General features: G+C 37.8%; 7 protein-coding genes and 1 long non-coding RNA gene across 15 annotated transcripts in view; 5 read left to right on the top strand and 3 right to left on the bottom strand.

Moving 5' to 3' along the window:
- The first annotated feature begins 119,845 nt into the window (after positions 1 to 119,845).
- LOC106087895 (glycogen [starch] synthase) lies at positions 119,846 to 140,132 on the top strand. 2 transcript variants are annotated; one of them, XM_013253106.2, is made up of 8 exons: positions 119,846 to 119,953; positions 127,823 to 128,249; positions 128,318 to 128,391; positions 128,446 to 128,918; positions 128,976 to 129,378; positions 129,464 to 129,928; positions 139,405 to 139,540; positions 139,605 to 140,132. In XM_013253106.2, the coding sequence occupies exons 2-8, from the start codon at positions 127,823 to 127,825 to the stop codon at positions 139,694 to 139,696; spliced, it is 2,070 nt and encodes a 689-aa protein (XP_013108560.1). In that variant the 5' UTR covers positions 119,846 to 119,953; the 3' UTR covers positions 139,697 to 140,132. The 2 variants fall into 2 exon arrangements, with proteins under 2 accessions (XP_013108560.1, XP_013108551.2); XM_013253097.2 differs by lacking the exon at positions 119,846 to 119,953 and adding an exon at positions 127,663 to 127,758.
- LOC106087919 (uncharacterized) lies at positions 120,663 to 121,515 on the bottom strand. The gene is made up of 2 exons (XR_001221359.2): positions 121,064 to 121,515; positions 120,663 to 121,014 (listed from the first exon to the last, which is right to left on the bottom strand). It is a non-coding gene; the product is annotated as an uncharacterized LOC106087919 (long non-coding RNA).
- On the bottom strand, positions 140,119 to 182,826 carry LOC106087907 (uncharacterized). 3 transcript variants are annotated; one of them, XM_059364103.1, is made up of 2 exons: positions 182,786 to 182,826; positions 140,119 to 141,562 (listed from the first exon to the last, which is right to left on the bottom strand). In XM_059364103.1, exon 2 carries the CDS (start codon positions 141,524 to 141,526, stop codon positions 140,162 to 140,164), a length of 1,365 nt encoding a protein of 454 aa, XP_059220086.1. In that variant the 5' UTR covers positions 141,527 to 141,562; positions 182,786 to 182,826; the 3' UTR covers positions 140,119 to 140,161. The 3 variants fall into 3 exon arrangements, with proteins under 3 accessions (XP_059220086.1, XP_013108571.2, XP_013108580.2); XM_013253117.2 differs by lacking the exon at positions 182,786 to 182,826 and adding an exon at positions 141,707 to 142,098; XM_013253126.2 differs by lacking the exon at positions 182,786 to 182,826 and adding an exon at positions 141,707 to 142,096 and having other exon boundaries at positions 140,119 to 141,637.
- LOC106087720 (uncharacterized) lies at positions 171,555 to 173,195 on the top strand. Its single transcript, XM_013252863.2, has 3 exons — positions 171,555 to 171,744; positions 171,825 to 172,512; positions 172,577 to 173,195. The coding sequence occupies exons 1-3, from the start codon at positions 171,658 to 171,660 to the stop codon at positions 172,768 to 172,770; spliced, it is 969 nt and encodes a 322-aa protein (XP_013108317.2). The 5' UTR covers positions 171,555 to 171,657; the 3' UTR covers positions 172,771 to 173,195.
- Positions 182,827 to 187,539: 4,713 nt separating the features above from the next.
- Positions 187,540 to 255,897, top strand: LOC106087945 (uncharacterized). The gene is made up of 12 exons (XM_013253170.2): positions 187,540 to 187,948; positions 188,020 to 188,101; positions 244,713 to 245,240; positions 246,339 to 246,455; positions 246,515 to 246,947; positions 247,018 to 247,134; positions 247,188 to 247,319; positions 247,391 to 247,650; positions 247,717 to 247,861; positions 247,934 to 248,083; positions 248,143 to 248,320; positions 248,377 to 255,897. The coding sequence occupies exons 3-12, from the start codon at positions 244,726 to 244,728 to the stop codon at positions 251,217 to 251,219; spliced, it is 4,890 nt and encodes a 1,629-aa protein (XP_013108624.2). The 5' UTR covers positions 187,540 to 187,948; positions 188,020 to 188,101; positions 244,713 to 244,725; the 3' UTR covers positions 251,220 to 255,897.
- A 4,927-nt stretch (positions 255,898 to 260,824) lies between these two features.
- LOC106087980 (bromodomain and WD repeat-containing protein 3) lies at positions 260,825 to 270,683 on the bottom strand. Its single transcript, XM_013253228.2, has 15 exons — positions 270,518 to 270,683; positions 270,272 to 270,330; positions 270,145 to 270,174; positions 269,593 to 269,652; positions 268,429 to 268,675; positions 267,559 to 268,366; positions 267,398 to 267,494; positions 267,027 to 267,341; positions 265,003 to 266,967; positions 264,678 to 264,937; positions 264,450 to 264,620; positions 264,114 to 264,387; positions 262,451 to 263,599; positions 262,133 to 262,376; positions 260,825 to 262,069 (listed from the first exon to the last, which is right to left on the bottom strand). Exons 1-15 carry the CDS (start codon positions 270,558 to 270,560, stop codon positions 261,063 to 261,065), a joined length of 6,729 nt encoding a protein of 2,242 aa, XP_013108682.2. The 5' UTR covers positions 270,561 to 270,683; the 3' UTR covers positions 260,825 to 261,062.
- A 2,367-nt stretch (positions 270,684 to 273,050) lies between these two features.
- Positions 273,051 to 274,846, top strand: LOC106093376 (dehydrodolichyl diphosphate synthase complex subunit Dhdds). 2 transcript variants are annotated; one of them, XR_001222339.2, is made up of 3 exons: positions 273,051 to 273,765; positions 273,827 to 274,144; positions 274,221 to 274,846. XR_001222339.2 is itself a non-coding variant. In XM_013260430.2 (2 exons), the coding sequence occupies exons 1-2, from the start codon at positions 273,115 to 273,117 to the stop codon at positions 274,073 to 274,075; spliced, it is 900 nt and encodes a 299-aa protein (XP_013115884.2). In that variant the 5' UTR covers positions 273,051 to 273,114; the 3' UTR covers positions 274,076 to 274,186. The 2 variants fall into 2 exon arrangements, 1 of the variants encoding a protein (XP_013115884.2); XM_013260430.2 differs by lacking the exon at positions 274,221 to 274,846 and having other exon boundaries at positions 273,827 to 274,186.
- A 6,137-nt stretch (positions 274,847 to 280,983) lies between these two features.
- LOC106093364 (protein groucho) overlaps positions 280,984 to 288,358 on the top strand; it is a 19,634-nt gene continuing 12,259 nt past the window's right edge. For 3 of the 4 annotated variants that reach the window (XM_013260415.2, XM_013260414.2, XM_013260412.2), the window contains exons 1-3: positions 280,984 to 281,898; positions 281,998 to 282,210; positions 282,539 to 282,633. In XM_013260415.2, coding sequence (XP_013115869.1) covers positions 282,175 to 282,210; positions 282,539 to 282,633 — 131 coding nt within the window. In that variant the 5' untranslated portion in view covers positions 280,984 to 281,898; positions 281,998 to 282,174. The remainder of the gene's footprint in view (positions 281,899 to 281,997; positions 282,211 to 282,538; positions 282,634 to 288,358) is intronic. The other variant, XM_013260413.2, reaches the window with a different exon arrangement.

The following is a 288,358-nucleotide window of genomic DNA, read 5'->3' as shown; positions in this document are numbered from 1 at the left end:
ACACTTGAGGTCGAGAGCGAGGCAATGCTGCTGGCGTCACAGTCTCCGTTTGACGGAACTCAAGTATTGCCATCTGGAAGATCATGTTACACGGATGGATCAAAGCTAGAGAACAGAGTGGGCCTGGCGGTCTACATTGAGAACCCAGGGACTGAGATCTGTTTTAGACTGCCTGTCTATAATACGGTCCTGCAGGCGGAAATTCGATAAGTCACTGAATGCGTGAGGTGGTGTGGTGTTGACGTGAGGACGTGAGGACTTCGAGTATGAACATCTTTGCGGACAGTAAATAGACCATAAGAGAAATAACTACCAGGATGGTAAGATCCGGAACAGTCTTGGAATGTAAGAAGCCGGATGGCACGATCCGCATCGTTTGGGTGCCAGGCCATAGCGGAATGGGAATGAGAAAGCAGACGATTTGGCAGTGATGGCCAGAGAACTGCCGTCAATTAACTTGGTTAACCAGAAGCCTTTCGGATCGATGCAGTCCGAGTTAAGGGCGAGGGCGACGAATGTGCATGCAACATTGTGGAACAGCGGAACGGTCGGTAGGAAGGCGAAAATCCTATGGGGGGATCCAGAACGTTAGAAGTCGAGGCTATTACTGAAAGCAAGTAAGAAGGATGTCAGTATAGCTGTTGGTTTCATAACGGGACACATAGGACTTCGAGCTTACTTATGTAAAATCTGTGCGGGAAGTGATAACATGTGTAGGTCATACGGGGAAAATGGAGCATTTCATATGTCATTGCCCGGCTTTAGTGGCTAACCGATACCGGCACTTAGGTGGAGACACAAAACCAGACATGAACCCACTTAGGGGCGTGACATAGAAAACATAACTTAGATTTTCTTTTTCGAGGTTACTTTTTAATATTTAAGGTGTATGCTAAGGTGTATGTCCATAGTGACATGGGGCGGATTAATATCCCCACCCTCTTTTCAACCGTAGATAACCTCCTAAACCACTTAAACAAACAATGGGGTATTTGAGAGTAGGATATTAATATGATATTCAAACTAGGGGGGCTTTAATAGCCTCAAGATCACATATCGGGAGATCCGTTTGTAAGGGGGCTGCATCTGTTTAAATATCTAGATCTCCACTAGGATTTGATGTGATTCCTACATTACATCAGTGTTACGTCAAAATGAGGGATGGGTTTTAAGGGATATACTTAAGAATTGAGATTCCATTGCAGAGTTTTGTCCGGCTATAGACAATTATACAATACTAGACAAATGTGTGAAAGCTGGACAATTGTGTGATGTTACTCAAAAAACTTTTGACTGGTTAACCGTATCGCGATTTTTGCTTCGCCATGAATCTCCATCAGCAGGCTTCGTTGAATGGATCATACATTTTTGTGAATCAATTTTCAAAAAAGTTGTCGAAATTCGTCAACTTTTGATACAATCATTTTTCAAAGCGTCTTCTTTCGGTCTGCATCATTTGCATTGTCATTTACATATGCCTTAAATCTAGGACAACAAATTGTAGCGTTGACCAAAGAAGAAAGCGCCATAAACTTTTGGGCGGTTTCTACGCTATTGCACTCCAATTTCGCAGTTCAATGTTTTTCTTCATTTGCTTGTCTTCTTGTTAATGTTGAGATGTTGATAAGTTTTGCTAATTAACAAAAATTTTGTTCGCTAATTAAATTCTTCACGGGGCATAATGAGTGCATGCCCAGCAGGGAGGAAAAGGCGTGCCAAGGAACGGCCCCTTGGCTAATAGGAAAGGACTAGTGGCAAATAAACAACTTACCAAACACACATACACGCGTGCACACAAAAAACTGGTAAAATCTTAAGCCAGCTGATGCTTTGTCCTATCACGGGGGTTTAAGTGTCGAGTGAAGTCGAGTTGGAGTTCGAGTCGACTCGAGTAAACAGCAACAAAAGTAACGCTGGCCTCTTCGCTTTGTTGCCTCATAATTCATATCCTTTTTAGCTGCATCCATGGTGAATTGTAAGCAATCCATGAGATGGCATGGCTACTTACTTTGGAGCGTTTCGTTTAATTATCAATTCAATTTGTACGGCTTTGTGCAAATGCGAAAGAGCAAACAAGGCAGCCAACAAACTTGGCAACAAAGTTTCCTTATTTTACAATGCCCTTCCTCTTAGCAGCCTTTAGTTTCGTTTTGTGTCTCTTCATTGCATGTTGTTTTTCTTTTCGTTTCGCTCTCTTTTTGTGCCCCACAATAAGCTTTTAAGTATTTTGCCAGCAATTCATTTGATGCCCAATGCTTCAGACGGGGTATGCTTTCGCCTCATCCATTCATTGTGCCTCCAGTTAAGATTTTTACGTTCCTTATTGCCTTCTCTCGGGAAACATCAAATGATGGCTTTTGGCAAGGCACTAGCACCATGGAACAAAATCAGCAACGCACAAATGGAAAACATCAACAACAATGCTCAAATTGCAGCGAAGAGTAATGCAATGGTCGTAGGTCTTTGGCAAATCCTTTAAATAACTTATCATCGAAAAAGAACGGACCAAAAATCGTATTTCGGCCACGAATAAAATAAGAGTTTCAACCATTACTTGGAATTCATCCCAATGAAAAAGAAAATTGTAAGCTACAGCGAAACTGAGGAAAGGTCAAGCATGTGGCAAAATGAAAGGGGAATGACAATCGTCATTTTTCCAGCAGTCACCATGGGACTCTGACCATCCCTAGTATTCTATAAAGAGGGTCAATTTTTCTTTTAAATACCCTCCGCTTTGTTATTCATTCACTATCCTGCTGGGTTAGTGGGGGCAAACTCTTTGGTTATTGATGGAGGTCTGTACGATAAGAAAAGGCGAAATATTCTCTAATCGAATTTTCTCTTACAATTCAAAATTATTTGATTTTAGTCGGTGAATGTTTAGGGCTTTTTGTCTCGGCACATTTAGCTATTCCTTGTTGTCTGTCTGTCCATTAGATCCTTAAATTATATTCTTTGAAACCACAGATTCTTTTGCGTTTCATCCGATGTAGATGTAGATTTTATAAGCCCCTCTTTTACCTGCTCTCAGTATTGCTACTTAGAGGGATACGTTATAAGATTGTCTTACGTCAGTTATAAGATTGTCTTTTCAAACGGCCTGTTTGAAGGTATTAAGGCCATTGTGTTGCAATAATGCATCTCTGAACACAAACCCTATAAAAGCACGCTTGACAGCTAGCGTCATTCTGTGCTGTCACACGCAAGGAGTGTTTTTAGTAGTCAAAATTAAAAATTATTTAACTTTGACATTTGTTTTGCAGAGTTGCATTTTTCAACGCAACGCTCCTCAACGCGCTCATTCTGTTTAGGCCTTTTAGATGTCAATGTGAGCGCTCGAAAATGATGTGGTCAACCACTCTACTGTCGTTAGCTAGGACAGAGGTCTGAAGTTCATTGTGCCCGTCATGAAAGGTCACTGTCTGATCGGAAAAAGTGAGATAGACCTAATGTTGCAAGTAACGACTTCTGCAGAAACCTTGAGGACGTCGACGAGGAGCAGACTATCCGCTATGTGTGTATGTATTCTACCGTGGCTAAACGAAGTAGTTCCACTTTAGTTTGTCATTTCTTTAGGGGGATATGAACATTCGCTTGTTGGTCGTTTTCAAGCGATTTAGATAGATGCTATACAAATGAGAAAACATTTATTGTTGGGCCATGGCCTACTTAGGTTAACTATCCGATATGGCCCCGTGTAGTCAGATTTCTCAGATTGACTTCTTAGAACCAGGGAAAGCTCACTTTTTAACCGATACGACTCAATTCGGAGCGTTGTGCACTTTCAACATCCAGGCTCACCTAGGCTCCACTTGTGAAAGTTTGGCCAAGCAAAGCTTCAGCTCTGAATTGTTTTTACATTTCTGCTCTTTTGTTGTCAAAATTTGTGCACACGGTTTCAATTATTCTCAGAAATTTTGCCTCTCCCCATTATGTATCCAAAATCCACAAAAGCTTGGATATTGCCACTTATGACGCTTTGCGTAGGCGAAAGATTGTCTGTTAACATCTGACGTCTCAAACGAATATTTGTAATAAATCGTTGTGAAAATAATGAAAACAATGAAATTTCAAATTAATTCTCTCATCCTTCCCAGCCCAGATAAACTCTAATAAATGATGCTTGAGCGAAGGTAGGCAGCAAAAGAAGAAAGCAAAACCGATTTATCGAGATTTCCCAACAGGTATTCCTTGCTCAGCCACGCACACATTTCACATTTATAGGTCATTAAATTAATATTAGATACGAGCGATATGGCGCTCATTCCATCGCAGCTAATGAAATAATTATGGCCAGAGTCAGCGGTATGGCCCAATACACACATGAAATTGGAGTTGCCAAATGAATGAATGAATGTTCGCCTTGTGAAGTTGGAGAAATAGAAACGTGTATAGTTCGGCCGGACTTGTCTTTGGATACCCAACACGAATCCTACGGATGTCAAAAAGCCTAACATAAGTCACTGTGTCAAATTTCAGTGAAATGGGATTGTAAATGCGCCTTTTATGGGGTCTAGACTTTAAATCGAGATATCGGTCTATATGGCAGCTATATCCAAATCTGGACCGATTTGGGCTAAGTTGCAGAAAAATGTCGAAGAGCCTTACAAAACTCACTATCCCAAATTTCGGCGAAATCGGACAACAAATGCGCCTTTCGTGGTCCCAAAACCATATGGCAGCTATATACAAATCTGGATCGATCTAGGCCAAATTGAAGAAGGATGTCGAAGGGCCTTCACAACTCACTGTCCCAAATATGGTAGCTATATGCAAATCTTGTTTGATCTATGACAATTACAGAAATATGTCGAGGGGCTAACTTAACTCACTGTCCCAAATTTTGGCGACATCGGACAATAAATGCGCCTTCTATGAGCCCAAAAACCTTAAATCGAGAGATCGGTCTATACGGCAACTATGTCCAAATCTGGACCGATCTGTGCCATATTCCAGAAGTATGTCGATGGGCTTAACTTAACTCACTGTCCCAAATTTCGGCGACATCGGACAATAAATGCGCCTTTTATGAGCCCAAACCCTTTAGTCGAGAGATCGGTCTATATGGCAGCTGTATTTAAATCTGAACCGATATAGTCCTGAATTTTGGCAAAATCGGACAGTAGCTGCGCTTTTTATGGGCGAAAGACATTAAATCGAAAGATCGGTCTACATGGCAGCTATATTCAAATCTTGACCGATCTGGACCAAATTGACGAAGGATGTCGAAGGGCCTTATACAACTCATCGTCCCGAATTTCAGCAAAATCGGATAATAAATGTGGCTTTAATGGGCCTAAGTCCCTAAATCGGCGAATCGGTCTATATGGGGGCTATATCAAGATATAGTCCGATATAGCCCATCTTCGAACTTAACCTGCTTATGAACAACAAAAAAACTGTGCAAAGTTTCAGCTCAATATCTCTATTTTTAGTGACTGTAGCTTGGTTTCAACAGACAGACGGATCTTTTCCTAAATCCCGACAAGTCTTCAAAATTCGAAGTCTAAATTATATAACACCTTTTGCTGATAAAGGCTTAAAGGTCCACGATTTGATGTAGCCCTCTTATTATATCTCTTTAGGTCACAGAAAGAAGCTTTTTGTCTGATTTCGCTAATGACCCATGGGTTAGGTTAAACTGAAAAGCTTTTACAGATTTACTTAGACAATTTTAAGTCTATTGTCATAGTACAGTAGCGTCAGACCGAAGCCTCTGGAAGAACTCGAACCCCGCACAGGCAATCCGAGCACGCTAGCAACTCTGCTACCAGATTCACAATTTGATATAGTTCTTATATATAGACCGATTCCCCGATTATATATGTTGAGCTTACTGAAGGCTTATTTAGCACCCAATTTTGAGGACTTTGTTGAAATTTTACGGCCCAATATGGCCAATGTTGATCATTGAGATTAAATAGCAGACAGATCAATTGTATTGAACGCTAGACAATGGCAACGGTTTTCGCTGTTGCTACGTGTGCCCCGATTCGATTCCCGGCCGGGCTCTGCCGAATGTTTTTAGTAGACCGATTTGATACATTAAGTTCAGCCTTTCACATCTGGCAGCTCTTGCAACAAACGCCGGAATCCAGATGAACGCATACCAAATCTTATTGCATCAAACAGATTGTAACTATAAGTATGTATATGTGTAATAAATGTATACATTGTATACATATCCAGCAGTGTGTGCGTGAGTGTGTGTGTGTGTGTGTGCGAGTTAGTGTAAATGTGTATAAACAGCGTCAGTGTATTCTTCACCTGGCATTGTTCGAGAAGGATGACTGAAAAATGTACGCATATTAAGTGATTAATGATACATTATCTCTGCCACTCGAGGAGCTTTTCGTGGTTATTATCGTACACACAGTCACATCGGATGTGTGGTTTTGTATACGCCTGGGCCTGTGTGTATGTGTATGTGTGTCTTAGACAAGGATGTAAGTAGAGTCAGTCGGCTTCGGAGGATTGTAATTATCCTTGATTAATTGTTTAACGACTATGCCGGTGGTTTAGGAGACATTAACCGTTCGTTGTTCGCTGTTGGCTGTTCGCTATTCACCATTGAGCGCTCAAGTGAACTGCAAGAGAAAACTTTCATGTACTCAGTGGCAAAACGTAAAATAAATGAAGCTTCACCATAAATGGGCCGCACACGAACAGTCATTACACCGACACCACCGCAAAAGGTGGCTAGATGAGAGGCACACCAAACTCGCTGCACGCGCGCGTGTGTGTGTGTGAGTGTTAACCAGAATTAATGAATATTTCGCAGCGAATGCCAAGCAAAAAGATGTTCTGTGGCATTTCACCGAGCCCGTGCAACAGTTTTAATGAACAAAATTCAACGCTGGAATGAATCATTGACAGCACATCGATGGCTTTGATGAGGGTGAAAACAAACAAATAAGGCAAATGTTGGTGGATGACGATGGATGGTGACTGCAAAAGCTACACCTCCACCTGCCCACAAGTAATGAGTTCGTTAAAAGTTACTGCGTAGAGTAGTCATCGAAGTGCTCAAAGGAAAATAAAACTTCCGCCTGAGATCTTTTTTGAGATACGGACAACAAAAGAATTCACACTTTAACGACTTGCTTTTTGGGAATTTTGCAAATTGTTTTAAAACTGGCAAAAATTTATCAGAATGATTATTTATTGAAATTGGCATTGGAACTGGTAAACCTACAAGCAACCAACACCACCACACCACAAACAGATAAAGAGAACATCTCCATGTCTATGGATAGAAAATGTCAACACGCGCACACCTACGTTTGGGGCATTCAGGACACTATACAGTGAGTGTCAATGTGAAGGGAAATCACAACATACGAATAAAAAATGTATGACATACAAGAGGTTCGTTTTTTAACTAAAGAAAGGGTGCGTTTTGATTTTGATAGTCGAACCCCAAAGATGTGCATTAAAGTGTCGCGAAACACTCAATACCCTCCATTTTCCTATTTGCTTTCGAACTCAATAAGCATTCAGTTACCGATAACCCGTGCCGGCAGGACCTCCAAAATGGGATGTTTGTAAAGGATCCAATTGAGAACTTGAGGTCCTAAATTAAAATTCGAAAACGAAGTACATATTATATAGCATTTATGATTAAAACATGAAATCTACTCTGCGCCACTACTATGGGTGTGATGTAGTGACCGGTACGACTCAGAAATTCTGTCTGATTTGGTTAAGTCATGTCCATCTGTCCGTGTATTCTTCACATTTTGGTTGTCGTATCAGCACAAAATGTTCAAAATTTCAATCGATTTGCTCGAAGTTTGGTATGAAATCAGAAAGCTTCTCAAATATAGCCCCCACTACAATCACTGGAGCACAATAGTTGAAACTTGGGTAGTAACTTTATATAGAAGCTATATTCAAATCTGAACCGATCTTGATCGAATGTTACAGAGCTTTTCAGTTGTGGAATAATACCGAATTTGTGCAAATCGGTTGAAAATTGCGGTAACCACATGCTTATAAGTGAAAATCGGGCGATATAGATATACAATAGACCGTCCCATGCTATAAGGGGATTTCTTTTTTCATATAGAGCAACGCATGCCCTCATTTTTCCCCTTTTGATCCCAATAAGGGAAATACGAAATATTAGGACGGTCGGGTTCATGATAACACGTGACGCAACAGCGTCCAAAATTGGAAAAGTGCATATTTTGGGATCTATTGGACAATTTTACGACTTAAAGTTTAATTTGAGCACAAAGTTAACGTTTAAATGACAATTATTGTTAATTAAACACAAGTTACTCCCAGAGCCACAACTTTGGTAGTTTATGTACCGATTAGTGTACCGATCGACTCAAAATTACTTCCTAGTTCGACCTAGCCATGTCAGTCTGGCCGCGAATCCGCATGTCCGTGTTTTGTAATCAGGTTACGGGTCGCATTTGTTATCCAATCATCACAAAATTTTGCACATATCTCTTCTTTAGCCTAGTGACAAACGCTATGAATTTTGCTGCAAATCGGTTCAGATCTAGATATACATAGCTCCCACATATATATCGCCCTATTTTCCGCTTAAATACTCGTAGTTTCCCCAATCTTTAATCCATTTGCACGAAATTGGTATGCAGTAGTCCATTACCCATCTGCACACCTCTACTTAATTTAATAAAAATCGATTCCCAAGCTTACAAACTTACCGTAACTACAGCAGTCGACCGATATTTTGTTAAAAGATTTAATTTTTTTTTTGTTTTTATCATTTATGTAACAATTTTTATTAAATCCGTTTTTTAAGATTTCTCGTTACAACCAAGATATCGTACATGTCGGTGATCCTGCACACCACAGAACTGCTTTGGTTCTTTTTCAACTGTAACTAAACCATGAAAGTCTGTCCTTGAATCAATTGTATACCTCAAACGGACTTTTTTGTGGGGATTTTTAAGGACTCCGATTACCTGGCACCGGTACCGACTGGGATTAGGGCAATCAGACTTCGATTTCCTGGGAGGGATGATTGGAGGGCGATTGCTGTGTTTTAGAAGAATGAGACCTTGATCTTTACTGAAGATACCATGACGCAGTCAGGTCTGGTTTAGGGGTCTACTCCGCACTCAATATGCCGGACGAGTTTACGGTCTTTCAGGCAGAGGTCTGTGCCATTATAGTAGCCGCAATAGAAATTCTGGCAAGCAATTTATCCGCCGTCAAAACTCAGTATGGCAACGCTCAAGGCCTTGGGGACGAGGTGCGTAGTGAATTTTTTGGAGTGCTTGGATAGGCTCCGAGTCAACGATGTTATGCTGACATGCATTCCGGGACATGAGGGGATCGAGAGGGCGAATGAGTGCTCCAAGAGGAGTCGTCTGCGCCGGGCGAACCAGTCACCGGTCTTGCCTACGTACCATTTGTCGAGCTACTGAACACAGTAGAAGAAATGGCCAGTGCGGCGTCTGTGGCAAGATGGGACTCGGCGGATGGTTGACGGACTGCTAGGGTGGTCTGGCCTTCCAACGATCGGAGGAGGACGAAGGAGTTACCGGCGTTCGATAAACGGACGATGAGTACCTTAACAGGGGTCATAGCCGGACACTTCGCCATAGACCGCATGGTGGCGCGCATGGGAATACCGCACAATGCCTTCTGCAGGAATTGCCTTGATGAGGATTAATAGGAGACTATCGAGCACCAGCTATGTTCATTTCCGGGTCTGCGGGGACGTAGGCTCTCCTTTCTAGGGAGCCGCTTCTTCTGCGATCTAGGTGATCTTACGAACGTACCTCTGGGAGGTCTCCTGAGATTTATTGACGGGACAGGATGGTGTCGACGGGGGTTGCCATAAACTCCAGCGATGGCAAATCCTTTCTTAATCCTGTGTTTTTTTTTATTAGTGCCTCACATCTTCTTTCTCTTCTCATTCTTTCCAAGGTGTCACAATGGGCCAAACTGGCATGCGCGTGAACGGGGGGCAATCCATTCAACCTAACCGAACTTAACATCCACCAAAAAGAAAACATTTTGGAAATCGGATCCGATTTCCGAACAAGTTTTCAATATGCCGAGGTGGCCAAATGCAGGGGCCTACCAAGAGGCGCCCGCATCACCTAGGGTCTTAAAATTTTCCATATGATCTCGATAACACCTAAGGTCTAAATATTTTTAGCGATATCTTCACCCGTTCACAAACGACGGATTTTTTACTAGATTTTTGTAACCCCCCTGTATGACATGTCAGCACCGGTTATATTTAACTGATCACCACAACATTTCGTATTTAACACTTTGGGAATAAAAAGTAGAAATGGGCAGTATGTGTTTAAAAATAGAATCTTTATTTTAAAGATTCCCATTTTTGGCTAGCAATCATTAGACCAAGGACAAAACCCTTAAGTTTGAGTACAAATTTTTTTCAGTGTATATAAGGTATTAAGCAAACTGGATCACAGTTGCCAAAATTGAAACAAAGAGGTCCTTACGCTTTGCCTGGGACAGCGAAGGCCAGAGTAGATTGCTGCCGTCAATAAACTTGGTCAACCCGTAGCCTTTCGGGTCGACGCAGGCCGAGTTAAGAGCATGGGCGATGAACGCACATGCAACAGCGAAGTGTAGGACATGCGGGAAATAAAGGATGAATCGTTGGAGCATTTCCTTTGTCATTGTCCGGCTTTCGCGACTAACACACATCGGCGCTAAGGTGGGAACACAATTAAACAAATTGTAAGTAACACGGAATTCCAAATTTGGGTTTCTTATTCTATTGTAGTTTACGTTTTAGTATTTAAAGCGCACAGCAAGCCGATTACTTACTTGGGTGTATGTCTATAGTGGCATGGGGCGGATTAATATTCGCACCCTCTTGCTCATAAAAACTTTCTCCAAAAAAATCTCAGGATAGGTAAGGTTGTAGTGCTAGCATGCAGTTAGGTTATTTTAGCACATTTTTTTGAAAGACGAGATGATATATACCATGACCACTGTCTGAAAACTGCATTGACACATGGTTTAAAACCCCAAGATTTTCAATAGCCCGCTTGCAGGTCCATAGGGCGGAAGTGGTCTTGTAAGCCCATTTTCCTCCCAAATGGCAGATTTTACCCGTTGTACCTCCTACTGACAATAACCACTTCTGTTTAAGACAAATTTACGCTTGAACGATTTTTGAAATCGGAGAGTGTCGAAAAATGTTCCCCTTAACCACAATAGACATGTCGTCATTATAAGAATACTTTTATACACCACTTTCTAATAGAGATCACAGTATGATGTAAAAATGCAAATTTTGCCCATGAACATTCCACTAAGGAACAGGGGCAAATTTCACACATATCAATAAGTGCAGTCCGATTTAAGTTAAGGCTCAATGATAAGGGACCTCCTTTTTATAGCCAAATCCGAACGGCGTGCCGCAGTGCGACACCTCTTTGGAGAGGTATGGCATAGTACCTCACAAATGTTGCCAGAATTAGAAGAGGAAAACAAACGCTGAAATTTTTTTTTGTTTTGTTTTTTTTTTTTTTTTTTAATGGCTTAAGCCATTTTGTTTCGGATCTTACCCCATCACAACACTCACTGTAGATAAACGCCTAGTAAATAAGTTGCCAGCTTCAGCAGCTGTCGAATTTACAGTCAAATCCTGATTATTGAATTCCGATACTACCTACCTACACTGTAAACTGATGACCATTTGTTTGTATGATTCGACAATTCGATTTCTTTGGATACGCCTGCTGCTGCTTGGAAGGTGGAAACAAGTGAATTGAAAATAATTTGCAATTCGTTTGTTTTGCCCATTATAATTGCTGTCCCCGAGGCTGCAAGGCAATGGCCAGGATGAACAACCGGATTCGTGATTCCATCTGCACGCTCCAAGACAATCGGACACAATTGAGATGTTACCCAAGTAACCGACTGCTGCAGCAGGAACATGGGTTATTGCTCCATCCATGTCTACCACCGAAGCTGCTTTGTTACTGGATCACATTGCAAAGGTTTCGCACAAAAAAGGGCGTCTCATGGAAATGATGGTTGTGGCACAACATTGCACAACACTCAGTGCGGCCTTGAATCCAATGAATGCAGAGGAACAACTATTTTTTCTGGGAGGATGCATCAAGCGGGGCAACTATTATGACATAATACCACAGTTCACGCATTTTCAAACTACCCCAAGGCAAGATTTTATCACTGACAGTATAAAACCTTTGTTTTATCACTCCTTGATGGCTAGAAAAATGAAAACTAAAAAATATCTGATATGGCTGTGCCTGAAAGTATGGCCAGACAAACGAAATGCTTACGAAGAAAATGAGCCCTGGCCAATAGAAGTGAATCTAATGTACGATGCTCAATATTGAATCTACCCATGGATAAGCATGTTGTATATCCGCTTCTAATACAGAGATACTCAAAATAATAACATGTGTGTTTGGCTTTGGAACCTGTACATTTGCATACTATTGGTTTAGTTTCGGTTTATCGAATGCACCCAATTGTATGTTGGTTTCAATTTATCATTTAAAATTCAAAGCTTGTTGATGGGAATGTCCTCTTCAGCGGACATTAACCAAAATATTCGACTCCATAACGAATCTTGAATTCATAACAGGCGAATGTTGGCAATATTTCCGGTTCAAGTTACACTGGAGGCCACGGTAGCGCAGAGGGAAAACATGTCCACCTATGACGCTAAACGGCTTGGCTCTAGTCCTGGTGAGAACATCGGTGGTTATCCCCTCCTTATGCTTGCGTCATCTGTGAGGCCCTGTGAAAACTTTTCCTCAAAGAGTTGTCGCCCAGCGGCACGTCGTTCGGACTCAGACCCTCATCATTGAGCTCTAACTTAAATTGGACAACACTTATTGATATGTAAGAAGTTTGCCCCATGGTCCTTAAGGGAATGTGCGTGGGCAAATAAACGTTCGCAGATTCCCTTAGTGCATGCATTGCTTATACTATAGCAACGGAATACCTGATTATTTTTCAAGAAAAGCCCACTGTTCAACTGTTTATGGTTATGAAGCGTGTTTACCTTGGTGACTTTGTGGCAAATGCTGTCCTTCATTCGTTTGCATTCCATGCCGTCCCCAACTGAACTACACCCTCTAAGTTATGATGCTGCAATGCTCTGCTTGCTGTGCATCTCTCCCAACCGTGCAAAGTTGCACTTATACAACTATCCAGCTCGTGTGGATTTGGATGCCCGACTGCATACGATGAAGGCCTACCCCAGGCATGGCATTAATTTTAAATCGCTTGTTGTTGTTTCGTGCAACCAACCATCCATGCACCGTCCCCCAACTCTATCGACACCTTTGGCCAGAGCATTGTGGTGGTAAACAATTGATGGTTTACCCCCTGGCAGCACATATTCCGCAAACCAAATGGGTAGGCGATAACGAAACAAAAGCATGCGGCTCCGGGTTATGGTTACACTTTCATTGCAACGAGTGGCTTTGCCCACTTTGTGTTGCAAGCAGACGGACATTGACGATGTATGCTAATAAAGACATTATGTGAGCAACAAACGAGTATACCTGTCATAACGACTTCCATTCGAGGAAGACAAAAAGCGTCAGTCAACAATAAATGCTTACTTTATCGTAAGAAACGTCTATGGCCCCTTTATGGGATGAAAAGTCAACGTGAATCTTTACAAGCAGCGAAAAAGAAGAAATACAAAGGAAAACAATCGATGTTGATATATGTCCATAAAGATTTTGAATCCAAATAAACTAGTCGAACCGAATGTTCATGGGCATATGTCCACATTTATCGCCCTGAGCTCATTGAGGACATCCTACTTCATATTTACTTCAATTGGCTATGACAGAACATTTGTCCCATTAGACGAACTTAGAACAGGTTTCCAAGCCCATCGATCCTCGAACGTAGAAGATCGCTCCTTCTCTCATCTCTGGCACCTAGTTTCGAGATGTTTTTCACCACTTGATCTTTCCATCGGAGTTTTGGTCGTCCCGATTTGTATACGCAAACCGGGACGTGATTGACTTAAAAAGACTTCTGCCCTGAAGCTTCTTCATTCATTCTGGCGACAGGACCTAGCCAACGCAGCCGTTGTATTTTGATACGTTTAACTCTGCTAACGTCGTCATTGAACTCATGCAGTTCGTGGTTCATACAGATATAAAGGGTGATTTTGTAAGAGCTATAGGAAAGTTTTTCAAAAAAAAAGGCATAAAATTCAGAAAAATGCATGAAATCATTATTTGAATCGATAATTCGGTCAATATAGTTTAATGTTTGAAGATTATTTCTTAAAAATGTGAACCATGACTGCGCCTCAAATGGTCCATTCGCTTAGTCCAATTCCAATATTTCGGCAGGTATCTCACGAATAAATGCTTCAATGTTGTCTTCCAATGCATCAATTGCCTGTATAGACATGAGCTTTAACATACCCCAACAAAAAATAGTCTAAAGGCGTTATATCGCACGATATAAGCGGCCACTTGACCAGTCCCGAGCGTGAAATAAAATGCTTACCGAACTTGGCTCTCAATAAGTCCATAGTTACTCGTGCTGTGTGGCATTTGGCACCGTCTAGTTGCAACCACATGTCATGCAAGTAAAACTCTTGTATTTTGGGCAAATAAAAGTTGGATATCATCTCACGGTTGCACTCACAGATACGTTACGATTCGCATCATCTTTGAAGAAGTACGGTCCAATGATGCCACCAGCCCATAAACCGTACCAAACTGTTACTTTTTCTGGATGCATTGGTAGCTCTTGCAATGCTTCTGGCTGATCTTCACTCCAAAATCGACAATTCTGCATATTTACGTACCCATTGGGCCAAAAATGAACTTCGTCGTAAAATGGAAGAAGCGCGCGATGAACTTTCTTAACAGAGCACACATTCAGATAATAAGATTCAATAATTTGCAAGCTTTGTTGGTTTGTTAGACGATTTATGGTTAAATTATACACCAAACTGAAGATGTTTGACAGTGAAACAAAACAAGAAATGTGCGTGAACTTAAATGTAGGCTATTTGGAATGGAACAGTCAGTCCAATAATTATTTGGCCTTATCTAAAGTTAAAAAAAAAGTATTTCCAAGAAATATGCTTTCATGGTGGCTTTTTTTCTTACAAATTATAGTCTTGCTTTTCAAACCTCTTGGGGTGGATACTGGCAATATTTGAAATTTAATAATCCTGGATGGCATCCGGATGACCCTTGCAAAAATCTACCTACCCTTTATACAATCGTATCACACCATCAAAGGAATTGAAAAAGGTGGCCTGGAGGCAGCCGAAATTCATTTTTTACGCAAATAACTAATAAAAGACAATTGAAACTTGCTTCTGCCATATAAATTGTTCAATAATTTAGCTTACTACAACTTTTTGCTTGTTTTGAGAGAGTTGTGCGCGAAAGCTACAACCACGAGAGCAACATTCTTTTCGAAAACAATTCCTAATTCCTTCATAGTAGGCGATAGAATTTATTATTGAACAATAAATACATTTCGCAGTTTGCCATTACAAGCTGCTCAAGCATCTCGCAACAAAGGCTGTTGAGGTAGAAAGCTTCCGGGCAGGGACATTGGCCAAATTCCTTGCATCGCAATGACTGCGTAGCATGCTGCTTATTGGCTTTTGGCTGTGGCCAAAATATATGAGGAAAAGTTTTAATTACCCATAAAGATGCTTTTTGTTAGGAACTGCCATTACATGGCAACTTTGTCGGCTGCAGTGTTGAAAGTGTTGTCGATAGCAAAGCGCAAACAAACAAACGGGGGCAACAAGCCGAAGACGGCAACAGAAATTTCCCAAATATTTTTCATCGGAAATTGAAGCGAAACGTGCGGGACGGTCTTTTTGTCATGCAACGAATCGACGGCTACTGGTCTCTGGCGTCTTTTGTTTGTATTTTTGTTTGATATCCTGCAATGCTGTTTCACACTGTAATCGATGTTTCATTAGTGGCAGCAACGTGAAGCGGAGCCACTAACTGCAATCATTACCAAGCCCCCTCAAATGTGTTCAGTAATCAGACCACACGTACCCCATTGATTTGAACATTTACAGCAGCAGGTAATCGCATTACAACCGCTACCACAACATTTTTTGTCAAAGAGAGAGAGACGATCCTTTGCCTTCTATAACAAAGATCACATAATAAATGTATACCAATGCGAACGACATAAGTACAAATCAGTATACATATATACGGAATAAATCTGAATTGAATTCGACGAAACTCTATAGGAAAATAATGGGAACGCTCTCGCCATGGTTTCATATGGGAAAATTGGGCAAAACATACAGGGATCCTGACACGACGTGTTGCCAATTTCACATTCGCATATCTGTCAAACTAGATATGGCACCAAAATGACATTAGTTTTATTGACAGCTCATTATATTGTTTACAAAGCCACAAAAAACATTTGCTTCTGGGTTTATTTAATAAATTATTCGTGAAGGAATTCTGGCGTAAGTGTGATTGTCTTATAATTGGCTGGAAAATCAAAGTAATATTCCATCTCAACCGCCCATGGCCGCTCTCCAATCATTGTCATAGAGTCTGGCATCAACGTAAATGCTACTTATTATCGGGAAACTTTTTGGAAGCTGCTTTGTAGGCGTGGGCACGTAAACATTTCGGTCGCAGGACATGGACGTACCAACAAGACTCGGCACCATTTACTCAAGTACGTATTAATTAAGAATGGCAAACAAAAATCATGTTCCACACTGGTTGTTCGAACATTCCGATGGACTTCTCTATGTAGGCCATTTTAGACAGCAAGGTTAGGTCTAAACAAATATGCCAGTATGGATGCGCTGAAGAGAGCCATTGTCAGGGAATGGGCCAAAATATCGACCGATTGCATTACTACAGCATGAAACTCGTTTTTGACCGTCGGTTGAATTGGTAAAACTTCGTGTCAGCTAACCTGTATATATGGGCGTATATTCAAATTTCAAAACTATGACTGTACTTCCATATACAAATTAAAATAGGCAGACAGACGGACTCATAAACGGTGAGACGGGAAGCAAGAAATCATTAATCGAACTAAGAAATGATTTATCGATTAACAAAATCATTGAGTGTCAATTGGTACGCTTAGCAATGGTCTCTATCTCTCTTCTAGTTTTGGAGAATACGGACCATGTTAAAGGATATAAACGATTCGACCGTGAGGAACTTTTTTAGGAGGAACTTTTTTAACCACTAACAAAGAATGGAGATGCATTCATTGTGTTCTTCCGTTTGTGACACATAGAAACATTCATTTGTTATATAAAACAGCGTAAACCCAAAAACAAAACAAAAAATATATGGGAGCTATTTCTAAATCTTGACTTATTTTGACGAAATTTTGCACACATACATGAAAACGTCAAACACAACAACTCGTGCTAATTTTTTTAAACATCGGACCAAAATTGTAGCTTCTACAGGTATAAAACTCCATATCGGAGGAAAGATATATATGGGAGATATATCTAAATCTAGACCGAGACCTAAAAAAACAACCCATGCCAAATTTTTTAAAAATCGGACTAAAATTGTGCCTTCTACAGCCTCAAAAGTCCATATCGGATAAAAGATATATATGGGAGCTATATCTAAATCTGAAACGATTTTTATGAAATTTTGCGCACATATATAGACATCAAATAAAACACTTCATGCCAGATTTTTTAAAGATCGAACCAAAATTGTGGATTTTACTGCCTTAAAAGCCATATCGGATGAAAGATATATATGGAAGCTATATCTAAATCTGAGCCGATTTTTTCAAAATCAATAGCGTTCGTCCTTGGGCCAAAGAAGTGATATATGCTAAATTTCATGACAATCGGACAAATAAAGTTAGTAACTGTTGGCATGAATTGCGACATCAATTACGAAATGTTCTATAGCGCTTCAATCCACATTTTAGCAAAAATTGGTAGCAATGTTACCATCCCAAATCAATGACCATCTGATGTATATGGAGTTAGTGTTTTTTTTATTTTGTCGTTGTATTGGCTCGTCCTTCCTTCATTTTTATTGAAGCAAATCCTTTCGAAGCAAAATATATTACATTCGAAATTTATTGAGCTCGAAATAGTTGTTCGACCAAAATGTAATACAAAATTCCACAAGTACCAAACTGTAAAAAGATAAGGATTCCAGTCCGAAAGGACTTAAAATTTATGCATGCAACGGATCACTTGAAGCTCGTGTGTCCGGCTTGCAAAACAATTGTTTGGGGAACATGGCATTCACCAAAGCATTAAGGGACGCATAAATATGCCACGAAGATAACAGTAAGGCGATGACGTTAAGCAGATTTTAATATTTACATTGGTAAAGAGCCATTAAATACAAATAAATCTTAAGAGCAGACCATTGAATGGATTGTATAGAAACGTATTTAAAATTTAAATAGAAGGAGAACAGTCGTGTTGAAGTTCTAAAAAAAAACATTCACCCTATGAAGTTTTCGGCCATATTTTGGCTTAAATCGTAACAAGAGGTCTGTGTTATTAACATTACGTATTTTTATGGCTGACCTTTGCCTGGTTGACTGGAATCCGAAATGTTTTATTTTTTTTTTTTTTTAATTCGAACATTTTCTTTCACATATGAATTTTGTAAGACTGCATTTGTTAGCTCTGATGTGTTGACTACAATATGATATTATACTTTGATGGACCTATTGGAACACATTTGGCATTAGCTTAGCTTTCAAATACATTTTTCGAAAAAATTAGCATGATTTGCGAATCTGCACCTGGAATGTCCGTACTCTTTATAGAGAAGGTGCAGTATATGCGTTGACGGATGTATTAGAGAAGTACAAGGCAGATATTGCCGCCTTCCAGGAAGTGCGATGGACTGGGAATGGCGTCACTACAACACCAAACGGTGACGAACTATAGCTGCCATAACACAGGCATGAATTTGGATGTGGACTTGTGGTTAGTCGGAGACTGAAACATTTTGTCTCCAGCTTTACTCCGGTGGATGAGAGGCTAGCCACAATCCACATAAAAGCCAAATTCAGCCTTATTTGTGCCCATGCCCCGACGGAAGACAAGGACGAGCAGACCAAGGATATTTTCTACGAGCGCCTAGAAATAGAATATGACCGCTGCCCCGCCCATGATATTAAAATCGTTCTGGGAGATTTTAATGCGAAGATAGGGAGGGAAGACATTGAAAAGCTGCAAACACAGCAGATGGCAGCGGCATACTCCACTCGACTGACCCAACTGCTTGATGAAAGAATCGAAGAGGAGTCAGTGAAAATGGGTCTGGCGGTAAATGGAGATAAGATGAAATGGATGGTCTCCACTCCCAAAAAGCCTTGTACAACCGAGCAGATAAAGAAAATGGAGAAAGTTGGTAACCACAACTTTGAGATAGTAACTTTATCTACCTCGGCACCGCCGTAACCGAAACTAATGACACCAGTTTTGAGATAAAGCGAAGAATAATACTGGCAAACAGATGCTACTTTGGAATAAGTAAGCAGTTTAGAAACAAGGCCACCTCTCGACAGACGAAGATTACACTATACAAGACACTATACTACCCGTGTTGTTATATGATTCTGAGGCATGGGTACTTGTGAAAGCAGATGAGGCAGTGCTTGGAGTATTTGAGAGAAAGATTCTTCGTAACATATATGGACCAGTTTGCGTTAATGGAGAATATATGAACCACGAGTTGTATGAGCTGTATGACGACGATAACATAGTTACACGCTTCAAAATACAACGGCTACGTTGGCTAGTTCATGTTGTCAGAATGGATGAAGAAGCTCCAGCAAGGAAGCCTTTTGAAGGCAAACACGGTACACGCAAACCGGGAAGACCAAAAGCCCGATTGAAAGATCAAGTGGTGGGAGACACCTCGAAACTTGGTGTCAGAGATTTTAGAATGAGCGCAGAAGATCGAGGCGCTTGGAACGCTATTCTATGTTGGGCAAGTGGAACTAATGTTCCGTCACAGCTAATTAAAGTAAGTAAGGAAGTAATATTAACAAGATCTATAATGAATATTGAAAAGAAAAGTATTAGCTTAAGTTTTATGTAGTTGTGTGTATGTTAAGTTGTTGTGTAGGTTATTAAAATCAGTGTTTATTTGGTGATTTTGTAATGTTATCTCGCCAGTATAATTGAGCTTCAAGTAAGGTTTTGGGTATGTTCCCCTATGAACTCCCCATTGATATTTTACTCCAATATCAATGATTGCCTTTTTGCAACTTTCGAAGTTATGACCGATAGACTAAAGATACCTCGATCCCTTTTTGTAAATTTTGGATTGCGTCCGTGATTTTGGTTCTGCGGTATTGTTTTATGTATGCGGTACTAGCTAAACCGAGCCAAATCTAAACATGGTCCTATATGAATTATCTTCAACTAAGATATTAGCAAGCCTCCTGCAACTCACAGTTCAAAATAGTTCAGCGAAATAAGGTAATAAATGTTACAGTTATGGTCTTTAAACTCAAAATTGGCAGATGGGTCCACATGCGCCGCTCTTTCCGTATAAATGCGACCACAGTGCATTGGTATTTATCCAGAACTTCATTTTACAGCTAGAGAAATAAGTTTGCTGATATCAACAAACATTGTCTGATGATTTTTAATTAAAATTTGTTTACTATTAAAGGAAACCTTATCAAATTTATGAACTTCAAAACAATTAATTAAACACTACCTTATGCTAATGTAAATTTTTGGTAATTTTATTAATAAATTTTTTCGTGATTTTTCGAACATCTTATCGAAATCATATTCAATGCTTTCTATTCAAAGAATAGCATAGCAATGTTCGCAGCACTGCACTGCATAGTAATTACTTAAAACAGGGCTCTTTCCAAACAGGCAGGTTCTGAAGTGGTAAAATTGCAAAGGATTAAAATGAAATCATATTTATGTACACCGAGAAACATTTATTTAAAATTAAAATGACTTATTTTGTTTTGTTGATATGTGATTATCTCGGATGTGGTATCAGTGCTGCCAACATTAAAATATAAAGCATTTATCAGGAAGAGCTTTTTATTTGTCCACAAGCTAGCTATTCCGCTAGATTGGTAAATAAAACACAGCATTGATTGTAGTTAATTTCCCTACGAATATCCCTTAAAGGAGGCTTACCGCATTCTTTATTGTACAAGTCTATCAAATTTCTTCCAATTTGCCACATTTGTCTACAAATGGAAGTTTAATGCTAACTTAAATGTAATGCCAGATCAATTTCCACACTTCCGTATGTTTGCCATTAAAGCATTGATGGGCCATAATTATTGCAATTGAATCCACACTGTCAGAGCGGACGCAACGAAGCCATAATTTGAGCGGAAAACCATAAAATACCGATTTGATGTGACTGACGTCCGCCCTCAAGCAGTGCTGGACATTCAATTGGCCACAAAAATCAAGATGATTGCTTACGCTAAGTGCAGTACAACAAATGCCAGTGGGGTACCACTCCTTCTCTCTCTCTCTCTCTCTCTTTTGGAAAAAAAGGAAACTCAACTTGTGGCCCACAAAACGTACATAACTCACGGAAACCCGGTGCAGAGAGCATCTGGTCTTCCGTTTGGCCATAGCCACCATTCACTCATATCTCACAAGAATTGCTGAAAACTTTGCCAAGCTCACACATTTGAGGCACACACAAGTTTTCCTTTCAAGAAAAGCCAATGTGTCGAGTTGACGCACATAGCCGCAAAGCTGAAGAGCCAACCTCGAGCCATGGACCATGGAACCGGAAACGAAAGGTAAAACTAAAAGTTGTTCTATTCACAGGATCATCCGAATACCGAACATTTCAAATTGTTTCCATTTTGTGTACTAGGATATTTCCTTGCCCTCCAATATGGCAGACTATGACAAAAATCGTTTCCTCTTCATTGCAAGTTGTGGTATTTTTGTGTATTTCAAAGTACATTAGGACAGCGAGGATACGTGGAAGAGTGCATGTGAGTGTGAGAGTTTGCATGTGGTTGGATAAATCTGTAACTGAATTTTTCCATTTCATAAAATACATTCACTCAAAAGTCTACCCTCCTCCCGACACCCGACTCAAAAGAAACAGCAGCCACAAAAGACAAAACTATTCAATAACTATGTGCCATCCTTATCAAACTCCAGTTCCAGTTTAGTTTGGCAGCAGTCTCGTCGTCATTCTGTTGTTGCCATTTTTTTTCTTGTATCGAAATTTGGTTTCGGCACAAAAAAAACCTTTAATGAAATATAAAAGCTATGGATACTTTGTAGCTGCAACAGGATGCGGAAAGTGGCTAGAAGAGAGCAGGCAAAATCATGGAGTATCAAAATCAATGCCTGTGGCACAAATGCATCAAATGAATTTGAACAAATTTGGTTACTAGTTGTGTTTTAGCCTGAAAGAGGATTGAGAAATTTCGCAATTTCTCCAGCTTGGGTATACATCTCCATTCAGTAAAGGCTATTGAAAAAAACACAAGTAAATGCGTGCCAAGTTCGGCCGAGCCGAACCTTGGAAACCCACCACCATGGTTTCTGGTAAAAAATTATACAAAATAAATTTATTTGAAGGCCATAATTGTATTCTACATACCAAGCTTTTGTCAAACCAGCAAAAATTAAATCTTGTATGAACCGAACAAGGATGATCCAGAGACCGGTTTACACGGGAGCTATATAAGGTTATAGACTGATTTGGACAGTTGCTGGAAGTCGTAACAGAACACCGCATGCAAAATTTCAAATTGGACCAAAAATTGCGGCTTGTAAAGTCTCAAGAAGTCAAATCGGGAGATCGGTTTATATGGAAGCAATATCAGGTTATAGACCGATTTGGACAGTACTTGGCACAGTTGTTGAAAAACATAACAAAACACTACATGCCCAATTTCAACCAAATCGGACAAAAATTGCGCAGGGTCTCAAGAAGTCAAATCCGGAGATGGGTTTATATGGGAGCTATATCAGGTTATAGACCGATACGGTCCATACTTTGCACATTTGTTAGAAGTTACCACAGAACACTTCATGCAAAAGAGATTTTTAAACGGCAAAAACCAACATCCACCAACAGTGGACAGAAAGCAAGATACGAAACGTTGTTCTTGCATTCCACACATGTGATGAGATGCTGCTGTGGTGCATTTACTATCAGCATGAATATGATGTTCTTGCTGTCAAAACATTGAACATGAAGGTAGCCGAAAAATAGAATCAATGTTGGCACAGCCTGATTTATGAATAAGATATTGATCAGTAAGCAAACGGGGATATGTGTCCCAGTCCAAAAACAGAATGTCACAGGTTGGTGTATTTATTTGTCATTATTTTGTAAAACGTAGGTCTTGGGCGTCCTTAACGTTTAACAAACAAGAGCGTACTAAGTTCTGCCGGGCCGAATATTATATACCCTCCACCATGCATCGCATTTGTCGAGTTCTATGCGCGGTATCTCTTTTTAGGCAAACAAAGAATATTGAATAAGAATTGTTATGGTATTGGAGCTATATCAAGTTGTAGTGAAACGACCTTTAATGTCATAGATCAAGAGGAAGTTTTCGCCGGACTGTTCAGTGCTGATGATATCCATGAAGCCAGCAGGATAGATAAGTGCGTTGTTACTTCAGCATCATTCAAGGCATACTTTAGACCATTTCTCAAGAATATCATCGCCCAATTTGTGTTGGCCAGTGGAGGAACGGGAGCAAATTCACTTTCCAACTTGTCCAACATCCAAGGCTTTGAGGCGGCTAAACGATTCAATACGTTTGTTTTTCTATAATATGTGATAATAGTACCACAGAAAATTGACGAGTGAGTTAACAGTGGTGTTTGCTTTCCCATTTTCAGTAAAAATAAACTGTTGTTTTAGCAAACCTTTTTGCAATGCTTTTTGCTATTTGCTTTTTCGTTGAGTGTGTAGGGCTAAAATTATATAAAGTAGAAATCGCTCAAAATCCTACACCCAAAAAATAATTCGTTTCATATAAAGGAAATTTTCGCCAAGTAGACTACTTTTGTGAAAAACGTTGGACTTTGTTTACAATGAAAGTACATATTTTGTTTGCGATAAACTCTTGCGAGTATTAGGGACAAATATTATTATTTTTTTCGCCCTGACAATACCCTTTATTCTTGATAAATAGAACATATTATTCGGGATTTCAACTAGTTTTTCTTATTATATAAAAATTCATGTTTGTGTATATGTATGTCCTTTTTAATTTCGAAATAGATTGTGCATACCGAAAAGGATGCCAAGTTCAATATAATGTTGTGGCATAACTCAAATTAAAATTTTCAACAATTATAACTGATCTCAGTTGATAATTCAAACTCTATCAGAGTTTATTTGGATTTATTTCAATGTTGTGATACACAATTATATTAAAAGCCTTCCATTTTCGCACAACTCCATTATGGTTTTGTATCATGAGTGTGATCAGCTGTATTTGTTATGCTATAAACAAAACAAAAACAAAATACTTATGACAGTTGTTGTTTTTGAACATTTAAAGAAGTTCTTTGGGGTGGATATCTATTTCTACATTTGCTCAAATATTTGCCTTTACTTTATTTGTCGAATATACAACATTTAAGTCAACATACTACAAAAAATGCTTTTCTTAAGTATAAATATTTAACTTTAATGAAAAAAAATATAATAATATTAAAAATAAGTTACATGAAACACGATAGGAATAATCACAAAATAAACGATTGATGAATAATCGACTACTCTAACAACTTCAGCATGTTTTTTTAAGCATGCCTAAAAACAAAATGAACTAAGATAAATCTAAAAGCTTTATAAAATATTTCCTTACATATCAATATTTTATAATGGATGAAAAACTAAAGTTAAGACAGCTTAGATGAAACATCAATAATAATTCTAACAAGTAAGAGTGTGCTAAGTTCGCCCTGGCCGAATTTTATATACCCTCCACAATGGATTGCATTTGTCGAGTTCTTTGCGCGGTATCTCTTTTTAGGCAAACAAAGAATAATGAATAAGAACTGTTATGCTGTTGGATCTATATCAAGTTGTAGTCCGATTCGGACCATACATGAATTGAATGCTGAACATTGTAGAAGTCATTGGATAAGAATTTCGCCTTATAGGGGCTCAAGAAGCAAAATTGGGAGATAGGTTTATATGGGAGCTGTATCAAGCTATAAATCGATTTCGACCATATTTCACACGTATGTTGAAGTTCATGGGAGAAGCCGTTGTACAAAATTTCTGCCAAATTGGACAATAACTGCGCACTCTAGAAACTGAAGAAGTCAAGATCCCAGATCGGTTTATAAGGCAGCCATACTTAACACAGTTATTGGAAGTCATAACAAAACACCTCATGCAAATTTTCAGCCAAATCGCATGAGAATTAAGTGAAGATCCAGACAGACAGACTGGCTAACAGACGGACGGACAAACGGACGGACGGTTGGATAGACGGACATGACTAGTTCGACTTAAAATGGCATGACGATCAAAAATGTATATACTTTATGGGTCTTAAACGCATATTTCGAGGTGTAACAAACAGCATGCCGAAATTAGTATACCCCCATCCTATGGTGGAGGGTATAATAATAAAATATGGGTTGCCCAAAAAGTAATTGCGAATTTTTTAAAAGAAAGTAAATGCATTTTTAATAAAACTTTTTTTCTAAAGCAAGCTAAAAGTAACAGCTGATAACTGACAGAAGAAAGAATGCAATTACAGAGTCACAAGCTGTGAAAAAATTTGTCAACGCCGACTATATGAAAAATCCGCAATTACTTTTTGGGCAACCCAATAACATGAAAAACCTTATGAATTAAAACAAAACATTAGAGGACTTGATGAATGATTCACCACTCGTAACAACGCGCAGTAACTTAAAGAAGCTGAACAGAATAATCTCATTTTTCTAAATTTAAAATCAATAAATATATAAGTTTTTTATTAATTTTTTTTCAACCCTAAAAATAAAATGAACTCCAAAATATGCGCATCAAAGGCCTGCGCAAGACCATTAATTTCTACTTTTAAGACACACTAACAATCATAGAGTATTTAAAGAACTGAACCCTTCGTTTAAAAATACAATATTGTATGGGACAATTTAGAACTGAGTAAAACTGATAAACAAAACACCAAGTAACGAGATGAGTGAATGCATAAAATGAGCCCTTCAGGAAAAATAAAGATTGATTCAGATTTCAGTGAATGCACGTTGTACAATGCGTGTATTCGGATACATTTTGCTTCAGAAAAAGGACTAATCCTCTTTTCGTCACATTTCGCAGTACGAAATTCGGTACGAAAGCAACGTGGTGGATTAGGCAAAAGCATGGATAAACACACACACGCCTAGTTTTTTTATTTGAGAAAACAGTTTGCAAATGATTTGTGTATTCAGTTGTGTGAAAATGACAGCGAGACACTTTCATATACAACGAGCAATGCCTTATATCGCACTCTAACGGCGGTGAAGTAGAGATAAAAATACTCCCAAGCATTGAATAGTGGATGTTTTTCAAAATTATCTACTCGACAGCAACTTGTTCGTTTGACTCTATCTTCAGTGTCTCGCTCTTCAGTAGTCTTGAAATACAACCTAATGTGGATTCAGTGTTCACGAGTTCAGCAAAAACAGTCACCAATGTGAGGTTTTGTGCAAGCCTTTGATGTACATAGTTAAAACAAAAGGAAAATAATGAGAAGACAAAAATTATAAAATATTAAAACTGCAAAGTTTAGATATTACGAAAATCAACGTGCAATTTTTACGAAAAGTTAAACAGGGCACAGTGAATAATTTAAGAGGAATTGGCAAAGCATTAAACATTCTAGCTTATCTTACTTATTGCGTAAATTTTACCAAACAATGTATGTGTGTGTCTAAGAAATTCTTGTTGTGTTTTCTTGTACCTGGCAGCAATTTGTCTCTTGCTCTAATGATTTTTGTCATTGGATATATCAGCATTTTTGTACCTAAGGCGAAACTTTAAAAATTGTTGATTTCCGAGTTTACCATCCGCACTCGACCGAGCGGCTCGACATACTGACTGCTCTTTCTCCGCCAAAAAAACGAAAAATGCTGTGAGAAACAATGTGTGGGCAAGCACACAATTGCAATTATTCACAAGCCTATGGACTTGATTGTGATATGCGCCGTAATATGGAATAGTTTGAGTACTTTTGCCTAGCACTTGTCATTCGGCTGAAATACTCACCGTTTCCCTGTAGTAGTAGCGAAACAAGATATTTATTATTGGACCGGTAAACGAATAATCGTTTGCGGCTATCGTAACACTTTTGCCATAAAGAGTTTTAGGTTTTACCACAACAGTTACATTAAAGAAAAACTTCGAAATAAAAGTATTTTGTTTATCGTAAAAATGGACCAAACGATGTTTTTTTTTGTTAAACTTTATCCTATAATATTTACCTTTTTTCGTTTGAACGTAAGGGGAATTGATATTTCCAACAGCATTTTCAGCAAAACTAACATGCATGAGTTATGTAACTATATGAGCGATATATTTTCGAATCAGTTTAAATAAGAAACCTATCTGGATTCCTATTATTTTCTAAAACTATTATCTTTCCATTCGAAGCATAATGCAAGCCACATGCGGTCTGATGATAATTAATGAAAATGCCTCCTCCAACTCGAGGCCATAATTATATTTGAAACATCCTCCCTGTCCCACATCATATGCTCAATACAACAGTTCGTTGCTAATCATTGTAAATGAAAATTGATTGAATTCCATTAGGAATTCGCTATATGTTATAGACTTTGCAATCTAGCGTGTATGCAAGCAGACACAGTCGGCCCGCCCCTTACCGTTCTAGCCCCCCCACAAAGACAAAAATCAAGTGCAACACATACCCGTTGGCCAAGCTAGTGCAGACGCTTGGCCCCTTGGACGTATACTTGATTCGATTCGAATCAACACTGGCAAGACTTTTGCAGCAACTGTCTGGGTTGGTCTTAATTTAGTCTGGAAACTTTCGGCAGTTCATGACAGTGACTTTCACTCAGAGCATGTAGCCCTTGAATCTTCTTCGTTCTCAACTCTGGACATTAGGGAAAGGGGTCATGCCGTTACCGTCGCTGTTGTTGCCGCTGTGCGATAACGATGAAAACAAGATGAACGACATCCATGCCCATGATAAATGCGTTTAATTTCAGTGCCTTTTATTAAAATGTATGTAAGTACACAGTGTACGTTGAGATATCAATCATGACCTTGCTCCCCAAAAACCACCAAAAATATGCTTTAAATGGCTTTCGTTCACTCATACACCCCAACTCATACACACCGAACACGCTCAGTATTGCAAAAATCAAGGCTGTGCGCTGAACTGGGCAAAGGTAAACAAGCCTATTTGTTAAGGAATCCTGGAGTAAAAAAAAAACGTTCCAGCTCATTTCCTTTGACACAAACATGCCCCCCTCGAGCAGCGAGCAGGGCACACAACATTGGCACAGGGACACAAGACAAATTGCACTTTAGTCGAGTGCTAGAAATGGAATTTCGCACCTACTTCTGGTCTCCCCTCACACACACACACACCATATAAGCACATTTACGGGGATATGCTTCCCTTAAGCCAGGCAAAATGCCTTATTTGTATTGACTTGGTTGCTGCTGTTGACTGTGGCAAAAGGGACAAAGGCCCAGAGGAGGATGCAGGAGGTGAGACTAAAGCAGTCGATGCTGTGGCTGCTGAATGGATACAAGGTTTAGCCCTTGATACGTTGTAAAATTAAATGCCTAACATTGTACAAATCACCGGCAATCAATTCCAAATGAAGCTCGCGCTTCACTTGCCAAGGATACGTCCAATACTTCGTTTGTATGTGTGTGTGAGCGAGAGTTTTGCCACGAAGACAAGCGGTAAAGTGTAAAGCGTGTTAGAGTGGGCCCCCAGGCTATGCAATTGACGAGCTGTGAGGCCTTAAAGGGTCTTTTTGTCCCCAACCAGGACGAAGACAATAATGGCAAAAGAAATGAAAAAATAACCAGAACGTGCCTTTGCTTATGTCCCGATAATACATCGTCCCTCCCACACCTCCGGCCAGCCCTGGTGTGTCTTTAGAAAAAATGAGAAGACCGAAACAATAATGTTTTGCTTGTAATGGAAAAATGATTGAATTTGTCAATGAATGACTACGGCAAACAACAGCCTCCACTACAACAGCCGACCGACAATAACAGGACACGTCGAAACGACTTTAAGTATTTTTTGTGGCCAGGAAATTCATCCAGCTAAGCATCGAGCACAATGGGAGACATTTTCGAAGCGTAAGCATTTAAAAGTTACTACATTTATCATCACAAAGGATATCAGACAGAAGACTACTTTGCAGGATAGCTGACGCGGAATGTTACCAATTCAAAGGACCACTGTTGTTTGTGTGAAAAATACTTTAAGTTGATTCAAATGACAATCAAATCTCAAAATCTATTCACTATTGCTCGATATTCCTCTTTACCTTGCTCTCTAAAATGGGCCACTTTGGACAGCCACTGTGTGTGGACAACATGAAATGCAGAACAAGATTTTTTTAAGTGACGGTGGTCTTGATATTATGACCATGCCAAGGCCGATTTCCTGATAAAAAGTCGTATTTACTTTGACGCCGGGCTCGATGCAAACGATTGGAGAGCGGCCATCGGCTGCCATTGCTGCACATTCCATGACTTGAAATAAAAAAGTTCTTCGGGTGCGCTCGATGAAGTCAATACGATAGATCTTCTGCACTCTTTCTTCAATCTCTTACACCAAGTTTCGAGATATCTTTTTCCACTTGGTTTTTCCATCGGAGTTTTGGTCTTCCCTTTTGTGTATATCATTATGGTCGCCTTCAGGAGACATCTTGGTTGAAGCTTCTTCACTCATTCTGACATCAAGACCTGGGGCTCAATTCTCATTCTATGAAAACGTGAAATGGAACAAATATTTTTACTTTGGGTTTCAAATGAAAACATGCTTACATGTCTTTTTGTTTTTGTGTTTACCCAAAACAGGAATCAAATATTCTATGAAAACGTAAAAAAAATCATTTCGTGTTTTCATATAAATAGAATTTAGCCCCTAGTAACGTAGTATTGCAATACATTTGGCAATAACAGCAAACACAGTCTGCTGATTGTATATTAACACCCACCACAAAGTATTCCGCTAAAAATGTACCCTTACTGAGTTTCTATTGGACTCAAGAAGTAATATCGAGATATCGGTACTTAGGAGGGCCTATATCACCATATATGGGGGCTTTACCTGTTTATAAATCGGGGGGCTATATCTGTTTATAAATCGATTCGAATCATACTTAGCATGGATATTGGAAGACACAACTCAAGATTTTGTTCCAAATTTCAGCCAAATCGGATGAAAATTGAGGTTTCTAAGGGTTTAAGGGGATTGGTTTATATGGGGGCTATATCTGTTTATGGACCGATTCGGATTTTACTAGGCATGAATCTTGAAAGTCATAACAAAAGTCTTCGTTCCAAATTTCATCCAAATCGGATGAATATTGAGGCTTCCAGGGGCTCAAGAAATCAAATCCGAGGATCGGTTTATATGGGGGCTATATCTAAATCTCAACTGATATAGCCCATTTGCAATCCCCAATGACCTACTTAATAAGAAGTATTTGTGCAAAATTTCAAGCGGCTCGCTGTACGCATTCGACCGCTATCGTGATTACGGAAGACGGACGGACGGACATGGCTAGTTCGACTAAGAATGTCGAGACGATCCAGTTCAATATTTCGAGGTGTTACAAACGTAACACCTATGGTGGTGGGTATAAAAATGTTTAATCTTTGAAGGAAACATTTTAACATTCCTGAACATCTAATTGATAAATGAGGCATTTCCTATTTTCTAATGTGCATTTTGAAAAATGTTAATGATTATATGAACGTTTTTAAAATATTTTTGACATTTTGAGGCTACAATTAAAATTTTACCATCTGAAAACAGCAGAAAATGTTTGCGGTTATCGCAAAAAATTACTGCTGCCCCATACGATACGAATTGCTTAATAACCCATCTGAAAACATCCGCCGGGGTCCATTAAAATAGGTTCGGAACTAGATATAGCTCCCACTTTGTACCAATAGAGTAGGTGTAGGGTATTATAAAGTCGGCATCACTCGTATTTTGCCTTTCCTTACTGGTTTGTAATGAAATTTGCATACATCACTTTCTAAGCCCAAAAAAAAACGCTATGAATTTTGGAACCGATTTTAATGAAAAATTGGCAAAGGTTTTCAGATGGCAATACATACATTCCATACCGAATTTCAAGCATATCCATCCGAAATTATTGTAACTACGCCCTTTTAAGTGTAAATGGGACGATTTATATATATGGGAGTTATATCTAAATATGAACCGATTTCTCCCAAAATTGAACACGTTTGTTTTTGGGCTAAGAAAGTGCAAATTTTCGTTAAGATTGGATAATAAATGCGATCTCCGCCATAATTGCAAAAAACGACAGATTGACTATCAGCACAAGGGTTAGCTTAAACGTTTTTAGAGACATTGGCTTTATTATTTCGAATTCAGTATATTATTGTCCAAGTATGGGCCGATTTGGATGATATTCGGTTCAGAAGGACTTTATGGCTTAAGATCACAGATGGGTTCATATTGCAGTTATATTGATATATGGTCTGATGTAGACCACATCCGATTCGGATATCGAGTGGCCTAGTGGAACTTCCAAATTCCAAATTGATATCAAAATATGGTTAGATCTGGATCAAATTTTGTTTGGAATATGGTCCGATCTGGACCATGATCAGTTCGGACAACGAGAGTCCTAGACCAATTCACTGTTCCCTAATAAATGAGGCTTTTGTTATGACAGCTATATCTAAAATGGTCCAATGTGGACCATGTTCAGTGCTCACAAGAAGAGGCGTCTGTTAATATGTCTATTGTAGGCTTAAGACCTTTAAAAGGCAGTTTGATCTATACGGATACTATATTTAAATATGGTCCGATCTGGACCATACTCAGTCCGGATGTCAACAGGCTAAATAAAACCCATTGTTCTAAATATCAACAAAATTGGGATTTAAAAGCGCCTATTATGGGCTGAAGGCCACAGTAGCGCAGTGGTTAGCATGTCCGCCTATGACGCCAAACGCCTGAGTTCAAATCCGGCGTGAATGTCAGAAAGAAGACACCTTATCATTGATCTCAAACTTTATTCACACTGCACTCATTGATATTAGGGAGGTCGTCCCTATTCGTAATTGTAGTAGTTATGGACTTAATACCCTAAATCGGTAGATCGGTCTATATAGCAACTATATCTAACTCTGGTCCCATATGGATCGTATTCGGATCGGATATCAGGGGACCTAGTGCTGTTTCCGATTTCAGCAAATTCTGAAAATAAAAGCGGCTTTTAGGGGCTTAAGACAAGAACTTAACCTGAGTATAGACAAAATACGAATCGGTGCCAAACTTTAGCTCAATATCTTAATTTTGGTCGGATATGGACATTTCGATGAGTTGCAAATTAAAACTTAATGGGTATGAAAATACCCATTGATCCTTTTTAGTTTCTGCCTATAAAAAGAAATGACAAATGCCATCTTGTATACAAGATTCTGCCCTACCGAACTTAGCTCGGTTTTACTTGTTTTGACTATAAGGCGATTCCTTTTAAAATTGGTATAATTCGGTCCTCCAATGTGTTTTTTAATTTAACGAATGTTGATTCTAAAGTTATTTCGCGTTAATTTAATAATTTTAAGTTTCTGTTTCAATTTGCCAAAATAACAATTCGTTTTGTCGGAGCAGAGCGTATTTTGAGATTGAAACCCCATCCGGTTAGAGTCCAAGAAATGTCACTCCCGCTCCGTTCCGGCAACAATAGGCCTTCCGCTCTGAATCCCTGGCTGTGTACTTTGCCTCGCATCTTTTACAACACCTTTGAATAAAGCAAACAATTTTTAAATTTTAGTAACCATTCTATTGTGTACGGATTGTAGCGAATTCAACAAACTGGCGGCAAGTGAGACAAATATGGCTAAATCGCCCAAGTTGCCAATGATCAAGATTCATACACTTATCCTGTAAACTGTGGAAGATGATAATTTCGACCACATTTTACAATTTTTGCTTAATGTTTGTTTTTTTTTTTTTTCAACAGATTTCTCCAATGTGAACCTGACATGGCGTGTGGGTGGTTGGGCTTCTGTTCGTGCTTTGAGAGGATAACAATAAAATTGTTGTGATTTTTTTCCATAGCGCCATCATACAGCGTAGGCGAGTAGCGAGTAGCAAGTAGTGAAACAAGTAATTTATTTGTAAAATTAGGTAATTCCCTCGTTCTTTCTATCAAGAAATAACAAATAATGGAATTGATAGCCTTAATAGCTTCAAGAAAACACTCACACAAACGCGCCAACACGCATACAACCTTGCGCAGTCAATAAAATTAACACCCCGCTCCCACACCTGCACCTACACACAGATAGCTGCTTTCGAACATTGACTGACTCACACAGGTACGTGAATCGGATTTCGCACCATGAAATATGAAATTAATATTTGCGAGTTTGACGCTGCCATCGCCGCAGCCACAGTCGTCGTTAACATTATGAACAGGTTGTTTGCGTAACGCAAAGCAGTTGTAATTTATAAAAATGAAATATATTTTTCAATTTTCTACACACAAAAGCCTGAATGGAAGCATGATGACAGCGGAGGAAGGAGCAGAAATGGCGCCAGATTTATCAACGGCAATGACACCGGCAACAATCCCGCCAACGACATGCGAATCAAACGAGAAATCACTTCAGCCGCTAACACAACAAATTTGTTTGCCACGCTGACTTTGGCATTGGTGGCTTCGTCCTGGCACATTGTCCTGGAAAATGGATTTTCACTTTTTACCGAAGAAGGATTTGTTTAATTCTGCTGCTCGCCCCCACAACATTAGCTTTAAAATCATTGCTCGGAGATGTGAGGAAGTATGTTTGTATGCCACGAATCACACTTGGGCCATGTATTCCCGTGTCTGTCTGTATGTCTGTCTCTAGAAAGTGCCCTCGGTGAGCCATGTGGGCTGTGACAGGCGTTTGGAGCTATTTGCATTTGAACTCAGAAAGTGATTTGTTGACAAAGAAATTTTAATAAATTCACCCTACAATATGATGAAAATGATTTTTCATTCCTGGCTTCGTGGGGCTCAGTGCGCCAGCCATGTTGGCAAAATAAATGGAATAATTTTTGGAAATTTAAATAAGTTTTCAAGTTGGTTTTTCTCCATTAAGTGACTTGAGGTATGATTTATAAGATTCGTACATTCACAAAAACATGCTGCATTATTCACAAACAAATGAGAATAAGAAATCACTCTACATGCCATATAGCCAACACTACACTACACACTCGGGCAATACAGCGGCAGCAACGATAAGTGGAGCAAGCAGGATCAGCAACGTGTACACACAACAGATGTTGCATTTTGATGTATTACCAAAAGGAATTGTTGATTCAATACCTTTTCGAGTGCGAGTTCCAAGCACCCCCAGATGCACGGAGTGGTTTTATAACTCCAAGACCCCTTTTTGGGCTAAGCTCAAAATTCATCCCTTGTTTAAGAATCAAACGAATGCAAATTCTTCTATTATCATAATCTCCACTACGAACAAATTCATTTAATCTGGCACAATAAAATGTATCACAGTCATCGTGATGTATGCTAGTGCTAAGCTATTTTCTACAAACGTATGATTGTCTATTTGCAATATCAAAGAATCGCCTTACAAGGGAGATGTAGCACATTTCCCGATACCCAAGGACCCTCATCAAAAAGAATTTTAGGCGGTTAGCCTTAGTCTATGAAATGTTATCGTAATTTCAACACTCGGTAATGAACAAGTAATCCATAAACTACGCCGAGCGATATTTAACATAAAGGTATTACAAACGAAACGACGACCTTTCGTTATAGTTCAAAAGAAGTCAATGAAGTATGGTTTTACTGGAAGATATGTAAAATTGAATCGATTTTCGGAATATTTTACGCGTATTGCTAATTGGACATGGCGTATACTGTCGAAATCGCATAGCTGCAATAGGCTTTAGTGAAAAATACCGCTTAAATGAAACTTGGTGGAAAGAACCGCTACTTTTGGTGTTGCTCAATGAAATTTAAGTCACTAAAGTGAAATATCGATTAACTAAAAAACACTGCTATAGTGACAAGTTTTTACACCCCATTTTTTATTTCATACCAGAATTGCATAAGCGAAAAATTATATTTTATGGAATTGATCTAGAGGTAAAAAGATACAGATAATCGATGAAGTTCCCATATCGCTAAACTATTCAAAAAGAATGCGAACTGCGCTCAACTAAAAAGTACACAAAAGTGAAAAAATACCCTTTTTTAGAATTTCACTAAACCCTTTGAGGACGAAGAATTAACCGCCCAAAAACAAATTGATCGATTTTTTGCATATTCGTGGTAAAAATGTTGCTTCTTCTAAATATCGAAGGTAATTATTTGGGTATAAAAATGTTTGCGAATATTGCTTTGAATTAAAAAGAAATCAGATCGTGTAGTCTGTGTAGAATGACAAAGATGAAAACACCATAAAAATAACTCATGCGTTGTAAAGGGGTGGTGAGGTATACAGCGAGTGTAAAAAACGCACTTGATTAAAAAACAAGTAAAAAGGCCGGGCCGAACTTTGGATACCAACCACCTCGGGTATATATGTAAGCCATCTTTCATCAAAATCCGGTGAAAATTCCATATCTTATATCCCATAGCAGTTATAGCGAAATATGTTCCGATTTGGACCAAATACTAATAAGTACAGTAGCTATATCTTAAAAAAACCGATCTGAACCATATACGACACGGATGTCGAAAAGCCTAACATAAGTCACTATGTCAAATTTCAGTGACTTTAAATCGAGATATCGGTCTACATGGCAGCTATATCCAAATCTGGACTGATTTGAGCCAGATTGCAAAAAAATGTCAAAGGCCCTAACACAATGCAGTGATCCAAATTTCGGTGAAATCGGACTATAAAAGCGCCTTTTAAGGACCCAAAACCTTAAATCGAGAGATCGGTATATATGGCAGCTATTTTCAAATCTGGACCGATCTGGGCAAAATTGAAAAAGAACGTCGAAGAGCCTAACACAGCTCACTGTCTCAAATTTCAGCAAAATCGGATAATAAATGTGGAATTTATTGTCCTAAGACCCTTAATCGGCGGATCGGTTTATATGGGGGCTATATCAAGATATAGTCCGATATAGCCCATCTTCGAACTTAACCTGCTTATAGACAAAAAAAGAATCTGTGCAAAATTTTAGCTGAATATCTCTATTTTTAAAGACTGTAGCGTGATTTTAACAGACAGACGGACGGACATGGCTAGATCGTCTTAGATTTTTACGACGATCAAGAATACTTTATAGGGTCGAAAATGGATATTTCGATGTGTTGCGAACGGAATGACAAAATGAATATTCCCCCCTCCTTCGGTGGTGGGTATAAACATTTTTCTTCTTTAAATTTACCAGTTATTCGAAATATTAACTTTACGAAATACAACAACGTTTAATTTAGTGATGAAAGTATTTGGCAAAAAACGTCTGTAAAAGTCTTTGTTGGCGCTCACTGTAACATTAGGTTAGGTTGAAAAGAGGTTGCAGATATTAATCCTCCCCATGCCACTATCGACATGCACTGTAGCCTTACCTATATAACAAAAATCGATCAAGTCGGATAAAAAATTGTTATCTAGATTATTAAGAAGCAAATTCGGGGACATATCTATGTTAAGAACTATGTTTTAAACCACCTTTCGTCAAAGTCCACTGTGTCAAATTGCAGCGAAATCGGATTATAATTGCGCCTTCTATGGAGCCAAGACATAAAATCGAGAGATCGGTCTTTACGGCAGCTATATCCAAATCTGGACCGATCTAGGCCATATCAAAGAGGGATATCGAAGGGCCTAAAACACAACTCACTGTCCCAAATTTAGGCGAAATCGGACAATAAATACGCCATTTATGGGCCCAACACCTTAAATAGAGAGATCCGTCTATAAGGCAGCTATATCCAAATCTGGACCGATCTAGGCCAAATTGCAGAAAAATGTCGAGTGGCCTAACACAACTCACTGTCCTAAATTTCGCAAACATCGGACAATAAATGCGTATCAAGAGATCGGTCTATGTTACAGCTATATCCAAATCTGGACCGATCTGGGCCAAATTGAACAAGGATGTCGAAGGCCTTAACACAACTCAATGTCCCAAATTTTGGCACAATCTGACAATAAATGAGCCTTTTCTGGGCCCAAGACCTTAAATCGAGAGATCGGTCTATATGGCAGCTATATCCAAATCTGAACCGATCAGGGCCAAATTGCAGCAGGATATCAACTGGCTTAACACAACTCACTGTCGCAAGTTTTAGCAAAATCAGATAATAAATGTGGGTTTTATGGGCCTAAGACCCTAAATCGCCGGATCGGTCTATATGGGACTATATCAAGATATAGTCCGATATAGCCCATCTTCGAACTTAGTCTGCTTATGGACAAAAAAAGAACCTTTGCAAATTTGTTGAACAGACAGACGGACGGACATGGCTAGATCGTCTTAGATTTTTACGACGATCAAGAATATATATACTTTATAAGGTTGGAAATGAATATTTCGATGTGTTGCTAGCGGAATGACAAAATTAATATACCCCCATCCCTCGGTGGTGGGTATAAAAATGAATATATAATGGAACAAGTTAAAAACCGATTTTTACCCTCTTAGTTACCATTGAGTACGAATAGGACATATATGTATGTCCCTTCAGTCTAGAAAGTGTAACGGGAAAGGCATATCACCCAACCAATTTAAATCTGTAGTTTTATTCACACCAATAATACTACAGATCTAGATCCCAGGTGTGTCAAGTCTTCGAAAAAGAAAAATTTTTAATGAATGAAAAAACTAATGCAAATTTTTGTGTTTAACATCTTACCAAAACCAAACGGGAAAATTATATTCAATGTTTATGATAGAATTATATACCCTCATAGGTTCTCTATCTAACAAAAGCAAAATTTCAAAAATCCATTAATAAATGTGCATTTTAGAGCAAAAATACAAAATGGGACATATATGTCCCATTCGTCCTCAAAAGGTTAAGTGATTTCGGCTATATATCACGACAAATTTTTCATTTACAAAAGTAAATGAAAATAAAAACAGAGTTCAATGACAAAATAGTTGCTATTATTATTTTTTAATTGAAATGCAAAAATTCAATTAAGAACGTGATTTTTGAAATTGTCGATTAAAAGTTTAATTGTTTCAATGTGTTTTTTAATTGATTCTGAAAATTTTTTTAAAAACGATCGTGATTGAAATTTTTGACATTTTTTTTTAAAAATATAATTGATTTTAGCATTTCAATAAAAGGTGTGATTTTTCTATACATGATGCGATTGAAAATTTTACCCTTTTCCATTAAATAATTATTTGTTTCAATTATTTTGTTTTTTTATTGTATCGGAAATTTGTATTATATTACAAACACCATCTTAGATCCCATAAAGTATAAATTATTTCTCGTCCTATCAATTTCTAAATACATCGCGTATACAAAAAATCTTTCGATTAGCTTATTGTATCTCTATACGCAATTTTTATCCCATTCTTGAGCAAATAATCCACATTAATGACTTAAAGGCTTCTTCAGCATAGATCTTATTATAACATTATATTCAATTTAAATGTTTTTCTCTTTGGTTACTCCCCTTATAGATAAAATTCTTCAATTTCCTGTGTTGACATTACATCAATTACTGTTATTATACAGCACTAACTAGGCAGGCCTAACCCCTAGCCCCTCTCTAACTCCATTACATATAAATGGAATAGTACTTTGAAAACCCATAATTTCTACATTTCGGCAAATCTATATGAACACAACACCGTCCTGTCTGGCTTCAAATTTGAGTTCCAGGTGCTTTACACACCAATTTCCAACGAAATCGTGGATGCACTCCATTGCGATTTTCGCTTTATCTGAAAATAACATTTGCCTATTTTCAATTCATTTCAAAAAAAATCATTCATTTGTTTAATTTGATCAATTAAAAAATTAATTGAGAATTACAAAATAATTTAAACTATTTTATTTTAGTTAAAAAATTTATTGAAAACATCAAAAACATTCTTTCAGTTTTTTAATTGAAAATGCAATTTTATAATTGAAACTTTTCTTAATCGCCTTGCACAAAAACTGTAATTGAATTTATCATTTTCGTGATTGAAGCAGTTTCAATTAAAAAATTAATTGTATCAATTAATTTCATATTTGAAATCGATTTTTATTTATTACAAAGATCGATGCTGAAGAAACGGTTAAGACATTCATGTCCATAGTTTGATCATAAATAATAAATGAAAAATTGGCAAAATTTCGAGCGGCTAGATATTTTCGAAAAAAAACCAAACGGACAAAGCCGTGCTACATTGATGGGACAAGAAATAATATATACTTTATGTCGTCTATGAATTTAAAGAAGAATTGTATTAAAAAATATTATTATTAAAAAAAAAAACATTAATTATTTAATTGAAAACATACAATTTTCTTTTAAATGCTTTAATGAACATTTTTATACCCACCACCATAAGATGGGGGGTATACTAATTTCGTCATTCTGATTGTAACTACTCGAAATATTCGTCTGAGACCCCATAAAGTATATATATTCTTGATCGTCGTGAAATTTTATGCCGATCTAGCCATGTCCGTCCGTCTGTCCGTCCGTCCGTCCGTCCGTCCGTCCGTCCGTCTGTCTGTCGAAAGCACGCTAACTTCCGAAGGAGTAAAGCTAGCCGCTTGAAATTTTGCACAAATACTTCTTATTAGTGTAGGTCGGTTGGTATTGTAAATGGGCCATATCGGTCCATGTTTTGATATAGCTGCCATATAAACCGATCTTGGGTCTTGACTTCTTGAGCCTCTAGAGTGCGCAATTCTTATCCGATTGGGATGAAATTTTGCACGACGTGTTTTGTTATGACATCCAACAACTGTGCCAAGTATGGTTCAAATCGGTCTATAACCTGATATAGCTGCCATATAAACCGATCTTGGGTCTTGACTTCTTGAGCCTCTAGAGTGCGCAATTCTTAACCGATTGGGATGAAATTTTGCACGACGTGTTTTGTTACGATATCCAACAACTGTGCTAAGTATGGTTCAAATCGGTCCATAACCTTATATAGCTGTCATATAAACCGATCTTGGGTCTTGACTTCTTGAGCCTCTAGAGGGTGCAATTCTTATCCAATTTGAATGAATTTTGGCACGTAGTATTTTGTTACGATATCCAACAACTGTGCCCAATATGGTTCAAATCGGTTCATAACCTGATATAGCTCCCATGTAAACCGATCTGGGATCTTGACTTCTTGAGGCTCTAGAGGTCGCAATTATTATCCGATTTGCCTGAAATTTTGTACGACGGATTCTCTCATGACCACTAACATACGTGTTTATTATGGTCTGAATCGGTATATAGCCCGATACAGCTCCCATATAAATCGATCTCTCTATTTTACTTCTTAAGCCCACAAAGGGCGCAATTCTTATTCGAATTGGCTGACATTTTACACAGGTCTCCAACATATAATTTAATTGTGGTCCAAACCGGACCATATCTTGATATCGCTCTAATAGCAGAGCAAATCTTTTCTTATATCCTTTTTTTTGCCTAAGAAGAGATGCCGGGAAAAGAACTCGACAAATGCGATCCATGGTGGAGGGTATATAAGATTCGGCCCGGCCGAACTTAGCACGCTTTTACTTGTTATAATTACAATTAAAAGAAGTTATTGAAATAGTAAAACTATTTATTATTGAAATGGCAAACAATTTCAATCAAAATTGCAGTTGAAAAGAGTTTATATTTAATAAAAAAAATATTATATCAATTATATTTTTAATTGAAACCCTTTTTATTTTCAATTACATTTTCCACTGAAAAAGTTTTCGTGATATTTTTTTCCATGTAAGCATAGTATGAAACAATTTCACGTTTAGTGGGAGGCCATTTTTTGTGACGTTCGGGTGTGGAACAATGGATAGAGAATTTGTATATATCAGTTATATCAAAGTACGGTCCAACTCGCACGTCGTTACAAGAGACTGTTCGACATCGCCAGGAAACTTAAAATATTCTGAAGCGTTATTTCTTTCATGTATTTTTTGAAATATTTGCTACATGATGAATAACAAATAAAAAACAAGAAAAAAGGCATTAAGTTCGACCGTGCCGAACTTTGATTACCCACCACTTCGTGTATATATTTAAAGCCCCTTTCGTCACACTCCGGTGAAAATTGTATAACTTATGCACACAAAATTTGGCACGGACATGGACATTGTCCCGTTCAAGAACTTAACCAGCGTGCATCAAGAAGACGTATCTGTGCCAAATTTCAGCTCAATATCCCAATTTTTGAAGGCTGTAGAGTGATTACAACAGACGGGCGGACAAACGGCCAGACACACGGACATCGTCTTAGAATTTTACGACGATCCGAGATATATATACTACAAATTCAGGTCGGAAATTGGTATTTCGATGTGTTGCAAACGGAATGACTAAATGAATATACCCCCTTTCCTGCGGTGCTGGGTATAAAAAACAAAAGCAACATCACAAAACAATTTCATTTCATTTCAGTCCACCAACCAAAATCTAATAATGTCGAAAATTTTTTGCATTCGCATTTTATTTATTCCTTTAAGCACTTTGTGCTCTCGTCCAAAGGTAGTTAGTGGGTACTTAGCAAAATGAAAAATGAAGTTTAGTTAAATAATTTATTTTTAGTGCAGTTTATTTACGTTAATGTAACAACATTTACTGCTGGCACTTCCCAAAAAGTGGGGGGCCGAAGCCTAGACAAAAACGCGAAAACGTTCTACAATACCCCAGCCGGCCGGTGTGCCTGTCCGTTGTAATTGGGGTCGCAGCGTGCCCTGGCACTGTGGAAAAAAGGATGCGGCGACTATAATTTGCACCAGAAATGTTATAAAATTTAATTACAGCATGTTAATGCAAACGTATAATTGCTTTGCAACAAAACCCCAGCCAAAGGGAGAACATCGAACGAAACACAGGTAGGACTCGAACACGGGCCCGGCCACGCAAACGCACACAGTTGCAGCAGATATTTGTGTGACGACCCAAACAAACATTTACGTTCTAGTTGGTCAATACAACAACAACAAGAAAGGAGGACTAGCAAATTTTATTGTCGAGCACTTAATGCAATTTTCGTGGTCGTCCTAGATGGAAAAACCAGAATCCTTATTTTACGGAATTTGGATGCCAAAAGCAAATGGGGCAACTGCAAAACCATTGGAATTTGCACATGCATATGTGTGTGTATGTGTGGGTAGCAAATTATTTATAACAATTTGCTCCTCCTTGCATTCGGACAATATTTTCCTGCAGAATAGATTTTCGCTATTAATCCTGCCTCAACAAATTTATTAGTTAAGGAAACAAGATGCATGTAAATGCTTGAGCACAAAAGTCCAATAAATTATTATCAAGCAGACCTATAGTACATACGTACACGCATTAAACTGCTTTCATCCTTTTCCATGCAGCATATGTCGTTTAAAAGAATTTCAGCTTTTCAGTCCATTCCACAATCATTTCCAAATAGCTCAAACAAATTACTGTGTGGAGAAAGACTCTAGGTGTGGAAGGATCAGAAATTTGCATATTATTTATAATCACGAAGCCAAATTTGACGTGTAATCAAAAGAACGTTTCTTCCCTTTATAATTTACTGTTCAAAATATCAATACAAACAATTAAAAATGCATAAGTTCGGCCGTGCGGTCTATATGGCAGCTCTATCTTAATATGACTAAATATCGACTTTATTATGTTCGGATGTCGGACCATGCAGCATACGGAGCTATGTAAAATTATGTCTCAAAACCTAAAGTTTTGAAGGCTTATGCGTGATTATAACTTGTAGACACAAGGACAGACACACGAACATCTTCAGATCGCCTTAGAGTTTTACGACGATCAAGAAAATGCAGATACACATTATATGGTCGGAAATGGATATTTCGATGCATTCATTGCAAAGTGAATGGCAAAATGAACATACCCCCATCCTATGACGGTGGGCATAAAAATAATGCGGGTCGCAAGAAATTGGTACTTTTTATACCCACCACCGAAGGATGAGGGTATATTCATATTGTCATTCCGTTTGCAACACATCGATTTCCGACCCTATAAATAAAGTATATATATTTTTGATCAGCGTAAAAATCTAAGACGATCTAGCCATGTTTGTCCGTATGTCAGTCTTTAAAAATAGAGCTATTGAGCTGAAGCTTTGTACAGATTCCTTTTTTTTTGTCCATAAGCAGGTTAGGTTCGAAGATGGGCTATATCGGACTATATCTTGATATAGCCCTCATATAGACCGATCCGCCGATTTGGGGTCTTAGGCCCATAAAAGCCAGAATTATTATCCGATTTTACTGAACAGGAACAATGAGTTGTCTTCCGCCCTTCGAAATCTTTCTTTAATTTGACCCACATCGGTTCAGATTTGGATATAGCTGCCATATAGACCGATCTCTCTATTTAAGGATTTGGGCCCATAAAAGGCGCATTTATTGTCCGATGTCGCCTAAATTTGGGACAGTGAGTTAAGTTAATCGATCCAGGTTTGGATATATCTGCCATTTAGACCGATCTCTCGGTTTTAGGTTTTGGGGCCGTAAAACGCACATTTATTATCCGATGTCGCTGAAATTTGAGACAGTGAGTTTAGTTAGGCTCTTCGATGTCCTTCTTCAATTTGGCCCAGGTCGGTCCAAATTTGAATATAGCTGCCATATAGACCGTTCTCTTGATTTGAGGTTTTGAGCCCATAAAAGGCGCATTTGTCCGATTTCGCCGAAATTTGGGACAGTGCTTTGTGTAAGGCTCTTCGACATTTTTCTGCAACTTGGCCCAAATCGGTCCAGATTTGAATATAGCTGCCATGTAGACCGATATCTCGATTTAAAGTCTTGGCCCCATAAAAGGCGCATTTAAAATCCGATTTCAGTGACACAGTGACTTATGTTAGGCTTTTCTACATCCGTGCCGTATATGATTCAGATCGGTTTATTTTTAGATATAGCTACTAAAAACACCAATATTTTGTTATACACAATTGAACAATGACTTGTACTAATTAGTATTTGGTCCAAATCAGAACATATTTCGATATAACTTCTATGGGACATAAGGTATTAAATTTTCATCGGTTTTTTATGAAAGGTGGTTTAGATATATACCCGAGGTGGTGGGTATCCAAAGTTCGGCCCGGCCGAACTTAACGCCTTTTAACTTGTTTGTGTTCTATTTACAATAGAAACAGTTTACCCTATGATCTGCAGCCGGACAATATCCGATTGTACGAATTATTTCAAGCAGTGTTGTCAGATTAGGGGAAATTTCTCATTTGGGGTGGATTCTAATGGAGAAAAAGGTGAAACTTGGGGATTTTCAAGGGAAAATTTTATCAGCATAACTTCAAAATTATTTTTCTTAGGTATTCGAATTTTGGTAGTGCTGGCCAGTACCCCGAATTAGATGTGATGGATTAGATGTGATATCCCCCGAGATGAGAAATCGCTCATTTATAGAATAGATATAGGACTAAAGCTTTAGGAGGAATTAATCTTAGTCCATTGTACTAAAGCTGAAAAGGTTTCCAACTATTTTAGATCAGCTTAGGTCTCGGCATCGAAAAAACTAAGATAACTTTTTATAACCGCTACTTTCGGATGGGGGGTATACTTATTTAGTCATTTCGTTCATAACACCTCGAAATATTTATGTGGCATGTATATGGTCTTGATGGTCTTGACATTCTAATTCGATCTTTTCATTTCCGTCCATCCGCCCGTCTGTCGAAACCATGATAGTGGTCGAACGAATTAAGCCATCCCTTGAAATTTTGTGCCACTTGCCAATGGGCCATATCGGTTCAGTTTTCAATATAGCTCCCATATCAATCAGTCTTTCGACTTGACTTCTAACACCTAGAAACTGCAATTTTTATCTGATTGGGCTGAATAGTACGTAGTGTTCTGTTACAATTTCTAACAATCATGTCAAGTATGGTACAATTCGTTTTTTAACCTGATAAAACAGCTTTCATATAAACCAATCAAAATTATCATAAACCGCAATTGCTATCGGCTAAAATTTAAAAAAATAACAGAACAAGTAAAAGCCGGCTAAGATTGCCTGGACCACATCTTGGGAGCCCACCACCATGGATCCTGCTAAAAATTTCTACAAAATAAATTTAGTTGAAGGGCATAATTTTATTCTGTCAACCCAGCAAACATTAAAGCTTCTAGGAACCGAACAAGGATGATCGAGAGACCAGTTTACATGGAGCTATATCAGGTTATAGACTGATTTGGACCGTATTTGGCACAGTTGTTGGAAGTCGTAACAGAACACCGTATGCAAAATTGCAGCCAAATCGGACAAAAATTGAGGCTTGTAAGGACTCACGATGTCAAATCGGGAGATCGGTTTATATGGGAGCTATATCAGGTTATAGTCCGATTTGGACCGTACTTGGCACAGTTGTTGAAAAACATAACAAAACACTACATACTCAATTGCAGCCAAATTGGACAAAAATTGCGGCTCGTAAGGGCTCAAATACAAATCGGGGGATCGGTTTATATGGGAGCTACATCAGGTTATAGACCGATTTGGATCGTACTTAGCACAGTCATAACTGAACACTACGAGCAAAATTTCAGCCAAACCGGACAAAAAATGTGGCTTCCAGGGGCGGAAGGCGTCAAATCTGGAGATTGGTTTATATGGGAACTATATCCAAGTCTGAACCGATTTGTCCCATTTGCAATCCCCAACGACCTACATCAATATTAAGTATCTGAGTGAAATTTCAAGCGGCTAGCTTTAAGCGTTCGACCTCGTACCGTTGGACAGACGGACGGACGGACATGGCTATGCCGATTCAGAACGTCGAGACGATCAGAATATACATATTTATGTGGTCCTTGGTCAAACGGAATAACATGCATCTCAAATCATGTGATATCTCTAGAGTCGTGAGTGTCTCGTAAGTGGTATACATGAAAAGGTCGTGGGTGAATAAAATTTTTTTCTGATGAGTGAAATTCACTCGCGAAATTCAGGTTAAGTTCGAAGATGATATAGCCTCCATTTAGACCGATCTGCCGATTTAAGCTCTTAAGGCAATTAAAGCCACATTTGCAAACCGATTTGGCTGAATTTTGGCCCACGCAATTGTGATAGGCACTTCGATATCCGAACCTGGTCTAGCTCGGACCATATTTTGGATGTAGCTGCCATAAAAAGCGATCTCCGACCTTATTTATTAACTGATTTCCCTGAAATTTAGTATTGGGCACTTTGACGCCTGTGTCCAATATGGTCCAGATAAAGCTGCCATTTATACCGATTTCCCGATTTAAGCTCTTTGTCCCATAAAAGGCGCAAATAATATGGACGTAGCTGCCATATATACCGATTTCCCAATCAAAATTTAGTTTTCGCTTTTAAATGCCTAGTTTCGCTAAAATTTTTAAGTTATGTCTTTGATACCGATCGAATCATATTTTTTAGGTAGTGGGTATCCAAAGTTCGGCCCGGTCGACCATAATGCCTTTTTTATTGTTTATCATTAATTGAAGTACCCCACATTTTTATGCAAAGGCCTGTTTCTGCTTGACGCAACTATCAACCTTTGTGCACTCGGAGACCTTAGAACCATAGTGTCTGATTTTAAAAGCAACTGCAACAGATTCGAAATCTTTTGTTGGCTTCCACATCATTTGCAGTCCAAATCAAGATGATATAGCAGAGGATGTGATATAATGCCGACATCTCTACGCAATATGCATGGACACAAATTGTTGCCTGTGTTGATTTTGGTTTCTTCTTGTTCTGTGTCATTGTCATTGTCATTGAAATTTTTTGGGTATAATTAAATTTGTATTTCATTCCTTTCTTTCCGTTTTCTTGGTATTTGTTTTTGCCTTATTTACAGAGGATTTCTGTAACTACAAGAACCTTAAATGCATTAAGGAATAAATCCTTGGAAAGGGATGAACCTTTCTTAAGTATGAACGTTGTTGTCTTAACACTTTCTACCTTTGCACATTGGACGATTTTAGTCAAGTGGTCACAGTAGAAAGTAAGGAAAACAAAAGGCAATGACAAAACAATGAGCAAGGAGTTTTTTATTAAAGAAAATGACAAAAGGTCAGCAAATTTACTTAGAACAACTATGTTGCAATAGTTCTAGGCTGCAGCCAGAGAAATGAGTTTGCAGATATCAGCAAAACAGTGTTGTTGATCTTAAATTAAAATTTTTTAACTATTGATGGATACTTTTTAGAATTTTTGAGCTTAAAAAAATAATTAAAGCATATCCAATTTTTTACCCTCTACTGTAAGATGGGAGTATACTAGTTTGTAACACCTCCAAATATGCGTCTTAGACTCCATAAAGTATATATATTATTGATCGTCATGACATTTTAAGTCAATCTAGCCATGTCCGTCCGTCTGCCTGTCCGTCGAAAGCACGATTTGACTGAAATTTTGCACATTGTGTTTCGGTATCACTTCCAACAATTGTGCTTAGTATGGTTTGAATCGGTTCATCGGTCCTGATGTATCTGTCATATAAACCGATCTCCCGATTACATTTTTTGAGCTTCCTGAGAGCGCAATTCTTATCCAATTTGTTTTAAATTTTTGCATGTGTCGTTTTGTTGGATTTGACATTGTGAGTCTCTGGAGGGCGCAATTATTACTCTATTTGCCTGAAAATTTGGAGATGGTTTTCTTCTATGACTTCTCAACGCCATGACAAGTACGGAGCATATCGTTCGATAACTTGACATAGCTCATATATGTATGTTCGGAATAGTCATTCAAAGAACTTGACAAATGCGATCCATGGTGGTATATAAGAATTTTTGCTCTTTCTGCTAACAAGATTTATTTTAAACAAAGCGACTGAAGCGATATGCACAATTTGTTGTTAAGTCCCCTAGAATTTCAATAAACAACACTCATTTCAATTAGCTCTGTCCGGTTCAAGGGTTTAGCTCAATGATAAGGAACCTTCTATTATAGCGAAATCAAAACGGAGAGCCGATGACAGACACTTTCTTGTCATGGTCTTGTTTAACATCGCAGTCGATCATGCTAACTTCTGCGCTACGCTACCCCTCAAAAAATTTAACAAATTTTCTTCCAAATATGCTGTAAATTTTCCCTTACTCCCCTTACCCTAATTATACTGAGATCGTTATTTGGAGGCCACCGTGGCGCAGAGGTTAACATGCCAGCCATCAGAAAAAATTTTCAGCGGTGGTTTTCCCCTCCTAATGCTGGCGACATTTGTGAGGTACTGTGCCATGCAAAACTTCTCTCCACAGAGGTGTCGCACTGCGGCTCGCCGTTCGGACTTGGCTATAAAAAGGAGGCCCCTTATCATTGAGCTTAAACTTGAATCGGACCGCACTCATTGATATGTGAGAAGTTTGCCCCTGTTCCTTAGTGGAATGTTGATGGCCAAAATTTGCAATTTGCAATAGCCATGTTAAACTTCTCAAACAAGTGGACTCGGCATAAAAAAGGAGGCCTCACATCATTTAGCTGAAACTGATGTGAGGGAAGTATCCCCTGTCGCTTAAAGAACCTCCCAATGTGACTACTCGAGTCGTTTTCATATCCGATTTGTTTCAAGTTTTACTTGTGAATGAAGTTGCACTTCTATGACGTTTGCTTATGAAGAATCTAGCGAAGACTGTCCCCGGTGGGAGACATGTAACATTTGAGAGCTGCAAAACATTAAGTTCTAGTTACGACATTAAACTTTGTTCAACCATTAGTCTATTAAATCAATGTGGTGAATTGGAAACTTCCATTTGCACTATTAATTTGACAAAAAATAAAAGAAAACAAAATACAAAGCCACTGTTCTTAACGAAAGTCTTGCTCATCGAGTGCGGTTGTGATTTTCAACCGCATTTTTTTTTCGTATCCTTACAAACGGACACTGTGTCTTCTCGACTGTGCAAACAATCGGTGAACAGCCAAGCCCAAGCGAAGAGAGGCATTGAAGCGAAGAAGATATAAATAAAAAACCAGATTTTCCCAACTAACCACAGCAAATAGAAAAAATGTTGGATATGTCATCGTTTTTGTTTCTTTTTGGCCGGAGGACTCCGAGCCATTGTTATTGTTGGTTGGTGTTTCAATTTTTAATTCAATTTTCGGACCAAAAGTATTGCGAACACAAAGGAAAACCCAACAAACAAATAAACTCAAAGCAAAGCAACCATAACAACAACAACAACAGCAGCAGCAACAACACTAGCACCAGCACCGAACATGGAAATGGAATGGAAGTGAAAGTAAAGCGAATTGAAGTGTAAAGCATCCGCAAGATAACACAAGAACGGAGTGTAAATTTGATTTGGATTTGATTAAAACTTCAAAAGGATTTTGAATAAATAAAGACATCCTCATCCTCGTCCTATTCCTCCTCATCATAACCAAACAGAAAACAAACAAAAACTGGGTTTTTTCACTTTGGCCAACACCCTCTCCCTCAAGCAAAGACCAAAGTGTGCAAGTGATTGAGAAACAACGAGAAAAAAGTGGAGGCGTTAAATCAACAAACCCTTAAATTTGCAAAACAAAAACGCAAAAAAAAACTGACCACGATTGTGAAAGGATTCCAAGCATTCCAAACAGAATATGCTTAAAGCTATTCTTTGTTTGCAAGCTAGGCAAGAAGCTGAGGCAAACATGGTTTAACTACCTGCCGATTAAAGCGCGAGTAAAGGTAGGTGTGAACCGAAATGCATATTCAACTGCAAACATATACCAAGGATACACTAGTTCATCTTTTAGGGACATAATCAATAGAGAAACTAAACCGCAATTGTTCAAATTCAATCGGAGATCCTGGACAAGTAAAAAAGCGGATCGGTTTATACAGCATCTATATTTATTTATGGACCTATCTGGGTGGGAGTTGGTGTGAGTATTGTGGAGCTTTAGTGTACCTATTGTTCAAACTGAGGCGTTTGGAGGCTGAGGAAGTCAAATCCGGGGATTGGTTTATATAGCGTTTATATCTATTTATAGACCTATCTGGGTGGTGGGATTTGGTGTGAGTATTGGAGGTTATGACTAGTATACCAAATTTCGGCCCAATCGAATGAAAATTGAGGCTTCTTGGGGCTTAAGAAGTAAAATCTGGTATGGCCCATTTGCAACCCAACAACCAGCTGCATAAGAAGCGTCTGCACAAAACTTCAAGCGGATATCTTTACTTGCTAGAACGCTATACAGATTTCGGCAGATGGACGAACGGGCAGGGCTAAGTCGACTCTGAATGACAATCAAGAGTATAACCTTCACTTTTCGCGGTCACAAATTCCATCCCATTCTATGATGGTGGCCATACAAATTAAAACAAGTAAAAGCGTGCTAAGTTCGGCCGGGGCGAATTTTGGGAACCCACCACCATGGATTCTGCTACAATATGGGTGTTATATCTGGTTATATTCCGATTTGGACCGTACTTGGCACCGTTGGACCGTTGTTGAATGTCATAACACAACGCCATGTGCAAAATTTCAGCCAAATCAGAAAAAAATTACAGCTTTCAGGGGCTCAAGAAGTCAAATCGGGACCGATTTACTAGGAAGCCGAAATAAAAGTCTACGTGTAAAAGTCCAGACAAATCAGATAATAAAGTCTCAAAAAGTTTAATCGTGAGATCGGTTTATATGGGATTACACATTGGCTGATAGCTTTTTAATAAATGGTAAATGGAACTACAATATGCCTGATAATAGAAATTACATAGACTTCCATACGGGTAGTTCCAAACTAGACGACTAGGTGGGCTTGGACTGGTCATATCGAGAAGATTACCCGGCCACTGCATTGTGTATCAATCGAGATCCTTGCAATTAAAGAAGTAGAGGAATGGCTTAGATGTAATGTCATGACTACGATTGGCATAAATATCTTCACTTTAACCTAACTTAACCTATATCGGATTATAGACCGATTTGAATAATACTTGGAACAGTTATTGTAAAATTTCGGCCAAATCGGTTAGTAATTGCAGTCTCTAGGGGCTCAAGAAATCAAATCGGGAGTTCGGTTTATATGGCAGCTACATCAAAACATGAACCGATTTGGTCATTTACAATCCCAATCGGTCTTCAATTACTCGTTCGAAAGTTAGGGTGCTTTCGACAGACAGACAGATGAGGGGACAAGTCGGAGCCAACTATATAATACCCTACACCTACCCTACAATTATAAATTCGGGCAATATATAAATTTATCTACGGGAGCTATATAGTTTGAAAATTGTTGTTACTACGGCCATATAAGTGGATATCAGGCGATACATATATATGGGAGCTATATCCAAATCTGAACCGATTTTGATGATTAATAAAATATTGCAAATATGTTAAGATCAGCAAAAAAATCCGTGCCAAATTTTGTGCAGATCGGTTGAAAATTGTATTTACTATGGCCATTTACGTGCAAATCGGGCGATACATAAATATATCTGGAATCTATATCTAAATCTCAACCGATTTTTATGAAACTTTGCAGATATGTTAAGATCAGTAACAAAACAATGCCAAATTGTATGCAGATTGGTTGAAAATTTTAGCTTCTACGGTCATTTAAGTGCATATCGGGCGATACATATATATGGGAGCTATATCTAAATCTGAACCAATTTTTAGCAAAATCAATAGCGTTCGTCCTTGAGACAAAAAAAGTGATATGTGCAAAATTTCGTGATGATTGGATAACAAATACAACCTGCACTTTGATTACAAGAATACATGGACTCACAGACGGACAGACGGACATGGCTAAATCGAATCAGAAAGTGATTCTGAGTCGATCGGTATACTTATCAATGGGTCTAGCTTTTCTTCTTCTCAGCGTTGCAAACAAATTTACAAACTTATAATACCCTGTACCACAGTGGTGGTGTAGGGTATTATTAACCTTTGAATATACCATTTTAACGTATTATTATGTTTAAGCCATGTTTAAAAATGCATTTTGGTGGACTTTTTTCGTAATTTAAGTCAACATTATGCTGCACAGGCATAGCGCAAGCTGCTCGGATTTCTTAAAACTTCTCCAAACAGGTACTCCGGGAAGTCAAAGATTATTCGCTGCCCTGCCCATGCTCCTCAAACAAGTGCATATTTAACAGAAGACCATTAATTTTCCTGCATGTCCTGCAAGAAAAGAGGACAAACTGTAAAAGACAACAAATAGGAGGACTAGTTACTTGCACATATAATTGATAATGGTCATGGCGGACAGGTCACTGGATGTGGGAGCGATGAGGAATTGACTGTGAAAGCAGAGACAGACAGCAACATTGACCTCTATCGCCATTTAGCAACAGACATCCGTTGTAAAGCCAAAAGGTTGAAAAGGAATTTGTCTTAATTTGTGATTTTATTACTTTGCCACTCGAACATTCTTTCGTGTTTTACTTTCCGACAACTTTGCCTCCCACTCCCTTCACCGCACACACACACACACACACACACCCACCGGTATGTCAAGGACCAGAAGAAGAACCAACAAAATAGTTGACAACTGATATTGCCCAAGTGAATGGCACAAAAAATGCCAAGTAAAGGACAAGAAAAACTTGGATAAATTGAATGATGCAGCCAGTGACATCCAGGACAATGGCCAAATAAAAATCTCCTTTTATTTGAGTTGAGAAAATGGAGTTGAATGTGCCCTTAAACTTGGCCCCTAAAAGTGAGTGGCCAGTCAGTATGAAGAAAGCTAACGTTCTTTGCCCAATCTGAATATTGCAGAGTTTTTCTTTTTTATTTATGTTTTTGTCATTTTAATCAATTTGACCTGTTCTTTGATGTCCCACACACTGGAACCTGAAAGTAATTGATAGGGCTCCAATTCGTAAACGAGCAAATGTCTTGGGCGCCAGGACACTCCTTCTTGTTTGCCTCATTGGCATGCACACCATTGGGCAGGGAGCCACTGCTGGCAAAGTATTCACAGTAAAAATAACATCGGCTAAAACAACAACATGGAAACTAATAAAGAAATTAGTTTAGCCTAAATATTGGTCAAACCTCTGTTTTCATCGCACAATTTGCCGTAATGGCCACTACAAATTATGACCACGAATTAAGATGGACATGTTTATTAAATGCTATAATGCCGGAATGTATTACCACCACCCAAAAAACCCTCCATCCGGAATGGTTTAATAAATGTCCTCATGTTGTCGTTTCCTTGTAATTTCAAGCTCGGCCCTCCCTCCCTCTGCTCGTCATTGTCGTCCCAGCCCGCTGGCAGCAATTTTGCTTGCTTCATGGTTTCATGTTGCAACCGAACCCAATGACTACAGAACACGACATTTTCACTCCAGCACCATTTTCGACAGCAGCTAACCCGGCTAAACAGACTGAACACTAAACGCCTAAAAGCAGACAATTTATTAAGTCATGCTATGCAGTGTATTGGCCATTCATGTTTGGCACATAAGGGTGTCACACCAGAATAGCTAAATGTAGAAAGCAAAGCAACACTCACTCATCAAAAACTGAAAGCAGGGTTCAAATCAAAGAAAATGTGATTTCAGAGACATTTAAGGTTTCATACAACTACAACCACTAGTACAATTTTCCTCAAAATTTGAAACGGATAATCGGTCTAGGTGGGTTCCTTATCAAATCATGACCCTATATCAAAATCAAATATACAGTGGTTTAAATTAGAGCATATAAATACGGTTTCTGAGACATCAAGATCTAAAATAGGAAAATCGGCTTAGATGAAGGGCTTTATCGAATCTTGTACCAATATCTGCCCCCGTCTAGTAACCCACTTTCACGAAATTTGTGTAAAGCAAAACACCAAAGGTTGGCATGAAATACGTACTCCGAAGAGTGCGAATCTGATAGAAAAATTGGTCTCAATTGTTTAGGGCCTGAAAGCCCTTCAAATGAAACTGTTGACAGATTGGATATAAATCTGGGTGAACGTCCCCTCACCCCCATCCACAAAAAAAATCTCCAAACAAGGCATATTTATCAATTGGGACAAAATGGATATCAAAATAAGGAAGGGTCATCGGGGTAGAGTATTAATATTCCGCACAATTGTTTGAATGTCTTGATCCTCCGGACAGCAGCTTTAAAATATTTCAAGAACAATCTATCCCCCATCCACAAAAAAAATCTCCAAACAAGGCATATTTATCAATTGGGACAAAATGGATATCACAATAAGGAAGGGTCATCGGGGTAGAGTATTAATATTCCGCACAATTGTTTGAATGTCTTAATCCTCCGGACAGCAGCTTTAAAATATTTCAAGAACAATCTATTTTCAAAAAGCCATAATGGACCAGCTAGTATCACGATATAATCCGATAACCAGCAAATGAATAAAACAGTTTTCTGTGACAAGTTTTAAATGCATCGTATCAAGTTTAAAGACTATAGCGAGATTCCGACAGACAGATGTACGGACAGAGCGTAGATCGCACACCACCATGGAATAGGGATAATACTAAATTCATCATTCCTGTTCTCAATACAGCGAAAGGTTGTACTAAGCCATTACGTTCAAAGTCGATATTGTGACGTCCGTCCGTCTTTGTTCCGGACGCAAGTTACTTTGGAAATCTATCAAACTGGTGTAGATCAGGTAAAACATTCAATTCCTACACATTTGTCGGAAATTTTGCATGATTAGTTCTAATATAACTTCTGTTTGCCATGCCCAACCCACACAGCTTCTATGAAACCAGCGATGCCCAGCCTTTTACGGTAGCGTTGGTGGCAAGTCTCATGTATTATTATGCTCTTTGTTTCAATCGTTGTTGAGACAGCAACGTATGAACATGCGCATGAGTGAACGCATAATTTTTCTGTTTTTTGTTTCAAAAACAATGATTTTTTATAGATTAAACGCCTGGAAGGTAAAAAAAAGTAAGTAAGTTTTTTATACCCTCCACCATAGAATGGGGGTATACTAATTTTATGATTCTGTTTGTAACTCCTCGAAATATTCCTCTGAGACCCCATAATGTATATATATCCTTGATCGTCATGTCACTTTAAGACGATCTAGCCATGTTCGTCCCTCCGTCTGTCTGTCGAAAGTACGCTAACTTTCGAAGGAGTAAACCTAGCCGCTTGAAATTTTGCACGAATATTTCGAATTAGTGTAGGTCGGTTGGGATTGTAAATGGGCCATATTGGTCCATGTTTTGATATAGGTGTCATATAAACCGATCTTGGAACTTGACTTCTTGAGTCACTAGAGGGCGCAATTCTAATCCGATTTGGCTGAAATTATGACTTCCAAGAACTATGCTAGTTACGGTTCAAATCGGCCCATAATCTGATATAGCTGCCATATAAACAAATCTGGGACCTTGACTTCTTCAGCATCTAGAGGTCGCAATTATTATCCGATTTGGCTGAAATTTTGAACAACGACTTCTCTCATTATCTTCAACATACGTGTCTATATGGTCTGAATCGGTTTATAGCCTGATACAGCTCCCATATTAACCGATCTTCCTATTTTACTTCTTGAGCCCCTTAAGGCGCAATTTTTTTCGAATTGGCTGAAATGTTACACAACGCCATAGTAGAAGGCCTCCAACATTCACTTCAATTATGGTTCGAATTGGACGATAACTTGATATTATATCTCGACAAATGCGATCCATGGTGGAGGGTATATAAAATTCGGACCGGCCGAACTCATCACACTTTTACATGTTTTATTTTTGCAAAACTCAAATCATACAGCCCAAAAAATGATTTTTTACATACTGAGAGAATTAGACATACTTAAAGAGCATATTTCACACATTCAGTCACATTTTCATTTTGGACGTCGCTGATGTAAACCCATCTTCTTATTTGACTTCATAAGCACTATGAAAGCTCAATTCCAATCCAATTTGCTCTTATGCACTAACCCACAATGTTATAAAATAAACCACCCTAATATTCACCACTAATATTCGTTGGTATTTAAAAAATGAATTTGCATGGCTCGTGTTGCTCAGACGCTACCAAACTATATTTACCGAGAACCACTTGATTCGTTTGACGCAGAGAGGAGAAGCAGCAGCGTCAAATAGACGGAAATTAAATTTGGCGTTTTGGCATTTCACGTGTTTACTCATATGACGCCATTTAATATCCTCCAAAAGCAATAACAAAAGCAACATGCCCCACTGTCCTGTGTAGTCACTATCGCTGTCCCGTTACGCCCTTTATTCTCAGCTCATCGAAAACCACTGACACAGTAGTGGAGTCGTTGTTATACACTTCGTTGGACATGCATTCAGTGGCGACTACGTTGACACACTTAGCTTAGCTCTAATACGCTGTCGTTACACATAAACGATTAGCGGCCAACAAGCAAATAGGCGGACGGGCGGACAGACTAGCGGGCTAAGGCAAATGATAGCTTTAGTATTTAATAGCACATCATGGCATACATATTTTACATGCTCCCCTTCTTGCTGCGAAACAAGCTTGTGGACGTGTTTTCGGGAAATTAGCACCATATTAAATTACAAGATTGTCGTTAAGATACGTCCGAGAACATTTGTAAGGTTTATCAAGTCGCTCGTTTTATGCCGATCCGTAGTATTTTATGTCATATTTATGAGTACATGCGTCTGTCGTTGCCTTAGCGTCTTGGCGTGTTCCATCCCAGATAGGAAATTATGGATTTTTTTCCTTAGTCCTGGGCTTAGCAAGAACTCACCTTAAATACTCGAAAAGCACCCCACCATACCTGGAGTTTTATAAAGGATTTGGAACACAAACTCACTCACAGCAAGACGACCCAAAAAAGAACTACAAATGTTCTGTTTGTCATAGGGATATGGAAAAAAATTGCAATAATGGTATGCAAGGACCTTTTCAATTTTCTCCTACTGATGTGATAAAAATGACCAATGTGCTTGTTGCCATAAATCTTCATTTGAAAGTGTACGGCCAAATAAATCTTTAGCGTAATCACCGACTTTTTGTTTGGCCCCACACCCCCACCCCCAAAAAAGGCCACCCACACCCCGTTAGGCAACAGACAACCTTGTTGCTGAGATCGTTTTAGGAAATCTTCTTCTTCGTGTTTACCATTGCTCATCACGGAAGCAGCCAAAACAATTTGGCCCTATACAAAACCATTCGAATACAGTAGAATGAATGACCAAGAAAAAACGAATCAATTTGTGGAGATCCACATTGGCAAAAGGTTATCCAAAGTGAACTATGAGACACTTTTTACGCCAAGGCCATCGATTCGAGAGATTGGAGCTAGTAGTCAACTTTATATATACCTATTCCACTCCAACTGCAATAACGACATTGTAACGACTTAACTTTGTCCATTTTTCAGTTTTTCTGCCAATTACGGCGAAGTTCATTTTTCCCATGATTTGTCATACGAAGAGTCAGAAGTTATAACACACCACGCTTTTTGTCCCTTTTGAATGCGACACTTAACAAGTTCGACCCCTTGTCTAGCTGTCGCTTTCCAATACAAGTTCTTCTGTTGTAGGAGGTTTTTGTATCCGATTTAGATATGGCTTCCATACATATGTTGCGCCCGAATTCCAAATTTTGGACCTTTGCAACCTCAGCTATCAAGCTTATCTAGCTAAATTTTACCCAATAGTTCTACTTCGTGTACAATAAACCATTCGGCAGAATCTTAAAAATATACAGAGGAATAAGCAGAAATCGATTCAGAAAGAACTGAGATAATGTTTCTCTTGGCGCTGCAATAGATCTCCCTTTTTCCTGAGGTCCCAGTGGGTTTAGCGTTTTAAACTACAACAAGTAAGAAGAACAAAAGTCGGACAGGGCTGACTATAAATACCCTACACCAACCCCATGAGAGGAAATTGAGAGCTGTCTTATTCTGAACCGATTTTGATGGACTTCGGTGCAGGATTTCGGTGAGGTTATTAAACAATCCGCATCAAATTTCCAGCAAATGTGTTCAAAATTGCAATAACTACGGCTTTCTAATTGGAAATAAAGAAATTTTTTCTTAAAAATATTTTTTTTTTAATTTTGTCTTTAAAAAAAATATTAACATTCTTTCCCTTGAAAAAAAATTTTGAGGTTGTCTAGGTCTGGACAATTTCATAGAATTTTTGTCTTTAGAAAAGAAGACATTGACATATAGAAAACATTTTTTTTTAATTTTGTCTTTAAAAAAATATTTTGAGGTGGACCTGGGCCAAATGTAGTCTTTACTGAATTTTTGGCCGATATGTTTTCTTTAGAAACGTTTTCATTAAAATATTCCTTTAGAAAAAACTTTGTCTTTAGAAAAAACTTTGTCTTTAGACTTTACATTTTCACAAAAATTTGATTTTTAAAAAAAAATTTCATTAAAATTTCGCATTTAGAGCAAATTTTATTGAAATATTGTCTTTTGGAAAAAGTTCATTAAATTGTTGCGAGCTTTATCTAAATCCAAACCGATTTCGACTAAACTCCTTAGATATTGTGGTAGTCGTAGAAATTGTTGTCCAAAACTTTTGGAAGATTGGTTCAATCAGTTAGCTTGTAGTGTCTTTAAAAGTGAAAATCTGGAGCTATGTCAATATCTAAACCGATTTCTATGAAATCCACCAGTAATGTCGAGAGTCATAAAAAAATCCTTCCTACCAAACTTCGAGAGAATAGGTTAACAAAAGATCAAATTATTGCAATATTAGTCCAAATCGAACGAACACCGATCTTTTACAGACAGACAAACAGACGAACATAGGTAAATCGAATCAGATAGTGATTCTGAGTCGATCGGTATACTTATCAATGGGCTAGCTCTCTTCCTTCTAGTTGTTGCAAAAAAAAACACAAAGTTACAATACTCTGTACCACAGAAGTGGTGTAGAGTATAAAATGCCTTGTTCCTGTCTTGTAACCCATTAATGCACATCGAAGTCGATTCCAATGTGAAACTAATAGAATGATATCCCTTAAACTGTGATTTGCCACGAATACGACTGGAAGAAAAAAAAAAACAAGGAGAAAACAATAAATAGTGGCCACATAAGTGATTTATGGCCAAGAAGGATGTGTGTTACGGATTCATTCCATTGCAACAGCCAACAGTCAAACTTCAAAGCAAATCAAATGACAAATTCCGACAGAAGCAAACCATGGTAACCAGGTGAACGTTGTCGAATGATTTGCTACCCACACACAAACATTGGCACACACACACACACACACCTACATCATGAATTGGCTTTGCTAAAGCATTTCACCCGATTTAGTAAACGTCTATGGATGGATTGTCCCAATCAATGATTGGGAGCCTTAAAGTTTTGTAAAGCTCTCTTTGAGACTGCATGAATGGCAGCAAAAGACCGACTAATGTTTCGCAAGTTTTGGTTGAGAGAATTAATCGCTTTTCCAAGTTGAATTAATACTCGCACTTACTCATGGACAGATTGCAGATTGGCCTCCAACAAACCCACAATGAACCTTTAGGGGGTAGGGCAAAGGAAAACCAAAAAAGTTGGCGGAGCATCGAATTGCGTTTGGGTTCGGCGCACAATATGCAAATGAATGTGCTGTGGTAACGCATTGGATGGGTGTATTTAGCATATCAGTGTCCTTTTTCGCATCCTCTTCCTCCGCCAAATCCTTCCCCGCCAAAGATGTGTGAAGTAATTTGCTCCCATATTAATAAGCATGGAAAAGTTTGCTCTTGCTTTTCGGTTCTCCAGCAGTTTGTTGTTTTTGTTGTTGAGCTTGCTGTTGGTTTTGATTTTTATTTTGTTACCCACTTCAAAGGATAATTAAAGCATCGGCATCGTGGGTGCAGAATGCATAATTTCGTACGCGCTCTTTTTCCAGCAACGAGCAGCGAAAACTTTTTTAATCAAATTTAATTGAAATAATTTTTTCTGCGCGAGTCTCGTTTGCCACACAAAGTGAATTATGATGCAGAATAGAATAAATATTTGGCAAAAAGATTCCTCCTTTTATTGATGGCACCGTTAGTGTTCCAAATTAGTTTCCATGGCCCCGAGAGACAATATTGGTGCAAGTGTCGAGCGAGCGAATGGCGACAGTAAAGGACAAAAGTGTAATTAAAATCCCCACCATGTTGATAATATGCGAGTACCCTTGCCAGAGTATGGTTGGTCCCGTTTTAATTTGTTTTTTTTTTTTTTTTGCCCAGAGTCATTGACAATCAGTGACAGTCAGTTATGACATTCATCGGGCTCTGTCGGTCGCAACTATGTGAATAATTGTAAACAATCGAAATTTTTGAGAAATTTAGCTATTTCCATTATGTTATAGTCAGGAAACTCCAAATCTTAACTGCAATAAATATGGTTTCAAGTTCTAAACACACTGTTTATGCGCTACTTTTATTTTGGTTGTTTCATTTTTTTGGATTCCTTCAGCTGGACAAAGAAATCCAACAATCAAAATAAAAAGTAGTGCAAAAACATATGAATGAATGGACGGCACGCCGATAAATGTGTATGCTGCAATACGCACACATTGACTCTTAGGTAACAAGTAACAAGTTTAAGCTATTGTGTGTGTTGCTTATATTCTTCTTGAATTGAGATATTGGCGGTTGGTGGTTTCTTATCTTACTGCGCTCAAAAAAAGTACCCTGATATGATCCAATGTTCGTCTCAATTAATGAGTAGGTGGAAGGTGTAATCTTTTTGGCGCTCAGCGGATTGTCGATTTTGTCAGCTTCGAAATCGCGATCTCCGTAGCCTGCCCAACGCATTTCAAGCACACCACATATGCCTTAACTTTTTAAAAAGGATTTTATTTTGCTTTCTATTCTAAATAGAAACAAAGTCAAAGCCAATTGTTCTTAAGACTTTTTATACATCGAAAGCTAAATATACCCTCTACCATAGAATAATGATATACTTATCTTGTAACACCTCGAAAGATTGCGCCAAGCCTTGAACGCCATAAATTAATGCCGAAAAGGCGGTATGAAACAAGGCCTCAATGCAAAAAAGCCCCAAACTGAAAATGAATAAGGTCCCAAACTTTTATATATGAAACAAAAACAACGATAATTGGGACTTTATTTAATATTTTTGGTCTTTATTTCACTTCCCATAAATTCAAAATGAACTTTTGAGGCTTTATTTCGTTTTGCTCAAACTAAAAAATTGTAACTACCAAGAAAAAAGACCTGTTAGATTTACCGGACAGTCGTGAAACTATGTAATTGATATATTGTTTAGAATTTAATTTACCACTGATCCTCGCATTGACAAGATGGAACTCCAAATCATTGCCGGTAAAAGAAGAACTTTAGAGTTATTATACGTGACGAACCTAAAAATGATTTACAAAAAACCAGTAAGGAAGGGCAAAAGTCGGCCGGTGCCGACTGTATAATACCCTACACCTACCCTATAAGTACAATGTGGGAGCTGTATTCAATTCTGAACTAATTTTGAGGGACCTCGGTGAGCAAATATATTCAAACTGTAATAACTACGGTTGAAAAATGACAACATTATTGCAAATTACCCGAAATCTGACGAACAATATATGGGAGCTATATCTAATTCTGAAACGATTTTGAGCAAACTTCCCAGATAATGTGGTAGTCGTCGAGAAAAGCGTTGTGCAAAATTTTGGCAAGATTGCGCAATGCGCTTGCAGTGGCTCTTGTGGTAAAAATATGGCGATATACATATATGACAGCTATACCTAAATCTGGACCGATTTCTTGAAATTCATCAGAAATATCGACGGACGGACGGACAGACAGACAGGCGGACGTAGCACTTATCAATGGGTCTATCTCTCTTCCTTTTGGGTGTTACAAACAAATTCACTTAGTTATAATACCCTGTACCACAATAGTGGTGTAGGGTATACAAATCTGTGTATAAGAACGTAATCAAATATGAGTGCAGGGTTAAAACTTGTAAAGCTAGAGTGACAATTCGGGAAGATCGTAAATAAATTGGCGAAAAATTATGTTGAACATAATCACGAAAATAAGGAATGAGCTTACAAGGAATTAAAAGCACTAAATCAAATAAAACCAGACTGCGAGGAGATTGGTGGCGTTTTAGGAGGCAATAGAACGGCCATCAGTACTGTAAGATCATCATTTCGGAACAGTTGTGAGGGGTAAGTTTTGAGTTAGAAGCTAAAGGCAAAAAATATAAATCGATTTATAAATTTTAAGGAATCAAAACGACACAAAATTTCGTCATTTTCAAAAATAAGAAGAAATCTGCAGTACATCACCAGCAAACACCTCGTTACATCACCAACAATAGCTGTTCAAGTTGTTAAAGCTTTCAATATTAAGAACGTTTGGAAAACATTCGGATTGGCCAAAGACGAGGAAAATCCTCGCCATTTTTTCAAAGCCTCTATTGGAGAGGAGAATAACTCGTTTTGTTTATTCTCCTCTCCAAAAAGTATCGAGTTATAGGGTTGCCCAAAAAGTAATTGCGGATTTTCTAAAAGAAAGTAAATGCATTTTTAATAAAACTTAGAATGAACTTTAATCAAATATACTTTTTTTACACTTTTTTTCTACAGCAAGCTAAAAGTAACAGCTGATAACTGACAGAAGAAAGAATGCAATTACAGAGTCACAAGCTGTGAAAAAATTTGTCAATGCCGACTATATGAAAAATCCGCAATTACTTTTTGGGCAACCCATAGAATATTAGAGCTTCCATTAGAAATTATTTTATGCTACATTTAAAGTGGTTCCACACGGATGTTTGACCCAGCTGCTAGTTGTATATATAGCTGGACATGCGCCTTCTTTCACTCTCTTATTTTATCTGAGCACTATGCTGGTACGGTCAGAAAATAAGTCCTGTTTGGGGATGCTGGTAGGGCTTTTCAGATATTTCGCCCCAATGTGAGCCATAGGTTGCTATGGTCGGTAAATATGTCCGGTATGGTGGTATTTTTGGGAGCGAGGTGGACCCCCATATATCAGATTCGTGATCTAGTCACAAATACCTTTCATTTGAACCCCATATTGTCATTATTGGTTTATATTTCCAGCTTTGGAGCTTTGGAGGTGGAGCGGCCCCCTTGGATATCCCACCCTTAATAAATATACTAAATTTCTGTTTTTGAGTTATTATAAACAAACTAAATTTCGCTTAAATCGCCCCACCCATCATCGCGATCTGGCGTTTTTGAAAATATGTTAAGGGGAGGGGTCGACCATTAAAGTTTGGATGTAAAATCTACTTTATTCTCTTGGTTTTGGTGGTGGATTGGAGTAGCCAAACCCTTTGCCCCAAAAATGGATATCAGATTCATACTCTACTCCCAAAAACCACATTTGAGCTACATACTACTATAGTCGGTGTATATGTGTGGTTCAGGGGGAGTGTATGAGATGAGTCGTCCCTGAAACACTTGGCCTTAAAACAGATATACGATTTGAGCCCCCTTTTTGCCATAATTAACAAATATGTCCTGTTTGAGGGGTTCGTAGGGTGGGGCGGCCACCGATTCACTAAGTCCTGAAAAAATATCAGCTTCGTGCTATACTGTTAAATTTCTTTTAGGGGGAATTTATGGGGTGAGACTACTTCGATTTACACGTCGTATTGAAGCGGTGAGCCGCTCCCAGACTCTGTTCCAAATGTGTATATCAGGTTAGTAGTCAACTCTCAAAAACCTTTCATTTTATACCCATTTTGTGACGTTGGACATTCATGCCTGTTTTGGGAGTTTTTGGGGTTGGAAAGGCCTCTCTCGACACCTTGGACCAAATTTTTTTAACAGATTTGTACTTAACTTCCAAACACCTTTCATTTGATACCCATATTGTCCAAAGCAGTGAAAGGGTCCTGTTGGGGGGGGGGCTTTTTGGGGGTAGGGGACCCCGCCGAACACTTTGGGCGAAGTTTATATACCAAGTTCGTACTCTAGTCTTGAATACCGATATTGCCCTATATGACAGTTTGCTGTTGTTTTTATTGGGAGGAGTGGTTTGAGTTTTTTATTGTCGCGACCTATATGCCTTGGTGAACTGCAGGACGTGACCGAGATAATTGAATCCTTATATCAATATTAGATTCGAACTCTACTCGCATAGACCTTTCATGATGGTCTACTATGCCCATTTCGGACGGTTTAGGTTTTCGGGCGGCCCCCTTAAGAATTACATCCAATTTTTAATGCCGTATCATACTCTCAAATACCTTTCATTAGAGTCCCATATTGTCCCGATCGGCCAACTTTAATTTTAGGAGGTTTTGGGCTTGGGACGGCTCACTAGATACTTGGATCCAAATTTTAATATAATTTTCATTCTCAACTCTTGAATACCTTTCAGCCCCCCCTTGGACCCAATTTTTATTTGACCCAAAAATTTTTTTACCAATTTTGTGTTTTTAGGATGCCATAAGATGGATCCGAGATGTAGCGTTTTTGAAAATTAGGGTTAGGGGGAGGGAACGAGAGCAGCTAAGCGCAAAAATTTGGAAAAAAGGCCCTTTTATTGATTGGAGGCCACAGTGGTGCAGAGGTTGGCGGGTCCCACTATGTCGCTGAAACCCTGTGTACCGAAAAGTTCGAATATAAGCAACAATTTTTAGCGGAGGTTATCCGCTTACTAATACTGGCTGCATTTGTGAGGTAACAAGCCTACTAATTGGTTTCGTCATTCGGACTCGATGATAAAAAGGAGTTCCCTAGTCATTTAATTTATACTTGATTCGGACAGCACTCATTGATATCTGAGAAGTACCCACGCTGTTCCTTAAGTTAATTTTCTTAGACAAATATGCATTTTTGCATCTTATTGGTGTTGATCGGATGGAAGTGGAAATGGAAGAAATAGGCAAAGCTAGTCCATGTTAACATAAAGCTCCCATATAAGAATTCAAATCTCTTTTCTGGCAACAGCCACACTTAGGTCCATCAAGCGGTTTATAACTCCTCGAAATAGCGATATCAGTTCCCGTATCATTTTCCCATTCTAAGGCGATCTGGCCTTGTCCGTCCATCCATTTGTGTGTTTGAATGACTGAAGCTATCTGCTTGAAATTTTCACCAGTTAATTTTATATACTGGGGCCATATCGGCTCAAATTCCATTATAACCGATTTTTATTGTTAATATACTCATAACTTTATGTCCTGACTTAATTAATTGTCTTTTCAACCACAAAAGGATATTCGTTTTTGCCAAAAGTTATCACATGGAAAGGAGAAATGACTTACGTAAGTTTAATGTGAATATATATGCATATATGCCAAGTGCAGGTTACATTCCAATCGATTTCCAACTTTCACTTTCCTCATTTCTCTGTGTGTGTGAGTATGTGTGTCGTCCTTACCGTTTAATTGTGATAAATCACATTTTAATGCCTTCATTTATGGTGCATCACGCAAAGTACATCAATGCGACATTTATCACAGATGGCAAATACACAGGCACACTGACTGACAGCTTGACTGCGGCAGCAGAAGTGCATGGGTGACGACTTGATGACTGACGCACTGCATTGTTGGCAGCGTACTGGTGATAGTGCTGTCATTCGAGTTGATTCATCCTGTACGAATTCTGGTAGAACTTAATTAATTTCATAGCCAACAACAAAAACGACGACGCCAACAGTACGATGTAAAAGGATGGTCCATTTTAAGGATGCAATTTAATTTAATGTCCGCAAATTGTTGCGTTGTTCTTAATTTGACCGCAATATTGTGAGTATTATGTAAATATTCAGTGTACTCAGTGTAACCATGCGCGCTTACTCTCTCACTTAACAACAATGCATACAACCTTTCAAATAAATTCACTCTCACACTCCAATCAAATAAATTCACTCTCACACTCTTCACAAATCGCACCAGTATTTTCGCATCAATTTTGAAGATGTGACATTTGAATTACAATGTGAAATGTATATAGACAAATATAACTGCAATAAGATGGGTACACTCAATTATTGTTTGAACTCAATACTAATTAAAATGCACAAACTTTGGGAAATATTGAACTTCCCGTGGCGCAGAGTATCAGTACATTTTAAACAGAGAGCTAGTACATTTTAAACATCCCACAGCTAAAGGTAAACTTCCAACTGAAAGGTAAAATTATTGAAAAAAAAAAACGCTGCGAAGCATCCAATTGTAGATTGGTGGACACATCTTAATTACATAATACATTTAGTTCCGCCTATGGCCCATCCCCACACTATCATAAGAAGACAAATTTAGTATGAAACGTTGCAATTATTAATTAAATTAAACTTTCCGAGAGTTGAACTAAGAACCTTCAGTTTACAAAGCAGACGCCCTACATATTCATCCACATCACTATAAGTTGAGTCTTCGACTATTTTCCTCTTTCAATGTTTGTCAACAGCACAAAAGCAAAACATTTTCTAACTCTTCTCCATCAAATAAGCCCATGCTTTTTTGTTTGACATATTCTATGTATAGACACAATGATATCAGCAGTGGAAGTGAGCATAACATAAAATAAAATTCGGAGATAAAGTGTATAGCAACTTTTGTGGCGCAGAGCACGTCATTCTGCTTCTCAATACAAAGATTCCGAGTTCAAGTCTCGAACCGGCATAAGGATTTTTAACTATTTCATACTTTCACATTATTCCACGCGTTTGTGGGTACCCAAAAGAAATATATTTTTGGAGTTGACAATGCCACAGTCTGCGAATTCAATTTTAGTTCAACACAAACTAACAGTTATTAAATTATTCTTACATCCGAACATGTTATTGTGAACTCAAGAAATACAAATTATAAACATTTTAGTTACATATATTGAACTAATCTTCCAAATTTCTTGGGGTAGTTCATTCAGTAATAAGTTTCAAAAGAGGTATCGTCGATGAAAATATGATTTTACCGATGTTTGGTAGAGTGCTTCCTTATTCAAAAGAAATTAGTTTAAGTAAAATTACTAACAGTACCTGAGTTTTTTGGTAGATTTCTCGTTATTGATGTATAGTTGTCGTTGTATTTTTAGATGGATCAAACTGGTCCTTATTTATATCGTGCCTGTATAAACCAGTTTGACCTTTTGAGCCCACGCAGGGCACAATTCTTATTCGATTTCTTTGAAATGTTGCGAATGATGTTATAACTCCGTTCTAGTATGGTCCACATTTTTACCCCTAAAAATTAAGGATTCAGATATTTATTTCGTATATTTAAGTGTTCCACACACGTCCGGAAGTAAGCAATCAGTCATTCATTTCATTTTCAGTGCTGCTGATGCCAGTTGTAGACATGAGAAATAAGTGTGCAAAAGTCCTTCCATTTTGTCGTTGCATTATGGCCAAACATCCAAAATATGAGCACAAAAAGACAGAAATCACAAATTTAAACATTCTCGTTTTGCAGACAATCTGAAACCACACCAACCAACACTCAGAGAACAGAAGACAACACATCAGAGTTTGGCTTTTTTCCTTTGTGCGTTTTCTATTCAAAGGTTTATATCAAATTTATATCAAATTGTCTTCTAAACAAAAACATAGACAACTTTCACAAGAATAACATGATGTGCTGAGAATTCAACTGCACATTAGGGTGGTCATGGGGCTTAAGTATGAAATTAAAATAGTAAGTATTGTTTTTTTTTCAGTAACGCTAATCACAAATGCAATAATCAATCTGGGCAGAGAATATAAGAAAAAGCATGCTAAGTTTGGCCAGACCGTATCTTCTATACCCTCCCTCATGGATCGTATTTGTCAAGTTCTTTGAATAAACTTTTCAATTATATATGAGCTATGTCAAGTAAGCGACCGATTTAGATCGTACTTGTCATTGCTTTTAGAACCCTGCAGGAAGTTTTGGGGTAAATACACCTACATGTCACCAGTCATTTTAGTCCATGCTGCTGCTGCTGCTTTGAGGTATATTTCTTTTCGCAGAAGAAACCGGTGAAGACACCCGTATCAGTGTTTCCGTGCTGGGGATAGGTCTTTTTTCATATGTACGCATTCGTTGATTTTGATGCTTCTCTTGTTGTACACGCATCGCATTAAAAAAAAAACCACGACGCACAGTGAGGAAAATAGAAAAAACTAGAAAAAAATTTCGTGAGAACGGGTAGATATATCTCTTTCAAATTTGAAATGGTTGGAGCTGAGGAACCTTGTTCGGTTCCTAGAAGCTTTAATTTTTGCTAGTTTGACAGAGGTTTGGTATATAGAATAAAATTATGCCGCTCAACTAAATTTATTTCTTACACATTTTAAGCAAAATCCATGATGATGGGTCCCAAGATTCAGCCCGGCCGAAATTAACACGCTTTTACTTATAATGTAATAAATTAATTCATTTTTGCTTTACTCTTATTTTTTATCTTGATTTTATTTATTGTTTATTTATTATGTATGAAACAAAAATTCTAAAAGTTTTAAAAGTTAAATGAACTTAATTAACAATTATTAAAACATTGTCCAAACAGATGAAGTGATGTGTTTGTCCTAACGGGGGAAATGACTGGTTTTTTCAAACCGTTGAAGTGTTGCGTTTTTTAAGTCGGAGAAATTACCGAATTTTCAAACCGATGAAATGACTGATTTTTTAATCAATGAAATGACCAGTGTTTTAAACCGATGAAATGACCGGTTCAAAATTATAGGTCCCTAGGTACGAAATGCCCATATAAAAATCACCGGTTATATGGATTGTCACCAGTGGAATCACCAGTTTGGGACTGGTTCAAAGACCCGCAAGGAAGTCTAGAAAAATACCACCTTCGAATTTTTAGGCAAATCGAGTAATAATTGCACCCTCCAGAGACTCAAGAAGTTTAATCGGGTGATCGGTTTATATAGCAGCTATATCAGGTTATGAACCGATTTGACCATACTTGACACGATTGTTGATACCAAAATACCACATGCACAATTTCAGCCAAATTTGGTAAGAATTGCTTCCTCCAGAAAATCAAGAAGTCAAATCGGGAGATCGGTTTATATGGCAGTTATATCAGGCTATGGACTGATTTAGAGCATACACAATTGTTGCAAATCGTACCAAATATGTGCAAAATTCCAGCCAAATTGGATAAGAATTGCGCCTTCTAGAGGCTCAAGAAATCGAATCGGAAGATCTAATAGGCTATATCAGGTTATGGACCGATTTGAAACATACTTTGAACAGATGTTGGAAGTCATAGCAGAAACCTTTGTGTTAAACTTCAGCGAAATCAGGTGCAAATTAAGGCCTCTAGGAGCCCAAAAATCAAATTCGAAGATCGGTTTATATGGGGGATATATCAGTATGTTAACCGATTAGGTTCAAACTTGGCACAGATGTTGCAAGTCCTACCAGTAGTCTTTGTGCCAAATGTTAACCAAATTAGATGGCCTTATTTTCGGATGCCCTGTACTCAACCACTACAATGCTTATATACTTTCCCAGATACACCCTAACGTACCTGCATACGATGGTTACAAACACACTTACCTAAACCCTGAAAGTTGCAAAGAAATATCTTTTCTTTACTTTGTGTTAGACCAAACAAAAGTTCTAAAGTATTACATTTTTGCATTATGATAAGTTGTCTTGGTTACCGAAATGACAACATGCACAACGAACTACAAAAGCTGAATTTGAAAGACTGCCACAATCCTTTGGGGAACACCAGAGATCTTTGCTTGTTACTCACTTCTTGTTTTCTTGCATTTTGCAAGGATTATTTGCGTGTATGTGTGTGTGCACCAAAAGGAGAGAGAAAAAACCCTAGACTGAGAAAAGAAAACCTCACCTAACCCCTTTATGGGATACAACCTTTCTGACAAGCCAAACCGAGTAAGCCATCACTGGCTTTTGAATGATTTCTGGGACCCCCTCAAGGACATAATGGCAAGGCAGACTAACTAGTTTGGAAGGTAGATTATGGGGCTGCATCAAGTTTCAAAGTTTCACTGCTTTGCGGTACAATTTTATTCAAATTTTAGCACAAAAGGGTAAGGCGAAAAGGAACGTTTGCACAAAATCGGTATATTTGAAATATTCAATTCAATGTCAATGAAGTACTATCCGATTGGAGTGGATCTTTACCGAATTTTTTATAAGCGATTAGAAAGAATAAAGAAAAAATTGAGCAATCCGAAAACCGTAGGAAGGCGGTTGAAAAAATCATCAATATTAAATTATAAGTTAGTTTTTTTGATCGTAAAGAGGTTTCGGATCGGATACCTAAGATGAACCTTGAAGTCGAGTGCGAGACACTGCTGCCGTCAGCACAGTCTTGTATTGACAGAATCCTAGTATTGTCATCTGGAAGATCATGTTACACGGATGGATCAAAGCTAGAGGACAAAGTTGGCGTGAGGGTTTACATTGAGAATCCAGGGACTAAGATCTGTTTTAGACTGCCTGACCATAATACGGTCCTGCAGGTGAAGATCCGGGCGATCACGGGATGCGTGAAGTGGTGTGGTGCTAACGCGAGGATGTCGAGTCTGAACATCTTTACCGACAGTAAAATTGCCATAAGGGCAATAACAACCAGGACGGTAAGGTCACGAACAATTTTGCAGTGTAAGAAGGAGATTAACGTCTTCTTTGAGGATCGTATAATCCACATCGTTTGAGTGCCGGGCCATAACGAAGTAAGGGGAAATGAAAGGGCAGACGATTTGGCGGTGAAGGCCAAAGGACTGCCGTCAATAAACTTGATTAACCCGAAGCCTTTCGGGTCGTAGCAGTCCGAGTTAAGGGAGTGGGCGACGAATGTGCATGCAACATTGTGGAACAGCGGAACGGTCGGTAGGAAGGCGAAAATCCTAGGGGGGGTCCAGATTGTGCGAAGTCGAGGCTATTACCGAAAGCAAGTAAGAAGGATGTCAGTATATCTATTGGTATCATAACGGGATACATAGGACTACGAGCTCACTTATGTAAAATCGGTGCGGCAAGTGATAGCATGTGTAGGGCATGCGGAGAAGGTGATGAGACGTTGGAGCATTTCCTTTGTCATTGCCCGGCTTTCGCGTCTAACAGATACCGTCACTTAGGTGGACGCACAATACCAGACATGAACCAACTTAGGGGAGTGGTAAATTCCTAACTTAAAATTTTCTTTCTAGTGGTTACTTTATAGTTTTTTGAGCGCACAACAAGCCGATTACTGGCTTAGGTGTATGTCCATAGTGGCATGCGGCGGATTAATATACGCACCCTCTTTTCAGCCTAACCTAACCTAGCCTAGTTTTCGTGACAGAAATTTAGAACGATTTCAGATATAATAAACAAGTATGCCATAAAGAAATAAAATCGGGCAACATGTATACATGGGGCTAAATGAAGTTCAATCCCTTATAGCCATTTATGATCTTTCAAGCTTTCGAAAGCTATATACATATATCGAAATCTGTCCTTTTTCGATATATCGATATATTTTTGTTTGAAAAAACGTTTCACTGTGGGATAAAATCGAAAAAAAAAACCAGTAACAAATGTACGTTTGAGAATATTTGAAATTTTGAATGGATTATGGCGGCGATGTTAACGAGATCATTTTAAGGAGCACTTGGGGCACCTCTTGGCAGGCCCCTAAAGTTGGTCACCTCAGCGTTTCGAAAATTTGTTTCAAATGACAAATCTTCATTGGTGGTCCAAATTCCAAATTTTTGAGCTGTATAGTGCTCAAAAATCCCAACAAAAAGTCCTCGGTGATTTGGAATTCAGGCCGAAACTGGTTTTCATATTTTGCAAATTACAACAACTTTGCTGTAAAAAGTGTCCAAATCTGATTATCCAGTTAAAAGTTTACAGTTTGGAAGTCAAAAAACTAAAAGAAATATCTTAATTTTTTAAAGAAGACATGTTGCAATTTTGTTTTAAATAGAATTTAAACCACTTATGTTAATTTAAACGCGTTTTATATGTACTAAAAATATGTAGTTTTATCAAAAATTTGGAAAAAGTCCAAAGAGTTCTCAAAAGGCAAAGCCCAAACCCCCGATTTGTGTTTATGTTTGCTTTTTAACCCAAAAAATCACGCAAAAATAGTTTGCGTCAAGTTGTGGCAAAGTTCGAGCCAAAATTCTCAAAATTCGAGCAGTATGTACTAATTTTTGGTTTTTACAAAGTTTTTTTTTCTATCCCACTGTTCGTTGGCGAGTTTTTGGAGTTAAAATAATTGTATTGATAATTTGCATCACAAAAAGTAGTTGTTTGTACATAACATCTATTAAAATGAAAACTTTATAATATTCATGTTTGGCTGTTTGTAAGCTGCAAACGAAAAATTCGCAAGTGCTGCTGGCAGGCTTACAGACTATTGTTGGTTCAAAAGTACACCCGTACTAAGAAATGTCAGCAACCACAGCCATAATTCTCTTCGGATTTTGAAATTGGCACAACTCGTTCCCAAATTAGAATGGATGTGATATTCTTTTCCTCCTACATTTGCGATTGAAGTTGGTATAGCAATCACCAATATCCGGCTATTCAACCATCCGGCCATAATGTTTAACCAGTGGCCAAAGGATGTTCAAGACAATTTTTCAATCGGTTTCGGTTTCGTTTTCTTTTTATTTGGCCATTCCATGGCTTTAACTCAAATATCCTGTTCAAAAGGTTTGATTTTATGTTCTTTGATAGCTGGGCAAGCAGCTGGTTTCATGTCTGTCTCATGGACGGACATACTGAGTAGTTTGGTTTATTGCTGATTGCGTTAGAAATAGTGTTGGTGGTAATGTTGGTGTCACTAAGCCATGCTACACACTTGTTGGTCAACTTGCAGACACCCACTCTCTCTCTCTCTCTGTCTCTCTCTTCCAATGAAACACGCAGCGAGTGGATTGTTAAGGATTTGGACCAAGAATTCATTGCGATACTGAAGGCTGAAACGATTCAATTCAGGCACGTCTCACATCTTGTCAAATTCAAGTGGAACGCCGAAATAGGCAATCACATTGAGAGTTCCGGTTCCCCGGGATCACATTCACCGCATTGATTCATACACTAAAGATTCGATGGCTACTCCTGGGTAATTGTGTCAGAGTCATATGTTCCGAGCATTATTAACTTCTTTTGAGCGCTTTGTTTGTGACACTTCATTTCTTCCCAATTTCGAGTATTTGTTTGATTTCGCTTGCCTTTGTTCAATCGCTTCGTTGCTCTTTTATTTATGGCAGACGTGACTTTATGATTAACTGCACGAATGTTCGAATAAAATTTTTATTTATGAAACTTATGTTTGTGACATACTAAACAACCGGCACTCGGCTCCATCACTCCCCCTGAACAAAGCCTAGTTCATATACAATGCCACCCACCACACATTCAACATGCAACGGCCGTCAATATCGATCAGCCGCAGCATATTTCGGTTATTGTATAGCCTAGTTGTTGTTGTAAGTTTTAAGATGCAACAAACTTGTATCCGTGAAACCGATTACAAAAAATGTAACGGCGACAATAGTTTGCCAAAAAAGTAAAACCTGTGTTAAGTGTGGCCGGAACGAATTTTTAATATCCGCCACCAAAGATTTTTTCACCCACACAGAAAAAAAGTTGGCCCAAAATATAAGATTTTTCCCTATTTGTGGGATATTAGCAATGTAAACGAGACAAAGAATCTAAACTTTAAAATATAGATGCTATCTTTAAATTTAATTTCCTATTTACAAATTTCGATTGCTAATTGATTCCTAATTCACTTCAAATATAAATGTCAACTTATTATTTTTAGAAAAATTATTTTTTTAACTTGGAACCTTAGCCTAAAACAAGAAAGAGATCGCACTTGTCAAGTTCTTTGTCCATTATCTCATTGTAGGCAAACAAAGGATAATGGATAAGAATTGCTATGCTATTGGAGCTACATCAGGATATGGACCGATTTTGACAATTTTTGGTTTGGATGTTGGAGACCATACACAGAAAAAATAAAAATCGGTTTCAATCACGAAATTAATTGATCTAATTAAATTTTTAATTGAAACTGTTTCAATCACGAAAATGGTAATGTCAATCACAGTTTTTGAAAAAGGTGATTAAAATAAATGCGTATTCAATTAAAAAAATGATTGAAAACTTTTGAAACTTCCAATTAATTTCTTGATTGATGCAATTAAAAAATGATTGAATTTTTTGAAATTTTCAATTAATTTTTTAATTGATCCAATTAAAAAAACGATTGAAATTTCCGTTATATCCAATTAATTCTTTAATTGGATAAAATAAAAATTTAATGAAAAATGTTGAAAATTTGCAATTGTTATATTAAAATTTTTGCGAAAAGCGCTCTGTATAAGGGGCACCCTCAATTTCGTTCCAACATGGTTCACATACGTAAAACTCCTGGAACACAAATTTGAGATTTATGTTTTTGTCACTCCTTAGAATTGCGTCCAGAAAACTAATAAGGTAGTCGAAACTTTTGTGGGAGCGTTTTATCTTCTATATATAGAAAGTATTTATCAAAATTTCGAGCGGCTAGACTTTTTTTAAAAACTGACAGTCACAACATTGCTGTTGAGCCTGAAAAAGTTTCCAATTCAATTAAATAATGATTGAAAGAACTTACTGCCTTCTATTAGGGCTTCTAACAACTGTGCCAAATACGATCCAAATCGGTCGATAACCTAGTATAGCTCCTGTATTGACCGATCTACCAATTTGACATTTTGGGCCCCTGGAAGCAGTAAGGTTGTCCGATTTAGCTGAAACTTGGCACGAAGAGTTTCGTTACGACTTTCAACAACAGTAGTAAGCATGGTCCAAAGCTCCCACAGAGATGGATTTCCCGATTAGCCATCTACGGAGTACAGTACAAAAAGTACACATGTGCCCTTCAACTAAGTTCATTTTTGTAAATTTGTAGTAAATTCCATGGTGGGTTCCCAAGATTAAGCCCCGCCGAACTTAACACGTTTTGACTCGTTTTATCTCTCAACATATGTAAAAACTTAACCAGAATCAAAAAGGCATTCATTCTATTTGTGTTAGAGAATATTAATAGGGGAAAATTGTGATTGATTCAAACAAAAGTGCTAGGAATGAATGCGCAGAGTCTCTGCTTTGTAGACGAATCTTTATTGGTTTATATAAAGTTTATTTTCTTTAATACAGGTGAGCAAATGAGGACAAAATGCTACTTTGGTAAAAAGAAGAGTTCGCATATATCGATTTTTATACCCACCACCATAGGATGGGGTATGCTAATTTACTCATTCCAGTTGCTGGGTTAGGTTAGGTAAGAGTGACAATCCTTTACAGACTCACTGAGACAATTTTAAGTCCATTGTGATACCAAGGCTTCTGGCGGGAATCCAAGTCACGACCCCTGCACTGGTAATCCAAGCACAATACCAACTCGACTCCGTTTGTAACACATCAAAATATTCGTCTAATTTGACGATTTGACTTCTTGAGCCCTTACAAGCCGCAATTTTTGCATGCGATGTTCTGTTATGACTTTCAACAACTATGCCAAATCAGTCTGTAACCTGATATAGCCCTCAATGCAAAGCGGTCTCTCGATCATCCTTGTTCGGTTCCTAGAAGCTTTAATTTTTGCTAGTTTGACAGAAGTTTGGTATGTACAATAAAATTATGCCCTTCAATTAAATTTATTTTGTAAAAATTTTTTGTGGTTTCCAAAGATTCGGGCCGGCATTAACATTTTAGTTTATATGCTCCAAATTCTTATATATCTTGAGGAAAGTAAAAAAATAACCAAGTAAAATCAACTTTGTACTTGTTAAGACATTGTTGAACTCACAACGAATGTATAATTCTATAGCGCTATATAAAAATAAATGTTCCTTAAATTTTTTTTTTTCATTTTAACTAGAGTTGAAGTTAAACATTTTTAAGTGTATCAGGATGGTATGTGGCATGGGCATGTAAGATTGATAATTTCGAATGTGTTAGAATCGGTTTTCCCACCCGAATTGAAAATTCGTCAACACTCACATTAAGCTGGCATTAAATCGAACAAAACAAAATTACAAATTTTTTTCGTATTTTATTGATGAGAGCACCACTGGAACAATGGCTTGCTATCAAATACGAATTCGAAACGTACGCCTCAACGATTTATGGGCAGCAAAGCATAATAAGATGGGTTTGGCATTTGGTGGCTTCAATCTGCCGCCACCGCCACCGTCACCTCGTTGCCATTGGTTATTGGCCAAAGGAAATCCAAAGCCATAAGCACTTCTATGTATCGCTTAGATGAGCATGAACAACAACTGTTACGTGCCTTACCACATTATGGCCATTTCTAATTAACTTGGCCCAAGCACGCAAAGTGCATTAATTTAATCGTTTACAATCGAAAGAACACACATGTACTACACCAGTCTGCTGCTCCTAGCGAGATGAGTCCGCGTGTGTGTGGGTGTTGTATATGGGTGAGTGGGCTCCTTCGAAAATACTTTCTCTATATTTTAGCAATAAAATTTCCCAAATTAATAATATCGATTGTGGGCTACACCACATACGTTTGTGTCGATATATCCTTGCAGAAGGTGTCGCAGGAAGGACAAACACATATTTGTTTAGGCTCGCTCACCCACACCTCCATGTTAAATAACAATAGAACAATATCGGAAGCATACATCAATGGCTGAGTTAAGTTTATGGTCTGAATAAACGATGGTTTAAAAATACCAAGCAACTCTGCCTCCGCCACATCGAATAACAAAATGTCCTCCAAACCATCGATGTTATGAAGTCATCAATTTTCCATGGTAAACCGATCACCAATTGGTAATAAAAGATATCAACTCATGTTGCATAGTTTGATAACCATATCTGAAAACATTGAGATATTTAGAAAAATATTTAAAATTTTCACAGAAAAGGCTCTAAAAGTTAATTCTCTACAATTATTAGTTTTTGGAAATTCTAGATTCCTTGTCCTTGAGTTGTTGAAGAATATTTAACATATGTTGGTTATTGGCAAATTTAATGTTCTGGAAAACACACTCATGGGAAATGTATGCATGCAACTTTTAATTACAATCCCTTGTTGGTTGGGAAAGGGGTTAACTCCCTTCAGCCTTTAAGTTCCTCACCCACTGTGCCGTTCCAATGTTACAATTGCTGTGTCATGGGGTAGATTTATGTATGGGTTGGTATTTCTTGTGATTTTTTTAGCTTGTTCAAATGGCGAAAGGAAGACATTTCTATTTCATGCCCAATAAAACTTTCGATGTTTCTTTTAGGCCTAAAACCACCAACTACTCGCCGAGTATCCCTTAGCGCAGCACAAAAGCCATTGGACATCGAAACATCAGCCACCCATATTTGTTTTTCATATTTACGCTCATTAACATGAAAAGCGATAGAGTCATCAAAATGAAATTTTCACACATGACTGCAATCCGATACCATGCAAAGGCCTCGTGATTCCTTTTAGTAACGTAAACCTAATACTCCAGCATAGAATATGCCTGAGTTCAGAGTTTATGGTGAAACATTCCAAAACGAATTTCCTATTATGGTCATTTGCGAGAATTTTGAATATTTAAAGTTTTTGCCTAACCGTGTCCTTTATACAACAGCAGGACAACCGTCATTAGAACTAAATATACAAGTAAATGATAATCTGAAGTTCCATAGTATGTATTATCGGGGACATAATAGTCATCCAAATATATTTTCCAACCAATTTTGACTTTTATGACTTCCCTACAATTCATTAAGCATTGTTAACTAAAAACGTGGGTAAATTAAAAATGAAAAATCATAAAATTTTTAATTATTTTGGACTTTTAATGCTAATGGAATTAATAATGGAATTACCTACGGATTTAAGCGGACATGGTCTGGCTGGACCAGAACATACATTTGTCCATAGACTTAAAAGTAGGGATTTCGAGAAGGTCCAGAGACTGGCCTGGGTTGGGATCACAGTGGCACTGAGATCCGCACCCCAAGCAGGCCTCGGGACGATGCCTATATTTGGAACTGCGCCGCCAGGGTCGCGCTTAGGCTGAGGGAGCTCGGCATGCTAAAGGAGGATGGTTGCGGCCACAGTTCGATTGTGGGTTATGAATACGGAGAGTAGACTGAGCAGGATCTCCGACTACCTGGCACCAGTGACGACTGGAGTAGGGGCATTCGCGATTCGATTTCCTGAGAGGGGCGGATGGTATACTTGAGGAGGATGAGACCTCGATCTACACAGATGGCTCCAAGATGGAGTCACCTGTGTCTGCGCGACTGCCAGGGTCGCGCTTAGGCTGAGGGAGCTCGGCATGATGGCTCCAAGATGGAGTCAGAGGCTAGATTGGGGGTCTACTCTAATGCACTCGATATCAGTATGTCTCGGCTTACCGCCCACGAAACTCAGAATTTATGTGTACAGTATGGCGCCGCTCAAGGCCTTGGGGTCGAGGATGGTGAGGTCGAGATGTGTGGCGGACTGTTTGGAATTCCTGGATAGGCTCCGGGCCCACAATGTGACGCTGACATGGATTCCTGGGCATGAGGAGATTCCAGGAAATGAGAGGGCGGACGAGTGCGCCAGGAGGGGTTCATCTGCACCGGGCGGACCACACAGTAGATGGGATGGCCAGGGCGTCGTCGGTGGAGAGGTGGGACTCGGTAGATGGTTGCCGGAAGGCGCTATGGTCGGTCATCGACCGGAGGAGAACGAGGGAGTTGCTGGCGTTCGATAATAGGTCGATAAGTATTTTGACAGGCGTCATAACCGGACACTGTGTCATAGGCCGCACGGCGGCACTCATGGGGATACCGCACAATAACTTCTGAAGGAGTTGCCTCGATGATGATGGAGAGGAGACTATTGAGCATTTGCTGTGTTCCTGTCCGGGTCTGCAGAGACGTAGGCTCTCCTTTCTGGAGAGCCGTTCCTTCTGCGATCTGGGTGAACTTGCAAATGTTCCTCTGGTTGGTCTCCTGAGGTTTATAGAGGGAATAGGATGGTTCCGACGGTGAGTGTCACAAACTCTGGCGTAGATAGATCCGTGTTTGCGTAATGACGGGCGGTTCTTCACTCCCTGCTCAGATTCTCCAGTCCTCCTGTCTTTTTCTTTTATTCGTGTATAACCTCTTTCCTTTCTCTCTCTAGGGTACCACAATAGGCCAAACTGGCCTCCAAGTGAACTCACCTTTTGTGAGCAACTCATTCAACCTAACCTAACCTAAAAATATTTATTTACACTGTTTAGCTAAAAACAAAGATGACTTAATTTGAAAATATAAAGTTTATTCTTTGAATAAATATTTCATTATACCTTCCACCATAGTTTGGGGGTATACTTATATCGTCATTTCGTTTATAATATCTCGAAATATGCGTCTGAGGCCCCCTATGGCATATATACTCTTGATCGTCATGACATTTTAAGTCAATCTAACCATTTCCGTCCTTCCGTCCGTCGGTCTGTCTGTCGAAACCACGCTTACTTTTGAAGGAGTAAAGCTGGGTGCTTTGTAAAAATACTTCCTATTAGTGTAGGTCAGTTCGGATTGTAAATGAGCCAAATCGACTCATGTTTTGATGTAGCTGCCATATAAACCGATCTTGGGTCTTGATTTATTCAGCTTCTAGAGAAAGAAATTATTATCCGATTTGTCTGAAATTTTGCACGCAATGTTTTAGTATGACTTGCAACAATTGTGCTAAGTATGGTTTAATTGCTCCTAAACATGATATAGCTGCTATATAAACTGATCTCCCAATCAGACTTCTTGAACTTTTAGAGAGCGCAATTCTTATCCGAATTCACTGAAATTTTGCACATATCGTTTTAACATGACTTCCTACAACTGTACCAAGTATGTATGTATATCCTTGATTATCTCGACGTCCTGTCCGTCCGTCTGTCGAAAACACGATAGCGGTATAACGAGTAAAGCTAGCCGCTTGAAATATTGCACAGATAATTACTATTGATATAGGTCGTTGGGGATCGCAAATGGGTCATATCGGTTCAGATTTAGATATAGCTCCCATATAAACCGATCTCCCGATTTGACTTCTTGAGCCCCTGGATTGGTTCGATTTGGCTGAAATTTTGTTATGACTTCCAACAATTGTGTCAAGTATGGTCTAAATTGGTCTATAACCTTATATACCTCTCATACAAACCGATCTGCTGATTTGACTTCTTGTGTCCCTAAAGGAAGCAATTTTTGTCCGATTTGGCTGAAATTTTGCATGTGGTGTTCTGTTATCTTTGTTCAGTTTCTATTTAAAAGCTTTAATTTTTGTTAGTTTGAACAAAGTTGTGTATGTAGAATAAATAATAAATAAAAATAAAAAAAATAATAAATTTTTTCCAGAATCCATGGTGGTGAGTTCCCAAATGCGGCCCAATTACTCGATAAGTTTTCGATGAGAAAACAATGACCGTCTGTCCGTTCGACTGTCGAAAACAAGATAGCTTTCGAATAAAGCTCGATAGCATTTGTCCTTGGACCGAGAAGTGACTTTTGCAAAATTTTATAACAAACGGACAACAAATTTGACCTGTAAATCGAACCAGAAAGTGATTCTATCGGTAAACATAACACTGGGTCTATCTTTTACCTCATGGCACAAATAAGAAGTAGCGTTGTTAGCACAACAACAAGAATCCACCTCCAAAGTAACTACCTTGCTTGGCAAGTGCCGTAAATAGAAATGTCAAAGTGGTTTTAGAAATAAACTTTGTTTTACAATTAATCTTCTTCAAATGTGTTTTGAATTTGTATTTTCACATTACAACACTGTTTCGTTGCTTATGAGTGGAATATCGGATCAAATAATCGGATCTGTGTTAGTTAACAAGCATTTGACATTTAGATTTATTGCAAAATTAAAACAAAAATAAAAGAAATGTACTCAGCTGTTCGCATGACCACACCTTATAAGTGCATTCTGCTTTCACCTTAAGTTTACTTCTTATAAATCCTTCATTCTTCTCTTGACCACAATCTAGCGAACATGAAGATTTCACATCAAAATCAATTGAATTTGTTTTAAGCTTCCGTTAGACTGTAGATAACTGAAAAAAAAATACGGAAAATGCTTAAAGAAAAATCAAAGCTTTTTAAGTAGATGGCATTAGTCATCCCTTGCTTGACAATTTTCGAAGTAGTATCTCGTTTGTGGCTCGCATTTTTCACATGAATACCTACTCAATCATTGGATGTAGGAAACTTACTTAAAGGACAGATGCACACGACCATTTCCTCCTTACCCATGACAGTGTATGCCCGGAATCCTTTTTGGGTTCATCTTTGTTTCACAACAATAAGATTCAAAACCAATCCATAGATCTGGCAAGATTTCCATCGCCTGCGAGGAAGCCCATGTTCGGTACATACACTCGCCACACTGGGTAACCGCCCGCCGCTGGAAGCCAGTGAACATTTCTTCCAGTAAAGATTAAATATTAAATAAAATATATTAACATAATAGGATTTGGCCATGGGCTATGGACTATGGCCAAGGATATTCAAAGAAACCATTACCATGATAAATCTGGCGAGGAAAAGGAAAAACTTTTCTCACATGTGGATACAAATCATTATTGGACAATGCAAAGAGGCAAGCATTGCTTGCTGTGCAAACTTGAGGATTATATTGGGTGCACCCTGAACCCACCACATAACAATAGGGATGGTAGAGCATCCTTGCGTCTGCAACAGGGGCGTCCTTTGTAAGCTGATTACCATCAAGTGATTGAAGACTCTGCGAAAGCGAAAGAGCCAAAAAGGAGACTTGATTTGCCCAGGAATTGATGCAAATGTCCAATGTACTGCCGAACCACTAGAGCTAGTCGCGATAACCCATCCACGCACACACACATATGGAAATTTATGGGTCTGTTTGTGGCTAAGAGTAGTTTAGTCTGCTGCAACTCACCACTCCATATATCCTGAAGCTTTCAGCCTTGTACTCCACCCAGACCCTGGCAATATCCTCGAGTTGGGCGACAGCGTCAGCATCAACAACAATAACAACAAACAATCATAACATTAAATAAACATGATGCTCGCCACCAATCTAATGGATATTTTGTGTAGTTTAACCATAAAAGAGATGGCAAACTATGGCAACAGCCAACAAAAAAAAAAAAACACACCCAACTACAACAAAGCAAAACTGTTACACTATCAACTTTTGTTTAAAATATTAAACAAAAAGTTTGCAAAGGCCAAGCAACAACGACGCCAACAACAACAGCAACAGCGAGAGCAACAACAGACAGCATGGAAAATAGATTATAAATAATGCCACGAATAGGAATCGGACTGTGCCAGTAAGTTTGAGACTGAGTGCGGGTGTGTGCGTTAGTATGAATAAAATATTAATATCCTTTTCGCATCCACTCACATCGACCATCAAACACACTCTCAATCACACTCTCTCACACACACACGCACATTTTGCCACAGCCACTGACAATGGTTTGTCGTTTTGCGGTGTTAGAAAACTATGATGGTGCCCTGCTCTAATGGCCAACTTAATGACGGTCAAATGGAGCAGATGGCATGGAAAGACTTTGGACAAAACCACTCACTCGAGAATGCTGGGGAGTTGAAGACGCAACAAATGATAGACGCTATTAATAGAACATGTGCCATTTGTACAAGGCAACCAGTGCAGAGAGTAACCTTCACAAAACAAAAATTAAGGAAATTGTTTAAGGACGAAAGGGACCTTCATATCCTTTATTGGGCATTGTAATTATTGTCCCCAAATAGGTTCCCAGTTACATTTATGAAAAGAATTCCTTTTCGATTTTGGCCTACAGATGTGATTGCAAAAAAAGGCAGACGGACAAACGGTGAGGAAAGAAAGCCCGGACTGACAGACATGGCTAAAAAGAATCGCTTGCCGATCGTCATTATATTTATTATTTTTCTTATTGAGATGAAAAGAGAAAAAATGTGCGAAAATGTTCTCCTTTATAGCAGGATACCGTCATTAAAGTGTTCCTAAAACCAAAAAGTGTTTTTAACACTTACCCTGCACTTTTACTATTGTCCTAATAAGCCAAATACGAAATATCATGGCGAGCGGTAAACGATAACCCGTCCCGACAAGACGTCCAAAGTTGAACGCAGTGCTTTCTAAGGAACCAAGTTGAGTATTTTAGGTCCTACAATTATTGTATATTCGTAGACAAAACTGCAAGTTGTACCCTACGCCACTTTCGTGGCAGTCATACAAATGTATTATTTGACCCAGAAATTCTTTCTCAGTCGACCTAATCATGTTCGTCTGTTCGCTTAAACTATCTCGCTCTCTCTCTCTCTCTCTCTCTCTTTCTCTCTGTGCCGTTGTCCGTCTGTCGGTTTTTTGTAATCAAGTTGGAGATAGCATTTGTTATGAAATTAACAAATATCCACATATCACTCTTACAATCCAAAGACAAGTGCGATTAATGTTGGAGAAAAACGGTTCAGATTCAGATATAGCCCCACATGAATATAATGACCAATTTTCACTTAAATGGGCATAGCAACTACAACTTTCAACCGATTTGAACGAAATTTTGTATGAATTTTTGTATTGCCAATCCTCACACCTCTTCTTAATTTAATCAAAATCGAGAATGCAGGTATACTGTGTTGGTGCGATATCACTTATGGCAAAGTGATTGTTTCGGCATTGCAGCCTATAACATCCCTTTTTGTTCAGTCGTAGGGCACTATGTTGCATCGGTGATTACATATGGCAACTATGTATTTCTTATCTAATAGAGAAAATATTGATCTTTGCATCACCCTATCTGATTTTTGTTATGTGAGTTTCATTTCTTGTTGCACAGTGGGATGGCAAACAAATCGGTGAAAATAAGTGTTCAATTTTTGAACGGATAAATTCATCTTTACAAACATTTATAAGGTTATAGCATTGCAGTTTACAGGATGTATGGTTAAAGGTTTACAGTATGATAAGCTAAATAATTATAGAGACGAAACAATGATATAACCTTTTATCCAAAAAGTGCCAATAATTACTTCTTTTCGCAGTTTTTGATCTGTAACTCGCATAACTTTTGACAAAAAAAATCAATTTTTTTTTCTTAGCAAATTTTGTCAGCTATCCTTACAGTTGAAAAATTGGAAATCGGTTGGGAAATGCCTTTACAAACAACAAAAAAAAAGAAGAGCCTCTGCGATAATTCTAAAAAAATTGTTAGTCGAGTTTTTTGAACGCACACAAAAGCATACTTTTTATACCCACCACCGAAGGATGGGGGTATATTCACTTTGTCATTCCGTTTGCAACACATCGAAATATCCATTTCCGACCCTATATAGAGTATATATATTCTTGATCAGCGTTAAAATCTAAGACCTTCTAGTCATGTCCGTCCGTCTATCCGTCTGTCTGTTGAAATCACACTTCAGTCTTTAAAAATAGAGATATTGAGCTGAAACTTTGCACAGATTCTTTTTTTATCTATAAGCTGGTTAAGTTCGAAGATGGGCTTTACCGGACTATATCTTGATATAGGGTCATAGGCCTATAAAAGCCACATTTATTATCCGATTTTGCTGAAATTTGGGACAGTAAGTTGTGTTAGGCCAGTAGACATCTTTCTTTAATTTTGCCCAGATCGGTCCAGATCTAGATATAGCTGTCGTATAGAACGATCTCTCGATTTAAAGTCCCGGACCATAAAAAGTGTATTTATTACCCGATTTTGCCAAAATTTGGGACAGTGAGTTGTGTTAGGCCCATTGACGTCTTTTTGCAATTTGGCCCAGATCAGTCCTGATTTGGATACACCTGGGACAGTGAGATAAGTTACGCCCCTCGACATCTTTTTGGAATATGGCACAGATCGGTCCAGATTTGGATATAGATGCCATATGCATTTATTGTCCGATTTCGCCGAAATTTGGGACACTGAGTTATGTTAGGGCCTTCGACAGCCCTCTTCAATTTGGCCCACATCGATTCAGATTTGGATATAGCTGCCATATAGACCGATCTCTCGATATAATGTTTTTGGGGTTATAAAAGGCGCATTTATTGTCCGATTTCGCCGAAATTTGGGACAGTGAGTTGCGTTAGGCTCTTCATCAACTTTCTGCAATTTGGCACAGATCGGTTCAGATTTGGATATAGCTACCATATAGACCGATCCCTCGATTTAAAGTCTTGGCCCCATAAAAAAGACATTTATAATCCGGTTTTGCTGAAATTTGAAACAGTTAATTTTGTTAGGCTTTTCGACATCCGTGTCGTTTATGGTTCAGATCGGTTCAGATGGATCTATATTTGGATATGGGTACCAAAAAGACCTATATTTTGTTCTACAAAATTAAACCGTGACTTGTACTTATTAGACCTCGGACCATATTTTTATAAAGCTGCAATGGGGACATAAATTATGAATTTTTCACCGGATTATGACGAAAGGTGGTTTACATATATACCCGAGATGGTGGGTATCCAAAGTTTGGCCCGGCCAAACTTAACGCCTTTTTATCTTTTATTTGGGGTTTCTGAGTACTTTCAAAAATAAAAATTTAAATCGGACCATAATGCGATTTGGCAGCACAAAAAAAATTTTTAGCGCCGACCAATTTGACCAATTTGGAAGGACCACCAATGGGCCCCGGGCCCTCTAGGGCCCTAAAGTCTGGGTAATACCTCAACTACAACCATTTAAAATTTCGTGGGTATGCCTTTATCCGCTCACAAATGGCAGTAATATTTTTTCCATCCCACTGTGCGTTGGTTGGATATCACAGATGTTGTATGTTGATGTTTTATAATTGTAAAAACAGAAGCAATTAATGTTCAGCCCGTTTAACCTTGTAGGCTTCGATTGACCTTTACGAATGTCGCTAATTTACGAATGTCGCTGAACAAGTTCTTTATGCATTTTCTCACCAATAACGACTTATATATTGGGTTGCCCAAAAAGTAATTGCAGATTTTTCATATAGTCGGCGTTGACAAATTTTTTCACAGCTTGTGACTCTGTAATTGCATTCTTTCTTCTGTCAGGTATCAGCTGTTACTTTTAGCTTGCTTTAGAAAAAAGTGTAAAAAAGTATATTTGATTAAAGTTCATTCTAAGTTTTATTAAAAATGCATTTATTTTCTTTTAAAAAATCCGCAATTACTTTTTGGGCAACACAATAGATAACATAAAGTCTTCAAAAGAGTAGTCTAAGTAGTTTATAGTTTGTTTAGAAGGACGTTGAAAAAAAAAATAATTAAACTCAATAAAGAGACTGCAAATGAATGACCCATCTCTGCGCGATATAAACCGCCATGCAATTTTCTGCAGAAGCGAGTTGAATGGTAGCTGCTGCGAATGATCAACCAATAGTCTGTGGCTGATAGTCACGATGCTTTGGCTCACAAGCGTAAGCGAACTGATTTTTGTTTTTTTTTTATTTCGTAAAATAAATAATCAATTTGAAATTATTTTTATGCAAATCAAATTTAATTAAGTGCATACATTTACCAATGTTTGCAAATATTTACTGCGACCAAGGCCTGTCCACAGTTTCACTGCGTATAGAAAAGCTGATGTATGCACATTAAACGTTAACTGCAAAAACAGATTAAAACAGAAACAAATTAAGAAAAACTAATTTACAAATGCAAAGCTAAACTTCTTCAATGAATGTGTGGCACTGAGTTGGACATTCAAATCAGTTCTCAAATGTGAGCGATTACTTTGACATAATGTGATAACATTTGTGAGATGATAATATAAAATGGATTATCTCATGAACATTCCATTAAGAAATATAAAATATTTGTCACATATCGAAAGTGCAGTTCGATAAAAATTGTAGCTCAATGATAAGTCACATTGAAGCAAGCCACATGATAGTTCGTCCATCGTTAGACCTTTTATCTGATCACTCTCCAACGATCCTCAATCTGCTGGACGTCAGAAGAGAAAATAAACACTATAATTCGATCACAGACTGGACTAAATATATAAGAAATACAATCACACTTATTGAGCTGGAGAAATTCCACTGAGTTCACAAGATGATGTAGAAAAAGCAGTCAAATTACTCACCAATGTTTTAACTAACGCGACTACGGAGTTTCCACCAAAGTCCTGTTACATCAAAGCTCCTCTCCAATGCAATCAACTAAAGGGTGATTTTTGTGGCTTATATCTTTTTGGCAACACTGGTTGAGGAATCTCAGAAAAGAATGACAAAATAATCGATCTCCGAATTTGTAAATAAGTCTCCGAAGAAGTCAAAGGAAGCTAAACGCAGCATCAAAAGAAGCTGAAGAACTCACCCTCAGGAACTACTTACGTAGCTTGGAACCATCAGAGGCAAATGACTCCAATCTCTGGAAAGCCACAAAAAGCATGCGCAGACCTATTGCTCAACAATCTCCAAAGTGTGAAGAAGAAAATTGTTAAGCTTTTGCAAATTACCTTGACACAGTTTTCACACCTAATTATACATCGCTTCCTTCTTCCAAACCTTCAAACTACAGCTTTTTAATCCTCCTTAGTAAATAAAGTAAACAATCGGTTGCGTTTGGCGCTTAATGAAATCGAATTATCTATAAAAGATATGAAGTCTAAGAATTCGCCAGGTGGTGATGGTATCAACGCAAGCATGTTGAAAGAACTCCCGCAATCAGCTGTCAGAATATTATAACGCATCTTCAACAGCATATTACGCCTAGGATATTTTCCCCAATCTTATGATCCAAAAACCCGGCAAGAACCATACACAAATAAAGTCGTATAGACCCAGAAGTCTCCAATGAATTTTATAAAAATTATTGGAAAAAAATGTACTGGCAAAAACAAAACCTTATATATTGATTAACAGCGTAATACCCGATTACCAGTTCGGTTTTCATAAGAGCCATAGTATCACTGAACAAGTGCTCCGTATAACAACTTCTACAAGAAAAAAATATGTGAACAAACAGTTCTGCTCAGCGTTGTTCATAGACATCTCCCAAGCATTAGACAAGGTGTGGCATGAAGGACTAATCTACAAAGTACGTAGATTATTTCCAGCCCATACCCATTAGTTGTTAACGAGTTATCTTTCAAATAGGTCATTTAAGGTAGAAATCCAGAGACACTCACCATGTATCAAAAATATAAGTGTCAGCGTTCCACAAGAAAGCATTTTAGGACCTATGCTATACATTTAATATACGATTTTGGCAGATGATACTGCATTTATTAGCATTCATCGAAATCCGATAAATGCGTCTAAAGAGTTACAAATATACATCCGAGAGCTAGAACAATGGCTCCAAAAATAGAGAATTGTAGAGAACGCTAGTAAGTGCATCTATGTAACTTTTGCTCTTAATAATGAATCATACCCCCCAATAGTGATAATCAATTCTACGATACCCCAAAAAGATAAAGTAAAGTATCTGGGAATGGAGTTAGATAGACGCCTAACTTAAATGCCAAGTTAACCCAAATAAAGCTTAAAAATCGCCAACTGCATTCAGACCTTCAACTTGAGTACAAAGTTTAGCGGATCAGTACACGCCAATCGGAACGTCCAAGAGCCCGATGGAAAGATCAAGTGGGGAAAGACACCTCAAAACTTGGTGTCAGCGATTTTAGAAGCGCTGAAGAACGAGGCGCTTGGAACGCTATTCTACGTTCGGCTAATGGGGCAAATGTTCTGAGCGAAATAAAGTTAAGTAAGAACCCGTAATTATTCCTTTGTAACTCTCCTAATGGAAAGAAAGGGTGAGTATTTGACCGTATAGTTTAATGATTATCCTTGAGTACAAAAATGCTGGTATGTTCAATGTCAAAAATCATTAGAATAATAGACAAAAGTCTGCCAGGTACAAGAAAACAAAACAAATATTTCTAAGGCCAATATACATTATTTAGTAATATTTACGCACTAAAGATATATCCATCCCAAAATTGGTTTTAAATGGCCGAAAACAACAACGCCATAAGTATTTCTCGTTTGTTTTATTTACAGCATAACGAATACAGCCGATCATATTACAAAGCCATAATGGTGTTATGCGAAAATGCAAGGCTTTTCATATAATTGTGCATCATAACAACGAAATAAATTAAAATAAACTCTCAAAGAGTTTGCATAACCAACTGAAACTGCTTAAAATCGATAATGATTTGACTTTAAATTATGTGTTAATATTAAATTGAACTTGACATCCTTTTCAATAATCACAATCTATTTTTACATTGAAAAGAATGTATTTACATATATGTACATATACATTGCTGACTGATCATCGCCCAGCCCAAACGGGTAAAGCTAGAATTATGAAACTTTGGAGAAATATAGGTCTTGGGGCATAGACACGGGATAAGGATAGATTCGGTGATATTTGTAAGTTTAGGTACTTAAACGCACCAAAAAGTACGAAATTGGACATAATTGCCAGTGCGAACGTAAAGGGATAGAATTATGTTCTTGAACTCAAATTAGAGAGCTTCTCGAAAAATGAGGTATGGTGACAAATTTTTCGGCAAAATCGTACCTGAAGTGGAAGAATTAGTACGTTTGGTACCGCAATTGGTACTATTTGATACTTTCTTTGTTAATTTAGCTGGAGCCCTGGATTTTGGAACTTACAGTAAAGTTTGACAACCACAATTGGTAGACTATGAGACTTTTTCCACATTTGTATATTAAGGTACTAAAAAAAGTAACTAAAAGGTACGAAATGGGTGATCTTTGTACTGGGTGGATGGACAGAGGTAGAGTTTTGAAATTTGACTGAAAAGACATCTGCTGCAAAAGGATGGGGGTAAAAAGAAAAAATGGAAAAATAGTACTGGTAACAGGAGGAAATGTACATTTAGTACCGCAATTGGTACCATTTAGTACTTTCATTAGGTCTGAGATTTGGCCTATAGGTACAACTAGGAAATAAATGATGGGTGACTGAATAATATTTTCAAAATTCGTACATTTTGGGACCGAAATTGGCACCATTTAGTACTTTCTTTACAAATGGAGCTAGAGGTCTGAAATTTGACATGTAGATAAAACTAAGAAATATATAATGGGCGACTAAATGATTTTTTCACAATTCTTACATTTTAGTACTATTTCGTACCTTCTTTGTATATGGTAGAGGTCCAAAATTTGGGATGTAGAATGATCTATTCAAAATTCATATATTTTGCTACCAGCGATTTTAGAAGGTGCGCGGAAAATCCATCTGAAGAGAAAGTTCGTACCATTTTGAACTTTCTGTTTAGATGGAGCTTGAGAAAATAGTTGAAATATGGCATGAAGGTACAATGGTGGATGACTAAATGTTTTATTAAAAATTCGTACATTTTGGTACCATTTGGTACTTTCTGTTCAGATAGAGCTAGAGGTCTGAAATTTGGCATGTAGGTACAACTATAAAATATATGATGGGTGGCTAAATGATCTTTTCACCACTCTCACATTTTGGTACCAAAATTTGTACCATTTGGTGCTTTTTTCATAGATGGAAAAAATATGATGGGTGACAAAATAACATATTCACAACTCGTACATTTTGGTACCATTTGATAGTTTCTTTAAAATGATAATCCTAAATGATCCATTCAAGATTTGTACATTTTGGTGCCAAAAAGTGCAAAATAGTACGAAATAGCTTATCTTCGCCTACAGCGAACGGGGACTGCTAAAATTAAGCAATTATTGCAGTCTTGCAAAAATACCCCATATGGAAGCACACGTACTAATTGTGGTGTAATTGGTACCTTGAAAGAATATATTGGACAACTAGAAGATATTTTTATACCCACCACCGAAGGATGGGGGTATATTCATTTTGTCATTCCGTTTGCAACACATCGAAATATCCATTTTCGACCCTATAAAGTATATATATTCTTGATCAGCGTAAAAATCTAAGACGATCTAGACATGTCCGTCCGTCTGTCCGTCTGTCTGTTGAAATCACGCTACAGTCTTCAAAAATAGAGATATTGAGCTGAAATTTTGCACAGATTCTTTTTTTGTTCATAAGCAGGTTAAGTTCGAAGATGGGCTATATCGGACTATATCTTGATATAGCCCCCATATAGACCGATCCGCCGATTTAGGGTCTTAGGCCCATAAAAGCCACATTTATTATCCGATTCTGCTGAAATTTGGGACAGTGAGTTGCGTTGGACCCTTCGACATCCTTCGTCAATTTGGCTCAGATCGGTCCAGATTTGGATATAGCTGCCATATAGACCGATCCGCCGATTTAGGGTCTTAGGCCCATAAAAGCCACATTTATTATCCGATTTCGCTGAAATTTGGGACAATGAGTTGTGTTAGGCCCTTCAAAATTCTCCGTCAGTTTGGCTCAGATCGGTTCAGATTTGGATATAGCTGCCATATAGACCGATCCTCCGATTTAGGGTCTTAGGCCCATAAAAGCCACATTTATTATCCGATTTTGCTGAAATTTGGGGCAGTGAGTTGTGTTAGGCCCTTCGACATCTTTCTTCAATTTGGTCCAGATCGGTTTAGATTTGGATATAGCTGCCATATAGACCGATTTCTTGATTTATGGTTTTGGACCCATAAAATGCTCATTTATTGTCCGATGTCGCCGAAATTTGGGACAGCGAGTTAGGTTAAGCTCCTTGATATACTTCTGCAATATCGCACAGATCGGTCCAGATTTGAATATAGCCGCCATATAGACCGATCTCTCGATTTAAGGTTTTGGGACCATAAAAGGCGCATTTATTGTCCGATTTAGCCGAAATTTGGGACATTGCTTTGTGTAAGGCTCTTCGACATTTTTATGCAACTTGGTCCAAATCGGTCCAGATTTGGATATAGCTGCCATGTAGACCGATCTCTCGATCTAAAGTCTTGGCCCCATAAAAGGCACATTTATAATCCGATTTCACTGAAATTTGACACAGTGACTTATGTGTCGTATATAGTTGAGATCGGTTTATTTTTAGATATAGCTAGTGTACTTATTAGTATATGGTCCAAATCGGAACTTATTTTGATATAACTGATATGGGACATAGGTATGAATTTTCACCGAATTTTGATGAAAGATGGTTTACATATATACCCGAAGTGGTGGGTATCCAAAGTTCGGCCCGGCCGATTTTAACGCCTTTTTACTTGTTTATTTGTATAGTTAGGTACTCAAAAGTACAAAATGGCACTTTCTTTCTGTACATTTTTGGGTGACCAGAAGATTATTTTTAATCTTACATCTAGATACTAAAACGAACAAAAGGTACATTCTTTACGAATTGAGCTCAAGCACTCAAAATTAGGATACGGTTACACCTTCGCATTAAAAATTGGACGGTAAGAAGAGGAATATTTAGCTTCTAATATATACAAAACGGCACTTTCTTCACGAAATGATCTTAAGCCCTCAAAATTGGGATACATAAATTCCATGACCATAATTCTTTGAGCGACTTAATCGTACATTTAGGTACTACAACATACATCCTTTCGTTACGAATTGAACTAAAGCTCTCAAATTGGATTCATTAATATCTTGCCAATATATATTGAGCGACTTAATGATTTTACCGATGTATTGTTATTTTTAGTACCATTTGGTGCTTTCTTCACAAAAGGGAAGAGATCTCTGAAATTGAATACACCATTATTACAAAACTTCATAATCTTATAAAGTGAGTGACTACCAAGATTTTTGGAAGTCCTACACTATAAAAGGGGATATCAAAAAAGGGTGTAGCGAAGCGGACCATCGTGAAATGAAATAAATGAAAAAAAAATTTGCATAAATAACAAAACTTCTTTTTCTAAATCGAATTAACCAAAATTTAAATGCAACGTTTCCCCTTGAATTAAAATAATGTCCTGACCATATTATGTATGTGTTTGGTAAGGTGGATCACGCCAAATGAACTAAAACTACTCTTCAATACATTCAAAATAAGAGACAATTTGTGTTTTTTGCAATTGGGTATATCTGAGGCTTTCTTTGGCAAAATCAAAATGCTTCATTTATAAATACATTCTTCCAAAGAGAGTATGAAATTTACATTGACCACCTTATTGCAACAATATGAACGATTGCGATAGTGCTGCAATATTGGGAAAATTCTCAAACAGAGTGCTGTTTGCATTTAAACACTTTCATTCATCCTCACTTTTAATCGACCACGGTGAACTGCACTGGAATTTATTAAAGTAATTAAAAACATACACATACTCGTCTATAATACTCACATAAAATAGCACACACACACACCTATAAATGAATTATTAATGAAAACAATTTGCATTTGTACGTAATTTGCTGTTTATTAAAAGGTACGAAATTCGTATGCGGAGTCACTTCATTCGTAGCCCTGCAAACATTTTTGATCGCCAAACAATCTTCCGCGGATCTTCTAGATGAAGGTTATGTTCGCGGACGAGCTCATCTAAGAGTCGTAGACGATTCCCCAGTCATGACGAGTTGTGTCCTCAAGACGTATCTTCTGGAAGAGTGTTCCGCGAATCTTCTACATGAGTTACTAAAGAGTAAGTCAGAAGAGTCTTGGAAGATCTTAGAATAGCGCAAGGATCGTGCGGACAAGTAACAAATTAGTATTTTGAAAGATTTATAAAATACTCTTCTGAAAGAGTTGGGCATTACTCTCCTGGACGAGTTAAAAATAAGTATTTTGGAATATTTATTTAATATGGTACTAAAAGAGTTGTGCATAATTCGGTTGGAAGATCAAAAAATGCAAATCAAGATTAATTTTTCATCGAAAACGTAACAACTTTTAAAAAAACTTAAAAAATATATGTATTACTCGTCATATTCCTCATACTAAGTACCAATCGTCATATAAACCAAGTGAGAATTCTGTTTGGTGTTGTGGAAGTTTTCCACTCAAAACAAAACATCGAATAACATAAATTAGTACATAATCTAAATGCACCAGACTTGGAAATAAAAACAATCGCGCAAAGTTAACTTAGGTGATTTACAAACATATCATCTGGACGATTATAACGCAATGGGTTGCGTAATAATCGGCGCGAAGATTTGCTAAAACCTCCACACACGCAATGAATTGGCCAATGATAATCTAGAAGAGTGTTTCACGAGTCATATGGACGATCATAACGCAATGGGTTGTAAGAGAATCGTCGCGAGGAGTTGCTCGAACATACGCACTTGCAATGAATTGTCCAATGATATCGTAGAAGAGTGTTTCCCGACTCATACCGAACAAAAATTTCCTAAACATCTTCTTCATAGCAGGGATGAACGCTCTTCCAAAATTGTGAAAAATGTTTGTAGGGTCAGTACCAATCGTCATATAAACCAAGTGATAATTCTGTTTGGTGGTATATGTCCACTTAAAACAAAACATCGATTAACATAGTTCAATACAAGTCCTAAACGTACCAGGCATGAAAACAAAAACAATCGCGAAAAGTTAACACAGGGGATTTATAAACGAATCTTCTGGACGATTATAACGCAATGGTTTGCACAGTAATCGTCGCGAAGAGTTGCTAAGACTTCCGCACACGCAATGGATTGCCCAATGATTATAACGCAATGGGTTGTAAGAGAATCGTCGCGAAAAGTTGCTACGATGGTTGCCCTTTTTATATTTCGTGGTTAGAGAACACAAAAACAAATATTAATCATAATCATCCAAAATCGCTTTGTTGTTTTTCTAAATATTCCCCATTAAGATCTATTCAGCTTTACATGCGTTTGAGCCAAATGTCGAAGCACTTTTGCCACTCTGATTGAGGTATCTCCAAAAAAATGCATTCTGGTCGCATCGACCCCATCTTCAGGTGTCGAAAAAACGTTGATCTCTCATTTTATTTTTTACGAACGGGAATAAAAAGAAAGCATTCGGTGCCAAGTCAGGACTATACGGCGGATGACTCATCAAATCGATGAGTGGCGCACAGCATCAATGGTTTTTGGAACAACAACTGATTTTGAACCACCTTTACGAAATTCGTCTTGGAGTGAACTACGACCTTGGTTGAATTCACCATACCATCGATAAACACTGGTCCTTGAATAAGCTTCATCGACCAAAAACTGAATTGCACAAAAATATTCACGATTTAATTTCATTTTATGGGCGAGATGAATCTTTTAAGTATCTGTAAAGAACACAAATAGCGCTCGTATGTCAAAACGCTTCGCGACTCACACGGAAGAACAATTGCGTTAAGATCTTCCAGAAAATTGTCTTTTTCATAGCCGCAATGTAAACGATCCTCCAAAATTATGGGAAATGTTTACAGGGAGTACGAATGAAGTCACGCCATACACGCATAATAAATCCTGTAGACATCAACCCACACAGATGCCCGGATCACTAAGTTCTCCACATGAAGTGTAATAATGCCGTTAGATTTCCAAATTGGAGGAATGGAATAGGATGCACTTTTTCATTTCTTCGTAGAAATTAAACCCCACTATATTTTTTTTTCTTTTGTAGCAAAATGACAAATTTTTGTCTTTACCTTAAAGACAAAACTTTGTAATTTTTTTTAAACCACCACGTTCATATATATACTAAATTTTAAGAAATATTACGAAGTTCAACTTTTCTGCTATGCGTGTCAATAAAAAGAGTAATTATAAATATTCAAACATAACTAAATAATTTTTGTAATTTTTTTTTTCATTGAGAGAGAACTTTCTAATCCTAAACATAAGTTTGGGCGCTGAAATTTGTGCACAAATTGCTTTTGACCCAACCACTATTTTGAAAATCCTTAGCATATGTTTAGGCGCTGAGAAACCACAATATGCTGGCTTTATACAGGGTGAATTTTTTAGCTTAGTTGTTTTTTAAATCTAATAAATTATTCAAATCAGCATGATGTATTTAACATTTTTATTGCAATCGATAAATTAGTCATGCAAATGTGGCCTGCGGCTGCGGTTCAAAATCACGATTTTCGTGGCGCACGCTGCAACACATGAACCTGATATTGCATGTCAATATTAATGTTTCTAAAATAGTAATCTTATTTATATTTTCACTTAAAGCCAAAACTATTGGCAGGATAAAAGTATTTAAATAGTTTATACAATCTGTGTTTACTTCACTGTCATTTACACGCAAAAAAAAAACATTTCAAATGTCTTTGCGTCAAACAAATCTGTTTTATTGGGGAAGTACTATTTTTATAGAAATTGGGCAATAATTACCCTACACCGTTGAACGTTAGTTGTGAATTTGCCAAATATTGATGATAAAGCCACTTCGATGATTCGTGTTTGGAAAAGGATAGCTGTTTTAAGCTTCGTTTACAGCAAAATTCGATAGCTTTAGGAAAATAAAATTGGTTTGGTTTGTTTGCATATTATGTCTCTTCCATTTGGCACAGAGTATAGCTAAAAAAAAGACTCATTTTTGGTTTTTTGCATTTGGTAAAGCTCAGTCTGCCAGCGGTCTGAATAGGGATGTTCGTGATCGGGAGCGGATGCTAGCTCCGACAATGACGATATTTTAAAATTTACTTTTGGTGAAGAAAATCCTCGTAGTTATAATACCACAAACAAAAAACCTAACACAAAACGGTGCCAGGCTGGAGGCAAAAAGAATTTATATAGCGCAAAGATTATTTGACAATTTTTTGCTCCATAAAGAACTATCCATCCTTTTCAAATTTTTGCAATGTTATCGTAAACACAGGGCAAAGGTTTTTCATAAAATAATTTCATTGTAAAAAAGTTCATTTATGGCTAATAAATTATTTTTTGCGTGTACGAACAGAAACAAGTAAAAGCGTGCTAAGTTCAGCCGGGCCCAATCTTATATAACCTCCACGATGGATCGCATTTGTTAAGATCTATTCCCGGTGTCTGTTTCTAGGCATCACATCACAAAGTGGGCAGTTTATGACTAAAACTGGCAGGAAATGTTAGGTTAGGTTGGAAAATGATGATACCAAAACAACATCTTGATATCTACTGAGGCCCTGTATGGCCCATTGTGGTTCCTCAATCTTCTCTCTTCAGCATCATCGAATTCCATCTCCTCTACTTTAAGACGGTCCGCCAATGCACTTTCTCATGCCTTTCAGACCCCAAAATGAAGTCCTTTAGTTTGACTGGACTTCCTCCACTAAGCTCTTCCAGTGTCTTAAAGACGAAAGATTCAAATATTCTATTTCTTTTTTGACATAAAGTCGGACATTGACATCTACTTGTTGTATCCTTTAATGATTCCTATTATGCCACTCAGGTGTATCTTCTCCATAGGCAACAGGTCACAAACATTTCGTTTCGACTGTTCATCCCAAAACCTTTTCGTCTACTACCGCATCATTCCAGCGATTCAACCATCTTTCCTGATATTGCAACTCAACACATCCATTACCGACACCATTGGCAAATTCGCTCCTAGATTTGTTTTCTCGCTACCAGCAATGTATCTACGCCTTCGTACTAAGCACAGAGTCAATGACTCTCCTGCAGCCGCAATAAACCATCTCTGCGTCGGTCCAGCGCCTTGGATGTACCAGATATCTCCTACAATGCCGCCTGACTATCTCTGAATGTATGGACATTCCTTCGGTCGGTATCCATAGCCAAAACGATATCGGCCACACTTGGAGGAAATGTCACACAGCTTCTATAAATATTACGGATTTGTTTGACGCAAAGTTATTCCAATCATTTTATTTCTTTTTTGGGTGTACGTATAATAAATTAATGAAAATTTTTTTGTTATGACTTCCATTATTCTATTTTAGTTTTAACTTAGTTGAGAGTTCATAAGACTCAGCCCAGCCGGACTTAGCACCCTTTTAATTGTTTTCTTTATCCCAAAAAAGAAATAAAAGTCCTCAATTGTAAAGATGTTGTACTTCACATAGAACTCAAAATCTGAATGCCATTGTTTTGATGAAATACCAAAAAATGATTTGGAATCTAATTTCGATGGACTAACTGCCCCATATGGAATTTACCACAATTCTTGCATACTCGCACAATGTAACTAGTTGCTCTTCTAACTTCTAGTAACAAAGCATATGGGCTATTCTTAGCTACATTTTTTTTCCTGCTCCAACAAAAGTATTCGTAGGCGCATAGAAGAAAATGTTTTGACACATAATTACTTATTTCGAGAGATTCGGCCAAATCTGTGATGCCATTTAAATCGATGAGTTAAGCTTATGGGAAACGTATAATCGTTCTATTGTTGTTGCTTTAAAAGAATTTGGCCATAACCAGCAACAGATGACCATAGACAACAGATGAGTTTTCTATACAAATGGGAATTTGTCTTCGGCGTCAGCCTCAACGATTTGATGAATAGCTATTGTGTTTAGAGCGTTATCAAAATATATCAAATCACACATACACGCATACAAACAAGCATAGATAAATACAAGTTTGTAAGAATATGCGTAGTGACCAGCATGAAACACAACAATGACTTGCTGCTATTTTTTATCTTCGATACAATTCTTCAAAACACTTCCGATACACTCGATTTAAATACCATTATCCACTTGGAATATGTCAAAACAATTCCATTCGATTCAATTCGATTGCAATATCTTCTATGAAATTCGTTTAAAAAAAAGTGTTATATTTTTTTAACACTCAGCATAATCACTTGAACTCCCACCACCCATCATCCCAATGTGGATTTGTTAGGTTGGCAAGCAATTCGCACAGTGGGATAGACAACTAAGACAGCTTAAAATAGGGACGTCAAGAAATAGGAACAACTTAATAGATTATGAGTAAATTTTTCTAGGCCCTAGAGGCTCCTAATGCCTTACGCTGAACCCCCCTAAAATGTAGCCAACCCCGTTCGAGCAGCCACACCCAGAAAAGTATTGATGCCAATCGTACTCATTTCTGTACCATACAGTATTGATAGTATAGCAACACCGTATGGTACCAAAGCAATACTGCTGTTCCACGCTGTCATTGGTTTGAGTAACAAACTGTTGTTGTTTTAATACCAATGCCCTTAAAACTTGAACGTTCTACCCCCTAATGAGCCAAAATAGAAAACCAATGAAAAGAAATTTTAGAATTTTAATTTTATTTTATTTAGATTATGTATGTTAATGAATAAAATTAAATAATTACAAAAAGTGATGATACACCGTAACCAAACTCTATTCAGTGTATTGATCATTGCGATTGATTCCATATCCATTGATTCTCGGAAGTGGTTTTCGTATGAATACACCAACACAGCATCGCTCAACAAGAACAAGAGACTTTATCATGTTTTTTGCTACAGATAACTTCCCTAGAGATTGTATTTTATCCATTTTTACCACTTTCGAGTTTTTCAACACGCTTTTATGTACACAAATCGAATTAAAACATTTGATTAAGTTAAAACAAATATTTTATAATGGCAAAGAGATTTTAAGTACAAAGCTAAACAACACCCCCTCCCAGCTCCAACGTGAACAAAGAAGAGCCTGATTAACCTAGAATTTCAATTCATGGAGCTAACCAATCCATTCCCCAGGCCCATAGATACAAGGATCATAATTACGTCCCATGGTGGGACCAGAACATTGAGAAATTTCGAGAACAAGAGAGAGAGAGACTTAAATGGGGACGGTAATACGGAAAATATTATCACATATAAGAGGGCTAACGCTAGACTTAAACTCGAAAAAGTGGTCACGCATAAACGGATATCGATCCTGGTATTTAAGAATTAAATTAAACCCAGGTCACCGTAGCGCAGAGGTTAACATGTCCGCCTATGACGGACTCGGGTATCAAAAGGAAGCCCCTTATCATTCAGCTTAAACTTGAATCGAACTGCACTCATTGATATGTGAGAAGTTTGCCCCTATTTATGGGCAAAATTTGCATTTTACACCTATTCCTCAGACGTTGGCTAACATAAACCGTTTCTACGAGTTAAAGACAAGACACTGCCTCTCGGACCCTAGGGATCCAACGAGATATATATCGGACAGTAAGGACATTGCTAATACCCTATGTGCACATTGCTCCGACTCAGCGCACTATGATTATTTCTCTGCGACTTACAGACTACACAAATAGAGATCTCGTGCTACCATTTCACAGCCACCATGCGCTATGGCAATTAATATTGAAAATGAGATATCTATGATAGAATTACTATATTCTCTTATTTATCTTAAGCGCCAGACTCCGGGCTGGGACCGGATTAGCTACCGTATGTTAAGAAGCCTGCCCAAAAATCTTCTACAAAGACGTCTCAACCTTTTTAATAACATACTCTTCAAATAAATTACCCAACAATTGAACAATAGCTGAGTAGTGTCCATATATGCGTGCACAACATTAGCCAGCGATGTTCAAGGTATTGCGCAAATGCGTGAAAGTTGAAAATCTAAGACAATCTAGCGATGTCCGTCCGTCAGTCTTCTGTTGAAATCACGCAACAGTATTTAAAAATAGAGATATTGAGCTGAAACCTTGCACAGATTCCTTTTGTCCATACGCAGATTAAGTTCGAAGATGGGCTATATCGGACTATATCTTGATATAGCCCCCATATAGACCAATCCGCCGATTTAGGGTGTTAGGCCCATAAAAGCGACATTTATTATCCGATTTTGCTGAAATTTGGGACAGTGAGTTGTGTTAGGTCCCTCAATATCATTCTCAAATTGGGTTCAGACCGGTCCAGATTTGGATATTGCTGCCATATAGACCGATCCGCCGATTTAGGGTCTTAGGCCCATAAAATGCACATGTATTATCCGATTTTGCTGAAATTTGGGACAGTGAGTTGTGTTAGGCCCTTCGACATCCTTCTTTAATTTGGCCCAGATCGGTCAAGATTTGGATATAGCTGCCATACAGACCGATCTTCCGATTTAGGGTCATAGGCCCATAAAAGGCGCATTTATTGTCCGATGTAGCCGAAATTTGGGACAGTGAGTTGTGTTGGGCTCTTCGACATATTTTCTAAATCTTGGCCCAAATCGGTGTAGATTTTGATATAGCGGCCATGTAGACCGATATCTCGATTTAAAGTCTTCGCCTTGTACTTATTAGTGTTTGGTCCAAATCGGAACATATTTCGATGTAGCTGCTATGGGGCATAAGGTATGCATTTTTTCACCAGATTTTGACGATAGATGGTTTACATAATATATACCCGAGGTGGTGGGTATCCAAAGTTCGGCCCGGCCGAACTTAACGCCTTTTTACTTGTTCCTTTTTTGTTTTAACTGAGCAAAGGCACATACATTGTTTTGTAACTAGGCTTGCAAGGTCCTCAAAATAGGAAGTCGGGAAACTCAATATAATAAATCCAGATTAGTCTGGATTCTCAAAACAAAAAACCAAAGTCATAATGCAGTTTTGATTAACAAAAAGGGAAGAGGACGTAAAGTTCGGCATGAGCGAATCTTATATTCCCTCCACCATGGATCGCATTTTTCAAAAAAATATAAATAGTTTGAAACATTTTTACGAGAAACAAAATACTTTTTTCGAAGTTTTTCTTTTTTTGTAACTGTATAACGTTTCGCTTCAACATATCAAACGATAAACATATCAGAGCTATAAATGTATAATTTTTGAATATAACTAACTTTGTTTATTGTAAACCCTTTAGCAACTTCGCTTGCTGTAAACGTACGTTTCTTTCTTTCTTTCGTTGTAAAACCAAAAACTCTTTAATGGGAAAAGTATTTCTCCTACTAGAGAGAGGGAGAGGTGTTGGCTAAAAAGTGAAAAACTCGGAAATTGAGAATTTTTAAAGTTTTGCCATAGTTATGTCCAATGACAAAAATCATTAGAGTAACATGGAAAGTGTTTAGTATAATTGTGTATCATAACTTCGAAATATATACAAATACATTCTTGAAGAGTCTGAATTACCAATTTAGATCTGCTTATATTGTGTCATAACATAAAATTGAACTCGGTAGCCCTCAATATATTTTAAAATTAACAATTATAAAGGCGTTAAGTTCGGCCTGGTCGAACTTTGGATACCCACCACCTCGGGTGACGAAAGGTGGTTTACGTATATAAACCACCTTTTGTCATAATTCGATGAAAAATTCATAATTTATGCCCCCATTGCAGCTACATCGAAATATGGTCCGATTTGGACCAAATTCGTCATGGACATTGAGTGGTCGAATACGTACAAGTCACTGTTCAATTTTGTAGTACAAAATATAGGCATTTTTGGTAGCTATATCCAAATATAGACCGATCTGAACTATATACAAAACAGATGTCGAAAAGCCTTACATAAGTCACTTTATCAAATTTCAGTGAAATCGGACTATAAATGTGCCTTTTATGGGGTCAAAACTTTAAATCAAGAAATCGGTCTATATGGCAGCTATATCCAAATCTGAACCAATCTGGGCCAAATTCAAGAGGGATGTCGAAGGGCCTAACACAACTCACTGTCCCAAGTTTCAGCAGCTATATCAAAATCTGAACCAATCTGGACCAAATTGCACAAAGATATCGAAGAGCCTAACACAACACTCTGTCTCAAATTTCGGCGAAATAGGACACCATATGCGTCTTCTATAGGCCCATGACCTTAAATCGAGAGATAGGTCTATATGGCAGCTATATTCAACCCTGGACCGATCTGGGCCAAATTTCATAAAGATATTGAGGGGCCTAACACAACTCACTGTCGCATGTTTCGGGGACATCGGACAACAAATGAGCCTTTTATTGACCAAAAACCTGAAATCGAGAGATCGGTCTATATGGCAGCTATATCCAAGCCTGGAGCAAACTGGGCCAAATTGAAGAAGGATGTCGAGGGGCCTGATACATCTCACTGTCCCAAATTAAAAAGAATATAAATAAGCGTGACGTTAAATTAATTTATAAATAAAGAAAAACCAGCTGAAATCCCGAATAACACGTTCTAAATATAATGACTGAAAGGTATGGGTAGGATTTAAAGAAACTTTATATTTGTCACAACTCTTGCATGAATTTATCGCAAGCAAACATGTACTTTTATCGTAAACAAAGTCCGACGTTTTTTAGAAAATAAGTTTACTTGGGGAAAATTGTCTTTATGTGGAACGAACTTTTTTTGGCTTGTATAATGGCAAATTTGCCCATGAACATTCCATTAAAGAGCAGGAGCAAACTCACATATCAATGGGTGCTATCCGATTTAAGTCTAAGCTCATTGATAAGGGACATACATTTTTCTGCCGACTACGAACGGCGTGTCGCAGTGCGACACCTATTTGGGAAAAAGTTTTTACGTAGCATTCGGAATGGAAAATCAACGCTGACAATTATTTCGGATGTTCTCAACAGGATTCCAACCCAGGCGCTCAGCGTCATAGGCAGACATGCTAACCTCTGCGCTACGGTGGCGTCCAACTATAGTAGCTATAATAACAAACTCTTTTCCTCAAGTATTATTTATTCCCTACTTAGTAAACTGGATATCGACTTACCTCGTCCTACTTGATTATCGCCAAAATCCGTTGACCGAATAATGAGTAGCATACATGATAAGTGTTCCTCGCAGCAGAGTCGCCTATAGAACTGAGGATAAATCTAGGTTCACGTTTTAAATGCAGCATATTTTAATTGGCTTCAGCTACAAACTTTTGCCAAAAGCCAATAAAAATTAATAGACATAAAAGCACTTTAATCAAGTGAAACATCAAAGCGTTACCGCTATGAAAATAATATATTCTCGGGTTGTTTTTTTTTAATAAATCATGCAGCTTCACCAACATCGGAGACTGTATGTCTAAGAAGGCACGCGCCGTTCGGTTTCTTAGTGTTCCCTTTGCCTGAGGCAAGTCGGTCAAATCTATTCTACACTTTTTCTAGACTTTAAGACAATTAGCATAAATGCTAATGTGATCTTGCGATTTGCATACGTATCATTAGGACTTATTCTAATTCATTTCCATATAGTTTTTTCGCATTTGTTGTCTTCTTGGTGTTCGTCTTTACCTTCTTCACGCCCATGACTACTGCTTGCAAAGCTATAACCAATGGTTCGTTCACATCTATCGATTAAACTGCGGTATTTTAGTCAAAAGAATTGAAACCAATATCGCTCCTCTAAGTGATTACAAAGAAACATAAGCTCTGCCTAATAGTCAACCGATATAGAAAAGTTATCTCAAGTTCAATTTAATGCTGTAACATAATTCAAACTCAATATTTTACCAGTTGTGAGTCGATCTCAAGATCGAAGTCAAGAAGTCAAGACCCAAGATCAGTTTATATGGCAGCTATACCAGGTTATGGACCGATTAGAACACAGCGCAGTTGTTGGAAGTGATACCTATTTATATATATTTCATTTTATATATTTATATATATATATATATATATATATATATATATATATATATATATATATATATATATATATATAAATGAAAATTTGCTCGTGGTGTTTTGGTATCACTTCCAACAACTGCGCTGTGTTCTAAGATTTGACTGAAATTTTGCATGAGGTGTCTTCGACCGGGCCGAACTTAGCACTTCCTTATTGTTAGCTTATTCGCTCTTACTTGTTTATTCCTCTTTTCGTTTTGTCATTCAAATTAAATTAAGACACCGCGATAGTAAGCGGCGATAGGATTAACCGCTTAGCTAAACGGTTACATAGACTTCTATACCGATGGTTCCAAACTAGACGATCAGGTGCCATTAAATGCCTGAAGAACGTATTTCTGAACGCAAAACCCGACCTGGACTGTCGCAGATCTCTCAACGAAATGACTGAACAGTTTAAAATTCACCTGTTCTGGGTGTGGGGCCACAGTGATATCCCAGGGAAGTGTAAAGCGGACGAGCTTGGGAGACTAGGAAATTTCCTTACACATTCCAGGGAAATTGAAATCTGTGGGTATGCCTCTAGCAACATGTAAGCTAAATTTTCAAGATCAGGCCCGAAAGACACCAATTGATAGATGGTCAAAAAGAGGTGGCTGTGAGCATTGCAAAACTATGTGGCCCAATCCACATCCAAAGACATTAGCCCGCTGATATTAGCAAACACAGTCTGCTGATATTAAATTTAAATTTTAAATTTTTGAATGAATCCATAAAATTTTTGTTGAACTTCTAACCACAATTGGGGCATTTGCTTTATATTAATAAAATAAATTTGCCAATTTTGGGGGTTATTTTTATACCCTCCACCGTAGGATGGGGGTATACTAATTTCGTCATTATGTTTGTAACTACTCGAAATATTCGTCTGAGATCTCATAAAGTATATATATTCTTGATCTTCGTGACATTTTATGTCGATCTAGCCATGTCCGTCCGTCTGTCTGTGGAAAGCACACTAACTTTCGAAGGAGTAAAGCTAGCCGCTTGAAATTTTGCACAAATACTTTTTATTAGTGTAGGTCGGTTGGGATCCTAAATGGGCCATATCGGTCCATGTTTTGATATAGCTGCCATATAAACCGATCTTGGGTCTTGACCTCGTGAGTCTCTAGAGGGCGCAATTCTGGTCCGATTTGACTGAAATTTTGCACGTGGTGTTTTGGTATCACTTCCAACAACTGCGCCAGATATGGTTTAATTCGGTCCATGTTTTGATATAGCTGCCATATAAACCGATCTTGGGTCTTGACTTCTTGAGCCTCTAAAGGGCGCAATTCTTATCCGATTAAAATTGAAATTTTGCATGACGTATTTTATTCTTACTTTCAACAACTGTGTCAAATAAGGTTCAAATCGGTTCATAACCTGATTTAGCTGCCATATAAACCGATTTGGTTTATTTTGTCATTCCGTTTGCAACACATTGATATATAAGTGTCCAACCCTATAAAGTATATATATTCTTGATCAGCGTAAAAATCTAAGACGATCTCGCCATGTCCGTGCGTCTGTCTGTTGAAATCACGCTACAGTCTTTAAAAATAGAGATATTGAGCTGAAGCAGTGCACAGATTCTATTTTTGTCCATAAGCAGGAGTTTGAAGATGGACTATATCGGACTATATATGGATATAGCCCCCATATAGACCGATCCGCTGATTTAGGGTCTTAGGCCCACAAAAGCCACATTTATTACTAGATTTTGCTGAAATTTGGGACAGTGAGTTGTATTAGGCCCTTCGACATCCTTCTTCAATTTGGCCCAGATCGTTTCAGATTTGGATATAGCTGCCATATAGACCGATCCGCCGTCTTAGGGTCTTGGGCCCATAAAAGCCACATTTATTATCCGACTACACTGAAATTTGGGACAGGGAGTTGTGTTGGGCCCTTCGACATTCTTCTTCAGGAGCAGTTAGTATGATGATGATCAAAGTATTAGGGCTGCGACACCAAAAAATGGGACATATAACATTGTTTGCCTAATTAAAATGTTTTCTTTCATTTTTTTTAGTCAAAAAAATATCTGAATGTTGTGCTAGACAATATCCTGTTAGAATCAGTAGAAAAAAATTATAAAAACCATCTTTGAAAATCTTTAACAACAGTCTAAACCAATTTTTTAATGCAGATTGAAGAGTGACTTATAGAAATTTCTTTCCAGCCGAACTCATGACCATTCTAATGTGTTAATGTTTAGTCTTCGCTTTAATTAGCCGACCACCAAGACGGCGAAATGTTTTCTGACAAAAGGGAACACACTTAAAGCCAAACGATTGATAAACATTTAAATTGCTAATGTTGCCAACAGATAAGATAGTAAATCCAACACTTTAATGTGTTTTTTTGTCTTCTGTCTTGTATTCGATGGATGGGAGGAATAATAAAAGAACTTTGCTTTGTGACCTCACAACAACCAGTTTCGGCGCCGAAAGTTTCCTGATGAAAGGTGGCCAAAACCTAGCTGACCATTTCATGGACTTACCAACACTTTCTTCTTTTATTGCGGCTATTGGGCGGGGACTACTTTTGGCACTTGTGGTCAACATTGATTTCATCACCTTCTGCAGCACATCTCCATTCGGCATCTTGTGTTGACGAAGTCCACTACACGACTGGCCCATCATTAATCACTTGGATTAGTCAATGTGGAGCGCACTGAACTCAGCATTTGTTTGCGCTGATAAAGAAGGAGTTCTCCATTGTGTATATGCAAAGCGATCGATTTAGATTTAAGCTCGCTACCTGCATGATTTGCTATGCGATTATTTAATTTTTTTTTTTTTTAAATCTGGAAATGCCAGTTTATTACTTCGCCAAATTAAAATTGACAGTACATCAACAAAAATACACAGAATAAATGACAGCGATGACACTCGTTGGAAATCGTGGTCTAGCTTTGACCGATGCTCAATTAACGAAATTCGGATCATATTATTTGATTTAGTTGACAGATACACAAACATCTGACAAAATGAACAAGCTATTCGGGATTAGCATATTCAAATCATCGATCGATCATAGCAATAGGTCCAAATGATGGCGAAGAATCACCTAGTGGTCGTTACCATTGCATCCTATCAAAATCATAGATTTGGAACATGTTTGCACTTTTGCAAATTTCTATTGTGCACATGAAATACTTTCGGACCGCCATGAATTCGTTGGCAACATCTCTGTACTATGCCGTTCTTAGTCGGTTTAAGTCCGTCTGTCAGCTTGACTTCTTATTGACTTTTGATTTGATATTGATTTTTATACCCTCCACCATAAGATGGGGGGTATACTAATTTCGTCATTCTGTTTGTAACTACTCGAAATATTCGTCTGAAACCCCATAAAGTATATATATTCTTGATCGTCGCGACATTTTATGTCGATCTAGCCATGTCCGTCCGTCTGTCTGTCGAAAGCACGCTAACTTCCGAAGGAGTAAAGCTAGCCGCTTGAAATTTTGCACAAATACTTTTTATTAGTGAAGGTCATTTGGGATTGTAAATGGGCCATGTCGGTCCATGTTTTGATATAGCCGCCATATAAACCGATCTTGGGTCTTGACTTCTTGAGCCTCTAGAGTGCGCAATTCTTATCCGATTTTAATGAATTTTAGCACGAAGTATTTTGTTATTACATCCAACAACTGCGCCAAGTATGGTTCGAATCGGTCTATATCCTGATAAAGCTGCCATATAAACCGATCTTGGGTCTTGACTTCTTGAGCCTCTAGAGGGCGCAATTCTTATCCGATTTTAATGAATTTTAGCACGAAGTATTTTGTTATTACATCCAACAACTGCGCCAAGTATGGTTCGAATCGGTCTATTTGCACGACGTGTTTTGTTATGGTACCCAACAACTGTGCCAAGTATGGTTCAAATCGGTCTATAACCTGATATAGCTGTCATATAAACCGATCTTGGGTCCTGACTTCTTGAGCCTCTAGAGGGCGCAATTCTTATCCGATTTTAATGAATTTTAGCACGAAGTATTTTGTTATTACATCCAACAACTGCGCCAAGTATGGTTCGAATCGGTCTATATCCTGATAAAGCTGCCATATAAACCGATCTTGGGTCTTGACTTCTTGAGCCTCTAGAGGGCGCAATTCTTATCCTGTTTGAATGAATTTTGGCACGAAGTATTTTGTGTATCTCGATCGATCTAGGCCATATTGATGATATATGTAGAGGGGCTTACTTAACTAACTTTCCCAAATTTCGGCGACATCGGATAATAAATGCGCCTTGTATGGGCCCAAAAACTTTAATCGAGAGATCGGTCTATATGGCAGCTATATCCAAATCTTGACCGATCTGGGCCAAATTGAAGAAGGATGTCGAAGGGCCTAACACAACTCACTTTCCCAAACTTCGGCGAAACCAGACAATAAATGCGCCTCTTATGGGCCCAAAACCTTAAATCAAGAAATCAGTCTATATGGCAGCTGTATCCAAATCCGGACCGATCTGTGGCATATTGCACAAGTATGTCGAGGGACTTAACTTAACTCACTGTCCCAAATTTCGGCGACATCGGACAATAAATGCGCTATTTATGGGACCAAAACCTTAAATCTAGAGATCGGTCTTTAAGGCAAGTATATTCAAATCTGGACCGATCTGGGCTAAATTAAAGATAGATGTGGAAGGACCTAACGTAACTCACTGTCCCAAATTTCAGCATAGTCGGATAATAAATGTGGCTTTTATGGGCCTTAGACCCTAAATCGGCGGATCAGTCTATATGGGGGGGGCTATATCAAGATATATAGCCCATCTTCGAACTTAACCTGCTTATGGACAAAAAAAAAAGAATCTTTGAAAAGTTCAGCTCAATATCTCTATTTTAAAAGACTATAGCGTGATTTCAACAGACAGGCGGACGGATATGGCTAGATCGTCTTTGATTTTTACGCTGAACAACAATATGTATACTTTATATGGTCGGAAATGGATATTTCAATGTGTTGCAAACAGAATGACAAAGTGAATATACCCCCATCCTTCGGTGGTGGGTTTAAAAAGAACCCCCCGTTAAATCGTTCTCTTAGAATTCTACAGAAAAACTAGTCAAACCATGTTTGCATTTATGACTAGTTTGCAAGATGCAAGAAATGTTGCGCAATTAAAACACATTAATTCATAGCATTCTCAACCTAAAATAATGCCCCTAGCAATATATCACTGGAATGCAAACGGCTTAAGACAATATAAGCAAGTAAAGGCGTGCTAAGTTCGGCTGGGCCGAATCTTGAGAACCCACCGCCTTGGATTCTGCAAAAAAATTATACAAAATAAATTTAGTTGAAGGGCATACTTTTATTGAACATACCAAACTTCTATCAAATCAGAAAAAATAAAGCTTCTAGGAACCGAAGGATTATCGAGAGACCGCTTTACATTGGAGCTATATCAGCTTATAGACTGATTTGGACCATATTTGGCACAGTTGTTAGAAGTCGTAACAGAAAACCGCATGCAAAATTTCAGAAAAAATCGGACAAAAATGGCGGCTTGTTGCCGTACTAGGCACAGTTGTTGAAAATCATACCAAAGCACCACAGCATGCAAAATTTCAGCCAAATCGGACAGAAATTGCGGATTGTGAGAGCTCAAGAAATCGGGAGATCGGTTTATATGGGAGCTATATCAGGTTATAGACCAATTCGGACCGTACTAGGCAAAGTTATTGTCATAGCTAAACACTACATGCAAGTCATAACAAAACACTACATGCAAATTTCAGCAACATTGGACAAAAATTGCGGCTTGCAGGGGCTCAAGATGTCAAATCTGGAGATCAGTTTATATGGAAACTATATCTAAATCTGAGCCAATATGGCCTATTTGCAATCCCCAAGGACCTACACTAACTATCTGATGGACGAACGGACATGGCTAGATCGACTTAGAGCGTCGAGACGATCAACAATATTTATACTTTATGGGATCTTAGATGAATATTTCGAGGTGCTACATACGGAATGGCTAGATTAGTATACCACCATCCTATGGTGGTGGGTATAAAAAAAAGTTGAGCACTTTCTACAGTATCAAAGTATTGATATTCTCCTAGTTTCTGAGACTCACTTCGCCTCCAGAAACTGCTTTAGAATAAATGGATATTCTACATGTGACACCAAAAATCCTTGTGATAGAGCCTGTGGCGGTTCAGCAATCATTATATGTAATCAAACATTGTCCATTGCCCGAATACAATGCCAACCACATTCAATCAACTTTTATTGTCCTCCTAGATAAATATTGAAGAATACTTTCGACCCTGGTATCGAAATTTATTGCAACTGGAGACAATAATGCTGAACACATACTCCACAGTGCAATAACATCATCCAAGCTGGACGCTATTTCAAGTGGGCAACCAACCTGTAACTCATCTTCAACAGCATATTACGCCTTGGATATATTCCCTAATTCTGGCAACGATCTGATATAGTAATGATCTAGAAACCCGGTAAGGACGCTACGCAAATAAAGTCGTATAGACCCATAAGTTTCCTATAAATTTTATCAAAAATATTTGAAAAAAATTGCTGACAAATATAAAACCTCATATATTGAGCAACAGCGTAATATCACCAGTTCGGGTTTCGAAACAGCCATAGTACCGCAAGCACACCATATCACAACTTCATGAGCACATGAGAACAAACAGTACTCACCTTTTTGTTCTCTTGGTAAAAATGGGTAGTAAAGGCGTTATTCTGGGAACAAACCCATAAATCGGCGCAAAAATATGTACGACTTTTGTGATCTCAAGATTTCTTATCGGGAGATCGGTATAAATGGTGCTATATCAAGATATATGCCATCTTTGAACTTTAGGCAATAGAGTGATTTCAACAAACGAACGGACGGACATGTCTACATCGTCGTTCGGGATGGCAAATGGGCCATATTGGTTCAGATGTAGATATAGCTCCGGATTTGACTTCTTGATCTCCTGGAAGTCGCAATTTTTTTGTGATTTAGCTAAAATTTTGAACATAGTGTTCCAAAGACTGTGCTAAGCACGGTCCAAAAAAATCGTATTTCCCCATTTGACTTCTAAAGCCCTTACAAGCCACATTTTTTGTCCGATTAGGCTGAAATATTGCATGCGGTGTTCAGTTATGACCTCCAACAATTGTGCCAAGTACGGTCCAAATCGGTCTATAACTTGATATAGCTCCCATTAAATCCGATCTCCCGATTTGACTTCTTGAGCCCCTGGAAGCCGTAATTTTTGTCCGATTGGGCTGAAATTTTGCATGAGGTTTTCTGATACGACTTTCAACAACTCTGACAATTACGGTCCAAATCAATCTATACCCTGATACCTTTTTTTAGTGCTATTTTCGATTGTTGGGTGTTGTTGTTTGTGATTTGAAACCACTTTTGGGTTGAGTAAAAGCAGTTTAGAAACAAAGCCACCTCTCCACAGATAAAGATCACACTATACAAAACACTGATACTGATGTGAAAGCGGACGAGGCAGTGTTTGAGAGAAAGATTCTCCGTAAAATTGTGTGGGCTAGTTTGCATTGATGGAGAGTATCGGCGTCGTATGAACCACGAACTGCATGGGCTGTATGACAAAATACAACGGTTGCGTAGGCTACACTCATACAAAAAATTTGCTGAAAATAACAAACACTGTCTGCTGAATATTAGTAGATAATTTTGCTGCTTTTGTAGCAGTAGTTTTGCTATTACAGCAGTAATTCTGCAATTTTAGAGCAGCAGGCTGACAGTTGCAAAGTCGGTTGTCTGCTGAAAATAATTGCTGCCTAATTATGAAGGGAATGTTAGGAGAAAAAATAAAATCCAAAGGTAAATGGGTGTCTCAGTGGATGTTTATAATCACCACTGAATGTAAACTTTCCATAATATTTTTTCTTTAAATTAAGCAACAGATGGCCATTCCAGGCATGTACACATTTGCAATAACAAAAAATTCGAGCAAGCGCAGCCACGTTTGGAAATGAATACCAATGGATGGATCAGGTAGCTTCTTTACAGTAATATTCCACAAATCAAAAATCATTTCTAAAAAATGCCTAAAGTAATTAAAACAAGTAGCAGGCAAACATAAAAAGTGGCATAACAATTTTTTCAGCAGACTGTTGTACTTAAAACAGCTGATTTTGTTTGCTGACTTAGCTGCCCGAAATGTTTGCTAACACAGCAGCCCCATGTTTGCTGAAACAGCAGTAATGTCTGCTTTCCCATTTGCAGTACACAACAACTGCTGTTTCAGCAAACATGTTTGCTGTGTGGAACCACAAATTTGGTTGAGTGCAGAATGAATGAAGAAGCTCCAGCGCAGAAGTCTTTTGAAGGTGATCACGATGCTACAGGCAAACCGGCATGACCAAGAGCCCGATGGAAAGATCAAGTGGTGAGAGATGCCTCGAAACTTGGTGTCAGAGATTATAGAAGAAGGGTAGAAGACCGAGGCGCTTGGAACGCTTTTCTACGAGCGGATAGTGGGACAAATGTTCTGTCATAGCCAATTAAAGTAGAGTAAATACCGCTGTTCTGAAATTGCAAACATTTAGCTAAAACAGCAAAACTACTGCTGTAATAGCAGTAAAATTAACTACTAACAGCCAGCAGATGCATGCTACTATCAGCAGGCTTTTTTCTTTGAGTGTAGGTCCGATTTCAACAAAATTTTTAATTGAATATACACAATTTTCTTAATTAATCCACGATCTCCATTTTTTCTGTGTAACGCTGACTGTAATTTGAGGAGTGCGTTACATAATTCGAACGAAAGCGATCTACGTAGTTCAATGTACCATTTTTATTAATATTTGGCTATGTGGTTGGTGTTCAGCACATTTAACGATTTGAAGTGGAACTGGAAGATTTGCAGCAGAACAACCAAACTGCCACTTAAGAAACTTTGTCTGGCAGATGTGGTGTTGGTGTTGCTGTCGCTGTTTATGGGGCTTATGGACAAAGACACGAATATTAAGCAAAAAGAATATGAGGAAAATCGTAAAGAACGAGCGGGCGAGAATTTGTAGCGATATTTTGATGATGGCTTTGTTTGGAAATGTTAATGCGTATAAGCGTCATCATTTTCTCCGTTGATGTTCACCTCAGCAATTTTGGGATGTTTTGTTTCGTTCGTGTCGGTGTGATTTGGTTTGGTTTAGCTGGTCTAGAATGGAAGATTCTTGTCTGTATAAAAAGAACTGACTGAGCGATATTGATTATCAATCGTCTGCTGGCATTAGGTGGTGGAATTTCTCTAATCTCTGAAATGGTAATTACCTTGCACGAAGCCAGGTGGCATGACCTTCCTTGAGGATTAATAATAATAGAATACTTAACATTGATATTTACAGAAGCTAACAGTTGCTATTTTGGCCATCTTCTTGGGCTCAGCTTATGCTGCTCTACCCAGCGCGGAGTACTTGCCACCTTTGGATGATGCTTCACCTACAAGCAATGTGGACTTGCAGTCAATTGGAGGTGAGACAAGTTCTTTGTCCGACGATGGATATCGATACAAAGTGGTGCGACGTCGTTTGCGCCACCGCCGTGATGTTAGCGAATTGCCTTCCAACGAATATCTGCCACCTACACAGTCGGCCCCCTTTGTGGCCGATATTCCTGTAGTTTCACTTGGCGACAGTGAAGGACAACAGGGCCAAGATACAGCCGTCTTGGCCAACGATGGCTATCGTTATAAGACAGTCAGACGCCGCATTCGTTATCGCCATCGCCGCGATGTCAGCGAGTTACCCTCCAATGAATACCTACCTCCAGCCCAAGAAACACAAGTTTTTGAGGAAGCCGCTGCCCCAGTTCAGGAATCGGCTGCTTTGGCCGATGATGGTTACCGCTACAAGACTGCCAAACGTGTCGTTTACAGACGTCGTCACTAGATTTAACAACAGCGCTCGAGCAGTTCTAGAATTAAGACAGATTAAATCCCGCCCAGGCACATAAAGCAAATGCAAATTGAACAATTACTGTATAATAAATTGTTTACATTGACAGTATTAATGTCGTCAGGTTTTCAAAATGTTCGTTTGAAATCTTATTGTTAAAGAAAATCTCATAAAAATACTTAATTTCATTTTCTATTATCTGAAGCCATGAATAATAAGGAGGAAAATATGATTTCACTTGCAAATTACCAAATGTCTCTGCTTGGCATAGGCAGACTTGCTAAAAAAAAGTAAAACGACAATCTGATAGTCACATGGTGTATAAAAATAATTCACAATATTCGAACTTAATGTGAATGCAAAGCAAATACCAGATGGCTGATTTGCCAAAGACAAGCACCCATACAATACAAAGAGATGTTCCATCCACTGATAGATGTCGCCATACTTCTAAACATAAGGAAACGTACTATACGCTGATGGCCTAAACAGAATGAGCAGCGTTGCGTTGAAAAATGCAACTCCGCATATAAATGTCAAAAAATCAACTCACAAAAGTTAAACAATATTTAACTTTGAGAACTAAAAACACAACTTACGTGTGGCAGCACAGACTGACTGACTTTGTCTTTTCGCCGAAGAAACTATCAAAACGCATTATAAACAAGTAAAAGCGTGCTAAGTTCGACCGGGCCGAATCTTGGGAACCTACTACCACGGATTCTGCTAAAATTTTATACAAAATAAATTAAATTGAAGGGCATTATTTTATTCTTCATACCAAAACAAAAATAAAAAAGCAAGGATGGTCGAGAGAACGGTTTACATGGGAGCTATATCAGGTTATAGATTGATTGCGACCGTATTTGGCACAGATGTTGGAAGTCGTACAGAAACCGCATGCTAAATTTCAGCCAAATCGGACGAAAATTGGGGCTTGTAAGGACTCAAGAAGTCAAATCAGGAGATGGGTTTATATGGGAGCTATATTAAGTTATAGACCTATTGGGGAATTCAGATCGAAACACCACACGCAAAATTTCAGTCAAATCGGACAAAAATTGCGGCTTCCAGGGGCTTAAGAAGTCAAATCGGAAGATCGGTTTATATGGGAGCTACATCAGGTTAAAGACCGATTTGGACCGTACCAAGTGCAAAATTTTAGCCAAATCGGACAAAAATTGAGGTTTCCCGGGGATCCAGAAGTGAAATCGAGAGATCGGTTTATATAGGAGCTATAGCAAGCTATAGACCGATTTCAATCGCACTTGGCACAATTGTTGGAGGTCGTAACAAAACCCTACGTGCAAAATTTTAACCAAATCCACAAAAAAAATGCAGGCTTCAGGGGCTCAAGACATCAAATCGGGAGGCCGGGTTATTTGAGAGCTATATCAGGATATACAGCGATTTCAACTTTGGACGTCGTAACAGAACACTACATGCAAAATGCAAAATTTCAACACAATCGAATAACAATTGCAGCTTCAAGGGGCTAAATATGTCAAATCGGGATATTGGTTTATATGGGAGCTATATCCAAATCTGAAACGATATGGCCAATTTTCAATCCCCAACGAACTACATAAATAAGATGTATCTGTGTAAATTTTCAAGCGGCAAACTTTATGCTTTCGACCGCTATCGGGATTTCGACAGACAGACGGGCGGACTTGGCTATATCGACTTAAAATATCTAGACGAACAAGATTATATATACTTTATGGGGTCGCAGATAAATATTTCGAGGTGTTACAAACGGAATGACTAGGTTAGTATACCCCCCATCTTATGGTGGTGGGTATAGAAAGGGGATGGGATGGTTTTGATATAAAAATGTGTCAATTTTGCATTATATATTCTTCTTAATACCTCCCCTCTATGAAAATACAAAGAAATGATTTTATTTTGATGACAAAAGTCCACAAAGACTTGTAGGATATAGAAAATTATTTAGAAAATTTTGGAAATTTTTGACAAAAAGTCAAAACGTCTACTTTTTGCAAAAGAGTTTTGATAAAATCGAAAAGTCAATTTTCGTCCCAAAGCCTAGTACTGACTTCATTCACAGCGAAAATTCCTGCTAAATTATTGCAAAATCCGCTCTCTTTTCTTTATCAGAACACATGGCAAAACAATTAAAGGTGGTCTCATTTGTACAACAACCACAAACCGCCATCTTGCCATCAAGCTGATAGACGTTTAGCCAACACACGCAAAGAAGATAGCAACAAAGAGAATGCAAACAAAAATCTGTCATCTTAATACTGTCAAATCTGGCCAGCTGTTTGCGTGAGACTACCTTTTTAAATCAGCCTTGGTCAGAACACAAAGAAAAGTCAAACAACAACAAAGACAACAGTATTAAAGCTGAGTTGAATCGGTCCATTTCGTGAGCCTTTAAATACGTTTGCAATTAAAATTGTGCGAAATTTATCCTGATGCAGCGACATCTTGCTACTATTTTGCTCATAGAACCACTTGTACGGAATGTGTTCGCATTATCTTCGTCACAATTTTTTTAAAGTGCGTTTTGACAGTTGTTCGTATGAAGTCAGCACTAGGCTTAACTTGGGATCCCTATGCTGCGCGCATGGTAAAACAATTCAAAGTGGTACCATTTGTACAACAACCACAAATGGTGCAATCCGCCACCAACCTGATCGTCGTTTTGCCAATACACGCAAACGAATTCGTGTGTGTGTATATGTATATGCATGAGCGGAGAATATGCGAGAAAGAAGATAACAACAAAGAGAATGCAAACAAAAATCTGACATCTTAACAGCTGCTCGCGGGAGACGACCTCTTTAAATCCGCTTTGCGCTGCGCGAGGTATGTAACTCTACCTTTATGGTTCTCTTGTGTTGTCTCAAGATATATTAATTTGTAGGTAGTGACATATGACCAACAACAAAATATTGAGTGCACTATCTGCGAAAATCAGTGATTAGGGCAACCCTGATTTTGTGTATGTTACTACTTCGCGCCATTTTTTGTTGTTTGTGTGTGTTATGGTTCTTAACTATAATACTTACGCACTACCAAGATTTCTTGACAGATAGTGCACCCGCTAGAAAAAATTGTACTCAGCTGTTAACGATACACTGTTAATTATGTCATGGTTTGTCTTATGCAGCAATTCCGGTTGGCGGAGATATGACATGGTCATAGTTGAATTAACAAGGTTGGCTCACTTGCCCAACAGCAACTATACAGCCCTGTGATGATAATGGCGCAAATTCCCACTCACTTGTCCAGCTGATGGAATTGTCCAACTCCAGAGTTGTTTCCAAATCCCACTAGAACGTCAAATGCCTGGTTTGGATCAGGATGCACTAATAAGGTGAAGTCATGCGAACAGCTGAGTACAATTTTTATACTTTTGTTTTTAATTTTGCAGTAAATCTAAATGTCAAAGGCTTGATATCACAGCTGTGATATTTTTCTAAAATCTTGAAAGGATGTTCTATTTGATCGGATATACTATACATAAGCAACAAAAAAGTGTTATAATGATGAAAATATAAATATAAAACGCATTTGTAGAAGGTAAGTTGTAAACAAAGAAAATTTCTAAACCCACTTTGACATTTCAATTTATGGGATTTGCCATTCAAGGTAGATTCGTTGGGGGTAGATTTTTGTTGTTGTGCTAATGACCCTACATCTTACTTGTACCATGGGTTTGGATCAAGGCGGATTTAAAAAGGTGGTCTCACGCGAACAGCTGTTAAAAGCCGACCGGTTTTGACGGTATTAGATATCAGATTTTTGTTTGCATTCTCTTTGTTGTTATCTTCTTTTTCGCATATTATCCGCTCATGCACGCACACCTATACATACACGCATACAAATTTGTTTACGTGTGTTAGCAAAACGACGATCAGCTTGATGGCAAGATAGCGGATTGAACCATTTGATTTGTGGTTGTTGTACAGATGAGACCACTTTTAATTGTTTCGCCATGGGTTTAGATTTTAAAATGTATTCACATTTTGTTCTTTTTTCACATTTTAATTGTTTTAATTTATAATTTACACGTTTTTAAAAAATCTTTTAATCTTGCAGCTGCAACACATGATACAAATAAAATAAAAACTAGAATGTCAGTTAGGAAGTGTCCAGAAAGCCTAGTGAGAATTCACGCCACCATCACCACAGGGTTGTATATTTACTTTCGTTGTTGTTGGGCAAGTGAGCCAATCTTGTAAATTCAACCATATTCCCACTATGCTGTCAAGTTTCTGGACACTTCCTAATTGCCATTCTAGTTTTTATTTGCATTATCATGTGTACCAGCCACAAGATCAAAAGCGCTTTGATTAAAAACGTGTGAATTATAAATTAAAACAATTAAAATGTGAAAAAAGGAACAAAATTTAGAATCAAATAAGCATTTTGCGTACTAGTGGGATTTGGAAACATCTCTGAAGTTGGACAATTCTATCAGCTGGCCAAGTGCGCCAACTTTCTTAAGTCAACCATGGGATAGCAGCTGTGCTGATGGAACTGCAAATGTCAGAACAATTTTGAATTCGCCTTATATAAACCTAACGTACAAGTAAATTCAAAATTAAAAGTTTATAAATTTAGTTTTTGTAATTGCTGCTGTGCTGGTTGTTAATACTGCTTCTTTATGTGGTCAATGAGATTCGAAATTCCTGCAGGTTAAGACACCTTTCTTAAGCCAGAGCGGCAGTACCACCGTATCCAGGACAGTTCCCCTGAACACACCGAGTTCCTTTGTGGAGTTTATACCAAGCCCATTAGCCATCTCCAATATAGACAGCATCATATATACACCCTGAAACATGTCTGTAATAGTATAAGATCAGCCACCCACCCATCAAGATAACGCCATCGTAGTAGGCACCACCTTTCGCCCTCTGCTCTTCAAAACATCTGCATCCCTTGATAGGCAAGAGCCACAAAGTAGGAGTTCTTCTAGTCATAAAATTCCTATTTGAGTCCTTTGGTGCCCTTCCCTTCAACATCATTTAGAGAGATGATTTCTCTTGTGCACCGGAGATTCATGTAAGATTATTTTATTCGTGCACGTGGGAGGTATCGGCTATACCTCTACCCGATCCTCATGATTTAAAGCCGACTGATGCATTGCTTATTCCTGTGTGGCCATTTCTACATGTTGTTTATGTTATTGTCATCTTGAATATGACAATGGGTTAAGTCTTTGAGAACTGACGATTATTTAGTACATATATAAATTTTTTTTAATTAATTGAAACGTAAAATTAAATAAACATCTTGTTCTGATTAGTTGAAGCAAAATTGCCGAAAATTTGAAATGTCACGGCGAATCGAATTTTATTCGCCTTGTTTACAAATTTTGACATTGAGTTCCCAAAAAGATGCTTTGTTGCAGCAATTCGCCGATGCGGCCACCTTTTAAATATGCCTTGAAAATTCCTTTGGTGCCCGGTAGTAAATGTCAAAAACCTAAGAACTTGTATATCAATTGAGAGCGTCAGTTGTTTAGTTGTTATTTTTTAAGAAGAAAGATTTGATTTGTTGTTTTGTGTTGGTCGTCGTCGGTGACTGTTGGTTTTTCAAAGGTGATAATAAATAGAAAAAGAAAAATAAAAAATCATAACAAACTGTTAATTCGGCTCTAAAGTAACAAAAAAACCTTTTTCGATAACAAAACTTAAGGAAGAAAAAAAAAAAGAATCTGTCGCCTACATTGTTTTCAGGAAATAAGGAAATATTCTCTAATTTTATATTTAAGTTCAAGGTGCAGAAAACATTAAAATAAAGAAAAATGTGGTTTTGTTCATAGTTAGACAAGTTACTCTCTACAAATTCATTGGCGGTTGAATGGGTAACGCATTAAATTCACGCACCAGCTGAAAAATTTCGTTGACCTTTATTTGACATTACGAATATTTTTATTGTGAGATACAAACTGAAGAAACGAAATTTCAAGCTCTTAACGATGTTGGGTGTGTGTTTGTGTATGTTTGAGTGAATGTATGGGACGAAGTGCGGTGGTGGCAAAGAAGCGGGAGATGAATTTTCTTCCTGAATCGGGGGCGGTGAAAGTCAAGGTAACATAATTAATTGCTCAAATTTGTTTACAAATATCGCCTCCTAATATGTAACGGCTTCTGTGGAGGAAAGCTGAAAACAAAACGAAAAAGCAACAACAAATTGCAAATAAGAGAGCGGACCCCCACACATCAAACGGCAACATCCTTCGTTTGTTCGCCAGCTATATGCAGAATTTTTTTTTTGGATCTGGACTAGGATTAACAGTAATGCGTACTGATTGATCTTTGTGTGTAGTTTTATCAGAAAAACGTCATAGTGCGAATGTTTAAATATTTGTTGTCTATTTTTTTCCACTCTCCCTCTCTTTGCTAATACATATGCCGGTAGTTATTCTCTTATTGAATTGGCAAGAAAAAAATACGTCGCCCAAGAATACACACAATGTTATCGTCAATCGACAGGCGATTTTATTTGTAAATACCAACCACCATCACAGTATGAGAGGTATACTAATCTCGTCACCCCGTTTGCAAAATGCCATGCGGTTACAATTTTACACAGATACCGAAAAAATTAAGATGTACATAAGTCATGTATTAACCGAACAATCGATTTGAATTTTATTCTATTAGAAAAAAAATTATATGTTCATTCAATGAAATAAATTTACGTACACATCGTTTATTCGACAAAAAAAAAACCAGTTCAAAATACTCATGATGCAAAATTTCTCAATATGACTCCTTCTATGTTGCTGAATCACATACTCAGCTAGCTAATAGGTATAACTAAGGTTAAGATATCACTCTTATTTGCGCCCTTATATCTGCAAATGCAACATTCCACTAAGGAACAGGGGAAAACTTCTCACATATCAATTTTGAATCATTATATGGCACTTGACATTGTCCGTAACTAGTATAGTAGACAGAAAGAAAAATGTTCATTTTATTGATGATTTTGTCATAACATTTATGAAAAATATTTATGGAAATCAAACACATAGTTTATGAAAAGTTGTCATAACATTTATAAAAAGCTTTCATAACATATATGAGTTATAAAATGTTTACATCTATTAAAAAGAAGTAAAAAGGTGTTAAGTTCGGCCGGGCCGAACTTTGGATACCCACCACCTCGGGTATATATGTAAAACACGTTTCGTCAAAATTCGATGAAAAATGCATACCTTATGCCCCATAGCAGCTATGTCCATATATGTTCCAAATACTAGAAAGTACAAATCATTGTTCAATAAACCGATCTGAACCATATATGACACAGATGTCGAAAAGCCTAACATAAGTCACAGTGTCAAATTTCAGTGAAATCGGATTATAAATGCGCCTTTTATGTGGCCAAGACTATATGGCAGCTAAATCCAAATCTGCACCGCTTTGGGCCAAGTTGCAGAAAAAACTCGAAGAGCCTAATATAACTAAAATTTCGATGAAATCGGATTATAAATGCGCCTTTTTTGGCCCCCAAAACCTTAAATCGAGATATCGGTCTATATGACAGCTATATCCAAATCTAAGCCAAATTGAAAAAGAACGTCAAAGGTCCCAGCATAACTCACTGTCCGAAATTTTGGCGATATCGGACAATCAATGTGCCTTTTATTGAACCAAAACCTTAAATCTAGAGATCGATCTATATGGCAGCTTTATTTAAATCTGGACCGATCTGAGCCAAATTAAAGAAGAATGTCGAAGGTCGTAACACTACTCACTGTCCCTAATTTTCGAGACATCGGATAATAAATGCGCCTTTTATGGTCCCAAAATTTAAAATCGAGAGATCGGTCTATATGGCAGCTATATCCAAATCTGAACCGATCTGAGCCAAATTGAGAAAAGATGTCGAGTGGCCTAACATAACCCTTTGTCCCAAATTTCAGCAAAATCGGATAATTAATGTGGCTTTTAGGGGCCTTAGACCCTAAATTCGCGGATCGGTCTATATGGCAGCTATATCGAAATCTGGACCCATCTGGGCCAAATTGAGGAAGGATGTCGGTTGGCCTAAGATAATTCTCTGTCCTAAATTTCAGCAAAATCGGATAATAAATGTGGTTTTCAAGGGCCTTAGACCCGATCTGGGCCAAATTGAGGAAGGATGTCGAGTGGCCTAACATAACTCTCTGTCCCAAATTTCAGCAAAATCGGATAATAAATGTGGCTTTTATGGCTATATGAAGATATAGTCGGATATAGCCCATCTTCGAAATTAACCTTCTTATGGACAAAAAAAAATCTGTGCAAAATTTCAGCTCAATATCTCTATTTTTAAAGACTGTAACGTGATTTCAACAGACAGACGGACAGACGGACGGACATGGCTAGATCGTCTTAGATTTTTACGCTGATCAAGAATATATATACTTTATAGGGTCAGAAATGGATACTTCGATGTGTTGCAAACGGAATGACAAAATGAATATACCCCCATCCTTCGGTGGTGGGTATAAAAATACTAAAAGATTGGATATTTAGTTTAATTTATTGATATAAAATTTATAGATATATCTATGTAATGTGTTGTTGTATTCACACTTGCATGTGTAAGGGGGTAACGATTAATGGCCAGCCTCTGGGAAGTCCGGATCGTTACGACACATGAAACCGATGCTGTACACGAACTCAAGTGTTCCACAGTGGAAAAAAATATTGCTTCACGGTTATCTTTTTCTATTAATGGCTTCACTTTGCAAATTTGTACTAAGTTCTTACGCTTCAATTCCTCGTGCAGGCGATAGTCAGTTCGGGATGATCCTAAAAATGTAAAGATGAGTTCGTTTATGGAATTCTAATGAAATATCGCATATCCTCATGTTGGAAAACTTTGTTTTTGGAACAAAAAACACTATATTATCGGCTGTAATTACTTTTTACATTTTTTACTTCACTGCAAAGTTAAAAACACCCAATACCTTCAAGATTTTACCTAGAAATAATGACGCAGAGATCTAACTGTGCATATTGTAGTGTTGCGCATTGTTGTAATGTAAAACACGCATATAGGTGTACGTGTGTGTGTTTTTTTCATTATTTCTTTTGCACACAACAAAAACATGTGAGTAAAAATGGACAACAAACGGGAAATAGTGGCAAAATGCTAAATCTCTTCCAAGCACACATTAAGTAGTTCACTTGAACTTGTCTTGGGAAATTCCTCCATCAAATCTTCATAAATGAGCAATTTTCATTGTATACCTACGTGGACATATTTCAAAATCATATTTTTATATTTATGATAAAAGTTATTTTCTTTCATTAAGAATTTTCATAATATTTATGACTTTTTCATTAATATAATAAAACTTTTCATACTATTTATGAACAAAAGGTTATTAACCCCGATCATTACATTTATGAAGGAAAATTCTCTCTGTGTAGATTACACAAGATGACCTTATATGTTATCTCCAGCGAAGGACGCTCCATTTTGGTCACAGTGTCCCAAATTCCACAAATTTCGGCTGTTAAGTTGCCGCTACATGTTCACGAATATAGAGCCGGTTTTGTACCACGTCAAAAACTTTTTCTTTTAAAAACAACAAAAAATTGTTTGGAGTTGGCTACACAACACTTGCGAGTTATAGACATCATGTTAAGAAAATGTCGGCTTCTGCGATGGTTGAAAATAGATATTTTTTGAGTCGGATGGTCCAATAAAATGTGAGAACAACTAATGAAGCTTTGAAAGGAAAAAATATTATTTCACAGTTAAACCTTGACATTATCTTCATATGGTTTGGGAGTGCCCTGGCTTTGAATGACTAGTTTTCATAGTGGGAAAAATGGATAAAGATATTTATGTAAACCTTATTGACTTATCCGGCAATAATTTGGAACCAAACGTGGCATAATCCAAGCAAATTTTATTTTTAATCAACCGTTGAACTAAAAAATACGCCTCAAAGAGGTCGAGAATGGTAATAAAGTGATTGTTAAGAGCTTTTTTTACCCGTAAAAGCAAATGGATTGAATCCAATAGGCGAAATCGAGGAATAACTTAAAAAAGTATACAAAAACACAAGATTTCATTTAAAGAATGTCTAAAAAATACTTTATAAGAAGAGTGATCCTATACAAGGAAAATGGACACCCAAAATCCGGTTAAAAGCGTTAATGGACGATTGGGAGCAATTGCCACATCTAAAGAAGGAACCACGAATTAAAATTTTCAAAAAAATAATATGTGCTTCTTAATATACGTAAACTTTCTTAATATGAATTTCCCATCATTTTTAGGTTTTTCACACTGTATATGTGCCTACTCATCATGAAATAATTGAAATGAAATGAAAAAAAAAACCGGATACATATGTAATGATCTATATTCCATTGAAGTCTAGTGCCAAAAAAAATTTTATATCTACATATATGTTAACGGTAGACGTGAAGCTGTTTTATTTGCTAGACACGTTTTAAATACAAATTTGCACATGAACATTCCACTAAGGAACTGGGGCAAATGTGCACGAAAACTTTATTGATTGACTTTATGTTTCATGTTGAACCATATAATTAATTTGATTCTACCATGGTATGAATGCATGTCGAAAATATCTATTAATACGGCGTTGGTTTAAGTATTTCCTCTCCCCTTCTTTCATTTATTAAACAATTGTTATATTCCTAAAAGTCAAACTGGTTTTGCATTCTAAGTATTTCTAGCATGATTAGATACTTACCGAACATATAGATAAGAACAAGTTGCTTGATTATTTCGTTTACGTGAGGGTACGTAGGCTGCTACTTATATATCGCAAATAAACGACACACGTCATCTGTTTAACTGCCCAGCCTAACCCACTCGACTCAGACCCAGATCCCTCTGGACTATGACTCATAACTAAGAGCTGAGCTGTTAACAAAATCATGTGGACATTTTCAATATCCTAGTTTCGTGAGCGAGCGTCACTTCCTTCACTTACGCACATATTTTTAATCACGTTCGCGTAGAATCACGTGATAGGAATTTGATTGAAAATGGCCTTATAAACAGCTACCGAGTGAGTACTATCCATTCTGGTGATTCTGGCTGATGGACATTGACGCTTATGTGTTGGAGGTGTGTCTTGTTTCCAATCGGGGACCAAATGACACCTTGTTAACCTGTCTAGACAGCCCAATCTGGACAAACCATACCCAAGTCGTGATGTTCCCATTGAACTGAAACTTAACAACAAACAATTGATACAACCATAACAGTCAGTGTTCTATCGTTACTTTCATGGTGTGTGTTCCACGGATACACCTTCTTATTACTGACATAAGAATGTTCGTGGGTAACACATATCAATAAAATTTCGATTTTAGGGGAATTCAATTACCTTTTGAGTGTCCCTCCTTAAGCCAGGAAGAAAGAAAAATTTTATTTAATCAGAACGGCCTCCATAGATGGCAAAAAATCGCAAACGAACGACATTGCGGGAAATGGGCGATAGTCTTCAGCGATCATTTGTTTCTTTTTTGGCAGTCTGATAAATTTTGTTTTGTTTGTCAGTTGGCAATAGTCCCAAATGGGAATGTTATATTGGTTGAAAGCATAGCCCCTCAGTGCTTTGCCGTTTATATAAACGGAACTGCTGTTCGATTAGTTAAAATGATGGTTCACCACGGGAATTACCGCCAATGTGCCAAAAAATGCAAGCACAACATACACTTGTCAGCACATTGGGGAATCAAATTTAATTCTTTTTGTCGTTTGCACCAGAATTGGTTAAGATATAGGAAGACTACAATAGTTTATTGCAGAATAACTTCTAATAGAGACAATTTCTCACATTTTTTAAAAGTATGTTCGTTGGTAGTTTAGTGTTTTTTTTTTAAGATCTGGTCGCGTTTTTATGTAAATTCAAAAGTTATTATTGTGGTGACTTGTTTCGGATATTCCTCGTCTACATGCCTGCCGCATGTAAACGAGGAATATCCGAAACTGCATGGTCTTACTACTACTACTACTAAATTTGCCATGATCACTCCATTAAGGAACAGGGAATACATCTCTCACGTCAATGAGTGCAGACCGATTAATGTTTAAGCTCAATGATTGGGGGCCTACTCATTGCCGAGTCCGAACGGCGTGCCGCATAGCAACACCAGTTTCAACAAGGCAAGATATCTCACACATGTCGCCAACGTTAGTAAGGGGGAAAACAACCGCTGAAAAATTGTATGATATTCATGCCGGAATTTGAACCCAGGCATTCGGTATCACAGTCGAATATGCTAAACTCTGCGCCGCGGTCGAGGAAACATGGTAGCGCCATGTTGCTTCTGCCTAATGTTAGTTTGGCTAAAACTCTACTCTAGTTTGAGCACATCAGAAATCAGACCATTTTTTGCTTGGTGGCTATTCCTATACTAATACTGGCAACGCCGATCGGATTCGGCACATTAGGAACTTCCATACCATAGAGCCGCTGTTCCTTAATGGAAGGTTCATGGGAAAATTTATTATAACTTTATATCAATATATCGATGTTTGTATCACTGTGGCACCGTGGCTTATCCAATGGTAAAGGCTACAAAAATAATGATTCGCAACAGAGAAAAGAAGTAACAGTGCAGGTGCAGCAAGGAGAATAAATGAAATAAAGTAATTGATACGGTATTAAGAATTCGTCGTCAGTGGATCGTGAATGGACAACATTCTTATCATAATTTGTTTCATTTTGCGGGTTTAACATGGCGATGAGAATATTTTCATTTCATAACTTTTAACAAATATTGGTATTTCCGCCGATCAATGAGTGAATATCGTTCGTACCAAGGGCGTTATAATTCAAAAGTTCAAAAGTTAGTTGCAAAGTTTCATCCAACGCCCAATTGGTATAATTTTTCGAGAGACTCAGTACTATTTATACAACGGCCAGCAAGTCATTTACAATAGCTAAATCATCATAAACCACCCCAATGTTCTTTATATTCGATTTAGAATTGTGGTAGTTTTGCGACTTCGTTGATAGTGAATTATATGTCATAGGCTATGCGATGGACCTTCTAATGTGATTTGTGTCAAAGAGGATTTGTACAATATATTTGCATAGTCTTTGGCTATGGAACTGGTAAAGGGCTGGTGCCCGTTTATGAAATGCGACAGGGCGTTTTTTCATATTTCATATTTGAATTGTCTCGCCTCGGCACCTGCTTGCCGGCCTAATCAACATTCATGCTCGAATGGATTTCTTTATCATCGCCACGATCTTCAACAAAAATAGTTTTGCGAAAAAGTTTCATGATTCCCGTTCGCAATGTTGGTGGGCCAGTAGTGGTAATAGTTGAGAGGTAGCGCCATGTTTCGGCGGCAATTGTCATTCCGATTGGAGGATAGTGATCACGATGTTTATGGAATAAGGGTGTCTAAATAGGCTGGTATTGAGTTGTTGAAATTTGTACTCATTTGGCTTTGCCTCTTTACAGATGAATCGTCGTTTTTCTCGTGTTGAGTCCGGGGTGGATCTTAAGGATTACTTCGATCGCGGAGATATTGCCTCCCGCGAGAACCGCTGGACTTTCGAGATTGCCTGGGAGGTGGCTAATAAAGTTGGAGGCATCTACACGGTAATACGATCGAAGGCGTATGTGTCGACAGAAGAAATGGGCGAGCAATTGTGTCTCATGGGCCCATACAAAGAACACTGTGCCCGCACGGAAATGGAAGAAATGGAATTTCCTCGAGGCAATCCGCTTTTGGATGCCGTCAATAATTTACGTTCCAGGGGCTATAAAGTGCACACAGGCCGTTGGTTGGTAGATGGTAATCCCCAGCTCATCTTATTCGATATTGGATCGGGTGCTTGGAAACTTGATCAATTCAGATCAGAGCTCTGGGACAAATGTCACGTCGGTAGGTTTAACAAATTTCATTGGGAAGACATTGTAAATTAAATGCAAGCAACAAATGTTCTCTTACAGGGGTGCCTCATCTCGACATTGAAACAAATGATGCAATAATTTTAGGATATATGATTGCCGAGTTTTTGGAAGAGGTATTTTCCTTTGGTGAACTTTGAACAATGCAACTAAATGCTTTGCCATTTCAGTTTCGGAGGTGCGCCACAGAATACTCACAGGCTAACGACTTGCAAGCGCCACGGATTGTGGCTCATTTTCATGAGTGGCAGGCTGGAGTAGGTCTAGTCGCTTTGAGAACTCGGCATGTGGAAATAGCAACTGTATTCACAACACATGCCACATTGCTGGGACGCTACTTGTGTGCTGGCAACACGGACTTCTACAATAACCTGGACAAGTTCGCCGTAGACGAGGAGGCGGGCAAAAGACAAATTTACCATCGCTATTGTATTGAACGCGCAGCTACTCACTTGGCTCATGTTTTCACTACCGTTTCCGAGATCACGGGCTACGAAGCGGAGCACTTGCTGAAGCGCAAACCCGACATTATAACACCAAATGGACTGAATGTAAAAAAATTCTCGGCCATACATGAATTCCAAAATTTGCATGCGATGGCCAAGGAGAAAATCAACGAATTCGTTAGAGGACACTTCTATGGGTAGGTGCAAATGCTAAGAAGTAAAAAGGCTGTTCATCAAAGTGTACATCTTTTTAGGCACATGGACTTCGATTTAGACAAAACCTTGTACTTCTTCATTGCTGGTCGTTACGAATTTGGTAACAAAGGCGCAGACATATTTATCGAGTCCCTGGCCCGTTTGAATGCACAGTTAAAGCATGAGAAACCGGATACAACCGTTGTGGCTTTCATGATTTTCCCCACGAAGACAAACAATTTCAACGTTGATTCTTTACGAGGTCATGCCGTTGTCAAGCAGTTGCGCGACACCATCAATGGCGTGCAACAAGGTATTGGTAAACGTCTATTCGATTCTTGCCTTAAGGGGAACATACCAGCGCCCGACGAGTTGCTCACTAAGGATGATTTGGTCAAAATTAAGAGGTGTATGTATGCCTTGCAAAGGGACTCAATGCCACCGGTTACTACGCATAACATTGTAAGTCCTTGAAGGAAACAATATCTGAATGTCCAATCCAAAATTTGTATTCTGTTGGTGTGTGTGTGTGTGTGTGTGTATATAGGTTGACGATTGGAATGATCCCGTCTTGGGAGCAATTAGACGCTGTCAACTATTCAACACCGTTCACGATCGTGTCAAAATGGTATTCCATCCAGAATTTCTAACATCGACGAATCCCCTATTCGGCATCGACTACGAGGAGTTCGTGCGCGGTTGTCACTTAGGTGTATTCCCCTCGTACTACGAGCCTTGGGGATACACACCGGCCGAATGTACTGTCATGGGTATACCCAGCGTTACAACAAACCTCTCCGGTTTTGGTTGTTTCATGGAAGAGCACATAAGCGACCCCAAATCCTATGGCATTTACATTGTGGATCGTAGGTACATTGGTTTGGAAAACAGTATCCAGCAATTGGCCAACTATATGATGGACTTCTCCAGATTAAACAGAAGACAGAGAATTATACAGCGTAATAGAACAGAACGTTTGAGCGACCTACTCGATTGGAGAACTCTAGGCATTGTAAGTATAAACAAGTAAAAATGGGCTTAGTTTGACTGAGTCAGAAATTTGCGCAGCCACCACTATGGTTTCTGCGAGAAATGTGCGCAAATTAACTGTGGATTATTTTGAACAAATCAAATAGGCCAAAAAATTACACTGCTAGAGGGGGCCGCCAGAAGTTAGATCGAGGGTACCTTTCTTTCCATCTGGACCCAATATGCAAAATATGAGACACGACGACCTTAGTTTGGTTGGGTACTTTCTAAGAGCTGCCGTTGAGGATTCATAAACAAAGTACACATTAATATGAAGTTTGTCGAAAAAGCGTAAACCGTACCCTGTACCGCTACTGTGACCGTGTACGGATCGACTCAGAGATTTCTCTTGATTTGGTTAAGCCATGTCATTTTTTAAACCAATCAAAATCAATGTAACTTTTTGCCCAAGAAGAGACTATGAATTTTGGTGAATATTGATTTAGATTTGGATTTAGCGCTCATATATTGATGAAAATCAGCAGAACCTAAAAATATTCGATATCAAATGTTGTGCTAATCGGTTGAAAATCAGGCTATATATCTATTTTTTTTAAGGGCCTAGTTGAATGTGGCAGCATGCCATACACATAAACTAACCAACAACAAGCCATCACAACTGAATACTACACTCATATATGCATGGAGCCAATCCCAAGAGCGGCATCATATGCAATAACAGCGACACGAAGGTAGTAGCATGCCGTCAAGCGTGACGAGTTAAAAATCACTAATTTACATAATTTTAGAAAGTCAACAAAAGTGGCTTTGAATCTCTGTTTGTGTTTCTGTAAACACTTTCAGTGATGTTGTTTTTTTACGGCTATTTGCAGTACCATGAAAATCCTTAATTACAAAATAGGGATACGAATTTCATTCAAAGTTGAAAGTACTGTATCAACTTTGAACATCGTGTCGGATCGGGTTAACGTTAACGGAGCGCCATAATATTTCGTATTTAGCCTTTAGCAAAAGAGGAAAACACTAATATTGGGGCTACATATATTTAGGCGAGGCGTCTATCAGGTGCTCAAGGGGTATATGGGGCTATATCTATGTTGAAATCAATCTGAGATCTACTTGGTATGGATATTGGATGTCAAAAGTGCACCTTTTATACCAAATTTCAGCAAAATATGTCCCAAACAGGAGCTCAATAAGACCAAGGAGGAGAAGTTTATACAGCGGACCTATCTGAAAAGCATCTCTGTTTGTGTTGTAGGTCATTAGTAGTGTGGATGTTGAATAGCATAAGGGCACCTCCAGGGATACAACAAGTCCACTCTGGGGCCAGATCTGGTGGCTATATATGAGCCAATCTGGCTTTATTTGATGTAGGTATTGGAAGTTAAAAGTTCAAATTTAAGCCAAATTGGGGCCTGTAAGGGCTCAAGATTTCAAACTGGACGATCAGATTATTCGGGACGATATCTATTATGGAGCTATGTGAAATGTGTGTTAAGAAAAATAGTATTTACCCAAAATGCGATAACATTAAAAATGTCAAAAGGCCGCAGAAGTGAAATCTGGGGATTGATGTATATTGGCTTTATATCTATTTATTGACCTATCTGGATAATATTTGAAGTGAGTGTGTGAGGTCATAAATGTAGTTCCCATACTACATTTGAGCCAAATCGATTGAAAACTGGGGAACAATTGTAATAGGAAGATTGGTTTTGTTTTTGTTGTAGCCACATACTTGCATGTGGATGTAGCGATCCTTGGCAACCTCCCTTTGTGGAGCAAGCTTGTTTCGGTGCATAGAACCAATTGCTAGGGGAACGCATGCATTTTTTGTTTTTGTTTAGATAGAAGCTATAAGACCCATTTACAATCTCCAACATCGTTTATCAACAAGAAGCATTTGTACCAAATTCCAATCATACAGCCGTATTCGTTCGAACGTTAAGGTGATTTGAAACAATTAAAAACATGCTGTGTTCGGGCGGTCCGAATCCTGGAAACCCACCTCCATGGATTCTGCTAAAGATGTACACAAAATTGACTAAGTTAAAGGACATAATATTACTCTGCAAATGCAATTTGCCCAGGGGCAAAATTTCAACCAAATCTACTTACCGGATTGACCCGACGGAGTCCTTCATCAGCAAGGTCTGCTGTCATTTTTTCGTCATGGGAGGGGCATATCCCGGAGTGTCTTCTACGCACGCTTCTGGTTCGAGACGGGATTGAAAAAAACTCCGGACCCTGTTCGGTTTGCCAATTGAATTGCAACGGTCTCCGTGGCAAGATCGACAAGATAGTGAATTTTATGAGTTGGAAGAACATATTGGTTGCAACGATCCATGAGACAAAGCTGACCAACACCTGCAGCTTGCACAGTTGTCACGGATACAATGTGCTACGTAAGGATCGCTCAAGGAATGAAGATGGGAAATTGGCCTTCGTGATACACCATTCCGTGCAATATAGACCCGACTCGCCTGCGTCTGGCGCTAGTGAACCCTACAAGAAGTGCATAGGGATAGCAGTCAGGTCCAGTACTGCCGAGATAGAGTTATACAACGTGTACATACCGGTTGGTAGGTGTGTCCCAATTAATGACCAAGCTTACAACTCCGACATAAGTGGGTTACTCTGGTTCTAGGGGACTTTAATGCGCATCACATTTCACGGCATTCTCATTTAGGTAGCGACCAGCGTGGCATGGATTTGGCAGAGCAGATTGAAGGCTTCACGTTTTGCAAGGTGAATGAGGAATGAGGATAATCTCACTTGGATTACGAGGTGCAGCAGCTCGTTACACATTTCCCATAATTCTCACCATCGAACGACCTCCCGACTTCATAACTTCGGAGCGCCGTACGTTTATCAATCATAAGAAGGCCGATTGGAGAGTACACCAATCGCCGCTCCAGTGAACTACCACCCACCTTGGATGTGCTAGTTGCCGAGAGGAAATTCCGAGACATCATTAGGGCAGCAGCCGCTCGCTATATACTAGTCGGTCGAATACTCCAAGTGCGGCCCAATTTCCAGGCGCAGTCAGTGGTACCCGCTGACGAGCGTGATGAGATTCGTTGTACGGACCCAACTAACCCCAGAATCAGCAAGTTGATTCTGTCATCCCGGTGGACGGGATGACAGGACCTCAGTCACTTTTGGCCGCGCAACCGTGACTGATCCGAAGAGATGCGCCAGGTTGTTTAACCGTCAATTTATTGTGCATCCCGAGAGTGACAGGGCAAGGGGAACATCTGCAGCTTGCACAGTTGTCACGGTTACAATGTGCTACGTAAGGATCGCTCAAGGAATGGAGGTGGGGTATTGGCCTTCGTTATACACCATTCCGTGCAGTATAGACCTATTTCGCCTGCGCTTGACGCTAGTGACCCCTACATGGAATGTATGGGGATAGCAGTCAGGTCTGGTACTGCCGAGATAGAGATATACAACGGTGAATGAGGATGTCCCCACTAGGATTACGAGGAGGTGCAGCAGCTCGCCAGACATCTCAATTGCATCCCCTGATCTCCTGAGTGACGTCTCCTGGCAAGCCGTCATCTCTTTGGGGTCAGACCACCTCCCCATAATTCTCACCATCGACTGACCACCCGACTTCATAACCTCTGAGCGCCGGACGTTTATCAATTATAAGAAGGCCGATTGGACTGGCTTCAGAGAGTATACCAATCGCCGCTTCAGTGAACTGCCACCCCCCTCTGATGTGCTTGTGGCCTATAGGAAATTCCGAGACATCATCAACGCAGCAGCCTCTCGCTTTATACCAGCCGGTCGAATACCCCAAGTGCGACCCAATTTCCCGGCGCAAGCAGTGGTACTCGCAGATGAGCGTGATGGTATTCGTGCTATGGACCCCGCTAACCCCAGAATCAGCGAGCTGAATCTGGAAATAAACAGGGTAGTCAACGAACATAGACGGAATTTGTGGCTGGAACACTTGGAGCAATGTAACTTAAGCACCGGTGCAGGCAATCTGTGGGCCACTGTTAAGTCACTCTCGAACCCCGGTAGACGGGACGACAGGACCTCAGTCACTTTTGGCGAGATAACCGTAACTGATCCGAAGAGATGCGCCAGGTTGTTCAACCGTCAATTTATTGTGCATCCCGAGAGAGACAGGGCAAGGAGGAGAGCCATTCGCCGTATTCGTGGTCTCCGAGCCGATGAACAGCCATCACAATTTACCGTGGGCGAAGTTACGAATGTCATCCGTGGCGCCAACGGAATCTCTACATTGATGCTGAAGAATCTGGATTCACCTGGAGTTGAGTACCTTACCACTGTCCTCAACCTGTCATTGAACACTCTTATAGTTCCCGATGTCTGGAAAATGGGCCGATCTCCCTTCTCTCACCAGTGGCAAAGACGCTTGAGGCATTACACCTCCCGAGCCTCGTAGGAGAATTTCCATTTGCCGAGCATCAACATGGATTTCGGAGACTGCACAGCACAACAACAGCTTTGCATGCCATCACCACACACATTTGCCGTGGCTTCAATCAACCCAGACCATGTGATAGGACGGTCCTCGTGGCACTGGACCTATCGAAGGAATTCGACACGGTCAGCCATGCCAAATTATTTGAGGACATCGCCAACACGTCCCTCCAGCCAGGCCTGAAACGATGGGTCGCGAATTATCTGTGTGGTGGCCAGTCATTTGTGGAATTTAGGGATAAGAAGTCGAAACACCGTAGAGTGAAACAGGGAGATCCCCAAGGTGGGGAGATATCTCCGGCTCTGTTTAACCTCTATCTATCCTCCATTCCACCCCCTCCAGACGGCATAGAGATCGTATCATATGCGGACGATTGTACGATCATGGCATCAGGCCCCCCACCCATTGATGACATCTGCGATAGGTTGAACGTCTACCTCAACGAGCTTGTCTCATATTTCGTTGCAAGAAATCTGAAGATATCCGCCACCAAATCTTTAGCCACACTGTTCACTACAAATACGCGTGAGGTGAATACTGAGCTGACTGTGATGGTCGATGGAGAATATTTGGCGTCACATTTGACAGCTCTTACACTTTCTCCCCACATGCCGCAGCAATCTGCAATAAAGTCAAAAGTAGGAAAAAGGTCCTCAAGTCACTCGCTGGCAGCACTTGGGGTGCAGACAAAGAAACCTTGTTGACCACGTCTGGTCTGTGGTAAATTATGCAGCGCCAGTGTGGTCTCGTCAACTTTGTGACACGCAGTGGAATAATATTCAGATCTGTCAGAATGCCGCCCCCGAACTGCGACGGGCTGTCTCCTCAGTTCTCATGTGGACCACCTCCATCAGGAGACAAAGATCCTACCTGTGCGAAGTCATAACTACATGCTGTCTAAGCAATACCTTTTGGGCTGTTATCGCAGAGACCATCCAAATCATCATCTTGTGTACAGATATCCACCGCCCAGAAGCCTTAAGGTGTGAGAGCGTGAGTTTCAGTACTACAAGGAAGAACATCTAGATCAAGCGACATATCATGCGGGTCTTGACAACATTCATGCAGACACGGTAGCAGATGCGGTAAATAGCTGACGGGTGAACGTAGTCCTTGCAGAACGACCGCCTCCCATTGCACCTAAAGAAATTGACCTCCCCCGGCTAACCAGCTAACCAGTAGTTCTGGATCAATTACGTTCCGGCTCATGCAGCCGCCTCATACAGAGCAAGGATTGATGACGACGTGCAGAATGTAAGTCCTGATTGTGACCAGGGACCACACGATACACGTCACCTGTTTAACTGCGCAGCCAGACCCACTCGACTCAGACCCAGATCCCTATGGATGCACTCCATCTCTGTTTGTTTGTATGTTTGTGTGTTCCTTATGGACTCAGAAACGGCTGAACCGATTTTCTAGAAATTTTCACAGATGGTGCATAATGACCCAGTGGTGAAAATAGGGTATTACATTTTTTGATATCTGATGGGGGGACGGACCCTCCCCCTTACCCTAATTTTCAGAAACCCCAGATTTCGGAGATGGGTGGTGCGATTTAAGCGAAATTTTGTGTGCTCTCATATAGTACAATAAAAATAAAAATTTAGTATCCAAATTTCGGATGGGGTACCTATGGGGGCCGCCCCACCCCAAAACCTACCAAACATATATTTAGACCAATCACGACAATATGGGACTCAAATGAAAGGTATTTAAGATAACAAAACGTATCTTATATCCAATTATCGTTTGGATATCAGATACGCCCAACCCCAAAACACCATATTTACCGACCATGGCAATATGGGACTCAAATGAAAGGTATTTGCGAGTAGAATACGAATCTGATATCCAAATATGGGACTACGTTTCTGGGGATCCACCCCTTTCCCAAAACACCCCCCAAACAGGACTTATTTACTACTGACCATGGGAATATGGGGCTTAAATAAAAGGTATTTGAATGAATAATACGAATCTGATATCCAAATATGGGACCAAGTTTTTTGGGGGCCACTTCTCCCCAAAAACATCCCCCAAAGGGGACAAATTTACGACCATAGCAATATGGGGCTCAAATGAAAGGTCTTTGGGAGTAAAGCACGAATTTGATATCAATATTCGCGAAAAGTGTCTATGGGGCCACCCCACGCCCACAACAACCAAATAGTAAGTATTTTCTGACTATTGCAATATGAGGCACAAATAAGAGGGTTTTTAAAGTGGAACACGAATCCGATATATATTTTCAAGGCCAACTCACTGAGTGGCCGTCCATCCTTCCATCATGTTTGCCGACTATAGAAATATGGGGCTCAAATAAAAGGTATTTGGGAGTAGACCACGTATCTGGTATCAACATTAGTCTAGCGGACGTCCCACCACCATTACAACCCCCAAATAAGACGTATTTGCCGAAATACCAACATTTTATAAAAATTCTCTCTACATTCTCTAAGACATAATTCTATCTGAATTTTCTCTTAATTCTTGTTTTATTACTTTAATTGAAAATTTATCTGTGGAAGGAAAAATTTTTTAAAAATTGTCTTTAAATAAAATATTTTGCTTTTAGTCTTAAAACTTTGCTGTTAGTCTAAAAACTTTTGTTAATTATATATTGGGCTTCCAAAGAATAATTACTAATACTTATTTGAATTATATCATCAAAGAGATGACAAATTTTTTAACTATTTGGAAACAAAATTTTAAAACTGCGAAATGATAATTCTGATAAATTAACCCTTAAAAAATAATTACAGTTGAACCTCGATTATCCGGTTCGTTCGGAACAGAGCTTAGCACAGAAAATCGAAACCACGGTTAATAGAGTTTTTTTTCTTAAATTTCAATATTTAAGTGTTTTTATTGATTTCCATTAATAGCATACCGAGTTCCTATGATTTAAACTAAAACTACTTGTGCTGTTACATTGTCCCAAGATATAGCAGCTGTCCACTAAGTTGTTTTGATATTTAAAGTCTTGCCGAAATAATTGATTTACGATATTTGAAGCTTCGAAATGAGGTTAGCATGTCCTCCTATGACACCGAACGCCTAAGTTCAAATCCCGGCGTGGTGCGGTGTTTTTCCCCATACTAATGCTGGCTACATGTGTGAGGTATCCTACCATGTTAAAACTTCTCCACCAAGTGGTGTCACTATGCGGCACACCGTTCGGACTCGACACGGACCCCTTATCATTGGGCTCAAACGTCAATCGGACTGCACTCATTGATATGAGAGAGGTATCCCCTGTTCCTTAATGGAATGTTCATTAGTAGTAATTCGATGGTAGAAATGTCACTGTAACTTTGTCAGGTACCAGAATCTAGAAGTAAAGCGCTTTGCACTTCTCGCCGAAACCAATATTTTGCAGATTTTTTTTTTTAATTATGGCTTTTCTTGGAGTCACTTGTGGAGGCATATTTTAAAATTGGTTCCTTATTTTTTATTAAAATGCGTAAAGTTTACTTGCCCACATCATATTTTTCTAATAGCAAACCAGCAGACTGTATTTTGTTTTTGGGGGCCTATTTACTCAACTTGAACTCAAAACAAAAAGGGGAATCCCAGGCTTTTACACACGGATTATAGAGGTAGGCACGTTTAATAGAGGGACTATTATTGAAGCACGGATAATCTAGAAAAACCACGCCTAATAAAGGTTCCAAAACCAAATGCACATCATGCCGGCTAATAGAGGCCCCGATAATCGAGGTTCAACTGTATTTCAAATGGAACGATTTCGTTTTTGGTTTCTTGGAATTTCTTAATCGCAATATACCATTTAATGCAATTTATTGTGAAATAGATTATGAAATGTATCAGTAAATAGCAAACAGCGCTGATTCTCGTAAATAATTATTAGTTCTGCAGGCTTTGACCGTAAATTCGAACATAGTGAAATGTTTCTTAAACATTTTCAGAATTTACTTTTTTCCAAGAAAATCTTTTTACAATGAAAAGAGTTTGCGAATAAGGCTTTCCTAAGGTGTTATGTACGACAAACTTCAATAAAAGTTGACGAGGCAACTTCCATGATTTCCCCAAGTAAGGAAATGTGTTAAAGTAGGAAAGATTTTTGTTAAATCCTATGAGTCAGCAGACTTTTTCTATTTTACACATACGTTTGGGCATCTTGGGCTTCTTGTTGAGTGAAAAAGAATTTGCTTTTTGAGAATACAGATAGATATGCCATTAAGTTACTATATGAAAATTATAATTACATATAGAGGGCACAAAATTATTTATTTGTTGGCGAAAAAAATTACAACCACATTAACTCTCTTCGTATTTCTGATTCTTAGCTCTACCACCCAGGGTTGCAAGTATTTTCCCGCCCCTTCTCCCGAATACTTTGTCCCCAAAAATCCCCAAACAATTTTCAAAGACTTTTAATACAAAAAATTAGAATTCATGTCTTGGACAGAAATATTTTCTACTGATGGTCAAACCGACGAAAGATATGTGTCACTTAAAGACACGGATATGAAATAAACTGTTGAAATCATAAAACCAGTTTGAGAGCAAATTAAAATGTGCCCCAAAATTTCATAGAAATTCTGAAGCTGATTCACTATAAAACTAAGATATTCGCAAAGATTCACATTCGCACATTCGAAAGGATTTGAAAGATTAAGATCGACCTATAGATAGTGTGTTGGCAAGCAATACAAAATTTAGCTCTCGCTTTACGACCAAATGTCACAGCACCCAGTAACGACCACAATGTTCAATAAAAATATAAGGTATTCTTAAAAATTTCACAGCAATAGAAGAATTTTTACTATATTTCGATTTTCATACAATGTGGGGTGGACCCTCCAAAATAAAATCCTGACTAAGTCCCTGCTTTATAGTCTTTATTGGGTCGCAGATCAATATTTCGAGATGTTTCTTCAAACGGTCACCACCACCACCACCACCACAACCATCGTATGGTGGCGGTGGTGGAGGGTGTAACAACGAAGTCGATAAGAAAACATGCAATTAATAATGTGGCCAATTCTTTATTCCTTCCATTATAGTATTACAGACAAGCGCGTGTGAAAGCTCTGCAGTCGGTTTACCCAGACTACATCGATGAAAGTTCCTTGTACAGTTCCCGAAGTAACTTGAATTTCTCCCGACCTTTCAGCGAACCACCGAGTCCCTCATCTTCAAGTAAGTCTTTTTTCTAGCAATCGAAAAAAAGTCTCTAGATTCCCCTTTGGTTTTCTTTCTCTAGGACATACCACACCTGCTCCCTCCGTACACGGATCCGACGAAGAAGATTCTGTGGATGAAGAGACCGAACTTAAGGAGTTGGGCATCAAATAGAACAATATTCAGTACCTATTCTACCTGTGTAATCACTTGTTTTCGCCAGCCAGAATTCATGACCCATAATAAATGATCGATCTACGACGACTCAGTTCTTAGACAAAACTTTGGCACCAGTTATGCAATCCTTGACCTTTGCTTTGATGATAAATAAGAAATAAACAGCGTACCTTACCATTAACCTCTAAAACGAACTTATCGGCATGCAACCGCTATAAAAGCCATCGCTGGTACCAACAACAATTTCAAGGGCCAACAATTGGTTATGATGGTAAATTTTGTGCAATATGCAAACTGCCGATAGCCGTTGTTGCTCTGGTTTATTTTATTTTGTGGTAATGGGAGTAGGAAATTTAAAAGATAAGATTACAAAAAACTGTACAATTAAAAAAATATTGCAATGATTTTAAATAAATACAAATGAGTTATCCTCCTTCTTTGTTTGCTTGCTTTTGCTGGCGCTTATTGATGCTGATATCTGCGACTGTATTTGGATCGTGTAAAAGCTTTTCGGCGTCTGCGAACCATGGAGCGAGAAAAATCTTCGGGGTCACCATAGCCGTTAAAGTCATCTTCCACATCCGCCAAGCTATAATTTGGGCTGAGGTCGATGTTCTCCCCACTACCGTCTAAATGCATAGTGCCCTCTGGTTCGAGCCAGCCGTCGGAACCAGAGGGAATACTATTAATAGTACCATCTGGTAGAAGGATTTTTCTGGATACCTCACTCCATCCGCCTGATTCATCAACATCTAAGTTGTCATCGATGATGGGTGGATCGGAATATACGTCTAGCGGAGGACGTCCGCCATACTGTGGCTGGTAATTAAACATGTAGCCGCCGTCAAAATGTGGCGGGCTGTAGTCGCTAAAACAGGAAATGCAGCCGTTGGGAATCCCATTGCGCAATAAGAATACAAAAGGTAGTCTAAGACAATTACTGCAATGTCCAAAACTTTGGCCCTGATTGTTGCATCTTACAAAGGGCCACACTTGACTCGGACCGCATCGGTGTACAGCTCTGCTTGGATAGCTATATGGCACAAATGGCACATTTGGCACATGTGGCATATATGGCACATTTGGCACACGTGGTATATATGGCACATTTGGCACATGGGGCACATGTGACACATGTGGCACATGTGACACATGCGGCACATACTTCACGGTTTGTCGGCACTGTACTTCATCCGACCAATTAGACTCATCCAAATCGTCGCATATATTGACTTTTTTGGCTACCATAACACGACTCTTACACTGTTGGCCGCAAACCCTGTGCCGCTTATGGTGACAACGAGCCGACGTAGAGAACTGTTGTGAATCGCAAATTTTCTTCTGGCTCAAAACTATGCAGCACGGATCTGTGTTATTGAAGCCCAAGCCGTACGGCCCCCCTGTCCTCGAGACACTACTATGGATGGTGTTGTTGTTGCTGACTGTGATATTCCCTTGATTCATATCGATAATGTTGTGGATTTGGTTTGTCAATCGTATCACGTTAGTCGTATTAAGAGGTTTCGCAGGCCTTACTTTGGTATCATTGAGACCCTGTACCACCAGATCTTCCACCATTAGAACTGGACACTTTGGACACTGTTTCAGGCAATCCACCTTGTTTTTAGTACCTGCACACACTTTAGCACATTTCGCGGCATTTTTTTGGCATTCCTCGTACTCTTTGAACGAGGGATTTTCGTAGTTTTGAATTTGAGTGTGAATCACAATTGAACTGCTGGGGATTTTCGTCTCAATTGTTTCGTTTCGACCGTTCACGATTATTTGCTTATTGTCTTCAGCTCCTACCGGTGTTTCCATTACCATGCAAATTAACACCGCTGCTAAAAGTACGCCTAGTTCCTGTAAGAACCCAAGATGTAACGTCTTTAACTCTCATGCAAATCCAGCTGAAAATAGTCGGCCATAGTGTGCCAACTGAAGCGAACCGGTATAACCGTCACTCATGAGTCACAACGACTTGCTTTAGATAATAACAAAACTTACATTTCGTCCCATTTTTGTGCAAGCGTCACGCACGCCCTTCGCTGTCCGACTGCCAAAAAACAAATAATTTTTCTGTACTTATATACATCAACATTAAAATACTATCCAATGCACAGGCTTATCGCTGTAGATAAGTTTTCCATGAAACACTATGCTACAGAATAGCATATGAAAACTATTCTAAAGTTGCGTTGCCCGTAACCACACATCTTTCTAAAACGCCAGTATTCAACACAATTCAACAAATCAATCCCATGGCAGCCGGTTGTATGTACCGGATTGACCCGATGAATTCCTTCATCGGCAAGGGCTGCCGCCTCAGTGTACCACACACTGTTACTACAACAACAACAACAATTTGTGGTGCCCACCACCATAGAATGTGGACATTTATGGGAGAGTGATGTGATATTTAAATAAAAGGGATTTGGGAGCGGGTTTGTAAGTTGGTTTATTACTCGTATAGACTAAAAAACGGCTGAACCGATTTTTTTGATATTGTCACAGATGGTTTCTGGACGGACCCTCCCCCTTATGGATCGATGGGGACAGTATGGAACTCAAATAAAAGGTATTTGGGAGTAAAGTACAAAATTGGGTTCAAGTACCTAGGACGCCGCCGTTACCCCAAAAGCTCCTCAAATAGGCATATTTAACGATCATGACAAAATGGGACTCAAGTGAAAAGTATTCGGGAGTAGATTACAAATACAGACCGTATTCCCGAATACCCAGAAGGAGCAATCTTATATGTATATAAAAATCAATTTGTGTTTGTTTGTCCCTTTTTGAATCTATACGGAACAGGTATAGATTCAAAAAGGGCTAAACCGATTTTCTTAAAATTTTCACAGATGGTGCATAATTATCCCGTGGTGAAAATAGGGTACTACGTTTTTTGATATCTGAAGGGGGAGCGGACCCTCCCCCTTACCCTAATTTTCAGAAACGCCAGCTCTCGGATATGGGTGGTGCGATTTAAGAGAATTTTTGTGTGCTCTCTTAAAGTAACCTTAAAACAAAAATTTGGTATCCAAGAATCTTATATATATTTTCAGGGTCAAGCCATTGAGTGGCCGCCCCATCCCTCAAAACAGCCCCCAAAACGGTCATGTTTGTCGGCTATGGAAATATGGGGCTCAAATGAAAGGTAATTGGTAGAAGACTACGAATGTGATATCAACATTCGTGACCAACTGTCTAACCGACGTCCCACCCGAAAATAAGACGTATTTGCTCACCATGTCAATTTGGGTTTTAAAGAGAGTGGAGCTCGATATCGATAGTTTTTATGGTTTAGGGTATGGGCGGTTTAGGACATACAATTTGCTGACTTTTGAAATAAGTGTTTTAAATAAAAGGTATTTGAGATTAGCAAACATATTTGATATCCAATTTTGAGGCCAATGGCAATATGGTATTCAAATAAATGATATTTAAGAGTAGAGCAAGATATATTTTCAAGGCTAAGTGTTTAGGCGACCACCTCACTCCCCAAAACACCCCTAAATCCGCAATATTTACCGACAATGTCAATGTGGGGCTCCAATGAAAAGTGTTTGGGAGTAGGGCACGAAATTTATACCCACTTTCAGGACCATGTTTCTGAGGGCAAATTTGACAAACTTTAAATTAAATAACGTTTGTTTTTAGCACTTTTTACGTCCCTTTCCTTTGATATACTATGTTCATCTAATGTTGGATTTTTCGATTTGGGGTTTGTAAACAAGCACCTAAGTGTGTTGTTTGGTTTGTGTGCTATCGTATATTGTGTATTTGTCAATGATCTATTCGTTCTAATGGCCTTTTTGAGGCTTTTGGCTGTTTTTCCTCTTGTTGCTTCTCATTCGCAGTCGTTTTTTTTTTTTGAGTCCTTCTAGCCTTAATTGGGAAGTAGTTTCTACTCAAGGTGTCCTTTATCAATTTCTTTTTGTTCTCTCCATGGAATTCCTCGTCTCTGATGCCTAACACCCGGTGTTTTAGCTTCTTGGCAGTGTTTATTATCATCCTTTTCGGATGTTTTGCCTGGTACTGCGTTCATTTTGGACAGTTGAAAACGCATGTTTTCGCGATTACTTTGTTTTTAACTCTACAAACTTCTGAATGATAACAGAATACTTTTATAAAGGGAAATGGCCTACTGAATGAAATCAGCAAGTTGTTTTGCTTCAAAGGCGACTATATTGTACAAGCCTTTTGGAGTAAAAGTTTATGTTACTCTCAGAGGCAGTTGGTTTTTGAAACAATCTGAAAAAATTGGAACAAGATATAAGACTTGACTATCAAAGATGACGAAAAGCTAGTTTGTTACGACATAGTTTCCCTTTTTCCTAGTTTCGCCGTAGAACAGTACGAGGGGACGATAGGGAACAAACTAAAAACTAGAATATCCGGCCACAGGTCTGACTACAAATTGAGAAGTTCAAACCACACACAAAATACAACCCTCATAAACCACTCTGCACAACTCCAACACACCCCCAACTTCGATATCGTACGCATCTAAACGAGAGAACAGGATTACAACGGACGATTGGCACAAGAGATGCTTTACAGAAAAAAATTTAAATCGGTTTCAATCACGAAATTATATGATCCAATTAATTTTTTAATTGAAACTGCTCCAATCACGAAAATGATAATAGGTCTGTTCGCGTACATTTCCAGTAAAAATTTGCAGGAGAGCAAAAGCCATTTTACTCTCTTTAAAAAATTTGCAAGCAAAAGTACGCGAACGATTTTCAGTGGAAATTTGCAGAACAGCTGATTTTTGTTTTGGTTGTTTTTTTTATTTGCTTGCTTAGGTGAGAGTGAGCCATTAGAAGGAGAGCCATTCGTTGTGATCTCCGTGCCGCTGGACAGCCATCACAATTTACTGTGCCCGAAGCTACGAATGTCATTCGTGGCGCTAACTCGCACAAGGAGCTGGTCCCAGACGGAATCTCTATACTGATGCTGTAGAATCCATATCTGCCTGGAATCCACATCACCGTACACAAAAGTAGAAAAAACGTTCTAAAGTTCCTTGTCTTGGACTAACCACCTTATGCTTCTGGATATTATGGCTAGATAAATTGCTGCGATTACTGATGTGGGGCTAAGGGGGCTTTCTATTTGGTCATGTGGCTGCTACGGACACAGTTATCATTGAAAATATCCGCATCCGTTCACGATTGACAAACTAATTTGCACTACTTTTTTCCCAATCCCACTTAGCATCACTTGTTTTAAATCCCAGCCAGACCCACTCAAGCAGCATCTACCCTCCTTAACAAATTAATAGGAACAGTGTTGGTTTCATCGTAGCTCTTTGATGAGGATGATTCCATCAAAACACTTAAGAAACCGATCATTGCTCTTTTCTTGATGTCTGGAAAGATACAATGTTTTAATTTGCCAAGATTTTTCAAATAATTCCGGAAATTTTGCATTTACCTTTTAATGTAGAACAACCGACTTTAGGTAAAAATACATCTTCCTTTGGAGAGTTTTCTGTACCTGAACACTAGCTGCTGCCATGAATCTTCATTAAAAGTAAATAAAAATGAAACAAAGTTAATAATTATCAATAAACAATATTTTAATTTTTTATTTACCTCTGCCTTTTTGATCCATGTTGGTTTGGTTTGCTTTTATATTTTCATGTAACGGCTGCTTTTCATAAAACAGCTGACCTTTACAAAACATCTGTTCAAATTTGCAAATTTCTGCTGTAGAAAAAAGTCCCAGTAAAAATTTGCAGGTTCTCTATTTTCGAACTGTCAAAATTTGCTCTCTCTCGCGCTCTCTTCTACTTTGTTCGAATTTGCACAAATTTTTGAGTACCCGAACACATCTAATATAACAAACCCTACATTTCGCATTCAGCGTCATAGGAGCACATGCTAGCCTCTGCGCTACGGCAGCCTCCACCTGGTGAGAAAATCAGAAAAAAGAATTTTTCAGCGGGTTTATACCCTCCTAATGGTGGAGACATTTGTGAAGTACTACGCCATGTAAAAACTTCTCTCCAAAGAGGTGTCGCACTCAGCTATAAAAAGGAGGCCCCTTATCATTGAGCTTAAACTTGAATCGTAGAGCACTCATGATCAGTGTTGCCACTCAAGAAATTTATTTCTTGCCAAAATTAAAGGAAATTCCTACCAAATCCGACCAAAAACTACCAAATGTTCTACAAGCCAAAAATGCGGTATGTTTTTATACACACCACCGAACGGATCGGTTAGCCATTTGCAATTCCATACATTTTCAACGCTACGAAGAATTAGATCGTCGTTATTCATAAAAGATTTAGACATGTCCGTTCGTCTGATAAGAAATCTTAAGTTCATAAAGTCACATTTTTGCCCTGATTTCAATGAACAACCGTGCCGAGTTCCGATAAAGCTATAACCCGATTAAAATGTTAAGCCCAGAAATGCGCTTTTCCTAACCATTTTAGAGTGAGTTGCAATGACGTCTCAACATCTGAGCATGAACCAGATCTGACCATACTTGTCTGCAGCTGCACATAGCCCTGTTTTCTCATTGAAGGCATTGGACGCACATTGGTACCAGTTAATCGATATCAGAAATTACGGCCTTTTTACTAAAATTTGAAGCAGTGAAACCCCTTCACTGCTCTACATTCTTAGCGCATAAAGAAATTTTAGCGTAGGAAAAACCTATCAAGAGAATAAAAACCTGTCAAAACGGCAACATTGTTCATGATATGTGAGAAGTTAACCCCTGTTCCTTAATGGAATATTCATGGAAAATTTTGTATGAACGTTTCGTCCCACTGTGGAATAAACCACCCAATCAATATGTGTCAAACGTGAGTGACGCATAACCTTCACCGTCCGACTAGCAATGCAATTTTATATACCCTTTTATACAAAAAGGCATTAAATAGATTTTTAATCACCGTAGATAAGTTATCTAAGAATTTTTTAAAGTTAAAAAAGAAAACGCATTAAAACTTCTTACGCCACTACAGGTCACATTAGCAATTGTCGGAATAATTAAACACCCATTGGAAGCCCACCAGTGTATATTTGTTTATGTACTGTACTATGCTGTGCCTTTAAGAAACCTTCCAATTCTCTATAGGTGTTGCCAATGCGTATCTGACGGATTTTATTGATATCGTCCAAGGTATCCAAATGTCTGGTCGTTAACATACCATAATTACATGAGGCTTCTCTGAAGTTCCCTGAATGGCCGTTGAGTTTGTTTCTCTTTTCCGAAGCTTGCAACTGTAGGCCCTTTTTCATCGGTGACTTAAGTAGATTGCAATCTTGCAGGACAAATTTTTCCAACACCTTTCTAATGCTATTCTCTTGGGATAAAGCCAGAAAAACCATTTTCGTTTTCTGACATTTCAAAATTTTCGCTAAGTCTTTCTTTCAGCTTGTTGAACAAATTTACTTCCAACTATAAGAAGATCATAAATATACAATTTTATATAAAGTACGTCATTTTTCTTCTTATTAATCTTCATATAGAGACAGTCGGCATGTTTCGAACGAAGAGAGCCCAACGATGTAAGGAAGTCATTATTAGTTGTCGTTCCAGCATATGGGTGCTTGTTTAAGTCCATAAAGAGATTTCTCCAACTTGCAGCAAAGACCACTTTTGTAATTAACACCATAGGGTAGAGCCATGCATATCTTCTCATTTGAATTTCCATGCAGAAATGCGAAAGAAATATCCATGGTGTATTCCCACTGCTAAGACTATTCGAAGCGTAGTCAACTTTGCAACAGGTGCAGAGGTATCAATGTAGTCTACTCCATACTTTTAAAGATATCCTCTCACAACCAGTCTAGCTTTATACTTTGTTGGGTTCCCGTTTTTATCTTCTTTTATTCGGAAGGCCCACTTTGACGTCAACAACTTTGATTTAGGAGGAGTGTACACGATCTTCCAAACTTAATTTTTTTTCATAGAATTAAGGTCGTCCTCTACTGCTCTTTTCGTTATATAATCGAATAGTTTTGCTGGCAAATGGGATATTCTTCAATGGCTTCTTGTAGCTTCCTGTCGTTCATCTTCATCAGAATCTTCAGATACTTGCGTTTCGTTTGTATTTTCGACAGTACTTGTTTCTTAGGTTTGTTCGACTTCATCGTAATTTTCGGAAGAATCGCCTAGAGGCATTTCACATTCAGTCACAGCATCATCTTCTTCCCCCTCTTGCGCGTGATGGATTATAATATTAGTGTGGTCGCTTTTGACTTCTTGCAAAGGAAATGGATAACACCCTACAACGAATTTTACCTCCCGGTCCAACAAAACTTTTCTGTTTGCAACATCCCACAGACTTTTTTTTGCATCTGGGATCCATACATCTGCTTAATACCAAAAAACTTTTCTAAAGAAGATTTTCCATCTTACCATATTTCTGCGAGGGTTACCTTAGCATCAAGAGATCGGGTAGGACATCTGTTTATAATGTGGACAGCTGAGAGTGCAGTTTCATTCCATAAATATTTTGGACTTCCAGAACCTAGCAACATTGATCTAATCTTCCCAGTCACAGTGCAATTTAATATTTCATATAGGCAATTGTTGGTTCTATTTGGATACCACTTTCCTTTTATGATTTCTTTTGGTCGATTAATACATATTCTCTGCCTTAATCAATTGTTAACTTTGAAATGTTATACTGGGTAAACAAAGCATATTCTTTAAACTTTTCGTAACCCTGAGATTTAATCTTTAAGGTTGGTACTTTATACGTTTTTCACAGTTGAAAACACACATTTTTCACGGTTACTTTTTTGAGACACCACAAAAATCTCTATGAAAACATAATAGTTTTTTTTGGAGATTTTTCATAAGTAATGAATGAATGAATGTAATCAGCAAGTTTTTTTCCTTCAAAAACTAATATCTAGAAAAAGTAATCACGAAAAAATGTCGCGAAAAACGAACATAGCACCAGCCATTACACAAAATATCATTGCGCAGTGAGAATAATCCTCTAAGAAACGAGATACTTGCAGCCATCCCATGATATAGGTGTTATAGGACCGCACACGTCCGAGTGAATACTATAAAGTATTCTTGTCGATCTCTATGTGGTGCCAGTAAATGGCTCTCGACATTGCTTCGCTTCCGCACAAATGTCACAAAAACTAAGATCTTTCGTATTTAGACTTGCATTTAGCACATGCATACTGTTTAGTTTTTCCATTCCTGATCTCCCTATGTAACCTAAACGTTAGTGCCACAGTTTAACATTGTTCATGCTACATAACATAGCCGAACTTGAGATAAGGCTTAGCGAAAATTCGAAAAGGTTTCCTCTCAGATATGCAACGGCGATTTCATCTTCTTCTTTTTAATAATTGCAGTATTGTCAACGAAACTGACTGCTTATCCTGCTTTTGAAAGATTTCGCACAGATAATAGGTTATCTCTCAGATCAGGAGTGTACAAAACACAATTCATATAGAATTCAATTCTTTATTGCTACTTCCTTTTATTTCGCCTACACAATTTGCAACAATAGATTCACTATTTTTCGCTACATTTATATCAACCGGAGTGCTCTGTTTTTCCATCGATGAAAAGTAGAATTGTTCCTTAGCCATATAATCGCTGGTCCTCGAATCCAGTTTGAATGTTAATTTGGCAGCATATTCCGATTTGACATCCATTCTTGTGTTAACCATAAAGAAAAAACGTTTGGATTAAGCCGATCTTGTCTCTGCTTGCCAACAATACTTTGCTTGATGGCCGAATTTTTTGCATTTATAGCATTCGCCGCTGAACTTCTTCTTTTTCTTGATGAACTTTTTGCCTAAAAATGCGGTCTTGTCGCTTTCTTCATTGTGGCCATCACAAAGTTTTGCTTCTGTTTGCTTAAATGGCAAAATATGCTTTACAATAGAATCTCCATCATTCATTCGTAACATGGCCAATTTCTTCCCCAACAGCAATTGACCTTCTTGGCAAAAGCAGCATGCAGGCTACTCCACATATCCTTGGCACTTTCATTGTCTCCTTGGCACTTTCTTTATTCTTCCTGTGTTCGGCCAAGGCAGTTGCTTCACTTGTAGGATTGCCGGAATTTTTACACGGAACTGTCAGTCATCAAATAATTCTCCTCTGAATTGAGAAATACCGTGAGTTTCTTTTTCGCAGTGGAAGCGTGCTGGGCCCACAATCTCTTATAATAGCAAAATGAAACACACCAAAAAATAATGAATTGAAAAGAAACAAAAATTAATGTATTCGAAGAAAATGTATTAGTTAGCCACGAAAGTCCGTCGTTGGCATAGGAAATGTTCCAGAGTCTTGTTTTCTTCCCCACTTGCAGCACCTTATCTTTAAAGTGTGTCCGTAGTGCTATGTGTCCCATAGTTGTTCTGAAAGCTTTAAGGATGAGAAATTTTGATTGGGATTGCGGCAATATGAAGATATGTAGCATTCATAAAACCCAAATCGACTTGAAGTACTCATCATAATGGGTAATATAGACTCCCGCATTCCGCATCCAACATTTTTGGACACTCCCTTTAGCTCTCTGCAACATGATGAAACAAAAGAGTGCTGGCAAAACGCTAGGTTTGGTTTGTGGACAACCAAACCAAGGTGCTATAATTTTCTTCACATAGAAATTCAATATTTTTTTATATCACGGCAAGTGATTGATAAAGAAGGCATACCCGAACATATTTTTAAGTGTATTAAATTGTTATACAATAGTATTAATTGTGTATTGACCGTGACATAATTATCAGGTAGTGTACCGTAAACAGCTGAGTACATTTTTTTTCCTAGCGAAGTGCATCGAGTTTTGGTTGTGTGTGTGCATTATAGTTAAGAACCATACACACACAAACAACGAAAAATGGCACGAACTAGTAACATCCCTGCAAACATTTTCTATCGCGCGAGTCACTAAAGGAAAACAATCTCAGGCGATATCATCTTTTACTCTAATTAGTGTCTCGGTACGTGAGAAAACGTGCCACTTGGCGATATATACCCATGAGTGATTAAATAGGGACTAAAAAAGTTTAAAATTCGATTATCAACTTCATTAATAAAAATAAATATTTTTTTCTAATGTTTTTGTTTTTTTTTTACCTGTCAGAGTAAATTTTTTTTAATTCTCTTTCTAATTTATTTCCTTTTTTTAAAACGAGACTAAAATTCGAAGATTTTATTTGCAATGATTCTCCCTGACCGGGATTTGAACAGCCAACCTTACGATTGTGAGGCTCTGAGCTACGCGCCTTTCTTTATGACAGAAGGTTTTGTAAACATACATACTCCTATGTGGGGGTTTTTTGAGTTGGCGTCCAAAACAACAAAAAAATCTATTTTTAAATTTGTAACAATAACAGTTGATTATGAAAAACTAATTAGCGAAACATGAATGATAGAATTCCGATAGTAATGTATTTTGTTATTTTAAATCACGAAATCTCTACAAACTATCATACAAAAGGACCTAAAAAGTGACTATTCTGGGAGGGAGTGAGAAAGTCACATCCAAATGTTTGGAGGGATACTCAAATCATATTTGCACTAATCACTGATTTTGTCAGGTAGTGCGCTCAAGATTTTGTTGTTGGGCAACTGCCACTACCTGTAAATTAATATATCTAGGTATTGACCAAGATTATATTGTGTCCCCTTGCGCACATATGTAACGCGAAAGAGTCAAGCTTCTATCACATACAGACACAAAGTAGCGTATGTCTGTAATATCTAGAAAATTAGAAGTGTGGTTTTATCTGTACATAAAATGTGATTTTTTTATTATAATTTTAAAGTAAAACTAATTTATTATGAAAAATTTTGCGTTGATAAAGTGTAATGCAGAAAAAGGCGAAGGCTAATAAATAGAATGAATAAATTCCAAAGGCAACAAATTGAGGACATTGCGAATGTAAACGTGGTATTTATACTTGGTTCAATTAAAAAGTAGCGTCATTATGACAACACCAAAACTCTACACCCAACGAAACTACATTGAGTGACAAATGCCGTAAATTGAAATGTCAATCTTCAAATATGTTTTATATTTATATTTTCAATATAATAACACTGTTTTGTTGCTTTAGTGTGGAATATCGAATTAAATAGAGCACATTTTTAAGATTTTAGAGAAGAATCTCAGCTGTGTTTCAAGCCTTTGATATTAAGATTTACTGCAAATTCAAAACAAAATTAAAAAAAAAATGTACTCAGCTGTTCGCATGATCTCACCTTATAAGTGCCTCCTGGTATTTATATATACATATCAGTAATATCATATGATATTCATATATTGATTATATTGATTTGGGCGCTGAGAATGGAAGATAACACATGTGGATCTGGATTTCGTGGTATTGTACGCAAAATGTCAAGATTGCAAGATTGGTATTTATTACGATTAATTTAAATATGTATGTATATAAATTGTATTGTTTATAATACTTTTTACCGACGGTATCGACACAAGAGAGGCTCAAAATGGAATCGACAATTTTTGTTTTTTTAGAACCCTGGGGTCATTAAGAAAAAATATAAATATTTGTAAGCAATTTATTTCATCATGCATTCGCAATTTAATCCAATGAAATAAATAGTTTATTATTTATGTGAAAAATATAATTTATGTGAAAAACAGTAAAAACGTTATTTGAATGCCACATTTCAAAATGCCGTTTTTCGGATTTAAAATTTTTTAAATATGCCTTTTATATAATTCTACCATGCAGTTCAAGGTGGATTCAAAAAGGTAGTCTCACGCGAACAGCTGTTAACAGCCGGCCAGAATTGACGGTATTAAGATGCCAGATTTTTGTTTGCATTCTCTTTGCTGTCATCTTCTTTCTCGCATATTCTCTGTTCATGTACGCACACGTACATACACACACGCACACACATTCCTTTGCTTATGTAGGCGAGATGCTGATTAGCTTGATGGAAAGATGGCGATTTTACCAAATGGTTTTTATGTTTTGGTACAAATGAGACAACCTTTAAAATAATTCAGCCATACATTCAGTTTATTAAGCAAGAAGTGAATAATAGTTACAATAAAAAAAAACTTTAATCACATAATAAAATTTTATTGTAAGTCCGATAATCTCTGAGCAAAATCCAATTGTCAAGTTTGAAATGGATGAAAAACAAATTCTTAAATTCAAATGCATGTTTTGTTTTTACCAGGACGGAATAATTGCATTGAAATTTTATGGCGCAAGGCAATCGATTCGTAATGGGTGACACCCAGGTAGCAATTTAGCAAATTAATATACCGTCTATGAATGAAAAATAATGTGCGGTTAATTTGTCTTATAACAATGCAGACGAAATAAAACCTTATTGGAGTATAGGCTGGTATCCAGATAAATTCTTTTACAGGAAGGAGCGTTGGCCAACAACAAAAAATCGAAGACACTATCTTGTAAAAGCAGTGTTTAGTGCAACTCTTATTTTCAGTTTGTTACTACCAAGATATGTACATATATTTATTCACAGGTAGTGTCAGTTGCCCAACAACAAAATATTGAGTACACTATCTGTCAAAATCAGTTATTACTGCAACTCTGATTTTATATAAGTTACTAGTTCGCGCCATTTTTGTTGTTTGTGTGTTATAGTTCTTAACTTATAATACGCACACATAATGGAAGTGTCGAGTTCCATGCATCCATGACGTATTCGGGAAGCTCATCAGATATAACGGGTACCGCAGAAATAAAATATGCGGGGCGAACCAACAAGTTACCACAAGCAGAGTGTCCCGCGTGCATGGATACGGATACGATCACGATGGGTTCGTGCAATAGGGTCGGCAGCGGATGAGCCAAAGGAAATGGCCAACGGTGGCGCTCGCATATTTTCAGAAGATTCACCATCAAGAAAGTCCGGCCATTTATACTAAAAAGAATCACGATTACTGAATCGTCAACAAGAAATAATGAAACTGACAACCCACCGATGACGATCTATTGATTCAAAACACGGTTTATGATTGAACCATGGAACGTCAAAACTCTCTCAGAAGCATCTACACTTTACATTAAGTCCAGTACGAGATGTCAAACAACAACCTAATCATTTTGTTTCTACCAAGATATATTCATTTACAGGTAGTGTCAGTTGCCCAACAACAAAATATGGAGTAAACTATCTGTCAAAATCAGTAATTAGTGCAACTCTGATTTTGTGTAAGATACTAGTTCGCGCCATTTATTGTTGTTTATGTGTTATAGTTCTTAACTATAATATGCACACACAACCAAAATTTGTTGACAGATGGAGACTTCGCGAGAAAAAATTGTACTCAGCTGTTTACGGTACACTACCTGGTAATTATGTCATGGTCACTACCCACTAAGCAATTTTTCCCGAATTTGGACAGAATCACTGCACAAGTTTCCGATTCTAATTCAGCACTGTCGAAGTTTATAAATGTGATTTTAATTAACTCCAGAGCAAATTTGCATTCTAGAACGTTTAATCATTGAATAAATATGTTGCGTTCTTCCTCTTCCAGTTTTGTGAATTGAAATTGAATGATGACACCATATGTTTTAATAAACAGCGATAACACTAGCCGCTTAGCTAATCGGGGATAGAATTTTTCTCCATACAAACTAAGCGAAAAAATTCGCTTAACGGTTAACATGCCAAGTAGAACATTCCCTCATTACTTACCAACATTTTTCATTTCATTTAATTTTTGTAGTGTTTCAAAAAGTCAAGCCTGGTAATATATTTGTTTTTCATAGTTGAAACACGGTTACTTTTTTGAAACACTGCATAAATCTCAATAAAAACATATTACTTTTAAGAAGATTTTTTCATAAGTAGTGAGCGAATTTCCTTCCAAGTGAAATTGGCAAATTTTTTGTAATGGCAAGCATTTTTTTATTTGGTTATTTTTGTCACAATTCATGTTATTTTTATACCCACCACCGAAGGATGGGTGTATATTCATTTTGTCATTCCGTTTGCGATACATCGAAATATCTATTTCCGACCCTATAAAGTATATATATATATTCTTGATCAGCGTAAAAATCTGAGACGATCTAGACATGTCCGTCCGTCTGTTGAAATCACGCTACAGTCTTTAAAAATACAGATATTGAGCTGAAATTTTGCACAGATTTTCTTTTTGTCCATAAGCAGGTCAAGTTCGAAGATGGGCTATATCGGACCATATCTTGATAAAGCCCCCATATAGACCGATCGGCCGATTTAGGGTCTTAGGCCCATAAAAGCCACATTTAATATCCGATTTTGCTGAAATTTGGGACAGTTAGTTGTGTTAGGCCCTTCGACATCCTTCGTCAATTTGCCCCAGATCGGTCCAGATTTGGATATAGCTGCCATAAAGACCGATCCTCAGATTTAGGGTCTTAGACCCATAAAAGCCACATTTATTATCCGATTTTGATGAATCGGTTCAGATTTGGAAATAGCTGCCATATAGACCGTTCTCTCGATTTAGGGGTTTGGACCAATAAAAGGCGCATTTATTGTCCGATGTCGCCGAAATTTGGGACAGTTAGTTAAGTTAAGCCCCTTGACATACTTGTGCAATATGGCACAGATCGGTCCAGATTTGGATATAGCTGCCATATAGACCGATCACTCGGTTTAAGGTTTTGGGTCCTTAAAAGGCGCATTAATTGTCCGATTTCGCCGAAATTTGAGACAGTGCGTCGTGTTAGGCTCTTCGACGTTCTTCTTTAATTTGGCCCAGATCAGTCCAGATTTGAATATAGCTGCCATGCAGACCGATATCTCGATTTAAAGTCTTCTCCCCATAAAAGGCGCATTTTTAATCCGATGTCACTGAAATTTGACACAGTGACTTATGTTAGGCTTTTCAACATCCGTGTCGTATATGGTTCATAACGGTTTATTTTTAGATAGAGCAACTAAAAAGACCAATATTTTGTTATACACAATTGAACGATGACTTGTACTTATTAGTACATAGCATTTGTGATCTCAACAATGAAATGGACAAAGTTGTAAGGACCGATTTGAGAGCCACTTTGGAGTAATGCGAAAGGCAGATTGTAAGCCCGACACAACACATAAATGACGACCCATGTGCATGCAGCGATATACTTTTCCATCTTAATCGCAGTATGGCCCTCTGGCGAAATTTTCGCCAGAGGGCCATACTGACATTGACATCTCCTAAAAGCTCTATCACACTATATGTTCTTGTCTTATGTCACTTTTTATGTATCATTGTATTATATTCATTCGTATAACACAGTAGCAAAATTTGACGTCATTAGACAAGAACACGTAGTGTGATGGCACCTTAAACAAACTTTTCGTTACCGTTACCGTACCGTTACGAAAATTTCGTTTGCAGGTACGCAGCTCAAATGAAATTTTCTTTACGTGACAGGGTGACATAATAGGCATTTGCGTAGAAATTGCGATTTCTTGCAGCTACGAATCAAAATTTAACTCCATGCAATAAGAAATCACGTTATTTGCAAATGAAAACGATTGACTACAACACATATATACTTTATTAGCCATGATTACAATTCGGCCAAAATTATAAATCGATGTTTGTCGCCATCATGTATTCTACACAACTATTTCTCAGTGGCGACAAAAATGTCTTGACCGCAACCGAAAATGTCGCTAGAGGTGCATACTCAGCCTTAGGGTTGGTACTCTATTCGGTTTTTCACGTGAACAACGGTCAATATCCACATAAAAAACGTTAAAGTTGAAAACATGTGAAATAAATAAATGCCTTTTTTAAGCTAATAGTAAGCTATCAAAGGAGCACTTTAAAACAATGAATCCTGGTGCATTAAGATTGTAAAGTTGAGCTAGTGCAAAAAATGTCATGCAACAAATTCTGATATTTTGTTCGCAACAATTCTGAAAGCTGAACAGAATACTCTGCTTCAACTCAAAAAAAAAATGAACGCCACAATAAAAATTCCAAAAATTATTAACAGATAAACGTATATTGATGATCGACGTATCATTTTCCATTGAAGATGAGAACCAAACAGAAGCGCTCGCTGGCGAACTACATCTTAGCGGATGCCCAGTAGTTTCTCTTATCATCAAATTTAGCCTTAGCCTTAACGGAAAAAATCATATATTCGAATGTCAGCAACGAAGATCACAACACGTCTTATCAAAATGCCAGGAATCTTCTTTTCGATTAATCTTTTGAAGCAAATTCAACTCAAACGTTTTTTGAATGAACACGAACGGAATGTAAGAGGTGACGTCTAATGCAAGCATCTACCAAGCTATCAAAATTGCGATAATAACTGCACGCAAAAAAATAATTACATTACTCATACACGAAATTTGTGACAATACATTTCTTTATTATACCATAATGGATGACAGTATGACATACATAAATGTTTTTTTCTCTTGGAAAAACATGTACATAATTGGTGTTTTAATTTATTGAGTTATTAATATAAATGTCCATTTTTTATAAAAAAAAAGCAAGATAAGGAAATTTTATTTTTATTTTGGAACGCATTGAATGATAACCTTTTACTCACATAATGCACATTTTAATAAGTAGTTCAAACATATTAAGGGTTTCTTTGGAAACTATTTGGTTTTAATGTGACACAATAAAACTAAAAGCATCCGTTTGTTGCCTCCATTTCTGACTTGCTGTTAAGAAATGTCCAAAAGCTTGTTTGTCGTTTGAAGAATTTGCAAAGACTAAAATATTTTATTGAGAAAAAATGTATACCAAGAAAAATATTTTAGGATAAAACAAACTATTTCAATATAAAAAAGTAGATGGTTAGGTTAGGTTTAAGTGGCAGTCTGCCATCAGACTCACTTAGACGTTTTCGTCCATTGTGATACCACAGGAACATAAGAAGGAAGATGCCTTCTAGTTCCTACCGTTGAACCATCCAGATAGCTTTAAAAAGCCCAATAACTTGCGTTTTTGCACTTCCGCTTTATCAGACAGGTTCTCAAAGAAATGAGAACCTAATGTGGAACTCCTTCTGGCTGCTAGTGCGGGACACACACACATGACTGATGACTGAGACGTCTGTTCTAGCCAATGACAGCAAAGTGGTAGACCTCTTCAAGTCCAGATGAGGCCACATAGTTTTGGAATGCTCACAGCCCACTCTTTGTGACCATCTTTCATTCGTTGCCCTTCGGGCCTGGTCGTGAAAACTCAGCTACATGTCGCTAGAGGCATACCCACAGATTCCCAGTGTCCCTAAAGTGTGTAAGGTAGTTCCTAGTCTCGCAAGCTCGTCCGCTTTACAATTCCCTGGGATATGTCTGTGGTCCGGCACCCAGAACAGGTGAATTTTGAACTGTTCAGCCATCTCGTTGAGAGATCTGCGACAGTCGAGGGCGGTTTTCGTTTTCAGAAATACGTTCTTCAGGGATTTAAGGCTGCTTCTCTGTATGAGAAGATATTAATGCTATTCCACCACTTCCTTAATTGCAAGGAACTCCGCTTGATACTCATTGCCGTGGGCGGGTAACCTTTTCGATATGACCAGTTCTAGATCCTTTAAAGTCCACCTGGTCGTTTAGTATTTATAACTTCTGTTACCAGGAATATCGTAGTTCCAATCTGATCTTTCAGAAATAGTGGTACAGTACTTTTTATCAAAATGCGGCTCAGGTAGGGTGTAATCCACACTGTTTGGAACATGGGATATTGTATCAAGGATAACACAGTGTCCGTAGCCGCCACATGACCAACGAGAAAGCTCGATTAACCTCACGGCAGTGGTCGCTGCAATTTGTCTACCCACAATGTCCAGAGGCATAAGATGTAGCATTAAATTCAGTGTATCAGATGGTGTTGTCCTCAGTGCGGCTGTGATGCACAAACAAGTCATCCATTTGGATCCGGTTAACTATTGTATATATATTTTGGAGTTGTCAGACCTATTATGCTATATGGTGTTGTGGTCTGGTGGACGGCGTTTCAAAAGTCCACCTACTACTCAATACTTAAACGGATCCAAACGATGGCTTGTTTGTGCACTTATGTGTGTAATGTGAATGTAAGATAGAGATAGTAAGATTTCACGTAATTATGTTTTTTAAAAAATTGATATTTTGTTAAAGTCTTTTGCAACAATTCCGAAAGCTGAACAGAATACTCTGCTAAATCAGAACTGATTTCTATTAAATTTACCTGTAATCGTAAGAAAATCCTTTTTCTAAATTTGAGTGCTGTCCGATACAAGTATAAGCTCAATGCCACAGAGCGACACCACTTAGTAGAGAAGTTTACACGTCTGAGTGCCTAAGGTAAATACCTCACAAATGTCACCAGCACTAGGAGGAAACCACTGCGGAACATGCCAGGCCAGGCCAGGCGTTCAGCGTCAAAGACGGAGATGCTAAACTCAGAGCTGAGGTGGCCCCAATAAGCCCAGAAGTCTAAAGGTATATCTACATGATATAGATCCATTGCACCTGAAGATCCATTGCACCTAAAGAAATTGACCTCTGGCTCAATTACGATGCGGCAGATGCAGCGGCCTCAACTCCTACAGAGCAAGGATCGATGCCAACGTGCAGGATGTGGATCGGATTGTGTCTGGGACCACACGACACACGTTATATGTTTAATTCCCCAACCAGACTCACTCGTCTCAGAGCCCGATCCCTTTGAGCACACCTCACCTGAGTGGCAGAGTTCTTGGATTTGGATATTCAACAGAACCAAGCAAACGAAAGATAGAGCTCAACACACTGCTATTACAACAACAACTTAAATTGACTCAAACGCAGTGTAAACGGTCTAAATTTGTTTTTGGCTTTAGTTAATACATTTTTACTCCTGCACTTATGTGGGTTTATGATGCTAATTTTATTCTTTTAACGATTGAAGATGAAATTTTAAGTTCGCCACCTACACCGACATTTATTTAGGATTTGCATTTATCAAAATTCTAAATGGCAAAAAGGTGCTCCTGTTTGCTCATTATACAAAGAAAATTTATCAAAACTGAGTTGTCTCGAAGATACTACTAAGTTAAATCAACTTAAAGTCTATGTTAATCAAAGTTCAATGTAGATCGGGAGAAGGCAGACGCATTGCGATTTCAGTATTCAATTAAAATCTCACTAGGACGTCAAACTCTTTGTTTCTATTTCAACATTTGTTAGAATTTTGAATTTTTACGATAAGCCTACACAGAAAAAAATTTGAATTTTTGGCATTTTTTCAAAAGTATTATTGAATCAATTACCAGCCAAAATCATTATTGAAAATTGTGTAATTTTTATTAAAAAATTAATCGACACACTCATTTTTTATACGAATCTAAAAAATTATTCAATAGGAGATGTGATTGAAAAAATATAATCTTCATATAAAAAAAAAATATATATTTTCATTCATTATTTTGATTACCCTATACGCCTTCTTTTATAATTTCTGTGATTTATTTTAGTACTCTACATCGTAAATCACTATTAATCGGACTGCATGTTTTCGATAACTATCCAAGAAAATTTTGCACTGGATAGTAATAAAAAAGAGCTGTAAAATTAGATGTTAATATGGTGCTTAAGAAAAATCAATTAAAGGCTATATTGTCCCCTTCGTTATAAATGGCAGGGGATTTCATAGACCGATACGTCAAACATTTCGACAAATCTATGGTAGCCGGTTCTACGTACCGAATTAACCCGATGGATTCCTTCATCAGCCAGGGGCTGCTGCCTCAGTGTACAACTCACTGCTCTGACAATAAGGGTGCCCTCGGACCTTTGCCTAAACAACTCACCTCAGGTTAATGTTATAGGAGGAGAAAAACATCTTTGTACCACACATTATAAAATTAATTGAAATTTTCAAAAAGTTTCAATCACTTTTTTAATTGGATCAATTAAAAATTTCGAAAAACAATTCAATCATCTTAATAATTGAAAACTTCAAAAAATGTCTATTATTTTTTTTTTTATTTTGGATCAATTAAAAAATTAATTGAACATTTAAATCATTTCAATAATTTCTTTATTGTGTGAAAATGTTTTCAATTATTTGTTCGAAAACGGTTACAATTAAAAAATTAATCAGATCAATTAGTTTCGTGATTGAAACTATTTTTTTTTTTCTGTGAAGAACTGACTTCGACTTTTATAAAAAAAATGGTGACGAAGAAAATTCGAACACATTTCGCAGGAGTGGTACAGTGTTCTATGAGCAAAATAGTAGTAATATGTCGCCACGCCATTACAAATTTCGCTTCAATTAATTGCTCACGACTTGTGTTTGTGTTACCTCTTCCAACGGATTTCAGCACATTTCGCGACAAAGGGAACTAATTTACTGATGCTCTCGCTACGATTCGAACCCAGGCGTAAAGCGCTAGAGGGGGAATTGCTAACATCTACGGTGGGTTGGCCTCCCTGTTGCTGCACGTGCCAATATAAAAACTACTTGAATCTCATAATACTTTGACATTGGTTGTGTCGTTGAATATTTTGTTGTTGGGCAAGTGACTTTACCTTCTTGATTTTACTATGGGCAGTGTAAGCTAATAACAATCATGACATAATTACCAGGGGGTGTACCGTAAACAGCTGAATAAAATTTTTTCTCGCGAAGTGCACTATCTGTCAATCACTGTCATCACTGATTTTGACGGATAGCGCACTCTATATTTTGTTGTTGGGCAACTGCCATTACCTGTAAATGAATATATCTTGATAATAATTTTTCTAAATGTCAAATGGTTGCAAACAAGAGATTGTTTTTTAGTTTTCAGTTTAAAATGAGGTTAAATGTTATCTAAAAGCTGCAAAAACCTCAATTCGCATTTCTTGAGTAATGTGTTAAATAAAATTAAATATGATTTCGCAACCCCTTATTGAGAAAAGAGTAGTGGTGGCAAACTATAGATATTTACTCCATTCGATAGTTTCGATATTTTTTCTTCTTAACAATTAATACCATCGACACATTTGTTAAATATATTATAAATATGTATATTTTCAAAGAAAACGGGTAAAAACGAGTAAATCCGACCAAGCCATGCTTTGAATACCCTCCACATACATGGTTACCTGCAAAAGAGCCAATCAGCTACACCCGAGCTGTATTTGAGGGATTGATTGACCCGTCTTCGATGAAGGTGATATTAAAAGCGCTTTACAAATTTTTTGTCTGAAAACAATTGCACCTTTTTGGGTGTTATAAGACTTCTTGGAATTTTCCACAGTTGAGACCATGAGACATATTAGCTCAGTTAACATGATGATTATTATTAAGAAAGTTAATTTTACTTAATTTTGAAGACTATTTAACTCTACCGATACTATCGATAGTATTAAAAACGATCAATATTGATGCGAAAATTAAATTAACAATACTATCGATAGTAGCATCGATAGTTTGCCAGCTCTAGTACAGAAGTTTTTTGTTGTTGGCCCACCGAGACAACCTTCGAGCGATGAACCGTTATGTGTACATCGCAACATATGTTAATAAAAAAAATGCAATGTGTCTTATCAATCGGTGGTCAAATTAAAACAATACACTCAAAAAAATTAATAAGTTTTGTTTAACACAAAATGGAGTGTTGAGAAGGACAAATGGTGATTGTTATCGACGATATGTCCGTCGGTGGAATTCTATCTTATTCAATATTTTACTTAATTGATTTTGAGATAAACACATTTCAAATTTTGAAAATGTATTGATCATCCTAGTTGAAGAGCCCAGGAAATAGAGCTGGCAAACTAACGATAATCGCAACATTCGATAGTTTTAATAATAAAAATCGATACTATCGTTAATTTCTCATCACCTATATTTCAAACGAAAATAAGAAGTTATAATCAGGGAATCGATTTATATAGAAGCAACATCAATGCACAGACCAAATAAAACCGAGTTTTATTAACCTTGGAAGTCATGCCAGAAATCATTGTACAAAAAGTTAGTCTAATCAGATGATTTTGTTCAAACACTACAAAAAGCTGATAACACTTTAATTAAAATTGTTGCATGAATAAAGCGCAGTATGCACCTCTGGCGAAATTTTCATTTCCATAAGAAATGCATTGACATGTCCTTAACGAAATTTTCGTTTGCAGGTACGCAGCTCAAATGAAATTTTCTTTGCATAACAGGGTGACATAATAGGCATTGCCCAAAAAGTAATTGCAGATTTTTTAAAAGAAAGTAAATGCATTATTAATAAAACTTAGAATGAACTTTAATCAAATATACTTTTTTTACACTTTTTTCTAAAGCAAGCTAAAAGTAACAGCTGATAACTGACAGAAGAAAGAATGCAATTACAGAGTTACAAGCTGTGAAAAAATTTGTCAACGCCGACTATATGAAAAATCCGCAATTACTTTTTAGGCAACCCAATAGTTTTTAACTATAATACACACACACAACCAAAACTCGTTGACAGATATTGCACTTCGCTCTCAGCTGTTTATGGTACACTACCTGGTAATTATGTCATGGCTACAACCAAGATATATTCATTTACAGGTAGTGGCAGTTGCCCAAAAACAAAATATTGAGTGCACCATCTGTTAAAATCAGTGATTATTGCAACTCTGGTTTTGTGTGTGTTACTAGTTAACGCAATTTCTCGTTGTTTGTGTGTATAATGGTTTATAAGTATAATACACACGACAAAAACTTCTTGACAGACAGTGAGAGATAAAAGTTTACTCAGCTGTTTACTATACACTACCTGGTACTTATGTCTACAACTGCAAATTTTGCTAAAGGTGCATACTAAGCTTTATGAGGGAGTATCCTACTGAATAAAATTAGCAAGGTGTAATGAGCTAAACTGTTGTTCCGCCTGTAAGAGTAGTGCGAAAAATTCACTCATCATTGCTTGTTCGCAGTTTCAAACCGGTAGGGTTTACTGAGATATGTCAAGCCACAATAAAAAGGGCATTTCAAAACAGCTTCGGGGATTGAAAAAAATACGCTCGTACAAGCGTATCTATATATATATATGAAAGAGTAGCGTGACTGACTGACTGATCGTAGGCCGGCTAAAGCTAGAATCATGAAATTTTGCACGAATATTGGTCTTTCGTCATAGGCACAGGATAAGGCAGGATTTGGTGATATTCCTACGTTTAGGTACTAACAAGTTTCAAAAGTACCAAATGGTACATATTTGCCCAGCGCTAACAGAAAGGGCAAGAATTATATTCTTGGGCTCAAATTAAAGAGAGAAATATGACTTAAAAGGCATCTGGTGGAAAACGATGAGGGTAAAAAATAATAAGGGAAAATAGTACTGGTAACCGGAGAAAACGTTCGTTTAGTACCAAAATTGGTGCCATTTGATACTTTCTTTACAGATGGGGCTAGAGGTCTGAAATTTGGCAAGTACAACTAGGATATATAAGATGGATGAATAGATGATCTTATCACAATTGTACTTTTTGGTAGTAAAATTGGTACCACTTAGTACATTCTTTACAGATGGAGCCAGAGATCTTAAATTTTGCATGCAGAAACAATTAGGAAACTATGATTTTTTTACAATTCGTACATTTAGGTACCAATATTAGTTTCATTTGGTACATTCTGTGCAGATTGAGCTAGAGGTCTGAAATTTGGCATTTAAGTAGAACGTAGTAATACATGGTGGACGACTTAATGATTTTTTTCACAATTCGAACATTTTGGGATCAAAATTGGTACTATTTGGTACTAACTTTATTGATGGAGCTAGAAGTCCGAAACTTGGCAAGCATTGTACAGGTACAACTACATTCATAGAAAAAAGTTTGCTGAAAATAGCAAACACTGTCTGTTGAATATTAGTATTTCATTTTGCCATTATTGTAGCAGTAGTTCTGCTATTACTGCCGAAAAAGTCTGTTGTTTGCTAAAAATTACTGCTGCTTCATTATGAAGGGAATGTTAGAAGAAACAATAGAACACATATGTAAATGTGTGTATCAGTGGATGTTTATAATCACCATTGAATGTATACTTTCCATAACCATTTTTCTTTAAATTTAGATACAAAAGGCCTTACCAGTCATATGGACATTAGCAATAACGAAAAATGCGACTAGATTAGCCACATTTCGAATTGTATACCAATGGATGGATCAGGTACAGTATTTACAATATTAATCCACAAATTAAAATCATCTCTTCTAACAAAATTTCTAAAAAATATTAAAAAATTTCTAAAATAATCAAATCAAGTAAGTGGCAACCATAAAAAGTAGCATACATTTTTTTCAGCAGATTTTGTTAGTTGAAATAGCAGTAAGAAATGTTTGCTAATACAGCGGCCCTATGTTTGTTGAAACAGTATTAATGTCTGCTTTCCCATTTTCAGCAGATAAAGACTGCTGTTTTAGCAAACATTTTTGCTGTTTTTAATAACAAATAGGGTTGAGTGTAGGAAATATATGATGGGTGACTATGATTTTTTTTTTTTTAAGTTGTACATATTAGTACCACTTGATACTTTCTGTGAAGATTGAGCTAGAGGTCCGAAATTTACTATTTGGAACTTTCTTTATAGATGGAGCTAGAGGTCCGAAATTTGGCATGTAGGTACAACTAAGAAATAACTGATGTTTGACTATATGATATATTCAAACATTTTGGTGCCAAAATCGGTACCATTTCGTACATGCTGTTCAGATGGAGCTTGACGTATGAAATTCGGCATATAGGTACCACTAGGAATTATATGAGGGGTGACAAAATTATCTGTTCAAAGTTCGTACTTTTTTGTACCAATTGGCACTTCTTTACAGATGGAACTAGACGTCTGAAATTTTGCATGTATGTACCAAAGGGCAACACATAATGGGTGACTAAATGAACCACTCAAAATACGTACATTTTGGTACCAAAAATGCAAAATAGTACGAAATTGCTTATCTTCGCCTACAGCCAATGGGGACTGCTAAAATTAAGCAATTTGACCAACATTATCGGGACGTTGAGGAGCCCAACGCAACACGCTATACACTGCTGCTGGTTCCGATCATCGGCCAGCAGCCAAACTGCAATTCGAATAAGCCGGTGTGAGCGTGAAACTAACTCTCCACTCGGTATTTGCACTGCACTCACACTTTGAATCGCAGAGCATGGGCAGACCAAATATAGAGTGGGAGCAATGATACAATTGGGTGGCTGTGCGGTGCGCCATTAACTTATACTCCGTTATAGCCCATCTTCGAACTTAATCTGCCTGCCTATGGACAAAAAAGAATCTGTGCAAAGTTTCGGCTCAATATCTCTATTTTTAACGACTGTAGCGTAAGTTCAGCAGACAGATGGACGGACATGGATAGATCGTCTTAGATTTTTACGATGATCAAGAATCTATATACTTTATAGGGTCGGAAATGAATATTTTGATGTGTTGCAAACGGAATGACAAAATGAATAAACCCACCGTCCTTCGGTCTGTCTGTCGGAAGCACGCTAACTTGCGGTATAAATCGGTTATTCTTTCAAAAACACGTTTAGGTCAATTAAACTGAAATTAAATTAAATTATTGATATTTTCTCCATAAGTAAGCCATATTTTACTTCAGTCGATTAATTGTGGATACACAATGAAATGTATTACATTTGAATATTTTGTCTTTTTATTGAAAACAAAAAACTAATTGTTATTACAAGCGGAGAGGTTCTTAATGGTACAACTATATGGATCTCCCTGGTTAACAAAATATATTTAGTTTATACATTGTTGCGTCGGCGCACAACTTTTTCAACAGCGATTGCCTTTTGTTAAACGAAGTATACGGGTTCAACCTACGTTTACAGGAAGTTGACATATCAGCAAAGGGACACAATTGTCGGCGCCGTGTCTGTAAAGTGTATGAGGAAAATATTTCTATATTGAAATAAGTCGTAATGGATACCAACCTTAGCATTTCGGGTATTATACCTTGAAGTATTGCACATGAAAGAGTGCTGTTCGGTAGATGTGTTTCTGGCAATTGGTTTTAGGAAGCCAAATTTTTATATGGATAATTCAATATTCCTACACAATATCTCACACATAAATATCTCATTTTAATTTTACTGTGTTCTCCATCTCCGGGCACGTTTCGAATGTATTCAACTCTTCCATTTATATTTTCCTATTGTGGATTTTTCTGTATTGCATTCTTCAATCGACACAATAAATTTACATTTTTTAAAAATTATAAAATTGTTCACCTTTTCCACCCATTAAATATTTTCAGCCAATTTTTTTTCTTTAATCACGTGTTTTCTTGGATTACATCAGGGACGCATAAAATGAAATATGATTGTGTGGAAGAGAAGTAAGAAATTTTGTATTTGCATTTAGTGGTGTCTGCGTATATATATTTGGCTCACCTGCACTTCTGTCCAGATTACATCTGTGTGAAAGAGAACACTATAGTATCTTGTTTATTTTAGAAACGGATACATACCGTTTATGCTATTTAATAACAATTTTAATGCGTTCAATTAACAATTTGTTACACTTACGTCTATTTTTGACAATCACATGTAATGATCCAATGCAAAATAGAATTTCAATGTTAAAAATTATCAAAGTAATTAATAACTTTTTCAAAAATGTTATAGTTGATAGGTAAAATTTAAATCAATATTTTTTCTGTGTACGTATGATAACGTTCTACGTCATACGAAACCTTGGCTACTCGTTTTTGACATAACATTTTTTGTGCAAATGTTAGCCTATTTTCTTTTTGCATTCATTCTTCGTTTACATTTTCCCTAAGGGTTGGTACCAAGATATATTCATTTACAGGTAGTGGCAGTTGGCCAACAACAAAATATTAATCAGTAATTAATGCAACTCTGATTTTGGTGTATGAAACTGGTTCGCGCCATTTGTCGTTTTTTTTGTGTGTGTGTGTGGTTCTTTACTATAATACACACATACACAACCAAAACTTGTTGACAGATAGTGCTCTTCACGAGAAAAGATGGTTATTATTTCATGGCTGGAACTCCACTCGGCTTTTCACATGAACAACTGTCAAATTCCATATAAAACAAGTAAGGAAAGGCAAAAGTCGGGCGGTGCCGTCTATATATCTGAATTTGATTGGAGGTTTTAAAATGGGTTCTAAAATAATCCTATCTAATTTCGAGCAAATGTGTTCAAAATTGTAACGGCTCTATGGAAGCTAAATGTAAACGTAATCCGATTATGATAATAATTAAACAAAAATGTCAACATTCATAAGAGAATAATATGTGTCACTTTTCGTGCCAAATGGATGGCAAATGACCACATTATTACAAAATATGATTGCAGTGGCTCCAGTAAATATATATATATACAATATATATATATATATATATATATATATATATATATATATATATATATATATATATATATAAGAGCTACAACTAAATTTGAACCGATTTCTATGAAATTCGTCTGTAATGTCGAGAGTCAGAAACAAATCGTTTCATTCAAATTTTGAGTGAATCGGTTAACAAACGACCACATTTTTGCCTTAGCCCAAATCGGACTAACATATGTAAGAGAGCTACATTTAAATGTAAACCAATTCCGATTCCAAACTTCTTAGATATTGTGGCAGTCGTAGGGGAAGCGTAATGCAAAATTCTGGGAAGATTGGTCAACAAATGATTTTATTTACCAAAATTTTATTAACATGTAAAAGCCGAATGATTGCTGATGCTGACGCCTTCCAACAAATACTTCACACAAAGGTTGGAAATGTCTCAAATTTTGTTTTGTCAATTTCTTTCAACAGTTTAGCATGCGGATGGTAAACACGGAAAGTGGCCATTTTTAAAATTTTGCAATAAATCAAAAAATTTTGGTATAACCAATGATAGAAATCTTTAGAGCAACATACAAATGGCTGCCAGGTACAAAAAAAACACAACAAGAATTTCTAGGCCACATACATTGTTTCGTAACTAGGCATGCAAGGTCCTCAAAATAGGAAGTCGGGAAAGTCAATATAATACTTCGAGATTAGTGGGGATTCTAAAAAAAAAAACCAAAACCAAAGTCAAAATGCAGTTTTCATAAACAAAAAAAGGAAGAGCACGTGAAGTTCGGCCTGGGCGAATTTTATATTCCATGGATCGCATTTGTCAAGTTCTTTGAAAGAGTTTAAAACATTTTTACGAGAAAAAAAGAATATTTTTATTAAGTTTTTCGTTTATTGTAACTATGTAACGTTTCACTTCAACATATCAAACGATAGCCATAAATGTACCATTATTGAATGTAACTATGTATGTTTATTGTAAACCCTTTAGCAACTTCGCCTACGTTAAAAGAACTTTCTTCTGTTGTAAAGCCAAAAACTCTTTGATTGCAAAAATGTTTCGCGACAATTTTTAAAGTTTCGTCTTAGGAACAAAAATGCTGGTATTTCCAATGCTAAAATCATTAGAGCAACAGACACATGACTGCCAGGTACAAGAAAATAGGCTAGAATTTCCAAGGCATTTACATTGTTTGGTAATATTTGCGCGATAAATAATTGTCCATCTCAAAGTATGTATTTGAATATGCGAAAACAACAACTCCCATATGTAATTTTTGTTTTATTTATAGCATAACGAGACTAAAACAGATCATAATACAAAACCATAATGGATATGTGCAAAAATGGAAGGCTTTTAATATAATTATATATGACATTGTGTTGTGAAATAGTCAACTGAGATCTGCATATAATTGGGAAAAATTTGAGTTTGAATTATGTTTTAACATTAAATTGATCTTGGCATCCTTTTCGATAAACACATTCTATTTAAAAGAAAATAATATAAATATTTATAAACATGAAGTTAAATTCATTTATTAATAAAGAAAAATAGTTGAAATCCCGAATAACATATTCTATATATCATTAACGAAAGGTATTGTCAGGAAAGAAAAACTTTATATTTGTCACTAATTCTTGCAAGAATTTATCGCAAAAAAACATGTTCTTTTATCGTAAACAAAGTCCAACGTTTTCCACAAAAGAAGTTTACTTGGCGAACATTTCTTTTATGTGAAACTTTTTTTGCGTGTTAGAGGCTAGAAATCGCCGCTCGCAAAATGAATTAGACCTGCGTTTCTATTCACAACTAGCAACATCAGAGTTCCGCTTTATAAACGTGCTTTGCACCTGTCAAAAATCTTACTAGCTGCTGGGCTACTCAAAAATTGTTCACCACACTAAACGTCAACCGGCACACAGCCCAAATGGAGCTCCGAACTTTGTGGTACCCTTAAGAAAAAAAGACCTCCTAACAAGAATTTTTGGCATATAATTCGAGAAACCTTGTTGTTTACTGACCAGAGTATTTTGTTGAGCAAAATTAGTGATCTATGACAGTAATTGTTCTTGTAACACTGAGATTTTTCCAGAAATCTTCTTTTAATATTATGTCCATTAAAAGGCTGCACAAGCCGAATTGAACCAATGTTTGATTGCTGTCACAGCATGCCATTGTCCTGTTAAAAGCAGACACAGGCTACCACAGCTGCATACGACACTCACAAATGCATGAACAGGCGCCTAAGAGCGGCATGGCGTGAAATAACAGCGACAATTAGGTGATAATTATCTCACGTATATCGGCATGCTGTGAAGCGTGTTTTGTTGGCATACGCGAGTGAAATGCACAATCGAATCTCTTAAGTCATTAGCATCAAAAAAGCATTTAATTTTTCACACATTTTTCATTTACAATTTTTGTATATATGGTGGTTGACAGCTGTACAGCTGGAAAGCCGAATAGGGTACTAACCCTAACAGGTAAACAATTTCCTTTGGGTTTTTTTCTTTTCTCATAATAACACAATATGTTGCGTTGATAAGTGCATATTATAGCAATCCATTTGTTTTCGACAGATAGCATTAATAAAGAAAAATGTGACATTTGCAGGTCTCTAATGTCCATATATATTAGCCTTGCAAACTTTGCTGAATTTATGTTAATAACATGTTAAAAATTTATGCTTAAAGTATGATCATTTGAAAGATTTCCTTTATAAACAGCTCTCGCACGTTTCGTGTTTTGTTTCATTGTCAAACATCTTTAGATTGGTCTATAATTTGACCATGAATCGTCTAACAAGGGAACAATGCGTGCTCTGTTAAGAAAGTTCATCTTCTTCTTCAGCGACGAAGCTCATTTTTGGCTTGATGGGTATGTAAATAAGCAGAATTGTGATTTTGGAATAAAGATCAGCCAGAAGCATTGCAAGAGCTACCAATGCAGCCAGAAAATGTCACTGTTTGGTGCGGTTTATGGGCTGGTGACATCATTGGACCGTACTTCTTCAAAGATGATGCGAATCGTAACGTAACTGTGAATGGTAAGCGCTATAGTGAGATGATATCCAAAATTTTTTTTGCCCAAAATGCTAGAGCTTGACCTGCATGACATGTGTTTTCAACAAGATGGTGCCAAATGCCAGTGGACCTGGTGAGAGGCGAGTTCGGTGAACATTTTATTTCATGTTCGGGACCGGTCAATTGGCAGCCTAGATCGTGCGTTTTATCGCCTTTTGGCTATTTTTTATGGAGCTATGTTAGAGCTCATGTCTGTACAGTAAAGCCCGCTTCAATTGACGCATTGAAGCATTTATTCGTGAGATACCGGCCGAAATGTTGGAAAGAGTATGCCAAAATTAGACTAAGCGGATGGACCGTTTGAGGCACAGTCACGGTCAATATTTGCATGAAATAATCTTCAAACATTAAATTATATGGACCGTACTATCGAGTCATGCATTTTTCTGAATTTCTATAAGTTAGAGTTTAGTCAAACAATGTTTTATGGTTAGCTGTGATTTCTATTTAGTTGGATTAAATTCGTTCATTAAATATGTAAGGAGCTCTTTTTTGGCAGTGTACATTTGGTTGGGGCCACGTCGAAGCGATAAATGCTTATATTGTCTATGTTTCAAACAATTTGTCGTCAGTCTGATTTCGGAATCTTTACACTTTGATCGAACGACAAACAAATGACGGGCAACGAGCATAAACATCTACTGCACGGCATACTTATTGTGTTCTTGGTTACATCACTGCTCGTAGAAAACACTGGCGCTGTATGTTCAGTTGAAACAAATCTTCGCAAAAATAAAAATAAAAAAAATATCAAAACCTATTTCATATTCTCAAATTTTAGTCGACATGCGTAGTGAATTGTCCACTGGGGAAAGTTGTACATGAGGAAACATGTTCGTGTCATCCGCAGCCGGAATCCGTGGTTGGATGCCCACCAGGGTCACTATACGTCGATAAGAAGTGTCGTAAAATCCAGTGCCCCAGCGGGAAATTTCACAAAGGTAAATGCCTATGGGCCTATTGCCCCCCAGGTTTGGTTTGGCGTGAAGGAAGCTGCCAAGAGCCGGGCTACGTGACAACAATTCTTGAAATAGATAATAACTTGGTTAATGAGATACGCGAGAGCCCCATATATCTTGAGCTCAATAAAAACTATAATGAAGTGCACTACGACTCCCAATCGCAGCCACAGCAGCAAAAGCCACAGCAGCAAAAGCCACAGCAGCAAAAGCCGCTGCAGAAAATGCCCCAGCTGAAACAGCGGCTTCAGGCGCAGGCTCAGGCAAAAGCAAACTTGACAGACCAACCAAAGGCCCTTAAAAATTCGACAAAAACTTGTTGTACAGTTCTAACACCACGTGTTTGCAAGAGCTATGATGACAAATGGATTTGTTTTAATCGCCGCAAACATATGTGCGATGACAATGTTTGTACTAAACCAAAAGTTTACCTCAGCCCGCCAGAGCTCAAGTACCAACATCCAATACTAACAATGCCTCCCAAACTACGGCATGATGCTGCGACCCAAGGTAACGTACATATGTATATCAACTATCACAACCATAGCAAATTACTAAACAAATCCCTTTGCAGTGGATGATATCGTCCAAAAAAACAACTGCTCCGGCTGCGCTAGCAACCATCCCGAGAATTGCTCGGCTTATTGCTACTTCTATTTTTGTCCTCCAGAGACATGCACTTATCTGGATTTGAATTTTTACTGCAGTCTTTATCCTGGTCAGTTTGGTTGTATCAAGGAGCATGGATGCCTGTGGGAATGGTGTTAGTCCAAACAAGAAAAGCAAAGCCAATCAACAACGCCGCAGCACCACATTCACGATTAAATTAAAATGTTACTATGTTTGTACCAACCACAAAAAGGATGAAATAGGTAATGCCAAGTCAACACTGACTTGTATTGCTTAACTCGTTTTGGGAAACATCTCCGCCGTTCACACCACTCGTTGATGTTTTGGAAACTTCTTTTTTCAAAATTCTACCATAATTTTTATGATGCACTATTGTTAAGAATTATGTTCTTTTCAAATTCTATTTCATTTTCTTTATTTTATATTTTTTTGCCAGATACAAGGCGTATATATATATATATATATATATAGGCGAGAGCTTCAGCACAGCTGATAACACTGCAAATGTCAAATCAATTTAGAAACATATCATAAATATAAACTTGAAATACAAGTTTTATAAATTTGGTTTTGTTTTTTACTGATGTATTGGTTGTTAAACACAGGTTATATTAGGTTGAATAGCACGCATCTAGCAAGCTCAATCGCTATCCTCTTCACTTGGGAACCTGAGGTCTATTGTGATCGCCCTAGAAAAGCTAAAAAAACAGCAGAAGACAGGTAAAATTAACAGACATGGAGAGAATCCTATACCCATAATGAGGACCAACGAATATTTGCATAAAAAGCCTCCACAGTGGCCAAGAACGGCGAGTAGACCTCTGTCGAGAAGTAGAGTAGAGAATCCAGGCAAATAAAAAGGTGTTAATCACAATCCTGTGCCTTTTCTCCGTAATTGCAGTGTAGTGGCACAACGAGTGCTCAACCGTCTATAACTTCTCATTCTTCTCACAGTTTCCAAATAGAACGCATCTTCATGTGGCAATGACTAATCAAGAAAAAAATCTTTTTTTTTTTCAACAACACGAATTTTTGTTTCTGCCAGATAAATTGTTGATTTTTTCGAGACGTTTTAACAACTATGACTGTTGTTCATACGACAATATGATTTGTTAAAAAATACAAATTTTTTCAACGATGTATGTTGTTGCGTCAACAATATTGGTTGTTCAAAACTAATATTAACAATTATTTTTGTTGATATAACAATCACGATTGTTGAATTTTTCCCTGAGCTAACAAAAAAAAAATATTGTATATATCAACTACGCCGATTTTTGATTTTTTTACCCACCCAATACCAATACGCAAAAGAAAAATTTGTTGACTTAATTGCTGCAATCCCATGGCAGCCGGTTGTGTGTACCGGATTGACCCGATGAATTCCTTCATCGGCAAGGGCTGCCGCCACAGTGAACCACACACTGCTATTACAACAACTTAATTGCTGAACATATTCTTTTTCATTGGAAAATATGTGGATTATACTAAAGGCCTGGGTATGCTCTCGTAAACATACCGTAAATGTAGTAAAACGTTTCAGCTGTTTTGTTTTGGCTTATGAATACATCAGGATGCTCTGAGGTCATACGAACAGTAAATCTAAATGTCAAAGGTTTGATAATGCAAATGCAAATTTTGCCCACGAACATTCCACTAAGGAACAGGGACAAACTTCTCACATATCAATGAATGCAGTCCAAGTTTTTTAGCTCAATGATAAGGGGCCTCCTTTTTATAGCCGAGTCCGAACGGCGTGCCGCAGTGCGACACCTCTTTGGAGAGAAGTTTTACATGGCATAGTACCTCACAAATGTTGCCAGCATTAGGAGGGGAAAACCACCGTTGAAATTTTTTTCTGATGGACGAAAGCATAACCAGGCCTTAAGAAGCAAAGTAAAAGAAATAAAAGAAGAAAATTGTTCGAATCTTATGATATAGATAACATTACATCAAAGAGTGGGAAACAAGAGCAGTTTATTTTGTTGCAATTAATAAAATTATGTATACCTAACATAACTTTTTTTCATAAAAATATGGTTTTCAAAAAAATAATGATATAAAAATCAACTGAATAATTTTACATCCAGTTGCAGTTGTTAAACTTTTCTTCAAAAATTATTCGATATATTAAGTTTACATTTTCGTAATGATTGTTTCACAGAAAAAATATTAACTTAGATTTGACCAATTAAACATGGTATTGACTTAAAAAAACATTTTTGTGAAATTGTGTGTTTTGATGTATTCGACCTGTTTCTGCAAATTCGTTGTTTTTGGTAATAATCGAATCAGTTGGGAGACGAAATATCGAATAAACTACAAACTGAAAACTCGAGCACGTTTATTACCAAAAAAAAGCGCATTTGCAGAAATATATCAAATACATCAAAGCATCCAATTTTAAAAAATTGCTCAAACACCCCGAAAAACCACAAAAATGGTTTACCAACACCTCAACCAAAATTATCTCAAATATAAAAGCGAATATATATGGCAGCTATATTAGGTTGTGTACCGATTTGAACCATACTTAGCACAGTTGTTGGAAGTGATACCAAAACACCACGTGCAAAATTTCAGTCATAGCGGATAAGAATTGCGCCCTCTAGATGCTCAAGAAGTCAAGACCCAAGATCGGTTTATATGGGAGCTATATCAAAACATGGAGCGATTTGGCCCATTTACAATCGCAACCGACCTACACTAATAAAAAGTATTTGTGGAAAATTTCAAGCACATAGCTATACTCCTTCGACAGTTATCGTGCTTTCGACAGACAGACGGACGGACATGGCTATATCGACTTAAAATACATGACAATCAAGATTATATATACCTTACTAGCTGACCCGGGCCCGCTCCGCTGCGCCTTATTTCACTTAAAGATTTTTTAGTGAAATACCATGATACGAAAATAGTATATCGCTTGACAAACAATTTAACAATATAAGTGCCTTTATCTGAATCCCATATGATCTTTATTGGTCAACGAATTTAAGTTTGGATGTAAGGTGTACTCCCAGATACATGGCCCTAAAAAAATATGATCATCGTGCTCTTCTCTCAAATACCATTTATTTAAACCCCATATTGCCATTGGCTTAAGAGGAGTTTACAGGATGAGGCGTCCCCCAAACACATAGCCCAAAATAGGTTATCAAATTCGTTTTCTAATCTCAAATACGTTTCATTTGAGCCACATATTGGCTAGGCCGAAAAATTTTTTCCCTTTGGGGGTGTTTTGGGAAAGGGGTGATGTCCTAAATACATGGTCCTACATTTGGATATAAAATTCGTATTCTACTCCCAAAAACATTTATTTGAGACCCATATTGCGATGGTCACTCAAAAATTGCTGTTTGTCGGGTATTTTAGGAAAGGGATAGACCCCCAGAAAATTGGTTCTGAAAATGGCTATCAATTCTTACTCTACCCCCCAATACCTTTCATTTAGGCCCACATTGTCATGGTCGGTAAATATGCCCGATTTAGGGGTGTTTTGGGGATTGTGGTGGTCGCCCAAACACTAAGCCGGGAAAATATATCAGTAACGTTCTCTATTCTCATATATCTATATATCATTTATTTGAACCTCAAAATTGGATATCAAATTCGTTTTCAAATCTCATTTAAACTCCTTATTGCAAAAGTCAGCAAATATGTCCGGTTTTGGGTATTGGCCCTAAAAACTATGAAAATTAGTTCCAATATTTTTAAGACCCAAATTGTCTTAGTAGACGGTAGATGTCCTATTTAGGGGTGTTTTGGGGGTTGTTGTGGGGTGGGGTGGCCCCATAGACACTTTTCCCGAATATTGACATCAGATTTGTGCTTTACTCCCAAAAACCTTTCATTTGAGCCCCATGTGGCTATAGTCTAAATATGTCCCCTTTGGGGGAGGTTTTCGGGGAGAGGCGGCCCCACAAACACTTGGTCTCATATTTGGATATCAGATTCTAATTCTACACTCAAATACTTTTTATTTAAGCCTCATATTCCCATGGTCAGTAAATAAGTCCTGTTGGGGGGTATTTTGGGGAATGGGAGGACCCCCAGAAACGTGGTCCCACATTTAGACATCAGATTCGTATTCTACTCGCAAATACCTTTCATTTGAGTCCCATATTGCCATGGTCGGTAAATATGTCCGATTTAGTGGTGTTATGAGGGTGTTGTGGGAGTGGGGTGGCCCCATAGACCCTTTTCCCAAAAATTAATATCAGATTCGTGCTTTACTCCCAAAGACCTTTCATTTGAGCCCCATATGACTATGGTCATAAATTTGTCCCCTTTGGGGGAGAGGCGGCCCCCCAAACACTCGATCCATATTTGGATATCAGATTCTACTTTTACACTCAAATACCTTTTAATTAAGTCCCATATTCCCATGGTCAGTAAGTAAGTCCTGTTTCAGGGGTGTTTTGGGGAAGGGGTCCACCCCCCAGAAACGTGGTCCCATATTTGGATATCAGATTCGTATTCTACTCGCAAATACCTTTTATTTGAGTCCCATATTGCCATGATCGGTATATGTCCTATTTAGGGATGTCTTGGGGGTTGGGTGGTGTTGTGAGGGTGGGATGGCGCCATAGACAATTTTCCCGAATATTGATATCAGATTTGTGCTTTACTCCCAAATACCTTCCATTTGAGACCCATGTGGCTATGGTCGCAAATGTGTCCCCTTTGGGGGAGGTTTTTGGGGAGAGGCGGCCCCCCAAACACTTGGTCTCATATTTGGATATCAGATTCGAATTCTACACTGAAAACCCTTTAATTTTATCCCCATATTCCCATGGTCAGTAAATATGTCCTGTTTGGGGGGTGTTTTGGGGAAGGGGTGGACCCCCAGAAACGTGGTCCCACATTTGGATATCAGATTCGTATTCTACTCCCAAATACCTTTAATTTGAGTCCCATATTGCCATGGTCGGTAAATATGTCCGATTTGGGTTGGACTTGATTTGACAAATGGATATCAGATACGTTTTCTTATCCTAAATACCGTTCATTTGAGTCCCATATTGTCGTGATTGGTCTAAATATATATTTGATAGGTTTTAGGGTGGGGCGGCCCCCCTAAGTACCCCATCCGAAATTTGGATACCAATTTTTTATATTTAGGGTACTATATGAGAGCACACAAAATTTCGCATAAATCGCACCACACATCTCCGAGATCTGGCGTTTCTGAAAATTAGGGTAAGGGGGAGGGTCCGGAAGGTATAAAAATTTATGCATGAGGAACAGCGTATACTACTCATTAATAACCTAGCTTCATACTTGGATGTAAATGGATACGACTGGAACGTATCAGATTGTTCTCGCTCTCACGCCTTCTCCCGTTTCCCATTCAAAATTGTTCTCGCTCTCACGCTCTCTTCTGCTGGCAAATAAAGTACGCAAACGACTTCCAAGCGAACACACATCTTAAACACACATTATCTTAAATCTCGAACCCGAACAGGATGCCGATATGCCAATTAACCCTTTACGAAGCACACACATAACTAAACAAGCGTTGGACGTTTATTTGGAGAAAATGTTATACTTATAGAACAAACGAAATTAAAACAAGTAAAAGCGTGCTAAGTTCGGCCGGGCCGAATCTTATATACCCTCTACTATGGATCGCATTTGTCGAGTTCTTTTCCCGGCATCCCTTTTTAGGCAAAACAGGATATAAGAAAAGATTTACTCTGCTTTTAGAGCGATATCAAGATACGGTCCGGTTTGGACCACAATTAAATTATAAGTTGGAGACCTGTGTAAAATGTCAGCCAATTCGAATAAGAATTGTGCCCTTTGGGGGCTCAAGAAGTAAAATAGAGAGATCGATTTATATGGGAGCTGTATCGGGCTATAGACCGATTCAGACCATAATAAACACGTATGTTTATGGTCATGAGAGAATCCGTCGTACAAAATTGCAGGCAAATCTGATAATAATTGCGACCTCTAGGGGCTCAAGAAGTCAAGATCCCAGATCGGTTTATATGACAGCTATATCCGGTTATGAACCGATTTGAACCATACTTGCCACAGTTGTTGGATATCATAACAAAACACATCGTGCCAAAATTCATTTAAATCGGATAAGAATTGCGCCCTCCAGAGGCTCAAGAAGTCAAGACGCAAGATCGGTTTATATGGCAGCTATATCAAAACATGGACCGATATGGCCCATTTACAATACCAACCGACCTACACTAATAAGAAGTATTTGTGCAAAATTTCAAGCGGCTAGCTTTACTCCTTCGGAAGTTAGCGTGGTTTCGACAGACAGACGGACGGACATGTCTAGATCGACATAAAATGTCGCGACGATCAAGAATATATATACTTTATGGGGTCTCAGACGAATATTTCGAGTAGTTACAAACAGAATGACGAAATTAGTATACCCCCCATCCCATGGTGGAGGGTATAACAATGGAATCTACTTCAGAGATCTTGAAAGAATGCGAAAAGACATCTGGCGGCGAATTAGTATGTTTTACTCGCAAACACAAAATGTATGTAATTTCGAAGATTTATTTTATTCATAGATTTCTATTGACTTCTCCACGAAATATCCATCTTGTACTGATTTGCACGTGAAATGCTGTGATAACGCCGAACAAATATGGAATTTATTGAAATGTAAAATAACAAATCCAATAGTTTCTGCCACATTGCAGAAGTTAGGTAAAATTTCCTCTTTAAATTTTGTCGAGTTTAGAACATTGTACTTGGAGTCGCGAGTGAGAAAGCTTAATAATGACGTTATGTACTTACATAATCTGGAAGGCGGTGCATTGATAGAAGAGCAAATTGGGCGCATTGGGTATGTTTCCTTGTGTATTTTAGGTAGTTCATAAATCCTAGGTGCAATTGGCGGTTATACTTTACATTTTGAATAGTTCTTCTATAAATTCATTGTTCTTCTTTTATAGTTTATTGGCAGGATGCGATTTTAGTCTCCTGTAGGTCATTATGTCGTTTACTATTCTATTCATTATTTCCTCATATTCAGCTTGTTCCATAGAGACTGTGACATTGCCCTTGTCTGCTTCTAGAATATCATGTTTTTGTTGTTCTTCATGAAATTTCTTGTTCGGCCCACTGTTTCTGTGATGTACCCAAGATATATTCATTTACAGGTAGTGGCAGTTGCCCAACAACTAAATATTGAGTGCACTATCTGTCAATACCAGTGATTAGTGCAACTCTGATTTTGTGTATGTTACTAGTTCGCTCCATTTTTCGTTGTTGTGTGTGTTATGGTACTTAACTTTAATGCACACAGCCAACCAAAATGTCCGTCCGTCCGTCCGTCCGAAGGAGCAAAGCTATCCGCTTGAAATTTTGCAAAAATACTTCTTATTAGTGTAGGTCGGTTGGTATTGTAAATGGGCCATATCGGTCCATGTTTTGATATAGCTGCCATATAAACCGATCTTGGGTCTTGAATTCTTCAGCCTCTAGAAGGAGCAATTCTTATCCGATTGGAATGAAATTTTGCACGACGTGTTTTGTTATGATATCCAACAACTGTGCCAATTATGGTTCAAATCGGTCCATAACCTGATATAGCTGCCATATAAACCGATCTTGGGTCTTGACTTCCTGAGTCTCTAGAGTGCGCAATTCTTATCCGATTGGAATGAAATTTTGCACGACGTATTTTGTTATGATGGCCAACAACTGTGCCAAGTATGGTTCAAATCGGTTCATAACCTGATATAGCTGTCATATAAACAGATCTGGGGACTCGACTTCTTGAGCCTCTAGAGGGCGCAATTCCTATCCGATTTGGCTGAAATTTTGCACGACGTATTTTATTTTTACTTTCAACAACTGTGTCAAATAAGGTTTAAATAGGTTCATAACCTGATATAGCTGCCATATTAACCGATCTGGGATCTTGAGTTCTTGAGCCTCTAGAGGTCGCAATTATTATCCGATTTGCCTGAAATTTTGTACGAGGGATCCTCTATTGACCATCAACATACGTGTTTATTATGTTCTGAATCGGTCTATAGCCCGATACAGCTCCCATATTAATCGATCTCTCTATTTTACTTCTTGAGCCCCCAAAGGGCGCAATTCTTATTCGAATTGGCCGACATTTTACACAGGTCTCAAACATATTATTTAATTGTGGTCCAAACCGGACCCTATCTTGATATCGCTCTAATAGCAGAGCAAATCTTTTCTTTTATCCTTTTTTCCCTAAGAAGAGATGGCGGGAAAAGAACTCGACAAACGCGACCCAGGGTGGAGGGTATATAAGATTCGGCCCGGCCAAACTTAGCACGCTTTTACTTGTTTAAAAGTTATTTGTTTTGCAAGGGCGGTTCCAAAAGAAAGTTTGCAAACCGAGTTGTTTAAAACAAAGCGATTTTTCTAGACGTTATTACACGAGCGTATGTCTTAAAACTTTATGATTAGCTTCGTATTTGAATGTCCACAAATTTCTTACTGACCCACATTTTTTATAATATAGTGGTAGTGGGTAAGACTGGAATTTTGGAGATACATTTTTTTTTTAATAGTATTTAAAACTCTTTACTATATATTATAACTGTTTGATTTTTTCCCGTTTTTGCTAAAATATCCCATCGTTTATTTCATAACACAATAAATCATCTATTAGTTCTAGGAATTTCAAAACAAATGTCCACACAACGACATTAAATGGAATAAGGTCTACTATCTTTTACAGTTTTTTTATAAATTCAATTATTGGCAAAATAATTAGAGTTTCCACTTTTCCTTTAATTTTTTGCATATCCGCTTTGGATAAATTGCTGAGTGCAATATCACTAGGAAGGCATTTGCGGACTCCTGCATCATGTTGAAATACTCTGCGAGAGATTGTGGTGTGCGGCCTAATGTGCAACCCCAGCGTCTTCTAATAGCAGATAGTAGACCGCCAGCGCCATCTGATGGCTAGAATTCGCCTCCTGTCAACGAAAGAGACAGACAGCTGACACGAACTGATAACTATGGCTACCACCATGGTTTGATGATGGTGGCGAATCCAAGATGATGGAGGCGAATCCAAGCAAAGCCGGCCGGTGACCCAAGAAAGCGTCTTTTTTTGGATTGGGACTTGGCAGCGTACAGAGGTGGAGCCATCGTCGAAAAAAAAGGTAAGTCAAGAATTTTTCAAATTGTGTTTTATTGAAAATGAATGTGAAAAAGCAAAGTTAGAGAGAGCTGAAAAAGAAATGTTACTACGAAAAATTATAAAAAAAAAACTGAAAATAAATATGTAGATATTAAAATCAAAGCAAACAATTGAAAATTTGAAAATAAGACTGCCATAAGAAAGAAATGTAAAACATTTTCCCATTTAATAAAATATTTGAATTTGTACGATGAATTATCATTGAAAATCACTCATTTAGTAAGTGATGGAAGGCTAAATCAACGGAATATCTGGCAAGTGACTAGATAGCAGCGGAGTGAGAACAGGTAATGGATTACGGTGTACCCTTAATATCCCACGATGAGGGGTGCCATGGTTAGGTCTATTGTGTTTTCTTGTTCCATCGATAGCTGGTTAATTTATCATGTTTTTTGTCACTTGCCAGAGGGTTGGATTGGCAAAAGAACCGCGCCCCACAGACTGAGCCAAAAGCCGGTGCTTAAATGCCAGCAACCAGCGCCCGCCAGTCCGACTCCTCACACCAATGGCAAGGGGCTTTTGGGTCCAGGATAAGATGTAGTTCGCAGTACTTCTGAGAGTGTTGGCATATTAAAAATGTTAGATTCACAAGTTTTTCCTTTTGCAGGCCCAATATTAGGCTTTTGTTTGAAGGCAATTGTTGCCTCACTATTAAATTCAAAATGTTTATAAACATGTTTTCTTAAGCTGTCTTTTGAATTAAAATTTTGATAACATGTTTTAAAAGAACACTGAAATCTTTCTTTTGTGTCTAGTGAACGGCATTCTCTTTAATGACTAAAATACTTTTTGGGTACACAAACAATTTATTACCCAAATACCATCTTTATAATGTCATATTGAATGAAATCACCAAGTTTGTTTCGTTAAAAATCTATTATCTAAAAAAGGTAATCGGCGAAAAACATCGCGAAAAGCGAATATAGTACCAGGCTTTTACATAAATGCACTTTAAACTTGCTTAAAAAAAGTTACACTACACAACACGACCTGTCGTGACGATGTCTGGAGAGAAACTAAGCTCCAGATGGCTTAAATGCATAACAACTCTTGTTTGTTTTTGTTTTGTTTAGTTTCAACCACCTTTTTCTTTTTCATCAATCGGCATGACTGATTCGACTAACGACGTTTTTGAGTCATCTATCGTCGTTGTTGAGTCAACTATGGCTATTGTTGATTTTTTTAATGCACTTAGTTTTTAAAACAACAACAACAACAAATAATCAAATCATTTTTGGTTTTGAGTATGTTATTAGTTATGGTTCTTAACTCCAATGCATACACACCATCGAGCGCTATGAAACAAATGTCAGCGTCTCGGTGCATACTCATTTTTTGTTTTCATTCTTCTAATCGGAATGACAAAACTAAAAGAGCAAGAACCCAACATATGTATATATTCGAAGATTAGGATTATAATAAAATCACATTTATGAACTCCGAAAAACATTTATTTTGAATAAAAAAAATTACTTCTTGTTTGTTTTGTTGTTTTTTGATTATTTCCGATGTGTGTTAGAGTTGGCCAACGTTAATATACAAAGCATTTAGCGGGAAGACCGTTTTATTAATCCATATGCCAGCAAATCAGTTAAACAGGTTAATAAAACAACCCAAAAGATTGTACCAATTTAATAAAATACATCATTCGAACAAAAATATCTGGTAGTTGGTGCTCCTAGTTTTAGTTCGTCTTGTTTTTTACAAGAACTTCGGGTTCATTTTTAACTTTATACGGATACAAATTTTCAAAAATCTTTTCGCTTATCATGCCTATTTTAACAATTTTAAGCATATTCTTAACGGCTCCTAAAGGTTGTCTAACGCGGTGTTGTTTTTTATTTTTGTTTATGTTCTCTTTCCCGGCCGATACGGGATGATTATGAGCACCACACAGGCTGGAACTTTGAGCTCCGAATTGTGTGGTGAGTGCCAATGATACTCGAGATGACAAGGCGAGTTATTTGCGCCTTCAAATAACCAATGGCCAACATCAACGTCTGTTCCCAGGTTAGGGGCGGCTGGCGGCGAGCGTCGGATCTTGGAGCAATCGGCTCGCCACAACAAGGGATACATGCAATCCCACAAACCCATGCAGTTGGGGCGCTGGGCCAGTAACCCGCCCCCGGAAAACATAGAACTACTATGAAAAACAAAGGAATAGTAAAAACGGACCCCCCCAACATTGACGACCCACGCAAACGAAAAAAGGACCATGATTTGCGGATCTGCACCTGGAATGTCCGCACTCTTTATAGAGAAGGTGCAGTATACGCGCTGGCCGATGTATTAGAGAAGTACAAGGCAGACATAACCGCCTTACAGGAAGTGCGATGGACTGGAAATGGCGTCACTACAACACCAAACGGTGACGAACTATACTATAGCTGCCACAACACGAGACATGAATTTGGCTGCGGATTTGTGGTTAGTCGAAGACTGAAACACCTAGTCTCCAGCTTTACTCCGGTGGATGAGAGGCTAGCCACAATCCGCATAAAAGCCAAATTCTTCAACATCAGTCTTATTTGTGCCCATGCCCCGACGGAAGACAAAGACGAGCAGACCAAGGATATTTTCTACGAACGCCTAGAGAGAGAATATGACCGCTGCCCCGCCCATGATATTAAAATCGTTCTGGGAGATTTTAATGCGAAAATAGGAAAGGAAGAAATTTTTGGTCCAACAGTCGGAAAGTTTTGCCTCCACGAGATAACGTCCAGTAATGGGTTCAGGCTGATAGATTTCGACGCGGCAAAAAACATGGTAGTTAGTAGCAGCAGATTTCAACATAAAAATATCCACAAAGCCACATGGCTGTCACCCGATCAAAACACGAGAAACCAAATTGATCACGTTGTGATAGATGGAAGGCATTCATCCAGCGTGTTAGATGTACGATCGATCCGTGGAGCGAATATAGATTCGGATCATTACCTTGTTGCAGCAAAGGTTCGCCGAAAGCCAAAAAACCCATGGTACGACCAAGAGTGTCGAGATGCTACTGAAGCCAAGAATGCGGCATATAGAGCAACCCTGCAATCAATGGCAACGCGCCAGATGAAGGAGAGGTATCGGGAGAAAAGGAGAGAGGAGAAACGTCTATTCCGCAGAAAGAAAAAGGAAATGGAAAGACGTGAGTGCGAGCGAATTGAGATGTACAGAAGTCAGAATGAAGTCCGGAAATTCTACCAAAGAATTAAACACCAAACCGATGGCTTTGGTGCAGGTACATCCTCCTGCAGAGACAAAGAAGGAAATCTGGTAACTGACACAGACAACATGCTGAGGATATGGAAAGAACATTTTACCCAACTGCTAGTGTCCGATGTTGGCGGCGAAGAGGATACCGCAGAACCAATCCCTGATGATAGTATAGAATGTTTACCTCCTAGTCAGAATGAGGTCCAAGTAGCAGTAACCCGACTAAAGAACAACAAGGCAGCAGGAGCCGACGAGTTACCCGCTGAACTATTTAAGACCGGAGGCGACACGCTGATAAGGCGTATGCATCAGCTTATCTGCGCAATCTGGCTAGAAGAACGCATAACCTATGATTGGAACCTCAGCATACTATGTCCCGTACACAAGAAAGTCTCCTCCCCATCGCATACAAGATACTCTCGAGCGTACTGTGTGAAAGATTAAAACCTAAAGTCAATGAGATAATTGGGCCCTATCAATGCGGCTTTAGACCTGGTAAATCCACCCTAGACCAGATATTCACACTGCGCCAAATCCTGGAAAAGACCCGAGAAGGACAAATCAACACCTACCACCTCTTTGTTGACCACAAAGCCGCCTTCGATACTCCTTTACGTTCAAAGGTATTTCAAGCCATGTCTGAGTTTGGTATCCCTGCAAAATTAATAAAACTCTGCAGGATGACACTTGCTGATACGCGTTCCTCAGTAAGAATAGGAAAGAATCTCTCCGAACCATTTAATACCAAACGAGGTTTCAGACAAGGAGACAGCCTCTCGTGTGATCTCTTTAATATCCTGCTGGAGAAGATTATACGAGATGCAGAAGTGAATAGATATGGCACACTAATCACAATAGAGCACATGCTACTTGCTTATGCCGACGATATCGATATCATAGGTCGGCCACCGGAAGTAGTAACTGCAGCCTTTGAAAGATTCGAAAGAGAGTCAGTGAAAATGGGTCTGGCAGTAAATGGAGATAAGACGAAATGGATGGTCTCCACTCCCAAAAAGCCTTGTACAACCGAGCAGATAAAGAACATGGAAAAAGTTGGGAACCACAACTTTGAGATAGTCAGTAACTTTATCTACCTCGGCACCGCCGTAACCGAAACGAATGACACCAGTTTTGAGATAAAGCGAAGAATAATACTGGCAAACAGATGCTACTTTGGACTAAGTAAGCAGTTTAGTCCAAGGCCACCTCTCAACAGACGAAGACTACATTTTACAAGACACTGATACTACCCGTGCTGTTATATGGTTCTGAAGCATGGGTACTTGTGAAAGCAGATGAGGCAGTGCTTGGAGTATTTGAGAGAAAGATTCTTCGTAAAATATATGGACCAGTTTGCGTTAACGGAGAATATAGGCGACGTATGAACCACGAGCTGTATGACGACGATAGCATAGTTACACGCATCAAAATACAACGGCTGCGTTGGCTAGGTCATCTTGTCAGAATGGACGAAGAAGCTCCAGCAAAGAAGTCTTTTGAAGGCAAACACATGCAAACATGCAAACCGGGAAGACCAAAAGCCCGATGGAAAGATCAAGTTGTGGGAGACACCTCGAAACTTGGTGTCAGAGATTTTAGAATGAGCGCAGAAGATCGAGGCGCTTGGAACGCTATTCGTTCGGTTAGTGGAAGAAATATTCTGTCATAGCCAATTAAAGTAAGTTATGTTCTCTTTGTTGTTTTCTTATTTCTAGCATATTTTCTGCACACATGCATACACACGCGCGCAAGTTTCTTTCTGTCTATTAGCAAAAACCTAGATTTTGTAAATCAGCTTGGTGACAAAATGGCGAATTCACCACATGATTTTTATGTGTTGTACAAAGGAGACAACCTTCTATCGTTGAGCCCAGGATGCACTTATAAGGTGAGGTAATGCGAACTGCTGAGTACAATTTTTTTATTTTTGTTTTGATTTTGCAATAACTTTAAATGTCAAATTCTTGTTAAGACAGCTGTGATTTTCTCTAAAATCTTAAAAATTTGTTTTATTTGATACTTCATTCCACACATAGGCAATAAAACGGTGTTTTAATGATGAAAATACAAATATAAAACACATTTGTAGAAGATGAATTGTAAAACAAAGTTTATTTCTAAACCCACTTTGACATTTGAATTTACGGCATTTGTCAATCAAGGTATTATCATTGGGGATAGGGTTTTGTTTTTGTGCTAATGACGATACCTCTTAATTGCACCATGCGTTGAGCCATGCATAGTTTTCTAATGTAACTGCATTTGTTGCTTGTATCTGTTGAGCCGCCCTTAAAGTCTGCTTTAGTTTCTGTTTTGCGTTCAAACATCTGAACAATTGCTTGTTGGATTTTACCAATCAGCAGCTACAAATATCCCATTCAGCTGTTTAAAATTTCCCATTCAGTGTACCAAGTACCGCATTTTGCTTTGTACCCGTTACTCATTATTCTCTCTTTTTTTGGAGCTGGTTATTCATTATTCTCTCTTTTCTATTGGGGCCTCACTTGTTACTTTTTTTATTTACAAATCGACGGCAGTCGCGTCCGGTCGACGTTTGTATCGTTCTCTCTTCTTCTCTTCCGTCGTTCGTCTCGTCTTTGCGTCTTGCGTTATTTTAATTTGATGAATTGTGATTTTGTGTGAATTAGGATTAGAAACAGCACGTGTGTGTGGAAAGTGCTTGGCAATGAGATGATTTAATCCCCGCAATGAATTTGTTGTTAATTGTGTGAAAAAAATAAAAGGGAATGCATTTGAGTGCAGTGGAATTTGCATTTATTCATATATATATATATATATATATATATATAGGTGTTATGGTGTGTGACATATTAACAAATTGAGGCGTCCATCTAAGTGAGTGTGCAACATCGGTATCCGTTTACAGTTGGTTTGTTTGCTCTTCGGTACTCTGTGTATACACTTTGTACTAAGGTTCGTGCATGTGTGCACAAAATTTGTGTAATATATTTCAATTAAAATAATTTTTACTTTTATGTGTGAAGTTCCTTAGCTAATCAAAAACGTGATACAACCGCAGAAAAACAACAACAGCCGACCAACCACCCTTTACCAAGGAATTGCGAGGTAAACATTGATGCATTTTCTTAATTTTAATCTTAAGGGGCATTTTAATAGGGAGTATCAAGTGAACTTTTATGATTTATTTACACACGAACGAACCAACAAAGTAGAGTGATGGGGCGAATATTCACTCACACTGATACACACAAACACTGAATGTGTCGTAATGACCAAAACAACAATGCTTCTCACGGAAGGAGAGTGTTGATATTGTTTGTAGCATGATACTTCGTGAGTTATCGCTCCCATCGGTGTGAAGAAGAACAACACACATTTGTTGTGGGGTGGTAGTGGGTGCAATGGGCGATGGCAACAACATCGAAACGAGCAACAACCATTATTTAAATTCCTCATTTCACTTCCTGCCAGAGCGGCAGATTGTATACACCGTGGGTCTGATGAAATGTCTTTTCCACCACATTTCAGAAAATAGAAGAAAGCTAGCAACATAAAAGTCGTCGGCTTTATTCGGCTCGTTTTTCTTGGCGATAACATCACATACATACATTATTCGAATGGTAAAAAGGCGCGGCAAATGCAATGGCTGCAATCTAAATTAAATTGTACCTATCAATCGATTAAAAACAATTGCACATTATATGGTCGCTATTAAATGTTGGATTCTCTTCCCACAGAGAAATAAATTTATTTAAAACAGATAACTATTTATTACCCGCAACAAATATAAAATATGTATATATTTCGTCAAGTCTTTCTCTGAAGTTCTTTTCTATGTGGAGCTTAACCCTTTTTCTGTTTGTCCCATAACGGACCTGTTTTAAACCCTATATGTGGGATATAAGTATGGTAAACATATCAAAAGAAATCGATCCATTCAATGGTGCGTTGTTACCATCATAACACACATCCGACCCAATTATTTTGTTGTTAATACAAGCATTCATATGTATTGTATTTACATATCGTGCGTGCATATTGAACACAGATTCATTCAGATTCATTCATTATGTGTGAATTTGGAAATAAAATGTTATTTGCGTTGTTGGTATAGTAACTGAATCGCGTATATACAGACATGCATGAAAGCCAAACAGACGGACAGGCATGTGTGCGTATGAATGTGTGGAAATGTAAACAAATTGCTAAACTTCTCGCGAGAATTGTTTGTGTGTATTCAATAATTGAGTAAATTGTCTATTTATGTTTTTGTTGTTGGAAAGAAGAAAACAAGAAAACACAAAGAAGAATTGCTAGTCGCAAGTCCCACATACTGACAAGAGCACACACAACTTGTGAATAAACAAATGGAAATGATTTTTATGGTTTCGCCCCCACCACACCACATTTCTCTCATTCATTACGCAGCGACAAAAACAGCATCAAAGCATAGAATGCCAACAACTTCAATAGAGTTGCCAAATTTAACGTACAAAAAATGCTCTAAGTTTGGCCAGGCCGAACTCTGAATACATACTATCGCTGAAATATATACTGATAGAAAAATAACAGTACTTTCCCGATACCGCCTGGTATTATTTTGTTCGCGTCATTTGCAAAGATTTTTTGTACCATTTGGTATCAATTCAATACCAGACAAAGGAGGCTATTAAGAATTGACAGAATCACATTTTTATTCTCGTCTTCGCGCCAGAAGTGTTATTAAGCTTTGTACTTAAAATATTTGCGCCATTATAAAATATTTGTTAAACAAGTAAATAAAATGTTTTAATACAATTTGACTGATCAAAAACCTCGAAAGCGGTGAAAATAAAAAAATTTTAAGGAATTCTACATCAAAAAAAAAAAAAAATAATTATAGTCCAGTGTGTGGAGAACGATGCTGTGCCACTTCAAGGAATCAATAGATATATAATCAATTTACTGAATACAAGGAATTGAAGTTGGTCACGGTGTAACATTACTGTTTGTAATTATTAACATAAATAATCGAAATGAAACTAGATTAAATTTATTTTAAATGTTTTTTTTGCTCATTGAGCCAAATGAGAGTGGAATAATCGATATCAGTGTGGTACTAAAATCAATAACGATCTGGTGTTAGAGCCAATAACAGATTGGTATTAAAACCAATCCCAGTTCATTAATAAGGTACAAAAATACCTAGTACCAAATCCGGTATTGATTTTGTACTATTTTTTGCTTTACTACCAATGCCGTATGGTACTGAAATGAGCACGTTTGGTATCAACTTTTTTCTGGGTGTATCTAGTCCTATAGATTTGGACATTCTAGCATAATCTTTAGGTAACTAACATTTCGCAAAGAAAATGTTAGTTCCGCGGCGTCAGTTCCATAACACCATGGACAGATATCATATTTAAGGTACTTATAAAGTGCATATTTAAAGTACTTGTTTTTGTTTGAGTAGATTTGTTTGTATGCGATGTACTTGCATTACATGTGGCTCTGAAACTTCTGGAATTCTATTGTTTTCAAGAAATTCCAAACGAACACTGCATCCCTCTACTACTTGAGCCAATGTGGGTATTTCTTAGTCTTTTGAGTTTCCTTCGTCTGACACTTCGGAAACCCAATCAATCTCGTTTTGATTTGCCATACGAATTGTGTCGGTGTCAGATAGAATAGCACATGATGTGGCGTCATCATCGCACTCGATCCACTTTGAGAGGTCATCAATAAAACATCAAGGCGATATTACTATGTCTGATTGTACAACTGCGACATAGTTCGCATTTTCGTCATCTTGGAACAGCAGGTTGTTCCAAACATTTCGTAACACTAATGGTGTTACCTTGTCCCAAGATATAGCAGCTGTCCACAACGCTGTCTTAATATTCAAAATCTTGGAGAAATCGTGTCTGCTGTCTGCAGCCAAAAGTTTTTGGACGATTCATTTTCGGTAATTGCGTTTGAAGCTTTGAACTACCCCTTGATCTATAGGCTGAACTACGCCTTGATCTATAGTGCAATTCGGCGGAAAAGCATTTACTGCATCGTTTTCAGATTTCAGAAAATTTACATCTGGACAATTATCTAGAAGCAAAGCACTTTGCAGTTCCTATCAAAGCCAATGTTTTGTAGATGTTCTCTTACTTCTGGCACTAAATTGTTGTTGAACCACTCGAGGAAAAGTTCTTGCCTCTTCGATTTGATAATAAATGCACTGATTTTTTTATATGTATGAAATCCTTTTTCTTGATGTTACATACAATGTATTGCCGCATATCTAAAGAATTAAATCACATCTTAAAAATCAATTTTTATATTTAATTTATACATAATGTTTTTACGCATTTTTATTTGACTTAACGTGGTCTAAACATGTAAAAAAAAAGATTAATAAAATAATTGGAGACTAAAATCACTGAACCATCACCACCAATTAAACATTAATTTGAATATATTTCTGAATTTAAAAATACTTCCATTGTAAACGAATGCGTTTATCAGATACTGATTAGGTTAGGTTACAACGAAAAAATGTGTCCTTAAATAAAAGATTTTATTTCGTAATATAAAAGACTCACGACTTTGATTAAAGGTCAAAAAATCTTTGATATCCTTAAGAAATTTTCACAACTTTATTTTTCAGATTTAACACTTGACAAAAGTCAAGTTTTTATTAAATTTTAAGATATTGTCCTAATTATGAGGCAAATTTCCATATTAATTAAATAAGACCTCATTAAGTGGTATATTGAAATAATTATGCAAACTCGGAGTAAAATCCCAAAATTAATCAAAATATTTTTTTTTTTCAAGAATTTAAATATGGCCGTTAACCAGCGCGATTTCAAAGTCCTGACATTAAAATTGATTGTTAGAAGTCTTATTAGTAGTGAGAGCAATAGCTCCACCCCATCTATGAGAGGTCCACTAAACACACCAATTTACTTTATCTTTCGGCCATTGGCCAATCTTGGCAGCATAGTATTTGCTCTCTGAACGACCATACACTAAGATGAAAACCTCCTTTTCAAAAGACCTTAAAATTCCACAATTATGCAAAAGCCCCAAAAAGGGTTACAAAAACCGTCCTTGAGCTCTAGTCACAATATTCCTATTGGAGCCCTTTGCTAGTGGTACGCTAATTATCCGCCCATCAACATCGTATGAACTCAATCAGAAGAAATCCTTATCCCTGGTTATAATAGAGACAAACGTCTATGATGTTGGAATCAATCCCAGCCCCATTTAAACCCGTCATATTGATGGTTTTGTCTGGATTTGAACATACCTCAAATCAGTTTTGAGTAACAAATTAAAGAAAAGTAATAACAAATAAATGAACCGAACCATTTTGTGATTAAAATAAGGTATCTATCAAGGCGGATTTAAAAAGGTGGTCTCAATCAAACAGCTGTTACCAGCCGGCCAGGTTTGACGGTATTAAGATGTCAAATTTTTGTTTGGGTTCTCTTTGTTGGTATCTTCTTTCTCGCACATTCTCTGCTCATGTACACACACGCGTACACAAATTTCTTTGTGTGTGTTGGCAAAAATGATCGAATTACACCATATAAGTTGTGGTTGTTGTACAAATGAGTCCACCTTTAATTGTTTCGCCATGGGTATCTTTCTTAAAAAATACATATCCGCAATTCAAAAAAAAATTAAAATAATTATGATGCTGACATCGATATAATATAATCACGATATCGAGAACGATGCAGCAATGAAGGTTTCACGGGCACCCAAAAGGGACAGAGAAAGTTTTCTTCAGTGCACTTTTGGAATATCGTCCGAAACTCCTCGTTTGTCGGATTGCCAGTTCCGAATCATTCAGATGCTGGACGATCGATTTGCCAAATTAAGCGAACGTCTTAAAGAAACAGAGAATCGCATTCTAAATGAATTAGATAAAAGAATTTCCGAATTACGGTTAGATTTAAATGACGTTAATATCCGCATGAGCCATCGTGAAAAGTGTTCAGACGAAGTTTCACTTATGAAAGAAAATATAACGAACCTTCGTATGCAAGTTCTCAAACAAGAAAACTCGCATGTGAGAAAACTAATATCAAACCACAAAACTAGCAGATGCAAATCCCTCAGTATTGCAGATATCATATATTTTTCAATTTTTTTTTAACGTTTCTGATTCATTTGCCATTACATATTGTTTTTTTATTTGTTTACCTTAACTTGCCTTCAAAGTTTAACATCGAGATTTAAATTTAAAACATATTATTGATCCGAACTACTTTTTCTATCACTGTTAATGAGACAAACAGAGAGTCTAGATAGTATTTCCGAAGACGCAGCACGGAATCTTGTTAGAATTCTCGCAAAGCAAAGACGAGGAGTACAAATTAGCCATATAAATGCACAGAGAAAAGTTAAGAAAACAGATGAGTTTAAGCATATATTTGAAAACTCGTGTGTTGATGTTGTATGTATTACAGAGAATTGGCTTAACTCATCTACAGCCGACACTTTTCTCAGCCTGCAGGGTTACTCTGTGTTTAGATCTAATAGGGAAAGACGTGGGGGAGAGAAGAAATATTACGATTCCGTAAAATTCGCGAAGACCAAACATTGTTCTAATCGATTTAGTTCGACCTTAGACTCCAGAAGTAAATGGAAATTTATTAAAGTCATTAAAATTAGGAAAACTAAGGACGTTGGTACTTGTCACGAAGACCCCAAACCCCGAAGAACTCAATAGAACATTTGTCAGCATGCCAACGTTGCAGGCAGATCCCTTGTTTTATTGCGCTTACGATGGAGTCGGAATAATATACGCGTGAAGCGATTTTAGAATGTTTTACAGAAATCAAATCTAATGCGTCGACTCTAGGTTTATACGAATTCTCATTCCTCGTCTTATACCAATCATAACTCACTTCTTTAAAAATATCCTTACTTCAAGCACCTATTTATTCATCTGATTGGAAACATGCAAAGATTTTCCCAGAACCCCAAATGGATAAAGAATATCGGTCTTTTACTATTGTATGCTATCTTTCCAAATTTTGTGACAAAATCATTCACAAACAGATCACGATTATCTCTGCTAGCTGATACGGAGTCTGGTTTTAGAACTAACCACTTCGTTCTTAAATGTGTGCTAATGATCTTCCAATTAACTCACAGTCGAGGGAATATGTATGTGGACGACGTTTAAATTTTCAAATCGAGAACCCAAATATGTGTGAAGGGCGAAGGCGTTTTTTCGTAAACCCTAGTAAATCGAACTGTTTGATTATACAGAAGAAGAATAAAGGAATATCCTGACGAAATATTGTCGTATACGTTCGCAATGAGACGGTTCCAGTAGTTCCCACTGCGAAGAATTTGGGAGTTATATCTAACAGTTCACTTCGTTGGACAAATCATATTAATGCCGTTGGACACTTAGAATATAAAGTCCCTTAGCCAAAACCATATTGGTTCCAGTGTTGACATATGGTTCACTTTTAAAGACAATCTTCCAATCTAGTCTTCCCAAAATTTACTCTACGACTACCACAATATCTAAGGAGTTTTGTCGGAATCGGATCAGATTTTGATATAGCTCCGATATATGTGTTTGTTCCATTTGGATTTATTTTGCAATTATGTGGTTTTTTGTTAAACGATTCTCTCGAAATTTGGCAGGTAAGATTTTTTGTGAATCTCGACATTACTCGTTAGTTTCGTAGAATTCGGTTTATAATTAGATATAGTTCCCAATTTCTACTTAAAAGGTAGGTGTGTGGTATAATATAGTCGACAAAGCTCGACCTTTGGCTTTCCGTACTCGTTTAAATTTTTAATCAGAATAAGTACATAACTTTTGGAAATCATCCAAACTGAGCGTTTGCAGGAGTGTCGCGTTGAAATATGCAACTCTGCAAAAAAATGTAAAACAACTCGCAAAAGTTAAACGACGTTTTACTTTGGCGACTAAAAACACTACTTCACTCGTGACAGCACAGAATGACGCTCGCTTTCAAGCGTCAGAGTTTATAACTTCTTAACGTTTCCGCGATGCTTTTGTGGGATTTGTTTGCAGGGTTGCATTTTTGCAACGCGACTCTCAAAAACAAAGCTCCCTATTAAGCCTAGAACTGACTTCATTCACAGCTAAAATGCCTATTAAAATATTGCGAAATCCGACGAACATAGATTCCATCCGCCTTTGCCAGAACACATACAAAATTCAAACAACAACACACAACAAAGACAACATCATTGAAGCAGGGTTGATTTGTGCCCATTTCGCAAGCATTTAATTACATGGACAATTAATTGAATTGTTCGCATCATCTTCGTCACCGTCTTTATAAAGCGTGTTGACAGTTATTCAGCCGAAAAGTCGAAGTCAGTACCAAGCTATATTCATTTACAGGTAGTGACAGTTGCTCAACAACAAAATATTGAGTGCACTATCTGTCAAAATGAGTGATTAGTGCAACTCTGACTTTGAGAATGTTCTAGTTCGCGTCATTTTTCGTTATTTGTGTGTTATCGTTCTTAACTATAGCACACACAATCACAACTCGTTGACATAAGTGCACTGTGCGAGAAAAAATTTTACTCAGATGTTTATAGTACACTACCTGGTAATTATATCATGGTCAGTTCTAGGCTTTATGTGTAAAACTCGATTCCAAAAATTCAAAACGGAAAATTTGTGGAAAAATTAATATACGTTTTTAAAGGGCTTTATAAAAAGACAATTTGCAAATGATAATTCTAGTCTGTTATGAAGGCAGAATTGTATCGGTATAGAAAACCTAGTGTAAATAAGTTTAAACAAAATAATTCATGTAGGTGCGTTGACTTTTTTCACAACCTTGTATATACATATATGTGTATATTTAGGCTAAAAAACAAAACATATGGTTACCCTGTTCATGATGGAAGCTTGAGAGAGAAATTATAAACTCTCATTATTCTTCTCTCGGCATTAACCCTTTGCCTGACACTGCCCTGCCCGAACAATTCAACAATTCGTTTAACACCAAGTTGCTTGTGGCTTTTGGCAAAACATAGTCGGTATTCTAGTATTCTCTTGTGTATCGTTGGGGAATGTAGAGCTCGTCGTAATTCGTAAAAAAAGTTATTGAGTGTATGTGGATTGATACACATAAATAAATAAATATAAACATACATACATATATATGTTTGTCCATAAAATGGTAAATAAATAAGTTCCACCTCCTTATAGTGAAGACGCGAGTGTGCAACTTATCTTAAATACACCATATGCACACACATTCCAATAGAATACGTATCCAAACGTTTGTTTGTGTGTAATGCATAAATCAAATCAAACTTCGTTCAGTTAGAAACGTTCAAATCTACTTACAGACAGACAGCAAGTATACAAACAAATCTAACTAAAATACACGACGATTGCGGCGGAGGCGCGGGCGACACTGGATTATGGCTTTGCTATTTCTTGTCGTGTGAGCGGACTTACGTCAACCAGTTGCTTTAAGTGTTTTTAGGAGCTCATGTGTGTGCGTGTCGAGTGTATGGCGTTTGCTTAGCTTGGCGTTGAATGAGTGAATGAATACAAGTTCATCGGCCACCTCATTAAGATCCGTTTCCGTAAATTGAGTGCCAATATAGTTCATTAAGTTTATCCATTGATTGTGCCAAAGTAAATAATATGCGCTGCCGCCACCACCAAATAAATATCGTACTACGTACTTACCTACATGCATGTGATGTGAGATTGTGTGTGCTTGTAATTGAGTAAATGGTACTCCAGAAAAGAAGAAAGAAAAACACTAACAGCAGACAATTGTGATCCACCGCCCACCCGTGACCACCCGTTTATGCAAACATCAGAATTTTGAGAATACTTAACATCGTTGTTTTCATATTGCCGTTCCTGCTGAATGTGAATGTAAGTTAAAGTTTTGCCATAATTTTCGACAAACAAACAAATGTGAAGTTCCTCGAGTTAGTCACTCTATTTTATATATTTTGGTTGAACTTTGGCTATGTGTAACAACCAGAAAGGAGTTGTAATAGAAGGTATGTCATTAATAAAATTCGACAGGCGGCAAAAAAACTCAGACGTATCCATAGTGAGTTTGCACAAGGAATGACGAGTTTGTCAAAGCATTTATAATATTTGTCAACTGACAAAAAAGTACGCATAAGTACGTTGGGATAAACGGGCTTTACCATGACCATACTTGGCTTAGATAAAGGCGGGACCATTTTAACTGGCAATACAAAATGTCATTTTCATCGTTAAAAAAACATGTCTTCCCTGCCCTAAAAAATTTATGCCGAAAAATGAGTTTTTTTTTGGCAGTGCTACACCGAAAAGTTAACTTATGTATAATTAGGAATAAACCCAATTCCCGAAATTCATCGAAATCGGAAATTTTATTCTTCTATGTTCTCGGAAGAAGTCCAATCTATCTGAAAACTTTATCCAATGTGGTCCCACTTTGCAGCTTAACCTGCAGAAGGACAAAAAAGTGTCTACAACATGGACTCTTATCGTTAACAAAGTCCAACGTTTTTAAGAAAACGAGTTTGCTTGGCTAAAATTCCTTATTGTCGAACGATTTTTTTTTGCGTGTATGTAAGTTTTTTAAATTACATGTGAATGAATTAAAGTGACATGTCATAAGACAACTAAATGCCGTGTAATAGCGGCTTTATCTCGTACATAAGTCTTTCAATAACAATAGGACGATATCAAACAGTATGCTGAAATCGCAACTTGAATTGATTACTGTGATTCTTGATATTATGCGTAGACAATAAATTCTTATAGATATGTTAAGCGTCTCTTTAAAGATGCACCAAGTGCAAAAATTAGAAATAAACGAAGAAATTCAAGAGAATAGAACATTTTGTTGAATCGACATATCCTCGTCTTCAACAGCAACAGTACTCCTACAACGTCATCTAGCCTAATTTACAAGTCATAACCTTCCCATAGTAATGTCAGTGATTTTAATAAACCAATACACCATGATGATAAACGGCAAATTCTGATTTCAGCACGCTGTACGATATCGTCCTATTGTCATTAAAAGATTTATTTACCATGAACACTTTGTATATTTTCTTCCCCCCAGCTACGTTAAAAATTTTTGGTTTGTACATTTATGTATTTCATCAATGTCTACCAAAGCCTTATTATCAGAGATATAATTAGGAAACAATTTTAAAAGGCATATTGTGCTTATTATATTCTACCGTAGCGTAATGCTTTTTTAAACAAGTGTTATTTTTGCCTTTTACATGCTGGCTTGTAATATTCAAAAATCATCACATTTCTCATACTCCAAATACAGCGGTTTCCGGTGCCGCATAATTACATCCTGCGACGACAAATGCTGGCAAAATGATAAAACATGCAAAGTACGATTACCTTCACATTTTGCTGATGAGGCCTCGAAAATGAAATCAACATATAAAAAGTCACGTTTTGGCGATAGAAGCAGTTCGAGCTAAAATCAATATGAGAAGTTTTTCCGTCGAGAACCATTTCAATGAAGGCCTAACGTGAATGCATCAATAATCAATACAACAATAATAAATTCCATAGACTGTGTGCACTTGGAAGAAAGTATGAAAATTATAATGTAGAGTCTGCAGGTGAACTAGAATTGCCATATTTGCTAAAACTGCTGCTACACGATAAGACTTGTCATATGTAATTTCAAAAATAGCAACTCTGAAAATTTTGGAATAAATTTTATTTTAGTCATTAATAGGCAAAAATTCACTCATTCGTCCAACAAGAAATATTTTTTTTAGCAAACAAAATCTGCCGTTCTATGTACAAAAATCTGCTGGAAAAAAATGTTACGCTATTTTTTATGTTTGCATGCTATTTGTTTTGATTACTTTAGGCATTTTTTTAGAAATTTTGTTGGAAGAGACGATTTTAATTTGTGGAATATTACTATAAAGAAGCTACCTGGTCCATCCATTGGTATACTAATGTGTATATGACTGGCATGTTCTCTTGTTTCTAAATTTAAAGAAAAACAACAGACTTTTCAGCAGTCCGCCTGCTGCTCTGAAATTGCAAAACTACTAATACAAAAGCAGCAAAATTAACTGCTTGTATTCAGCAGACAGTGTTTGCTATTTTCAGCAAACTTTTTTCTATGAGTGCAGGCATAGTTTACATTAAAATTTTAAGGTTTTACAAATTTTTATACTTACCGAGTATATTATTCGAGCAATTAATTTCTTACTGCTTGTAAAATATTGAATGGTATATTTATTTCATCATTCCATTCGTAACACATTGAAACATTCATTTCTGATTCAATGGAGTATATTCATATGGAAACTGTTATATTTTTGGTTTTCGTAAAATTCTTAAACTATCTAGGCAGTCTGTCCACCTTTTGAAATGACGCTACAGACTTCAAAAATTAAAACATTGTGCTTTGCAACTTTGAAATTATCATAATCGCTATTACCATAGACAGGTTATGTTCCAAGATTGGCTATATCCGACTATACTTATTATAGCCCCATTATAAACCAATTTAGGGTTTTGAGACCATAAGAGGCACTTTTATAAACCGAATTTTGGCACAGTGAGTTGTATAAAACCGCTTCAAATACTTGCCGAGTATTGTGCAGGTTGGACCATATTCAAATATAGCTGCTAAATAGATCGATCTCCCAATTTACGGCCTTCGCCGGATGAAACGCACAAACTTACTTACCCAACTTTGCCAAAATTCGGTGCACTAAGTGCCATAGAAGTATCGTCCAGATTAAACCATGGTTTCATATAAGATCCATATAGATTGATTTCCCTATCTATGATACTGGACCTATAAAAACTCAAAACATTTATTGCCCGATTTCCCTGAAATTCGGAACTTGGTGTTGCATCCTTCCCGAATATGGTACAGATTGGACCCCATTTGCAAAAAAGCTGCCGTGTAGAGCGATCTCACGACTTAAAGTCCCGGACGATTTCAATGAAATTTGATGCCGGTCTAGATCGGACTTTTATGTATTTTACCTGTATACAGATTGATTTCTCGAATAAACTTCTCATAAACGATGACAAACAAGTTTCGCCATATCTCTTACAGGGATGTTGGTGGTGTACTATTAATAAAATTGTTCATTTTAAAACATATAACGTTGACAGTTCTGACCTTATAGTAAACTTATTATTTTGCTATTTATTTATTTATCTATTGGGCTGATAAATAAAAATGATTAAATCTAGAATCATATTTTCTGAAAAAAATTATCTTAAAGATAGTACGACTTGAAGAAAAATCTAAATGAGTGCAAACTCTGTTACTAAGGGATAAACACCTGTTTAAAACTTCAATTAAAGCATAGTTGTATCTATGAAAATGTTCCTCAAACATACCACGGCTTCTTAATTGCCGGGTTGGAATATAAAAGATTATTTTATATAGTAATTCAGGCGAATCAATATTACCATCAACGGTATCTTAATAAAGAGAACACCATGCACAATTCGACGTTGCTCTAACGTATTTATGCTAAGCAACACGCAACGAATCTCATTAGTAGGCATATTTTCAAAGTTGTATACATAAATGTCTTAAAGCAAATTTACAAAATCTTTTTTCAACTCTCTCAATTCGATCCTTATATAACTTATAGATCGGTTTCCATATAATATCACAATATTCCAGTTGTGATCTTACGAAAGCTAAAAATAAATTTTTACGAGTGAACGGGTTTTTAAAATCCTTGGTATTTCTTTTTAGAATCCCTAGTTGAGAATTACGTAATCCAAATGGGGATTTAATGAAAATGTTGTGTCTAAATATACACCCAGAACCAGTTTTTCGCAAATAAATAAGGAAAAACGAACCATTGAAACCAATAAAACATACAAAAATGAAGCCGGCAATGATTTAATTCAATTTTCCTCGCTGTAAACAGAGTACTAATTTGCGGCCTATTTTTAGCCAACGTTTCGCCGATGTTTTTTTTTTTATATGGAGTTTGACAGCTGAACAGAATACTCAGCTTTAGATTTCGAACAGCAGAAAATAGTTTGAAATCATCGGCATATAATAAAACAGAACAAAACAATAAAAATAAAAGTGGTCCCAAATGGCTACCCTGTGGAACACCAGATTATACAATAAATCGGATACACAATTATCTATTTTTACAAACATCATTCTGTCCTTCAAATATAAACTAAGCCAAAGCAACATTTTTGAATGAAATCCTAAAATTTCCAATTTATGAAGCAACAGTTTATGCTTGAGTTTATCGAAAGCCTTTACAAAGTCCTTATTATAATACACCAACTTGTGAGCCTTTCTCACATGTACCAAAGGAATAATTATAAAATGACATTAGAATTTTAAATAAAATGTCTATGATAACACACTGTATGAATGTTTCAAAATGATGCTTTTAATTTAAACTTCAACTTTAAAATATTCGTTTGAATTGTGAACTATTTTTGCTTTCTATTTTATTTACAAAACCTACTTTATATTCACAATAACATTAAATTAAAAATTCCCTACCAAAGACGTTAGATGTTTTTCGCGATATACATATGTAGTTGAAGACTTAAATTTTGAACCGGTTCAATATTTGCTAATGTTTCCCCCAAAATCTTGGTCGACTGTCGATAATTTCAATTAAAAATTCAGGAAGTTTTAATTTCCATACATCATTTAAATGTTAATGAAATAATATTCTTGTTCTTCCACGACACATTGTGCGACAAAAAACGACATTTATACGAAAGAGCTTTCTATAGTCTCGACAAAAGGTACTTTTCAATTTGCCCCTTCTTCATCTTCTATTGGATGGGGTGAGATATGCTCTCATTTACATATACATATATGTATATTCATGCATGCCCATATACATACATAGGTACACAGAGATACAATCGTGTTTATTCATGTGTGTGTGTGTGTATGCGTGTGTTGTCTTCAAACATGTGTAATTTTAGAAAATTCTATAAATATTCAGTTTTAACAATGGATTTTCAATAAGACGCAACCACCACCGCCGCCACCTACTACCAAAATAAAGCACGAATTAACAACGGATGCTCGCTCATTCCCCAAAAGAGCTGATACCACAAAGCTTCGGCGTGGAAATACCCCAAGATGACTGGGATGGCCGTCAGGGCGACCGGGCAACCGGCCATCTGTTGTTGATAGGTTTTGTCTTGTACACCTTAGTCAGTCACATCACCCATCACGTGCTAAAGCACATTTACCGATGAAACTGTTGCGAGAAATATCCGATTGTGAAAATCTGTTTTCCATTGTGAACAATAGGCTCTATCGTATATTTGATGTACCATTCAATTTTTACACGAAACTGTATAGAAGAGTACCCTTCACGTCTTCGACTCAGGAGCCAAGTATTTTCATACTGAAGTAAGCTTTTATGACAATGGTTATTGTTGACTCTTCAAATGCAAATATAGTTAATTTGCTAAAGCGACAAATTGCTGTTAACAGTAATAAATTCATAATAAAGATATAAATATAGTTCTCTTATAAAACAAATGTTGATTCGGCTTAAACTAAGCATGTTGTGTTTTTCTACATCCGTGCCTAGTATGCTCAGAATGGGTGTAGCCAATATGAAATATCTCCTTATCTTTCGATTTGACTCTTTTAAGCTCTTGAAGGATAAAAACGTCAACCAATTTTCTTGAAATTTTGCATGGGCTGTTCTGTGACATACACCAAGTATGGTCTAAATTATTCAATGAATCTAATTTTATAGCTTGACCACCCACATGACACTTTTCTTTTCCCGTACTTAATTTGTGGCTTTCTTCAGACCAATTGATCATCCAATCGAGCTTAAAACGTTTTTTCTTATGGATTTCTGTTCTTAGCTAACTTTATTGATTGTAAATCCTTTAGCATCTTAGCCTACGGTAAAAGTACCTTTCTTTTGTTGTAAAACCAAAAACTCTTTAATGGCAAAAGTGTTTCGATAGCCGCAAACGAGTATTCGTTTACCGGCCCAATATTTATTCTCTTATACCTATCCAACTAGAGAGAGGGAGAGGGTTTAAACATACAGACCGGTGATGGGCGGACTATAAATTAGGTAATTGACAATTTTTCGCCAAAGTTTCGCCATAGGAACGTCTAATGATAAAAAAAACATTGGAGCATGATGGGACGCTTTTAATATAATAGTGTATCCAAATGTACTCTGAAAGAGTTTGACTTTCCAACCTAGATCTTCTTATAATTGGTAAAAGTTTTAGTTAGAATTATGTTACAACATTAAATTGAATTTAGTGTCCTTTGCACATATGCACAAATTATTTCAAAATTAAAAAGAATCTACATATGCATAAACGTAACGTTAAATTAATTAAAACATAGTTGAAACCCCGAATAACATTTAATACATCAAAAATTAAAGGTATTGTCAGTGCAAAAAAAAAACTATATTTGTCACAAATTCTTGCACGAATTTATCCCAAAAATAAAACATGTACTTTTATCGGCGTACAATGTGGTCAAAACTACGGGTACCCACTACCATTATGGTTTATGAATAAATTGAAACAGTTGTTCAACTTAGTTATCCAAACATGTTTTGCGCTTATTTTGTGGCAGCAAAGCGAAAACCGCACTTATCTTGAATGTGTTTATTTACCGAAAAGTGTCAGTTAAGCGGTTCGTACAAAAAAGTTCAGCTCAAGTTCAGTTCAATTAAAAAGCTTAGTGAAAATAGTAATATCTTCCCAAATATTGTTGATCGTAAAATAAAATTTGCATTTCAAGGAATGACCATTAAACGAGCAAACTGCATAGGAAATTGGAACGAAATTAAATCTTTTTTAGTATTTTGATAGGAATATAATATTTGCTAAATTAATATATGTAGGTTTAAGGATATATTACCATGGAAGAAAGTAAAGAAAGTGCAGTAAGGAACTTTGTATAAAGCCTTAGTATTTAGCTGAATAAATAGCATTTAGTTTAGGTTTGAAAGCGAAAATTGGTATATATTGGGTAAAGTAATTGCGGATTTTTTAAAAGAAAGTAAATGCATTTTTAATAAAACTTAGAATGAACTTTAATCAAATATACTTTTTTTACACTTTTTTCTAAAGCAAGTTAAAAGTAACAGCTGATAACTGTCAAAAGAAAGAATGCAATTACAGAGTCACAAGCTGTGTAAAAATTTGTCAACGCCGACTATATGAAAAATCCGCAATTACTTTTTGAACAACCAATACAATTCTGTCGATGTTTCTATGTTAGGCATTCCCGTTGTCAAAAGCGTAGATAGGCCTCTAGGGTCTAGCATTTTTAGTTTTAACAAATACAAAATTAAATAAAACATATAAAAACGTACTAAGTTCGGCCGGGCCGAATCTTGGGAACCCCCCATCATGGATTCTATTAAAAATTTATACAAATGAACATAACTGAATGGAACTTGTGTACTTTACATACAAAATTTGTGTCAAATCAGCCACAAATTGAACCTTCTTGAGGCCGCAGAAGGCTCGGAATCGGAATATCGGTTCATAAATGGAACCAGAGTTTGCCACCTCTGGAGAGTGGAGAAAATCTGTTGCCCCCCATATATATATATTCTTAAAATTTAACCATGGAGAAAAAAATTATACCCCACTTTGAAATTTCGTTTCCGAAAATAAACAATAGCGACGAAATATCGCTAAGTGAATGCGAACGATATTATTTGTGATCCAGAGACCGTGCAAATTTTAGGAGTTTAGTAAACGAGAAAATGGGAACCTATTTTTTCAACTCGGAGATATTGTATTTGCATTAATAACAACATGTGTTGAATGTTTGCTTATAAAGCGTGCTTTTTTAAGAGCTATAGGAAAGTATTTAAAAAAAAAAGACACATAAAAATTCATGAGCTGTTGACCGTGACTGCGCCTCAAATGGTCCATCCGCTTAGTCCAATTTTGACATACTCATGCCAACATTTCGTCTGCTATCCCACGAATAAATGCTTAATGTTGTCTTCCAATGCATCAATTGAATCGGGCTTGTCTGCATAGACATGAGTTTTAACATAGCCCCACAAAAAATAGTCTAAAGGCGTTGATTCGCACAATCTAAGCGGTCAATTGAACGGTCCCGAATGTGAAATAAAATGTTCACCGAACTCGCCTCTCAATAAGTCCATTGTTACGCGTGCTGTGTGGCATGCGGCACCGTCTTGTTAAAACCACATGTCATGCAAGTCAAGCTCTTCATTTTGGGAGAAAAAAGTTGGATATCATCTCACGCTAGCACTCACCATTAACAGTTACGTTGCGATTTGCATCATCTTTGATGAAGTACGGTCCAGTGGTGTCACCAGCCTATAAACCGCACCAAACTGTGAATTTCTGGATGCATTGGTAGCTCTTGCAATGCTTCAATTTCAATTTTTTCCCATTTGGCGAGAGAATGTTTTTTATAACTTCTAACCTATAAAAACCGATTTACAGACTTGCCAAGAGCCTGGGGAGTGAAATTATTAGATGTATATAAATTTTTAGTTTCAGCTTATAAACGTTTTTAGTCCAAAGAGTATAACAAATCCTTTGATCATTCGACTAAGGAACTGGGCAAACTTCTCACCTATCTATGAGTACTGTCCGATTCAAGTTTAAGCTCAATTATCCGAGTCCGAGTGGCGTGACGCAGTGCGATACCTCTTTGGGGAGAAGTTTTTACATGGCATAGTACCTTACAAATGTCGCTACCATTAGGAGGGGAAAGCAACCGCTGAACATTTATTCCTATGTTCTCGCCAGGATTCGAACCCAGGCGTTCAACGTCATAGGCGGACTTGCAAACGTCGACGCTACGGTGGCCTCCAAACATAACAAATCCAATTACCTTTATGTATAAGGACCAATCAATTTCGGAGCAGGAAATAGTTTTAAATGATTTGACGGATAAATCAATTTTCAAAAAATCAATTAATTGACTTCTGCGAGGAAGTTTGGACCAAATAAATCAGATAATCTAAAAATCACAATTTGAATTCTGGCATCAAAGTTTAATCCTTAAGAATCGACGAATGCTATTGACTTGGCGACGAATGCTTTCGACTTGGACACAAACCTCTAATCTTCTGATAATCGAAAAAGGAGTATGGCCAAAATAGCTGAATCTAGAGCTGGCAAACTATCGATAGTCGCATCATTCGATATTTCCAATAACATATATCGAATGTATCGATACTATAGTTAGTTTCCCATCACCTATATTTTAAACGCAAATGAGAAGTAAAAATCCTGAGATCAAATTATATAGAAGCAATATCAATGCACAGACTGAATAAAACCAAATTTAAAAAAAGGTCAGTTGGAAGCTGTGCGAGAAATCATAGCACAGCATTTTAGACCAATCGGATGAAAATTGCGCTCCCTATAGGCGCAATGTTTCTGATAGGATATATTCAGGATATATTCGGATATATGTATTTTTGTTTGAATTTTAACTTTGCCGATAGTATCGATCGATATTCAGACAAAATATAAGATATTTTGCCAGCTCTAGCTTAAACTCGGCGTTATGACTTAAAATAATGCATATGTTGGAACAGTTTTTTCCGTTGTTAAAATTAAATTAAACTCTATTAAATCTTAAAAATCTGAGCTTCAAGACTTTATTTTGGAAAACGCATTGTAATTTGGGGGAGTTTTAGGACAAATGATTCGAAATTTTGGGGACAAGCTGTAAAAAGTCAACAATAGTTCTAAATTTCAACAAATTTTTTCTTGAAAAGTAGCTAGCATCCACATAATTCCATGAGATCTCAGTATATTGACATCTGAGAGCCACTTGAAATCAACATCAGGAAACTATAAACAAGTAACTGGTGCCGAAGCCCACCAATTAAGGCACAAAAGAAACAGGAACTTTTGGACCAAACAAACAAAAAAAAAATTTTAATCATCGCACTCACTTGGCTTTATAGTCAAATCCATGCATACGCAGTGCCATTGACAGAGATCTAAGCTATTAAATACATTTTCTTACAAACCAGACATTGGTGAATACGTCTATGCCCACTCCTTCGAATTGGAGTAAATATGAATCTTGATGACCCATTTTATCCTCCTTCCCAGGAAATTTCAACCACTCTACTAGCAGCCACACAGGTGTTTGTCGATGAGATAACTTGATTGCTGACCAACGCAAAAACTTGTTGGCTTGCCAGACTCAACCCCGCAGCATACCTACCACAGAGCCAAACCGCATTTCTAACGTAACTCTGGCGAATGTGGGCAGGTTGAGTTTGCTTCAGAACCAGTTGCTCCGTTGAGTTCAAAAGAAATCTAAAATCTACTTGATCTTGATCTTTGATGTTCGTTTTTTGTGTCTTTTGCTGTGTGGCGGAATCAGTTTTTGTTTTTTTTTTTTTTTTCTAACAAATACATGCTCTCAAGTTCGTATGTACACACATAGGTACATCTATTATGCATATCACACACTTGGTTAATGGGGGGGAATCAATTAACATATAGTGATGAACATAACTCTCCACATGCTGCAACTAGAATTTAAATTTCATCTATGAATTTTTGTCCCATTTCTATTTCCAATAAAGTCGAACATTTATAGACTGGTGCATAAACAAGTTTAAAACAAATTTAACAACCTGAAAAGAGTTGGTTCCCAGTGCAGTACTGTTTCAGTTTATTTTTATAGTCTGGAATTAGGGTTAAACAGAATATTGGATTACATCAAGCAAAAATTGGATATTTTCTGCGAACGTTTTAATGAAACTCTCTCTGAAAATAATGTATGTTGGTAAGACTTAAAAGAGAGAGAGAGAGAGAGAACAGTCTACATGGGGGCTATATTTAGATATAGACTGATTTGGACCAAGCGAAATCGGATTGTAAATGCGGCTTGTCTTGGCCTAAGACCTTAAATCGGAATATTTTATCAAACGAATATTTCGATATATTGCAATCCTTCGGTAGTGGGTACAAAAAAAGAAAACCGGAATCGAAATTATTTGATCTAAATAATTTTTAATTTAATCACCGTTTTTGAAAAAAGGAAATTGAAATAATTTCTTTTAAACAGATTTCACATTCAACTAAATTTGTTATTCAAAAAAGCAAAATCGATTCTGAGGTGTTTTCGGGCGTGAGGTGGTCCCTTAGACTCTTGGCCCTGAAAAAAATATCAGCATTGTGCTCTTCTCTTAAATACCATTTTTTTAAACCCAATATTGTCATTGATTTAAGGGGAGTTTATGGGATGAGGCGTCCTCAAACATTTGGTCCCCAAATACATGGTCCCACATTTGGATATCAGATTCGTATTCTGCTCCCAAATACCCTTATTTGAGCCCCATATTGCGATGGTCAGTGAATAATTGTTGTTTGTGGCGTGTTTTAGGGAAGGGGTAGACCCCCAATACCTTTCATTTGAGCCCCACATATTGCCATTGACCTCAAAATTGGAAATCAAATTCGTTTTCTAATCTCAAATACCTTTCATTTAAACCCCTTATTGCAAAAGTCAGCAAATATGTCCGGTATGGGCCCTAAAAACAATCAATATCGAGATCCAGTCCCTTTAAGACCCCAAATACATTTCATTTGAGCCCCATATTTCCATAGTCAGCAAACATGACCGGTTTCCTGAAAATATGTATCAGATTCGTGTTCTACTCTAAAATACTTCTTATTGCAACCCCATATTGGAATGGTCAGCAAATACGTCCTATATGGGTGATGTTATGGGGGTGAGGTGACCCCATACACATGTTTTCGCGAATATTGATATCAGATTCGTGCTTTACTCCCAAAGACCTTTCATTAGAGCCCCATGTTGCTATTGTAGTAAATTTTTCCCCCTTGGGGTTGTTTTTGGAGCGGCCCCCCATAAACTTGTTACCACATTTGGATATCAGATTCGTATTCTACACTTAAATAACTTTTATTTAAGCCCCATATTGCCATGATCGTGTTTTGCGGAAGGTGTACACCCCCAGAAACTTGGTCTCATATTTGGATACCAAATTCGTATTCTACTCGAAAATACCTCTCATTTGAGTCCCATATAGTCATGATTAGTCTATATATATTTGCTGGTTTTGGGGGTGGGGCTGCCCCCCTAGCCACCCCATTCGAAATTTGGATACCAAATTTTTATTTTTAGATTACTATAAGAGAGCACACAAAATTTCGCTTAAATCGCACCACCCATCAGCGAGATCTGGCGTTTCTGAAAATTAGGGTAAGGGGGAGGGTCCGTCCCCCTTCAGATATCAAAAAATGCAGTACCCTATTTTTACCACAGGATTATTATCTGTGAAAATAATAAACAAACACAAATTGATTTTTAGATATAAGATTATCACCACATAGCTGAGCGAATTTGTGGACATCTTTGACAACATCCATAGTAGTCTTTAACCAAAGTTCTGCGAGGCCCAACATAACGTGTGCTTTACTTGTGAAAGCTAAAACATTACCATCTCTATGAACAGCTTCTGCAGTCAACTCCGAATAAAACGCCATTTCCAATTTTACTTTTTAATTTCTACTATTTTAAGGTAAAGCAGGAATAAGTTAACCATTTTTTAAGTTTTTTCTTGACTTGCTTGTTTTTGCATCTTTTGTCTTTACCCTTTTTATTGTATTTCGCGTCTAGTTGATCCGTAGAAGGTGATTCCCTGTTGTGGCAACAAAATTTAAGCCTGACAACTAAGGGATAACAAAATAGAATTTTTGACAGATTTTTTGTTGCGATAACTTAATATTTGCTGGCACTGGTGGTAGAGGGTTGAAATAAAATTTGGTTGTACCAACAGCTTAAAAAAATTATATCATTATTTTAATGTTAACGGTTGATACAACAGAAGATTCGGGCCAAAATATCATTATTTAATTCTATCAATATTACTTTCGTCAAATGAAATATTAAGCTATTAAAATGACCGACATGATGTTCAATTGCATGAAAGTATTTTTCCATCGAAATCGTTTTTTTTTTTTATAACAGTTTCCTTGGGTGTATGCAAAATTAAAGTCCGACCCAATACATACTTGTGTGCGTATACAATAACTTTTTTTTTTGTTCTGTTTTTTGAATTCAACCGAACTGATCTGTTCACTGTGCCCAGTCGTGAACCCATGGATTATTGAGTGAATAGTTTTGTCCACCACTGTGTTTTGAGTGCATGATGGGGCCACCTAGAATGTTTCGTTGTGTTGGTGTTGTTCTCATAGAAAAAAATAAAAATATTGAAGAAATCGCTTGTTTCAATGTGACAATGATACGGAGATGAATGGCGATGGCGTTGTTTCGACGAAACAAAATTAATTCTAAACAACAAAACACACGAACGCACAACAATCTGGGCACAGTGGTCACAACAGTGGCTTGTTTAATTTCAAAATCACTTTTCCTACACTTCTATTCATAGATAATATTGCCCTGTTAGCGCCAAAAAGATGTCAAACTTTACAGAAGAAACTTGCATGCATGGCACAGGTCACTTACAGAAAACAGAAAGTGGAAATTGGAAAGGTTCCATGAACCATGAACATGAATGTCAAAGTGTGCCGATTAAAAATAACACAAATAGGATAAAACGTAACCAAAGAATGAATGTAAAAAGTGAGAAGTTGACATACTCAATGGCAAGTACTGTCAAAAATTAATAACATTTTATGTAGGATGATCGCTTGAAACAAGCTTTTTTAGTGAATCCTGCATGCAGTATAAATTCGTAACGATTTGCATTATCGGTGTAGAATTTGGAGAGAACACGGATATGGCGACAAGAATGGGTTTATTTTGGCGGTTGTCAAAATCGCAATCCACGACAAATTCTAAGAAGTTTTGGTCAAGAAACTATAAGCTGTAGAACCATGTTTTCTTGGATAAAACTTCTTGGAATTTGTCTAAATACGATTTTGATAACCGCTTATTAAAGCGACAGTGGATAAGAAACCAAAAAGATAATTAAAAAAAAAAAGAATAAAGGCATTAAGTTCAGCCGGTCCGAACTGTGGACACCCAAAACCTCGGATATATTAACCAAAATTGACAAAACTCGCTTAAATGGACCATATCGAAGCCATATCGAAACATAGGCCGATCGGGACCTATCTCTGCTGGGACGACGAGAAGTCTAACGAAACTCATTGTTTCAAATTTTGGTAAAACCGTGCCTTTTGTGGGTTCAAGACGGTAAATCGATAGATCAGTCTACATGGCACACTCAATGAAATTTGTTATTCAACATAGCAAAAATGTTTGCTAAGACAACAGTTTTTGTATGCCGGTAATGGAAAAGCATACATGACTGCTGTTTCAGCAAACGAAGGGCATATATTTCCGTTACCTATATCAACTAACAAAATCTTCTGTTTTAACTATAAAATCTGCTAAAAACTTGAACATGTATTACTGCTACAAAGGTAAAAATGTATGCTATGATAGTAAATAAATAGCACTGCATTGAGAGCGAATATATATTTGCATGGAATTTCGCTTAAAGTATTTTACTCCCCCATTTTATTGTCTTTAGTTTTTTACTTTTTTATATAATTTTGTTTTTTTGTAAACACAAAAGAGCACAACCGCAGTCGTTTTCTTACGCAAAATTAACGTAAGTGGAAACCTTTTGGCCAAAAAAACTCAAAAAAAATAATAAAATAAAATAAATAATTTCGTAACCGGCAGAAGAACGAATTACGAAAAATTTTCCGCAAAAAAGCATAGTGCCAGCCTTAAATTGGGTAATTTAGAAGTGAAAGATATTCAATCGGGAAATAGGTCTATAAGGGGACTATATCCAAATATTTTCAGATCTGAACCAAACTCGAAACTGACGTCGAAGAGCCTAGAGTTTTGTCATATTACAGGGAAAAAGGGAAATAAATCGAGAGATGGCCACCCAGCCCCCTGGGGCTCACTTAAATTTTTTGAATTAAAAAATTAAATATTTATTTTTTAAAGGAAAAAGTTTCTTAAGGACAACATTGTATGAAATTTATAAAAAAAAAATAAATTTTATTTATTTTAAAGCAAAATTTTCATACATTTTTTTCTAGAGATAAAATTTCAATAAAATTTCGTCTAAAACATTTAAATACCTACTTTGTGATGGATATTTCTTTATCGCGTAAATGTTACCAAACAATGTATGTGCCTTAGAAATTCTTGTTGTATTTTTTTGTACCTGCCAACCATTTGCGTGTTGCTCTAATGATTTTCTTAAATGGTCTGCTAAATCAAAACATAAAAGAAAAATTGTTGTATGAGAATGTGTCTATACTAACGACGAGCACACAATTGTAATTATTTGCAAGCCTATGGGTCTGCTTGAGATTATTTTTTTGGGTACGTACCAAAGGCGTGTGCAAGACCATTCAGTTCTGTTATCAAAACACACTAACAAGCATAGAGTACCTCATGAACTGCACTCTTCGTTTAAAAATACAGCATTGTATGAGACAACTGAGAACTGAATAAAACTGATAAAAAAGACACCAAGTAACGAGATGAGTGAATGCATAAAATGAGCCCTTCAGGAAAAAGAAAGATTGATTCGAATTTCAGTGAGTGCACGTTGTACAATGCTCGTATTCGGGTACATTTTACTTCAGATAAATTACTATTTTTCTTGTCGTCTGCTTTCGTAGTACGAAATTCGTGCGAAGGCAACTTGCTTAATTTGACAAAAGTATGGGTAAACACACACACAGTTTTTTATGCGAGAAAACGACCCGTTTGCAAACGATTGGTGTGATCTTTTCGCATTTTAAAAATGACAGTGAGACGCTTTCATAAACAAATTTCTCAAAACTCACTGTAGAGGCTATGTATTCGAGATAACAATACTCCCAAGTACTGAATGGTTGTTGTTTTTTTTTTCTTTCTTCAGTGTCTCGCTCTTCAGTAGTCAACATCATGTGGGTTCAGTGTTCACGAGTTCAGCAAAAACAATCACAAATGGATGGTTTTGTGAACAGGACTTTGGTACGTACAAAGTATTGGGTTGCCCAAACAGTAATTGCGGATTTTTTAAAAGAAAGTAAATGCATTTTTAATAAAACTTAGAATGAACTTTTTTACACTTTTTTTCTAAAGCAAGCTAAAAGTAACAGCTGATAACTGACAGAAGAAAGATTGCAATTACAGAGTCACAAGCTGTGAAAAAATTTGTCAACGCCGACTATATGAAAAATCCGCAATTACTTTTTGGCCAACCCAATAGTTTGCAATAGAATGAGTATTTTTGTCAACCACTGGTCTATACGCTTAAATACTCACCCTCAAACAATGTTAGTTGCGCTCAATAATACTCGTTTATGGTTACCATAAAAGCAAATCTTCGTGATAAAATTATTTTGTTTGTCGTTTAAATTTTCCAAACGTTTTTTTTCGCGTGTAGTGATGAAGAGTGTAAAACTATCAGCAAGCATCGTTGATTTTCGTAGAAATTAAATAGTTCTGTAGGCTTTGACCTTAGATTTTGAGACAGTGAAACTTTTCTTAAAATTTTTTTTTTTTAAATCAAATTCAAATTTGACGAGTCAAAATCCATGTTTTCCAAAATTCAAAAAAAAATCCAAACTCGTAAGTAAAGAAATGTGTTAAAATATGAAAGATTTTTTGTTGAATCCTATTAGCCAGCATACTTTTTTCTACGAGAGCAAGTTTTATGTTACACTTAGATTTGCCTCTAGGATTTAGAGGACATTTTGGGCTAGTTGAATCAAAAGCTTTCCAGAGAATTTGCTTTTGAGAATATTTGAAAATAATTTTGTTTTTAAATACTATCCTTTTTGAGGAGGACATAATTATTTATTAGTTCAAATTAAAATTTAAACGCAAATAGAATTGACAAAGAAAGAAAAAAGGTTACAACACAAAATTTAGCTCTGACTTTATGACCAAATGCCATCGCCGATGGGTCAGTTCCTGCACCCAGTAGCGATCTCGATTATAAATAAAAAATTTAGGGTATCTTCACCGTTTGGAATTTTCAATATGGGGTTGGCCCCCACCAAAATAAAATCCTGGCTACAAATATAGTCCGATACACTCAACGAAATTTGTAATTCAAAGTAACAAAAATGTTTGGTAAAACAACAGTTTTTGACTGCTGAAAGTGGAAGAGCAGAAATTAATTAGCAAACATTTTCGTCTGCTGTTTCAACTTAAATTTTTTCCTATTATTTGTATTTGATTTTCCGGTTGGTCACGTGTTTTGACTACTGTTGGCATTTTTCCAAAGGAAGTCGATTTAAAGACCATATTGTTAAGAGAAGATTTTACATTGTGGAATATTCTGTGATTTTTTTCTTATCCTTGGGAATTTTATAACTTTGTCTTTCAATTTTTGGTCAGATTTGTGAGATGATAATCTTGGTTTTAAATTCGTCTTAGTTGCTCCTACATAAATTGAGGCTCACGCCCTTTACATTTTATCTTATAAACTACATTGGATTTGTCCTCCTTTTTCATGCTTGATTTAGTCCTGCTGAATAAACTATTGGAAATAAATATTGGAACTGGCAAGACTTTCCAAAAATCCTGCAATATACGTCATTTTATTGAAGATTTTTGGTGTTAGTTCCTTTTTGTTGTCCTCTTTTCTAGTCTTGATGGAAAAGATCCTTAATAGCGTTGTTTGGGAAGTCATTTAAGCGAAGTGTTTATTGAAATTTCTTTCGTTTTCCTGATGATATATATTGCCCCTGTTCCTTAATGAGACGGGCAAATTTGCATTTGCAAACATCCACTGAGACATACATTTCCATTTGCCTACCGGTCAACATCTCAGTCTTCCCTCCGATTGTACTTCTTAAGCCACTGGACGGCCCAAATCTTACACGAATGGGCTGACATTTTGAGCAATGATTTCTCGTACTACTTCCAACAGCTATACTAAGTAGCTTTGAATCAGTTCATAATCTGATACATGTAGCTTTCATTTAAGCCGTTATTCGTATTTCCCCCTTATCTGATTTGGCTGAAATTTGTGCACGATTACTTTTGCTGCGACCACCAACATCTTTATGCAAATTTACCAACGAAAATTCCATTTCAGAACAGGGGACAGGGGCTGTTCACATTCCAACCGGTCTATATCAAAATCAAGTTTTAGTGCAGTATTTCGAGAGGATAGCTTAGTTCGTTCGAAAGTTTGCGTGTTTTTGACAGATCCCTAACTATTGTACATCGATTAAAAATTGTCTAAGGGTCTAAGACCAACATTTCAAAATGTAACAATCTGAATGACAAAGTTGAAGCGCACCACCCCTTCAGTGGTGAAGGGTAAAAACGAAATGTTTGCAAACGTTATATTTTCGGCCCACTGTAAGTTGGTATGTAGAATTATACAAAGATGGCCTATACATGCGTTTGAATGTACATTTGTGTCTGTATTGTTTGATATTGGGACCGACTATAAGCAGAAGAAGAGTCACTCGCACGGTATGGCAAAACATTGAAATAGTTGTTGGCGTATATGTGGGCGCAGTTTCCTAAAACTGTTGTACCCCGGTGTAAGTACGCCGCGATTGCCGCCATGTCTCTTTCAAGACTAAAAACGTATTCTAATTTGGCGGAACAGTGAGTGTGCTTCGACGTCCATGGGATTAGTGTTTGTCGATGTTGGATTTAGCCTTCAACTCTTGTCATACAACCTAAAACTTTGGCATGTCAACTGCCAATGACAGACGCAGATGGATTCCACCTGCACAGCGGCCAACGCTAGGCAAGGCAGGCAGTCGTCGGTCGACTAGGCACCCAGGCAAGCGAATGGTAAATGTTTTATTTCAAAAGACTTCAATTATGGATTGGGCTGCCAACAACGGCGACAGAGCCACATTACGTTTAGATTTAATTTAAATTGTTACACGAGGGTGGCATGTCACATCGTCAACATCATCTTCTGCGCCATTGGCAGGCATCATCGCATCAGCATCATCATCATCCATAGACGATTTCGCCATGCAAATGTACTGTATGGTGGAAAAACATGCTGTTCTAGCTGTAGAGCGAGCCCCTACGTATGGAGGAAGGGTTCGCAACAGAGTATGGCCGCCAGCGCGGGGGTCGTCGGTTCATAGTCGTTGAACTTTGCAATAGACTTTGTTTGTCGCACAAAATCTACACCGGAAGTCGCCCACATGCATGTGTGTATGTATGTAGCACAAGGTAGATGTGTAAGTGTAATGCGGCTCTATTTATGTATTCTCATTGCTGTGCTGTTGTTGTTGTTGTTGGTACAACATTATTTCCTTAAGTTTAGGAGTACTTTGGATTCAGTTCCTCCGCGACTTTAGATGTGGCTCTTATTGGCCCTGTTCCGTCTTTTGTTTTGCTTACAAAATGGAAATTTTTAATTTTCAAAGTTCCAGCCATACATTAGACATTCTCTGTATTAGGGTGTCTCTTTATGTATGAGTGCGGGTGTGCGTGAAAATCAATGCTACTCAGGGACCCGAGAGCACCATCACCTCTGCCCCACACTCATCATTTCGTTGGGAATACACCATGTCATGGATGACTTCCGCACCTAGCTTAATTCCAAAGCAAAAAACGTAATACACAATGGGCAACAATGACTGTTCCCATGGTGTCAACAATTCTCACACAATTCACTGCTGTAATAAAATGTCCAAAATCTGAATGAAATCATACTTCTTCATTAAAACAAAACAAAACGAAAGAGTCTTTGCGAGCTGATGGGTCAGACTGAAACGGCTTAGCTCGCCAGCAAAAGAATTCCCAAGACCAAGGGCAGCAAACTCGGACGGACTAGCAGGTCTTTAATAACCGCTCAACGGTGGGGGGATGCCCAACACAAAGCATTCTAGTCGTGACAATGGCCAAAATTCATGCACCTCAATGCTGCTTTCGGGGAGCATTTGGATGTGTATGGAGTAATTTAACTTACGAAACATACATACATAAATATACATTAGCAGTCATTTGCTTCAAGGCTGGCAGATAGGCTAAACAACAGAATGTAAGGAATTTTAAAATTGTAACTCGGAGTTTTTGCCTAACGAAACAGCTACAAATGGGGACAAGTTGGGCTATTCAAGTAAAGAGAAATTGTTGCAAAAATACCAAATGAGTTTTGCCACAAGGAGGCGCTTACCATACGCCAATAAAATATCTCATCGAAAGTTATGAGACAAGAATGCCAGCTTACATAGTTTATATGGCCTTTGAAAGAAAATTTGCTGCTACCTTTTCTCGGCCAAACAGAAGAAGACGCCAGGGAAAAGAGCTCACTACTTGGTATAACTGGGTCTTTCCTGACGATTTGAATGTTGACTTAAATTTGGTTTAATTTCTTTGAAAATGTGACATTGAAATTCAATTATTCAATTAATAATGACTAATAAAAATTTTAATATATTGGGTTGCCCAAAAAGTAATTGCGGATTTTTCATATAGTCGGCGTTGACAAATTTCACAGCTTGTGACTCTGTAATTGCATTCTTTCTTCTGACAGTTATCAGCTGTTACTTTTAGTTTGCTTTAGAAAAAAAGTGTAAAAAAAGTATATTTGATTAAAGTTCATTCTAAGTTTTATTAAAAATGAATTAACTTTCTTTTAAAAAATCCGCAATTACTTTTTGGGCAACCCAATACGAACTCAAATTAAACTCATGTTGCGCCAAGAGGTTCCAATGGGGGATATAGCTTCTTTTTAGGGTGAGCATTAAGTTTGATAAAACAACACAATTTTGTGAATTCAACAATATATAACTAAAGAACGTTCCAAACATTTAATTTGTAAAGGCTCTATTACACGGCATGTAGTTGTCTTATGACATGTCAAATTTAGAACATGTTGAGTTGTACACATCGTGTGATACAAACGAAACTAACATATTAAGATCACTTGTCAAAATAGCACCTGCCATTTTTTCGATTAGAGCGTGCTCTATTCCTTCTGAAAAAAACATAAGAAATCATCTGTTTTTGTTGTCAGTCGAATGGAATCAACTACAAATTAAAAAATAAAAAAATCAGCTTTTGCTTAAATTTTTAGGTTATGTCATACGAAAATAACATACAGGTGTGAAAGCAAAACTGATGAATCGTATGTAAATTAACAATTTTGACAAACATTTTCAATTAAAGTGGCATGTCATAAGACATCCACGTGCCGTGTAATAGCGCCTTAAACGTAGTGAGAAATGAGTAGAACTTACGTGCAGTTCAATAATTTGTGTACGTCTACCTCTGTTGGGCGTTTACTACCTTTATTTGATACGGTTTGGTGCCTCTGTACCTTTTGCTCATCACTTTACAAATTTGACATCTCTACCCACACGATCATAAACCCCGTTTACACTGCTCTTTGAATCCGGATTTAATCGCCCGATTATCTATTTTCCCTATATAAAATCACCTGACGAGAGCCTTAACACAAATACAATTTTTTTTACATTCCTGGCAGATTTTTTTGAAATCTTAAATAACCTAAAATTAAAACTACAGGGAGAAAATACAAATATATATATATATATATATATATATATATATATATATATATATATATATATATATATATATATATATATATATATATATATATATATATATATATATATATATATATATATATATATATATATATATATATATATATATATGAGCTATATCCAAATCTGAACCGATTTTTTCCAAATTCAATGGGCTTCGTCTCTAAGCTCAAGAAAATGCTTGTGCCAAATTTGAAAATTGCGACCTGTACTTTATACTAAAATTAACATGGACAGACAGACAAACGGACAGAAAGACGGATATAGCTAAATCGAATCATAAAGTGATTCTGATTCGATCGGTGCAGTTATCAATGGGTATATCTCTCTTCCTTCTGGGTGTCACAAACAAATTCACTAAGTTATAATACCCAGTGCCACAGTAGTGGTATAACTTATAAACAAAATGGGAGAGTAAAACACAATATCCGAAATTCCATGCAAATACATATATGCACGCAATTTATTTGCTATCGGCGCAGCAATTTTTTGCCTGTTCAACAGTAATAGGTGTACAATATTTCAGCAGATTTTGTAGTTAACACAGCAGATTTTGTTAGCTGAAATAGCATACGGAAATGTCTGCTATCCCACAATGAGCATCACATAGGTTGGAACTTTGAGCTCCGATCTGTGTGTTGTTCATTGTTATCGTGACAAGCTTAGCTGCGGTCGTGTTCACAGGTTGCAGACGCGGACAATCAGCGGTTTCGAACGGAGAGTCTCAGTGAGGGGCCGGATGCCAACGGCTCTTGCATTACATTTTACAAAACGCGTATGATGCTCGATATGACAAGGCGAGTTATACGCGCCTTTTAATAACCAATAGCCATCATGTTCCCGCGGCGATGGGTCTTTTGGACCGGAACGAGCAAACATTTTTGCTTTTTTGAAAAACAAATTTCGTGGAGTGTAAAGACAAATCTTCGGCAACGGCAATGAAAATGTATTAGGCCATAAGCATGCAATCCCTTTTTTTCTTAAGGTGTTAGAGACTATATGTTCTTGTCTTATGACATGTCACTTATGTATCATTAGTATTTCATTATGTGTGTAAAAATCGGCAATTTACATACGATTCATCATTTATGCTATCACACCAGTATTTTTGTATGACATAACCAAAGCAACCTTGAGCAAAGGCAAATTTTTTTGGCTACAAAATGTTGAAGTTGTGAACTAACAAACATTTAACGCTGTGAAACAATGAAACGGTCGCCAGGACGACGAAAATCCTATGAGAAGATCTTGATTTTGAGAAGACGAGTCTATTACTGAAAGGAAGCAAGCAGGAGGTCAGTAAAGCTTTCGATATCAAAACGGGGCACATAGGACTACAAAATCGGTGCGGCATGCGATAGCATGTGCAGGACATGTGGGCAAGACGATGTAGCATTTCCTATTTCAGACACCGGCACTTAGGTGAGGACATAATACCAGGCATAAACCAACTAAGGAGCGTGGTATGGATTTTGTCTGTCTTCAATTTTCTTTTTCGAGGTTACTTATTAGTTTTTAGAGTGCACAACAAGACGATTACTGGCTAAATGTATGAATACAGTGGCATGAGCGGCTTAATATCCACACCCTCTTTTTTGTGAAAATAATTTAAATTGAGATTGCTTTTATTCAGCTGACACCAAAAATTACTGATTTCTTTATGTTTTTGTCAGCAGGATTAGAGCTGCGCTCAAATCGAAAAAACAACAGTGCTGTTTTTAAAAGTTATTTTCATGTGCTAATTTCATGCGCATCACACTATGCGTGCAACTTTAACAATAGCAAAATTCGACATGTCATTAGACAAGAACGTGTAGTGTGATGGCATCTTTAGTGATACTGGTTTGGCGCCACATAAAAAAAGGAGGTTATTGATAGCAGTGAAGCAAAAATCAATCACGGTTGAATTATTATATTATTCTTTGCACTTTCTTTTGAGTAACTTTTTTTTTAACAACATGAATAAAAAATTTTAATTTAATGGGATTAGAATCCGTATTAAACATGAAATATATAGCTTATTGTAATGCACATTATAATTTTATTGAATGAGTTCTTATAGGGCTTTAAAATTACAAAATTCAGGAAATAAAATATATCTTTTATTTAATGATCCCAGGCTTCGGAAAAATAAGAACAATGTTCGTTTCCAATATGAAACTCTCTTCATTGACGGGGACATGGTCCGTAAAGAGTATTGTATATTGTATTTATATAAATTTTTAAAATGAATCGTAATAAACACCAATCTTAGCATTTTGCGTACAGTACCACAAAATCTGGATCCAAATATGTTATCTTCTGTTCTAAGCGCCGTTATCCAAGTCAATATAATCTCTACATGGATAATAAACTATTAAGATAATATGAAAAATATTTATATTTCAATTTCATCCTTCAATTCGTCCAATTTGCTGCGTTTGAAATTTGTCCATCCTGTTTTTTTTTACATCCTACCAATTACAAAAGAAAATCAAGTTTCTATGTCAAAAATTATTTAAGCAATTAACTTCTTGTTTGAAAAGTTTTTATAAGTCAATGCCATATGAAATCGATCAAATATAGGTCTATATTTTTTCGGTGCAGGCCAGGCTACTACATCCATTGAAAACACCAAGCACGGCGTTGACGAATTGACCTCATTGGTTGGTAGAAGTGAATCAACATACGGACACACACAAATGTTCATAAATCAATATTACACATTCACAATACCCTATATTCGAAATTAAACTGAACAAAAAAAGCCTGTACTACGTTGGAGGCCTCCTTATAGCAGAAGTTAATTTGTCCTTCTATGATTGCCAACACCAGGTTTCTTATAGTTTTAAAATCAAGAAATTGAGCAGTTTAAAATAAATTAAGAAATTTTGCCCAATCTTGGTATAGATTACTTTCCCATCCATAGCCAGGTTTAGTTCGATAAAAGAGGTCCATTTTCATGAACATTCCCCTAAGAAACATGGGCAAACATCTCACATATCAATGATAAGGGGATTCTCTTTTATAGACTAGTCCGAACGGCGTTCCGCAGTGTAAAACCTGTTTAGAGAGAAGTTTTTACATGGCATAGTACGTCACAAATGTTGCCAGCATTGGGAGGGGAAAACCACCGCTAAAAAATTTTTTCTGATGTTCCCGCCAGGATTCGAACCCAGGCGTTTAGCGTCATATTTTTACACAGTTTGTTCAAAATTTGCAACAATGTGTTATATCAGATCTAACTTCATTCGTTGATTGTCCACATCGGATAAAGGATGTGATAAAGCTGCCATATACACCTATCTCCAGATTTAAGATTTTGAGCTTATAAAGGCATATGTTTTACCCCATTTCGCTGAAATTTTAATCAATGCGATGTAGAGAGAGAGTGAGCGAGGGAGGGTATGATACTCTCTACATTCGCATCGAATATGATCTGTTGCAGACAAAAAAATCTGTCATTGCACGAACATAGCATGAGGAAAAGTACAGCTAAAAAATCATAGAGGCGTTTTCGCAATAAATACGATTCAAATGCAACATATCAACGTGCGGCCCTTGAAGCCATCACACCTAAAATGGTTGAAAAGTCTCCTAACCAAAGACGAAACGCGTCCCATAGTGGTTGGTGTGTGTTGCGATCTCTGGCTTTCCTTTTCCATTTTCGCAAAGAAAATCTCCGATCATTGAGCTGATCTCGAAAGAGAAACAAACAAAAATTGTGCAATTTAACGAGCTTCGTCCTAACAAGCAAAATAAGCCGTTAAAAGGCATTCACCTAAAACAAAATAAAATTTCGAATTTTAAAAACCAAATTTCAATTGAATTGAACATTTTTACCCGTATGGAGGATGGATTGAAAAATGGCAAAATCCTTAAACTGCCGACTACTGGTGCACTTACCCTACCTAAATTTCACCCCAATCGGATAAAAACACACACTATATATCCAAATTTAATTTTAATAATCAAGCTCAAATTTTTTTATATAATAAAAAGGTCGAATAAATAAAAACAAATTATTTGATTAAAATGAAAATCTATGAAATATATGATCGTCATCCTAACAGGTAAAAAATCTTCAAAATAAAATTAGTAGAAAGAAAAACGAGAACAAACAAATAAAAGCGTGCTAAGTTTGGCCGGACCGTATCTTGGACACCCACCAACGTGGATTCTGCTAAAAATTTATGCAAAATAAATTTAGTTGGAGGGCATAATTTTATTCTACATACCAAACTTCTGTCAAACCAGCAAAAATTAAAGCTTCTAGGAACCGAACAAGGATGATCGAGGGATCGGTTTACATGGGAGCTATATCAAGTTATAGACTAATTTGGACCGTATTCGTCACTGTTGTTGGAAGTCGTAACCGAATTCTACATGAAAAATTGCAGCCAATTGGAGAAAAATTGCGGCTTGTACGGGCTCAAGAAGTCAAATCGAGAGATCGGTTTATGTGGGAGCTATGGGGTTGCCCAAAAAGTAATTGCGGATTTTTCATATAGTCGGCGTTGACAAATTTTTTCACAGCTTGTAACTCTGTAATTGCATTCTTTCTTCTGTCAGTTATCAGCAGTTACTTTTAGCTTGTTTTAGAAAAAAGTGTAAAAAAAGTATATTTGATTAATGTTCATTCTAAGTTTTATTAAAAATGCATTTACTTTCTTTTAAAAAAATCGCAATTACTTTTTGGGCAACCCAATAGATAGCGACCCCTAGGTCATGGTAAAAAAAATCTAATTCGCTTTTGCAGCGACAAATCAGTGAACATGGGAATTCCTTTCATGACAAGCAAATATTTACCGAAGGAGGGTAATTAATGGTCACCAACGCCTTTACCAATGGGCCTTCTTTTATTTGATACACGTCGCCATATGTCAACAACTTTTCCTCTAAAAGCCGTTAAAATCGCTACATTTGAAAGACTAATTGCCACACCTGACGGCACTGCTCGAATGACTATCTTTTTGTTGTTTCTGGTGTTGTTTTATTGGTTGTTCCGTTTGCATGTCTACTTTGTTGTCACGGTAACCCACTTTGTTCCACTGCAATCCATCCATTCAAGGAACAACCCAACACAACAACAGCAAGCTACCAATACACTAAAACTGGAATCACAGCACTTCACTAAACACCCAACTAGAAAAAAAAGAGATTTGGAAACCAAGAAGACGAAGGCAGTGGAGCGAATTTTCAGCAGACACCATTGTTTGACTTTGCGCGGCCTCGTATAATCTGAAATATTGCATAATTGCGATGAGCATTTTCGCTTCCTACCGCATGCCCTAGTCTTACTCTTGGAATATTGGAACGTCATTTCGCTTTTTTACCTCGCTTCTCGCTATGTAGTAGCAACATTAGCAACACAGGTAGCAATTCATTGTTTTGTTTGTCTACGAACACCAACCATTCCATCAGTTGAAATCAGTCATTTCGTTGAGTACTTTCATAAGATGAGGGGAGGCGGCCGTAACTAAAGGCGGCGTGTGGCAGAAGGCAGAAGACGGCACCAACAATTAATTGTCATTACTGACAGCAACTTGGAAAACAATTTGCGTATGCTTTGTTTACATCATACCATTCGTTGGGAGCAGTTTCTTGCAACGCCTAAGATCTTTACGTCAACGGTTACGGTGACAGTTAGACAGGCAAAAGACACATCGTGTATGCTTTTTCGATTAAACATTTATTTCCAGGACTTACTTTATTTGATTTTTACGCAGAGCTTGCCACCAAAGGCTGGTACTATATTCGCATTTCGCCATATTTTTCGCCGATTAATTTTTTTAAATAATAGATTTTAAAGCAAAAAAAAACTTGCTGATTTTTTTCAGTAGAACTTTCCCACATTACTTATGCTGAAATTTTAATAAAATTGTAATTTTATCATTGTTATAGTTCCAGCCTTGAGTGAATTCTAAAGGAAAGATCTACGGCTTAAATGTGGCGAAATAAGTCATCTGAGTTGTAACCGAGCTAAATAGGATGTCAATGTCATCGCTTCATTTGGGCGACTACTTACCACACATAATGGTATTTTGGAAATAGACTGGAACAGAGTTCTATTTCGTCTTTTCTTTGAAAGGGTCCAACGGTAATACGAGTCTATTACGGACGGAAACATTAAAAAACATTATCAAATTGAATTTCAATGGTCACAAATTAAAAATGATGGATTTCGCAACAATTTTGGATAAGAGGGAGTACTGTGTAAGTTAGGTGACCCTCGAGGTTAAAATCAATAAATAAATTGAAGCAATAGCACAGGTTCATGATTTATGTTCTGCACCCGCTATATTCTTCAAACTTTCGCTCATCACCGGGCTAAAATGAAGACAATGGCAAATTTTAAAGATGTGAAATCTAGCATATGACGTTATACGAGGGCTGCCTTTTATATTTTGTGTTTGCACAACCCTTGTGTTACAATATGCCAACTGACAGCTCTATCGTTATGCTTGACATTTTTGAGGTTATACATACTCAGAACGTTTTGACATACGAGCGCTATTGGTGTTGTTTACAGTAACATAAAAGATTCATCTCGCCCATAAAATGAAATTAAATCGTGAATATTTTCGTGCAATTCAGTTTTTGGTCGTAGTTCACTCCAAGACGTACTTCGTGAATGTCGTCCAAAATCAGCTGTTGTTCCAAAAACCATTGACGCTGTGCGCCAACTGATATTGCAAGATCGTCATGTGACCTATCGTGAGATTGAGACAACCTTAGGCCCAGCATACATTCAATATTGTATGAATATTTGACTGTCAAAAAAAGTTTGTTCGCGTTGGATCCCACACTTTATCATTCCACATGCAATTCATCGAAATATTGGACTGAGATCGTAGAAAGAGTGTATATCTGAATTTGGTACATCTGTGACGAATGTAGTCTGGATAGATCTAAACCCTACAATAGCATATAAACCCATTTCCCGATTTGGCCTCTTCGTCTTTTGATGGGCGCAACTTTCGGGTGTGTTTTGCATGCCGTCTTTTGTCATTGGGTGTACTATCACTATCACATACATTTTGTTTCATATAAAAAAATGTGGTATTTTGGGGGATTAAAATTTGCCATTCTGCCATAGATTACAAGATACAAAAAAAATGATTTTGCTGAAATTAACAAACAGTGTCTGCTGATTTTAAGTTTAGGTAGTAGTTAACCTCTAAAGGAATATGTTTAAATTTTTTTTGATAGTCTTTGAACGATTGTCAAGGCATTTGCTATACATCAATGTAAATTGTTGTCAATTGCACATATTAAAATGCAAAACCAATGAGTTTATGCTCTACGAAATATATTTTGTTTCATTTTATGCTATTGTTTGTGTTTGCCTTTCCGCTCGGTCATGTCTTTTGATTACTTTAGGCACTTTTTCAAAGGGAGTCGAACTAAAGAGTATGAGATGTTGGATCACCCGGAGAAAAGTTAATACCAAACGTGCTAATTTTAGTGTCATACAAAGCAATACTGCATGGTAAGGATGAAATATATAAAATGATTAGCGCCATTTTTTGCCCTATTACCGAACTGGTATGGGTTTTAATACCAATCTATTACTGGTTTTAGTATTAAACCGATATTGGTTTTATTTCCTAACTGTTTCTGAATATTCCATCCCCTAATGAACCAAAAAAATTTAATCTTATTTTATTTCGATTATTTATTGTTGTTAAACAACACTTTTGGCGCGATGACAAGAATAAAAATGTTACGCCGCCAAAACTAATAGACTCCTTCTTCTGGAATTATTACCAAATGGTATTAAAAATGTTGGCAATAATGCGAATAAAATAAAACCAGCCGGTATTGATAAATTACCGTCCTTTTTCTATCAGTAAAGAGAAAAAAGAAGATGGTGGCCACCGTAGCGCAGAGGTTAGCATGTCCGCCTATGACGCTGAACGCCTGGGTTCGACTCCTGGCGAGACCATCAGCGGTGGTTTTCCACTTCTTATGATGGCAACATTTGTGAGGTACTATGCCATGTAAAACTTCCCCTCAAAAGAGGTGTCGCACACTACGGCACGCCGTTCGGACTCGGCTACAAAAAGGAGCCCCCTTATCACTGTGCTTAAACTTGAATCGGACTACACTCATTGATATGTGAGAAGTTTGCTCCTGTTCCTTAGTGGAAAGTTCAAGGGCAAAATTAGTTTGTATTTGAAGAGAAGATTTTAATTTGTGGCATATTACTGAAAACAAATTACCTTGCACACGTGACATCGCATCCATTGGTACAATTCGAAAAGTGGCTGAACTCGCTCGTCAATTTTATTGCTCTGTTAATATACTCATAACGGTCAATGCTACTTATTTCTACATCATATGAAAAGCGAATTTGAAATGTAAATTGCCCCTGTTCCTTAATGGAATATTCATGGTTCAATTTGCATTCGCAAACAAACATCCACCTAGACACACAATTCCATTTGCCTACTAGTCAACACCTGTGTTATGAAACTTCTTTAAATCTGCCTGTGTCAAACTTTATTCTTTAATTGGACTATGCTGCATTAACTGCAACATCCACGGGAACACAAATCTCCGTTTGTGTGTTGCATGAGACTTCCTTAAATCTACTTATGCCATAATTTACTCCATTTCTTATGTATGTGAGCTTTGACAACAACAACACTTTTGTCCACCAAACGCAGAAAAAAATCAAAGATATCTACATTCAGTGTTCGTTTTCAAAAAATGTTCAATGTGGATTTCTTAAAAAGTCTCTCCACAAATGTTTTAAGTTTTTTGTTTTGCCATCTATGAACATTGAAAATGCAGAATCTCAAATAAGGCCTTTTTATTTAATGTTAGTTCAGCCTCACCGTGATTCATTTACGATACATTTAGATGTACATATGTGCTTATTGCTGTGAAGTAAATACTTTCTATGTTTTCTCCAACATAGAAATGGAAAAGGACATATGTGCAAAAATATTTAAAATAAATGTTCCACCGACATTTGGCAAAAGTATTGGCATTTCCGGAATGAAGCACATTGTTACACGTTTTCATAGTCCTTGAAAGCCTTCAACATGGCTAGCTGACAATTTTGTTCTTTTTTCGAGAGGTGGTGCATACATATAAAAGACAGCAACGTTTTTTCTTTGCGTTGACAATGTGTGACATTATTATGGAATATTTGAAGAGATTTCCTTTGTGCTAGCTATCTTCCCAACTATACGACTATAATTGAAATATGGAAATTGTGTGTCTTCAACATGTGACGGAGTGTCCATGTCATGAGATGGGCAGCATCCTTTAATGACTTCTCATTCATCTTTGTCAACGAAAGTGGCATGAGGTAAAATCACCCTAAATACAAATAAACTTTAAGAGGATGCTGCTCTTTCCCAAAAGGCCAAAAAACTTTGCTAAGTTTTAGGTTGTCTAACTTGTGCAAAACCAATCAATGTACGATAAGGCATACATTTATGAAGTTCTAAGCAAGCTCTTTCTAACTACAAAATATAACCGACTTTGAGTCTATTATATCTTGATTATTAAAATCTTTTCGTGAGTTTCGAACATCTTCCAGTTCGAGATCATATTCAATGCTTTCTATTAAAAGAAAAGCATAGCAAAGAACTCATAAAATTGAGCAAGTGTGTGTTATTATTCAAAACACTTTGACTGGTTAGTGGATCGCGATTTCTGTTACGCCATGTAACATCATCAGCACCCTTGTCAAATTGAATAAGGTGCCCTACATACCCAAAGACTATTGAGTACGTTGTAGAGCACGCTTTTGTTTTGAAACAGGTCTCAAAAAGTCCTTCAACTCTCCTTAGCGCAGCAAGAGAGAATAAAGGCTTACTCTCCACTATTCCGACACAATCTAATCATCAATGCTCAGAACAACACTGAATTGTGCACTTTAACATTATTTGAATGTCACTGCAAGTGTTTTTTTTTTGCTTAGGCCGCATTGAACTACAGCACAGCGACGGACCGTTCCGTCTGGTCTGTCTGTCTTTTATTTTGATCTTTACAATCTTTTCGTGATTTTTCGAACATCTTTATAAGTTCATTGCTTTGATTTTCTTTGAAAAGAAGCATTAAATATGATCTCGAGCTGGAAGATGTAAAACGAAGAAATAAACAGGGTTTTATTAATGTGAAAAACATCAATTATTTATTTTTATTAAAACAGTAAAAAGTTACTGAAAAGAAAATGCAACTTTTAAATAATTGGTTTATGGATTTAATTGCCAGTTTAATTGGATTTTTGAGTTTATCATAAATCCAAATTGGAAATTCCGTTAATATGTCCGATTTCAAAAAATTTTTAATTGTTTTAGTTTTAATTTCTTTGTGTATGAGATCGTAAAATGAATTATTATTGTTTGAGACTTTGGGTTCAAACTAACGCCACCGACATATATTATTGCAAGCTCTGGCAAATTTATAAGCATTTGTAGAAATATATTTCATATTTGTAATCGAAATAATCGAAAGATTAATTGGTTTTAACCTAATAATAAAGTAATTTCTTTAAGCATAAGTAATTAAACCGAATTAATGTTAAAAATTTAACTTTTTGTTCAATTGAGCAGCAAACATTTATGTGATGGCCCATCCTATTGTTCAAATGGCACATCGGATACACAAATGAAATGTTGAAGGGCAGCAACGTTGATAGAACATCGTACGTGTAAAATTAGAACATATTTTCGAATACATCAAAGACACTGAATGCAATTTATTATCTTGTGGGGTCGTTCTCCAGTAGACGAACACAATCATCAGCGTAAGAACAAACATTTCCACACAACTACGATGTCATTCTCCTCGTCCCTCAATACCGTCCGACCCAAATGTTTTAATATGGAGAAAGGGCTTTGAAGAGATTAATATGCCACAATTTGTCATCCTTAGGAGAGAAGTGGGTTTTGCTGTTGTTTTTCGTTTTTTCGCTCCAATGTGTCAAAATTAAGATTTCACAAAAAAATTCATTGAATTTTCTTTCAGATTTCTATTGAGTTGTAATTCAATAAAATTTGATTTATTCCATAAAATCTATTTTTTATTATTTGCAAAACTAATGCTCACATTTAAGGACACAACGTAGACAACTGCTTAAAATATACCGGACAAATTAAATGTTGATTCTACTAAGAAATTTGTTGGCGGGGAAACCATAGAAGAGAGATGGAGTGTGGGATAAAATTTAAAAGAATAAAAAAACTAGGGGGACTGTTGGTTTACTTGTGGATTTTTTTAAATTGTTTATAATTTGCAATTTAACACTAATGCTCCGAAAACGTAATTTTTTTAAAGTAGGATAATCATCTCTATATGTAAAGTAGAAGCGTGATTGACAGATTGATCATTGACCATCCCAAAGGGGTAAGGCTAGAATCGTCTTTTCGACGTTTTAGCCGGCCAAAGTCGGTGGTTTGAGTTGATGTGTGCGAGCTCGCATTGTGAACAATGATTCGTTTTCTCTTGCTAGTTTTTTTAAATGTTCCCAAATAATTCAAATAGTGGTGTACCGCTCAAAATTGACCATCCTACGTTATTCAAGCGGAACAGTCGCAACCTGACAAGTTTTGCCGAAGAAACAGGCGCCCTTTTACTTCGAAGCGCTTCTTCCACGAACAACTTTCGTAGGATTTGGCCCGTCTTCGAAGACCTACACGGTCGATTGTTATTTTGTTTCAGGCTCACACGCATAAATCCACAACTCGCTACCTGGGAAATCTTTTAAATGTATTTTGCAGCACCGTGATCGTATTTTTTCAACATTTCTTCGTATTAATCGATACGTGCCTTTTGTAAGCTATAAGTCACATGTCACGGTATGTCACATGACGCTTGTATTATAAGTTCACGCATGACATCTGTGTTGTCTGGTATAACGGACGTTTTTAGACGGCCTTCGCGGAATTCGACTTAGAGCGAGCGTCGACCACGATTCATTAAAATCGTTTTTTACAATGCTATAAGATGGTGCTACATCGCCATACAAACATTTAAGTTCATCAATTCACTCTTGTCGGGATACGCTGAAAGATGTGAAAAATGCCGTATAAAGTTAATGGTCGAAAAATTCGGCTCCATAAAATAACACCCTAAAACTGAAAATGAAATTAGTCCCCAAAACTGGGGAGTTATTTCATAATGAAATAGCTCCCCAAAAATTTAAATGAAATAATTCCCCAATAAATGAAATTAGTTCCCAAATAGAAATGAAATAACTCTCCAATAATTTTTTAGGTCTTATTTAATTTCTTAAAGATTGACGCTAATTAAGGAAATTTGCTCAAAATATAAATTTTAATAATTCAGTATATATAAAAATTCACATTTCAATAAAGACCTGCAGAGAATCTTAAACTTTTGATCGGCAATAGGGTGAAATATATGTGTCAAGTCGTTGAGAAATGGCATCTGCTGCAAATTTATCTGGCATATGTTGCAAATTTACCACCTTTGGCGTTTCTTTCTTTTTATAGTTGTTAACTTTTTCTTTAGATCAATAACTCCGCCTCTTCTATAAAGATATTTGGAATCATGATTTTTAATGTTAACCATTCTGGAGAGAAAAGTTGCAACAGTTATTTTGGGATTTTCCAATGGAAAGAAAATGGTATTTTTTCTTCAATTTAGCTTGGCAAAAAACTAAACTAAAATATAAATATGATGTAGTTTGAATGTCCAACCATCAGAAATAATTTAATCTGGTTGAAGTGTTTATAAATTGAAAAGTAGGGCAATCTTTCGAATCCATAATGCGAGTACACTTGAAGTGCATTGCAAAAAAATGTTGTTCATGTTGATCAGAAAAGATTTTTTGTGTGATAATGCTGGAGAATTAAAAAAAACTTGCGCGTATTTTGTTAGACATGGAATAGCCCGTGGCGAAAATATTCCACAATCGCAGCCCCTATTGGAGATGTTCGCGCTTTCAATCAAATTCTTACATAGATTTTTTTTTAATTTAATAGCAACCCAATATGGTCTGATCCAAGTGCAAATCGAAAAAAAAATTATTTAATATAGCCCTCTTAAAATTGCACTTTTTACAAAGTGAGATTTTAGTGATTTTTCACAGATTTTAGTGTGCAAAGAAGTTTTATGAATAACAAAACAAGGAATTAACGAAAGAGTAAAAGTTGTCATTACTCCCCCTTCAAATTTCTTACTTTAATTGGCTATGACAGAACATTTGTTTCACTATCCGAACGTAGGATAGCGTTCTCATTCTAAAAACTCTGACAACATGTTTTGAGGTGTCTCCCACCACTTGATCCTTCCATCGGGCTTTTGGTCGTCCCGGTTTGCGTGTACCACCGTGTTTGCCTTCAAAAGACTTCTTTGCTGGAGCTTCTTCATCCATTCTGACAACATGACCTAGCCAACGCAGCCGTTGTATTTTGATGCGTGTAACTATGCTATCGTCGTCATACAGCTCGTGGTTCATACGTCGCCTATATTCTCCGTTAACGCAAACTGGTCCATATATTTTACGAAGAATCTTTCTCTCAAATACTCCAAGCACTACCTCATCTGCCTTCACAAGTACCCATGCTTCAGAACCATATAACAGCACAGGTAGTATCAGTGTAATCTTCGTCTGTCGAGAGGTGGCCTTGTTTCTAAACTGCTTACGTAATCCAAAGTAGCATCTGATTGCAGTATTATTCTTATCTCAAAACTGGTGCCATTTGTTTCGGTTGCGGCGGTGCCGAGGTAGATAAAATTGCTGACTATCTCAAAGTTGGGGTTACCAACTTTCTCAATTTTCTTTATCTGTTCGATCGTACAAGGCGTTTTGGAATTGAAACCATCCATTTCGTCTTAATTCCATTTACTGCCAGACCCATTTTCACTGATTCTCTTTCGATTCTTACTACTCCCGGTGACCGATCTATGATGTTGATGTCGTTGGCATAGGCGAGTAGCATTTGTATAATCTACTCCAGCAAGATAGTCTCCCTGTCTGATAGGCTGTCTCCTTGTCGGCAGGATGACATTTTAAGTCAACAAAGAGATGGTAGGTGTTGATTTGTCCTTCTCGGGATTTGGCGCAGTGTGAATATCTGGTCTAGGGTGGATTTACCAGGTCTAAAGCCGCATTGATAGGGCCTAATTATCTCATTGACTTTAGGTTTTAATCTTTCACACAGAACGATCGAGATTATCGTGTATGCGATGGGGAGGAGACTTATTCCTCTTTAGTTAGCACATTCCGTCTTGTCTCCTTTCTTGTAGGTATGCTGAGGTTCCAATCATCGGGTATGCGTTTTTCTAGCCAGATTGCGCAGACAAACTGATGCATACGCCTTATCAGCGTATCGCTTCCGGTCTTAAATTGTTCAGCGGGTAAGCCGTCATCGCCTTCTGCCTTGTTGTTCTTGAGTCGGGTCACTGCTACTTGGACTTCATTCTGGCAAAGAGGTAAACATTCTATACCATCATCAGGGATTGGTTCTGCGGTATTCTCTTCGCCACCAACGTCGGACAATAGCATTTGCGTAAAATGTGTTTTCCATATATTCAGCTTGCTATCTGTGTTAGTTAGCAGATTTTTTCTTTGTCTGTTTAGGAGGATGTGCCTGCACTAAAGGCATCGGTTTGATGTTTAATTCTTTGGTAGAATTTCCGGACTTCATTCTGACTTCTGTGTATCTCAATTCGCTCGAACTCACGTCTTTGCATTTCCTTTTTCTTTCTGCGGAATAGACGTTTCTCCTCTCTCCTTTTCTCCCGATACCTCTCCTTCATCTGGCGCGTTACCACTGATTGCAGGGTTGCTCTATATGCCACATTCTTGGCTTCAGTAGCATCTCGACACTCTTGGTCGCACCATGGGTTTTTTGGGAGAAGATTCCGGTACCGAAGTACGGATTTCGCGGCATAGAGTGGGCAATGGTTTGACACGGCGCCATTATATCTTCGGAACAAGGAGTGCTGGAGTGGAGTATGTCGATGCCATCTGTTGTGTTTGCAGCTTTTCAATGTCCAGCTCTTGTGCAGTGTCAGATCGTACTTTTCTCGCCATGTTTAAACTGGTGCGAACCTTGCTGCAAAAATGTAATGATCCGAATCTGCATTCGCTCCATGGATCGATCGTACATCTAACGCGCTGGATGAATGCCTTCCATCGATTACAGCGTGATCAATTTGGTTTCTCGTCTTTTGATAGGGTGACAGCCATGTGGCTTTGTGAATATTTTTATGTTGAAATCTGCTGCTACTAACTACACTGTTTTTTGCCATGGCAAAATCTATCAGCCTCAACCCATTACCGGACTTTATCTCGTGAAAGCTAAACTTTCCGACTGTTGGACCAAAGATGTCTTCCTTCCCTATCTTCGCATTAAAATCTCCCAGAACGATTTTAATATCATGGGCGGGGCAGCGGTCATATTCTCTCTCTCTAGGCGCACGTAGAAAATATCCTTGGTCTGTCCTTCTTGTCTTCTGTCGCGGCATGGGCACAAATAAGGCTGTTACTATGGCAGCTATAGTATATCTCGTCACCGTTTGGTGTTCCGTGACGCCATTTCTACAGAGAGTGCGTACATTCCAGGTGCAGCTCCAGGTACATCCTTCGCTGTCGCGAGCCGCTTGCACCAAGATCCGACGCTCGCCTCGAGCGGCCCCTAACCTACAAACAGACGCTGATGTTGGCCATTGGTTATTTAAAGGAGCCAATAACTCGCCTTGTCATCTCGAGTATCATTGGCAGAGTATTTATTTAGGAGACAGTGCCACCTGACTCCTCACTGAGACTCTCTTCTCGAAAATCGCTGACTGCCCGCGGCCGAATTTGCAGCTACTCCGCATAAAAACGGAGCTTTCCACCATCCGCAACCTTAGGACGCGCCCGGTAGCTATAAGCTAAGCTTCCCGTGAAAACGATGAACACCACACAAGTCGGTGCTCAAAGTTCCAGCCTGTGTGGTGCTCATAGTTATCCCGTGTCGGCCGGGCCCTTAAAATTTCACACCAGTTAATTTGCTTGGAAAATAGGTTTGTACAAGCCCACTTGCACAAGTGCATTTGTGATGTGTGCAGCCAAACGGCATTAACCAATTAGCTCATCCAAAAGGGGTTTAACCCCCACTCGCACATTCACCTCTTCTATGTGGGGTCTATGCTTTGAAAGTGCTTTTATTAAATGCTTTATGGGGCTATATTTTTGGTTTAAGCAGTGAGAGCAGCTCAATAACAGTTGCAATAGATTTTAAATATATCTTTAATGTGCTCATGGCGCGACAACAGCTGAGTACTTCTGTAATGGTATGTGAGCACATGTGCGTGTGTGTGTGTATGTGCGACATTCGAACCTATTGTTGGCAACAACGTGAATGAATGAACTGCGTGCGTGACATTTCGAAAATCACGTTTACGGTAACCACCAAATAAAGTTGCTAAATTTTCGATTTGGCATCATTTCTTGCCTTTTGATTTGTTTTTGGAATAAAAAGGTAGTGGTAGTGGTGAGGTGGGTGAGGCGGACGGATGTCAGTTGCAAATACTACCACTACAAATAGAAAAGCACCATTAAAGACAATGTCATTTAACTTTCTTTGGCAAATTGATTTGATGTTGCTTTGGAACGATTTCGACCAAACACTCCACTCCCATTGGTATGAACCTATACATACATTGCGGCATGTATACGAGTATGTAAACGTAAACATACACAACATGGTGTTTATTTAGACATTTATGCGCGCATTAAACGGTAATTGTTTTTTTTTTTCTCTCTTCATTTTGCAATAACAAAAACTAACCTCATCCGCACTAAAGTTTCACCGCCATCTGTGTGCTGGATAAGGTGAGGAAGGGAGGGGGGGGGGGGGGGGAGGGGAGGAGTAGTTGGCCGGGCATTAGACACAAAGAGAAACTTGTTGTCAATTGGGCACCTAATTGGACGCGACAACAGATGGAATAAATCCCTTCAGAGCGCCACAAAAAACAAACTTGCAAGTAACGCTACGCTAGACCAATAGAACTAGCCACCCTCCTCCTCCTCCCTTGCAATGGTCTTTAAGAGCTGTCGATCACAGCTTTGTTCTGTGCTCAATTTTAGTTTCAATGATGACGATGACTATGACGCTGATGTTGGTGGCGAATGTGTTCTGTTGAGATGTATGTGGAGAGCCCCCATTTATTATATGTGGTAGCACTTTTTCAAGTCAACTGGATTCCACTGAATTTTGTTGTTTACGACTTATGGTCTGGTCGGGTAATGACCGCCACCACCCCTTTCCCATAACTGCTGCCTTGGAACTAGTATTTCTTGTATTAACTATTGCCTATGTCGCTTTGTTGCTCTCTACAGAGCCAATACATATCTAGAGATGGATGGATGATGAATGGATGGGTTTCCTTTTGTGGTTGCGGAGAATGTGGAGCAAACATTGATGAAATGGTTTCTAATGGCATCAACTGTGGAACTGTGGCATTCCATTGTCTAGATCGTTGAGTGATTCGGCAATACAGTGCCAATAATTTTTGCAACGACTATTGGAAAACATTCAATAAAAAATTCCACTTCCTCGCACCCTTTAAAACAGCGGCTCAAATTGCTTACGTACATTGCTATAAATGTAGTTTCATGCCATATAGGGCAGCTATATCATAATTTGGCACGGTTTGGAATGCAGCCGAAACTGCGAAACTTTAAAGTAGCAATGGTATCTTCGAGTTTTTGAGGCTGTATTCTAAAGGAGACAACTTCCGATTCGAATTTTGCTCGCTGACTGCTTTTCATTTTACCCAATAGATAATTCTTATAATTTTCACACTTGTGATCATTACGACGACATCGACATCATAGGTCGGTCACCGGAATCTTTGAAAGAATCGAAAGAGAGTCAGTGAAAATGGGTCTGAAAGCCGAAATGGATGGTTTCAACTCCCAGAACCCCTTGTACGACCGGGCAGATAAAGAAAATGGAGAAAGTTAGGAACCACAACTTTGAGATAGTCAGTAACATTATCTACCTCGGCACCGCCGTAACCGAAGCGATTGACACCAGTTTTAAGATTAAGCGAAGAATAATACTGGAGAACAGATGCTACTTTGGACTAAGTAACCAGTTTAGAAGCAATGCCACCTTTTGACAGACCAACCCTGTAGTTATATGGTTCTGATGCATGGGTACTTGTGAAAGCAGATCAGGCAGTGCTTGGAGTATTTGAGAGAAAGACTCTTCGTAAAATATATGAACCAGTTTGCGATAATGGAGAATATACGCGACGTACGAACCACGAGCTGTATGACGACGATAGTTATACGCAAGAAGCTCCAGCAATCAGTAAAGTTGAAGAAGGAGTAAAAAAAAGACGTAGCTAAGCAGTTTGGAATTCTGCCCACTACGTTATCAAATATTGGGTTGCCCAAAAAGTAATTGTCGGTAATATAGTAGTAATATAGTCGGCGTTGACAAATTTTTTCAACGGCTTGTGACTCTGTAATTGCATTCTTTCTTCTGTCAGTTATCAGCTGTTACTTTTAGCTTGCTTTAGAAAAAAAGTGCGCGAAATTTTGTTTACATTTGTTTGTTTGGCGTCAATTTTAATATGGGTACCACATGTATTGAAAGAAATTCATTTAACAAACCGAATCAACGCTTGTGATATGCACCTTAAACGCCTTGGGCAACCCAATATTAAAAAAAAAAAAAAAGCTGTAATTCGTAAAAATTTAGAAGACGAGCAATTTAACAGTAATCGGAAAAGGCTTCCAACCTGTCTTTTTGAGGATATTGGTGAAGCAATGCTTAATTATTGATTAGGCAATGCTTAATTATTGATGAAGCAATGCTTAATGCCAAATTACTTTTAAATCCACATATTCAGATAACGATGAAGAAGAACAAGTCGATGAAGAATTGGCTCATCGTTCATTATGGGGAAGTTCGACTGTATTTTTATTTTGGGACGTATCAGAAAGCGCTGCAAGCCAACATATTTTAAAAAATCGCCCGATTTCGCAAATATATTTTAATGTTTTTTTTTTTGGAAGGAAGCCCTACAGGCCAAAAATTCTGAAAAAAAATCAAGCTATATTTTGAAAATATTTTTCCTTTTTTGTTTTATTATTATGTGACAGAAATCGCCGCCGGCAAATAATATTTTCAGAAATCGCGCAAATTTTGGAAAATTTTAATTGTGTTTGGTTCTCGTCACAAAGTGCTGCAGCCAAAAATATTTAAAAAAATCGCGCGATTGTTTGAAAATATGTTTTATTTTTTTGGAATATTTTATTTTTTAAATATTTATAATGTGCTGTTATGCGCTGCAGATAAAGATATTTTCAAAAATCAGCCAAGATTTTTGACAAAATGTCCCCCCAATTTGTAGAGCCAAAATAGTGAAATAAGGCCCACAGTAAAATGAAAATATACCGCAATCGTATATACCCCCAATTTGAGGAAAACTTCATTGGCCCTAATTGCTGCTTGAAAAAAGGCCTCAAATGGTCTAAAATAGCCCCCCACCCCACAATTTTGCTGTTGTTCTCCATAAACCTACCTGTTTGGAATTAAGTGGGGCCAAACATCATACCACCCCGCTTTAGTTCCGATCTAATCCGATTTGATGATATTTTGCACATTTACAGAGATATGGCATGAAAAGTCTTACTTAAATTTTGAAAAAGTGTTGGAACAAAAAAATTTTTTAATCATCCCAAAACAATCTTTTGAGTTTTAGGCTCTTTTCAAAAAATTGCAATCTATTAGATAAAGATTTATCCGATTATCATTTGTAACCTGCTATGAGCTACAGACGTGTATTAAACTCTTATTCTAATAAAAGTTCCGTAGCCTGTATTAAAATGAAACCATGCAGATATGCAGAAAGTCTATGTGTGTCATGGGCTCTTTTTTTCTTCTGCTTAAACCGGCTGTTCCGCTCCCAACGTTAAAGGAAGGAGGAATTTCTCCCCTGTATGTTACCAAACATTGATATTGAATACGATTCACAATACAAAACATGTTCTTCGACGGCAAAGCTGAATGTGTGTCATACCAAGCCTGAACTTGTTTCTATCAAAGATCTCTTTTATGTTAACCAAGTAGTTTTTGGCAAAAGAATCCTCGCCACATACCACATTGCGATGGAATGGAGTATTATATTGTATCAAATACAGGGCAAGAGTACAACCATCAATGAAATGAATGAAGTGTTTTCAGAAAGACATTTTGCAAAATAGGTACCAAAATGAGAAAACCTAGGAGTTCAATATCTGCTTCACACATTATATGGACAACTTTTAAACTCATTTCATTTTGCTCTATCTAGCCACTTTATGTCACATGTACTATACATAAAGTGGCCATCTGGCCATTATTACGCTTTCTATACCCTGCACCGTAGGTTGGGGGTATTCTAATGTCGTCTTTTCGTTTGTAACACCTCGAAATATTCGATTCGTCTGAGACCCCTATACCGACTTACTATTGACCGCATCGGCGAATTGCTACAACAAAGCATCTTTTTTGGGATATACGTGATACGTCAAAATTTATAACCAAGGCGAATAAAATTCTACACGCCGTGACATTTAAAATTTTCGGCAAATTTGCTTAGACTTTGGCTTCAGGGCAAGAACTTTATTTATTTTTGAGTGTCAAGCAAGAAAAAACTAATTTTAAAATTTTGAAAATTCCTATTCCTGCAAAGGCTTAACCCAAAAAATCACCAAGATGGCAGGCTTAAATAGCTTTCACTAGATTATTGTAGCGGTAGATTGTTAGCAAGTGAAGCCTATTAGAGTACGCTTACAAAGGAATATTTAGAAGACTATCTTCAACGATTTATTAATAGAGAATGAAAAAATATTTTATACAAATTGACAAATTATGAACATATCAAAGAACAATTGTTAAAAATTATCGTTTATAAACTAAAGTAGTAAAGTTGATTTCTAACACCCTTCCTCAATTTGTATTCCAGATTGCTCTCTGAATTTTGTTATTTTGATTGCTGTCAGAGGCTTGGTCAACATGTCAGCTAACATATCCTCCGTGGGGCAGTATATACATTGAATATGATTTGATTTTATATGATCTTTGACAAAGTATATTTTAGTGTCGATGTGTTTTGTTCTATTGCTAAGTTTCTCGTTCTTTATCATCCGTAAACAGCTTTGGTTATCTTCGTAGATGATGGTTGGTTTACTTTGCTTTAGCATCATATCATTTAATAATTCTCGTAACCACAATGCCTCCTTGCATGCCTCTGACAAAGCTATGAACTCTGCTTCTGTCGAAGAAAGAGATACACATGTTTGTTTCTTGCAGGACCAGTTTACTGAACCTCCATTCATTTGAAAAATGAATCCAGAATTTGATTTTCTGTCGATTCTGTTTTCCGCCCAATTCGCATCAGCATAGCCCATGAGTGTATTCTTTTCTGGAGTGTTTACATCACTGAGTCGAAGTAGATGGTGTGCGGTGCCCTTCAAATATTTAAGAACCCTTTTTAGCTCGGTCCAATCGGCGTTTGTTGGGCAACACACCTTTTGTGCTAGTATAGATACACTTGCCGCAATGTCTGGCCTAGAATTCACGCTTATGTACAGGAGAGATCCAATAAGTTCCCGGTACCTTGTATTTTCTGGTAAGAGTTTAGATTCCGTCTTGCCGTAACCAGGATCAAGTGGGTACTTCGAACTTTTGCAATCCTGCATTCCAAATTTTGTAAGTAAATTCTCAATAAATGTTTTCTGGCGAATGCAATAATTAAATTCATTGTCTTTTATAACCTCTAAACCAAGGTAGTGACAAACGTTTCCAAGATTAGTGATGTCGAAATTTAATTTCATTAAACATTCTACTTGTGTTTCACCATTTTTCTCAAATCCTGGCGGTTGCTTCATATAGATTTCCTCTTCAATTTCACCATTGAGGAAAGCAGATTTCACATCCATATGAACTGCTGTCATTTTCTTAACACCAGCAACAGACAACAAAGTACGCAAAGTAGACTGTCTAACCACGGGTGCGAAAACTTCGTCGTAGTCTTGTCCGAACTTTTGACTAAACCCACGTGCAACTAACCTTGCTTTATAACGCTGAACTATGCCGTTTGCGTCGCGCTTTAGTTTGAATGTCCATTTACAGCCTATAACATTCTTGTTGTTAGGTTTCGGAACAATCTCCCATGTATGATTGTCTTTCAGAGACGACATTTCGTCGGTCATTGCTTCCATCCATTTGTCGCGCTGCTTCGAATTTACTGCATCCGTGTATGTTTTTGGTTCAACAATGTCAGAAACCGCAGAACTCATTAGTGTTAACTTTTCTGGAGGCTTGCCCTTTGTCGACCTATTTGATATACGAACTCCAGAATCTGTGCGAATATTAGATATATCGTTCTGACTAATATCTTTTTGTACCAATTCTTTTGACGAAATAACTTCTTCATTAGCGTTCTCGGCTTCATGAGCATTAATCTCTAAGTCATCAATATTTTCTTGATCTATACTGCAAAATGAATCACCATCACAAGATTGTTCTTCGAAAGAACGATTTATAAAATTTGACATGGTTGGTTTGAATTCACCTTCAACAAAAACCTCTTCCTTTTGGTTATTCTGGAATTGCACATTTTGGTTATTTATAGCGGTGTCAATAAACTTTACATCTCTGCTTATAGTAATTTTCTTTGTTCTGAGATCTGCGAGTCTATATCCCTTCGAGTGTTCATCATAACCCATAAATGTTAGTATCTGAGCTTTTGTATCCAGCTTTCGCCTTTTAACATCTGGTGACAAAACATATGCCTTTGACCCGAAAATACGAAGATGATTTATGTTTGGCTTTTTGTTTTCCCACAACTCAAATGGTGTAGAACTGATGGTTTTGCTTACCAAACGATTTTGTAAATAATTGGCAGTCATGACAGCTTCACCCCAATACATATTTGGTAATCCTGATTCTGCCAATAGACATCTCGCCATCTCAGCTAAGCTTCGGTTTTTCCTCTCCGCTACTCCATTTTGTTGAGGTGAGTAGGGAACTGTGTACTGACATTGAACTCCTATACTTTCAAGATAGTTTTGAACACGTTTCGCTGTGTACTCCCCTCCATTATCAGATCTAAGTACATTAGGATATTTACCGAACTTGTTTTTGACCATTTCCATATAAGCTTTTATCTTCTCGAACACTTCAGCCTTATTATTGAGCAAATACAACTTGGTATGACGGCTGTAGTCATCGATAAATGTAAGAAAATACTTCTTTCTTCCAGGAGTTTCCGTTTGCATGGGACCGCAAACATCTGAGTGCACTAAATCCATTACTGCTTCAGATTTTGAATCAGATGATTTGCTAAATGGAGCTCTTGTCATTTTGCAGCTTACGCACACATCACAAGCTTGTCTCACTCCACAATCAACAATTTTAAACTCACTAGCTGTTTTATTTTTCTGCATCGTCTTGACTGCATCAACATCCCGGTGTCCGAAAATTTTATGCCAATAATGTTGACAGGTTTGAGAATTGCATTTAACAACCATCGCTTGATGATTCGGTTGTTGCCTAAGTAGAACCAATCCGTTACTTATATCTCCTACCCCAATTTCTTCACCGATGTTAGTTCGTATCTTGCACTCTGCGCCTTGAAAACCAATTTTATAACCTTTCTTCAGTACTTTTGAGGCTGAAATCAAATTTCCATGAAACGATGGTATATACAAAACGTCTTCCACCGTCACTTTTGTCTTTTCACCATTTGAATTATACATTACCAGTTGACAGCTTCCTTTACCACTTGATGTAACAGTTTGACCATTTGCTACCGAAACTGTTTCACGGCTTGTATTATCAAATTTGATAAAATCATTACGTCTTGTACTAATGTGACAGGTTGCCCCTGAATCAATTATCCATCCTGATGTTTGAAAACGTGGTGCTGTTGAGAAAATATGATGTCTTTCAATTTCAACACTGTTTGCATGCTGCTTGGTTTCATTGTTGTTTCTGTCCTTCTTTAGCTTCCAGCAATTTTTCTTTAGATGACCCTTTAACTTGCAGTAATGGCAACGTTTTCCAATGTTATCATCTTGCTTATTTTGAAAAATCTTTGAAGTTTTTAAAACTGTGTTCGGAATTGCATCCTTTGCTTGGCGTTGATATTCCTCAAGCAAACTGTTTTCTACCACATTTACAGTCAATTCTTCCAGTTTTCGTGCCTCTAATGCTGTGACTAATGTATCAAAAGAAGATGGTAGACTACTGAGCAACATCGCAACGACCCAACGTTCCGAGAATGTTTCTCCAATTGCTTCTAGTTTCTCGAATAAAATTTTCATTTCAGATATATGGTCAGCCATGGTATTCTCCATATTGAATTTCATACTACAAATTTTCCTCATAATTCTTACGCTACTGCCAAGATTGTCCTTCTCATGATGCGATTTTAAAATATTCCATGATTCCTTCGCCGTAGTAGCCTTTCTGATGAGCAAAAGTTGGTTGTCCTCCACAGATAATCCGATTAATATTCTGGCATTTTCGTCATTTTTCTCCCATTCATTATTTGCTACCTCTGGAACAGATTCGATAATACATTTCCAAGCGCCTTCTCTCCGTAAAATTAACTCCATCTTAAATTTCCAAAGATGGTAATTATCAGCGTTGAGCTTCGTGAACGACGTCTTAACTAAATCCATAATGGCCCATAACCTATTAGAGTACGCTTACAAAGGAATATTTAGAAGACTATCTTCAACGATTTATTAATAGAGAATGAAAAAATATTTTATACAAATTGACAAATTATGAATTCAAAGAACAATTGTTAAAAATTATCGTTTATAAACTAAAGTAGTAAAGTTGATTTCTAACAAAGCCGACATTGAATGCTGCAAAATAATTAGCTTACTACCTGCAAAGGGCTCAAATTGGAAGATTGTGACTAGAGCTCAATCACCACATAAGGGGTTTTTGTATGACTTTTTGAGGCTCTTGGACATCCGTGGGATGTTCAAGTCATTACAAGATGATGGTTTAAGTTTGTTTGCTACTAAGACGACGTTGTCATTACGGTGTGTGGTCGTGTGGGCTTGATGTATCTCCCGAAAGGTAAAGTTTGTGTGTTGGTGTGTTCAGGGTATCTCACCTAGATGGGGTGGACCTACCGCTCTCATTGCAATGTTAGGACTTTGATGTCGCCCTGGACACATGACGGACATACGTTTGATGTGTGGGGATGAGGATAAGTTATAGATGGTTGAGCACCTATTTCGACACAGCGCTAAAATTGCGGGAATAATTGCCGGACTATGGCTATCTTCAGGCGCATAGTCCTTTTACCGTTCTTGACTAATATAGCTCTAAATGGCAGATTGTAGGAAACTCTCCAGCCCGCCTTACCGCCGTTTTGTCATGCATTTTGGATCCTTTTTCATTCTAGTGTCTGACATTTTATCTGTGTTATTTTGCTCTTTTTGAAACTTTTTGGGGGCTACTCAATGGACCTAAATTTTCTTGAGTGAAGTTTCCAGCGATTGAGGTTGTTGGACACCATAACAGCAGCAAACAAAATGTAAATAAAAATATATTTTTTTGAAGTTGACGTATCAAATTCTATCAGCTGGGTTGATGGGGGGCCACCTAATTAATACGGCTTGCATCAAAGTTTATTTATTTGTTTAAATTAAGTAAGAAAAAAACTTTCATAAAAATGGGAATCTTTGCATAGCTGCCAAACCATCCGTCGAAAATTGCCCTGTCTAAATACCTGATGTCCGTTGCATTTAGCATCATCACCAAAAATTGTCTTCGTCTGACTTGTCTATTAAGTACAAACAAGAAGTTTAAAATTGTTTCTACCGGCAAAATCATTATCAAAAAAACAATTGAGACATCGAGTAAAAAAAAACAAAATTTTTGTTTGTCATCTGTCAATTAAAACAATGTAGACAATTTGGTGACAATGTCAAGCGCATGGTAGACAAAAGTGTTGACTTGGGGACACTTAACCCCTACAATAACTTCCTACAGGGTTATAATTGAATCGGAAAGCAATCCAGCCCCTGAGGGGGAAGCAATGCTTGTGGTTATATTTGCATTAGTTTCCTTAGTGAGATGTATAGTGCGAAATTTCCAAAATGTATAAGTGTCTTAAGCGATTCTTCTCAGTTTTATGTTTCAGTGCATAATATTAAGCATAACTCTTAATATGTGGATATATTTGGAATTTCATATTAGCTTTTATATGTTTTTCATTTTGCAGCGAATGGTATTTAATGATGCTCTTGCCTTCAGGGCGGTCCAATGGCGATGTGCAAACAATAAATAATACAAATAAATCCATAAACTTTTTGGCAAGAGCCTCATCCCCGCAATCCAGCATAAATTTGGGCAGTAAATCGGAAAATGCCGGCTGCCTGGTATCGCCAGCACCATCAACGTTCACACCAGCATCACAATCATCTGAACAGAAGCCAATGTCGACTAACCATTCCGCCACATATTCACCGCAAACGACGCACTCAAGCGGAGTCATGTTGCTGTCGAACTCGCCCGGAAGTCAAAGCGAAACCGGAACAACAACATCAGGACGTTTTGTGGACGGCACTAAAAGCTCGTTCTTGTCCAATGGCAACGTTAGCTCAAGTGTGGGAGCCTTGGCTACGGTGACTCCCGCAACAATCGGAAATTGGGAAGAGATCGATCGCCATTTGGAGGCTGCACAAGCCAACCTAAAGAGCAAACATTGGAGTGTTCATCTGGGCAAAGAGGGCCGACTGTATTACTGCAAGTAAGTTTTTGTCTTTAGCAAAACACCGCATAGCCATTGAAAACTTAACAAACTTAAATGACTTTCAAAGCAGACGAAAAACAGAACATTAGTCCATACAAATGCCATAGGTCACGGGTAGAATCGTGAAAGGGTAGGTGAAGGAAGAAAGGAAGGTAGGAAAACAAAGCACGGCATGGGAACTCAACATGTTTCGAATTGACATTACCTTCTCTATAAACACACAGAACAACACTATGCTCTGTTGGTATTGTTGCTGGCCGATGGAAGGATAAACGTATGCTTGAGTGGCCGAGTGAGGCTGTTGACTACAGCCTTTGCCTAGCATGTAGTACATGTGTGTGTGTGTGTGTATTAAATGGTGCTCCACAATCCTCCATGGATACGTCCTTGGGACGAACGAACGAACGAGGCAGCGAGCGAGTGAATAACAGCAAACAATGACATTAAGTTAATTAAGGCAAATTGTTTTAAGTAATTTTTCACTTAGCTGCACAAAGAGCAGGAGCAGCTTGCAGGGAGCCAACGCAAGCCCACTTAGATCTTTATGGCTTTGACACAATAAAGATAACCGGGCAAAACCAAATTGAATTAATTATTCACATCGCCAGAGCCAGTCGGCCAGCCAGCCAGCCAGGCAATCAGCCAACATGTAGCATGGAAATTATCAACACGCCCAAGAACTGTGCTGCCACACTTTCGCCTAGCGTTCCAATATAAATGCTAGTGTACACCTCCTGCCATCGAGTAGGCATTCATCCATCCAACAGTAATGAATGAGCATTTAACTAAGACCAATCATTTCGCCATGGGAAACCTTATTTATCGGGGGATATGGTTTTTGTGGTTTACTTTGCACTGCAATCTTTTCACGGCATTGACAACATAGTTGCGCTCACATGCAATCGTACCCCCCAGCAGTACCTTCGAATATGGACACAAAGTAAGGCAGGCTTAAGAAAACAAGATGAAAGGAAGACATTTTGAATGTTAAACAATCTCGACAATGAAGACAATGAGGAACTTACTGCTCCTACCGCAAATTAACATACTCATGCCAGAGAGTTGACAATAGTCTTCTTTGTTTCTATTTTCCAGTCATTTAACGCAAACATCTGGATGGTTACCATCTTGTGAGGATTGGAGTAGAAGTGAAGAGCTACCCTATGGTTGGGAGAGAGCCATCGATTCGAAAGGACGTTCATATTTTATCAAGTGAGTGAAATGACCCCCTACTCTAGCAGTAGCAAGATCTCTATATCGCTCTTTTGCAGTCATTTAAACAAGACGTCAACATACGAGGCCCCAGAGTGCGTAAAATGGGATGAAAAACCTCCTGAACCTAGAGTTGTGATTCTACAACGCAGCCCGACGATGGGCTTCGGATTTGTGGCCGGAAGCGAGCGTCCAGTGATAGTACGCTTTGTTACCGAAGATGGTCCCAGCATGAATAAACTGCAGCCGGGAGATCATATCCTTGCTGTCAATGGCGAAGATGTGATAGACGCACCCAGAGATCGAGTGATACAGTTAGTGAGGGCTTGCGATTCCCAAGTGACTTTGCTGGTGTGCCAACCCGTTCACAATAGAACGCCGGGTCGAAAGTCAACTTTATTGTCTGCTGGCAAGAGGGCCAAACTCAAGACTAGACCAAGTCGAGTACGCTTTGCGGAAAGCGTTTGCGTGAATGGAGCCCCATTGTTTCCGGTAGGTACTATCATTCACGATTTTTGTAAAATTAAAAATACTCACAGCTGCTTTCGATTTCACATGTCAGCCTTCGGCATTTTCCCTGGGCGATATCTGTGTACCACCGATGGCCAATGTATTGAAGGTGTTTCTGGAAAATGGTCAAACCAAATCGTTCAAATATGACGCCACCACCACTGTGCAAGTAGGTTGGTATATCGGCCGCAAAATTGTATAATATCTTTTGTTTGTTTAAAGGACGTAGTCACATCGCTACTGGACAAACTGTGTTTCACATCGGGAGATATATTTAGCCTTGTTCTGGAACATGTCAAAAGTCTTAAGCGTAACAAACTAACACTACTGGATCCCGAAGAATCATTAGCCAAAGTAAGTTATACTTGCCTTTAGCCTTTCCCCTTAATGGAAGATTTATAAATAAGGCCGATCGTTCAATTTAGATCGCCTCACGACCAGGAGCCCACAAACTGCGTTGTCTTTTTCGAGTGACTTTTGTACCCATATCCGCTGCTGAGCTGGCCCAAAGAGATCTAAATGCTTTAGACTATTTGTACTTGCAGTGCTGCAATGATGTGTCTCAAGAACGGTTTGCGCCAGAGTTGCAGCCAGATGTTGCTTTGCGACTTGCAGCACTTCATATGCACCAACATGCTTTAGCCAATGGCATCCATCCATCTAAACTTTCCGTCAAAATGGTGGAGTAAGTATAATCGGATTAAATTTGCTTTATATAGCTTTGCTAACATTACGTCTTTGCATTTGCAAGGCGAGAGTTCGGTCTAGAACGTTTTGTACCAGCCTCACTATCAGAGGGCATGAAACGAAAGGAGTTGAGGCGCTTAATCTCACATTTTCTAAAGATGAATGCCGAAATGACGGGATCGTCGGCGAAGGTCTTGACACAACTTCAGGTGCGTTATTATTAAGACATTTCACTTTCGTAACGCATTGATATCCTAGTCTTGCTGGTTTTCCCCCTTCAGGCAAAGTTGCACTATCTAGATATAATCGCCAGTTTGCCTAGTTATGGTGCGAAATGCTTCAGCACAAACCAAAGGGAAGGTGTTGAACGAGTTCTGCTTGTGAGTCCACGCTTTGGTTTAAGTCAAATATCTAGTGCCAGAAATTCAGTGGTAAGGCGCTCAGTCCTTTTCGACGGATGATCAACTAATTTGATGATATCTTCTTTCAGCCCCAGGCAATTTCAGCCATCGACGACATCAGCCACGTCTCCGTAATTAGGGAAGATGATGTGACATGCAGCGTTTGTGTCTACATGCAAGGGGATCGGTTCGTAAAGTTCTACATGGAAGACCGAGATGCCGTCGAGTTTTCTTTGTGTCTAGCTGGATACTACAAGTTGATGACGAGTAAGTGGAAGATGTTTTGGCACATGATCAATGTTCTAATTGCTATTTGTCCTAAGATAAAACCCTTTCCGTCTCAAAAGAGCGGGACCCTATGGACGAGGATAATTCACCGCCATACCTGGCTCAACACACGGTTTTACCAGCAACATGGAGTTATTTGGCACCATTCCATAATAGGGCCCACAGCATGAGCTTTATTATGGCCCCTCCGTATCATCCAAGCAAAACAAAGTCTGAGAATGCCTTTAGCGATACCTGTGAGCAGGTACCCGCTGAGTTTTTGGCAGATAAGGCCATAAGTATCTCCAACCGAAGCCAGTCTCCAAAGATGCCGCCATTGCTGTCGACAACGGCGATGGATTTGGACATTCATAGTGTCATGGCAACTGAACTTCTAGAGGAAGCCAAGGATTCGGGAATGAGTGATAGCAGCGGAGGCGGCAGCAATTATGGGGACCGCTCGCAATGCTTCAGCAGTGCAGCTAAAATGGAATCTAAAAATGAAGAAGTCTTGAGACGTGTGCATGAGATGCAAAAAATGGTTGAAAATTCCGAACAGTATTTGAACGAGCAGGATGAATTAGTGCATGAATTCAGGCCAGCGACCGGAAACGCCAACTACAACACATGGCAAAGCCCAACTGCTGGCCTCAATAGTGCCCATGTAAATGTTAGCGGTGTCATCGAATTCGATAGCGACTGCGACAGTTTGAGCAGTAAAATGTCCTCCAATGAAGAGACCCCTCAACAAGGATCATTAAAACATAGCGATTCTCTAGTTCTCTTAGCTGAGACCATAAATCACGATTTAACTGGTATTACGCAGGGACTAATCTCCATTGGAGAGAATCAGCCGGAAGTCAGACGCAAGAAGCCAACACTGATAGATACCTCAAGCCCACTGCCCCAACGCAAAGTAAACGGGTTCAGCCAATTGTTAAGCAATTTGCAAGCGCTGGGTGACTTTTCACAAAGTGAAAGTGATTCGGAATCGATAGCGTCCCCCACCAATTCCCCCACAACTCGGAGACCTTCTCTGCTTAATACCAATGAGAAATCTAGTCGCAAGCAAAATTTGGTGTACCGCTCTAGTTTCGGTCTCCACAGTCCGGATAGCAATAACTTTGGCATGGAAACCAAAGACTACAATCTAAAGGAGTATCTCAAGCAGCTTAAGGAAATAAGCAACGTAGATAATCTAAACCAGGACACCGATACGGCGGCCAAAAAATTATCGGAGATATATGGATTTGAAATAAGGGAAGATACTTTTATTGAAACCGACACCGACTTAATCGACCTTAGGGCCATTCCTCCACCTCAGACCCCGGACGAGTTAGATGCACTGTCCATACTTAATGCAGCGCCCAAAGGCTTTGGCGATTTAAATAGAAAACCTTTGGGCGATATGGGGGATCATGACTTGGACAAATTCCTAGAAAAAGTCGTAGTTGCACCCCCAACACAAAAGGCGACACCAGCTAAAGAACTGACACCCGAAGAGATAATGTCATTCATTATACCACCCCCTCCAAATTTAGATGAAATCGAGAGAAACTCCAATAATAATCGTCAGATTAGTGTCATAGGCGAAAGCTTGTATAGCAATGCCTCTCCGGCCAAGCGAGATGACAAACCACCAGTTGCGCCCAAGCCCGCCGAAGAGAGTAGGGGACATGTCATTGAGTATGCCACGGTGGAAAGAAAAAGTAAATTTTCATGTTGTCCAAAATCAAAGAAGGACGACACTAGTATGGATGTAAGCGAAGTGAGTCTGAGTATTGCGAACTTGAAATTACCACCGAGATCTCAATCTATTGAACAAAATGCGCCTGCAAGACCACCAAAAAGCGTTGAACTTTTACAGCGCTATTCACCAAAGAAACAGATGCTATCGACGTCTTGTTCTTCTCCAGTGCCTGAAAGAAACGGGTCACAACCCAACAAATTGAAAGAATCCCCACCAACGCTGCCACCTCGCACAACTGTGCACCAACCCCTGCATATAGAACGTGAGCATTCGAACATATCGCCTATGGTGAGTCCCTTGGCCCCAAAGAAACCTCCATTACCTCCAATTGCCACGAGACCATCATTAAGAAAGAGTCCTTTACCTATGAACTACCCCGGAGCCATAGAAGTGAAAACTCTATCCCCTTCACCTGCCCCGCTAAACCAAACCAGGACGTTTCCCTCAACCAACAATTCAGCCGTACCCAGTCCACAGTTAACGGCTGCTCCAAGCCCATCAGCCGCATCTGCACAGCAAGAATTCAATCAGTATTCTTCGGTTATTCATGAACAACGACTTGCTCAACCGCCACCATATCTATACGCACAAAGTCATGCACACGCAAATGCTCAAGGCATTCCGACCACAGGCTCCAAACTGATCATAAAGAATGGTCACATAATAGACGCGGAAGCATTGCTGGCCAAAACAGATGTAGCTATGGCGGGCTTACTGGTAAAACTTGATCAAGTTGCAGTCCAATGTACAGCTGCACAAGCTGCCGGCGGCGGTTCTAGCATAGACGAGGACAAGTTCCAGAAAACGAAAAACGAACTCACAGAACAAACTCTAGTTTTAGTAACGGCCTCTAAATTTCTTGTACTGTCTATGTCCGACATGTCGCTATCGACGTCGCTGCCAGAACATTTAACCTCTTGTCTCACAGCTATCCGCAGGATAACTGAATTGACTCAAGACATGACTCGTCACACCTCGGCACCCTTGCAGACACGCAACATTGTTTTGAAAGTCCACGATGTGGCTTCCAGCTTTCGCGAATTGGTGGGTGTGCAAATGGGCAATGCTGGCCAATTAGCATTGCAGGCCGAATGCCTGGCCAATGTTCTAGCGACTCTGCTCAGAAGTCTTAGGGTTTTTTCCCCCTAAACCGAATTTCACCCCTTCCCCTCTCACACAATTCCACGCATATCAAATTGACCAAGCCACACGCATGCATATTATCTACCACATATCTTACGTTCTTACCATCTTCTTCTTCTTCTGTCTTCTGTTACAGGTTAAAAAGTAATACGTACATTTCCCAGTAAACATTTTCACACGTACAATACACATACGTACATATATATACAAGTATCTAACAATGATGAAAATCTCATATTACCCATACTCATAACGTTAAACAAAAAAAAAATTGCTCATAGAACAAAAATTAGCCAAAACCTAAATACCCCCATGCTATCTCCCTTGCACCGACAGCGTGTGAGAGAGATAGAACCAGAAAGTAGTGTTAAACTTTTATCACACTCGACACACACCATTGCATGCGTTTTCAAAAGAAACGCTACATACAAATGACAGAAATCGTAACTAAACATGTTCTTAGGTACATTCAGACTAATCAAGTATTTGATCCATGTTGTTTTGTCATTTTTGCCCCAAAATATGTCAAATTCGTACATTTTCGATTTTTTATTCACATTAGACACATTTTGTTTGCCAAATAGCGTTAACCATTGGATCAAAAAGGCCTTTTTATTTGCCCTATATTCGATTGCATGTAAACTTTGTTGTTTGATTTAACAAAAAAATTGTAAGGAAACACAAATTTTACATCCAATCGAATGTAGGGCAAATAAAATGCTTTTTTGATCTAATGGTTAACGCTATTTGATTTGTTTTTGGACAAACAAAATGTGTCAAATGAATCTGTCTAATGTGAACACAAAATCATGTACGAATTGGACATATTTTGGGGCAAAATCACAAAACAAGATGGATCAAATATTTGATTAAACTGAACGTACCTTTACACCAAGAGGATACAAAGTTTGCTGGGACACAACATTAGCGATACTGATTTCCTTTGACGGCAGAAAACGTACATTGACACGCCGCATTAACCATGTGTCCAAACCGAGGCCTGCTGGGCTCTTCCAATGATGTCGGATCTTGCAGGTACTATTATTTATCAAATGTGTGTAGCTCATCTCGTTTATTTTCCATCGCCTTTGGATTCGAATTCAGAATAAGTCGGTAATTCGGCGACTGCAAACTGCCTACAACAACAAGGGAATTTTAGTGGCATAACAATTTAAAATGATCCATAGAACGCATATAGAACCTGCTGCACTGCTGTCAACTCCAATTGTGTGTTCTTGATGCTCGAGACCATGCACTATACGGTGTTGGTTAAAAAAATTAGAAATAATTCGCCAGTTTGGTGATAGAGTCAATGCTGCACTTTCGGATGCACAAGCAAAAACAATTATCCGGTCCGATCCAATCCATTTCTGTCAAAATCATATCAGAGCCCATAAATTGCATCTATTATCTAAAAAAAAGTAATCACGAAAAAATGTCGCGAGAAACTAACAAAGTACCAGCCATAAAAGGCACGTTTCGGCTAGCAGGGAAGCTCACGTCCCATTGCTCAAAGTCTGATCATTAATGCTTGGTCTTCTCTATGAACTCCGGCCTTTTATTTAGTTTTTTCATAGTTTATGCTTACAGACACTGGTAAATAGGTAAATATATGGGCAATCCCATTGTGAAGTTGGTTACATTTGTACTGAAATATACGAATATATCTTCTGAACAAATGTATTTGGAAGCTTTTTATGTTTTTTGTGCAATTTTATTCCATTTACCGAACCATCAATTAATGTCATAGGCTTTGCCAGTATAGGATGTGTAACGGCCATCAAAACTAGCGTAACGGGCGTTACCGTTGCAATAAGCTGAATTTGCAGGCCTTTCACCAATCTCTTGGTTGCCTCATAATTCCTCATATGAACATCGTTTAATAATTTCTGGCATGAAACTTCATAAAATTTTCTTTTATCTGATTTATCTTTTTCTACCACCAAGTTCATAACCTTGCAAACCGCATAAACCGCCTTATTCACAAAACTCAATGAAGCCTTAAATTAGATTTTTTTTTAACAGTTCCCTAAGGGAAATCTGTCGAATAAACCTATTTCAAATCTACATTAATTTTTGTGAATACCGGTGTAAAGCGTTTGCAACGGGCGTTACACTTAAATATAACGGGCGTTACGGAATACTTAATACTTTCGATTTAAAGTTATTTGTTCGTAAACACAAGGCGGTTAGATATAAGCACACACATTTGAAATATATATTATCGAACTATATCTTGATGTAGCCCTAGGGTGGCCAATGTCTATATGTACCATCTATAAAACGCAAATTGGGTACAATAATTTCTAAAAGATCCCTCGCTACCCGGATAGAATATTGGTTAGATCGGACCTTATTTGGATACAACTGCCATACGATCCGTTCTTCCAGGTATGGGTCTTGAACTCATAAAAGGTTTATTTTTTATTTGGTTTCGCTAAAATCGTGGGACTGAATTGTATCAGACCTATCTACCATTTTTGAGAAACAATGATGTTAAGCCGGCCTAGCGCAGAGGTTAGCATGTCCTCCTATGACGCTGAACGCGCCTGGGTTCGAATCCTGACGAGACCATAAGAAAATATTTTCAGCGGTGGTTTTCCCTCCTAGTTCTGGCAACATTTGTGAGCTAATATGCCATGTAAAACTTCTCTCCAAAGAGGTGTCGCACTGCGGCACGCCGTTCGGATTCGGCTATAAAAAGGAGACTCCTTATCATTGAGCTAAACAACTTGAATCGGACTGCATTCATTGGTATGTGAGAAGTTTGCCCCTGTTCCTTAGAGGAATGTTCATGGGCAAAATTTGCAATGATGTCAATCCGACCTATTATAAGGTGGATATTCAACCGGTATTACTTATATGAAGAAGCGAGCATTTTTGACTTTCAGAATGAGTTAATTTAACTTTTTTTACTGAAATCAGTGCTTGCACTTTTAAGCCTACCATTAGGTATAAATTTATCTAGAAATTTCTAATGGCCCATATATAAAAACACAGTTGCTGTGTTCTATTTAAAACTATATAGTGCAATACACAATTAATCCTTTTTATCTGTTATTAAATGCTATCGATAACTTACCAGTACAACTTTGTTCTAAAATGTTATCAGGAACATCTGACTTGTAGTGGATAGGACTAAAATAAAACACAGCAGGTCTTGAGTCCCAATAAGAGAAATTAGTTGATCATAGCTTTGCCGTCGATGACGAATCAAGGTTTGGGACGTTCAGGTTAGTACCACGTCTACTTCACCATCAAAATGTCAATATTGAAGCTATCGAAAATTACAAATTTTCCTCAGTGTACAACACACTGCAATACAACAACAATACATTTTCCCAAGAACATCTCATTCAGAATGGATCAGCAGGGACACTTGTCATTGAGTGCTGCCGATTTAATTTTCTGCCCAGTGATAAGGGACATCCGAACATTACGCCGTCAGGCGACCACTCGGCCTTTTTCTATCCAGCAAACTTTGTATGCGACACGTGGCATGAGGATAGTCTGAACTACAATTGTTATCATTTTTTATTGTACTATTCCATACGATATCATGTTAGGTTCATAAACAGTTCATTAGACAATAGCATATATAGAATCTCCTTCATATTGGATTTGTGTTTCCATAGAAAGTAAAATGTTTGGGGTTAGTGACCAGTTTCCAGTCTTGCATGACATGTAGAATGTAGTTAAGTCGTTTTAATTTTTATATACATACATACATATGACAAGCATACTCGTACACTTTTGAATGTATTACACAATTATTACATGTGTGCCCGAGAGAGAAAAACTAGAAAAAATAAATAAAAGCAAAAACAAAAAACTAAGATATTCCCGTAAGAGATGAATGGTGCCGCGGATTTAAACCAATAATTGACCAAACAATAATCAAAATTTTTACTTGTGATAATGAGTCAAGTTTCATAATTTCATTATGTAAATGTAGCCTTCGTTAATTTCTTCATCTATAGTAATGTACATACACACAACGTCTATTTCTCTTCCCTTGCCACATCCCTGGCCCTACACGTATATCTTCTATGTATATCTACAGAGAAAAAGTGTTCGAATATCGAATCGAAAATGAGAAAAAGCCCACAGGAATACGAAAGTCAAATAACTTATGAAATACCTACTTTTATATCTTTATTGTTAACACGTACAGTACGGGTATTTACATACATCGTTTGTACTGCTTATTTGTTATATTGTTTTAGTTTGTAACCGTTGTTTTATTTGGGCAGCTCCCGATGACGGTCTGACCTCGTCGCTCATCGCTCGTCCATGCACAGTCGATAATGTTCGAATAATTTAGGATTTTTAATTATTTATCATAAATATCCCCATAGAAAAGCCATATCAAAACAAAAAAAATATCTACCTTCTCAATACAAAATGCAAATAGCGATTCTGAAAAATACAATACCAAAAAACCAACCAACCAATCTAACTAATATTGTATACTTTCAAATAATAAATGTTTAAATCAAATATTTAAAATATTGTATTTAACAAACTATTGTCATTAACATAACATACCTAAATACATATTTAACTTTAACCACTATTAACGGTTTTGCGCTTTATCCAAACAAAACAAAAATACCGATGAAATAAACTCAAACCCCATTATGGGTATTAATTAAAAATAAAAACAACAATAATAATAAACAAACATGCTTTTTTTATTAAAATCTAGAGGTTTAGTGGCAGGAGAAGAGACTCCAATCCATAAGTATACCGATGGATAGGGAATTCTTTCTGAGTCCATCCAGCCATCCGATCTGCCTTCATTTCCGATAGGCCGTATTTTGCCATTTTTTACTGGGTCACTCAAGATATATTCATTTACAAGTAGTGGCAGTTGCCCAACAACAAAATATTGATTACACTATCTATCAAAATCAGTGATTAGTGCAACTCTGATTTTATGTATGTTACGCGCCATTTTTCGTTGTTTTTGTGTAAGGTTCTTAACAGTAACACACATACACACACAACCAATACTGGTTGACCGCTGACCGCTGTTTACGGTACGCTACCTGGTAATTATGTCATGTAGGTCACTATCACATGCATATAATACATATGGTCGTTTATTGTAGTTTGGACGAATGCCACATACAATGCACATACTTGCGAAAAAAGTATTGAAGAGAATTTAGGTTGATAACTGCGTTCATTAATAATGTGAATAGTCATAAGATATATACCAAAGTTCGTTAAGATTGGCCGACAAATGTGCAATCCAATCTAAACGATCTTGCAAGGGCATTTGATACGGCCAGCCACATCACACTCTTTTAATGACATAATGACATAATAACATACCGACAAATGTGCAATCCAATCTAAACGATCTTGCAAGGGCATTTGATACGGCCAGCCACATCACACTCTTTTAATGACATAATCGAAGCTGATTTCCCTAACTCGACGAAGAGGTGGATTGTGAACTGCATATGCGATAACACCAATCATACCTAGAGTGAAGAAACACTGTGTAGGCGTCCCGTAGAGTTAAACTGGGAGTACCCCAGGGGTGTTCTCTCCGCACTCCAGTCACCTTCACCTATTCGGTGAAGGCACGTAACATCAATGAGCTGCGTGAACGGATCTCTAAGACCTAGCAGAATTTTTCTGAAGCACAAGGTGGTTAGAGGTTTCAGAAAGAATTCTGACAGTTGTTACACGAAGATCTTCCAAAGCTTCTTCTCGTCGTTAGCCCATGCTTCGGCAGTCTGCGATAAGGCTTGAAACAGAAAAGCGATTGACAGAATTCAGCCCTGAGAGCTAAAAGGTGATTTTTTAGCTATTATCTTTTTGGCAACACTGGTTTAAACAGCTCACACACGTTTCGTGTTTTGTTTCACTGTCAAACATCTTCAGTTTGGTCTATAATTTTACCATGTTTCGTCTTACAAACGAACGACGCTTGCAAATTATTGAATTTTACTATCACTATGCATGCTCTGTTAATAAAGTTCATCGCGCGCTTCTTTCATTTTATGGACAAAGCTCATTTTTAGCTCAATGCGTACGTAAATAAGCAGAATTGTCGATTTTGGGGTGAAGATCCGCCAGAAGCATTGCCAAGCTTCCAAAGCACCAATGCATCCAGAAAAAGTCACAGTTTGGTGCGGTTTATGGGCTGGTGGCATCATTGGACCGTACTTCTTCAAAGAATGGTGAGCGCTATAGTGAGATGATATTCAACTTTTTTTTACCCGAAATGCAAGAGCTTGACTTGCATGACAAGTGGTTTCAACAAGTCTGTGCCACATGCCACACAGCACGCGTAACAATGGACTTATTGAGAGGCGAGTTCGGTGAACATTTTATTTCACGTTCGGGACCGGTCAATTGGCCGCCTAGATCATGCGATTTAACGCCTTTAGGCTACTTTTTGTGGGCTATGTTAAAGCTCATCTCCATACAAGATATACTTATTTACAGGTAGTGGCAGTTGTTCAACAACAAAATATTGAGTGCACTATCTGTCAAAATCAGTGATAAGTGCAACTCTTAACTATAATACACACACAACCAAAATTAGTTGAAAGATTGTACTCAGCTGTTTACGGTACACTACCTACTAATTATGTCATGTCTCCATACAGACAAGCCCGCTTCAATTGACGCATTGGAAGACAACATTGAAGTATTTATTCTTGAGATACCGTCCGAAATGTTATGTTTTTTTTTAATATATAGCTATAGCTCTTAAAAAATCACCCTTTATAACCTACAGATTACAAACATCGACCATCTAAACGAGAAGACCAAGATCCTTGAAGTTAAAGATTATAGTGAGCTTCTCTCAAAGCAGTATCTCCGGATCTGCCACCACTGAATTTCAAACACACTGGATATTCAGGATATTCATCAGAAACTCGTTCCGGTCCATAAGATTGATCGCCGCGTGAAAGTTATGGCTATTGGATGTTTAAGTATCACAAACACTCGGTATTTCAGCAAGGACCGGTGGCGACCATCCCGCCACTTTCAACTCGATACCGCTGATTGCCCGTGACTGCAGTTGCATTTACATTTTGTTTTTTTTTTTTCACATTTTTATCGTTTGAATTTATAATTTAAAGTTGGTGCTATATTCGGTTTTCGCGGTGAAACTCCATATAAAAAAAATAAGCGGAAAATATTCATGAAAAGTTTTCGTTTCGCTATAACTTGTTTTTTCATCTAGGTAAAATTTACATTTCACCACGCCCAAAAAGTGCACAACCGCAGTCGCTGCGCAAGAAGTCGTTTTCTTACGTAAAACAAACGCTATCGCTAAACTTCTAATTGTAACTAAGTACTTGTTAGTGTTAGTAATCTTGCTCACGTGTACTTACTCGCGATAGTAAACAATTTAGTATTTGTGGATGCATAAATAAGAAAGAATTCTTATATAAATATAAATAAATATACTTCTAAAATAAACAAAAAAAAATTCTTTCGTAGTAAGCTATTGCAATTAATCTGTACGAAGTATTAACGGTCTAAATCGGTATATAACCTGATATAGCTTCCATGTGAATATATCCCCCGATTTGACTTTTTGAGCCCCTGTAAGCCGCAATTTTTCTCCGATTTGGCTGAACTTTTGCATGTGATGTTCTGTTTTGACTTTCAACACTTACGGTCCAAATCAGTCTATAACCTGATATAGTTTCAGCCCTTAAAAGCCGCATTTTTGTCCGATTTTGCTGAAATTTTTGCTTGTAGTGTTATGTTATGACTTCCAACAACTGTGAAGAGTATGGTCCAAATCGGTCTATAACCTATAAAGCTTCCGTATAAACCAATCTCAAGATTTGACTTCTTGAGCGCCTGGAAGCCGCAATTTTTGTCCGACTTTGCTGAAATTTCGCATGCGGAGTTCTGTTACGATTTCCAATAACCGTGTCAAATACGGTCCAAATCTGTCTCGAACCTGATATTGCTGCCATATAAACCGGTCTTTCCAGTATCCTTGTTCGCTCCTTAGAAGCTGAAAGAAGTTAAAATTATAACACATTTATGAATTTGAGAACGGTCCATACACTCACATTTGTGTGTAACATGCACATAAGCAGCTGATAAATTGATTGGTGCCATATTAATTTTTATATGGAAATGGCAACATTTTGAAACACTAAAAAATCGAATGTGTTAACCTTGTAAACCACCGAAAGAACGATTCAGGGAAAATTTTCCCCCAAAAAAAACGTAGTACCAGCCAAGATAAATTTTCAGGTAGTGGCAGTTGCCCAACAACAAAATATTGAGTGTACTATATGTTAAAATCAGTGATTAGTGCAACCCTGATTTTGGTTATGTAACTAGTTCGCGCCATTTTTTATTGTTTGTGTGTGGTATGGTTCATAACTATAATACACACACACAACCAAAACTGGTTGACAAATAGTGCACTTCGCGAGGCAAATTTGTATTCAGCTGTTTACGGTACATTACCTGGTTATTATGTCATGTAGTTTATGAACACGTTCAGTTAACACGACATAACCAGTGTTGCCACTGAAGAAATCTATTTCCCACCAAAATTTAAGAAAAATCCTACCAAACCTGACCAAAACCTACCAAATGTTCTACAAATCAAAAATGCAATTCCGCCGAAGAGTTGGCCATTTTGCTATTCCATTTGCACTCTTATTGCCGATCTCTCGATGAGAAATATTGAGTTCATAAAATCGTATTTTTGTCCCGATTTCAATGGAAAACCGTACAGAGTTTGGATAAAGCGATCAGCCGATTTAAGTGTTTGAGCCCAGAAATGCGCTTTACTACCCATTTTCGCGGTTACAGTGAGTTGCATGGATCGCTCAAGATCTGACTATAGACCAGATTTTACCATATTTGTATGCAGACATAGCCCTGTTTTCCGATTGAAGGCAGAGAACGCACAAAAGCCGCATTTCCTACCTACGAAATTTGAAATTGAAAATAATGAGCGGATTCTTTTTTGTTAAGTTCGAAGAAGTACTTAAGCAAAACTCCTTGATATATGAGAAGTTTCCCTTGCTCCTAAATGGAATTTTCGTAGACAAATCTGCATATACAGATCTGGAGTCGTTAGTCGGGTGAGAATAACCTTAGATTGAGTCAATATGTTTACTTGCAGCGAATGTGGCAACAACAGCAAATGACTCCTCTCCTTTTTTTATAGCCGAGTTCGAGGACCACGTTAGCACATGACTTGAAAAAGAGTTAATTGGGCTATTGAAAAAAAAAAACGATTCCATCGTCGATCTATCCAAAAAATGATTACAAAGAATTGTGTTTCACATTTGCTTTAATTTTTATTAATATTAATTTTTAATTTTTAAGCTTAAAATGTAAGTATACATAAAGATTTGTTTCATGTTTATTAATATTAATAAATATATATGGGTTTCTTAGGTGAGATAAAATAAATCCAACTGGTATACGATAACTGAAAGATGGATGTAATGACAATTAATGATGATATTGACAACGCAAATACAATGAACTTGAATGAGCAGCTCCTGCAAGGTGTTCGTATTCAGCAGAGATACACCTCGGCTAGCGAGCGAGCATATGAATTCCAACGGAAATGAAAAAAAAAAAAATAATAATAATAAAGAATATGCGCAGCCGGCAATGAAAATGTTGCTTTTATATTTTACATACGAACTAATCTAACAAGTAGAGAATGAACCTTCATTAAGGTGGCCAAAAATCAGAAAGAAGAAGGGAAAACAATAAGTTGAACAAGGTAACAGATAAACTTAAATCGCGTTGGTCATATATACCTTCTTTTAGTATATAACACACGCTTTTTTTTTTGAACAGTCATAGGAGCTGAGTGTAAAGTAATTACTCCTTAAAAATTCCTCTCGCTTTGGCAGTAATTTTGCGAACACGGCCTCGGCTACTAACACTTACGAGTTGATCATCATCGCTATCCATAGTACTGGCATCCAAATCGTCATGTGGTGCCGAGCTACCAACTGTGGATGACTCATTGCGGGATTTTCTTCCTCTGCTGTTGGCATTGCCGTACTCTTCGTCATCGCTATATACGTAACGTGGACGTTTCTGGTTGCGCGATCCTCTTTGATTGCGTCGACTCCCCCGAGACCTGGTGTCTTTGGCATCGTCGGATTCTTTGGGCTTGCGAGTGGTGTGGCGATTTCTGCCATTGTATTTTTCGTCGTCGCCATCGTCTTCGTCAACGACAAAGGAATCATCTGAACGTCGGCGTTTTCTTGGAGGTTTTCTACCGTTGCGCGATTTAGGTACGTAGGAAGTTAGTGGCTGATTGTCCTCCGAATCAGATGCTTCTTCGCTTGCTGATGACTCGGTGGAGCCTCCTGTGCCCATATCCGAGACGACTTCTTCATCATCCGGTATGTGTTCGTCAGCCGATGGTTCGGTCTGGGAGTTTTCTTGACTAAAGCGAGAACGCCCCCTTCTTACGGCTACGCCTGTAGTCTGATAGCCGGAAGCAGAAGCGGCCGTTGCGCCAGATGTGGTAGTTGATGTAGGCATACCACGTCTGAGTCGTGTTGTTGCTGAAATCAACATTGAATTGCCCAGAGTTTCCAAATTTATATCCAGTTCATCAGCATTTCGTTGATGTCGGGATAAAACTCTTCTCGAATTGCGTAGTGCAGCACTTGACGTGGATGGCCCAGGATCGCCCACATAATTGTGGTCATGAACTGTTGGTGGCGCCACGGTGGAAGAGATAGATATATTCGATGTCGTAGATGTGGCGTGGGAGCGTGTCATGTGTAAGGATGACGACGTGCTGGCAATTGTTATACTGTGTGGTCCTTCACGTCTCTGCAGATGTGTTGGATGAGGGGTGATTACTTTTCCTACAAAAAATATGATGTCTCAGTAGTTTTTTTTTATTGAATATTACGAAGCAAAAAACTTACTTTGCTGCCTATGCTGCGAACCTTGACTCGATGCCAGTGGTTCGTCATCACTGTCATCATCATCGTCATCGTCGTTTGAGCCATCATTGGGAGGTTCCACAACAGTGTTACGGTTTGTTCGTAACTGTCTTACCACACCTGCTGCAGCAGCTGCTGCAGCCGCGCGGCTTGTCGAGGGCCCGTTCCCATCTCGATTATTGAGAACTGTGCCGTTAGACTTTGTGGGTGTCGGCGTTGGCAGTATCTGGAATGGATAAATGTTAACATAAATGTTCTCATGTGTACTAACATATGCATATTTGATAAACTCGTTCTAACCTCTTCAGCTTCCTCCGTACCCTCTCCATCGATGTCACTGCCCCTGGCCCACTCCATGATAGCTCGTTTAACACTGGATCTTGTGGGACGACCGGCAACCTCTCGAGAATCAGTGTCCGACTCTACAATACGGCCATTGCGAACTGGCAAATGGTAGCTGTGATCATTTTCGGCAGCTCGACGACCAGCCTGCGTTACTGCATGCGTTCTGGTGCTCCTTGAGGGGCTTGTATTATTCGGATTACTAGGTGCGTCTTCGATGTTGCGATTCGGTTTCGGTGGTCGCCCTTTCTTCTTAGGCGTGTGAGTAATTGTATCCTGTGTACTTTCATCGGCATGTGATACGCTTTCAGCTCCAGCAGCCCTTCGATTTCCATTTTGTCGCCGTTGGCCCCTCTTGCCGGAGTTTTTAAACTTTTTGTGCCTTTCTAAGTCAAAATCTTCATCAGTATCCTCGTTTATGGGACGACGGCGGCTTCGTTTGCTCCGAGGTTCCTGTTTGTTTTGTCGACCGGATTCGTGATGTCGCTTACGACTTTTCTGTTTTCTGTCTTTTTTGGGGCTGTAACTTTCTTCAGAGTTTTCGCTAACGCTGTTTTCTGAAGAAGATGATGAGCTGGACGAATCCTCTTCATTGTCGTCCGAATCTGTGGATGAGGCAGGCGACGAAGCATCTTCTTCGACCTCGTCTTCGGGGGCCACTCGATGGTTTTTATTTGCATTTTTTCGTCTGGATGCACGTGATGTTCCCGGTTGCGAATCTTCAGTATCATTGAGACGTCTGTGCGATGAGGATGAGGTAACACGATTCGAACTTGCAATTGCCGCAGCGACACCTCGATTGTTCACCGCTCTTCCTCTTCTTTGACCTACAGGGGGCGACTCATTGTCATCATCCTCGTCATGATTGGAGGATTCCTCAGAGCTCCGTAACCGCCTGGTATTTCTACTAGAATTTCCCCTTCGCCCCGAAGAACGCGTCCTTTCCGATGGCATTCTTTTGTTTGGACTACTACTAGAGCCACGCCCGCTATTATTGCTGCGTGTCTTGTTTTTATTTGCTCGCCTTCTGGCGGACTTCCAATTGCTGAGCACCGTCTTAATGTGCGACTCAAAGAGGGCGCTTAGACGCAAGGTCATAGAGTAAATCTAAAATGACAAAGAATATTATCGTTGGAATAGAAAAGCCTTCTCTGTGATTTTGTGCACGATAGGTAGCAAAATAAGTAGTACGAGAGTATTTTCAAAGAGCAAGGATTTAGATGTGTCCTCCAAACTTGACCTTACCGCCAAATTTTCCTAAAATCACGATCGTCATTCATTATTATGATTTTATGATTTTACATGGAATAGGTCGTGATGAATTGATTTCATGATATTTTGGTGGGAAGCATGTCAGAAAGGAAAAATTAAAGCACAATTATAATGATGTGAATTTATAGAAGTTGATTTCGGTGTTCAATAAAGGAAAAAGCTAGTGTGGTTAAAAACTAAAACAACTACTGAAACTGAAATTGACAAAAATACAAATTGGATGTCATATTCCATTCAATGTGGGGAAGTGATCAAATTTCTCAAATGAATTGACGATCTATACACACGCCCAACACAATTCCTTGGGGAATCATATCGACTATTCTAGGAAAATAAAAGAAATACTTACCCTTGAGCGTTTGTTGGTGTTATAATTCTTGGAGTTTTGAAATATCAAACGCACGTCCTTTGCAAAATCCAATGGATCCTCATAATTGCCGCCCAACAAGTCTTCCTTAACGGTCCGCAAGTCCATGGGTGTGGAAACAATCTCCAAGTAATCGGGAAATTCAATTGTGTCTACCGGTTCTCTAAATGGCAGCGAATCGGGTCGCTGTAACATAAGCTCTAACAGTTGGCGGCAATCTACGCGCCAATCTCCCTCTGAACGTATGCGTTTCGATCTGCAATGCGGAGTAGACCGTTGATGTATGTATTTTGAGCAATTGAAAAACACTTCTCATACCTTCTGGTCGATGATAAACTCTGCCTGGCTTTTGCAGCAGCCGCCGATGTGCTGGGCCCTGTACTGGTTGAAGGTACAACATCAGATTCGTTATCATTTTCCGATTCGGAAGAGTGATAGACGTCCACCAGTTGATGGTATATAGCAGCCACATCAAGATCATTTGGTTCCCTAATCGGAAAGGAGTTGTTAATGTGCGTTCGCAGAAATTCCATGGAAACAACTCACCTTATTATACGCAAACACAGATCTGTTATAATTCTCGCATGTTTTACAATATTTGTGTGTCGTCTGTTGTACTTTTCGGCATTCGTAGCCAAGTAGCGTACGTCAAACTGAGCTGAAGTAATGCGACGATAAAAGTGATTCTCGAACCTTGATTTTATTGTAGTTAGGTCAATTGGATACTCAATTAGATAAGCGTAGTCCGGATATATGTTTAAATCTACCGGAGCCAGGAAGTGTTCGGCAATTGAGAGTCGCATGATCTGCAAAACCAAATGACACATGTCCATATACATAAATATTTTAGGAAATCTAATGTCAAACAAACCTGTTCCAGACCATTGATAATGCGGCGACATGACCCATCTCGATCACCGCGATGCCATTCCTCAGACTTTGGTTGGTATAGGGTTGCTCTTATTTCTTCTGGCAACACAGGCACCGCTCCTCCTACCTCATCGGGTAGTCGGTTCTCGTCTATGGGCTCCATGTCCCAAGGGCTCATGTATTCGTATTCTCCATTATCCCAACGTACTCTAAAACACATGAATGGCGAATCAGGAAATTCCGATGACAAAGCATGCCGCGACTCAATTTGTCCCATCCACCAGCCATCTCCAATCATGCAACGAAAACGATCGCCAATGCTCCAATTGCGTTGAACTGCTAAATCATAAGTCTGGCGAAGAACTATAAAGTCCAATACATCGGGCATATCATGATATTTGATCTTGAAAGTGGTGCCATTCATGTTGCCGTCTTCGTCTATGATGGCAAATTTTAAACAGCATAGTCTTGGCGGCCGTATTTCATATTTGATGCCGATAACTCGGACTAGTTCTCTATCACGAAGAGTATGGAAACTCCATGGCTCCGAACTGTGGGACACCTTATATACTTTTTTCAAACGAACCGCTTCTATGTAACGATGGTGGCCTTGTCGGAAGTAAACAACCTCGTCACCCATTTGAGGATAGTACGGAGCTTTACGCGGTATCACCTCTGACAACCATTCTGCTGGACGATATATTTCGGGAATTTCGCCATTAGGGGCGGGTGGTGGAATTAAAACCTTTTTATTCTTTCGACCAGCTTTAGCTGACGTTGTTGCTTGTTCTGTTGTATCGTCACTGCTGTCCTCACTGATAGTGCGTTTGCGAGAAAGTGGTTTTCGTTTTGAGCGTTTTGGTGGCTCCAAATTTGGTCCTGGTGTATCAGCAACCCAATCTGAGTAGTCAGATGATTCCGTATCCGAGTCGTCCGAAGATTCGTCCAAATTATCTTCAATATTCGAATAGCTGGTGTCACCCGACGAATTACTGCTTTCTTCGTCCTCTTCTAAAGCTTCAGGCACTGATGGTTCTTCAATTTCTTCTTGGTCTCGTACAGCACGAGTTCTGTAGGCCGGTTGATTTGATTGCTGACCTGCCGGACGGGCACTACGTCTTCTTCCACTGCGATCATTTCCATTTGAACGCGTATTTCTATTGCGTCCGTTTCCAGACTGTGATGATGCAACAACACTGGCTGTACTAATCATGATCGGTCGACGACGCATTTCACGCTTGTATTCCTGCATTTCATATTGTCCCGCTGCATAAACGCTTTGTTTCAGTGTTTGAAGTTGGGCATATTTCATTGGTCGCACATAGATGCGACGAACATATTTAAATGGCGCAGGTTGTGGAGACTGCTGTTGCTCAGCGGGGGGCCTACCCCAGGTAGTTCCCTGCCGTGGTTGTTGCGATTGGTCTGAAAGCCTTCTATCTTGAGATACAGTGCGTGAAGTACTCGGTCCATTTCCCAGGATATTCCCATTTGATTCGCTGCGACTGCCAGAAGAACGATTATTTGAGTCCGGTGCTAAATCGTGACCCTGCCGATTGGCCAACGCTTCGATCATCCGATCTAACTGTGACCGATTAGACGCAGAAACGGACGGACTTTGTTGGTTAGCATTGCTGGCGCCGCCACCCTGTCGATTTGCCAATGCGGCTATCAAGCGATCAATATGTGAATAATTCCCGGCTCCTTGTCCATTTTGATTACTTGCCCCATTTTCCTCAACAGAACCATCTATTGTGAGATTCGGTATTAGTTGATCGGTCGAAACATTTTCCCGTCCAGGTACATATCGTTGAAATCTAGCGGGATGCGGATTTCCATCGGAGTCCACTAAAAATGGGGGAGGCATTAAATGTGGCATGACTTGTGTTTGCTCGTCGATCACGTGGTGTGCAGCATCTCTCAACAATGGCCGGTAGTCCGTGTGGAAGAAGAGTTCATTCGGCAGCTGAAATATTTTGAGACATTTTATCGACGTTTTTCTTATTTTTACTTATATTGTCTTACGATTTTGTATCTATCTGGACCAACTCCTAAGCCGAATATTAATATGTGTCCATGGGAATCTGTTGCCGCAATCATCGTTCCATCTGGTGACCATTTAGCATCGAATACGCCACCATGACCTTGCCCATCTATATTATTTACAAAATGAGCCACAGATTCCCCCTTCTCGATGTCCCACAAAAAGACCTGACCATCGTGACCGGCTGACAGGAGGACATGCTCATTTTTAGGATTTGATTCTAAAACAAAAAGCTCATCCTTATGGCCGCGTAAAACGCAGTGCAGTTTGGCAGTTTTCGCATTCCATATTTTTATCTAGAGCAGATGATGACCATCAAAGTAAGTTATGTAAAATATTACAAAAAACTTACGGTAAAATCATTCACGGCGGTAATGACAAACTTATCGGAACAATCCCAAGCAACCATAGTGACCTTTAGTTTTTTGCCTTCTTCCGGTTCAGGACAGCTACATATAGGTGAAAAGAATTATCTCAAGTGACATGCCAACCAATAAGATGCGTTAAACTTACGTCAACAAACGTTCCGTCATGCATAGTTTGACATTCTTCCACTGTTGTGACTCAAATGTCCAAATGTGTGCAGAGCCATCTTTACTTCCCGATATAAAACGAAGACCTCGATGGGACCACTGCACTGAGTCAACGGCATCTGTATAGGCCTCAGTTTCAAGGATACGTTTTGGCCCGTCTTCGGACATAAGGTAAACTCGAACATGATGATCGGCTGAGCCAGCCGCTAAAAACATTCCTCCAGGGGAGAAAGATGTACACATCATTTGTGCCTGGCCTGGCCTCAGCTTCTCGTGATATTGTATTGGCTTAGGCGCAAACGTTATCTTCTGGCCTCTCGGTGTGGAATATTGCCAAAATGCAATTGAACCATCTGTGCTTGTGGTGACTAAATATTTCAAATCGCCTCTTGGCGAAGGACAAAAATTAACCGATGTTATCATGCCTGTATGAGCTGACAGAACGGCAATTGGAGATGTGGTTTGTAGATCCCAGACACGCAAAATTCTGTCTAAAGAACCAGCTGCCAACATTGTGTTATCAAGATTTATGGCAATGTCGGTAATTTCAGCCGAAGCCCCACGCAGTGTCGCCAAAAGGCGCCCGTCCATAGCTGACCATATTTTTATCAAGAGATCATCAGCGCCAGTGATAATGTAATGGCCTGTACGGTCGAAAAGAACACAGTAAACGGATGAAAGATGACCAACAGTACGACGCAGGAGCTTTGTTTTCGAAAACAAAGACGTAGGTACTAAAAGTTTTCGCCGTACTGGACCTCCGTACTCCCGACCAATTATAACTTTTTCTGCAAACATATGCAAGCTTTAGTGATGACACCACTTCAATTTAATTTTTTTTTATACTTACGAAAATTGTGTATAGGCTTCGTAGTGGCTGAATCTGGCAGTGATACGCCATGTAGGCGTGTACAGTAGTCGAGCAAAGATCTGGATTTGTATATGCTATCCTTAGTTCTTAAAAGGCTCTGGCGTCCAGCTCCAAGAAGAGATAGAAGACCAGAAACACTAGGCGCCAACTCTTTATCCAGAATAGGCCCAATACGACAACATATTTCCAATAGATGATTTGAACCGATGTGGGCATATTGGTTTTCCTATAAATAAATAGTCAATTGTTAATTTTTTTTTTCAATTTTATGCCAGAGAACAATTCAGTGAAATCGGTGCCAGCGACAACTCTCTTCTAGCGTTATTTTGTTGTTACTAAAAATTAACGTTGTATTGACCTTTAAGGGGCTACACAAAAATATGCAATTTATTATAGAATTATTGGTTTTTATCGAAGAGCAATCTTCATTGCTTGCAATATCACAAGGCAAAGAGAAAATTGAGCAACATACCGGCCTTTTTCATGACAATAATCCCCCGCGTGGGTATTTGAATATGATTTTGAGGGTTAAATGGCATAATCTATAAAACATGCATGACACATACGGCAACCTTGCTTTATTCTTGACTATGCATCTATGTGGCCACTTCGCCACACACGGCTATCATCTTTTCATTGTGCATGTGTTTGTATGTGCTTATAAAATGTACATATATGCAAAATAAGAAATAATTATTGTATTATTCTTGAATGACTCCAATGCGTTCTAATTATTGTTGGGCAGCAGATTGTTATCCAAATATTAAATATTGTCGATGGAGTCATTGTCAAAATGACCGAAAGACATCATGTACATGGGTCGCAATTTTTCATGCATATGGATTTCTATTTTCTACTAAGAAATTTATTTTAAACGAAAGGACATGCCAACATTCCGAAATTACGCTACCAACGACTGGTTTTCTTCAATTCCAATGGGCACCTCCATTGATACGACGTGCTGTGAGCTTGTGCTGACAAACACAGTCAGCATAAATATGGCGTCCATTTTACCGAACAAAGCAATGTGTAATTGTTAATTTTATGTATACATATATTTTGTATCCTGATTTAAGGGATAAATTTCAAAAATTTTCCAATGTAATAGCTAAAATAATTATATTATATTGAAAATAAACTTACCAATTCGGCCAATGATTGATCATGTTCGTTACCCAACCAATCCGTTCGTTTAGGCAGCACCTACGAATACGTGAAGAAAAAAGTATATTATTGTCACCGGGACGGTTGAAAAAAACGAATTCAGAGATTTTCCCTATAATTTGCATTTAAAGCAAATATATCAGGCAATGTTTTCTGTTTCGATGGTAGTAAAAATTATGTTAACTTTAATAGTGGGCACCATATCGAGCGTTCTAACACTAGCTCCGTAAAAGGCTTTGTTCGCGAAATCCGAACAATACTTCAATAACGTTCAGATTGCGATAATGTAGTTCCATGTTTCCAACGATTTCCATAAAAAGAACTCTGTATATTATTGAAATTTGTTTTCATTTAGTATGGTTTTAGACACCGTCGCAAGCGGAGGTGACTTGTATATACGGAAGTCAAAAAATTATGTTTTTGTTTTGCAAGAACAACAAGAAATCGAAATATTGCGAGATGAAACCGCCAAATAGCGATAGGAGTTAATTTTTTGAACACTTTTAGGCTGATTCCAAGACACTCTCTTACCTTTTTGCTCTCCAGCTCCCGTACAAGAACCTGCAAATGAATGAAAATAAAGAATGAAATGAGTTGCAAGTTAAATTGGAAGACTGCCTCCCAAAAGGACGTGGAGATGAGAGCAATTGACTCGTACCTGTGCCGTTTCCTTAAGTGGACCAGCGGACAAAAATTTGGATATTAAGAAATATAACTCTGCAAGAGAAAGACACGAATATGGATTTACAGTATTAAGAAAATTTTATACAGCTATTTCGACACGGCTTTTGCATTTGCAAATAGGAACAAAAATATTTCCTGTCTTGAGGCTATGAATGGACGGCTGCAATTTGCAAGGCTCGCCAAGGTACATGAGGCTTTCTTTCACTTTCCTAATACCCACCTGGTGTTATTATTTTCTCAACAATTTCACGATAACTATCCATATTGCATTGTTGTCGTTGGGTTTTGGATATTCGTCAGCTTCAATAGTGGATGCAGTGACTCCTTTTCCAAGATTTGATAGCTCTATCAAGTATTAAAAATGAAATTATTTTTTTCTTTGCATTGTGCTGCCAGATGTTGTGTTTAACGTTTATTGGCCATATCTTTCGTATTGTTGTGGGGAAATTATCCCCGAATGCTTGGCAAATGCTGAAAACAGTGACGAACAGATATTAGTACATTTAACAGATTCCTACTTGTTTCGCCAATAAAAATTAACCATTGGACAAAATCTATTGCTATTATTGTAATATTCTTCAATTTAAAAAGATTCGAATAAAATCGCTGCTGGTAAATATATGAAAATCTATCCTATGGAATGGAACAAAAATAAGCGTTACGAACCTGAATGAATCCTATAAGCTACATTGCGCCAAAAGAGTGATCAATTTTCATCCAATTGGGCTTACATTTTGTACAATAATTTGTCTCATGATAACCAATTGACTTATTAAATTTTTTTTTCGGTCAGTACATTGATTTTCTTCTATATATATAAATCGATCTCCTGTTTTTTACTTCTCATTTTCTGATTGGAAATGGGATGGGAAATAAAAGTACGTTTGCATTGGCCACTAAATCCGAATTTATCGCCTTTTTGAGATTTAAGAGCTAAATCCTGTGTTTTTTTTTTGCAGGTTTTACCATACAAAAATAAATCCAATTTTTGCAGGATTTATTTGTAAATCCCAAATAAAATAGATTTGGTGGCTGAATAAACGATAAAAGTACCAAAATATGCAACTGTTTTCAAGGCGGATTGTGGTTGTTGTACAAATGAGAATTATTTCCCATCCCATTTAAATGTTTCGCCATGGGACTGATTAAGACCATACTCGAAAAAGTTGTTGCCAACAAAAAAAAAAAAAAAAAAAAAAAAACGCTTCATGCAAAATTTCGACCAAATCGGATTAAGAATTGCGCCGTCTAGAAGCTCACGAAGTCAAGATCCAAGATCCGTTTATATAGGAGCTATATCAGGTTATGAACAGTTGTTGGAAATCATAACGAAACACGTGACGCAAAATTTCAGCCAAATCGGATAGGAATTGCGCGCTCTAGAGGCTCAAGAAGTCTAATCGGGAGATCGGTTTATATGGCGACTATATCAGCTTTTGGACTGATTTAGACCATACTTAGCACAATTATTAAGAGTCATATCAGAACATTTCGTGCAAAATTTCAGCCAAATCGGATAAGAATTGCACCCTCTGGAAGGTCAAGAAGTCAAGACCCAAGATCTGCTATATCAAAACATGAACCGATTTGGCCCATTTAAATCCCAACCGACCTACACTAAAAAGAAGTATTGGTACAATATTTCAAGCGCCTAGTTATACTCTTTCGAAAGTTAGCGTGCTTTCGATAGAGGGACGGACATGGCTAGATCGACTTAAAATGTCATGACGATGAAGTATATATTTACTTTAAGGGGTCTTAGACGCATATTTCGAGGTGTTAGAAACGGAATGACGAAATTAGTATGCCCCCCATCCTATGGTGGAGGGTACAACTAGAATGCAGCTCAATTTTCCTGCCTGTGTGGTGCTCACAGCTATTCCGTACCGGGTTGTTGGGCTAATGACTTTACCTTGTATACATTTGCCTAGGCACAGAAGAAAACATGGTAGAATTAAGAAGGTTAGCTCACTTGCCCAACAAACCCGAAATAAACGATACAGCGATGGTGGCGCAAATTCCCACTAGGCTGTCAAATTTCTGGACACTTCCCATGACATAATTACCAGGTAGTGTACCATAAACAGCTGAATTTAATTTTTCTTATGACGTGCACTATCTGTCAACCAGTTTTGGTTGTGTGTGTGCGTGTGTATTATAGTTAAGAACTATACACACAAACAACGAAAAATGTAGCGAACTAGTAACATACACGAAATCAGATTGATTTTGACAGATAGTGCACCCAATATTTTGTTGTTAGGCAACTGCCACTACCTGTAAATAAATATAGCTTGGACACTTCCTCATTGACACTCTAGTTTTTATTTGCATTATCACGTGAAGGAGCCACAGCGGATCATAGGATTTGTGACTATAAACGTGTAAATTATAAATTAAAACAATTTGAAAAAAGAAACAAAATGTGAAAAAAATTTAAATCCAAGCAATGGCGAAACAATTAAAGGTGATCTCATTTGTATAACAACCACAAATCATATGGTGCAATGCGACATCTTGTCATTAAGCTGATCGACAGTTAAAGATGGTCTTATTTTTACAACAACTACAAATCATATGCTGCAATCCGCCATCTTTCCATCAAGCTGATCAACGTTTTGCCAACACACATTCCATCAGCTGGGCAAGTGTGCTGACCATCTTTAATGAACCCTGGAAGAAATCGATATATGGCACTGCAATTTCGATTATATAACAGAAATCGACGATTTCACATTTGGTTAGTCGAAAATCGTTTTCCCTCTGTTATTATTACATATTAATTGTCTTACCATTTGTTCCTATTCGAGACTTACCATGTCGTGGGTCTCTGATTATAAATATACGTGGTTCCAAAAACTCGCTGTCAATGTTATAAGGTGTGGACCTCTACCGTACCACATCGGTTTTGTTATGGATGGCAATCGTAGATACGCCACTTCACAGCAAATTCGTAAAATTGATGGTCATGCCAAGGGTTTCGAAAAGCTAGCAGACTGTTTGCGGTGGTGCTTGGATGTCGGAATCCGAGAGGTCACAACATTCGCTTTTAGTATTGAAAATTTTAAAAGATCAGAGGAAGAAGTCAGTGGCCTAATGGATTTGGCACGTGAAAAGTTTTCTAAACTCCTTCAAGAGCTACCTAAACTTCATGAGCATGGTGTCCGTATCAGAGTTATAGGCAATATAGGCTTGCTGCCAGATGACCTGCAAAAACTTATTGCTCAAACCATGTTAGAAACGGAAAATAACAACAAATTGTTCCTAAACGTGGCATTCTCGTACACATCCAGAGATGAAATTACACAAGCCGTCCAGGATGTATTGATCCATGGAGATGGCCTTCTTGAGGGTGACATTAGTGAACGTCTCATTGAAGAGTGCTTATATAGCAGACACTCGCCACAGCCGGATCTATTGTTTCGCACTTCAGGAGAAACACGCATCAGTGACTTTCTGATGTGGCAAGTGAGCTTAACAAACAACAAATATCACTCGCAAATGTAGTAATTTTCAAAACTATTTTCAGCTCAACTCCACAATTTTGTACTTTACAAAAATATTTTGGCCACAGCTAACAATCTGGGAGTTTCTCTCGGGTATATTCTGTTATCAACGCGATAGCCTAAACATGAAATCATTTAGGAGCTATGAACGTTTGGAAAAAATGGCAGTAGCGAGGAATTCCGGCTTCTATACAGAACGTGTTCAAAATTTTCTACAATGCCTAGATACGTATAGGAGAAACGCATTGTTGAAATGGTCCACGGCACAGTAGCCAAAAGATTTAAATAACTCTATAAAATGTCCACTACTTACACATTCTGCTCATTATTTCCGTTTATAGGTTTGTAAATTATATCACTAGCAATCAACTGCTTAACATTTATATTTTGTTGTTTTTGTTTATTTTTTTGGCAAAGTAATTGCAAAATTTTCTTTATAACAATAATCTGACAAACGTATTTTTCAAACCTCAACAATGACCTAGAGGGGCCACATACTTTCGTCTATATTGACCAAATACCAAAAAAGTTCGAGGAGTTGTAAGCTGTTTTGACATTGAAAAATCTATTTCTATATTTACTTCTTTTTTAGTGGAAAGATTGAATTTAAGTAACAGCACAGTATCAGGCTATAAGTTGGTGTTGCATAATTAAAATCAATATTTTTCGCCGTAACTGTATTATTATTATAACTGTTTTGAGTTCATACATCATAATACTTGGCGACATTTGTGAGCTACTGTACCATTTAGTATGGCGACCATGTAAAAACTTCTCCACAAAAAGTTGTCGCAATGCCGCACGCCGTTCGGACTGGGCTATAAAAAGAAGGCCCCTTATCATTAAGGTTAAACTTGATGGGGCGAGTTTAACAAAAAATCATAATGGTTTAGTAGAATATTCCCTCGTTAAATAGGAAGATGTTTAAATAATATAGCTGAAAAAAGTTGTGAATAAAGGCATACGTTTATAGTAAACAAAAAAACATAATAAAACAGAAAAATAGTTTTGGCTACTAAGGCTATAAAGCTACCAATCATTTATATTTTTGAAGTGTTTAAAAAAGTTATCGTGAAAATATTGTCTTTCACAATGAAAAGTGAACTTAGTGCACACATTGGATGTGGATGTTGAATGCATGAAAAGAATTTTCTCTATCGTCAAAAGTTATTATCCGAAAAAGTAATCATGGAAAAATATTAATTTTTATCATTATTAATGAATGAATGATAACTTTTTTAACGCGACAAAAATGCACATGAAAACATAATTTTTTTTATTAAAATTCATTGTAAATACTGGGGAAATGTCCCATTGCAGAGGTTATTTTATTTCAAAATGTTTTAATTATGACTTCATATTGATTTTGGTCGTACCAAGTTTCCAGAGATTCGGAAATGTGTCTCTAAAAAGCGCCAGCTTTTGTAGACCAAAACGAATCGATCAATTTCACTACGCCCAATCGGAATATTCAATGAAACTTGGTAAGAAACCGTATTCCATTGAAGATCTACGTCTTCCCTTTGTACCTGCTATTAGGCTTAACAATAATTGATACGGTTGTTCCAAATGGAGATTTCAGTTGTCTTCGAAAAAATGTCATTGCTGGTTACCGAAATTAAAATAATACTGTAAAGGACATGCTAAGCCTTTCGAAGCACAAAAATATGTCAATTCCGGTTAATTGAAAACAGTAAAACACAGGAAATATTTCATTTATCTGATGTTTTTAACTATGCAAAGTCAGATAAATACGTCTCAATGGACCGATGTTTTTCATTAGCAGAATTTCAGATAAGTTACAAACTTTTAAATTAAAAGGTCTGTTATTATAAAAAAATATGAAAGATGCGTGATGTGAAGGTAGTTAGAATTTAGTAAATTCGTTAAGTTGACAAAATAAAAAAAATGTTAGGAAGGATCTTATTGTTTTGATTGATTATTACCAACACAGGCAGAAAAGTAAGAACAACATTAAGGGGTCGATTATGGATAGCAACCCTACTCCAGTTGCGTTGCCAAAGGGCAAATTTGTAATAAAAATTTGCATTTCTTTATTGAATTGCATACTTTACTTAGTAGCTGAATGTTCAAAACACTGCACTTGACAAAAATTTCCAACGTTATACAAATTTTAATATCAAGGTTTTATCTCCTGGCAACGCAACTGCGGTCGACCCATAATATTATTATGAATATTTCTGAATATATATATCAAGCGGGGTTAATATCTTTGGAATGTGACTTTTTTTTATTTGTATTGGGTTGCCCAAAAAGTAATTGCGGATTTTTCTTATAGTCGGCGTTGACAAATTTTTTCACAGCTTGTGACTCTGTAATTGCATTCTTTCTTCTGTCAGTTATCAGCTGTTACTTTTAGCTTGCTTTAGAAAAAAAGTGCAAAAAAAGTATATTTTATTAAAGTTCATTCTAAGTTTTATTAAAAATGCATTTACTTTCTTTTAAAAAATCCGCAATTACTTTTTGGGCAACCCAATATTTCAATTAAGCGGTTTTTCAATTAAGGCCGGTACTATATTCGGTTTTCGCGTTAAAACTCCATATAAAAAAACCAAACAAACGGAAAATTTTCCCGAAATGCGTTCGTTTCGTCATAAGTTGTTTTTTCATCTAGGGAAAATTTACATTTCGGGACGCCCATTGAGAGCACAATCACAGTCGCTGTGCAACAAGCAATTCGTTACGCAAAATAAACGCGACCGCCAAACTTCTAATTGTAACTTAGTATTTGTTAGTGTTAGTGATGTTGCTCACATGCATTTACTCTGGGTGGAAAAAAATTAAGTGTTTGTGGATGCATAAGTAAAAACTATTTTTTATATAAATAAATAAATATACTCGAAAGAAAAATATATATTTATTTCACAACAAGTAAACAACAACATATATTTCTTTCACAACAAGTACAAAATAAAAAGGTTTGTGAAAGAATATGTTGTCCCTTTGGTCTGCAATTACAACAACAATATTTGGATAATGGCAGGTACTATGTTCGTTTTTCACCATTGAAACCCCCTTTTTTCACGTTTACTTTTAAGAAATATTACAAAAATAGCAATTTTATTAAAATTTTACCATAAGTATTGAGGAAATGTCCTACTGAATGAAATCAGCAAGTTTTCTTGCTTTAAAATCTATTATCTAAAAAAGTAATCGGCGAAAAATATGGCGCTTATTTAACTTATAACAGTGAAAATACTACAAAATCTAATTATTGTTATAAATGAATGCTGAATTTGTCTCTTTTTAAATAGTTTGTGTTGGGAAGTGTTGGGTTTTGGTTGGAATTACAACAACCTACAATTTCAGTACAACCCAGCCACTCACATTTGTGTGTACACATGTACGTAAGCAGCTTATAAATTGTTTGATGCCATATTCATATTTATGTATATGTAAATGGCAACATTTTGGCCAAAGAACCCCAAAAAATTCAAATGTGGTAAACTTGTCAAACCACCGAAAGAACGATTTTCAGAAATTTTTCCACGAAAAAGAACGTAGTACCAGCCTTTAAGCGAAATTAAATTTGTGAAAACGTGGTCCAAGTGCAGTTTACTGGCCCCTCACCGATTCCTCTGAAAATGGCATATATTGTACAGCTTGACGAACTGATCGCAACGATATGAAAAATTCTTGGGGACGGACCTTGGTCGTGAGCAATAGGCCTCAAAAGGGTCAGTTAAAACTATTGAATAACTCTAAGGTTTTCCATTTGATTTTTAAAAAATTTGACATCATTAGAAAGCTTCTTTCAAGAGCTTTCCGACATACAAATTTTGTATGAATGTCATTTTCAGTTTGTGAGTTGTAAGCAAGAAACTAATTTTTTTATTCAAATATTGGGAAAATGTGGTTTAATCTTTAAAAGTGACCGATATTAGCGATATATATTTTTTCTATGTGACTTTAAAGGCACTCCCCTGACCTTTAATTTCATATATGATTCATAAACTTTGCTAGATTTAAAAAAATTTCAACTTTGGATGGCAAAAAAAGTTTTAATTAAAGTACTTTTGGCTTTTTCTAAATCTGGCCAACCTTGTATGGCAAAGAGGGTTTTTAATAAAATACTTTTGGATTTTTCCCACTGTTGGACATATGGAGAAGGATAGAATGTAAATTTCGTTATTAAAAAGTTATCTTGGTGTGTTTTTAGTTTTGTTAAAAGTTAGTAAAGTGAATTATACACCAAGTGAAAGCTAATGTGATCTGATGTAATTTTGTTTAATTTTTATAGAACTATTTTGAATGAATTGAAAGTTTTAAAGATTTTTTCATATTCATATTGTCTGAAAGCGATTTAAAAATCTACAAGATAGTTTTTATTCTTCTAAATCGATTTAAAAATAAAAAAAAAGTTATAAGCATTTACATTTTGAACTTTAAAGACCTTTATCTCATGGACTAGGTCCTTCCCCAACAAATTGTACAGTTTCTTTCAGCACATCGAACTCTATTACCTGAAAAAAATTGCCTAATTTGGCGAGGGGCCCTTAAACTGCACTTGCTGCTAAATATAATTAGATTTTGTAGTATTTTCATTGGTATAAAATTCCGTTTTAAATCCGGATTTAAGACAATCGTCAGCTGATTTTATAAAGGGAAAACGGATGATCGAGCCATTAAATCCAGAATTAAAGAGCAGTGTAAACGGAGGTTACGTTAAATAAGCAAAACTTTCTAAAAGCCCTTGCCAGCATCTTCAACTTGTATCAAAATAATGTTGTTGTATTTGCAAGACTGAAAGCACAACACTACCATTCACAATGGTTATAACTTCGTACAGATTTATTGTCATAGCTATGAAAGGAACATTTTTTATTTATTTTAGAAGTATATTTATTGATATTTATTTACAAATTCTTTCTAATTTATGCATTCACAAATACTTAATTTTTTTCTCCCCGTGTTAGTACGTGTGAGCAAGATCACTAAAACCATATTTCCACTTGGAGCAAATCCAGATTTGGAGGCCACCGTAGCGCAGAGGTTAGCATGTCCGCCTATGACGCTGAATGTCTGGGTTCGAATCCTGGCGAGACCATCAGAAAACAACAGTTGGTACTATGCCATGTAAAACTTCTCTCCAAAGAGGTGTCGCACTGTGGCACGCCGTTCGAACTCGGCTATAAAAAGGAGGTCCCTTATCATTGAGCTTAAACTTGAATCGGTCTGCACTCATTGATATGTGAGAGCTGGCCCCTGTTCCTTAGTGCAATGTTCATGGGCAAAATTTGTATTAGCAGATTTGAGACGAGATTTCGGAATTCTCGTATTTTGCAACGAGGTCTCCCATACATTTTCAATGTGAGCAAATCTACTTATTTGAGTAGATTTGCAGCATATCTCCTTCCAAATTCAAATGCAACACTGCGTTTGCATTGAATACCGGTTATTATTGGGATTTTTGGGCAGCACTTTTTCTCAACATCTGACAATTTCTTATTGAAATTATAAAATTTGGTAGTAATTTAATAAAATCGTTTCACAAATTTAATCGCTGACCGCAATGTGTATGATGAACACACTAAAAATGCTAATCAAAATAAAAACGCTGTCAAAAACGTTACTGTTGACAAATAAAAACCGCATAAATCGTATAAATGGTTTAACACTAACAAACGCTTAATTACAATTAGAAGTTTAGCGATGGCGTTTATTTTACGTTAGAAAACGATGTGTGGGGCAGCGACTGTGGTTGTGCTCTTTTTGGGCGTCGTGAAATGTAAATTTCCCCTGGATGAAAAACAAGTTTTAGCGAAACGAACACTTTTCACCAATATTTTCCGCTAATTTTCTTTATATGGAGTTTCATAGTGAAAACCGAATATGGAATATGCTGGCAAAGGTTTTTGGAAAGTTGTGTTTATTTAACTTATAACAGCGAAAATACTACAAAATCTAATTATTTTTACATATATAAGCTGACTTTGTTTCTTTTTAAATAGTTTTGTGTTTCATTATTTATTAATTTCGAAGGGGTGGGTTTTGGTTGAAATTGCAACAACATATATGAATTTGAGTACAGTCCACACACTCACATTCGTGTGTAAACCTGTATCAACCAAATTGGATAGGAATCGCGCCCTCTAGAAGCCCAAGAATTCTAATCAGGAGATCAGTAGAGCATACTTAGCACAATTGTTGGAAGAGATACCAAAAAAAACCAAATCGGATGAAAATTGCGCCTTCTAGAAGCTCAAAAAATCTAATCGGGAGATAGGTTTATATTGCAGCTATATTAGATTGTGAACTGATTTAAACCATAATGAAAAAAAATTCGCAATAATTTAATAGGCATTTTCGCTGTGAGTAAAGTCAGTACTAGGCTTCAGTTTGTATGGAGAATAATGCTATCCTCGACTAGTTAAGCGGCTAATCCTATTGCCGCCAACGGTAAGTATTGGTATTCTATTCTGCTTTCGGAATAGTTGCCGAAATGTTTAATTGTTTCGCGAGCGAAGTTTGAAAGTAATCATTTGTTTTTATGTTCAAAACATTTCGGTCTGAACATAACATTACTAGTTCCCACCATTTTTCGTAGTTTGTGTGTGCCATGGTTCATAATTACAATGCACAACCGAGCGTTATGACAATTCATTGATAGATAGTGAATTCCGCTAGAAAAAATTTTACTCAGGTGTTTGCGGTAATCGAAGTACACTACCATTTACAAATAGAAATGGTAGTGTACTTCGATTACATTTTTGAATAAATCAGAACCTATATCTAAATGAATTTATCTTAATTTTAACGTTAGGGTTGGTATTCTATTCGGCTTTTCAAGCGAACAACTGTCAAACTCCATATAAAAAAATTAAAGTGTTTGAAAAATTAAAATGCTATTTTTAGGCTAATGACTTAAAATTAGCAATAAGGCATTATTAATCCTAGTGTAATATGATGGCTGGATTGTTTTGGTACAGGATATTTGTTTCAAGTTTTCAAAAGTTTATTTGTCAAAAGTTTTGAAAATTAAGATATTTTGTAGTTTTTCCACAAAAACAGAGTACCCTGCTTTAACCAACACCCTACCAACTCATTCGGCTGACTCACATTCGGTTGAGCCACACTCACATTAGCCTGACCGGCCAAATACCGCCTCGAGTAGCTTGTACCCGTTACTTGCACCCGTTTTCTTTTGTCATCGTTTATCTTTATACATTTTCAGCGTCATTCGGCTTTGGTCAGGAATTTTCAGTCGTTTTTGAGAAAAAGTGTCTGTAAATGATGCAGATTCATCAACGTGTGGTGATTTAAGGATGGAAGAGGATAATAATAATAAACCTGCACGCGAAATGAAGGCGATTTATTGACCGTGAAATTGAATATTGACTAAATAAATAGTGAAAAAAAGTGAATCAAAATAGCGCAGCGACTTTGCAAAAATACGCATGTGAATTAGCTATAATATCCGCCATTGTGAAGTTGGACACGACGGAACCAAGTAGTAAAGATATTAAGAAGAACGAACAAGAAGAAGAAGAAGACGAGAAAGGCTGGCAGAAAATAGCTTGGTGGTGATTGTGATTGCGCACACGCAAAAATGAAAATCGCGAAATAATAAATTGAATATTTTAACGTGAAGAAGAGAAAATTGCAGATTTAGTGTGGAAATATGCAATAAATAGTTGGCCAATGAGATTGTTGGTGCAGCTCAGCCTAAGATTTGAGTGTATTGATGAAATAATTAATGAAAAATAATTGACAAAGTGGGCAGGCAACAGAGAAGCAGTAGTGCGGCAGCAGCGGCAGCCCAGCAGCAAAGTAAAACACCATCTCTGGCTACATGATTTAAAAGGCTAGGGAGGAACGGAAAAAAAGAGAGGAGAAGGAGCAGTGTTCCATTCGAATGGAAAGAGGAGGCGAATAAAAAGAAGAAGAGGAGTAACAACGGTGGCGACGAGACCAACATCTCTTGCGACGACAACGTCTGCAGCATTGAACGACGACCGACGTTTCCGTCAGAAAGCCTCCTAAGAAACGGTGAAAGAGAAGAAAATAAAAGAAGCGAACAAGAAGACGACGGACGACGACTTTTTTACGGAAATACTATTCCCGGGAGGTGGAGGTGCGTGTTCAATTTTGTTGGATATCCCTTTGGAATTTGATGTGCTTTGTTTTGTGTATGTGTATGTGCGTGTTGTTAAACATATTCATTTTCTTTTAGATCGTATTGGAAACAAACATCTCCATTGCCCCCTAAACTTTATCTTCTGATACAATAATACCCCATTGGTTTGGCAAGCAGCACTGTATATCAGAGATCACCACTATCTTTGTCACAAAAAGCAAACCATCGCCGCCGTGCTATTGTTTTACTACTTAGTTCTACGCAAACAGAAAAATGTATCCTGCACCGGTCCGGCACCCTTCGGCGGGGGTAAGTGATATGCAAACGGTAAAAACTCACCCACTCCATCTGAGCACACATCCACCTACAGCTAGTCACAGTACCCCTACTCCTTCCACTTTGCCACCCATTCATGTAAAAAATCAAATTTCTTTCGTTATTACCTCTAATTTGGAGCCGTTCTTAACACAATTGTTTTTATTTCTTAATTTTCATGCCTAATTCGATATGTGTCCCCCAACGCACAAAACACCATGTGACTATTCGACCCTGCCTGCAATGTTGATGACGCTGATGATGGTGATATTTGTACCAAACTGTGGATTTACGCGGCTTAACTCAATTTCATGTTACGCAGGGACCACCACCCCAAGGACCATTAAAATTTACCATAGTAGACACATTGGAACGCATCAAGGAAGAATTCAACTTTTTGCAAGCTCAGTATCATACGTAAGTCAAAGTGTTATTGGCTCTATGCCGTTGGGGTTTGTCGTTTTTTTTATTCAATTGCGCTTTTTGTAAGATCATGCTCTAGATCTTAACTAATGCTCGAGACCAAGAAATGGTTATCATTAGGTATGCGTCGTTATGTGCAAACTTCTGGTGGTCCAAAAAATATACACATATATATTTAGCGTTTGGTAAATGATTTTTACGCAGAGACTTTGACCTTTGGCCTAAAGTCAGTTTGCCTAGTTAGTCTAATCTAACATGGGAGATGTACATATAACAGTGGACTCGTTCTTCCAGCTGATGACTTATAAATTCGGCTCAATTCTGGTGCTTTTTTATGCTCGGTAGTTTTACATTCTAATCTGCAATCCCATGGCATTCTTTTTTACGTACCGGTTAAGGGATGCCGCCTCAGTGTACAACACACTGCTACAACAACAAACGCATTATAATTTGGATGTAACATATCCATTCAAGGAAGTACTTATTGGGAAGCTTCGATTAGGTTTTTTTTTTTTGTTAAAGAAAAGTGTCACAGTTGGAACTGTTGCCATGGTTTAGGCGGAGTTGCATTTGATTATATTACTTATTATTCTCACAATATTTTTACGGTAAGCTTTTGCAAGAAATTCACTCACGGTACTTCTCTTATATCAATGAGTGCAGTCCGATTAAAGTTTAAGCTCAATGATAAGTGGTCTTCTTTTTTATGGCGAGTCCGAATTGCGTGCCGCATAGTGACACCACTTGATAGAGACGTTTTAACATGGCAGGATACCTCACAAATTTAGCCAGCATTAGTAAGCGGATAACCACCGCTGAAAATTTTTCATAGGCAGACATGCTGACCTCTGCGCGACAGTGGCCTCCTTCCTTCACATACAGTTCCTGTTAAAAATCGCGTTTATTCAACTTTATATATTTTCTTTTACACAACAGAAACCTTGTTACGATTTTTAGGGTAACTCGCAATTGGCCTTGTACTACCTTATCTATTATAGACGACTTTCGAAAGCAATCGCTAGATGGGCCAACCCACAAACCCCTATTTAAGCCCTTGTTAAATACATTTAATTTGACTGTATATAAAAAATATAATAATACTCTTTTCACGGCATCGCAGAGGTTAACATGTCCGTCTATGACGCTCGACGAGGGTCGAATCCTGGCGAGACCATTGGAAACAATTTTCAGCGGTAATTATGCTCTCCTAATGCTGGCGACATTTGTGAGGTACTATGCGATGCATAAACTTCTCCCAAAATAGGTGTCTAAATACCTATCTAAAAAGTGTAATTCAAATTTCCCCCTTTTTTTGCATATGTTAGTACTGCCTTTGTGTACACCATCCGCTGGGATCGACCCAGGTTCATCCTAGCTATGATTTGTAGAGTTCAGACCCAGTTAAAAAAGCATAGTACACGTCGATATGAGAAGAGTTTAATCTCTATTTCTCTAAAAAAAAAATAAGGACATGTGTATGGGATCGGTAAATTCTTACTAACTACTCCGTGAAATAACCCCAATACAACGGATTTCAATTTCCAAGATCAAGAAAATAAAAAAAAACAATACTAGTTTTTAGTCGTAACCGGATAAGTGATAAAAATACATAAATTTGGTTTCACTTGTCCGTAACTTTCCGTTTAGTGTAGTAAGGAAAAGTGAAAATAGTTTCCAGTTAAGCAATAAAAGCAAAAGTGGAAGCGAATTTTCACGTCAAAGTACTAGTTATGTATGAAATAACTTGAGTGAAAAAAGAGCTAAGCTCAGTCGAACTCGTTTTAATCAGAAACAATCCATTATTTTTTTTGCAATTTTTATTGATGATGCCGACAATCGATAAGCCATATACCAAAATATGTTTTTACAAATTTTATTAATAATGCGAATTTTTAAAATTCCATATAGATCCCGTAGAAATTACCCTTCCACGAAATTTGGGGTGTAAAAACTTTTTTGGTCGAGCAATTTTCACTTAAGCGAATTCAATCAAAATCAAAACTGAATGGGTTTTCATTAAGTTTCGCTTAAGCGGTATTTTTCAATGAAGCGTATTAGATTTATGCGGCTTCGACTGTATATATCTATTAAAATTGACGATATTTGTGTGAATTCTAACCGCCACTATGATCATGCTCAACATAGAGTTATTTGGATAGCACTTATTCGTACGAAAGAAGCTGTTTTTCGTATTGTTTATGATAAATATGGCCATATAACACATTTGTGCCATGGTTCTTCTAAGTTCGTGAATTGTTGGCACATTCATTTTTGCCAGCATATATTAAGGGTGGTACTATACTCGCTTTTGGCGAAAATTTCCCGTGATTACCTTTTTAGGTAATAGATTTTGAAGCAAAAAACTTTGTGGTTGTATACAGTAGGACATTCCCTCATTATTTACAAAAAAAAAAAAGTATTGTTATCATTGAGATTTTTATAGTGTTTCAAAAAAGTAACCGTGAAAAACGAGCATAGTACCAACCATTAACTGCAATAAAAGCAGTCGCAAGGGGCCGCTCGATGCGGCTTATAACCATTCTGCCACAAAATAAAATCCATAAAATACCCCTCTCTACCCATTGTATAAGGTGAGAGATAACGGTTTCAAAAAAATTGTTTATACACAATTTGACGTAAATATTGTGTAAAACATTTAATTGTACGCTTTTATGAGATCCATTGTTCGCCCTGGTAGGAGATTAGTTAAATATGGGATGGATAGAAAGCTGGGACAGGAACATGAAGACAGACGATCGAGCCAATCTTAGGCACAGTAAGAAGTTGTCAGGAATTAATTCAATACAGAAACATCCGTTTAATGCGTGTGTTTAAAAGGAAAAATACGTTTGTCAGCATCACAGACTATGTGAGTGTATTCGCCGCACAAAACAAAATGTTTTCGCACTATCATCAGTTTGCGGCACCAGCTTAATGCTGGATGGTGGTGGCGATCACTTCTTGCATCTTGTATGTTGGGCCCCGATAGCCTTAATGCTTTTTGGTCGTGACGAGAGTAGATATCAGAACAAGTATCTTCATTGGTGTTGTTGTTTTTATTTTGCTTGAATTTTGGCGTTAATGTGTTCAATTCAAGGAAAACTGTGTCAAATGTGCGTTCGTGTGTGTGTGCATGTTCTTTTTGATTCTCCCGTGTTGTTTTTGCTAAAGCAAAGGATCTTTTGTATAGGGACAACATGGCACACTATTCTGGGCACATGCAAACCAAGCAATAAAGATGAGGTCCAACAACAACAACAAAAGCCCACTAACACACACTTTGGTCCAGCTTCTCCTACAACACCAAGCAACCATCTGATGGAGAATAGTTATGATGCTTTGAACGATTCTCGTGTAAAGAAGCGAATTCACATGTACACACACACACACACACACACACACACACAGATACGCGTTCGCCCAAACAACACTCACACAAGGGAGAGAGACCTATCTAGCGCAAACTGAGAACCTATAATTGTTTGTAAGCCTTTTGTACGATTTACTCTTGTTTTTGTATTGTTTTTCTCGCTGTTGGTGTTGTTGTTGTTGTTGTTGCTGCTGAGTGGAGAAAAAGAAAACAGCATAAACAACAGCCAACTACAGCATCCAAAACCAGTTTGTTATTGTTCTGCTCATTGCTCTTTATGGAAACTCTGCTATGCAGTAGCCTCATCAGAACAAAATAAAGATGAGAAGTTAATGTTTTGGAAGATTTTGCTTGCTGAACGGCTGCATGCCGGGTTAGTGAGATGATGTGTGTTGTTATTTAAAAATACACCCGAAATTTTATTCCTTAAAGAAGACAACACGATAATCATGACACGTAAGAAGTGGTAGTTCACCAAATCATACCGGATGATTTGATAGATTTGGAACAAGTCGATCTATGTATGTATTTGGTTGATTCAAATAACTTGTCACACTAAACAATAATGTTAGAACGGATAAAGAAGTTGGAGAACGGATTTATTGCAAGTTAAGCGTGGTACTATGTTCGCATTAGCGACATTTTTCCATGATTTCTTTTTTTTAGATAATAGATTTTAAAGCAGAAAAACTTGCTGATTTCATTCAATAGGACGGACATTCCCTCATTACTTATTTTCACAAAAGTATTATGTTATCATTGAGATTTTTTCGGTGTTTCCAAAAAGTAACCGTGAAAACCATGTGTTTTCGCCGGTGAAAAACGAACATAGTACCAGCCATTAGCTGGCAATAACCGTAATCTGGTGTGAAAGATATTCTTCAAAACCGGAAAGTCTTGCAAGGTGCCCGAAGCCAAATGTCGGGCACAACACATGCCATAAATCGGGATTCTTAAAAAGAAAAAACCTAGCCCAAAAAAGTACTAAAATCGGATGCAGCCGACTACCTAATAAATACCCCTCACCATTGAATGTATGGAAGATGTATCCTAATTAATGGCGATTGTGATGAAATTCATTGCTATTTTGAAAGTCGTATAGATATGGTGGCGTTAGCGCAGCGGTTAGCATGTCCGCCTATGACGCTGAACGCCTGGGTCCGAATCCTGGCGAGGCCATCAGAAAAAATTTTCAGCGGTGGCTTTCCCCTCCTAATGCTGGCAACATTTGTGAGGTAATATGCCATGTAAAACATCTCTCCAAAGAGGTGTCGCAGTTCGGCACGCCGTTCGGGCTCGGCTATAAAAAGGAGGCACCTTCTCATTGAGCTTAAACTTGAATCGGACTGCACTCATTGATAGGTGAGAAGTTGTTACTTAGTGGAATGTTCGTAGGCAAAATTTGCAATAGATATGGTGACAACAACTAAAGCTCTCAAAGCAATTGTAAGATAGGTACATATGGAAGCTATATCCAAGTTTGAACGAATTTTATTCAAAAATCTACTGCTTCTGAAACCTAGATTTTTTAATAGATCTTTTATTATATTTTATTTTCTTCCTAACATGCTTATCTAAGCTTGATTTCTTTAAACATTGGTTGCATGTACTTTTTCTAAGCTACCAACATAATTTTGCTTTCTTCTTTACGACATATTGGGCTTGTGTTTATCTTTTTTTAAATACTTTTCTATACCTTGGGGAGCGAAATATTTGAATTCGCCGTAATTAGTTTTATGAACCTATAACAAGAACTTTAGCATCATATTTCAGGCGTTGTAAAGTATTATATTTAATGGGCCTAGTTGGCTTTGTAGTACAAAATGGAAATAAATAAAATAGCTAAATCGAATCAGGAAGTGTTTCTAAGCCGCCCAATGTACATACTAGCTATGTCTAGCTTTTCATTTACTTGACGTTGTAAATGGATGGCAATGGCATGGACAAATTTGCATTTGCATGTAATTCTACCCTGTTCCTCAATAGTACTGTAGGCTATATGAAATAAAATGTTGGTCACCAGATTAGTACTCCTCTTGTTGTTGTTGTAGCAGTATGTTGCGTTTTATCTTTCGTCTGCTTGATTCTGTTGTGTGTCAAAAAGCAGGAACTCTGCGACTAAGATGGGGTGCGTCCACAGGGATCTGGGTCTGAGTCGAGTGGGTCTGGCTGGGCAGTTAAACAGGTGACGTGTATCGTATGGTTGCTGGTTACAATCGGGACATACAATCTTTGATATTTAGGAGTTGAGGCGGCTGCATCTGCCGGAATGTAATTGAGCCAGAGCTACTCTGGTTTGCCGGGGAGGTCGATTTCTTCACGTGCAATGGGTGGCGGTCGTTCTCCAAG

This window comes from Stomoxys calcitrans, chromosome 2 (assembly GCF_963082655.1).
Source record: "Stomoxys calcitrans chromosome 2, idStoCalc2.1, whole genome shotgun sequence".
Classification (NCBI taxonomy): Eukaryota; Metazoa; Arthropoda; class Insecta; order Diptera; family Muscidae; genus Stomoxys; species Stomoxys calcitrans.
Note: the sequence above shows the minus strand (reverse complement) of the source record. Positions and strands in the feature narration are given on the sequence as shown.

Bases quoted from the DNA above. Each gene is read 5' to 3' on its own strand.
- LOC106087720 (XM_013252863.2), top strand. From the start codon at position 171,658: ATGACGGGCAACGAGCATAAACATCTACTGCACGGCATACTTATTGTG. The intron at 171,745-171,824 runs GTATGTTCAGTT...CTCAAATTTTAG, and splicing joins TCGTAGAAAACACTGGCGCT to TCGACATGCGTAGTGAATTG. The intron at 172,513-172,576 runs GTAACGTACATA...ATCCCTTTGCAG, and splicing joins GCATGATGCTGCGACCCAAG to TGGATGATATCGTCCAAAAA.
- LOC106087895 (XM_013253097.2), top strand. From the start codon at position 127,696: ATGTTTCGGCGGCAATTGTCATTCCGATTGGAGGATAGTGATCACGAT. The intron at 129,379-129,463 runs GTAAGTCCTTGA...GTGTGTATATAG, and splicing joins CGGTTACTACGCATAACATT to GTTGACGATTGGAATGATCC. The intron at 129,929-139,404 runs GTAAGTATAAAC...CTTCCATTATAG, and splicing joins ATTGGAGAACTCTAGGCATT to TATTACAGACAAGCGCGTGT.
- LOC106087945 (XM_013253170.2), top strand. From the start codon at position 244,726: ATGATGCTCTTGCCTTCAGGGCGGTCCAATGGCGATGTGCAAACAATA. The intron at 246,456-246,514 runs GTGAGTGAAATG...GCTCTTTTGCAG, and splicing joins GGACGTTCATATTTTATCAA to TCATTTAAACAAGACGTCAA. The intron at 247,651-247,716 runs GTAAGTATAATC...TGCATTTGCAAG, and splicing joins CTTTCCGTCAAAATGGTGGA to GCGAGAGTTCGGTCTAGAAC.
- LOC106087980 (XM_013253228.2), bottom strand. From the start codon at position 270,560: ATGGATAGTTATCGTGAAATTGTTGAGAAAATAATAACACCAG. The intron at 269,653-270,144 runs GTAAGAGAGTGT...ACGTATTCGTAG, and splicing joins GGGAGCTGGAGAGCAAAAAG to GTGCTGCCTAAACGAACGGA. The intron at 264,388-264,449 runs GTATGAGAAGTG...TCCGCATTGCAG, and splicing joins AGTTTATCATCGACCAGAAG to ATCGAAACGCATACGTTCAG.
- LOC106093376 (XM_013260430.2), top strand. From the start codon at position 273,115: ATGTCGTGGGTCTCTGATTATAAATATACGTGGTTCCAAAAACTCGCT. The intron at 273,766-273,826 runs GTGAGCTTAACA...AACTATTTTCAG, and splicing joins GTGACTTTCTGATGTGGCAA to CTCAACTCCACAATTTTGTA.